A 288,358-nucleotide genomic window follows, 5' to 3' on the forward strand; every position below is an offset into this window, starting at 1 on the left:
GGAGACACCCCTGCAGAGTCTTCTCACAATCCCTGCCCTTTGCTTTTGCTGGAGAGAGCCATGGCTATCTAAACAAAATGGCTTAGATGGGATGGGGGAAAAGTTTGGAAATGTTTCTGTAAGAGAGGCTGACATTCCAACGACTCTTCAGCTCCAGACCTCCCTTTACATCCTACAAAACAATGGAAAATCAGCCCCGAGTCTAAAAATGACAGGCTAGGGTTGGAGGATGTACAATAGGTAACACACACGCTAGGGAACACGGAGAACAATTTCTCCCAAGTCAACTGCTTTGTAAGACTTAACAAATGAAAGAAAACACTTTGAGAATCTGGCCACAGCAACGAGGCATTCTGCCTGTTTGGGAGAGCTCAAAATTGGGAAGTTAGAAACACAGAATGAGGCATTTCAGTGACAAAATTTGAAAGTGTCGCGAGAATTCTTCTTTATAATGTTTATATATTTCAAGAACCCACGTAAATCTTGCTTTTGCATTTAACTTTGTTGTTAAAAAGATACCTAGTCATCCCACAATGATTCAATCTTACCCTAAAAACAAAAACTGCCCTCAATGTCTGATGAGCATAAGACAACTATGGATTCCCGTTAGAGTTGCCCTGGTTAATCTGAGATTTGGCTCACACATGTCATTTTTCAATAAGAGTTCAAAGCACAGGTTAAAAGAACGGGGATTTCTACATCCCTGGGGTGGGGGGGGGGAATCCCTAAATTCTGCAGCTGAAAGGTGTAGTTAGTAAACATATCCGCATTCACTGGTGAGGCCTGAAGACTTTCTCCAGAGTGGAACACTAAAAGATGAGTTGGATTAGCCTATGCAATCCAGATAATTCTCAAATGTTTCCATCCACTTATCACTCTCTGAGTTACTGCAAAATAAGGCAGATACATGTGTTACCAAGAACATAAACACTCTGAACTGGAAACTAAGTGTCCTTCAGTTGGCAAAAAACCCTGATACTCCAGGGTGGGAGCTCCAGGATTTTAAACTCCCAAGAGAAAGAAGTAACTAAGAAGACTTTCTTAGGTCAAGGGCCAAGTCAAAAGCTATTAATGCAAAAAGCTTCTGATAATAACGGGGCATTTAGAAAGAAGACCCCAAATGTTATAATATGCCCTAACTTAGGTTACTATGCTAATTTGAGGAAGCAGCTTGCTCCAGGAACCTTCATCCTGCAGCTGGCAACCCTTCATTTCACAATTCAGATACGGCACATGCTGAAGTAAGAGGGACCTCAGAGGCCCGACACTTCCAACTCAAGCCCTGAATTCTCTGTGAGGGTCCCTCCCAAAGGGCCGAGGGGAGGGGGGGAGGCAGAGTGGGAGAGGGAGTAGCAAACTTCCATTTTGCAAAGAGAGGGGCCGTGGCTTCAAGTGTTCTGAGAGTGCATAAGGACGCACTCAGTCATCTCGGCATAAAACTGACGTGATCTCAGCAGAATTTGGGAGAAAAAAAAAAACCAAAAAACCAAAAAACCCCACCAGTCCGTTAGAAATGTGATAGAGGCTCCAGGGAGGGTTCACAGACAGAAACCAAAGGTTGCCCATTAATTTAACCCTGTCCCCCCCCCCCACAGCCGGCTTCCCGTGGCCTTGGCAAAGACCCTTTCTTTCTGCGTGAGGTGCAGCCTAGAATTTAAATCTTTTACCCCCACCTGTAACCAGGTGACCCTGATTGAGAAAAAAGCAGTGGGAAAAATCAAAAGCTAGGCACGACTAGCTGAGGGAACTAAAGCCGGTCCCAGAAGGTTCCTTTATGTCATGTCAGAAATGAGAAACCACTGGGAATCAGATTCCTTGGGAATCTGAGCATTTTCCTTTATTACCCTTTCCCAGGGGGAAATAAATATAGAAACAGTATTTCCTCTCGCAGGTTTGGCAGGGACGAGTCCGGGGCTGGGAGGTGCAAGAGGCTGAAATGAAAGGCGGGGGGTGTAAGGGGCGTCCGCGGCGTCCCGCTTAAGGGGTAACTCTTTAAGAAAAGCTCTTTAATCCTTGGCTTCTAGACTCCAGCCTCGGGGCTCGGAGCACTGGTGCGAGCCGGGCTGCGGGCACGACCCGGGCCGTCCCGCCCATCAGGGTTTGGCCAAGATCCCCGCCCTCGGCCAAATCCAAAACATGCCCAGCTGCGCGCTGGGCTAAACCCTCTCAGGCCCGGACGCCTCTGCGCGCTCCACCTGCCGGGCATCCCGTGCGCCCCCCACCCCCAGCCCCGCACTTCCCCCGACCCCTGGCTGGGGATGGAAACGGCTCGGAGACAGACGGTTACCTGGGCGGCCGAAGGACGGGGAGGGAGTGGAGCTGCGAGCCCACCCCCACCGCCCAAGCGCATCCCCGCTCAGGCTCCTCGCTGGGGTCCGCGGGCAGCCCTCCACTCCGGCAGGCGCCCGGGCGAGACGACCCAACGACTTGCTCCTCTGCCCCCAAGCCGCGCGGCGCCGTTGCCAATTCACTCGGGGCCTCCTTGGCCCCGGCATCTTTCCCGGGCGGCCGGGACTGGAGAGGTGGGTCGCCAAGCGCACCCTCGCTCCTCCAACAGGTGAAAGGCCTCGCCACGCCGACCCCGCCCTCCGCGCCGGGGAGGGTCCGAGAGCCCCGGCCGCGGCCACCGCCTAGGAGGCCCCTCTCGGGGCCCGCGGCGCCGCCGTCGCCCGGGTCTCCGGCCCAGGTTCGGGCTGGACGGGCGCAGCCGGCTCTGCCCACCTGAGTCCCGGCGGGAAGCGAGGCGCCAGCGGCGCAGCCCCACCACCCCCCCGCCCCAGCCCTCCTCGCGGCGCGACAGTGGAGTGCGTGCGCGCCGCGCCGGGACCCGCGCCCTCACCTTTGTACCGCTCCATCGGGGCCCCGGCGTGCGCTCCCGGCCGCTGGGCTCCGGCGCTGCGCTGTCGGCGCTCGGCTCCGCGCCCGGGCCGCCGCGCTGGCCCCTCCCCGTGAGGTCACGCTCGCCGCCGGACCTCCTGGCGCTCGGACCCCGTCCCCGCCCGGCGCGCCGCCCCCGCGGGGGAACTCCGCCGCCGAGCCCCCGCAGCGCCCAGGTCCGTGCGCGCCCCGGGCCCTGCTCCCCGCCCGCGGCCGCCCGGCAGTTCCTTCTCGTCCGGGACCCGGGGGCGGCGGCAGGGCGCAAGACTCGGCTGTGCCCAAACCCTGGGAGAGGTTCTGGCGAGCCCGAGGGGCGGGCTGGGGCGGGCCTACGAGAGCCGTTCTTCCAACCGCGGGGCTGCAAACCCACTGCCCGGAGGAGGAGACCGAGGTCGAACCCCGGAGGCAGAGGCGTGCCTAGAGCGCCTTGCTCTTGACCGCGGGGCCGGCGCGCTAAAGCCTCGGCTTCCTCGAGGGGCGACCGGCGCATGGGGGTGGGGACACCCGAGCCCTGTCCCCGCGCCTGTCCCCCCCGGTTCTTGGAGAATCGCTTCAACCCTCTAGCAACCTCCCCGGGCAGCCGCTGCCGGTCGCGCACACAGGAGGGCGTCTGAAAAGGCCTACTTGCCGCCTTCTACCCGGGGCCCAGGTTTCCCCGGAGCAGTTGTTCCAGACTCTCGTGAGGACTAGAATTCCTAGAGCCGCCTGGACAAGTCCGGGAACACCTGACCGCCCGGGAGGGATGGTATCTGTAGCACAGGCGCTCGTCCACCCGTGGCTCTAACCACCCTGCGCCGCTGCCACCGGCCGCCACACTGCTATCCCTCCAGTCTCTCAACCTCATCTGCACCCAAAGGAGAGCCATGTTCTCCTTTAAACTTCTCGATTTTCTCTTTAAAATCTCAATCACAGTATATGCAGGATGCCTGGAGTTTCAACCTGTCTCCCCCCACTTTCCTGAAGGAACATTAAAAACGATTTGTTGTGGGGGCGCCTGGGTGGCTCAGTTGGTTACGTGTCCGACTTTTGCTCAGGTCATGATCTCACGGTTGGTGGGTTCGAGCCCTGCGTCCGCTTCACTGTTGTCAGTGCAGAGCCTGCTTCGGATCCTTTGTCCCCCACTTTTCTCTCTCTGCCCCTCCCCTGCTCATGCTCTCTCTCTCTCTCTCTCTCTCTCTCTCTCTCTCAAAAATAAATAAATAAATGTTAAAAATAATTGTTATTATTTTTGAAAAGATTCCTTAAATCTCAGAAGATTCAGCTCTGATTTTTGGAGACCTTTTGTCCCCAGCAGTCTTAGAAATATTTTTCTTAGTTGCATTAGCTGCTAACATCCACGGAGCCCTCCCCATAAGCCCGGCATGCCCCTTGGGGCTGTACAGGCACTGCCTTTAATTTTCCCAAAAATTCTGTGATGTGGGGATTATTATTATTTATATCATGTAGTTGAGGAAACTGAAGTTTGCAGAGGTTAAACAACTTGCCCAAGGTCACACAGTTAGAACAAACAAAAAAAGAACAGAGCAGGATTTAAACCCGGGTCTGCTGCTTCCAGGTGATCGTTCACCAAGCTTTCCTGGCACTCACAGGAAGGGCCAGGCCGTCTTTACCAGCTTGTGGAGCACACAGCCAGGTGAACAGGGTCCATACCGGGCCAGGTAGATGCTCTGATAAGGCACAAGGGATTCTGGGAACCCTAGTGGAGGGAGCTGAACCAGCCTGGAGAAGCCTTGCAGGTCCTAGGAGGGGGAGATGGCTGCGTGAATCTTCAAAGGTGGATTGGAGCTAGTGAGGTGACAGGAGAGGCAGAGTGAGTGCAGCCTTCCAGGCAGAAGGGACAGTGAGGACAAAGGCAGGGAAGTGAGCCACTTCAGGACCACAGTTCTCTGTCGCTGAAGCCACAAAGGCGAAGCCAGGCGTGGAAACTGACTGGAGAGGTGGGCACAGACCTGCTTGAGGGCCCCAAAGACAGAGTAATCTGAAAACCAAAGGCCTGGGCAGCACTGACAAGTGACGGTGCCCCAGGGGCCGTGGGAGGCTGAGCGGAAAGTGGCGTGCAGGGGGCGGTTGCACCAGCCCGCTGCTAAGTCACTGGGACGCTGCACACCCGGCTGAGGAGGAGAGGACCAAGGGCAGAAATATGCAGGAAGTGTGATGCCAGGGCTCTGGGCCTGAGCACAGGGTGTGAGGGAGAAGGAAACACCAAGATGGACCAGGGTTTCCGGGCGGGCATACAGTGTCAGCACTCAGGCACTCGGCCAGTCCTCAGACACCACCCGAGGCCCTGTTAGGCGCCAGGGGCCGCCAGGCCCTGCACGGAGCCTGAGCAAGGTGGGCCAGGGACTCTCAACGGACTGGGGGTGGGAGGACAACGAGCAGGACAAAAGATGAGTGTCCCTCAGTTGGACACAGAAATAGCAGCAGGTTGGGGTGTTGGGGCAGAAAGTGAAGGGCCCCTGGTGCCCGCAGGGGAGTTAGAGCCCGGGGTCTGAGCTCTCAGATTCATCCATTAGTTTACTCAGTTCTCTCAGCCACTCTTCCCGGTGGGCTGGGCCCTTGGGGAGTCAAGAGGTAGAAAAAGGGGAGGTGGAGGCAAGAATTTGGACATTGCAGGGCATCACAGGCCAGACGATAGTGCTCAGCGGGCCACCCGCAAGCTGGAAATGCATCTGTCTCAGGATGGGAGGACGGGGGGGAGGGGGGGGGCTCTTACCTTTTTGTGTTCTCTTTTTCCCTCTCTCCCTTCCTCCCTCCCTTTCCTCCTCTTGCTAAGGGCCCTACGTGGTGCCCACCCTCCAGTCTCCAGTGTCTCCAGACACTGTCACTGGGTATCCGGTTTCCTTTCTGATGCTCAGAGAGAATCTGATTGTGCAGCTCCTCCTTCTGAAACTAGCCAGTCACTCCCGGCTGGATTCCAGCTCTAACCGGTCAGCAGGGGCTTTTGTCAGAGGTGACCCTCTCAGAGGGGCTGAGGTCCAGTCTGGCTCTGGCTGAGGTCACTAAGAACAAAAGACAGGGATTAAACTATCTGCCTCCTACGAATGAGGCCACAAATTAGGGGCCTGGCCCTAAGTCACAAAGTCAAGTCACAAAGTCAAGTAATCTCTCTCGTTCCGAAGCAGGACTCAAAAATCAGGTTTCCCCATTCCAAACCCTGTGTTTTGTCACACCCTTGAGTCAGGGCTCTAACCGGACGGGACTCTACCCCAGCAGGTCCTTTGGTGGCCATTTCTGCAGCCCCTTCCCTTAACTGCACCTGCTCTCTGCAGGCTGGGTCCGGGGAGGGGGGGGGTGGGGGTGGAGGTGGGGGGGTGGCGGGCAGCTTGGTATCTCCATCATGCACGTTCCCCTTCCCCTTCCCCCTACTGGCTCCAGCCCTTTAATTACATCTTCCGAAGTCCATTCTAGTTTATCGATGGAGACTTGGCAAATCCCAGAGCCTCTAGACAAACACAAATCAATCAGAGACATATGCAGAGTGAATTTAAAATGGGAATGCACTGCCATTTCCAAGAACGAAACCGAAACACTACTTAAAACCATCAATAGAAATCTTAGGCACCGCTTCCCCCTCTCTCCAAAACCTGGGTGCCATTCAACCCCTCAGCATTAGTCGCTTTGCACCTTCCCCACATGGGCCGCTCACATTCATACCCCGAGCCGTTGAGCTTCTGGTCTCCAGGATCCAACTCAGTCTCAACCTTCTAGGAGCTACAACTGACCCCAGCCCAGACCCAGAGGGTCTGAAATGGGCTGTTCTGATGCAGACAGCCCCGAAACCAAATCGAGTGCCCTACCCTGGAGTCTAGAAGGCAGGGTGTTCCCACAGAGCTCAGTTGGGGTGGGGGTGCGTAGGGCCCTCTTGGATGTGTGGCCGAAGGTATCAGGGACACACAACCCAACAGCAGGCTTTACTCTCTGGCAATTCCTAAACAAATTCTTAGCAGCAGAGAGCTTTCTTCAACCACAAGGGGGCTTCTCCTGCTGACGCAGTGAGTGAGGCAGGGGGGTGAAGGCTTGCTTTGCCACATTTATCCTGTTTAATTCTCACAATGGTCCAGGCAGAAACTCTTGTCCCTCACTTCACACGTGGAGACCTTAAGTAATTGCCCAAGGTCACTGCTGGGCAGGGCCCGAGCCAGATGAGTTTGAGTGACATCTCTGACCCAGCTTCCCCACCCAGGCTCTCTTTTGTAATCCTGTGGGGTCACCAGCCAGGGCAGCAACTATTCTTTACTTCGTCCCTTGTCACTCTTCAATAGCCAGCTCGAAAGCCACCCGCTCTGAGGACGGCCCCCTCCCCCATCAGCCTCCACCCCGTCCTCAGCATAGTCCTGCCCCTCCTCCTACCAGAGCGTCTGAGTTGTGCTGTGTTAATCCTCTGTCCCTGAGCTTGACATAGCACCCCCCACAGCTCCCTCATGCCTGTTGAATGAATTAATGAATGACTTTTCCTTTTTTTTCCCTCTTGGGGCTTTTGCGAAAAGGACACACACACACACACACACACACACACACACGTCTTCTCTGGTTCAGTTTGATGAAACAAATCATCCCCACATATTAGACGTGTTTGGGCATGGGGTGGGATGGAGCCAGAGGAAGGTACCATTCGAATCAAGCCTTGAAGGGTTGAATTAATTCTTTTTTGTTGTCGTTGCAGTAAAATATACAGAAAATTTACCATTTAGACCACTTTTAAGGGTTCAGTTCAGCAGCGTGAAGTCCATTCACGTTATGCAACCGTCGGAACCATCTACCTCCAGAACACTTTTATCGTTCCAATCTGAAACTCTACCCATTAAATGATAACTCCCCATCCCCCCACCCCAGCCCGTGGTAACCCCTAATCCACTTTCTGTCTGTATGGATTTGGCTATTCCCGGTGCCTCTCATATAAATGGAATTCTATACAATATATGACCTTTCATCTGGTTTTTTTTCACTTCCTGTAATGTCCAAGACTCAGGCGTGGTGTAGCATGTATCAGAATCCCTTCCTTCTTAAGGGCGAATAATATTTCCTTGTATGGGTATACCGACATGTTGTTTACCTACTCATCTGTCAATGGACATTTGTGCTCTTTCGATCTTTGGGCTGCTGGGAATAATGCAGTTATGAGCACTGATGTATAAATATCTGTTCAGGTCCCCACTTTCAATTCCTTTGGGTGTATAGCTGGGAGAATTGCTGAGTCATGTGGTAATTGTGTTTAACTTTTTGCGCAATCACCATCCTGGTTTTCCACAATGGCTGCACCCTTTTACATTCCCACCAGGAGTGCACAAAGGTTCCAGTTTCTCCCCATTCTCTCCAACATTTGTTGTTTGCCAGTTTTTATTCCCATCTTAGTGGGTTCTTTCCCATTGAAGACTCTGAAGTCAATATAGCATAAAGTTAACACTTCTTAAATCTGCGTGGTCGCTACACGAGTGTGTTTGATATTATATAGTGAGGACCCCTGGTGGGAGTCTGATCCTTTCCGAGTGTCCACTTGAGGAAACAGAGGCCCGGGATCTCGAAGATGGAAGTGTTCATTAAATACCCAGGTGATGGCCCCCCCAGCATGTTTGAAAAACTCCAGAAAAACACCAATAAATATTTGGCTTAAAGAAAGAAAGCAAAGGCTGGCAGGAAGGGGAGTAGATAGATGGAGGAGAGGAGAACAAGGAGGCCGGAGGAGGGGGCTCCTGGGCGACCCTCTGAGTTGGGCTCTGCACCAGAGCCTACAGTGGGGGACAACAGGGAAAAGAAACATGGGCACCGTTGTCACGCCTCCCGGCATTTTCACCTGCACATGTCCCCAGGTCTAGCCGGCACAGCCGAAGGTTAGAAGTCTACAAATCGCTTTTAGCTGCATCTCTAGAAAAACTTCAGTGTAGAAAAACACCCCTAGTCTATTCTGGTCACTATTCTATAATGATTGAGTTTATGTAAAGGGGCTATTTATCTTATACGTTTCCTTTTTTTTAATGTTTATTTTTGAGACAGAGAAGAGAGACAGAGCATAAGCAGAGGAGGAGCATAGAGAGAAGGAGACAGAATCTGAAGCAGACTCCATGCTCTGAGCTGTCAGCACAGAACCCAATGAGGGGCTCGAACACACAAACTGTGAGATCATGACCTGAGCTTAATTAAGTTGGATGCTTAACCAACTGAGTCACCCAGGTGCCCCTCTTATACATTTCCTTAAAATACTCCTATGAGGTAGAGTAAATGAAAAGTGATGCTCTAAAGACCTACATAATTGAATCAAAGCATCCAAGGATGTCGGTTTGGGGAGTGGTGGACACGGGACACCCCATTTCCTACGGGGACGACAGCGATTCCAGGAATGAGTATGCTTGTCCGGGCTACAGTGGGGCAGGCGCTCACAGCCCAGAGTCAAAGGCTCCAGCGGGTTCCCCGCCTGTGGACTGAGTGTCCTGTCCCCTCCTTGGTCCCCAGGACCATGGATGGGCAGGGCTGCTGGGTTTCCTAACTCTGTGTACAAAGGCTGTGCTCTCTTCTCAAAGCTCTGCGCTGCTAACTAGCTCCCACCTTTTCTCTCCCACTCTAGAAAATCCCACCAATGTTACTGCTGCTCCCACCACCCTCCAGATGCTGATGTGTCTCCCCCACTCTCCGGGAGGGACCAAGGATCGGCTCCCTCATCACCTTTCTCACCTCCCTCCCCAAATCACACATCTTAGTTAACAGGTAGGAGTCTGCAGTGCTCTGTCGGGGCTTCTCTCCAGTCAGCTGGGGTCAGGGAGAGCAAAAGCACCGGTTCCCCAGTCATCTTCTCACCCGGATCAGAGGCTCTGTAACTCCATGGACAAACGCATCCCTGTTCTTTGTCTTGGCCCATTTCCCTTTTGTCTCTGCCTAACACTTCCCCAGCCTACCTCCAGGCTCTTTGCCTCCCATTTTCTGCCATGATCCTGAATCCATCCACGTAGAAGATTTCAGAGCTGTTTGGAAACTTGGGACCAATAGCGAATCCAACCGTGTGACCTGATGTTAAGGATGCAGCGACCCAGAGAGATGCCAGCGCCTGCCCAAGGGTCCCCGCAGCGGGTGGGTGGCATCAGAGCCCAAACACAGTCTCCAGCAAGAGCTGTTCTTCCAAATGCTTCTCCCCAGGGCTCAGCTGCCTGTGCTCCCTGGGGGAGTACAAGCCGGTGTCATCCTGGGTGAGTCATACAGTGCTCCTGCAGTTTGCCAGCATTCTAGCCTCTGGGCGGTTGCCAGGGTCTGAATCTTCCTTGATTGTCTTCGCTGACTTTTCTTGAGATTGCTCAGATCACCACTTCCCCGAGGAGACTCAGGCAGAAATGCAGCCGGACCAGATCTGGCAGCCCCACCGGCTCCACGGACCCCCAGACAAGACCTGGGAGAGGAATCATTCATTCGTGCCCGGAAGCAGAAAGCGCTTCCTGTTTTCCCCTTCCGGAATGCCCTTCCCTCCCTGGGCAGAGTCCCAGCGGGTCCTTCCGGGCCCAACCCAGACGTCTTCCTCCTCCATCAAGGCTTCCCAGAACGTCTTGAAAGGATCAGAGAATTGAAAGGATCCTCACAGTCCTGCAACACTTTCCCCTAAGAGTCGTTTCTCATTTAATAACAGAAAATAATGGCCATCGCTTTAGGTCTTATCTCTCCAAATAGACTCTAGGATCACGTGAGCAGGAACTCAGTAAAGGCCCCTTGGTAGCCAGTCAGGGCTGGCAAGCCTCGGGTGTTTTGATTTATAGGTTTGTGGTGGGTCCGTGGACCCCCGCTGCAAGATGGCAGCCGCTCACACTGAGCCATGGGCCTCTCTGCCCTGGGTGCCTCCCCGGCGCTGAGCCGACAGCCAGGTTGGCTCCCCCCCGGGTCTCTTGAGGCTGCCTGGGTGCCTCAACAGGCCAGAGCAGCCCAGCCTTGGTCCTTGTCCATCCAGCATGGCTGGGCTTCCTCCAACCCTCATTCTGAGGGTCAGAACCACCACTGCCTCCTGTTTGCCATGCCCGGCTGCTACCTCTTCCCGCTCCTTGACACGCTCCTCTTGGGTCCCTTTCGGGCGGTTGGATGGATGGAGTGGAAACTGATGTCTCTTCCCCAAAGTCATTGACTGGGAGAAGGGGGTAGAAAGGGGAAGAATTATTTAGGGATTGACCCAATCTTGCAGGAACAAGATTTTAAAAAATGGAAATATAGTCGACAAACAATGTTATATTAGCCTCAGGTGTACAGCTTAGTGAGTCAACGATTCTACACATTACTCATGCTCCCCACGAGAAGTGGAGTCACCACCTGTCACCGTACAACATTATTACAATATTACCGACTATGTTCAAAACAAGATTTTATTAGTATCCAAGGAAAATTGAGGTTCCTGGCCAAGCAGCCCCTGGGGCAGGCGGGGGTGAGGTGGAAAGCTCTGGAAGGCATGGGGTGATGGGAAACATAGGTCCTGTGTGCTATTTCCAGCTCACGGATCTGCCTCCCCTTGGAGTCACGGCATGATTTTTCTTTCAAAGTGCCAATTCAGTCCCAAACCCCTCAGTTTCAAGTCTGGAAACAGAGGTGCTGAGAGATGGAATGACTGACCCAGAGCCACGGGAACAGGTAGTGGCAGAACTGGGGCAGGACTTCCGGTCTCCTGATTCACCCAGTCCGGGGCTCTTCCTGTAGCAGTCACTGTGCTCAGGGTAAACCCAGGCTCTCCATGCCGGGAGATGTTACTGCATCTGGCCAAGACCCCTAACCCTGTTCTTTTGCTCAAAACCAGCCTTTCTAGGGCCCCAAAGACTACACACCTACTATGAGGACAGCTTAGCACATAGTAAGTGTCCGCAAGTTATTCATAAAAAATGGAAGCAAGGGGCATCTGGGTGGCTCAGTCGGTTAAGCCTCCGACTTCGGCTCAGGTCATGATCTCGCAGTTCGTGAGTTCGAGCCCCGCGTCGGGCTCTGTGCTGACAGCTCAGAGCCTGGAGCCTGCTTTGGATTCTGTGTCTCCCTCTCTCTCTGCCCCTCCCCAGCTCGCACAGTCTCTGTCTCTCTCAAAAATAAATAAATGTTTAAAAAAAAAAAAAATGGAAGCATTTTCCACGGGAGTGATCGTATCCCCAAGGGGACAAAAGTTGGTTCTTCAGGGAGAGTGAAAAAAAAAAAAACAAAAAACGTACATAAACACACACACACAGGGAGAATATAAACAATACAGTATGTCCGTGGCATTAAAATCTCTTGGAGGAGTAAGATCCTGGCCACCAATTACAATGTGTATGGGGTGAGGGGGGTTCCCAGCCCCACCAAGTGATTCTCAGATACCAGCTGGGGGTCCTACAATTCACCTCCGTTCTGACAATATCTCTCCGGAGACAGCATCAGATCCCACAGGTTAAGGGCTCAGGCCTGCAAGACTGTCCGAGCCCTAGTCCCCCTTCAGATGCCAAACCCAAGACCAGGCCGTCACCTGTGCTTCTGACCAACCTCCTCAGGTCTGATTACTTTGCTAGAGCAGCTCACAGAGCTTAGAGATACATTTTGCTTACTAGATTACTGCTTTATCATAAAAGGACGTAATTCAGGAGCAACCATAAGGAAGAGATACACAGGGCACGGTTTGGGAAAGGAAGGCATGGGAGCTCCATGCCCCCCTCCGGCCACTCTCCCCAAGTCTTCACTGACCTGGAAGCTCAGAGAAATCGCTCCTTTGGGGTTTTTATGGAGACCTTGTTCCGTAGGCAAAGTTGATTAAATCACCGGTCGCTGGTGATTGATTCCACGTCCAGCCCCGCTTCTCTCCCCAGAGTTCAGGAGGGTGGGACTGAAAGTTCCGAGCCTCCAATCACAGGTTGGTTCCCTTGGCAACCAGCCCATCCTCAGGTGCTTTCCCAAAGTCACTAGGTTAACGTGAACTCAGGTGTGGTTGAAAGAGGCCTATTATGGATCTGGACACCTTGATTGCTCTTATCATGTAGGAGATTCCAAGGGTTTTAGGAGATTGCTGCCAGAAACAGGCTCCAGACCAAAGATCTATTTCTTATTATGAATCACAACGTCACCGGCAGCAATTAGGACAAAATGCTTAAAAAAGGCTCCTGGAGCGAGGTGATAATAAACGTGGTGAGAAACACCGGACTATAGGCTCTGGCCAGACTCTCCCCTCCATCCTGTTCTAGCTGGGTGACCTTGTGCCGCTTACTTAACCTTTCTGGACCCCACTTTCCTCTCAGTCAAGTGGGAACAAAAATTATATTCACCTCAAACAGGGCTGTCGTTTTTCTGCAATCACTCTACATGCAGAAGGGCCCTAGTTGGTGCCAAGGATTGGAATTGATGTTATGATTTCAACCACCTACCCTCTACCGGCTCACCCACTCAGGGCTCCACTCCCCAGTGAGCTGGTACCAGGTGCTTTGTTGGATAATAAAGTGCACAAAGCCCTTAAGGGCCCTCAAAGGGGAAACCAAAGCCTCCGTCGTTCCTGGCAAAAGAGCCTAATCTACTGTTAAACAAAAAAATTCAACTGAATAATTTAAAGGATTAAATTGGCTTTATTGAACCATTCGCGAATCGGGCAGCATCCCATCTAGCAAACAGAAAGGAGGTCTGTTGAGCTGTAGAAAAAGAAAGGTTTTAAAGGCAGAGAGGGAGTGAAAAAAAGGAAATTATTAGCAAAGAATGTATTGTTTTAGGCAAGGTCGCCCTCCTAAGGGGAGAGGAAGGGGTCTATCAGTAAATTTCCTAATGCTGACCAGGAAATTCCATGCTGATTGGTTAAAGGTTACATTCCTGGGGGAGGGGGGTGGTGGTGAAACTGCAGTTAGGTTAGTTATCAAGTCTTGGTTTGCCGGTGTGAGGCCTTAATGTCAGCGAGTCCATTTTGGATCTGTGGTTGTGCTTTCAAACATTAACATAGGGCTCACCTGGGGATCCTGTTAACATTCATATTCTGATTCAGCAAGTCTGGGGTGGGACCAGAAATTCTGCATTTCTCTTTTTTTTCACCTTCAAATTTAAATCTTTGTTTGTTTTCCAGCTGTCTGCATTTCCACCAAGCTCCCGGGTGCCCCGAAGCCACTGGGCCAGGACCACAAATCCACAAATGGAAGAGCCACGTATTAAAGAAGCTGCTCTTTTCTTTCCCACAGTCAGCTGAACTGAGGAAATGGTGTTTCCCTTTCTCTACTGATGGCTGCACCTTGCTTTGACGTCTTATGGGGCCCACAATAAAGGGTGTAGACGCGCTTACGCTGGTAAATCCTGGAAAATCGTCAAGGTGGGTTCATCTTGCAACCCGGGGTCACGGCCGGTCTCTGAGTATTTTGAACGCCGTGTTACAAGGAGTTCGCTTCAGTGCTCCTGCTGGATCACACAGAGGTAACTTGTTTTTCTTTCATGATCAAAATACTTAAGGGAGAGGGAGGGGGAAAAGACAAAGAGGCCAGGAGAGAGAAGAGAATCATTGTAATGCAGCTTCCCGACATCCTTTTGGAAACAGCCTCAGGTAGCCACAATTTCTCCTGGCAGAAACAACTGAGAGAATGTAAATGGGAATCCTTTGTAGAGGAACCTCGGGCAGGACACTTGAAATCAGGCCACTACAATCATGCAGTGTCTGGGGATCTCGCCCCGTCACTCGATTAGAATTTTAAGTGTAACTCAAGTAATGTTTATGGAAAGTCCCAGAGCAGAAGGGATTGTGGTGTGGAGTTCGGAGCCAAGAACAGACAAGTCCTAGATGGCAAAGAACAGCGATCTTTTATTATTAATCATTATTGTTATTACTAATGCATTTGAAGAGCAGTTTCCTCAGAAAAAAAGAGGAACCTGTTAACACATAAAGATGTGGCCACGTGGAGCTTTCAGAGAACGAAGTTGCAAGTGTGTTTGACTCGTGGATTGAGGGCTATGGGTAGCAACCCAATCCTACCGCACACAACTATTATTGCTTGGTTCCAACAAATCAAGCCCTCGAATCAAACCGGGAACACCAAGCCTGCCCTAGAATCCCTGGTCTGGTCAACACATGGGCATCCTCCAGAGGGTGCTGTACAGGTGGGACAGCTTGGGAAGCTATGAGAGAGGTTTTCCTGAGCAGGGTCCTGTCTTGATTCAAACATGTCTTAAGGGTGCTTAGCTGGCCCAGTTGGTAGAGCTTGAGACTCATGATCATGGGATTGTGAGTTCAAGCCCCACACTGGGCGTGGAGACTACCTGAAACAAAACACATGTCCTTCCGGCTGAAGACTGGAGTGTCCGGGTTCGAGTCCCAGCGCCATCGTTTATGATCTGGACACCACTGGGCGTGGTTCTTCATGTGTAAGATGGGAATGATAATACCTACTTCATACACACGTTGTAAGGATGCTACAGGATGAAGCGCACAACATACTTGGCATTGAGTGAGTGCTCAAAGAACGGTAGTGGGTGCCTTCAGAAGTGCTCAGTTCTTGAGGGTGGTGGTGAAGGAACGGGTGGAAGAAAGAGCTGAGAACTTAGAAATCTGCTTTTCTAACACCTTCCTCCGTGCGCAGAGGATCAAATTCAGCACCCCTCACCCTAAGCCATATATGTACCTGCCACCTGCCTGACCTTTTTGCCCATTCTCCGTCAGGGAAACACAGCCACTCCTGAGCCTCTCACGTCAGAGCTCTGGACACGCACTGGCCTCGCTCCTGGTTTCCACCTTTGCCAATATCCTCCCCTTTGTTCATCTCTGGCTGACACGTGGCTGGATCTCGATCTCCTCCAAATCGATTGCACCTTTCTCCACTGCATAGATTTTGTTGTTTACAATAAAATAAACTTTATTTACATCTTTCCAAATTAATTGCCCTTCTTTGTCATTGGATGTGTTTTTGATTGTTTTGTCCATTACATCTGGAGATGTCATAATTTCTACAACCATTCTTCCATGAAGGGATGTTTCTAGATTTCACGATTCTAAATAGAGCATCTAACATATCTTTACATGAGTTCTCTTTCTTCCTTTTTAAAGGACAGTTTTATTGAGCTATAATTGTCATGCCATACAAGTCACTCATTTAAAGTGACTAGTGGTTTTGAAACTATTAACAGAGTTATGGGGCGCCCGGGTGGCTCAGTCAGTTAAGTGCCCGACTTCGGCCCAGGTCATGATCTCGCGGTTTGTGAGTTTGAACCCCGCGTCGGCTCTGTGCTGACAGCTCGCAGCCTAGAGCCTGCTTCAGATTCTGTGTCTCCCCCTCTCTCTGCCCCTCCCATGCTCATGCTCTCTCTCTGTTTCTCAATAATAAATAAGCGTTAAAAAAATTAAAAAAATATATTAACAGAGTTGTGCAACCATCACTACAATTAATCATTCAAAAGTCTTCATCGCTCTGAAAAGAACGCTCATATCCATTAGCGGTCCCTGTATTCTCCCCGTGTCCCCAGCCTTAGGCAACCTCTAATCTATTTCCTGGCTCAATAGATTTGCCTATCCTGGAAATGTCATATAATACAATATTCCTAAAGACCATTCCATTCCATGGTCTTTCGTGTCTGGCTTCTTTCACTTAGCATTATGTTTTCAAGTTCACCCACGTGGTGAAATGTATCAGTACTCCATTCCTTTACGTTGCCAAATAATACTCCATTGTATGGATAGCTCGCATTTTATTTATCCATTCATCAGTTGATGGACATTTGAGTTGTTTCCACTTTTTGTCTATTATGAATAATGCCGTTATAAACATTGATGTACAAGTGTTTCTGTGGACGCATGTTTTCATTCCTATTGGGTCCACTGCACAGTTTTGCTCTTAATCAGGTGTTTCCTGCAGCCTCCTGTTCATACGCTGAATTCGTGGTCTTCCTCCCTGCCCCAAATCTGCTCCTTCTCCAAAGTACACGACCCGTTCCACCATCTATCTTGTTGCGCAATCCAGAAACTTACCAGCCATCCTTTGCACCGCCCTCAGCTCCCCCAGCCTCCACCCCACTGCCGCCTCTGTCCAGTTCAAGCAACCCAGAGAGAAGCGTTCCCCAGAGAAGCCTTTGCTGACCTAGAATCAATCGGAAATTAATCAGTTCTTCACGCATTTGTACCCCTCCACTTACATTTGTGGGATTATTAGATCAATATCTGTTTGCTCACTATTTTATTTCAAGAGCTTAGCATAATGCCTACTTTAGAGCAAGGCTCTCAGCCTCTCACGATTGGATGTGGATCACATCTCTTTTATAACATCTCCCAGGTCCCAAGACAATATTATTGTCCATGAACACTTGTTGACTTGAACTGCTTTTCCGTCTTTTTTTTTTTTAATTAAAAAATTAAGTTATCATTTATATACGGCAAAGTTCACCCTTTTTGGGGTACAGTTCTGTGAGGATTGATTTTAAGTAGGCTCCACGCCCAATATGGGGCTTGAACTCACGACCCTGAGATTGAGTCACATGCTCTACCGACTGAGCTAACGAGGTGCCCCCTGTTCTGTGAGTTTTGACAAATGTCTACAGTCAGGTAACCACCACCACAGTTAAGATGCAGAACATTTTACCACTCCCCAAATTTCCATGTGCCCCTTTGGAGTCAACCCTTCCCCTCCCCTGTTTCCTGAAAATGTCTGATTTGTGGGGTTTTTTGGGTTTTTTTTTTTTTTGTTCTTACAGCTTTGCCTTTTCCAGAGTATCATACCGATCTAATCATATGTTGTGCAGCTTTTGTGATTCCGGCTTTTCTCTCACTTGGCATAACGCATTTGCACTTCACCCATGTTTTTGCAGGTGGCTTATTCCCTTCTATCGTTGAGTACTAGTCCACGTACGGATGAACTATCGCTTGCTTATCCATTTCCCAGTTAAGGAACATTTGGGGTGTTTCCAGGTTCGGCAGTTTGAATTAAGTCAGTGTAAATACTGATGTACAAGTTTTTATGTGAAGCAAGACATTTGGTTTCTACTTGGACAAATACAGTGGGACTTGGGGGTCATGCGATAGTTGTATAACTTCGTAGGAAGCTGTCAAACTATTTTCCAAAGTGGTCGTATCATTTTACATCCCTGCCAGCAGTGTGTGAGGGGATCCCGGCTGCTCTGTATCCCCACCAGTGCGTGGTATTGAGAATTCTCAATTCCAGTCTGGATTCCAGTCCTTTATCAGATATGTGATTTGCAAGTTTTTTTTTGTTTTGTTTTTTTCCCCACCTGAGGCTTGTAATTTCATTCTCTTTAGGACATCTTTCCAAGAGCACAAGTTCTTAAATTTTTTTTTCCCCACACACATTGGTTCTTCCTTGGAAAAGGTGGCTCAGACTCATTGATATATGCAAAAGGGTAGGAGGGCAAACTATGCGATGACCCAGAAGTTCCTAATTTTGATTAAGACCAATCTATTACTTTTTAAGCTTTTATGCATCATGCTTTTGATGTCACATCTAAGAGGTTTTTTTGGCTTAACTCAGGGTCGCAAAAATTTTCTCCCAGAAATTTTATAGGTTTAGGTCTTTGGTCAATTTTTTTTCTTTTTTTATATCTTGTGAACTTTTCATCCGCTCTAGGTCCCAAATCTAAGCTACGGTTTACTCCTCTATGTTGCTCTCCAGCTTTAAGCTTATGGAGGGGAGGGATTGAGTCTTCTCGGGTGGCCGGTGCATGACCCTGAGAGGAAGCCCTTCTTAAGCTGTGAGTCCGGCTACTCAAGTGACTCACCCTCGTCCCGCCCCTGATTTTATTCAAGTTCGTATTTTCCACAACACCAAGCATTGTATTTCTCACTTTAGATACTCAATAGATGTCACTGAAATTATATATATATATATATATATGGAGCGCAAATATATATATATATATATATATATATTTGGAGCGCAAGTGGTGGAGAGAGGGAGAGGGAGAGAGAATCCTAATCAAGCTCCATGCTCAGCAGGGACCCCAAGGCGAGGTTCGATCTCATCCTGGGATCATGACATAAGACGAAATCAAGAGTCAGATGCTTAACCCACTGAGCCACCTAGGCACCCCAATGTTACTGAAATTTTATTTTATTATATATTTAAATTAAAAAAAAATTTTTTTTTTAATTTTTGAGAGAGAGAGAGACAGAGCATGAGCAGGGGAGGGGCAGAGAGAGAGGGAGACACAGAATCTGAAACGGGCTCCAGGCTCTGAGCTGTCAGCACAGAGCCTGACGCAGGGCTCGAACTCGTGAACTGGGAGATCATGACCTGAGCCGAAGTCGGACGCGTAACCGACTGAGCCACCCAGAAGCCCCTGTCATTGAAATTTTAAAATGAGATATTAGGATGGCTTTAGGGCTGTTTATGCCATTGAGAATTCAGGAAAATTAACACAACTAGTAAAATCATTTCTAGTCCTTCAACAAGCACTGACTGCATTGGGCACCTACTATGTGCCAGATACTTGAACACCTCCCGGTGGCTCAGACCTCCAGGAAGTTATTTCATCCTAGGTGACCTTCTTATAGCGGTGTTTATCACATTACCCAGAAACCAGGAATACGAAGTTGTACGACCAACCAAAGTGCCCTGATAGGACGTTTTTAAAATCTGAAATACTTAAGGTAGAAAGTAGCAATGGATATGGAAATAATGTGTGGGCCCTAAAAATGGAGTGATAAGGGCCCGGCTTTCAGGGCCACTTCTCACCAGTTTTCCCTCTATTGCCCCACTCATTGCACTTTTATCCCCCCAACACGAAAGAGTTTTCATGTACCATCCACTTTTTGGCTACATGGGGAAGAGGGAAGGAAACTTCTCCGGTCAAGGGTCGCAGATACACATTTATTCTCTGACATGGTTCTAGAGTCCAAAAGTCCGAAATCAAGGTGTAGGTAGGGCCGTGCTCCCACTAAATCCTTTAGAAGATTCTTCTTGCCTCTTCCAGCTTCTGGTGGCTCCTGGATTCCTCAGCGTGTGGCCACACAGCTGGAATCTAGGCCTCTGTCCTCACATGGGCTTCTTCTCTGCATGTCCCTGTGTCTTCTTTTCAGTCTTATAAGGATCCTCATCGTCAGAGTTAGGGCTCACCTGAATCTAGAATGATCTCATCTCCAGATCCTCTTCATTACATCTGCAAAGGCCTTTATTCCAAATAAGGGCATATTCTGAGGTTCTGGGTGGACATATCTTCTGGGGGTAGGGGTCACTATTTCAACCCACGATAAATGCTTTCATATGTTAGGGTTCAAAAATAAAAACAACTGGGGGCACCTGGCGGGCTCAGTTGGTAGAACACGTAACTCTTGATATCGGGGTCATGAGTTCAAGCCTCATGCTGGGCATAGAGATGACTTGAAATATAGACCATACATATACACATACATACTTACAAGCGCTTTCATGTAAAAGAAGAATCTGTAATCACAACTCCTGGCTTCCTGGTTCTTATTTCCACTCCAGCCAGGCCCTGAAGAGAGTTACTAAATTTCTCGAAGTGACTATCTCGATAGAAAATTTAAGAGTGGAGTTCTTTCCACTCTCTCCCTAGCACACAATAGGCTGAAGAAACAGTGAGCACACTGGGGGAAAAAAATACGTCTTCTGGTTACAGCAACAGGATTTCTAGGTCATTTTTTCAACATTCAGAGGTTTCTTTTTTTTTTTTTTTTTTTTAAATTTTTTTTTCAATGTTTTTTATTTATTTTGGGGACAGAGAGAGACAGAGCATGAACGGGGGAGGGGCAGAGAGAGAGGGAGACACAGAATCGGAAACAGGCTCCAGGCTCTGAGCCATCAGCCCAGAGCCCGACGCGGGGCTCGAACTCACGGACCGCGAGATCATGACCTGGCTGAAGTCGGACGCTTAACCGACTGCGCCACCCAGGCGCCCCCAGAGGTTTCTTAAAGTTGTGAGTGGAGAAAGGAGAATAGATGACAGTGGATTGTTTTCCCTTTGAGCACAAGTGAGCCTGACTGCTTCCCTCCCATCTCATGCTTCTTTCAGTCTTCTTTTAGCCTCCTTAATCTCCTTGCAAATGAGGCGACATCTGAGCCGGTTCTGATGTAATCTGTTCAGGGGACTGGGATGTGGGTGACTTGGTGACTCTGTGGGAGGCCACCAGGGACTGCCTGCCTCTCTGTAAGGGCAAACTTCCAGGCCTGGTCTGACTGCTGGTTCCATGAATTAGGGTGACAATGAGTAACAAAGACTGGTGATAGATGCTCCTTTAGTCATAGACCAGCTCCGATCTTGACCTGAGACTATGCCGCCATGTGAGGCAGGGTGTTCCCAAAGCTGGTTGATCATCAGAATCATATGGGGGACGCCTGGGTCGCTCAGTTGGTTAAGCGTCTGACTTCGGCTCAGGTCATGATCCCACGGTTTGTGGGTTCAAGCCCCGTGTTGGGCTCTGGGCTGACAGCTCGGAGCCTGCTTCGGATTCTGTGTCTCTTTCTCTATGCCCCTCCCCCACTCATGCTCTGTTTCTCTCTCTTACAAAAATAAATAAATAAACAAACATTAAAAACAAATTGCACAGAAGCTTTTCAATTTGGTTTAAAGATACAGCTTCCCAGCTCCCACCCTAGAACTAGGGAATCAGAATCTCCTTGTGGACTGAAGCATGAGCTTTGCAGTTAGACCTGGGTCCAACCTTCTTGGCTCCTCCCCCAGCCCGAGAGCCTGGGCAAACCAGGCAACCTCTGATCTGTGTATCCAAGGTTAACCCTTACCCGGATTGCTGGTGGGGAATCACTGGAAATGCATGTAAAAGTGTGCATCTGGTGGAAGGCATTTGATTATGATTAAGACATACCAGCGTTTTACTCTGAGTTGCCTGAAACACCTTGTTTTTGTGGGAAGAATTGTTCTATTAAAACAAAAATGAAAACAACAACAACAAAAATCCCCAGGAGAATTCAGCTGATTTTCGCTCCTATCTGATGGGAAGTCACTGCCACGAATATTTTCTCGCTTTCATTAAGAAAAGTATGTTCCGAGACAATAGCAGGAATGGAAGGACGTATACTCTTTTCTGTGCCAACATCTGTCCAGTGTAGAACAAAATGTTGTTCATGGCCAGGCTCCACTTTGCTGAGAGAGGCTGGTGTCTGTCTTTGCAAAGATGGTCCTTTTGACAAATCGTCAGAAAATCGCGTGTGCCAACATGGAGACCCCAGAGAAGGAAGGCAGCCTTCAGAGGAATGTAGCTTTTGGACTTGATGGGAGGGGTGAGAAGCCTACCCACCTGCCAGAGTCTTGGGTTTACCTCCGCAGATTAAGTGAAATACTCTACACAAAGTACTCAGGAGTTCTAGAGGCCTTCACCAAATGTCTGCTGCTGCCACCATCCGTCCTTTCCTTATCATCTGGACTCACGTGCACTTGAGCTAGATTCCCCAGGTCTGCGTCTGGAAGCCACCCAAGTCTTTGCCCTTTGGGATGTTCCGGGAGGTCCCGCCACTAAAACATGCTGTGGGCAAAGCAGAAACTGCCTCTGCTTTGGAGGAGAGGTTTTCCCAAGCCAACTTTTCTTTTTAGCTGAGGGGAAGGGCTGAGGTAAGAGACAGCCACAGGGGGACAGCACAAATAAATACGGAAAACCCTCTCCAGGGGCTGCCATTGTGCTTAGTACAATGGTGGGCCCCGGAGAGCATTTTTATCCAGTTGAGATGAGAATGTAAAATAAACGTAGACATATTACACCCTCCTCCAGAGGCCTGACTCATTACGGCCCACCCCTGAAGGCTGTAGAAGTGAAAAGGGAGAACGCTCTGAGTTTTTGTCAGAGTCCTGGCCTACCGTGGGGGAGAAGGAAATCTAGGGTGTGGAGGTAGGTTCTCAAGCCTGGGGTTGGGATTCCCAGAAGCTTTGGGCACCGGCCCTCTGACCACCCTGGGCTTTCTCAAAAGCTGCCAGCACCAAGTCTCCACCCTTCCCAGGGCTTTCCGGCCAACAATGAGCACGTCCAACAGGGCAGGGCTGGAGGCACACCCAGGCAAGGCTGGTCTGTAGGGAGGAGACCCCCCCCCCCCCCCCGCCCTTCCAGTGATGGGCAGGAGGGGCCGAGGAGGACCGGTGGCTTTCTGGAACTGAGGAAGTATGCCCAAACACTGGAAGGACTGGCAGCTCAGCCTTTGCTGCCTTGGTTGTTTTGAAGTAAAACAGAAAGATCTTTCCGGAAACAAAGCCATCTTTCATGAAAACGAGTCTCCGCTCTTCTGCAGGTGGCGTTTCTAAGCATCCCTCAGGTAGCTGAAGAGAATTCTCCCGACCGAGGAAACACTGGGGCCCAACAGCTATGAAGCCCCTCGGGAGGAGCTGAGTCCTGAGCTGACATCTTTGGATGCTTCTATGTTGAGCACCTACCACCCTGGCTGGCCACAGTGCCTGTGGGGGCCCCTGAGCCTTTCTCTGCAGGACACTTGCCTACACGCTGAACTTGAAACTGGGGAGCTGGGGAGCGAGGGTGGCAGGGGAAGGTAAAGAGCAGTCCGGAATAAACCACATAATACACTTGGCTTGGGACTGGGCACATAAAGGTCTTCATTACACGGCAGCAACTTTATTAATAAAAGCTTATGTTTGGGCACTCCATCTTGCATTTATGCCAGGTCCTGCTCTCCCTGAGGCTCCACAATAACCCTTGGAGGTAGCTATTATTATTCCTATTTTATAGACGTGGAAATCGAAGCTGAGAGAAGTTAAGCAAATTGCCAGTAGTTGCACAACCGATTATTGGTGGAGCTGGAACTCAAACCCAGACGGTTTGACCCCATAGCCTGCACTTAACTGCCGTGTCATCCTTTCTGTTGTTACGATGCCTTGGCACATCTTCAGAGGATCTCAATCTTAGACTATTATTGGACAGAGAGAGGGCTGTTTTTGAAGCGTATAAAAGAAGTTGTGGGCTTGCTTTCATGCTGCAGTATTCATATAAAGGCTGGGGGAGAAAAAGCCCAGAACAAAAACTAAACTTGAACGATTGAACTATTTAAAGCAGTACCTAGAAACTCTCCATAGCCAATATCACCTATCGATACAATGCTTTCCTGTGCCTGAGCCTAACGAGCCCAGAACGTAGCCAGAGAGCAAGTATTCACTCCTAATTTATTGATGAGGAAACTGAGGCTCAGAGTGTATGGGGGTCTTGAAATCGAAGTGGGTGACTGCTCTTAACAAAGATCACTGATGTTTTTGAGTAATTACTACGTCCTGAGTGCTGTGCAGTGCTCGACGTGCGAGGAATAATGTAGCAATGATCTTCTGATGGGTACTAGTATTCGGTCCATTTTACAGATGAACAAGTTGAGGCCTAGGGAGTCTAAATAATTGGCTTTAAGATACAGAGCTAGTGAGCACCTCCCAACCGTTGCTCATAGCAGCACCTTGGCGGGCGGTGCTGGGGCTCACAGCCTACTGGAGGGAACTGGCTGGTCTCACAGGGAGACCCTCCTCCGTGCAATGTGCCCCGGGGGATTTAGAATGTGGGAGACGCAGTCCTTGCCTTCGGGAGGTCACGGAGATGGAAGCAAACAGTGTGGGATTTGAAGACGGGCCTCAGGAATCCCAGTTTTGCTCCTTACTGGCTGGTGATCAAGAATGTTTCATAAGCCACTGACTGAGTTTGCTCTCCTCACCTGTAGGGTAGAGCCACAGTGATCTGTCTTATAGGCCCGACATGAGAAATTCGGTTAACTTAAACCCTGGCACTCAATACAGAGGCCTCATTACAGTTGACCTGAAGAGCGGAGACACATGCGAAGCTCATAGTACTAGGCAGCGTTCGAACAGCGTCACACATGATGTTCAACCATAGGCCCGCAAAGAATTTTCTGGGGCAGGTTGGGCTGGGCCCATCAAGGAGGTTCTTAGAGAGGGTGTGAACTCAGGCTTGTCTTTGATTCAGGGCAAACGGAGCCCGTGGGAAATGCCCACGGGCAACTCCAAGGAGCTATGGACGACTGATCTCAAATAGTTAATGTTGCCATTACCTCTCGTTCCTGGGGCCAGATCCTCCTGCTCTCTACCTCCTTGAAGAATTGGACGTTGTACAGAAGGAGAGCCATTGTCAAGGCTGCAGAGGTAGGAGAGAGCATGGTGTGTTCAGGGAACCTGCAGAGGTTTGGGAGAGCCGGAGGGCAAGATTCGAAGGCGGGGCATCGTGGGAGGAAAAGCTGAGCAGTGGGCAGGGCGAGGCAAGTGCCATTACGAGAGGCCCTGGACTCCCGGCATAGGCTGTGAACTTGGCTGTCAGCGTGTGAGGGCTAACCACTGACGCGACACAGGGAGTCAGTCTTCAATGCGATGGTGATCACAGTGGCAAAAGCCACAGAGAGCTCAAGATAAGGGCTGCAGGTAAACGCTGGCTGTGGTAATCAGCCCAGAGAGGTGATGCCGGTGCAGGTGGAAAACAGAAGCGACCAGAACACAGACCTCAAGCTGGACCTCCTGACCTGTTTTCTACACTAGTACACTCAAGGTACCAACTGTCTGGAGCACAGTCTCGGTTTCCAGCTTGGTGATGAGGGTCCGCGTGAATGCTAGGGTGACTGGCCCCTGGACAGGTGTTACGGGTGGCACGTTTGTGTCCCCTCCTCCCCCCTCCCCCCGCGGCTCTCCACGAATTTATACACTGAAATCCTAATCCCCGATGGCATGGCCTCAGGAGGCGGGGCCTTGGGTAATTAGATCACGAGCACAGAGCCCTCATGGTAGGATTAGCATTCTTATTTTTTTTAATGTTTTTATTTTTGAGAGAGAGAGAGAGAGAGACAGAGCACAAGTGGGGGAGGGGCAGAGAGAGAGACACACAGAATCAGAAGCAAGCTTCAGGCTCTGAGCTGTCAGCACAGAGCCCAAGGTGGGGCTCAAACTCGTGAACTTTGAGATCATGACCCAAGCCGAACTTGACCGGTGACTCAACTGACCGAGCCACCCAGGTGTCCTGGATTGGCACCCTTATAAGAAGGGACATGAGAGCTTGCTTCCTCTCTCCCTGCCATGTGGGGACACAACCAGAGATGGCTATCTACAGACGTAAGCAGATTCTCACCAGACACCAGATCTGCCTGGATCTTGGACTTCCCAGCCTCCAGAACTGTACGAAATGAATGTTTGCTGTTCCAGCCACCCAGTCTATGGAACTCTGTTAATAGCAGCCTGAGTTGACTACGACAACCGGCTTGACAGACCCACAGTAGAATGGCTCTGGTCAGAATAGGGCATCCCGAGTCTATATACATCCTTGTATTTTCCAGCGAGCCCAAAATTGTGGCAGTGAGAACAAGTAAATCAAAATCTAGAAGACTTTCTTCACTTAAAGTTGGTGCTTTGAAAGATGGGTTTCTACCAATGCACTGCAGTTTCTTAGTAAATGGTGAACCACTCATGCTAGTTCAGAAGCTCTTGTCCTCAAGGTTCATCAATCCCCCTTCTTGTCCAGATGATGAGACTGTCACTGTTCTGTGTCACAAAACCAAATACCAGGTAGACCAGCACAGCCCCAAAGCTCTTTTCAATATTTTTCCTTTAGTCAACTTGGCCACTCCGGTCTGAATTCCTGGACTGTCCTGGAACACACCATTGCTATTCGTTGCATTCCCCCCTCCCCGCCAAAACGGCCTTCCTATGTGACAAAAATGCATTCCTAAAGCTTTGGTATTCTGATTTTGTTCTGGTCATAAGTCAGGCTGGTACTTGTTCAAATGGGACAGACCTTTCAAGGGAGCAGGGGAGCAAGAAAGGCAACACGGCGTGGAGGCATGTATGAACAGAATAAAGCACACACTTTATTCACTGAGTGGCGAGTGCACAACAGTGACACAGAGTATGGGGTAGGGAAGCGGCAAGTGCTGCTTGCGACAGGAGCGTGGGGCAGGTCGGGGCCATAAAGCACAGCGACGTGGGGCCAGCTGGCCGCCCCTGCCTCTGCATACTAGTATGTGGTATTCGGGGCACAGACGGACACCCACTCACTTTCACGGGGGACACGACACATCTTTCCAACAGCAGCTCTTCCAAATATTCACTTTCATATTTCTGAAAGGGGAGGGCAGGAAGAACTGGACGTCTTTTGACACTTGCAAAAAAAAAAACCCAAACTCCATTAAACCAAACTCAAAAGGAAAGGATGGTAAGAGATTTGTCTGCCACTCACAGAAACCACACGCATTTGTTACCAGACAGGTCTGTACACGGAACCCAAGAGGAACATCGATATCGTGGACAACTGTTTTCTCTTCCACAGGATAAAGAAACATGGGCATAGACCATCATCAAGTGGCTCACCACCTTTCTGGATGTTGGCGTAAATAGTATTGTCTCCTGCTACCTTTGGTGAATAGGTTCCAAAAGTGACTCATGGGATCCTCACTCTTGAGAAAGACACTTTGGGGAAGAATTTTATTTAATGATAACAATTGCCAGTCGATTACATCAAGCGTCAGAAAATGTTGGATTCGATTTTGTTGTGTCTGCATACATTGTTTCGGAAGTTTCTTTCAGCTTAAACGGACCACCTCCCCCTTTCTGAGTTTGCCATAAGTTACATTTGCCCAAACGAAAACACAAAAATCCACATGCAAAGCATATCCATCACCATCTCCTCATTGCTTCCTGGGCAACAAATGGAAAGTGATTTTTTCTTTTTTTAAAGGCCAAAGTCAACGTTTCGCTTTCTTTCATTACGACACAGTCGGGTAGTTTCCTTAATGTACATTACACTCTAAGGTGGCGTCAACTGTAAATCTCAAGCCTGAAATCATCTTTTTTTAAGAGAACATTCTTCAAAAGGGAGTACTAATGAGTGAGTTGTAGGGGCTTACTCACAAACACTTGGTTTATCAAAAGAAAAGAATTTCAAAGATCAAGAAGGTCAAGGCTGGCCGAGGAAGTGTAGACTGAACAGTGACCAGGAAGGCAGAAGACGTGATCTAAAAATCGAGCTTGCCTCAGAGGACACAGAAGGGGGGACGACACGGAGTTCCTTTCCTTCCACCATCTTTCCCGACAGTCAGAGAGAGGGCTCACCTGCCCCTTCGACGCGCAGGACGCTAACACCAAGCTTTTTGAAAGAATTTTTAGAAAGACCTACCTAGTCAAAAGTAGTGAATTTGAATTTTTTTTTAACTTGCAAAAGCGTATATATTTGATATAATCATCTGAGAAGCAATTCTTTAGAAAAAGGTGTTTGCTTTCAAGTGTAAAGAAATTAGGTGAAAGTTTTATAAACATTTCCAGCAAGACTTCTCTAGGTAGAGTTGACGGGCACAACCAGACTGAGAACGTGAGCTGCACGGGGAGTGCGGGCCACAGTGCCCATGAACTCTGGCTCTTCTGCGTGAGGTTGCACAGAACAGGCAGTTTACTGCTAGTTATTGAACGAGCCGCATGAAGAACGTTTCCTAACTAACCCAAACCAAAATGTGGGTGCACAGCGGGCTGTACAAGTTCCCAAATGATCTTCCCGTCTCCTCTTACACCACACAGGAAGACTAAATGGTATCGTGGCTCTCCTGGGAGAAACCGGAAAGGAAGCACTGACTTTCGTGTTGCCAGGGGCCTCTTTTGCTTTATGCAATCGGTGTGTGCTTAAGGAATTGCAAGTAGGCCCAACCCTCAAAAATGGAGCCCTTGGGGGACGTGCCAGGAGAGTTTGCCAGCTGTGGGAGTCCTTCCCTAGAGGGAACAATCTCTGTTCCTTTGGCTGCGTTAACGAGTGGAATTTCTATGTGCGGTGCAGAGTGGGGTTCAAGCAGAGAACGCGGAGGTCCTGCACGGTGGCCTGGACGTGCCGAGGACAAGAATGCTGAGCCCGGTTTTTAAAAAAACGGAGAGGCCTTTGTAGCCTGTAGAATAGATTTGGCAGTTAGGAGAACCAGGTTGCCCCACGGCCCATCCCTCCAGCTGGAATCTTCTGCCGGGAGTGGAGTCGGGGAACCCGCTCCACGTTATGGATGTCTACAACCCCTCCCCAGAGCACAGCGCTGCTCTGCCCGCAGACGGGAGGCTACTGACGTTTTCTGGTAATGCATTTTTGCATGGTGCAGTTTAAATGAGCTAGTACGCTCAATACGGAAAGAAGCTTCCCACCCCCGATCCCCAAGTTGGATGCAGAATTGAATTCAGAAGATACAGAAGTAGAGTTTCATTGGTGGGAGGTTTTGGTTCGGATCTTTAACTGCCACTGCAATTTTTCTCCCACTGACATTTGATCTATGTGCACATGGGTCATAATTCATTAACCAATGAAAACATGGAGGGCCCTTTCTTATCCCCGTAATGAAAAACTTCTCTCCACCAGCCTAGCACGGGCACCCATTTGGCCATGCTTGTGACTGATTACTGGGAATACCCTCTGGTCTCCACTCCTCCCACTGGGCCAGGGCAAAGCAAGGACTAGGATACGCGGGCCTGAGGCGGCAGGTGCAGGAGAGGTCGGAGGGAAGTCGGGGCGGCAGAAATACTGAACGAGGCAAGAGGCACTAAACTGCGAGCTGCGGTCCGGAGGCTTCAGACCCAGGAGAAGCCGGTCTTCTTTCGTCCACTCCATCAGAGCCACTTGCAAAACGCATTAGTAGGTCCAATGCGCGCGCGCGCACACACACACACACACACACACACACTCCTATTTGTGAGAACAGTCCTCAAACATTCAGTGTCTAGCACTGAAAGGACAGGCGGCTTTCGATCCCCTTGGGGAGGGTGCAGGACAGTGCTACTGAGCAGGCCCAGAGCTCAGCACAGCACCCGGGTGATGGAGTGCGTCACAAGTTAGAGGTTCGCAGTACAGGTCCTGGAACAAGTTTCCTTGCTTTTTACCACTGGAGTCAGTTACCAACTAGTTCAAATACTTGGTGCCAGCAGGAAGAACTTCTGAGCCTTTATTATCAGAGGCATAGGAAGAGAATTCGCATGATTTCTCCTTTGGCTTTAAAACAGAGTTTCAATTCCTAGGCAGAGCCCCCAGTGCACACGAATAAATGTGAAAGCCTCCCGTGTGTGGAGCTGGAGAGACCCTCCCTCATCCTACTCACAGGTCATTTGAGCCACGGCCGGAAGCTGCCGGGAACCGTGATGCGGTCTTACACGCGCGTTTTGGTGAAATCCTAGGCCCCGCTTTAAATCTCGTGTTGCCAAATTGGTGAACGCTGGTGCGATGCTCCGAGCTCCACACACAGCCCGATCGGAGGTCTGTTTCCTCCTCGGCGTGCTGCTGACCTGAGCTCCATCAATCACGGAGGATGCTGGCTTCTGACACCAACACCCTTCCACGAAGGATGCCTTGTTGGGTGCGGTGTAGCCTCACTCTCGCCCTTTGAGTCAGGCGCACGTGTGCAAATGTTCCTTGGAAAAGCTGCCGCCCGGCCGGACAAACGTTCAAGCAGAAATGAGATGTAAAAGTACACGCAGACTCCCCAAACTACCCTGGGTGCGTCCACGTACGCACACACACGCACGCGCGCGCGCGCGCACACACACACACACACACACACACACACACACACCATGAAGTCAACAGAGCTAGGCAAAGAAGGAAAGCTGAAAAGGCCAAATTAAATCAGTCTGAAGCAATGTACCCTGGAGTTGCAGAGATTGCAGAGAGAAAAGCGTGCCCTTTCCTTAGCCGACTACTGAAAAGACCTCAAACCCCCCCCCCCCCCAAAAACGCCGGTGGGCTTGATCGGATTCAGAGGATGCTGGGTGGAAGAAGGACTAGCGTGGGCGGGACACATTTCTTTGTTTTTTTTTTTTCTTTTTGCCAAGAGTGCCGCGGCCCCCCTGGGCAAAAGTCCTCTAACAGCACACAACCGGAGAGAACCTCTCCCTTTCCTTTCTGGGCGGTGGGGCCGGGGGACAGCTGCTGTCCGTGGTGGGGAGGCTGAATGAAGCACACAGTCTGAAGCAGGAAAAGAATGAAGGGAGATATTCCTTTCATTCCATTTCCCTCTCTTTCTCTTAAAAAAAAAATTTTTTTTTTTTTTTAAATAATAGCTAAGTAATTTGCCAACCAGGTCCTGGCAAACAGTAGAGAAAAAGGAGCGTGTTAAAAATGACTCCCGCTGCTATTCAGCCCCCTCGGAGCAGAGCTTGCCCGGTGCCCCGACGCTGATCTCCATCCTGCTGGGGGGCGCAGGTCGGGCTTCGCGAGGCCAGTGAGGACAGGGGCGCGCAAAGTGGTGTGCCCGCATGGATACGTCCCTCAGGCTCTTCCTCCTTAGCCACAGTGCTACATAATAAATATATTCCTACCTCGGAATTACTACAGCTGCTTTTTTTCCACGCGGCGTCCTAAGGGCACTTGCTGGCTCTTACCCATACGGTCAGCACTATTGTGAGACAACAGTTATAGGAACTGTTGCGTACATAAGGTGATGGAAAAAGGTCACGAGTGTGGGGAACACAGAAATTTCTATCCTGTTGCTTCTTGGCAAGTGTTGCCGGTGGTGGGTCCGAAGTGTGGCTCGTGGGCGTTTTCACCGGGTTTCCCCTTTCGTCGTTGCTGAGGGACAGTAGCTTGAAAGTTCTCCAATCAAGTCGGGGCCTTAACACAACATCTTATGTGTCACCGCCACGTCAGTCCTTTTTCTACCTGCTGTCTACGCGGGGCGGGGGCGGGCAGGGGGTGGGGGAGGCCTAGAAGAGTCTCGCTTTCTTCTTCATGTCGTTGCGTCTCCAAAGAGGTAACTTGTCAAATTCCTGTATGGACATTCCAAAGATTTCCCGAAACACTTCTGGGGCTAAGTGGCGCTGTGACGGGAGAAAAGATCAGTGGTTAAGTTCCGGTGGCCACCCGAATGGCCTTGAGCCCTGAGAGTTGCTCTCAAGTCTACAGGGGATCATTGTGAAGAGCAAGACAGAATGATGGCAGAGGAGTTTACTTCTTGAGCTTGTTAGCAGGCCCTGGCCTCACTGGATCCTTACCTGGTTGGCCCAGGGGAGGCACCCTCGCCAGGAGGCAAAAGAGCTCATAGAGTATTGATGGTTATTGAATATACTTAATGGTGATGGGACATAGGAAGGTGACCCATCACCCTAGAGGCAACTCCATTTCAGGTCGCTGGGATGTTGAGGAGATGCAGGGAACATGGGGCATAGTAATAAGAAAGCCAGAGAGACACTTCCAGAATGGTCTCCGGGGAGCTCAGCGGCAGGAGTTTTGGTGGATGCCTGGTCTGTGAGGAGGACAGACTCCACCTGTCGTCTCTCCTAAAAAGTTCCCTCAGGATAGCAGAGCCTTTATTCTCTGTGCCAGACTGACTTCACATACAAAGGTACTGCCTTTTGTCAGAGAGAAGTAATGATTCTTTTTAAGACTGGCAGCCAGAGTTTTTCTTAATTAAAATCACTCAGATGGAAAAGTATAAAGATCAGCATTCCGTGTCTAAGGAGGTCTCGGGTGTGTGCACCCAGAGAACCCTTCCACAAGGAATGTGGGAACAGCCAAGAGAGACACTCTTCGTCCAGCACTCCCTTCCCTCTCGCGACGAGCTGGACCCAGGCTCAGGGAAAGGTCAGGCTCTAGGGTATCTGAAGAAGGATGGATTCCACTCTACAACCCCGGCCATCAGGATGACGACATCGTTTCCACAGAAAATGACTAAAATCATACTGTGCCTCCTGGCTCATCTTTGGGGTTTCACCACACATTTAGGCTGATCTCTTAAGTGTATATTTGGGTTTTCATCCCAAGTTATCGCAGTTCTACCTAACACATGAGGTTGATTCTTTTCATTTTTTTTTTGCCTGGGGAAAGTTGGGGGAAGTGCACAGGTATCTGCAGTTGGGACTAGTTATTTATGTATTTAGTTAGTTAGTTAGTTTACCTCCAGCCTGGTTCTGTCCACGTCTCTTAGGATTTTGTTGCGCCCTCTGTTGGTCACCATCAGCATTTCATATGGAAATATCTGAGAAGCAAAGAAAAATACCTCTTCTAGAACACCGTTGTCCATTTTATTAACAAGCAGAATCTACCTAAAATCTAGCACTCCCAAGATAGAGCTTCTAAGACATTGTAATTATAGAATCTGAATGATGGGTGTTCCTCAAATATCCAATGGACAGGGACCAGTTCTCATACATTCTCAACTCACCATGTCTCATGTGACCCTGTGCCTTTGGAGGGCTTTGTAGAGTGAAAGAATACAAACCTATTATGTCTTGGGGGTAAAGGTAAAAATTAGAAGTGAAATGATAGGAATGTGGTTTATATGACAGGGTACCCTTGCAGGGTTCAACGGTCTCGTTCCATGACCGGCTCATGATTCCATGCAGCCAGGCAGGCCCAGAAGCCCTCTGGTGGAGGACACTGAGATAAGTCCCAGTTATGGTCACCAGGGAGCATAGCCTTGGGCACCTCTGGAGTTTCAGGATGGTCTGGAGCTAGGGTAACCAATCATCCCAGTTTGCTCGGCACGGAGGAGGTTCCTGGAATGCCAGACTTTCAGGGCTCACGCTGGGAGAGTCCTGGGCAAGCGGGATGTGTTGGTCACCCCATCTGGGGCGGTCTGTGGGTGCCCCACTTTGCACTGGGCGTGCCTCGCAGTGCTTGTACCAGGGGCCAAGTACAGAGCTCGTAGGAGAGGTGTGCTGCATTTCACTGTGGATACATCATACCGCACCCAGTGAGGGCTTAAACCTGTTGACTCAGTGTGACAAAACCAGTGGAGAGTCAGGGTACTCTGTGATGTGGCTTGTGTGATGCATCAGCCTGGAAGCAAGTGGACCTCAACACTGAGTGTGATGGAACGGCAGAAAACCAAATCTCTTCAGGGTGATGGCCCGGTGTGCTATTCCCGTACGAGAGCCGGGAGAATGGCTACACTTGCCTTTGGTTCCAACATGTTGGGCATGGACACCCCCCGGTCCATTCTTGTCCCGGACATGTGGCCGTCTGGGAGAGTCTGCAACAGAAAAGCCGCTTTAAGGAGCACATGACAGCGTGGGGAGCTGAGGGGGGAACCGTGTGGCCTCCCCAAACTCCCGGTTTCTGTCTCAAATCCTGTTTTACAGATGTGCCATTGTGATCACCATAAATATTTCAAAAATGAAATCCTTTCTGCATAAGAGCAGGGATACTGGGAATACTGTTCTTCTGTCATTAAGTGGGGAAAGACCCTGGCTTAATAACTACTGAGGGACCCCTGGGTGGTTCAGTCGGTTAAGCATCCGACTCTTGATTTCGGCTCAGGTCAGGATCTCCTGGTTCTTGAGATCAAGTCCCAGGTCCAGCTCTGCACTGACAATGCCGAGTTTGTTTGGGATTCTCTCCTTCTCTCTCTCCACCCCTCCCCTACTCATGCTCTCTCTCTCTTTCCAAATAAGGAAATAAACTTTAAAAACAACAACTATTAATTCCTAATTGAGGCTCCACACATGAAAGTATACAGTATATTAAAACATTTCCAAGTCTGTGATTCTTTTCTTACTTTACTCTGAGTTTTCTTTGTATTCCCCCCCGCCCCCATCCTCCACCATGATTTTATAAGGCTAGGGTCTAGGAAAAAAGAAATGGTACCAGACAGGACAGGAATTTCTTTTCGTTTGGGACCATGGGAAGGAGGGGAGGACCCAAAGCTAGGAGTGGTTAAAACCGAAAGGGAAAACTTCATGTGGGCAGACCCTTGATGTTGGTCCACTTCTGCCACAGAGAGGATGCTCTGAGGCCAGAGCAAGAGTCCTCGGACACCTGGCCTGGTTCATGCCACGTCCCCAAGGCCTGCGGGGCCAGCTTGACGTGGGCATCGGGCATTCCTGATCCTTACGGCTCCTCACATCTCCGGGCTAATGAATCAGACCAATCAACCCAAGTTAAGAATCTTCTCGACAGAAACCCTTCCCTCGAGCCGCCACACGAGTCTGGACTGGTAAATGGATATTTTGCTGGCGTGGTCAACAACTTGAGAAAGACAGTGTTCCATACCTGGTAGTCTAGAAAGGAAAGAAAAAGAAAATTTCAGAAGAGAAAGATCAGAGAAAAACACGACACATTAATATACAATATTCTACTGCAATTCCGCAGACATTCTACAAGGCACCGTGTTCTTCTCTCTGCTGGGGTCTCTGGACACGCTGTCTCCCTGAAGCTAGGAGATGCTACTCCTGTTTCAGTTATCAGTTAAAACACCCTCTTTTTCACTGAGGCTTTCCCCGACACCCTGAAGGTATTTCCGCCTTCTCTGCTTACAGCATGTATCTCTGGAAGCTTCTCTCTTGTCACCTCAACCTGTCCCTGTGTCTCACTCAGTCATGTGCATTTTTTTTTAAATAATTTTTTTTAATGTTTATTTATTTTTCGGAGATAGAGTGGGGGAGGGGGATAGAGAGAGGGAGACACAGAATCGGAAGCAGGCTCCAGGCTCTGAGCTGTCAGCACAGAGCCCAACGCGGGACTCGAACCCACAAAGTGCGGGATCATGACCTTGGGCTGAAGTCAGACACTCAACCGACTGAGCCACCCAGGTGCCCCACTCATGTGCATTTTTTTTTAATGTTTATTTTTGAGAGAGAGAGAGAGAGAGAGAAGAGAGAGAGGCACAGCGTGAGCAGGGAAGGGGCAGAGAGAGAGGGAGACACAGAATCTGAAGCAGGCTCCAGGCTCCAAACCGTCAGCACAGAGCCTGACGTGGGGCTCGAACTCGTGAACTGTGAGATCATGACCTGAGCCGAAGTCAGACGCTCAACCGACTGAGCCACCCAGGCGCCCCTCATGTGCATTTTTGATAGGAGGGCCGTGTCTTGCTTAGAGTGTGCCGTAACTCCAGAGATCTATGTGGTGGAGTGCTCGGCACATGGCAGGAGCAATGAATTCATTCTTACAAACTCTGCTTCTCTGGTCTCATTTCAGGGGTGACGCTTTGCGATTTTAATACATGCTCCGTGAGCTCCCACAGGCTAGCTGCGATCCGACTTTCGGAGGGCAGACTGCACGAACAGAGACCATGTATTTGTGACTGCACAGCCAGTCAGCAGTGTGACCGCGATGGCCTTACCTCGGACTCCGCCGCTGACGTCCCCATAGCTGTTGTACTGAGCAAAGTCTGTGGAAACAGGCTGAGATGAGGAAGAACAACACATCGTTAGAAAATCCACTCCACCGTGACGGTTTTAGAGCCAGGTGAAAAGAAAGAGAGGATTTACAAAATCCTAAGAGTTCTTCCCAAGCTGAATTCCTGGGCCCTTGTTATATTTCTTCTACTATTATGGAATCTCTTTGTCTTTCGTGATGCCTCCGATGCCAGCAGGACCTGGGTAAGCACGTTTTCTTTTGCCAATAAATAAAAATATGTTTCTTCACACAGCTACGCAATTACATTTGTCCTATGCTTTGGGGGGAGGGCGATTGCAAGGAACTTTCCTGTATCTTTTCACAGCAGAGATAAGGGCTCAAGTTATTACTTTTAGCTTGAAATATTTGCCACACGATCAATTAATGTAGTCTTCCCACGAGCTTATAGAGGTTATTTTTCCATCTACAGTCAATTTCTCTTTCTCTCAATAGAACTATTTTATTCTGCCTGTAACTCAAAGTGATTTGCCACGATATCAGAGATTATAATTTTCTTCATATCCTAGGACTGAGATCATATTATCAGACATACTCAGACAGTATGTCAGCACTTCATACCAGGTCTGAAGAAGGAATAAACTCAGGAACAATTCATTGAGAAATCTTACCCGGTGAAGCCCATTTTTTCCATAGCCTGGGAGAGATGAGGTTTTAGATGATAGAGCATGTGAAGCTGAATGAGAAAAGGTAAAAAAAAAGAAAAAAAAGAGGAAATCAGAAGTCCAATTCTTAAAAGCTTCTTTCTTTTAAAAGTAAACTCTATCCCTAATGTGGGGCTTGAACTCACAACCCCAAGATCAAGAGTCGCATGCTGTACCGACTCAGCCAGCCAGGTGCCCCCAGAAGTCCAGTTCTGTAATGAAACTGACAATTTATCTTCTACCTTACAGAAGAGAAGATCCATAGAAAAATGGAAAAAAATAACCCAGATAATGTTGGGCTCTAATGTTCCTGAAAGGCCACCACATTTGGGTCATGCAGGGAATGGATGGAGAAGGAAAGAGTTCCCTGATGCTGCTTTATCTCCGAATCCTCAATACAACCTAATGATACCATTATTATTTCCATTTCATAGAGAAATAGGGGCTAAGAGAAGTTAAGTATCTTGCCCAAGGTCACTCATCTTATAAACCGCTAAGCGATGATCTGAACCCAGGGCTACCTGGATGCATACGTTCATGCCCCATTGGTCTGGCAGCAATAAGTGACCTGAAAGCCAACCGTGTAAATGTCATGCTCTCCTGGCCCACCAGGAGAGGTGTGGGATAAGCCACCCCATTCATGGAGTCTTCCCATTAATATCCCATTAATCAACAGCCTCGCACTACATCAACTATGGGGCTTTCGGGGGAGCAGACCCGGGTTTGAGTTCTGGCTCTGCAACTTGGCACCTCTCGGGATTTCATCTCTGTTAGTCTTTGTTTCTTGACTCATGTAGATATAGTGCTATATATTCTTATAGAACAGGGCTATAGAGTTAGACGGAGCTCTGAAGATTAGTAAACCACTCAGTGCAAGATGGATGCCAGTGAGGCATCTCGGAGAGGCAGCCGGGCATTCCCGTGCACTCCGGGGTTATAACACTCGGACTCCTGAATCCTAGTTTTGCTAGTTACTAATAATGTGACATTGGGTAAGTTACTTAAATTTCCTGCTCCCGTCTTCTGATCTATGAAATGGGGATGATAATAATAACATCATCGACTTCAATGGCATGTTGTGAGAATAAATGAAATAATGTTGAACACAAGGGCTTGAATGTAGTGAACATAAAACATACTGTTAAAGAGACTTTTAGAGGGACAAGTACACACTAGTTGAGAACACGGGAGAAGAAATATTGTGGGTTAAGAGGGCACTGACTTATGACAAATATAAGCAGGGGGAAATATACTGATCAACTATTCCAGCCCAGTGTGTAAGTAATCTCCTTCAAAAGTATCAAAAACAACTCTGCTTGTCTTCAGCTCTTTCAGTGAATATCTGAATGTAAAATCACAATGTCTTGAAAATGTTGTTCAAGGTCTCTATAATCAAAAAGCATTCTATTCTCTCCCTCCCTTTCTTTTTTTTCAAAGTTTGTTTATTTTGACAGAGAGAGACAGAACAAGCTGTAGAGAGACAGAGAGAGGGGGACAGGGGATCCAAAGCGGGCTCTGTGCTGACAGCACAGAGCCCGATGCAGGGCTTGAACTTAGGAACTGGGAGATTATGACCTGAGCCGAAGTTGGACGCTTAACCAACTGAGCCATCCAGGTGCCCTGCCTTCCTCTTTTTTTTAAAGAGTAGAATAGTCAAAATGAAATGAACTATAAGGGCTTGATTCACATTGTCATACAGTGTTCCAGATTAAAAGGGTAAATCAATTTCATCAAACGTTAAGAAGTCTCTTGCAAAATCAAGTTCCCTTGAGCCAAAAATCATAGTTCTTCTCTAATGGAAGTAAGGTAAGAGGAGTTGAAAGTACATGGGTTTAGAAAGTCTGAGACCCTTTCTAGGGTAAGAGAATATCAGTGGCTACTTCTGTGTGTGTGGATGTCCTCCTCTCCCAGCAGGGGGCATAAAACCCAGAAAGACACAAGATCCTGATTATGTACCTTCTTCCTTCCCTGCCTGATCTAGACCTCTCAGTGATTGAGCTTTTCCTTTATGTTTACTTCTAATTGTGCGTGTGTGTGTGTGTGTGTGTCTGTATTCCATACATTACAGATATACGTGATACACCCGTGTCTCTAAATGCTCCAAAAGCATCTGTTCTCTGTAAGGATTTCCTTTCATGGATTCCCTCTAAGATGAGTATTCTGAAAAGACCCTCAGAAAATCCTCCCAGGCCCCCCCCCCCCCCACTTCCGTCATGAAGAAGATACACATTTAAGGAAGAACTACGGCATCCTCGTAAGCTAAGCTGACACGCAGTGGGTTTCCTGTACTTCCTTTCACGGAGAACACACCAGAAGTGTCCCTGCCTCTCCTGGAACAGGCCAGGCAGGCTCCCTGCAGGCAGGGGGCCAGCTCCTGCTGGGAGAAGGCAGTGGGTCCGCTGCTCACCTGAGTTGATGGGAGAATCGTAGCGACTGGCTGACAGGGACGACCTCTCCCGGCTCTCCTTCTCCATCTCCTCTTTCAATATCAACTGCCCCAGGCCTGAGTTGAGCTATTCACAGAGAAAAGACACATAAAAGAGGAGTGCACAATTATGGTCACAGATGGCAGTTTCTGTTTGAGAAGGTCCTGCAAGAAGTTTCTGACTCTAGAGTGAACCACCCAGAGGCCGGTGGTTCCCCAGCGGGTAGGCCAGGTTTTGAACCTTGAACCCCTCTTAGCCTTTTTTAATGTCAAGATACCATTCCCCTAGGCCATGTCAGAAGAATGTTCTCTCTCCTCCGCCCTGCCCAGCGTGCCCTGAGGTGACCTCAGGAGGCATGTGCGTATGCCGATTTTTGAAGCACAAAGGGGAGTTTGGGGAGAGTATCTTTAAAAAAAGAAATTACACTGATTTGTATAAAAACAAGAAAACACAAGTAGTGTATGCTCGTTGCACAGACTTCAGAAAATCTAGAAGGAGAGAAGAGTAGCCCGTAGTCCACCACTCAGAGATAACCACCATTTACATTTTGATTTTTATCCATCCTGTATTTTTCCATGCGCATATTATACAAAACTGGGCTCATGCTATAAGTGCAACTTTGTATCCTTTCCCTCCATACAACTAGTATCTTGTGCGTTTCCCATACGCTTAAGTATCTTTGGAAAATGTCATTGGAGCGGATTCATTAGTTTCTTATTGGCGGGAGGGTATATAATTTCCTGGCTCCCTCTACCCCAGGCTATAACGGACTATCCTTCTTTTGGTCTTCTGGGATGTTGTGGGAGGGGTATAATGCGGGTTTCTTGGTGGCAGTCCATTTTGTCCCTTCCCTCCTGGCCCACATCAACATATTAGGTCCTCCAAGTCCCGAGGCAAGACTTGGACAAATACTCAGTCCCAAGGGAATTCCTTCGGCAGAAGCTGCTCTGGGGGAAGGAAGGCAGGTGTTGCACCACATGGGTGACAGCGTGGCTCCACCCGGCCCTTCAGCACCCTTTCAACGTGTGCACTGCACACACACGCCCCACGCGGTCACGCTCTCCTCACAGAAGCTCGAACATTCCACGTCCCCCTGACCTCCAGCTTCCAGGCCATCTCTTCCGGAACCCACTAAGTACCCTGTCTTATAGTCACCTGAGGCCCGTCTTCAGTCGCCTACCGGATTTCGGGCCCTTTGAGGGCCGGGACCACCTCTCACTCCCTTGGTGGCTCGCCCATCGCATTCACTGAAACTTCCGGGTCTATGGAACTGAATTGGAGACTTTGCAGCAAAGTAGCTTAAGGACAAACCTTCATCAGTTGCTCTTCCTGCAGCTGCCGGCGCCTCAGAAGCTCCTCGTCATCTTCCTCTCTGCCACTAGGTCTGCGTCTCATGTCGGCTCCTAATTCCACAGCAAAGACAACTTCTCACATGAGCCCCATGGCAAGGGGATCTTAAGGCGATAGTCCACCTGCGCTCAACTTGTCCCAATGGCAAAATCGGCAGCAGTCTTTAACGTTCACGAACAACACAAGGAAAAGGGGGCCCACCGCCGACTGAGCCCTGCGGGTGGGTTTCTCGCGACGGGGGCCTCCTTTGACAGGCCAGCTCAACGCGTGATCTGGTAAGGCATGACCTTTGGCCTCCCGACAACTGATCTGCTCAGTTAGAACTTGGCGTGCCCTTACGGCTGGGGCTCAGTCATCCCATCAGCCACTGGCCGCAGCCCTCTGTCATAGGTGGGAAGGCATCTAGAGTTATTATTTGGATCTCTCGGAGGTCAAGTTTCAAAGAGGGGAACCCAAGGTCACGTATATACTGCCCAATAGGTAAGATCGTCACTCTCTCGTGTTCTCTTTTTCTGAACAGACTTGTCATACAATCACCCTCCCTCTGCCCTTAAATTCACTAAAAAGCATGCTTTTATTTTCCTTTTAAGGGATGAGTCTCCAATGTTTTCCTTCCCTCAATCCTTGGCAAAAATGGTCACGAGAGAGTTTTATGCTAATAGGTCAATAAAAGAGCATTAATACAGCTCAAAAGTTACTTATTTCATTCCAATCTAGCAAATCACTTACAATTTTTAAGCTTCTTGGAAAAGGGGAGACGGAGTGAAAGGGAGGAATCTGTCCGAATGGTTGTAAAATTAAGATAATTATTGTTTTTCCTAAATTGCTTGGATTAATCTGGCTGTGGGAGGAAACATGTAAGCTTGCTAATCTAATCAAAATAAACTTTAACCTATAGTCTCAGTTTTTATCCTTTTGATTAATGGGCCAGAAATTTGCTTCACTTTGGAACTCAAAAACTATTTAGTGGTGATGATTTTAATCACAAAACATTCTTCTTCCTCTGCCCCAAATTTAGCTGTATGTGTCCCCACAAAGCAACATGACTGAACCGAACCTCAAAGGCCACAAGAAGTGCCTGCAAGGCACAAACTGGCAGGGAAAAGCTGAGGATTGATTGATTTTAGTTCCTAAAATCATAAATGTCAATGTGAATTTACTCTCTTTAATCTATGCTAATAAAAATGAAAAGACACAAGTTTGCAAGAATTAAATAAATCTTAAGTCAGCATAATATACAGAGTACTTGGGAATAATGAACTAAGGAGGGAAATTTTCCCTCAAGTATTTCTGTAAATATAGATTGCTTTAAAGTCCACTTATACTGTTTGTAAAAATTATTCCGGAAAATGGCTTGATGAGAAAAAGTATGATGAAGAAAATTTGGAACACTGAAGGCCTTTTAAAAAAGGTTGTCAACAGACATGTGAGAAGATAGTTCTGTCTTTGCAAAACTGACTCACTAAATCTTCAGTATTAGCTTCTGTGTTTGCTAAATACCCCTTTTTAGGCCAAGTGATTTCACAACTTGCAAAACAGGAAAGACACAGACACGGTTCTAAAGCATAAATTTGTGGTTCAAAGCAAAGAATGAAACAGCTCGAACGTGACATTTTAGCACAGAATTCATGGAAATGAGATGGAAAATCACACAACTTCATACGAGTGGTTATTCCAGAACACCTACTACTCGGTGACAGCCTTTCTTAGTAAAGGAGAACGTGATCTCACGAGTAAGGCAGAAGTGCTTCAGTGTTAGGACTGGCTGTTAAGAGAATTGTAACTTCAACCCAGAAATAACCTAAAACAAATGTCACTGAAAGAAGTCACACCTCTGTGGACACTTGGTAAAGTCAACCACTAGACTCTACTTATAAACGGTGTTCTTGGTGGGAGGCTTTGGTTCAACTAGTTCAAAAGTTACTGATTCTGCAGTAACTCTGAGAGTCCCTGCAGATCATCTGTTTTAGACCAGTTCTGGCCATCTCTCAGCGGGTTGGTGAGTGCAAGGCTCTCGTGATTGGGTTTTTGTAATTTTGAAGCATTTGGCACCCAAATGCTCTGGTCATACTTTTGTGTCTTTACGATAGGACACATTTTCTTGCATAGTTTTAAGCATTTCGTTTTGTGATCTCCTACCAATTTGTCCATTTTGGCTTAGCCACAGCAGTTGCATACCTACGGCGGCAAGTGAGGGGGGCCCAGGCCAGTGATCCGTCTCAATCTTTGGTATCTCGCTGGGATCTGGAGCTTGGGCTGCTGGGAACTTGGAAAACTTGATGATGTCTTCTGAAGACTTGCTCTGGGCTGCTAAGGCAGCTGCATCTAGGTGGGAATCGGGGGGGGGGGGGGAGCTTAGCTATCGGTCTGCAAGGCTGTGGTGGTACAACCCACTTCCATAGTTGTCTTGTTTTCTGGCAAAAGTTTCAACTCCAGAAAGCTGTTTATGGCTCTTAGCAATTGCCCAGTCACTCAGTGGCACCTGGTGACAAGTGATTTTCCTTATGTTCTGTTGGATGCAAAATTTCATTCTACATCTGAAATACCTTATTGTAGAGCTGGGCCATTCGATACTAGCTCTAGCTATGCATGGCTACTTCAATTAGCAAAATTAAATGAAACCAGAAAATGAATAAAATTAAAATCCAGTTCCTCAGTTGCACGAGCTACATTTTAAGCACTCAATAGCCACGTGTAATGAGTGGCCACCATATTGGAAGCACCATCGTAGAACAAACATTTCTGTCATCACAGAAAGTTCTATCAGATGATACTCTTCTAGAGCAATCAGAAATTGGAATTAGTAGTTTGAAATTAAAGAGCTAAGTTAAAAGCATGACGCCGTCCATTGACTGTAGTTGTTAACCATAAGAGGGCTGGCTTTGTATGTTTGTGTATTTCTATCTGTTCATTGGCTTTGTATGTTTGTGTATTTCTATCTGTTCATTTTAGCGATCATCTGTCTAGTTCATTCTACTCCTTACATATTATATATGTGTCTGGAGTCCTAGGAGAAATGGCAGTGGGAAAATCCACGCTTAGCTTCTAGGAATTCAGCATTGTGCCTTGTAGGAATTTAGCATTGTGCCTTTCGTATGTTGACTTATGAATGTATGCAAAACACTCCTTATTTCCCTCAAGGGTCTGCACGCCTAAGCGAGCCTTCCAACTTCAAGACAACAAAAGCCAGACTAACAATGGCCTCAGTTCACAGGGTTCTTAATGGCTCTGCTTAGAGTTGTCGCTGGCTTAGAACTCCAAATCTAATCACAGAGCTGCAACAAAACAAACCAGGCTAAATGGTCAGACCCTGATTCTGGCTAATTTGGCAGACTGGTCTGGGATGCTACTAAACATTTAAAATATAGTTATAATGCTTTAAATAAAAACAATCCCCCCCTCTCTGGGCTCACATATTTTAAAATCTGGAAATAATTTTTTGAACCCTTAGCTCAAATTCCCCATTCTTTTAGTAACCCTCTGGGTCTCGTTTTCCTTAAGTGACTTGACCACGGTCACCCTATATGCTCATAAGGGGTGAAGTGTTGGCCAAGCACGGGGTAGCGCTTCTGAGTCTCTAACCTCTTGAGAAAAAATAAAAAATTCAGCTGGGAAAACACTGCCTACTACATCACCTTCTTAAAGATGTGTTAGCATATTAAGGACTGAGATGTTCTGCATTACAAAACAAAAAAATAGCGACTGTATTTAAATCTAGCATTTTCCAAATGCACTGGGGCCCAGACACCAGGTTTGATGTACCTTCTATTTCTATCACATGGAACTGCTCTTTTGCAGAATGTTCTTTGGGAACTGCCACTCTGGCTGTGCTATTCTTAATTACAACAAACTGAGAGTCAAGTCAGAGTACATTTCATTAAAAAAAAAAAAGCCAATCTCTTAAATAAATAAGCCAACCCTATCCAATCTCTTTAAATCTTAATCATTTGATTATTTTTGTTTAGAGAGGCAGGGCCTTAGAGATTTTAGTAATAAAAACAGTTTCTACATTGATAAATCAAACTCTTGGAGTCTCATTTGTAAATTTAGAAAAAAAAAAAGCATGACTTCAAACAGTAAGTACTTACGCATTAGAATTGGTGAAGTCAGTAAACATTCACATGTTAATGAGTGGGTGAGAAGACATTAAACCATAAAAAAACAAACAAAAACAATGTTAACAAACTTAAAAAAGCGAGCACACGGTGTAAAATCTTAAAAAAAAAAAAGAGAAAAAAAATCACAGTGGTAGAACCATTACAATATGTACAATCTTTTTTTTTTCCCCTAGAATGTTGGCCTCAATTTTTTCCTGGGTGCATTTTCAACTTTCTTTGCTTTTCAGGTCATCCTAATCCTTAAGGACTCATTAATGTCAACTGGATTTTAATGGCAGCCTTCAACTTTCCAGGCATGTTATGTGTATAATTTTCTGACGTCACCTGAAGACCAGTCTTGGCTTTCTATCCATTCACAAAGATTTATGGCATCTAATCTATAGAGACCTAATAACGGTGGAGGGAAATGTGATCTACCTATGGTAATATGATTTCCTGGGTTTAAAAATTCTCTCTTTCCAGAAAAGGAAAACACAGTTATAAATCCGTATTAGGGATCTTCGTTTGCAGGAATTTCAGAGAGTGGCTGGCCTAACTTACTGGTTTTTGTCTAAAAGAAAACTGAGGGGCAGAGAAATCATGTCCATGATATCATAGAGCCATTGAGGGGAAGGGCTGGGGCCCAGGGCCTTGGTCTTGGGTGCGTCCTATCCATTCCACTGCAAGGTGCAGACATCTGGGGAATTGGACAGTCAAGTTAATGTAGACTTAGTCCAGCTAAGTTTTCTAGGTTGCTGGCCTTCACTATTTTAATTACTTAAACTAATTAGAAGCTCAACAAAATTACTATAGAGGCTGGTTAAATTATTTGATGGCACATACAAAAAAACGGTATTTGTGAATTATTGTGTGAGCAGTACTTTCCCTTCTTTAGGAATGCAACGATACATGGTTTCATGGGCTCAAAGATTGCCTAGGAGTTTCCTAACCAAACTAAGCGTTCTCCATCTAGGAAAACCAATCTCACAACATTTGCGTGTTAGGGAACCATAAAGGCATAACACGCTGGGTGCCCCAGTTTGATTCAAAAGCAGCAGCAGGGAAGCCTTTCAGAGGACAGACAGCAGAGAGTTCAGCTGATATCACTACTTAAAAGCTACGCGGAGGAAAGAGGGTTTTACCATGCTGTTTGTAGATGGGTGGTTTTCGGTAAATGTTGATCCCTTGATCTGTGGAAATGAAAAGCAAAGGTGTGTGATTATGGGAACCGGTTCAGCGGTGGGGAAAAATAGATCAACCAAGAGGCAAACCAAACTGAAGACTCTTGAACAAAATCAACCCAGAAGGTTAACTTTTGTATTACAAAGATTGAGGTTACTAGAAGAAGAGGTCACAGGAATGAGTGAATCACTATAGACAAGTGATATGGAATCCTTTGTAATACATCTTAGGATAGATAGAGATGCAATTCATTCATGAGCCATTTATTGCAAATACACACTTCACTAAAAGTGAGATTAAAACAGGAAGAAATGCAAGCAGTGGAAGGGACTCTAGTGGTGAGGAAGACATAACCAGTTTGGGGAAGATCCCCAAATTGCTACTGTCTAGAAATTGAGCTCCCAGTAGATACCAGGGGCTCAATTTACTTTTTAGCTAATGAGTGGAACAGTGGAAAGCAATGTCATATAGTTAAGAGTAGTTATTTTAAAACATAGAAATAGTTCTTATGTGCAAGGCTAGTCTGATGTCCTGACAGGATGAACGTCTGAGAAAATTCCAACTTGTAGAGGGCAAATTTAAAAAGAAAGAAAAAGAAAGAAAGAAAGAAAGAAAGAAAGAAAGAAAGAAACCAAATATTATCATTTGTTATACAGGACTGCATCTGATTATGCTACCATTTCACTTTGACTGCAAATGCTCAGGAAATTTCAAAAGGTTTGCTTCCTCAGAATCATGGCCACTGTATCTTGGTGGGGGCATTCTTCATGCAAAAAAAGTTGCAAATGTACACAACACTGATTTTAAAGTTCAGTGAAGCTTTATTTTAAAAGGCAGCTCTATCTTAGTGGTATGAATCTCGTTGAGCTTTCCTCTGTTTTATCAGGTAAGTTTGGAATGCAAAAGAAAAAAAAAACGATTATAGATTCTGAATATGTTACCCCTAATGGGTAAGGTATTGAACCACTTTCAGTAGCTAAAGAAGAAAAACAATGTACTTCCCATGGAAAAATAACATCGTGACCTTGGATGGCCAATCTTGCCCTTACAAATTGAGCTGACCCTAAACATTAAGAGAATGATGGGTCCTGAGATTTCCAGTTCTTGATGGCAAATTACCATTTGTACCGTGACAGCAGATGCTTATGACTTCAGCAAAGCTTACAGCACCAAGCCTAAATTGCAAGATATCATTGTGGGCTAAGGAGGTAGTCAGTTGGTTACATACTGCAGAAGGACCATCCAACTAACTGATCCAATTTTACACCTCTCTGAAAAGTCCATAGAAAGATTCTCCGCATGGGAGACAAACAGGAGAAAAAAACAAAAGTATTCTCGAGATGTTGTGGTTCACCTAAAGGTTCACCTTTAGGATGAGAAGGTAACTAGGTTGCCATTGCGAGAATTGTCAATGACACCAAACCACAGAGTGATATCTCAGGAGGCACTAATATAAAGGTAAAATTAAAATCTTAGTCCAAAAAAAAAAAAAACCAAAAAAAAAACCAAAAAAAAACCAAAAGCAACTCAACCCTTCTTCCTTCACCCTCTGCCTCCGACCTCCCTTCAAAAAATTTTGAGAAAACGTAAACCTTCCATACAATCCTGGCATTTCGCATCCAAAACTCCTGAAAGGCCCTCTAGGTCAGATCGTGCAATTTAGGGTTTGTCGACTGTGTGCATCCCAATGACGAGAGCATGAGAAATGAGACGAGACAGGTAACAGGGCTACGTTCTACACCGTGACAGGACACCCCAACAAAGACCGTGTCAGCTCCTACCTGGAACATGGAAATGTTTAGGGGCCTGAGCGTAAGTTGGAGTGACAGGGCGGCTGTCTGGCCGGGAAGGGAGAGGGGAGTTCCGGCCGCTGGACGGCTCATTGCCTCCAATGAGAAGAATGGAGAAAACAAAATGAGGGAAGGGACAGCAATAAAGAAAACAGAGCAAGCATAATCAAACTTCAACACGACAGACCGGGAGGAGGTATACCAAAAAGGAGAAACAAAAGAAACAAACTCAGTTTATCAACTTGGCTCACAAGGTGATAGAAGGTTACGTTTTGGGGCAGGAGAGACTGGAGCTCACGTGGGACTGGGTTAGAAGCAGCTAGCGGTAGGGGGCGTCATTCCGATGGCATGCGGTTGAAGGCCGTGAGCTAGCAGCAAACTGATTAGATGGAAAGTACATGAAGAGTCATGGAAGGTCACTTGCTAATGATTCAGGATCAGTTGTCGGACGACGAAATCCCAAGCACGTGAAGGGGCAGGATAGGCAAACCCAAATACGATCACTTCCAGGCATGATGGCAGAGGCTGGCAATTGCAGTATATTTCTCCAAACGGAAGGCCACGTCTGGGAGCCTGCGTGGCCACCCAGTCCCTCCCCTCAGCAATGCAAAGTGCCTGCACTACAGCCAACGTTTCTGTTGCCTCACTTTGAAATACACACCACGGAGACAGAGCCCTTTCTTTTAGGAACTTCAGGACCGCTTATACCACTCTCCGCCTTTCTCTTTAAAGGCTCCGCTCCACTCAGATGCCACTCAGTCCAGCAATTCCCTCTGCGAATGGACAGCTACCGTGGCTGGGCACTGAGCTATATGACTGGGGACACGCAGGTGAATGAGACGTCACTGTGGTGGGGAGTGGGGCTCAGAATCTACCTAAGGAGACGGACTGTGACACATAAAATCATACCTAGGGGAAGGGGCCCTGAGTTCTTTCAGAAAGCTGAGATATTAGACGGAGTGGGGCGTCAAAGAGTAAGCACACCAGGTGGGTGGGTGGATGGGTCAAGGGATAACCAGACCCGGATTCCAGAGGGCTTGAACATCACGAGGAAGGAAGGGCCACGGTGTGTGGGAGCAACACTGTGGCTGGACAGCGGGCTGCTCTTGGATGGGAGAATAGCGAAGGGGCTAGAAAAGATTGCTGGCAGGTGGCTGCAAAGCCTTGAGTGCCACCAAAGCCACCATCGTTCCCTTGTGACCAGGATGAACTGAGACCTGGGCTCAACTGGCCAGAGATCAGCTACTGCCCTAAATTGTCCTCCCACCTCGTGTCTGAGTAAACATCGGCCCCGAGAACACACCAGAAGATGTACTAGCAAAAATTAACAGATTAAAATGCAATTACTTTTGTTACTGAGTTATAGGACTTCTTTCTATATTCTGGATGTAAGTCCCTTGTCAGATGTTATGATTTGCAAACATTTCCTCCCATTCTGCGGGTTGTCTTTCACTGTCTCGATAGGGTCCGTTGAAGCACAAAAGTTGTACGTTTTGATAACGTGTAATTAATCTATCAGTTAAGGCTAACAGTTTGAAATAACTCTAGATCTTTACAAAACAGAGCACGAGCCGATTTCTTTAAATAAGCCACGCCGTTCTAAATCTGGCCCGCAAAGTATGAAAGATGTCAATTGCTGGAGTTTTAAAATGACGTGCTTACCAGGGTTTTAATTTCTTAACACGTGTATTTTTAGGTAACCAGAGCACATATCTGGACTGAATGGGCAGTGCGATCTTTCCAATACGATCTGAATTTGTCCCTGGCTTAAATGTAGATGCCAGGTTTTTAGTTGTTATGGTCTGAAGCCTTTCTCTTTTTTTCCTCAAGAGTCACTTTCACATCTAGCTCCCGATACATTATAATGTAGACTTTATTTAAGTTAGATATCAGCTTCCAAAAATGATGATGCTTCACCCCAAACTTCTGATCTATTGTGGTTAATTTTTTTAAGTTATTTTTTCTTTTTCTTTTCCTTTTCTTTTTAATTTTATATCTATTTTATTTTTTTAAAGTTTCATTTACTATCACTCTCCTAACGAGAAATAACCAGCTCGTGTCTGAAAAAAAAAAAAATGAGTATAAAAGACACAGGTAGAGGCAAGGAGGGGAAGGAAGAATGTGGTTTTACATTTAGAAGTAAACCCTGTTTTCAATCGCAGAGTGAATTAGAACTAGGTCTCATTCATCTTCATGAGCTGAGTCTATGTGCAGCCTAGAAGTAGGTCCTAACTAATGTCTGCGAATGAATGACTGAAGTCGCCTGCTAGAGAATTCTATAGCTATTAATGGCCCAATTTAGTCAGGCACCACTGCAGGATTAACCATCATGCTGCTCTTGATTAAAGGCAGCCAAATGTTTGTATAGAACCATGGGGTCACAACAGCACCCCCTTTTTATAACTTTCCCACTAGATCCTCGATAACCCCCATGTAACCATTTCACTGCAGAGGAATTATTTACTCCTGTAAACATCAGAAATCATTCACAAGAGTAATCCAGAATTGAAAACCAGAATACTTCTTGTGAGCTGTTCTCAAAAGAAGGTCTAGAAAAACGGTTTTCTCACCTAATTTGAGGTTGCCTTTTTTTTTTAATTTTTAATGTTTATTTATTTCTGAGACAGAGAGAGACAGAGCATGAGTGGGGGAGGGGCAGAGAGAGAGGGAGACACAGAATCCGAAGCGGGCTCCAGGCTCCGAGCTGTCAGCGGAGAGCCCGACGCGGGGCTCGAACTCACGAACTGCGAGATCATGACCCGAGCCGAAGTCAGATGCTCAACCGACCGAGCCACCCAGGCGCCCCGAGGTTGCCTTTTGAAGACTCTTTTTGCATATCCTGAGCACTGGCTGCTATGGCTTCTGAACCACCCTGCTTCCTGCCCGTCAACTCTAACCTTCCTGTACTTGTAGAAGAACGTCAGATACCTCAGGGAAATGTTCTCACAGATTTGGGTTACAATACCCAATCGGATGAGACGCCGTTACATTTGTTTTGACAATGATTAGCCAATGTCACGCACACACAAAAATATCTGCATATGTGGGGTGCAAAGGCTGAAGGGTATCAGAATCAGCATTTGCCCAAGCATTAAAGTCTATCATGTGGAGGCTGTGATGAGTGGTTGTCTGAGCTCCGGATGGGGGAATTCGGGCCGAATGCTGTCTCTTGTTGGGCCTAGTTCTTTATTTGGCTGCATATTTCAGTAACTAGTGACCTTTCTAGTTGCTTAAAAAAAACAACAACAAACCCTTACTCCTTTGTTCAAGTTCTTGTAAATAGATTTAATGCTAAAATCACTTAAAACCTCCCACAAAACATTTTAAAACACTAGGTGAAGAGAGACTCAGCAACACATCCGTTTAAGGGATTCTGTGCAGTATGATTTCCACATGTCACCATGGCTCATTAGGGACCAGGTCTCAGAATACTCTTGCTAGATACCAAATTCTTAGCCCTTGAAATACCAAAGGCATTAAACATTTTTTTGGTGTTTTTTAAAAAAGCAAAACCCTCAAGATCAGTCCTCTTTCCTTATTCTAACTTAAACACCCTATCTTGAAGTGGTAAAACTTTATTCTAGAAGGAAATAACTGATAAGGGCCCTAAAACAGTTACTTGTACGCTTAGTTCATTACTTAGGCAAAGTAATACATGAGGTGTTAGATGAAAGAGGATATATGGAAGGTATTTCCACCATCAACATTATCATCACCATTAGCTTGGAATGGAGACACTGTTTAAAAATTATATACTAGCGTATCTGTCGTAGAATATTGCTATGTATCACATTCATAGCCATTTTGTTCCTTAAATAAGTCCTTCCTTGTACTGGATTGTTCTTAGTTGTGAGTGATCTTAGCTACTATGATGAGAATCTACCACGTGGGTCACCTGGGTGGCTCAGTCGGTTGAGCGTCCGACTTTGGCTCAGGTCAGGATCTCGTGGTTTCGGAGTTCGAGCCCCACGTTGGGCTCAGTGCTGTCAGACTGTCCGCCTGTTAGCATGGAGCCCGCTTTGGATCCTCTGTCCCTCGCTCTCTGTCCCTCCCACGCTTGCACTCACCCAAAAATCAATAATGAAAAAGAAGCTACCGTGTATTTATATTTCTTAGCCTTCATTTTTAGCTCCTCCCATATCAGCCTACTAAGCCAATTTTTCAGTCCTTGAGAGATCAATCACTTACAGGATTCTCACTGTCCTTAACACATTCAAATGCTCTGTCCTTATTTTCAATCTTCTTTTTGGTACCTGAGAGCCCAAGTGACAAATCCTAAGACAAGTAGATCAAAATGGCCATGCATGTGTCTGCTAGGGGAACATGCTAGAATGCTGCCTAATTTTCTGGACTCTAAGTGCTTATATTCCAAAATATAAATGAGTCCTTTGAGGGGACCTTAAAGTTGGCAGCATCTAGAATTTCGTGACAGAGTTTCAGGATTGCTGGTTCTTGTCTGAAGTTTCAATAAGCATCATGGTTTTCTTGAGCAAGTGTCAGGTATTTGCATCACAGTAAATCACTTCTATGGTGAAACAGAAAAGATTCCTTTCAAAGAGACTGAATATATGTAGCCCTCCTGTTCACAAATCTGATTTATACTTTGTGGACACAGAACATAATGTCTAAGAGTATTTCAAAGGGGAGGGAAGAGGAACTCAGCAAACATAGCACAGACCAAGCCCAAAACAAAGTGAAAAGCTTTCCAAATCTCTAAGCATGCACTTGTCCAAATGGCCCGACAATGACAGACCAATACAGAATGCGGCTGCAGGGAAGGTTAGAGAAGAGAAACAAAGACACACCGGAAAACAAGATGGACGTTACAGAAAATGGATGGAGAAGCCAATGAAATAGAAAGACAGCCTGTGATGTGCATCTCAGCTTTCCAACATGCAGCATCCCCGGTGCCATGAACCCTGGGGGCCGGGGCCCGTGCATCAGCAATAAGGACCAGGAAGTGGACTTGGGAAATGGGGGGGCTGAACTTCTGGTTGCCAGAGTGGTGCTTCTAGTGCTTCGAGATACACATTCCTGCAGTGGACATCCTATCCTGGCATCCCCAGACTGCCCAGATTACATTGGCTTTGTAAGTAACTGCCCCGAGACCGTAAGGCGAGCTCCACGATAAAAAGTGAACGTTCCCATGAAGGGCCCTGGAGGACTTGGTTCCATTTTAAAGATGCCTTAGATTTGCTTCTCAAGTGGTCATAAGTTCCCTCTGTGCTAAATTTTCCAAGTGCTGGAGAGGCCTTCCTGGTCTAATAGATGGATACATGCTTTTCAGAATCACTAGGAAGTAATTCCTTAAAGAATCAGTATTTAGCCAATTGACTATATTAAGCTCTTAGAGCAGTATCTTTAATGTAAAAATTCTCCATGATTTATTTTGTAGTTTAGCAAAAAGCTCATCTGAATTTGAAACTAAGCATTGTACTGTTATGTACATTACATTTCGCATCTGATGTATGTAGACTATTTTATAGGAACGGACTATAGACATATGGAAATGGGCCATTAGATGTCTTTTAAGTGTGAGGTCAAGCTCAACCTAATGCCTCTTGACCTAATGCTCTCTACAACTTAAACCTAGAATATTTGTGTCAAAAAGTTCAAATTCAGTCTGAAGACAGAAAAGAATGGACCTCTGACCCTTGAACGATCCGGGTTTGAATGGCATGGGTCCACATATGCGTGGATGTGTTTTGACTGTAAGTTATCTTCCTTTTCTCTAGCTTACTTTACTGTAAGAATATAGCATATAATACATATAACGTGTGTTATATGTGTATGTGTTAATATGCGTTCATTGTGTTAACTGTGTTAAACGCGTTAATTGACTGTGTTATTGGTAAATGTTCCAGTCAACAGTAGGCGATTTGTAGTTAAGTTTTGGGGGAGTCAAAAGTTATACCAAGATTTTTCTACTGAGCGGGGCGGTGGGGGGGGTCGGTACCTCTAACCTCCACGTTGTTCAAGGGCCGACTACATATCTACATTTTTAATAAGGTGCCATTTAGGCACACAAAGGTACTGTTGAGAAGTAAAAATTTAAGTGGCTGAAAGCAGCTGTTTGCTTTAGGCTCAATAAGAATGCAATTTGCTAGTTAAATAGAGATGGGAAAAAAACTTTGCTTTCAAAATGATATTTCATGTATATTTATACTGAAACAGACGCCCCTAATATGAGTGAGGGGTGGGGGGCCCTGTCGCTCCATCGGTGTGACCCTTGGCCAGGGCCCCTTCACCAGAGAATGGAGTGAAACAGCGCAAAGGTGCTTTAAGGGCACGAAGCCGAGGGGGAAACCGTCACAGACAAGGTGAGCCCAGTGCTTGTTACACACTAGGGCACTTGACCTCACGTACCCCCAGTGACCTAGGAGAGGTGTCGTAGATGAGGTAGCAAGTGACACTCCAAAGGTTAAGTTGACAATCCAAGGTGCCACCGCAGGCACAGGACACAGATAATATTTGAACCTAGGACTCCGGCGTTCATTTGCGTATTCCAACTCTCCATAAAGCTGCTCACAGACACAAGATTTTGTGTCTCGATATCTCGTGATGTGTGTATTTGTACAGGCTTTGTGTAACTTTACAGGGCACGTGGCGTTTTTCTTCCTACGGGAAGCATCTCTTTTGAAAGGTAAAACATGTAATAACCAAGCAAGGCAGTTTACCTCTTTGAATCAAAAATCTCTTTCCTCTGTCATATTCGAAGCAAACAAATCTTAGTTTGGCCAAGGGTTTCTATATTAAAGTCTCTTTAAAGTACATCTCTGAAGTTTTTCAGTAATTTCTTATGGCTTTATAAACATTCTCTAAAGTATCATTTTGGTATCTAGATAACAAAAGCCCCCCCCCCATACTAATTAGCAATAATAATTTTAAGTAATCTGTCAAGAATTTTAGAAAGTGCTGCTCCAACTGGAAAATGCTCATCTCTTTGCTAATGACAAAGCGTGTGTGACTTCGACAAGCATGTCAGCAACATTATTTTTACAGCACAGAGAATGCTAAAGTGGCACACATAGGATAACTGCATGCGGATTAAGGGCAGTGCATCTATATTTTAGGACTCGGTGGCTCAAAAATCCAAGTGAGCCATAAGAAAATAGCTTGGGTAGACGGTAAATGAATGCTCGGTCAGCTGGAACAGCATTTTGGGTACTCGGTAGCCGCGCTCGTGATCTGAGCCCTTTGGAACACCGAGTTGGGATCTGTTAGGTCTGCCTCAAGCCTTCTAACAAGCCACTTAATATAACAGTCCGGTTATAACAATGTACTGGCCTGGCACTCCCTCCTTCAGCTACTGTCATTGGTTACTTTGGTTCAAATCAAGACTATGGAAAAAGTTAGCATCCTTCTGGGAGCTCATACTTATTTTAAATGATGGCCCCTCTGAAGCCCCTTCAAGGCTCTCGGATCCCCCAACATACGGAGGGGAACAAGGGCCCCAGTTGAGGGCTGCTTCAGAAGCATAACGGGCAATGAGGAAAACGATGGGAATGCCATAAAGGGAATGGGCAGGAATGTGGGGGCAGAAACAGAAAACAGAAGGCACGGCTTCTCTTCAATGTCACGCAGAAATCAGGACCAGTCAAAAGAGGATTACCCTTAGGGTTGGCTCAAGGAGAGACATTTAAGTTACACTGCCATCGATCTTTCTATACTCTCCAAGTGTTTCAATACCACCGAGTGGTTAAATGGCTTCTTACCATTAAGACAAGTTTTGGAGATTTGTTGCTAAACAGTGGTACGTTTTGCTGAGCCATGTCACGCATCAAAACCAGGAACATACCCCAACTATATATTATATTTTGCTTTTGACACACGGAAAAACAAAATGATAATATATGGGGTTTTTTTTTCCCCCCTAAGCAGTAGCTAATGAATCTTCTGGTCTTAAAACATACTTCCTGTTTCTTCATCTAGAGCCCTTAGAAATGACATATTTCTCCTACTGAGAGATGCCATGCCAGTTCTAAGACGCTGGGTGTAGTTACGACACACGCAGGCATGCGGAGAGGTCGAAAGCTGGGAGCTAACTCTTGGAGATCCACCTTATTAGCCTTCCCAGGGTGCTAATAAATCTCCACTATGCGGGGTGCCGCCTGGGGAAGCCTGCCTCCTTACCTTTGATATGGGGAATGAAGTGGTGTCGGAAGGGGGAGTTGGGGCGGGAGTCGCTGTGGGTGGAGCTGAGGCTGCTGGTGCGCAGGCGCACACCAGGAGACAGCAGCTCTGTGCGGCAAGGAGTCAGGGGCAGGGCAAGGTGGAAACAGAAAAGAAGAACAGAAATTAACACAGGAGCAGGGACAGCATCCTCGTTCCAAGGGAGGGGGCGGGGCGGGAAATAAAGAACGTTAATCAGGAGTCTGAAAAAGGAGGAAGGAAAAAGGGTTAAGAACGCACCTGCTGAGGGTCAGGCAAAGTGGGGAGAATGTGCAAATAGGTTCAGGTCGGTAGAGAGTCACTCTCTGAGAATAAATGGCTTTATGAGAAGGAATGGCCACCGCCATTCTCTGTCAGGATGACACCAGCTACTGTTGAGCCAGTACCGGTGCATCATCGAGATTCAGAAATAGCTGCTTTTAAAAAAAGACACCTGGCCAAACAGAACCCCCCTGACGTACATGTGGAAAAAAAAAAAAAAAGACAGTTATTTCAAGAACCTTGAAAAGAAGTACTTATCTGTAAGGGTCAGATTCTTTTTGCTTGTTTGTTTGTTTTTAAGCTGCAAACTTCTCCCATTAGAAGTTTAATTTTATTCTGCCTGCGGAGAAGGAGGGACCTGTTGGTGCTCCCCCGGTGGCGGAGAGCTACTTAGGATCCTGCGAGTGGCGTGGTGGCGGCACTGGGGGACCGGCGGCTTCCTGATCTTGGAAGGAGAATGGGCCATTAAAACCAAACCCGGCCCTGGGGGGGTGCGCACCACCACCTGGCATCTAGGACCCACGGAGTGGATAATCAGAGGTATCCGATACCGACCATAACTCTGCTGTCAGAACCCCGCCGACTCCACGTGACAAGGACAGATCTTGAAAAAATAACCGTAAGCCCTAATAATCAGATGTCCATAATATACTGTGGAGAGGGGAAAGTGCACTTAGAATGGGGAACGTCCTAAAGGCTGCTAACATCAGAACCACGGCTGGAACAGACAAATCTTTCAGTGCTCAACAATGACATGATCTTTTAGGGAAATAATTTCCCTGGCTGACCACCCCCTCGCTAATCGGGGGCCTATAGAACAATAACTTCCCTGTAGCCCCACGTCATCCTGACAAGGTCATGGCCATGGCCTCAGTGACCTCAACATATGCCCTATAAGGACAGGCAGTCACATAGAGGATTTCTTGTCCCCCACGTAGACAAGGGCTTAAATCTAGACCCAGGTCCGGGACATGAATAAAATGAACATAGCTGTATACTAAAAAAAAAAAAAAAAAAGAATCCATTTCCTGAAAATTTCTCATGTAACATAACTCAACAAATACCAAGTACTTATGACTTAGGGGGAACTATACATTACTGAAGAATCATATACTAAAAATTCGGTCCTCTATGAGTATTAAATCTATAGCCTTAAGAAAAAGACTGCAGCCTTTTTATATTCTGTTCATTTCCTCTGGTTTTATTTTATAAAATAAGTTAGCACATGTCCTGTTCTCATCAGCCTGTGCAGAACAAGAAGCTTAACATGAAGTCTTCGAAGATGTACACGGCCACCAAGTTTGTCTAGAAGGCCAGAATCTCCCTGTGGGAATCTACTTCTCAGAGAACCCTGAATCCGCGCTGGGATCTCCATTCTTCTATTCCACACATGAGACACCCACTAATAGTCATAGGGACTACACCGTGCATAGTCACCTGAAGTCCACAACTATTTGATACTCTCTATCATAATATGTCTCTATTGTTTTTCTGTTTTCCAAGTCTGGCTAATAATCTAAGGGCTAGAACGGATCTGAAAAGTTATCAAATACAACCCTGAGGTTGTATATAATACTTCCTTCTAGAAGGTGCTTACCCCAGCATGCTTAGTAACACCGTGTGCCTGGACCAGGGAAACACAATAAACACACCAGCAAATGGCTAATGCTGGATTTTAGATGATGCTGATGTGCCTAAAGGATACATCAAATTATTTTCTTTGGAGATCTTCATTCTAAGTCTCCAAGTGATGGGATCTTCTTCAAGTCTAAAAATATTTTTTTAAAAAGGCTCCCTTGCTTCTTGTTGTTCACTGTCAAAATGTAATTATTTAATAAATCATAATGAATAGAACCATAAAATAACACAAACTGTAGTTGGATTTAAGTGTTTTTTTTTTTTTTTCTGGGAAAAGAAGAGATCTATTTGGCAGCTCGATTCTTAACGCACTGTCAGTGGTGGGGAAAAGAAAAATCACACAGCCAACACAGACTATCATATAGAGTGAATCTCGGGAACAGGTGCCCTTACCAGGTCTGTGAAAATGCTGGGGAGAGCGAGACGTGGTTGGAGTGTAGCTATGGCGGCTGTAGACGGGGGAGTTGATGGAGCCCTGGCTGGTGGACCGGTGGATCACCCGGTCCCGAGCATCCTGGTAGCCCTGGAAAGAGAGTACGAGAAAGCAGGAGCGTAAGACACTCATTCACGCTATCAGCAGGTCCAAGGGAAGTCAAGTTCTACAAAGGCTGCCCCGGAACTATCATGCCTGCCTGTTCATGTACACATTTTAGGGCCATATCCTCAAATACGTATGCAGAGGAGCATTCTATGGTTAATGCACTTTGTTTGAAACCAGTAGTACCCACATTCGGCCAACTTTTAAGAAGGAAAATGATAAATCCCAGTGTCGACAGAGCTCTGGGGAAAGTAACTCCGATGGTCACGTTTATACTGTGCTTTTCGGTTTTACAAAGTGTGTTCACATACGTCATCTCATCTGATTTGTGTAACAAGGAAGGTAGAACACAAGGGCTGACCTCCCTTCTCCACAAAAGCAGAATGTTTCAGAGCAGGCAGGAGACCCCTGTGTAGGCGTGTAGCTCATGAAGGCAGAGCCCGCTTCAGGACCAGCCTCCCGGCTCTCATCTTACTCCTTGTTCTGACTGCCAACCCACACTGTCCCTAACATTGATCTGGTGACACTTTAAGTTGATTTGCCTGGAGAACAAGCCGGTAGTGGCCTCAGACCCAGGAAATTCTACTTCCCACTTTGTGAAACAAATCCCCAGGAAAAACAAAAAGGGATCTTCGAATGGAAAAATGCGCTCAAAGATATCTATCATACCACCACTTACAAGGATAAAACTTCCTCAACAAATCGGGGAATAATTAAGTGAATCAGTCACATCAATTCAACGGATTAATATACCACCACTAGTGTCTTACAGACTAGTGGTATTTCTGTTGTGGTTTCGTTGAATGTCCTCCTTCAAAAATTCCAGTCTAGGAAAAGTCCAAGTTATTCCCCAAATCCCACCCGTTACAATTTTCAAAAACGGTACTTACTTCTGCTGATGGAGTCGGAGATAAAGTCCTTGGAGACTGGAAGAAGAAAAGAGAATTTAAAGTCACGGCGCGTGTTAATTCGTTTTCAGTTTCCTTAGCTGTTTATCAGACTCACCTGGAAACAGTATTCAAACTCCAATGCCAGCTCCCTTTGCCCATCCCCTCTTCTGGTTCAGTGAGTTGAGAATGGGGCTCAGACAGGGACACGGAAACCAAGATTCTGGGAGGCTGGCGCACATCCCTGCCTGAGAACGGTGGGGTCCTGATAAATACGTTATCGTGCTTGAGATGCTTAAGCTACACAGATTGGAACTATTTTCCCCTCTAGGCTCAAACTATGCTCAATTTACTAGTATGAGTCACCGTGTCTGCCCGAACACAGACTTCTATAAACGTGGCTGTCGACTGAGGTACGACCACGGCAATCATGTAAAATTGTTTGCTAACCGGCTAGTAATAACCAGGTCTGTGGCATCCAGCCCTTTTTCACTGGGACACCTGTAGGACTCACTCCCCTTCCTCGTGAGGTCTCGGCTCACATGTGGTGCCACACAGTGCTTTCTGTGACTCCTATTTAAAGGAGCGAGCCCGCCCCACATGCTTGTTCCTCACTCTATTTCATTTTTCGTCTAGCACGATACCCTGTACGCCTGTATTAGGTATCGTTTGTTGTCTGTCTTCCACATTTCGCTGCAGGCTCCACGAGGGCAAGAACTCTGCCCCTTTACGACGCAGTATTCCCAGTGACTAGAGAGGCTCCTGGCACATGTGAGGTGTTCAATATTTCCTAAATGAATGAATGAAATGTTTACAATTAAAATGCCAAAAGTATTCAAATCGAATGAAATGTAAACGAAGCACCTGGCCAGTGGTGGACTTCTCAGCTTCAGAATTTGCCTCTTACGCCCAGTTCGCAAAAAGCACTTGGGCTCTCTTGCACTGTAGATTCTTCGAGCCCCGCGGTCTCGGCTGCAGCGACAGCCTATCCCTGGGGCGTCTTAGCTGGGTGAGGATGGGCCCCGTGAGGGTAGGAACCAGGCCTGACCCTGCTGACAGAAGCTTCTGGATCTTCCCTACTCATGCCTTCTGAAGGCACAAATGGCTACACAGAATGTCGAGTTCACTCCTCCGGTGTTTCTAAATTGGCACCATAGGGATTCTTTGGGAAACGTGTTAATAACAACTAAAGGAATAAATAATCACATAGCTTGTAAAGTTTTCTAAGTCGCAAGATTTCATGTGTTGGGGAAGAGTTCCCAAATATGTCTGATTTCTGATCCGGGGCCATCCTCCCACCGAGATTCGGTCCTCAGAGAAACGCACAGGTCACCACACCAGGTAAGGACGGTATCGATGCTGAGATCCCCGCTATGAGAGAAGCCAGCATTTCTGTCGAGCACGTATGTGCCGGGTACTGTGCTAATCGAAATATTTCACTTAATCCTCACAGAAGTCTCTGAGGCAGGTATTAATTACTATCCTGAGTTTACACATGACACTGAAACACGTACTTTTCCCAAAGTCGTACGGTTAGTGAATATCGGAGTCTGACTTGAAACCCTAAAATGTGTGCTTCAAAGCCCAAACTTTTAGCGCTTGATGTTTTACTGCTCAAAACGGAACCGCTGGGAAATACACACACATACCCCCAAAATCTAAAACGCCGTAATACGACTCACCTCCCCCCACTTATCTGACTTGAATATTAGCAAATTCTCATCCACTTGCTCCAGGACCAGCTCCTGCCCACTCTGTTCAGGAACTTTCCTTTTTCCTTTATCCCCCTATGCAACTCTCCAGGGGCCAGTGGGACCTGAACAACGCAGGCCAATCAACCTGCATTTGAACAGCTGTAGATGCAGTTACAGACATGTGACCACTAGGGGGAACTACACGAAAATGGATACCCCTCCTGCCCCCGGGGGCCATTTCAAGGCCGAGCTATGCTCTGGAATGAAACCCAAACTGAAAAATAAGTAAATAAAAACAACAAGATATATTACAGTTATGAATAAATATAAGCATCGGTATAAAACAAATACTCTATATGGATATGATTGAGGACAAATTAAACAGAATCACTGTGCTTTCACGGCTTTTTTTCATCTAAGATCTCAAAGCGCCGTGTGCTGTTAAATAGTTTACAGTCTGTTTTAACCTTGGTCGAACAGCTAATTTCAGTTCGGTACTCGGGCAACATCTCTCTGATTGGACTCAAAAGAGTCTACAGATGATTCCAATTTTCAAAATAAAAAGGGAAACAAGTTGAAAATGCCAGAGGAAACAGACCAGAGCCCACATGACTCAGGCAGGAGGTGAGAGCAGGGAGCCCCCAACCCTGGGAAGGGATGGGAAGGACCCTAAGGGGCTGAGAGGCTGTGCTCCAGCCTCTGGACCATTGATGTTGGGAGAGCATGAATAAGCCCCAAGGCCACAGGTAACGACTTCAGTTGTAGCTGTCACTTGCTGAACATTTACCAGGAGTCTGGCTTGGCCAAGTGCTTTAATAGATGAGTTTATATGGATTAGTTTTAATAGATAATAAATTATCTAGTTATTATATAGATATTAACCTTTAACAGACAGTTTATTTAATCCTTACTAACATCCTATGAGTTGAATTCTGTCATCCTGTTTTATAGATGAACAAACTAGGGGTCAGAATGGTTGTTACATGGCCAAAGTCATACAAGCAGCATGTGGGAGCTCCCAGGTTGATCCCAGGTAATTTGATTCCAGAACCCTGGCTCACATCACTGTGCCATACCGCGGTCTCCACCTCTCTACTCTTCCTGTTTTTGCACATTCTAACTGTCTTAAGGTGCTGCAGACTGTAGCTGTCATAATTTAGGGTGTGTGTTCTCTTTCCTCATGATCCCCGTGAAGAGACTTCAGTTTGTCCCCAGATCGAGACCCCAGAAGACTCTCCCTCCATTAGTCCGTCTGCCCAGCTCACAGATTCTCCCCTGACAACTCTGACTTCCTTCCCAGCTTGCCCGTTCTGCTATCCCACAACCTAGTACTAACACTTATTCAACCTTCACTGTTTTCTCTGGCTGGCTTACTCTTTCACTCCTCTGTCACCTCCTGAGCCCAGGGATGGTGTGATAGGTTTTTGGGTACCTCAAAGCTGGTAGGGAAGTCTGTAAATAATGGGCAGTCCAAAGGACCCTCTGGCCTTCTTTTGATTCCAATCAGTTTTTCTTACACACGTGATAAAAGAGAGGTTGTTGTATAACTCACAGCTTCTAGAATTTATTACCTCTCCCAGGCTCTGCCTCTCCTGTTTGTCCTCATAGCCCGAAGTGTAGAAAGGCTCATAGGTAATAAGATCTGGACGTTCAATATCATATATTGCCTTGACCTTGGGAATGGCTGCTAAATCCTTATAATCCAGGATTTCATTGTCCACCTTTGCCTGGCAAAGTTAAACAGAAAGAAAAATTCTTCTTCAGTCTCATTTCTTTGGGGAACTATTGTTAGTACATTTCACATCCTGCTCAAAAGGTGAAGACCTTAAAAATAAACAAAACCCAAAACTTTTTGCTTAGTTTTAAAAACAAAAGCATTCTGCTTTAGAAAGTTGCCAATTTATACCATATATTAATCACTTTTTTTTTTAAGTCATCAGAAGCTTAGGAAAAAGTCTATGCAGAATAAACCAAGTAGAAAAGCCTAAAAACCTTCAGGATAATTTTCCTAAATTTATTACAGAGATGGAAAAGCTCAAACAGATGGTCAAAACAAATCCTCCCAGATGGCTAAAAACAAGAACTGCATATTTGATCAACTAAATATTTAAATACCTTTGCGGCAGAATTTAAGAATACTCAGTATCAGCATTCTGGAAGGTATAATTAATCCCCAAGTATCTATACCCCACTTAGGCACAGCAATTTTTAAACTCCTGCATAGCATTGTTGCATTTTATGGGTCACTGACGTTGATGGCCACATTCGCATATCAATTTAATTACCCGAAGGAAAACATGATTGAGAAGACTGACCTTCAAAAATGAAAACTGGATCTCATAACAGAAACAGCCCCATTTCCAATTATTCTATTTTGGAATTCTATCACAATCTGCTACTTTACCTGCCCCGGAAGCATCTTTTCCAGAAGCAAATACTTACATAGATAGTATGACCTGGGGAGCCAGGGATACTGGAACCTGGTCTAGAATAAATGCTTTCAGAGGAAGTCCTGGTAGGCTGTAAAGTAAACGGCACCTTGTAAGATTTCACACCATGGCTTCAGAATCAAGACTGGCCTGCATCCCTAGCATTTACTGAACACTAAGCTGGCTAAAAAAAGATTTGTGACCATTCTGAAGAAGGGAAAAGATAACCTAGAAAGACAGAAAAAGGAGAACTGGCTGTGCAATCAGCCTTGAAAATGCATTTGGGGACTTTTCTTTTTACCGTCTCTTCCTGGTCCCCTCCAATGCCTTCTGGCTCTACCGTCCGGCACACACATTTCCCTCCACCTCTGTTGCCACAACCCCAGCCCCAGTCACCACCTCCGCTCATCTGGACGATTCCAATGACCTTCTCTGCAGGTTTCCTGCCTTTGTTCTTGCCCTCTTCAAATCCCCTGGAGCCCAAGGGCCAGAGAACTCTTTTAAAAACAGGGTTTAGATGGTTACTACCCTGTTTTTGGCTTCAGCAACCATTTAGAATAAAGTCACAACTCCCAGGGCCGCAGGGTTTTGCTTCTGCCTTCCTCTCCCCTTTCTCACTCACTACCCACATCACTCATGGAACATGGTGCATGTCCCTGCTTCAGGGTTCTTATCTCAGCTCTTCCCTCTGCCTGAAATGCTCTGAGCCCCAGTTTTACTAGGTTTTTTTTCTTCCTTCAGTCTTGGCTTTAAATATCACCTCCTCAAAGAAGCCCTCCCTGATCTTTCGATCCAGAATGGTTACCCTTATCTTCTCTCAGTGTCACTCTTAGTTTTCCTTCATGAATACAATTTATAATTCCCATGTTTTTTGCTGGTGGGTTGGTTGGTTTTCTGGATCATGTGTATTTTCCTTATGAACTTTAGTTACCACCTCTGACCTCACAGGACATGCCTAATGTTGCATGCAGGTAAGTAGAAGGCGTAAATATTAGTTGAGGGAATGAGCCAGAATTTGTTGTCTGTAAACACTCAGTTTGTGGATACTTGACTCACGTTAATTCCGTGACTCCAGCCTATCCCCACAGTCACTGAGTCACTGACGTAAGGTTAGTGGTTGGCCACTCAGAAAGAGAAAAGAAACCAGACTTTATAGTATATGCCTTGGGGACCCTGAGAGTGAGGGGTGGTGACGGTAGTGGGCTGGAAATGTATAAAGTAGGGTTAACTGCCTCCCACCCTGCCCAGCACATTCTGGAAAGCTCTGCAAAGAAAACCCAAGGACTAGTCTTGAAAGACTTGCTGCCCTCTGTACAGATACTTCTTGGAGATGAAAATTTGCAGTTCTACATTAGAAATGGGATTTTTTCCTCTTCGGTACTGTTTCTACTGATATTTGTCACCTTGAACATGAGTGTAACTGAGCCAAAAACCTCCTCTAAAAATAAGGATGTTGCATCACTATGTAATTCACGTCTGAAATAATGAGAGCAAACCCAGCCGGCCAATTCAAGTCAGGCAGTGATTAGACTCAAAAAAATTCACTTGAGGGGTGTGAAATATCGTTCTCATGTCTTTGAGATACACAGGGTGGAGAGGGGTTGGAGAAATCACATTGTGCACGCTGGCCCACTGCTTCTGGTCCCCTTCCCCCAAACCTGCCACATACAACTACCTTCCTCCTAGACTTCAATTTTCAAATCATGTGCCTGTCTCGATAACGAGGAAATTCTCAATACTAAGTATACAGAGAAAGGAAGGATTCACATAACAACGCTACTCAAGAAGCCCAGTTCCTCGATCTGCTTCCCAATGAAATGTAAGGGTGACTCAACCAAAGCGTCGCCCTTCTTTAAAAAGAGAGGCCACCCCTTAATAAAGCTGAGCCATGATGCCTCTCTGTGGGGGAACTGTTCACTACAGGTAGCCCTTCAGCGTCAAGTGGCCAGGAGCGAAGACGTGCCAACTCAATATCAGAATGAAACCTGGTAAGTAACCACCCAAGAATATTAACGGGAGCTAACGTGGGTCGTCGGCTTACTATGTGGCAGGCTCCGTGCAGACCATCTCCCAGGCTTGATCTCACTTCAGTCTCCTCCATAACCCCTTGAGGAAGACATCTGTTTTGCAGATGAGGAAGAAGGACGCAGGCCCCAGGCTCCACAAGTCCTCAAGTGTCCGGATATGAAGCCAGACACCCTAGAGATGAAGCCCAAGCTCTTAGCCCCTGCACTACAATCTCCCCCCTATTGGAAGGTAAATGCCGCCATTTATTTCTCATTAACGCAGCTATGGGACAGATGAGAAAAAAATAGAAAAAAACTGGAGATCAACTACCAGAAGAGTCTGCCAACTGAAAATGTTTTCATTGCCATTAACGCCAGAGGAACCCTGCTGTGGCTCACCGTGTCGGGGTGCAACAGGAGAGGGTGCAGTATGGGACAGCCAGACGTCTTTAGTCTACTGGCGTTGCTATGACAAAGTATTGTTTTCATTAACAGTTAGGACATTGTGGGAACAGCCAAGGAACACGCTGAGCTTTGGGGTCTCGCCCATGTCAGTCACCCTATCTCTGCCAAACATGGGTCAGGGGACACTTTCTGCCTTTCCCGTAGCGATGCACCTGGGGGTGGCTCTGAGGTATCTTGCTCCCTCATGTACTGCGCATACGGAGAGGAATGTCGCTGGAGAGCCACGTGAACACATGCCCCGGACGGGGTCTGTAATGCTCTCTTCCAGGATGAGGAACTCCATGGAAGAGAAAGGTCCCTTGGCCGAACCAGCCTGTTTCTGTTCAGGCTCTCTTTCTGTCCTTCTTCACCAGATTAGGGAACCTGAGTTGTGCAGGTTCCCTCTGAAGCATTCGGCTGGTTCATCTGCACCATTAATATGGCGGAGCTCAAGGTTTGAAGAGTTGTCGGTCGATCTGAATTCCCGTCAAGTCCCATTTCATTCTTCCGGGTTTTCAGATCTGAACCACCTCCATCTGGCATACACCTGCCCTGGGTTCTCTGATTCTAAAATACATATTTTAGATTTTTATAGGCAGACAGGGTTCAAAATCAGTTCAGCTATTCGCCAAATCCAATGATGTTCTGGCTCTTGTGGAGAGACCAATCTTCCGTGAGTACCTTCAGACCATCTAGCACTGGGAAATGCTCAAGATGTCTCCTGGAGGTTCAGAAACTTCTCCTTGTTTCATTGCATTTACTGTTGCTGCTTTTGCTTCGTTCTGGTCTCCTAACCTTCCTGTAAACTCTATTTCCATAGGAATCCTGCTTATGGGTTGAGTTACATCCTTCTTTTCTTACAATGGCCCTTCTTCCTTCTGTTTTCCTGCCTAAAATGAAATAACGGGAGAAAACACAACTCTGTGTAGTATAGGACGGGGGGGGGGGGTGAAAAGGCTGGTTTTGGGTCAAGAAATTTGGTTCCAATCCTGGCTTCCCTACTTGTGTGACATCAGAGGAGTTTTCCTCTTTCTTTCCTTTCTTGCGTTCTCTCCATTTTTCTTTGGACTTTCTTGAGCTTCAGCTTCTCATTTATAGAATGGACGAGAGGGTACTAACGCCTAATAGAGGGACAAGGGAATCAATAGCTATAAAGCTTCAAACACCTTGCCCAGCATACAGCAAGTACCCATTTTCAGCATTTTCCGGACATCGGACATTAGACTGGATTTCCTAAGTCTGTTCATCTCACATAGTTTAGGAGAGCACTGCCTGTTTTGCTCTTCACGATAGAATAGTCCTTTCAAATGTGAGCTACATGGACTAGATGTCTCTAGAGCTGTCTACAGCTACTGCACTTGCATACTTTCCCATCAGAACTCCGATGTGTGAAGTATGTTGGACGAACAGTCAAACTGACAAATGCCCTTCCCCTTTTCTGAGAGCTCTGTGAAGTGACTGTACATCCTTCCGCGATGGTGACTTCCTGCTTAGGTCTCAGCTTTACCGATCAATGCCTTTTCCGTGCCTGATGGCAAAGACCTTGCACAGGCCTGTCTTATCTGCCAGAACGGGTCTTGGTTTGCGGCTTCTTCAACTATGCTCAAGGCTTAAACAGCACACGTGGATTCTTGCCTGTTTTGCCACAGTTCCTAACGGCTCCTGAAGCGTACGTGCTCCACCAGCGGAGGTTAGAGGTCCCTCCTTTACGAAGATAATAAAATTGGTTTTTAAAACTGAACTATTGTTTTGGGTGTTTTCACAGGGGGTCTTTTAATCTTAAATATTTGGAATTTTACATTTCAATGCTAAATGTCTCGAGTTTGAAACAGGTTGAACTTTTTAAATGAACATCTTTATTTTTAAAAGAAACCCTTTTGGGGTGCTCGTGTGGCTCAGTTAAGTGTCCGATTTTGGCTCAGGTCATGATCTCACAGTGAGTGAGTTCTAATCCCACGTCGGGCTCTGTGCTGACAGCTCGGAGCCTGGAGCCTGCTTCCGATTCTGTGTCTCCCTCTCTCTCTCTCTCTCTGCCTCTCCCCCACTTGCACTCTCAAAAATAAATAAATGTTAAAAAAAGAAAAAAAAAAGAAACCCTTCAATTCTTTCAGCTGTATTTTGCCCCCTGATTAACCGATAAATAACTTGCCGGGCGTCTCTGACGGCCGAGACAGGTTCAAAAGGCACACAGCTATCTTCTAACAGAGCAGCCCAAATCTACTCCAATTGAAACTCATTTCACCTGAACAGCAACAGCTTAACTACCACGCTTTCCCTCTCTCAAATCCCGCTGACGGTTTCTTCTTTACCTGGAACGGAACCCTAGTGTCACCGTGCTGGGCTACAGCAAAGTTTTACAAGAGGATCCCCATTTCCACTGATGATCCGTATATGCAATTATTTAACCTACGTTACTATTTCAACCTGTTCTGGTATCCAGGTTAACAACAGTGACCCAGCAATTACTAAACAATAGCCCAATGGGTCAGCAGGCTTTGGAAGCCTCTAGGAGAGTTATGAGGAACTGAAGCACTCTCTTGCCTATACTGCTCTCCCTTGAACAGTGCCCAGGTTCACGGCATCGACCCACTGTGCGGTGGAAAATCCACGTGTAGCTTTTGACTCCTCCAAAACTTAATTACCAATAGCCCACTGTTGAGCAGGAAGCCTTACTGAGAACGTCAACAGTTGAATACGACATGTTTTGTATGTCATATGTATCACCTACTATATTATACAAGAAAGTAAGCTAAAGAAACGTAATTAAGAAAATCCCAAAGAAGAGAAAATGCATTTACAGTGCTGCAGCATATTTATGCATTAAAAAAGTGTATGAGTGTGCCCATGCAGTTCAAACCTATGCTCTTCCAGAGTCAGCTGTATTATAAATGAAGGTAATTTCAAATGTTTATCCTCAAAGGTATGCCCATTTCTGTCCTACAGAGGAAGGAAGCAGGATCTGTGATTAAGCTATTAGAAGCTGATGCAATTTACTTATTTTCCTTTAAGCACCTTTTCCTTCATGCCTTATGGAAAAACCCAATTTGAAAGCACAGTGGGAAAATTTGGTTTTTTTTAATGCCATCTTTGGAAAAAAAAAAAAAGGCAAGGCGAGAGTGGAGAAGGGACAGTAGATAGAGAAAGGATTATAGACTGGCTGTGATGTCTCAAAGTATTTTTCTAATAAAATTAGGCAAATAACTGAATCTTTATTTTGGCTACAGAAGGAAAGGAACTTCACTGAGAACCTTCTATTGTACGTGGTTGTCCACACAGACTCAGCAAGCAAAGGGTCCATATGACCTACATTTATTTCCCCAGCACATGTTCAGGGACTCACTTTTGATTTCAGAATAGTTTTTTATTTTTCTCAAAAAAAAAAAATCAACCAAGAGAAGTCTCACCAGAAGACTAGTAGTTCATTCCAATGGGGAAGAGAAAAACCCCACGGCCTTCGATCACTTATAGTAAATACACGTCTTTTGAAAACACCCGTCTTTTTGTTTTCTGCATGAAATCTTTTTTAAAAGCCCTCTAACTACCTTGCAGCTGACTTTTCCTCTATGCCTTGACTTGGTCCATCTGTCCTACCATTAAAAGGCACAGTCACAAAGTGAAAATCACCCTGAAGACATCTTTTTATGTTCCCATCCAGCTCTCATCATTCTACTGACTATGAAACACTTACCAGAGCTCTGCCTGGTGAAGAAGCAGAGAAATTATATTTTCCATTTGCTTTCATTATGGGCCACCATAATGTCTGGTCCCCTCTCAGTCGGGGGGTGCTGGAAAAGCTCTCTGCTTCCCTGCCCTCCCTCCCCTTTCAGCAGGAGCAGGGGTGCAACGACTACCCATCTACTTTGCATTCCCCCAAAGCCGTGCTCTAAGAAGGGAGAGAAACTACAGGCAACTGGCATCCAGACGGGAAAGAGTTTATGAACGCCTAGGGGACAACTAATGATATAAGGTGACCGCCACCTTATACGAAGTGCTGCTGTGATTGACAGTACCTGCCTTGGGTTTTTGTCCCAGTTCACTAGACAAGGTGGTGATAACAGCTGCAGAAGAAGGAATACTTTTAAAATCTACATACATTGAGCGTTCACTGCTAAGTCAAGAAAGGGTGAAATTAACTCCTTTGGAGAAAGGAACTTTATGTTTCAGAGGAAGCAGGAAGGACTCGTGGGCACACATTCCCTTCTCTGCAGTGTGACAAATGCCATCAGCCTTTACTATGGCCAAGAGCCTCAATGTCTTTTTGCTATAAGTCATAGCCCCTAAACATACTCATGAATTATAAAAACACACCAAAAAAGAATGAAATATTCGAATGAAGTGAAAGCCTGGAACTAGGCGGTAAGTTATTGTAGTGATGCTAATAAGACAAAAACCAACATTATCCCTTTGAGATATATGTACAGATTCTAATTAGCTCTTTTTAAAAAAATATACACACACGGTACATGTTTGGTATATTATAGGTTTGCAGGTGCATACGTTATGCTAGTGAATGTTAGTTTCAAAAGACAAAAATCTCATGCCCATTTTGTACGGCAGTCCGTTCATGCTTTAGTCTCCAAAGGCACATCAGAGAAGCTCCTTTTAAGAATATAGCAAATGATCCACTCCAGATTATTACAAACTGAGTCCTGGGAATATCATGTGCTTTGTCTATAATGAATTACAGCAGACATTACAAAGGTTAGTACTGAGTTTTACCTATAGACAAAATGTGCTATTCATATAAAACTTTTCCAAGTAAATAAGACTGGAACATGTTTTCCTTAGGTAATTTTCTTTTCATCATTTTCTTTTGCCTATACCTCAGCATGAGGAAAGAAGGAACGATAATGAATATAACAATTCATTATTATATAAATAATGAAATGTCTTTCCTCCTATAAATTTCCTCCCGGGGCACAGGGTGCTGACTATCCTGTAGGAGTACAGTTGGTTTACCTAATAACTAAAAAGGTTTGATATTACTTGGTGAAATGAGCCGCTTGTATGAGGCATCTAAAAGATCAACATATCTGTGTGACTTGAGTTTCCAGGCTTCTTCAAAGTGCTGGTGAGCTGTTCCTCAGTGGCCAATGGGTGAAGGGAGACCTTGTCAAATGGTCTATTTCCTTGCCAGGTCCCAAGCTGTTTACAACTTTCTGTGATGGAGCTCAAGCTGACTTCATTGAGATTTATGGCTGGATAATGGGAATCAGATGTCCCTTTTGAACAGGAGAGGAAGAGAGTGGTTATTAAAAACCGAGCTCTCTCTCTCTCTCCTCTAACTCACCACTGCTTACGATGCGCCCCATCTTTAAAATGTAAGGGTCTGGAGCAAACCAAGAATTTCACACTTGATGATGGTATTTTTGTTCAAGTCGTGAAAATGCATCATTTGGCTATAGCCTTAGGCTACCAAAATAGAATCCTATTTGAGTTATAACGTATACTTTTGGGAAAAAGACCCCAAAACCGTTGAAAAAGCAACTTCTTGCCAAACGGAGGTACTATTTGCAGTGGGGGGCAATCTTTGGCTGTTGTGCTAGATTCGTGAGACTAGAATTTCATTGCGTGTGAAGACCCTGCTACTGGAGCTGAAGCTTTACGACAGAATGAAGATCACGTGACAAATGCAAGTTGGAGAGCAAGCCGCTATCATGGGCCAACACCACGTAGCCGAGGCCTGGAATCTGCAGTTAAATCTTGCCCGCTGATGCCCGGGGAGCCTTGGGCTGACCTCCTTCTATAGACGAGGAAACTGAGGGGGTTGATGTCTAAAAGGTTTCTTTCCACTCTAAAAATACATGCTTCTAACTATCTTCCAAACCGTTTAATAAAAGAAGGTAAACTGTTAATAAAAGTAGACTGAGCAACACCTCTCAGCCTTAGTGCCGTTCTGACAGGCATACGCGGAGCCCGGGCTAAAATGCTCTAGTGTGGGGCGCCTGGGTGGCGCAGTCGGTTAAGCGTCCGACTTCAGCCAGGTCACAATCTCGCGGTCCGTGAGTTCGAGCCCCGTGTCAGGCTCTGGGCTGATGGCTCAGAGCCTGGAGCCTGTTTCCGATTCTGTGTCTCCCTCTCTCTCTGCCCCTCCCCCGTTCATGCTCTGTCTCTCTCTGTCCCAAAAATAAATAAATGTTGAAAAAAAAATTTAAAATGCTCTAGTGTAACCTTGAACTGTTAGCAGAGCTAAAAACTGGGTTTCATCTGGGCAGAGAGAGAATCGTGGAAAGTTCTTATAATTTCACAGCTTTCAGTGGGTTCTCAAGACCCCCACGGAAGATATTGTGTGTGTGTGTGCAGGAAGCACCGTCTCCTGCCTCACTGCTCATCTGGAGGGCTGGCTGAGCTCTCACTTTGCTTCTGCGTCGTCCTGCGGGGCATGCTGCTCTCCTTCCTACCCCCACGGACTTAGTCCGTGTGTAATGCTCCTCTCCTTCTGCTTTCCTGACTTCCTCTCTGATGCCCGGTGGTGTGCTGCAAAGAGCATGAGTTATGGGCTCAGAGACCCGGCTTCCAATCTCAGCTCTACCCCTGACCGGTGGTGTAACTCTGGGGAAAGTACCTAACTGTGATCGGTCTCAGCCTCTCCATCTGTAAAATGGGAGTGAGGATAGCTACCTCCCAGGGATTCTTAGGGAGGGCAAATAGAGTACATTTAAATCCTTTGGCCTCTGCAGGGTAGGTGCCTGGTCTCTTGTTTCCTTTCTCCACTTCCCTGCTGCTTTCTTGAGATGAACCACTCCCTACCCAAGCATTGTGTTCCCCTAGTTCCATGCTTCTGCGATCCCCCTCAGCAGCCCCACCCCTTTCTCATCATGTCCATCCAGGCTCCAAACTTCAACTCAAGGACCACTGTTCCCAGGGAGAGCCCCTTGGGACCCTTTCTCTCACCTGACATTCCTTGATCTAGGTGATGTGCTTCTATACCATTTTATAACGACGTATTTGTCTTCCCTGCTATTCACCAGCATCCAGCCCAGCACTGACTATACCTGGGTGCCTGGCAAACATTTGTTCAATGAACAAATGTGTGAACCCGGGACCCAAAGGGGAGCTTCTCATGTGCTCGCTTTAATGAAGGTGACACTTTAGCCAGTACTCTAAATGAAAACAATAATGAGAGAAGAAAACAGCCAGAATCGGAATGTGAGATGCACTCTGTGGGGTGAGAAAAAGCATCTGCCTCTGCAGGAGCCGGAGAAGTTATGTGGGACGAGCAGCACGAGGACGGCAAGCCACAGAAGCCTGGGGCCAGGACAGCGGCTCTAAGCCTCAGCCTTAGACACAGTGCCAACCTGCAGAGACGGAGACCGTCCTGTGCGTCGAACCAGACTTTTGGGATAAAAGAAATCGGATGAAGAACGATGAATGTTTGGCGGCTGCCACAAAACATGAGAAAAGGAAAGAATGAACAAAGAAATATCCTCCATTTAGAAACACTGTACAAAAAACAACACAACACAAAACCTTTGGGAAAACAAATTTGATACTAAACATCAAGTGGCATCACTTTAGAGTTGGGGTGTGTGTGTGTGTGTGTGTGTGTGTGTGTGTTGGGGGGGGCCCATGTTTAAAAGCATATTAACTGGCCTTCAAGTTACAGTTTATTTACCCACATTCTAACTTCCCATGATTTCTTTCCATTTATTTTGGCCGAGACATTTTTATATATGAAGAGTAAGAAACCAGCGGAGCCATTGACAGATGTCTTTTAGAATCTGTCATTACAAACGCCCTGTGAGTTCTTAAATACCAAGAATGTGGATTACTCAGTGGGGTGGCAGAAAGAGTCTTAAAACATTTTCATTTTGCTATGGTAACTGCACTGATGTGACACCCTGTGAAAGGCTTGGAGATCTTGGCTCAAGGTCTGTGATTTGTAGACACACCCTTAAGAGAGCACAACATTTACTCCCTTATTCAAAAACTGATTCCCCTTTCAGCCCCAAGAGCGTCAGTCAGCAAGTACCCCACTCCGGGCACACAGGGACCTCCTCCCCTCTGGAATGCCCCATCCTTCTCACTACTGAGCTTCCCAAAGGTGAGCGAGCTGAGGGCTGGCCTGACCGCCCAAGTGGTTGAATGTTGGCTTTAGGAGAAACGTTTTGGAATTTTCTGGAAAACTTTACTAAAGGAAGAAAAACTAATAGCTCTTCTTGGCCAGAATGAGTAGAAATATTTCACTAGTTGTTTTCATAAGCTTATACAGAGAGTTCTATCAAGTTGCAATCAAGAGTGTTTTTTTCTTTTTCTTTCTTTCTTTTTTTTTTTAATATTATTTTAGCAACACTATCTGCAAACTCAAGCAATCCTTACAGAGAAAAGACACACATTCCATGTACTCTGGTCTCATTAACATTCTTCTCCTCACGTCCCAAAAGAGTTCATCAGGGATGAAGTGAAAATGATTATTCAAAAAACTGAAAAAAACACTGTAGAGATGGCATAAAGTCACTAGCTACTTGGGTGGTTTCTGGGCAGCAGCCCCAAGCTACGCTATGAATTTTACATTCTTACGATAAAAGTGACAATAACTATCTTTCACGGTCTAGGATTTTATAAAGATAACCCATTTCCAAAGCATCCATGGTTCCTCCAAACTCGCAGAGTCTGGTGCCCAACATGGGTGACCATTCCAGCAGGCATCAGCCTGGTCGATGGACTTGAGCGTTACACGCACGTGTTCAAGCTGGAGTTGTTTTGTAGAAACAGAGACCAAAGCCATCCTGGTATTGGTGGACAAATTCCTTTTCAGCTTGTCTGGTTTTTACTCAGTTATTCTGAGAAAAGGTGGGTTTTTTTTTTTTTTTTGCTCTCCTCCATAAAAGTATGATGCTGATGGGATTACAATACACAGCTGCTGATGCCTACCAATGGCAATTCAAGAAGACGTGACACCACACGCTAGAGTTTGGCTTCCGAAGGCAATTCAGACCATTATTTTCCCTGAGATGCCAAGTGGAGCAGAAACTAGTTTTTCCAAGGGTTGGCTAAACCAGGAGGCTGTGAACTGGGATCCAGTGTGATTATTACTCAGGAAGTATTTCACAGTCCAGGGGAAAAAACTAGGGGCCTCCGAACAGGATACAGATAATGATGATGCCTTACACGTGTGCACAGCTCTTTGCTTCCGAAACAGATAAAATAGTGTCACCTAGAGGTGTTGTCAGGCTTGAGCAAGGCCAGGAAAAGGTTTTAGAAGGGAGAGATGAAGAGCGTCTACCCTTTTGCCCGTGTGCTCAGTGTTCAGGGATAGTTACTAAACCATTCTGATGTCCCCTAAGAGTTAAGTTACAAGACCATCCAGGATGCTTATTCACATTGACCCTTCTGGGCTCATCATTATTTCCCCAAAGGTTTTATCCGACAAGCCGTCAGCTTCTGGAGACAGAGGCCCCTCGGTGAATTTGGATTTAAGAGGTCAGTAAAATGCACCAGGAGCTAAGCACGGATGCAGAATTTGGGTTGAGGTCGTACAGTATGGACCGAAGTACAAAAAAGCCTGGTGAGGTCACCAGATGTTGGGCCTAGAACTGGATGAATCATTTTTTCACGTGCGTATGGTTTGATTTTTCCCTTGAATGCTTTCCTACGAACCGGACTAGTGAGGCTTACTTTCTCCAACACGAGCGTTTGGAATAAAAACCACAATCGATTTAACGAAGGAGGGAAGGGAACTTCCTTCTCTGGCTAAATGGTCTTTCAGCTTGGTTTGTTAATGAGAGAAAAAAAAAATCATGAGAAAGTAATTTCCCCCAAATTCCAGCCCTGAACACTAGTGACTGTGACACTGACGGCCAATAAATGCAGCTGGCATTACAACTCTAATTGTCTCCTTACCCGCAGCTTTTCCTCCGTCTTGGTAGATTGCTTACAGTCGGGATGCCAAACGGTGGAACCTGGAAAGACACAGTGCCCCGCAAAGAGTTAAGGGAAATGGAAAGAAGCCATAGTCATATTAGATAGAACTTCAGAGAATGGTTCAGATCCTTCTCTCCCTAACACAGGGGAGTGTTAAAGCCCTGTGCCCAAGTGAATTATGACAACTCCAACCTCCAGGTGAGTTTTCCTCATCCAGTCTGAGCTTGCTCTATAAAGGTCATAATTCTAGACCACAGAGACCACTACCTGGGCACAAGTGTTTCGATGTGAGAGATGTTTAGTTCTTGACTGAGTGCTGTTCTTGTTTTGGGCCATACTATTATCCTTTCAAAGTCATGTCTGTGTGCTTCCTATAAGCTGTGTTGAATTTGAGTCTAAGTTATAAGCCATGTTTCTAGAACATCCAAACAACTAAGCAATTTAGAGGGGAATGAAGTCAAACCATATCCAGAAGCAAAACTCACTGAATTTTTTGTTGATCCAATGATACATAGTCATCTACAAAGATAGGGAAAATCAAGCCAACTAGTAGAAAGGTTGAAAGTTATGGTACAAATGCAGAAGTTTCCTTTAACCTTTAACCCTTTAACTAACCAAAAAAAGCCTTCGCTCTGAAATGAGTGGAAATACTACCTGTCATTTTCTGTTTCGGTGTCAATGCCTCATGTTCCCAGAGTATGAAGCTCTTCCATGGATGGTACGAGTATCACAGAACTAAGCAAAACACTTATATCCACTAGAAAACTCTAGTAAGAATCCACGCCCGCCTACATGATTTTGTATACCTAGATATATATGTCATTTATCCGGTTGTGGCAAAGACCTGTATGTAAATCCTATGTTTACACAAGGCTATGGCAGAACTGAAGGACTTAAAAAGACTTGAGCAGGGGTGCCTGGGTGGCTCAGTCGGTTGAGCATCCGACTTCGGCTCAGGTCATGATCTCACAGTTTGTGGGTTCAAGCCCCACATCAGGCTCTGTGCTGACTGCTTGCTCAGAGCCTGGAGCCTGCTTCAGATTCTGTCTCCTTCTCTCTCTGCCCCTCCCCCACTCACACTTTGTCTCACTCTGTTTCTCAAAAATAAATAAAATGTAAAAAAAATAAATAAAAAAAATAAAAAGACGAGCAAATAAAGTTACTAAGGTGACAGCAGAGAGTAAATGATACGAATCTGTTCAGTCTTGGTATGAATATTAGACTTCCCACATTTCACTGTTAAATCTTTCTCTCTTCAAGCAACAAACTGTGTGTCCTCGAAAAGTCACTAAAGTACCTCTTGAGTCATTTTATACCACTGAGCTAAAATAGCTAAAATAATATTAATGACATAATACCCTTTATTATCAGAGGACCACTTTAATCCCTCTTTAACAATCATTTCTATCTTGCTTTACCCAGAGCCAAAAAATAAACACTAAAATAAAATAAAATAAAATAAAATAAAATAAAATAAAATAAAATAAAATAAAATAAAATAAAAAGAAGAAAATGAAACAAGCCAGATTCATAGTCCCGTCAGCATTAACATTTACTCGGAGGCTGGCCACAAAGCGCAGGAAACCCGCCCAGTGTGGAGAGCTAAGGGGCAGGGGTGGGCTCACGGACAGCATTCGCTGTGAAGGTTCTACCAAGCGGGAGTTGTTGGCCAGAACACTGGGTTTGCACACAGCGTCACATTGTTCTCCAGGGGCCAGACACACAAGGAATGTGACTCAGGGAGAGTATGAGATACTGAGGAAGACGAACTACTCATTCGCCAAGGATGTGTCGAGAGGGCAGGCAAAGAGCACCGAAGCCCAGCTCCAGAAGATGTTCAGGACAACCGCTGGAGTTCTGAACACAGCCCATCTGGACGGGTAGTTGTTTATTTGTAGCACGAACGTGCTGTATTTGTGTACAGCTTGAACCCACTCCCTATTCAGGTTCCAGAACCATGTGCACGTGCAGAGCTGTGCCCAGAGCCTTTCAGTCTCAGGGTCTCGCGGACACGGGGTTGACACGCACTCGGTGTCTTTGTTTTTACGGGCTGCAATCGACACACTAAAATCTAAAACAAAGCCTGGACACCAAATGGAGAATAAATCTGCTCCATGCTGAAAATGCAAAGCGACACCTGCCTATTGCTACACAGATTCACAGCCTGCCCCCGGGGAAATGTGTCATATAAAGTCCACATGAGACCACGGATTTGAGAGCTTGTCACTTGCCTTCATCGGGCCCTTTAAAATTGAGTGGCGTCTTAAATCAAGATTTTCCAGAGTGATCATTAAAACGAAGGGATGTTTGGGTTGTCCAGTTCTCCTACCGTGAGCACTTTTTAGAGGACGGTAGCTAAGGCTTTGCTTTAATACTCAAGAATCTTTTCTGTAGACTTTTCTTAGTTGTATAAGAACAAGACAGAGAGCAAAGCAAACCATTCATTAAAAATACACATAATGTTACGTGCAGAGAAACAAAGAAATGAATGTGAAGGCAGATGAGACCCAGTAATTACCAAACCGAATGAGTACCAGCTCTCATGGTTCTTGCTAATTTTACTGATAAGCCCTTGTCTATTTAATGGCTCTTTTTCCAGCTAAAAATAGAAAAATGTTTGTGCAGATGGTGCCGTTTGACTGGAAGAGAATCCTTCCCTAAGCTTCTCTCTGAGAAGTTTCAGCATTTTAGGGGAGATAAAAACTAGTCATGGTTGAACACTGGCAATGTTTCTCAAAATGATTTTCGATGAAAAAAAACATCTAATAGCCCTCTGGTAATACATATTTCTTCGCCACCAGAAATCTCTCCATTTCTCTTTCAGGGACTCTGGGTATGTTCTCTCTCCTTCTTTTGCCGTCTCTCTTGCTTTCAGGATGAGAGCTATGCTATCTTAATGGGATGAAATACTTCTGTGATGCAATTCACCAAATATTAGGGTTTTCTTCTTCCTGAAAGCGTGCATAAGAAAGAGCCGCCTGCAAGGGGCGCCTGGGTGGCTCAGTCGGTTAAGAAAGAGCCGCCTGGAGCTTGCAAAAAAAATAAAATCCTTCTCGCAGGGCAGTGAAAGCAGCAAAGACCCAGTAGCATCTAGAAATGCTTTCTTTTTGCCTTTTTTCCCAAGCCTATTCCTGGGGGGAGGGCTGGAAGGAGGTGTCGCTGATTTTCATCCTTGCCTCACCTCCATGGCACCAAACATCAAGTCCTATTTGTTCATTCCAGAAGCATCGCATTCCTTTGTTCAACAGACTCAGGGGCTCACTGCCAGCATGCCCACTGCTTGGCTGATGAATACTAATTGCTGAGGTAACTTTTGGCCACGTTCATTTTGGATCTGGGGAGCCTTGCGGCTAATGAAAGGCCTCCTTCTCTGAAAACGAGCAGACAAAGCAAGGTTTTCTTTCCTCCGGTGGGGAGAACTTACTGGCTTCTCGAGCCCATCTTACCTTGAAGATACATTTCCTCTCCTTCTGTGAACATCTGGTTGCACCTGCTGCATCGTGCACAGCTGGGGTGGTAATGTTTGTCACCTGCCTGCAAGAGAAGAGGTAGGGGCTCTTAGTTTACACCCTGTCACAGCTCTCAGCCTCTTTTCTGGACTCGGGATTTGGAGGAAAAAAAGAAACAGCTGAGGCGGGAGAAGTAAGTGCCCAGTTGACCAACGCCTCCTACGTCAACAGCCCTGGAAGCTGAGGCCGCCCCATTAGAACAGGAAGGGGCTCACAGACCAGCTACTTGTGCCTGGATGATGGGGCAGCTTTGCTTCTCGGGGTTTCTGGAGCCCGTTTGTCCCCTGGCCTGGGTACCCATGGATGGTTGCCAGTGACTCGCCATGTGCCTGTGATAAGCCCACTCCATCTCCAAAAAACCCTACCCCCACAAAACAACACCCAAATGGAGGCGAAGACTAATATTGGTTTGTATTAAAGCAATAAAAAGACAGGATTCCCATATTTAGCAAGTTTTTTGCTTCCTTAGCTAAACTGTCTAAAAATAATAAAATCTAGCTTGCATCAAGAGGAGAAAAACCATGGTAAGAGGCATCATCCACAACTTTTACCTCAGAAGGACCCCAAAGTCTCTTCTGTGTTGCTTACAACGATCTTTTATCAAAGTCTTACATTAAGTGGTTTTCTGAAGAAGGCACTTTACTGAGGTTGGCCCTGCATTATTCATGAGCATTTCACATTCCTGAATATGACAGATGCCAGCACAGCAGGTGTTGACTTCCCCAAAGCAAAATGTCACTGGACACAGGGACAATTCTCCAGACAGGTGCCAAGTCACATTAGAGTCACGCTCCAAATGCATGCCTGACAAAATGAAATCTTTTTTATCACTTAGCAAAACATCCTTACCACCTAAAAATTACCAAAGGTACTCTGCGATGAAATCCTTTTCTCAACCAACCGTGCAACACTTCTTTCGCATGGGCCACATGCAAGGCAGGGCTGAGAGCACAGAGTCAGAAGTAGCTGCACCCTGCGCCTGCATGAAATCTCAACAGGAAACCAGAGGTCAGGTAGTGATTCCTTTCTCACACCCTCCAGTGGAAACTGCAAAAGCCACTTAGCAACCAGAGCGTGAGATGCTGGTTGGTTGCTTAAGACAATCAAGTGGAAAAAAAAAAAGGAAGTTATTTCAAAATAGAAGCCAGGAATGAAATCTGGCCAATGGTGCCCAGTCAGAAAATTCTAGAAGAGGCATTCTTGTTTTGGTTCACACTTACTTACTTACTTACTTATTTTTCCCTCAGGGGATGAAGGAAGCATAGGAAATGTCGCACAAAGTAGCTCCTTCCCTTAGACCATCCAGGGTCAAATGTGAGTGAAAGAAGGCACCTTGACAGGAATCTTGGGTGGTCTCTAGTGAAAAGCACACTCCTCAGTAAGCTGGGAGTGGGAAGAAAGTTCTCCAAACTGATATGGTATATCTATCCTATTTAGTGGTGCAACATTAGGTGCATTCTCAACAAAGATAACACCAAGACAATGACTTACACTTTCACCAAAGGTTTTCTACCTTGGTCTAGTCCTAGCCAACGTGATAAGAGACATATAAAGATTACTAATGAAAGAGTTCCAATAGCTAGATTAAAAATTAACACAGAAAACCCAATAGCTTTCCTACTGACTAGCAATACAAATTCGGTCAGCATAATGGGAAAATGGGACTCCGTTTCTAAATCACAACAAACAAAGCCTTCAACGTGAGACTGACATAAAGAAAATGGTAGAACCTAGTTGACGGACATAAAAGGCTAAAAAACATGCAATATTTCTGGATGAGAAAACAAAATATTTAAAGATGTCAATTTATCTAAAATTATCTAAAATAAATCTATTATTGCAATGCATTCCCAATTAAAATGCTCACAGGGGTTTTGTCTATAGACAAGCTGATTCTGTAAGTTCATATGGAAAAAAAATACACAAATATACAGACATTTTTTGAAAGACAGAGCATCAATAAAGATTTTCCATTCCTGACATAAAGTTATTCTTAAAAAAATTTTTTTTAATGTTTGTTTATTTTTGAGAGGGGGCTGGGCAGAGAGAGAGGGAGACACAGAATCTGAGGTAGGCTCCAGGCTCTGAGCTGTCAGCACAGAGCCCAACACTGGGCTCAAACTCATAGACCGTGAGTTGAAACTGAGCTAAAGTCGGATGCTTAACTGACGGAGCCACCCAGGTGCCCCATGAAAAGTATTCTAAAGGCGCAAATAATTAAAGTGCTTCAATGTTGGTACAGGAATATAAAATAAATTGGCGAAACAGATAAGTCAGAGGAACCCATTGCACACTATACACAAGAGAATTTAGTCTATGATTATGGTGGCATTTCAAATGAGTTACAGAATGGATTATTCCATTAATGGTGAGAACAATGGACTCTCCATGTAAAGAAAGGTAAATCTAGATTCCTGACTCATAACTTATTCAAAAAAGAGTTCTAGAGAGTTACAGAGCTAAACAGAAACAAAAATGTAGAAATATTAGAAGGACATATAGGAGATAATTTAGGAAACTTGGGGTAGGAATGGCTTCCTGAACAAGGCTAAATCTAGAAACACAATAAACACAAATAATGACAGTGTGCACAGAGAAAAATGTCTAGACATAAAGTTAAAAGAGAAGTAACAGGGAAAAAAATACTTGGCACACATTTCAGATACAAGATTATAACCCATAATATATAAAGAATGTCTCTAATAAAAAATAAGTGGCAATAAGGGCAAAAGCCAATTTCCAGAAGACATGTAGATGACCCCTCAAATAAAAATTAGCTCAGCTCCACCAGGAATCAGGGAAACACAATTTAGAAAAAAAAATATTTTTCTTCACCAAACTGGCAATGACAAAAAGACTAATGTCAGGAAATAGGCTTCTCGCACACTGTCGGTGAGCAAAATTCTTTTTGGAAGGAAACTCTGGCAATATTTATTAACATTTAATATGCACAAACTCTCTGACACACAATTCCATTTCTAGGAAGCCATCCTACAGAAATTCTCATACCTGTGCTTAAAGGTGTTTGTATCGACGGTCTTCAATATTATTTACGACAGGAAAGAACAAAGAAACAGAAAGCAACCTAAATCAGAAAGTAGTCAGACAAAACATTCAATCCTACGTAGCCATTAAAAGAATGAAATAAACTTACATGGAAAGAGTTCAAAACTAACGTTACCAAGGGAAAAAATCATGCAGAACAGGAATGCCTATAATGTAGACGCATAAAGCCCTAGTTGAAAGTGTGAAGACGCTGGGGTAGGTGGGACTGGATTCAAATCCAGTCTTGGCACTGTGGGGTCTTGTGAAGGTCGCAGCCTCTCTAACCATACAGCACCACACTGCTAGAACTACCTCGGAGTGACGTTGTGAGGGTGAGCGATGATGTAGTATTTTGAAAACGGTGTGGCACACTATCATCATAAATCATAGGAACAACAGCAGTAATCCTCAGCACAGAGGTGGTCTCAGGGCCATTCACAAAAAGGCTTCTTAGTGCAGTTTGGGATGCTGGTAAAAGGCCTTCTCGGTGCCTGTTCTTGCCCAAGGACAAGCACAGAAGAGTAATGGTGCCACCTGAGCTGTCACACAAGGCGGATGGAAGATACGCCAAGGTCCCATGTGCCAGGCTGTGGTCTATGAATTATTGGCAGAAAGCACTGCTAAGAAACAATACTATCGTAATGCCAGGGACATTGGTCTTGACTCATGTACCTGCTTCGTCTCCCAATGCTGAACATGTCAAGTAATGCGGTCGGCCAGACTCAAGGGCCATTTCACGGCCATTTAAAAGTCTGTTTTTGTAGCAGTGCATCCTAGGGGACCACGGGGCCAGGGGCTCAAGGCCAAGGGAGCCTCTGCTTTGCATGTGTGAGCCACCTCTTCTCTTTCATTTCTTCTTATACCGGCACCCTGACGGTTCACAGTCAAGCCCTGCGCACAGGGCCAGGAAAAGGATCAGAGCTGAACAAAGACGCGGGCTCATATGCAAACTAACTCCCCAAACGGACACAGTTGAATCAAAATCGTTTACACTGCAGTCGTTTGTAGAAGAAGGAAAAGTATTTCGGATCATGAGTAAAATGGAAGAGTATATAGTGCCTATGTTAGAACAGATAGTAAACGTACGATTCATTGTGGAGAGGCGGCTATGGATCATCATTTTACAGCAAAGTGTGGGCTTTGTTATGACAGGTGACTTCCTAAGTGACAGTTAACCAGGTACCTGGCCCCAAGCCCACACCCTGCAACTCTAGGTGTGCCTGAGCCTGTGGGACCAGATGTGCCGTGGGGCTCACCAGAGCTCTGCAATCACTGTTCTCCGCCCGTCTCTGTATCGGGCTGTGTAAAAAAACTTATAACCTATTTTCTTCTTTTTCACGTATTCAAAGTGCACGTGTTAAGCATCTACATTCTGGCTGGCATTAAACTCTCTAGAAAATAGACAACTTGCTTATGTAGCTGAGTTTTATAAAGCACCTGCCTGCACAAAGTGCAAAAAACTGTTTCCCTTTCATAGTGCTGATTATGTCAGACTTCTGTGGTAATTATTACTATTTGGTTAATCTCTAAATTGGAGTAGGAACTTTAGCATACAGACTAGAATACCATCTGGAGTAATACAATCTACTGTAAGGCAGGATTTAATTGAAGGCACCAAGCTTTTGATAAAATCCATCGTCTAGCAGAGCTGATAGTTCTGAACTCCTTGTGGATGAGGGGGTCCCCTGGGAAAGGGTTACCATGTTTGGAATCAAGAGGATGGGTGTCATTCGTTAATGTGTTACCCATAAGACCTCAATGATGCCACTACATACCCTCTCCAAGCCCCAGGCCCCTCATCTGTAAAAAGTGAAGGGCTGAACTAAACAATTTCAAGTCCCATGCAGCCATAAAATTCTGTGATTCTGTGTGAAACCCCATAGCTCTACGAGCTCACACAACAGTGTTAACAGAAAAGCAATTTGGGTAGAGAGAGGAAATTCTTGATGGTAGGGAATGGAGTTTAAGCAATGCCTCCATAGTGCCTTATACCCAGGAGGATTTCTGGATGCCCTACGCCCTGTGCTGACTGTAACAGCCCTCTGGGAGTGGCGAAAGAGAACTGTAATTACAGAACCCATCCTTGGACAGATAATCTGCTTGCCTGATAATCTGCTTAGCTCCTGGATGACCAACTGTCCTTTTTAGTTTTTCTTTACCCTCTTTCCCTCAGAGTGCCCTACTCCCGACGCGAGCCTAGGCGATGTGAACGATGGCTCTTGAAGTCAACCTTCAGCGATTTATAACTTATGCCCTACCTTCTTCCAAAAAGCACTTGCAGATTCTTATCAGAGAAGGTCATGATCTGTAAACAACTGGACAGAAACCTTAGGGGAAAAGAAAATATCAAGGCTCCACACTCAGACAAACCTACTGTGATCTGAGTTTCTCACTAGATGAAGACAAAAGGGAAAATGAGCCACCAAAGTCTCACTGGGTGAAAAAAAATGGCCACATACAATTGTGACTAGAGAGGTGAGGTTTCCTATTCTAAATAAACGAACAGTCATTGTAGGCTGAATTGCCATAGGGCCTTACTCTGTGCAAGGCATTGCATCGAGGACTTTAAGTGACCGGTCTCACTACATTCCCATGATGTAGGTGCTATTTTATTGTCTTATACCGGTAAGCAAAGAAACTAACGCTCAAAGTAGACAACGTCCAACACTCAAAGTCCCTGGTGCTTCCAAAAAGTAGAGCTCGGCTTTGTGTCCAGGCCTCCCCTCTAAAAGCACCAAGAAAATTCTTATGGAGGACCCTGGCTCTGGAATGGAAAATCATCTTCCACGCTAATTTTGCCGATGGTTGGAAACGTTCAGGTAGTTTCTTATATAGACCCCTGAGAAAAACCAATGGTGTGGTACTGAAAGATAATTGAATGTAGTCATTTCCATATGGGGAAGTTAAACTATCAAGGTCTAGGTTGCCGTTTTTTCTTAAAGATCTAACTTGATTTACAGATGATTTGCTTAGAATACCCAAAGGAATAAACAAATTGCTTTTCTGTCCCCAAGACTCTTGCAAATACAGCTCTGATTGACAGTGACTTTAGATGAAGGACATATAAACACGTGAGGTAAGTATGTTGGCCTAGATCAGGAGTTTTCTAATGGTACTGTGCATAAGCAACACTCAAGATTCTTTCAAAAATGGGTTCAATGGCTTTAAGGTGGGGGGACTTAAGAAATCCGCTTCTTTTTTTTTGTTTTATAAGCACTGAAATGAGTATACAAATCATCAAGAACTGAGGAAACACCAGTCTGGGTGGTCCCCAAACCCTCAACCTGATGGTAGATGAAGAAGCCAAAGGTGTAACAAGGATTTGTTGCTTACATGGCAGGTGCATGGGTGGGGAGGGAGGGGCAGAAGCACGCAAGTTCCCTGTTTTACTCCTGCAGAAGGGCAGTGTGGGGGCTGACTCAGCCGTCTAAGTCTGCTGGTTTCTTCTCTTGAAATAGGAGAGGTTTCCAATGTGACTGGACTGGCTTGATCTCCAAGTTGAACACTCACCTGTTCCAGGAGGGTGTTTCCCATAATGCAGCACCCCGAACAGGCAGGATAATGAGGGTGTGCCCTGGCCCAAATTTTGTATCCTGGGCAAAGGTGAACAAATCAGTTTGCCCAGGCAGCTTTCCCAAAGCCCGGAGGGTTCTACACAAGTCTGTGCAAAGCCAACCTGCACAGATGAGAACATCCTGCAGCCAGACGGCCTTAGCCACCCAACTGCGGCTGCAACCTGGAGTGTTTGCTCCAAACACGTGTGCTGTGTCAGAGGGAGGGGTCACAGCTCATCTACTCCAGTGAAGATGCACAAAACAGAGCGGAGACAAATACACCACCGCCCCCCAATGATCTGGTTCTCTTTGACCAGCTGCTCAAAATATAAAAGACAGAACACCAACTCCCTTCTTTTAATGAGGGGTAAAGAATGAAAAAAGTGGCAACATCTCAGTGTAAATGCATATTGGATTTTTGCAGATGGTTAGTGCTTTCTCATCTCCTTCCAGGGAATCAAGTGCAAAAACTTTAAAGCAGTCTTTACAATTTAACAGTGTTAGATACATGTTATCTGTAAATGTGTGCATTCCCACGGGACATAACCAGTCTCTTTAAATCGACCTATAGGTTCAGTGCAATCTCTACAAAATCCAAGCCGGATTATTTGTAGAGATTGAAAAGCTGACCTACGATTTATGTGGCAATGCAGAGGACCCAAGAGAGTAAAAAAAATTTTAAAAGAATAGGATAAAGTCAGAAGACTTAAAGTATAGACTTTAAGGTCTATACTTTAGACTTTAAAGTATAGACTTTAAGGGACAGACTTATAGGTCAACGGAATAGAAGAGAGAATTCCAAAATAAATTGCCACATTCATGGTTAATTAATTTTAAGTAAAATGCCAAGGCAATTTGATAGGGAAGGCGTAGTCTTTCCAAAAAATGATGAGGGGACAATTAGATCTATATATTCAAGCAAACCCTACCTCACACCATAAACAAAAAATTAACTTAAAATGAATCACAGACCTAAATATACAAGCTAAAACTATAATGCTTCTAGACAAAAACATCAAAGAAGAATTTTGTGACCTTGGTTTAATATTTCTTAGTCTACAAAAACATAATTCATAAAAGAAAAAGATTGATAAGCTGAATGTCATCAAGATTAAAATCTTTTTCTCTTCAAAAGGTATCATTATACCTCTGAGTCACAGATTGGAAGACATCGCTGCAAATCGTATTTCTAAAAAAAAGACTGGTATCTAGAATATACAAAGAACGATGACAATGCAAATAAGTGGCCAAGCAACTCAATTGAAAAAAATGGGCAAGGATTTAAATAAACACTTCACAAAAGGAGATATATGCATGCTGAATAAGCACATACACACTGGTTACAATGGCTATAATTAAAAAGACTGACCATACCAAGTGCTGAGGAGGATGTGGGGAAAGTGATACACTCATCCACTGCTGATGAGAATGTAAAATGGTACAGCTAGTTTGGAAACTTCTGGAAGTTTCTCAAAAGGTTGGACATAAATATACCTTGCGACCCAGCACACTACTAGGTTTTAAACTAAGAGAAATGATAACATATGTCCACACAAAGGCTTCTGTGCAAAAGTTCACAGCAGGGTTATTCCTAATAACCCCAAATTGGAAACAATCCAAATGGCTCTCAGCTGGTGAACAAACAAAATGTGGAGTAATGGAATACTGCAAAGCTATTGTTCTTATTGAAAAGAACAAACTGTCGATCTATGCAACAAACAGATGAACCTCGATGACATTCAGACTCAAAGGACTATGGATTGTATGGTTCCATTTATGTGAAGTTTCTAGGAACGGCAAGATGAAGGCAATGTAAAGTAGGTGAGTGGTTGCTGGAAATGGGATTGGGGTAGGACGGGAGTAGGATGGACTGGGGTGACTGAAAAGTCCTAACATTGCATTATAGTGATAGCTGCACAACTGTATACGTGTAATAAAAATAATCAGACCACACACTTACAATGAGTGAATTTTATGGTATGTAAACTATTCCTTGATAAAGAGACATGCCAATAGAAATAAAGAGGGGAAGGGAAGGGAAAGGAAGGGAAGGGAAGGGAAGGGAAGGGAAGGGAAGGGAAGGGAAGGGAAGAAGGAAAACAGTGAACAGTGGGAACAGTGGGGTGGTGTGCAAGGGACCTGACTGGGAAGATAGGAGGAATTGTTCTACTCACTGTCTGCAATGACACATGCCTTCGTTCCTTTTGGGGTGGGGGTGGGGAGTTCAGATTCTTCTGGAGAGTTGTTGAAAGGAATGGATTCTTTCTCCAGAATCAAATGTGCCTTTATATATAGAAAGCTAGATATGCATATATAATATTGCATTGTTAGCAATTATCTGAAGATTTGAATGTTTACAAAGGGCTTACAAAAAAGTAGTTCACTAATCTCATTATTATTTCTCTGTCTTCAGAAGAAGTACCATTCTTTTCGTACAAGAAGGGAAAGCAGACTACAGAGAGATGAAGTAATTTTCCCAGAACCACATGAGAAGTAGAAATGAAAACCTGGGTGATTCCCCTTAGCGTAGCTCCTGGGACTCTCCCGGGTTGGCTCTTTGGCTGCGTGCTTTCACACACAATATCTAATTGGATTCTTTTCTGACCCTTTGAAATAGACGACATCATTCTTTTTGTTTTATGCTGGTTAAACAGGCTCAGAGGACAGATGATGTGCTGCACCAAGGTCACACGGCTAAGTGTCAGAACTGGGAAATATCCCAGATCTTAGGATACAAATTCGACTCTCTTGGATCAATACCATCACAACACCTGCGCTGTTTCTTTTTCAGAAATCTTAGGCAACTAGAAAAGAGATTCCTGTATGATGCAAAAAGATGGTTAAGATGAGTGGTAAGAGACACCTTACTAACATAACATCTATCTTGGCTATCCTGCCAAACCGAAGGCAGAGCAAATAACTACGTTGACGACAAAACGCAAATCTGAAACTAATCAAGGGGAGTGTCTACATTTGAACCTCACCTCTCCCTGACGTTCCCACGGCTCTGTGCTTCCACTGTCAGACGTATTTAATTTTGCACTAGTTATTATGGCTCGGCTGTTTGCCCCACCCCACTGTGCAACACGGAAGGGAAAGAGATGGGCTTGGGCATCAAGAGAACCCGGAGGTCTGCCTGCTGGTTTTGCAAACACTGTGGCCTTGGGTTCTCCTCTGGAATCATTTCTTTATCTGTACCAACTGGCATTAGAAAAGCGGCCAGGTAGGATTATTATGAAAATGAAACAACCAAAGGTATGTTGATCACCGAGTACCTGGTACCAGTCGACGCAGGTGAGATTTTTCTTTTTCTTTCATGTTGGATTATGCATGCCTTTGAAGACATCGGTCCCACCGCTATCTCCGTAACTCTAGGATCGCTCTTGCTTTCCGCACAGCAAGTGCTCTCGCAACGTCTGGCGAGTTAGGATCAGAAACCCTTATCAGAAAACCTCTACGTTGATGAGCCTACTATTCCCCGCACCATTACGGCCGCCCAAAGAGAAGTGATGGATGCACTTCAGTGCTTCAGCTATAATTTCATTATTTACTTGTTTCCAGACACTGTGCTGAGCACCCCATAAGCCATATCCCTTCTGACCCTCCCTGCAGCACTGTGAGGTCGGTGCTACGCCCAGTTTAACAGGTGAGGAAATCAAACATTAGCAAGACCAAGAAATTGTCCGAGGTTACTTGGTTAGCAAGGGATAGATCTGTCATCTGAATTCAGGTCTGTCCAACTCCAAGCTGTGTAGAACCCCCAGGTCCTGCAGCTTTCCTAGCCCTCGGTTGTTCAGGTTACAGGGAGGCCCTGCTGAGGTCCACCCTGGCTCTTAGGATCATCTTTCAACTTCTTTTCCTTTCTCTAAGAATACAAATAATAGTGCATCATACAAAATTAAGGCCTTCGCATTTTACAATTTGCTAATGCTAAAGAAAGACTAGATAATTTAAGTTCTTAACAAAAACTTTACTTCCACTGTCCCTCCTGCTCCCAGCCATCAACAGTGTGATCAAATGTTATCTATTTATTTTTTCTTTCTTTTTTCACTTTTTTAAAAAAATATATAATTTATTGTCAAATTGGTTTCTATACAACATCCAGGGCTCATCCCAACAAGTGCCCCCCTCAATGCCCATCACCCACTCAAATGTTATTTTTAAAAAAACACCATAAATGGGGGCACCTAAGTGGCTCAGTTGGTTAAGCAACTGACTCTTGATTTCAGCTCAGGTCAGGATCTCACGGTTCATGAGATTGAGCCCTGTGTCGGGCTCTGTGCTGACAGCGTGGAACCTGTTTGGGTTTCTCTCTCTCCACTCTCTCTACCCGTCCCCCCCCAAATATATTTTAAAAAAAAACTTAAAAAAAAGCACTGTAAATAATACCAAGGCCTTTAAGGCCAACTATCCTAAATGTTATTTCCTGACATAGGCGATCTTCACGGTACGGGACAGTGTGACCCTAAACCCTTACAAAGCAGGCCTGGTAGTTCCAGCCTGCCTGTCGTTTTCAGATTCAATAATAGCAAGGTCATGTCTCCCAGGTGCCAAACTTCCTTGAAACTGATTAAATAGCATGGAACTGACTAAATAGCATGGAAAACATCATCCCATTATTCTCTTCTGGTAAGTAAGTTATTAAGAAATACAGCATAGTTTAGAGGGTAACCAGTGACCTGAGGATCTGGTGTTGAATCCTTGGGTGTTAGCTGAATTTGGTATTCCCCGACCAGGTGCTTGGTCAGCAGCTGGTGCAATCTAGTCTATACTTTGTTTTTCTTAGCTATCAAAAATGCCATTTTATGTATCATATCAGATTGTTCTCCCTTACAAGGTAGGTAGGAAGTCTTGAACATACTTTCCCGCCTCTTCTTTGGAGTAGGAAGGAGGAATGCCTTTATTTTTTCATTTAGGTAGACTTCTTTGTTGAGGTATAACAGGCGCTAAGACAAATGCACAAATTGTGTACATTTGAGTGAATTTTCATGAATGCATCCAAAGCAAGAAAGAGAACGTTATCTGCACGCAGAAGCCCCCCTCATGCCCTCTCCTGGTCCCATGACTCCTATTCACTATGCTGACTTCTAACTCCATATGCTAGTTTTACCTGGTTTTGAAGTTTACATAAATGGAAGCAAATACGTCTGGCTTCTTTTACTTGATTTGCTGCGAGAATTATCCATGATGCTGTATGTAGTTGTACCTCACGACATCTCATGATTGCACGGTACTCCCTTATGTAAACATGCTACGTTTATTTACCCATTCCACTCCTGATGGACATTTGGGTGGTTTGAAAGCGTTGGCTGTTTTAAACACTGTTGCTGTGAAAATTCCTGCCCACGTCTTTCGCTGAATTATATACGAGTTCCAGTTGTGCTTATACGTAGGAGCAGACGGCATATGGCAAGGTCACCGGGCATGTTTATGCTGAACTTCAGCAGCCACTGCCAAACAGTTGTCCAGAGTGGTTTTCCTTTTATTACATTTTTAATCTGAGAGGAATTTGAAGGAATTAAATAAGAAGAATCAAATTAAGAGCTCTTTGCCAAATGGATTCCCAAAGTGTTTTTCTAACCTCTGTGAAGTGAATGATCTTTTTTTTTTTTTTTTTTTTTTTTACATAAAATGGCGTCTCAGTCGAAGCTCTGAAGCTCTGTAGCTTAATCCCCTCAGGTCGCCATTATTCCAGGCCCTCCAGAGTGCCACTGAGCCGTTTTCAATCCTTCTTTCATCCTTGTCCTTCTGTCTGCTGTATCCTTTCAACTGATGGGGACATGTGGATGGAATGCAAATAATGCTTATATTTCAATCCTAAACTGACTCAAAATCAGCAGACAATGGCTGGTGTTGCCTGGATCGTTTTGCAGAAGGCTTTACCTTAAAGCCTCAAGAGTGGCTTCTAGTTAGGGCCAAGACACAGTGGAAAGAGTAAGCAGAAATTGAGTTTGGAAGGTTGGGGACTTCAGTGGCTACTAAAAGATCTAAGTTTTCCTCTCATGAGTTTAAATATTTCTTATCCATTATTTTTATTGTTAATAATACCCTTTACATCTGTTCCATAGAAGAACATTTAGAAAGCATGTTCCCATTTAATTCACCCAGTGCTTTGGAGGGTATCACTTTTATGCCTAATTATGGGCTCAGAAAAGTCTTTAAGTGACAGAGCTAGTGTTCAAATCTACGTTTTTTTTGGTTTTGTTTGTTTGTTTGTTTTATTAAGTCTACTCTTCCCTCCTCTCCCTGCCCCCCCCCCCCCCCACATCCTGCTACATTTCAAGCGTCAGAAACACTGAAAATTACTTTGGTAGCTTGGACAGCTTAAAAATAAGAAGCTTCTATCCTCCCTCCTTTTCACAAATTACCATGAAGCCGTCCAGAAGCTAACCACCCAGGTAAAAACCAGTGGAACTTCGTAAGTCTATCCTTCACACAAATAGCAACTCACTTGAGGATGATAATTTGAGATCATTGACAAGAAAGGGATCTTGGTTCCTATAGACTCGGTAGGAGCGAGTCAATTGGCCTGTTTTAGATATATTATTAGGCTGCCTCAGTTGCTATGTGTGCAATGTCAGGAATGATTAAAAAGGTGGATGTCTGAGAAATCTGTTACATTGAGCTTTCAGAATGAATGGATACACTGGGACCCAAATGCTCATGTCCCTCAATCCTGTGTACTTTCTGAAAAGATTTGTATGTTCTAGAGTGTTAAAAAAGGTGTCAGAGGCTGGTTCTACCCAGCTTGCAAGACTGCTGTGTAGGTAAAGAAATGTTAATTATACATAAATTCACTTTGAGCAATATGACACAGGGAAGGGATGGACAAGGTTCCAAAACACCGGATGACTCTGGGCCATTTTCTTTCCAAACACTATACCCTGAAGGGAATTTTAAAGGGGTCTCTTCAGGAAGCTGAACCCCAGAGAGAGAGACTCTTGGAATCCAATGGAATGTTACTGGAAATATGTAGTAGGATAGCAAAGTCAGGTGCCGCTCTGCATGTGGTAAAAACTATTAGCATAGTTCCTGGGAAGGAACAGTGAAAAATGCATCATGCTTCCGGCTCAATACGATTCACTTTCCAAACTCAGACACCACCCTACAGTCAAGGTCAGAGGTTTTACATCCTTTCCTTTCTTAACACCAGAAGATAAATATTTGTCTTCAAGTTCAACACTCCTGAAGCCTACTCCCAACTGGATAATTTTTTGTGTCTTGCGCAAGGGCAAACACTTAAGGTTCCTTATTACTCATGATCTCATTCCTGGTCTCCTTTCCAACACCAGAGCATGTTGGAGTCAGGAATGTACAATAATAGCAATCCAAAGGGTCTCTTCCATGAGAGCTGCTCCAAGGGAATCAGTGATCAATATACATGTCCTGGTGGCCAAATGGCACAATCAAATGCATGGAAGGTGGGTGGGAAGAAGTATGGCAGTATCAGATTACAGGACTGGTACCCTTTATTTAATGTCTTGATAATGACTTTAGGACCCGTAGGAAACATACAGAAGGCAGGAGGTTTTTATTATTATTATTATTATTATTATTATTATTATTATTATTATTAAAACTTTTAAGTTTGTTATATAGCACACAGCAAATGTGTTATCCCAACTCAGCAAGATTCCAGTTTGTCAACTGCTTTTCTTAGCCAAGTTGTTATCTCTAAAATACATTCTGGGGGCGCCTGGGTGGCTCAGTCGGTTAAGCGGCCGACTTCAGCTCAGGTCATGATCTCGCGGTCCGTGAGTTCGAGTCCCGCGTCAGGCTCTGTGCTGACAGCTCAGAGCCTGGAGCCTGTTTCAGATTCTGTGTCTCCCTCTCTCTGACCCTCCCCCGTTCATGCTCTGTCTCTCTCTGTCTCAAAAATAAATAAGCATTAAAAAAAATAATAAAATAAAATAAAATACATTCCGGTTCTGTCATTTCTTTCTCCAGGAATTACAACGGATGCCCCATCCCACCCCTCTCTTTTTCCTTCCTCAGTATTTCTATTCTAAAACAATTCTTAAAGTACTTTGTAGAAGTTGGGTAAGACACAGAGCGTTGTATGTGGCCCGTGCCTCAATTTGGAGTCCTGGGTGATCCCTTACATGTTATTTCCACTAAAACCATTGCTCTGAGTTATCAACTCCTGTGCAGATGGTTCAGCTCTTGGGCTGCCGAAAGCACACTATCAGACTAAAAATATTTTTTCCTCCCCAGGGTTAGAGGAGCCTTCAGGGTGGAAACCAATACTGGAGCAGTCAGAAAAACACAGCTTGCTTTGAAAAACATCCTTGTCTGATTTCTTATCCCGTTGTGGCTGGACTTCACCCCCTTTAATAAACAACTCCGCCTTCCAGCCCCGAATCTACAGAGCCCAGGCTCTGTCATTTCGCTGGGAACAGTAGGGGTGCTTCTACCCCTCACCCCATCACTGGGTGTCAGTTCTAATTGCCAGGAGGAAGAAAAAACAGGGTGAGAAGTAAATTCTAAGAGGGGAGGCATATGAAAGAATTCAGGACCCCCGGGTTTGGAAATACCACAAATCAGAGCCCACTGAAGGCAAGGCTCATACCTCTGGATGACCACTACGGCATTTCTGCATCCCGCAAAGAAACAGACACGCAGGTCTACGTTCCGGACTCTACACGCCGGCTGCGTGCCTTCCCTGTGCTGAGTCCTCCGGATTCCTCTGGAAGGGCAGGCCTCGGGGAGAGGAGCCAGGATAAGTGGTGAGTGCTGTGCAGCCAGGTTCCCTCCCAAAAGTACCCACCACACCTCAACCAGTTGTGGCCAGGTGACAAGGGACCTGCCAGGAGGAACCAGTGACCGCGCCGTGGCTGGATGCCGGGACCCAGATGACAGCCGGAGCCGTATACATCACCCAGTGATTTTGAGCACTCGGGGTTCCACTCTGTGTAGTCCACACAGCTCTGTAACGCTCTAAGTATCAGACTGCACAGCCAGAGCTGATGTAAGCCTGCATTTTGGCCGCAGGGCAGCAGACCAGCCTGAGTTCTTCGGTGCAGCTCTCTAAGTGCTCCTTAGCAAAGTCTACCAAACGTAAAAGTCAGAGCCGGCCAGCGCCTCTGATGACAGACAGACACACAGACAGGAAAAGCCCCGCGGCCCAGGTGTGCCGCTTGGGTCAGTCCTCTCTCCCCACTGCTAATCGACATAGACTCAGAGGCCTTTTACTGAGCTAGGGACATTTAAACGCCAGGTTAACTTTCATGAAACATCCCATGGATCACAATACACAATTCTTAACTCTAGATAAGAAGTCTTTAACATTGTCCATTGCCTACGGTCAAGGTTAAACGCCCTAACTCTGGCATTCAACACCCTCTGCAATCTGGTCTCAGCTACCTGTCCAGCTGTCAAAAGTTACAGGGAGCCCTGGAGACAGATGGAGTAGGTCTGGGGAAAGGCTTGGGCATCAGCACCTTTAAAAAGCTCCCCAGGGGGTCAGATTCTGTCCCCGTCCCTCTCTGTCCCTCCCCTGCTCATGCTCTCTCGAATATAAAATAAAATATTTTAAAAAAATTTTTAAAAAGGGGCACCTGGGTGGCTCAGTCAGGTGAACGTCCATCTTCGGCTCAGGTCACAATTTCACTGCTCATAGGTTTGAGCCCCGCATCGGGGCCTACTTCAGATTCTGTCTTCGTCTCTCTCTGCCCCTCCCCTGCTCATGCTCTCTCTCTCAAATATAAAATAAAACATTAAAAAATATTAAAAAAAAAAAAAAAGCTCCCCAAGGGGCGCCTGGATGGCTCAGTTAACCATCTGACTTCACCTCAGGTCCTGATCTCACAGTTCATGGGTTCAAGCCCCACGTGGGGCTCTGTGCTGACAGCTCAGAGCCTGGAGCCTGCTTTGGATTCTGTGTCTCCCTCTCTCTCTGCCCCTCCCCTGCTCACACTTGCTCTCTCTCTCTCTCTCTCTCAAAAAATAAATAAACATTAAAAAAATTTTTAAAAAAGCTTCCTGGGGTGCCTGGATGGCTCAGTCGGTTGAGTGTCTGACTTTGGCTCAGGTCATGATCTCACGGTTCGTGGGTTCGAGCCCTGCGTCGGGCTCTGTGCTGCCAGCTCAGAGCCTGGAGCCCGCTTCAGATTCTGTGTCTCCCTCTCTCTCTGTCCTTCCCCTGCTTGTGCTCCCTTTCTCTCTCTCTCTTTCAAAAATAAATAAGGATTAAAAAATTTAAAGAAAAATACTAAAAAATAAAAAGCTCCCCAAGTGATTCCTAGGTGTGCCCAGGTTGAACACTTACAGGTTAGAATGAGCCTTCCCCAGCTCCCTCAACTTAGGCACTCCCTTCTATTTGCATTTTTTCTTGTTCCAAATATATACTTTTTATACACTACTATGAAGTAGACACACATTTATCTAATACAATAAATTACACCGTAACTGCTGGTTATGTAACAGGTTTTCCTACTAGACTTTAACTTCTCAAAAGCAAGGACACTGTAGGGTGCTTGGCTGGCTCAGTCAGTAGAGCGCGACTCTTGATCTCAGGGTCGTGAGTCTGAGCCCCATGTTGGGTGTGGAGATTACTTACAAAAATAAAATCTTCCAAAAAAAAGCAAGAACATCGCCATGTTCAATTTTGTATTTCCAGAGTCCAATAGATGTTGAGCACCTATTAGGTATTTTTCGTAAAAACAGTCTATTTTATATGATAGAGTACCAGTGTTCCAAGCTTGCTTTGGATGCTGCCTTCTCTAGGGACTTTTTCTCATCGGTCTCACCTGGACATGATCCCTCCCTCCTCTATACTCTGATGGCATTTATTTATTCCACTCAAATGGCCTTGAGCTTGTAGATATTTATGTGTTAGGCAGTGACTGTGTCTTTTATAATTGCATATTATAACTACAATTATGCAATCAGCTAGCATAGTACAAGTATGAAATGTTAAGTTCTTGTTTAAAGAACGCATTATACATCAAACTAGTAGACCAAAAATATGTCATCTAAGTATAGTGTGGGGAAAAACTATAGCACTAAAGAGTAATCGCCAAATAAATTTTTGAGAGTGGGTTATTCTGGCGAAGCCACATTAGGATTTTGTTCTATTCTAAGCTGTTTTCCTTTTAAAAACTCTTTTTAGACCTCCTCACCTCTTTCTAGAATAATCCTAGCTCCTGTAAATTTTCTCCTCCTGCCCTTCCTGGAAAAGAGTAATTCTCATTCTTCCAGTAAGCAACAACTAGGTCACCTGCACAAAATACTCACAACTCGCAGCGGAAAAACCACCGTCTGTAGTCTCCAATATTCCCCTCCCGCTGCCCGGAACATCATAAAATTTAACGGCCTCCCTTTCATATCGGACCAAGCAGGTCTCCCTCTGCCACTCTCTCAAACTTGACCACGGCGGCATCACTTTTTAGTGACACGCTATCCTAGGTGGACAGATGCTCTCTCAGTGTCTTTCTGGAGCAGAAAAGCCAGCTCAGGCGATCCTCATCCAAGACAAGTCAGTTGCCTTCTGTCCAATTAGGACAGTACAGCTGTCCCACTTCCTTGCTGCAGGCCGGCCGTGATGAGCCCGAGATGACTCAGATGAACATGGCAGGGAGGCGGGGAATGCTTATATCAAAAGCGATCAGGCTATTAGAGGCAGGAGTGCGGACAAAAGGCCGTTTTCTCTTGTGCGTAAAGAGGGCCAGTGTTGGTAAGCTGAGGAAAGAAAATGCACTGCAACCCAACGCAGCGCACCCATGCTGAATACCTTATGTCATGCTACCTCCTCTCGGGCCAGAGGTCTGTCCGCAGGAGGCCAAAAGCCTTTAGGCAGGAGCCTAATTCGTCTTTGCCCCCCCAACTCGTGCAAACAAGAAGTGCTCAATAAGCATTCACTGAATGGAGGACTCTGCCGGTGGATCAAGGGGAGGGGACAGTGGCTCATTACGACTCAAGAGGTCGGAGCAGGCTTCATGGAAAGTAGACCTTTACACGGAGATTAGAAAGAGAAGCAGACTCTCCCTTTCATTCTATATGTACTGAAACACTGCAATTTTTTTCCTATCACTTGTGTGGTAGTCAAGAAAATATCACCTGTAAAAAGAAAAAGAAAATATCACACGTACTGTGGTGGGGTCCCCTCCCTAAGGAGAGAGAAAAAAAGGGAGAGAAAACTTCAAGGTAACCTGGCTATGCGCCTACGTGACAATATCCCTCGTGACCTTGTAAACCGAGACTGCTTAATCAGACTACATGTTTGTGTGTGTGTTACCATATATGGGAGACAAAGAAATAGAAAATGTATAAAAAACTAGGCCACGTGACGTTCGGTGCTCAGTTCTTCGGGTACGAACCCCACTGAGCAGTGCCAGCACGAATAAAGTTGCTTCCTGGAAATTAAAAAGCCTCCGTGTCACGACTCTCTGTGTGGGAATCCTGCTACATTGCTATCCCATTCACCCTCTGTTTCCCCAGCCAACAAAAGTGGACCCAGAAAGCCAGACATTTCTTCACCTAAAGTTACTTTTCTATGGAATTTCCATGGACAACGATCACCTGAAAGTTCATTTCTTACCCCTTGTACCTTTAACTGATAAACGGGATGATTTACAAAACAAAAAATTAAAGAAGGGATAGAAAGAGAAGACAGAAGAATACTGGTTCTTTATTGCAGAAAAGCAGCTATCTTAGGAGGACACTGTATTTCCAATGTCACTACCAGACAATATAATGCCTGAGAACAAGAAGAAATTAGCTTTATTTCAGTAATAGCCTGTTTTCTACTGCTTAAATCAAGCAAAAGCAATTCTCTCTCTCTCTCTCTCTCTCACACACACACACACACACACACACGCGCACACACACACACAGCCCACTGGCAGGCAACATCTGACAGTAATGGTTTCACACTCAATTTATCCTGAGCTGGTTTATACCACCTCACAGCAATTTCGTCAGGTCAACACACTTCAGTTTACAACCCCCCCCCCCCAACCTACCGTAAAGGACCAATAGTAAAAGTCCAGCCCAGCCTGTGGCACCTGTGTGCTTACAGTCAAGGTGAATTGAAAGCCCTTCCCTAATTCCGGTGGCTGGCGAGAGCAAAGGGTGACCTTCGTTAAACAGGAATGAGAAAACCACTGAACAGTTCTTAGCAATTCCTGCCTAGTCCAGAGCTCGTAGGTATGAGCAACCGGTTTTTCCCTGCGAAGTGATGAACTTGATGGTACCAAGAAATATATCCCTTACCAAAGAGACCGTAAGGATTAGTGCCCTGGTGGAGTCCACTTAGTTACGGGGATGGTCACGTTGGGGTCATGTTTTAAATTTAAATTTAAACTCCTGAAAACGTCATCACAAGCCTGAAAAATTTTCAAATGATGCCATCCCTGAAATGATGATACCCAAGAAGTTGCTATGTCTGGCCTTTAGGCTGTATGGATGTTTCTGGGATTGCCTACCGATTGTTTATCTCAGGTGGCTTTCTCTACGCTGATCACAGGAGACTCGGAATAAAAGTTATTTTCCAATATCAGCTAGAGGCAAACATAATTAAGAAGTGAAATCAGCTTTCTGAATTACGAGCTCTTTTGATAATTTATGTAGTCATTCCTCTGAATTAATTTTAATAGTTGAAACGGAACAGTACCTTTTCTTCCCACAGGCCATTTAGCAGAGTTTAAAATGGTTGCTGCACTAGTGTGATCCTATTGAGAAGTTTAAAAACTAAAGAGACATGAAGTACCTGTTGTGGGTACCTCACACCGTCGAGTCCTTAGGGATTAAAGATGAAATTACTAGTCTCGGTGTGCTTTCTGCTTGAATGCAAATGAACTGACCTTTTAGAGAAATTAAAAATCTAATAATAAATCTGAGGACATCTCCCAGAACCCGAAAGTGGGTTAGTCTAGGTTAATGCACAGGGGATGAAAAAGAACAAATCCATGCACAAGATCACATTACAGCAAGACAAGGGTCATTATAAAGTAACACGTGACTACAGCTACACCAAGCTCACAATCCCCCCGCGGTCACATCAAGGCTACCCTGCTTTTTGAGGGGAGCCTCATTCCTCCCCCAGCTCCCGACACAGGAGCTGCCATTTTCTCCATGACGGCCTCCGGCCATGGTGAATGGTCAGGGCTGGACAGGTGACCACACTGCAATGGCATCTTCCCCAGGGCTTCCCGATGGGAGCAGGGGAGAGAGGTGCCACCACCACAGAAGTAGCACAGCTCTGAGCTGCTGCAGCCTTGCCCTTTCCACACAGGGGGCACGAATGCACACTCAGACACAAGCTGGCAAAGCTGAGGGCACGCCCATGGCGCCTCAGGCCCCGGCTTTGGTCCTTTCTGTCCCCCACAGTTGGTGATGTTAGTCCCTTCCTGCTCTAACTGATGTTACGGGTTGAACTGTGTTTCCTGGAGAGATAATTTTGAAATTCTAACCCCCAACACCTCAAGATGGGACCTTATTTGGGAAGTGGGTTGTTGCAGATGTAATCAGTTAAGAAGAGGATGTTCTAGAGGAGGCCCTGATCCAATACGACTGATGTCCTCATAAGAGGAGGGAGGAGAGCTCGACAATGAGAGGATGCCAAGTGACAAGAAGGCAGAGACCGGAGCTATGTTGCCAGAAGCCATCCAACGCCTGGGGCTATCAGAAGTTGGAGAAAGCAAGAGGGATCCTCCCCAGGAGGCCTCCGACAGCCTGGCCCTACCAAAACCTTGATTTCAGACCTCCGGCCCCCGGAATGGTGAAAGAATCCACTTCTGCTGCTTTAGGGCCACCCGCTTTGCAGTATTTTCCTACGGCAGCCCCAGGACACTAATTCAGCTGCCCTGAGAGGGAGTTTCTGTCACTTGTGACCAAAGGTGCCGTCGCCCGGCCTGAGGTGCGAAGGCATTCCTCGCTGTTAAAAATGAAAACGTTTTTGTATTCAAGTGCCTTGGGCCACCCGAGTAACAGCTGTTTCTTCAAACACTCAAAAGCAGATCACACACCCAGGCACGGTCTTTTATTTCCTCATTAATATAACTTTCTCCTGAGAAGTCACACACATAAAAATGTATGCACAAACGAGGGGATTGGTTATCCAGGCCCCACGCTGGATTCAGACTTCAGAACCCAACAATTAGTGCTGGTGAATTCCAGGGAAAGGCTGGCACCCACCGAACTAAGAACCCCTGGGGATTACAAAAGACAGTTTCCTTCTGCTTCCTTTTCAGTTAAACTAGCAGGCATGCAAACACTTTTCTCATTAGCTTCTCATTTTGCTAAACTCTGTAAGAAAATTCCTAGAAGCCTTGCAATTCTGCCTGGTGGTGTTTTGCAACTGGGTTGAGATTTGTAAATGACTGACAGCAGATGCCATCCCCTGGACTCCCAGGGCTGCTTACGAGGATGAGAATAAGGCTTTTGCCCTTTTCCTCGCAAACCATAGGAAGAGCCTGAGGGGGGAAGAACCCCAGTTTTCAGATAGCATGCAGCGGGTAGAATTGTGGTCCTCACAAAATACGTCTACCTGGAACTTCAGAAGGTAATCTTGCTTGGAATAAGGGATTTTGCAGATGTCATTAAGGGAAGGATCTTGAGATGAGGTCATCCTGGATTCAGGTGGGCCCTAAATCCAGTGGCAAGAGAAGGGGAGACAGATGCAAAGATACAGAGAGGAAGGCAAAGACTGGAACGATGTGTCCGCAAGCCAAGGAACGCCCAGGATCATTGGAAGCCATCAGGGGCTAGGAGAGAGCTGGGGATCGGTTTCCCATCAGAGCTTCCAGAAGGAACCAACACCTGCCTACACCTTAATCTCAGCTGTCTGGCTCCCAGAACTGTGAGATAATAAGGTTTCTGGTTGTTCTGTTTGAATTTTTTTTAATGTTTATTTATTTTTGAGGAAGAGAGAGACAGAGTGTGAGCAGGGGAGGGGCAGAGAGAGAGGGAGACACAGAATCCGAAGCAGGCTCCAGGCTCCGAGCTGTCAGCACAGAGCCCGACACGGGGCTTGACCCAGAAACCGCTAGTTCTTGACATGAGCAGAAGTCAGACGCTTAACCGACTGAGCCACCCAGGCGCCCCAAAGTTTCTGTTGTTTTAAGCCACCAGGTTTATGGCGCTCTGTTGCGGCAGCTCTGGGAAACAAACACAGGGCATCTCTAAATGCGCAGGCCTTGGGGCACCTGGGTGGCTCAGTCAGTTAAGCGGCCGACTTCGGCTCCGGTCATGATCTCGCGGTTCATGAGTTCAAGCCCCGCATCGGGCTCTGTGCTGATGGCTCAGGGCCTGGAGCCTGTTTCAGATTCTGTGTCTCCCTCTCTCTCTGACCCTCCCCCGTTCATGCTCTGTCTCTCTCTGTCTCAAAACTAAATAAACGTTAAAAAAAAAATAAAAAAAAATGCGCAGGCCTTAAAGGGAGAGCACAATGTGTGCTATGGGTTTCTCCTGCTCACCACGACCCACAGTCTACAGCATTACAAAACCCTTGGAATTTTCAAGATTTCACAGAAATCTCCCCATATTCAACGATGATGCCAGCCCCCAAACTTGCTCTGAACCCTTCACAGTCATGCAAAATCACTTATTAACACACCACGTGGATAGGGCGCTGGGCTGGGAGTAACTCGAGCTAAAGCCATCCGTCCCCCCTTCAGAAAGGCCACCGTGGAGTGTCACCAAACACATGGGACAATGTGAAGCAAACAAGGCATCATCTTTGACCGTCGGCCAGTCATTATTTTCACATACGGTTATTCTTTCGTACTTCTCGGCAGAAGATAAAGATTGAGGCCACGACGTACCCCTTAAAAAGGAGTCACAAACCAGTAAGCACGGACTCTGAGTCACTGCCAAGAGAAGAAAAGGAGACTGCAGGAGAATATGCACAACGTGGTCATATTCGTATACAAAAGAATATATGCCCTCCCCTGTTGACAGGAGCAAAGCAAGATTCAGAACTACATATCCTGTGGGACCGAATTTATGTGACAAAACCCCGTATCTGTAAACACCGCGATGCATGCCAGGGAGAACAGACTGGACGGTCGACAACAGCCACTTCTGGGGAGCGGGGTTGGGGAGTGAATGGAGGATGTTTCCTTTTACCTTAGACCAGGGTCAGCAAACTGTAGCCTGCGGGCCAAATCTAGCTCACAGCCTGCTTTTATAAATGAAGCTTCGTTGGAACACGGTCACGTGCATCTATTTACCTGGTGTCCACGGCTGCTCTGGCCATACCCAGCAGACTGGAGTAGCTGAGACAGAAACGGTATGGTCCACGAAGATGAAAATCTTTACCATCTGGCCCACTACAGAAAGAGTTTGCTGCCCTCTGCTTTTTTGGGTACAGTAAGCAGAGAAGTTGAAGCATGTCGCCCAGGGTGGGGGAGCACTGAACTGCTCTGAGGTCTACTCTTGGCTCTCTCGCCAATGAGCTCCGCCTTCTCGTGTTTCTTAGGTTTCAGCGTCCTCAGTTTTAAGAAGGATGGACCAGATTAAATCTATGGGACTTCTTCTGCCATCATAGTTCGGTCTTGAGCAGGTTTTACCTTTAATACAGAGAAGCGGTTCGAGAAGAGATCTTTCTCGCTGGTGCAAGGCCAAGTCTGGGAACCAGCCAACTGAGCTGCAGCTCATGTCGGTGTGAGTTCAGATTAGGCAAGGCCCCAATTACCAAGTGGCTCTGGTCTGGGCGTGGCATGAGTGAACAATTAACCAGTCAGAAACTGCTTCCTAATACTCTCATCGCCCAGTAAGTTAAATTGCAAATCACAAGACATTTACTAGGGAGCGTATCCAAGGCCATTAAGCCACTTGAGAAGCTGTGCTAAAAGTCAAAGTCTCCCCCATCCCCCGCACCACCCCCTCCCCCCCGGCCCCGGCCTTGCTCAGGGATGGTTAAAGGGCCAGTAAGTGGCTGTTTTCTTTGGGATGGATAGAGAAGCTGGATGACCCATTGGGGTTCACCCACAGACGCCACCCATGCCACAGCTGAGCACTCAGCGGTCCTATCCCAGTGCTAGAGGGCCTCTGGAGTTTTGTCCCATCCACAAATTGCATGTGGCACCACCTTCCTGCTTATCATGCCTCCCACTGAGGGAAATGGGAACCAGCTGGGTTGGCCCAAACCTGGGTGAAACCTGGTTATGTGCCAAGGAAAGCGTTGACGGACCAGCCTGACAAGGCTTCGGACTCTGAGCTCCTAGAGCCGTCATCAGGACTTGTCCCGTGCCGGGAAGTTCAGCCATCAGGCAATGAGGGACCCGCACCCGACACGCCAGCACAGGCTACCCGTGTGCCAGCTGGAGACTCGCGCCACAGATGTGGAAACCTCTGGGCGTCAGCTCTGTGGAGAGACCACAGTTTTACCAGCTGAGAATGCGCTTAGAGAATTACATCTCTAGGTCAGCAAAGGCTTCTGATCTTGGCTTTCTACTTCAGCAGCCGGAACTTCCTAGGGCCAACCCAACTCATAAGGACTGGTGTCCAGACCGGTGTTGAGGAAAACCAGACAATTGGAAGCACTTGGAGACGTGAAAAATACAGAAGAAATGCTGATACTTTAAAAACTTTTAGGCTTTTTCCCAGTCACTTCCCCCCAAATTTCTAGCTGTGGTGTTTTTCTCAGTATAAGCTTTATGTTTTAAAGCTAAGGGAAATCAGGGTGATGTTGAGAGCCAAAGGGAGGAAAGCCGGTTCCCAGGGCTGCTCAGTGGAACCCCTCAGTTCGAGTACACACGTGTGACTCAATGGCAGCCGGCATTTTTACGAATAGATTTGCTCACATGAGAAAAATCAGATTTTAAACAACCAATTAAGTTGTCAGTTAAAAGGAAGTGACATGATCCACAAACTAGCTCCTTAGAGACAACTAAGCTCACATTTATAATATTTATATGATATTACAGATATTGTAAATGATATTTATGAGCTCAAACAGTAAGGAAGGGAGGGAGAAGGTGAAGCCTTAGGTTTCCTTCATTGGGCAAATATGACGGACCTGTGAGCCAGATGCCTGATGAGGAGAAAAAGGCCATAGAATCCGGGCTTTGAAGGCAGACATCTTGGATTCAAACTCTGACCCTGCCAGTAATCGCCTATATGCCATCAGGCAGCTGCTCTGAGCCTCAGTTTTGTCATTTGCAAAACAAAGAGGAGGGTGAAACTCATGGAGTCCCACGCACGGAGTTGGTAAAAGGGACTCGTATGAGACAGGTTGATAAAGTACCAAAGGCAGTAAGGTTTACAATAGTAACTCCAGCCATAACCACCCTTCATTAGAAACTCCTGTCCTCAAGGAGCTCACCCTGCAGAGGGGTAGCTGAGCCGGAAACAGGGTCAGACTGTTAAGTTATGGACTGTTAAGGTCAGACCCTACCACAGGGTCAGACTGTTAAGTTATGCACCAAGTGAGGTGGGCGTCAGAGAGAAAGTTGTCCAAGACTACTGTGAAGGGGAGTCAGGGAGACATCACAGAAGCGGGGCACCTAGACTTAAAGAGGAGTTAGGCGTCTACTAGGCAGAAAGCTCTTCCTCCCACTATCCCGTCCCACCCATCCATCCACCCACCCGTTTATGGAGCACCTACCTTCTGTCAGATCATGTTTTAGGTGCCGGGGATATGGCTGCACCTGTCATGAAGTTAACTACAGTATAGCAACAGGTGACAGAGAGTAGACATGTATGCAAACACAGAAGAGTTTCAGATCGTTGCGGGGGAAAGTGCCATGAAGAAAATAAGGCAGGTCCAGGGGTAGAAAGGGACCTGGAGGTTGGAGGTGGAGGCAGCTGCGGACAGGGTGGTCAGGGAAGGCTTCTCTGAGGAATGGCAGGCAGGTTGAGTAATGGGGACACCAAGACTTGGGGGAAGGATGTTCCAGGCGGAGGGACAGTGAGCGCAAAGACCCCGAGACGGAGACCGCAAGTGCTTGGGGCACAGAAAGAAGGCCAGTGGGGCTGGTGTGAATGAGGAGGACAGATGTAAGTGACCAGGAGCTTACTCACAGAGGACTGTGTAAGCCGAGATAAGATTTTTCAATATAATTCTGAGGTTAAAGTCAAAACAAAATACCCAGTCGATAGCATTTTTTTTTAATGCTTTCAAACTCTTTAAAAAAACACAAAGGAAGCCTGGAAATCTACCCTCCCTCCCCCCTCCCCACAGTCCTTAGGCCCCCAACTTTGTTACGTAAGAACCAACACCTTCTTTAATCTATTGCCAGAACCAGATACACTTTGCATCCTAAACAAGCTGCCAAAACAAAGCAGAAAGCTGGGCTTAAACTCCCGGTTAGAGGATGTTCTAAACGCTGCAAAACACATTGCTTTATCTTTCAAGTATGTTTATTTGGACAAGGTATACGGATATAAGCACGGATGCAAGGAACCAGCTGCAGAGAAGCAAGACAAACTAACAAAATGATTATTTAGCAGGAGGAAAAGATAAAAGCAGCCTTAAGTATAAGCAAACATTTCTGCCTCCTCTAACGTTTCTGAGCAAAACACGACCCCGATGTGACGCAGCGCTGAGGAGGGCACAGACACGTATTTGCCCCAACCATTCTGGGCTTGACGGACAGGAAGAGTGGCGGGGTATGCTTCCTTTTTTACTGGGGCCCTCTCTCCCCCAAGGCCACACCTTAAGCTGCTGACAAGACCCGTCCTTACTCATTCATATGGGCTCATACCAGGGGCTTCTCTTGGGAAAGCGGAGCCGGGGTCAATACACCCATTACGGCACGAAGACTACCTTCCGCTTCTTTATCTCCCCCATTTCAAGCCATCTGCCTCATCTGGACACCCCAGGTCCTGACATCTGGTTCAGGAAATGGGGGCTCTTTGAGCAAAACCTGTCCAATGTCTTAGGAGACACACCCAATCCTCAAAGATGTCATGTTAGGATACGAAGAGTAAAGCAGGTAGATTCTTCTCGTTTGTGACCTACAAGTTCTTTCTTTGGACTGGATAGTTTTCAACAAGGAGGCTGAGAATACCACGCCTTTGGGTCAAACCTCAGGGTTGGTCATGCTTTTTAGGCTGTTAAATCCACGTGGCAGCTTTCACAGGTGGGATTTTAAATAATAGCAGAAGTTTAATTTCCAGGCCTCATGCAGAAAAATTCATAAGGCTCCCCCGTTCCATATCCTGCAATACGTAGACCTGCTTTTGCGGTATTCTTAAAAGATTCCGCTGGTAGTCCCTCAAACGCTAAAAGCTGCTTTCACGGGGATTCGATTTGCCCTTTTGAAAAAAAATACAGACAGACTATATGAACACGGCATGCGAGCTTCTCACAGATAAGCTCCTGGGTGGTCTTTCTATCGAGATCATTGACATTCACTTGTGTATTCATCAACTACTGAGCAACCAATATGGGTAGAGACTGTGCCATATCTTGGGGATAAAGTGGACCTAAATTACTAGCATTCTCTGTGCTCATGGATCTCAGGTCTAGTAAGTGGGGCAGGGGGAGGGCGGGGAGGAAGTGAATTTTAACAATGAGAAAATGTTTCCAAGAGAGTACATGAGTATAATACACTGGCACCCCTAGGTAGAGGTAAAAGGAAGGTTTGGGAGATAAAAGGAAGGTTTGCTTTGGAATCGAAAAGCAGAAAACATAATTTGTTGATAACGCCATGGGCCAGTCCAACCATATCACCAAGAATGGACTCCGACTAGCAGAGGCATTTCCTGATATTTTCAGCCAATGCCAAGTGCTGCCCCCTACCCCACCTGGGCTTGAGGGGAGTGCTCCCCAGAGTAAACTGTCTCATCCTGTTTGGGTAGTAGCTCCTGGAAGTCATGGTGCTGAGTGCAATCTATCATGTTCTTGGACAAACGCCCTGAAAATATAACACATAACTTAATTATTTTGTGAGGTTATGAAGGTACACTTATGAAACTGAACACGGGTCCACCAAAAGAAGTAAAGGGGAACTCTGGGAAATTCGCTGTTCTACCTGTCTTATATCAGTATTTGTCTGCAACAGCTTCATTCATTTGGAAATCTGTTAACCTTTGGGAGCGAACAAGCAGCAGCTTACGCTAAAGTTTTAAGAAAAAAAATTTTTTTTTTAATTTTTTTTTCAACGTTTATTTATTTTTGGGACAGAGAGAGACAGAGCATGAACGGGGGAGGGTCAGAGAGAGAGGGAGACACAGAATCGGAAACAGGCTCCAGGCTCTGAGCCGTCAGCCCAGAGCCCGACGCGGGGCTCGAACTCACGGACCGTGAGATCGTGACCTGGCTGAAGTCGGACGCTTAACCGACTGCGCCACCCAGGCGCCCCTTAAGAAAAATTTTAAATGAACGGGCACCTGGGGGCTCAGTCCATTAAGCGTCCAGCTCTTGATTTTGGCTCAGGTCATGATTTCAAAGTTTGTGAGTTTGAGCCCAGCATTGGGCTCCATGCTGACAATGTGGAGCCTGCTTAGGATTCCTCTCTCCCTCTCTCTCTGCCCCTGCTCATTCATATTCTTCCCCCCCCCAAAAAATAAATAAATAAACTTAAAAAAATGTATTGAATGAAGAGAAAATTCTAGCTATGGACTTTACTATTATCTTTGAAAGGGGAAAAGGCTGTGACTATTCTATTTCACCGACAAAAGAAACCTAATTTCTAGAAAACCAGAGGGTTTGAGACCCATTGGAACAGAAGGGGAAAGGAAAGAGAAACAAAAGCACTCAGCTGCAGGTTCCAAAAGAAAAACCCAAATAGGCGTGCCCAGATTTACTCAAAGCCCACATATCAAAAAACCTATATTTGCAGACTTGATAAGTTACGGGTAATTATTTGCTTTATAAAGTGGGCGATTACATGGGATTCTTTTTTAAAAAATAGTACATTCCTGGGATGCACTTATAAGATGCAATTCACTTTGGAGAAGTCTGACTACTATGCAAGCAAGGCAGTGTATCAAACAAGGCCCATAAGGGATCACGAGGCGGGCGGCCAGGAGCAGAAGAATGTATATCCAGAACACTGTTTAACCCCTGCTTCCCCACCCAGCGCAGGATGTGGCTTCAAACAAAAGCAGAACAAAATAAAAACCAACATGATCAGGGTAAAGTATCTGTCTTGTCATTCTTCGTTTGACTCAACCACCCTTCCTTGGGGTCTGCCCTTCCTCTTCAAAGCCCTCTCTTCCTCTCTGTGATAGTTGGCCTCGAAAGTGGTTTCTTTACAGCAGTGGTTCAACTGGCGGGCGATTTTGCCCTGTGGGGAATGCTTGGCCACGTCTGGAGACATTTTTGGTTGTCCCAACTGGGGAGGAAGTGCTATGGCCAATAGTGGGTAGAGGCCAGGGACGCTGCTAACCATTCCACGGGACCGTCCTCTGCGACAAAGAATCATTCCGTCCAAAATGTCAATGGTGCTGAGGCTGAGAAACTCTGGTCTACAGGAGGCAAGATCATGATGGTCCCTCTATAGAGGTGGGATGCAGGTACTAAGTAGTTCGGACTTTGCTCTCCTTTTAAGTGAGCTATTATTTAGCTGGAGGGGAAAACCTGCAGAGCTGTTGTCTTGATAGGATATGCCCTGAGTCCCCTGGATAAGGCACTGATGTAAGAGTTAGTCTCAGTGACACATTAAAATGGCTAAGCACCCACTTGAAAACATTTGGTCAAAACATGCATTCAAAGAGCAACAATGAGAGGCTTGGCAAAGCCACATACTTGGTCTTAAAAAGCCTTCTCGAAAGTAATTTATACCAATGAGCCGTGGCAAATTCACCTATTCTCTAAGTACATCGTGACTCAACAAGCCTTTTGATCCATTATAGAACGGCAACAATTATAGTTTAATGAGTTATTTTCACTTACTTGTCAGAACCTGTTTGGATAATCTAAATAACTTCACATCCTCTTAACATTCCTTGGGAGGCAGTCTTAGGCAAAAGAGGCTCAGTTTTCTTTTCGATCCCCAATCCTGGTTAAGTGACAGATGTAGCTGCTATGGCGACCAGTCTCCTGTTGGGGTTTGAAACCTACTCTCCCCCCCCCCCCCGCCCTTTTCCAAAACCATAACTCTGTTTCTTTCACAGTTGAGATTTTTCTTGCCTCCTTCCTTCCTTAGAGCTAGCATAGCATACTTTAAAACTTTTTTTTTTTTTAATTTTTTTAACGTTTTATTTATTTTTGAGACAGAGAGAGACAGAACATGAACAGGGGAGGGTGAGAGAGAGAGGGAGACACAGAATCTGAAACAGGCTCCAGGCTCTGAGCTGTCAGCACAGAGCCCGACGCGGGGCTCGAACTCACGGACCGCGAGATCGTGACCTGAGCCGAAATTGGACGCTTAACCGACCGAGCCACCCAGGTGCCCCTAAAACTTTTTTTTTCCTAAAAAATAAATTTCAGAGCATGGTTTAATAAACAGGAATACTGTTTTCACCCTAAGGGCAAGAAGCTCTAGGCAGCTCGCACTTCATGTTCAAAGATGGTGGGACAGGTCACCATAGAGCTTTTTCCATCTGTAGCCACAACAAAATAGGAATAATCCCCCAAACATTTTGCTTCCTCATTTTCATTCATGGGGAACTTCTTAAAGAAAAAAAAAATACCCACACATTTATAGTAACAGATACATCTACTCAATTCTCCATGCCACTAAATCCTCAAACAGGACTCCAAAACCCTTTTCATCTCAAATATAAATCCCACAGAGCTCCACAAGCCACAGACCACACACACACACACACACACACACACACACACACACACACACACACAAACTCTGGAAGCCACGCTCTCCTTTCAATCATGGGGGGAGTAGCCTGAAAAAACACACACACTGTTAAAAGGTCAATATACCAGAACTCTCAAATAACCTGCCTTTCCTGCTCTTTACTCCAGCACTGTACCAAAGAAAAAAAGCTCTGTAGCTCATTTCGTACCCTAAGAAAAACAAGAAGTTTAAGTAAAATGTATCTCAGGCCAATGCAAAGTGGCTTCCGTCGCCAGCATCAAGCCGAGCACATCTGCGGGCCCCTCGGGGTCTCTGAGGTCACCGAGGAAGCCAGGAATTCCACGTGTGTCCTGCAAAGCCAAGGACCCCTCGCGCACTGACTGCTTTACCTGATGCCAGGGTTCCTTTTCTTCTATCTCTGCTCCTTGGCTGTGCTGAGCTGGGAACGCCTCCGGGCTTCAAACTCAGAACACAGGCGAGAGGCTTGCGAACGCCAGACCTCGGCTCCGACAGACCCGGGGGGTCCCTGCCTGCCTGGGTCACCTAAGCAGGCTTCTCTCGGAAGCTAGGCGAAGGCAGCCCGCATCTCCCTAGGGGCACACGCCGGAAAACAGAACAGAATGGGGCCGGCGTTCTCACGCCTCCCTCCCCGCGCTGTCCTCACTAGTTACACACACACCAGTAAACCACTACGGGCCAGTCCAAGTTCCCACGGAAAGGAGGGGGGGAGCTTTTCTTAGTTTGGAGGCAGGTTGGGGGAAAGTACCATTCCTTCACAGCCGCTGAACAATTGCCTGCACCACAAATCTGACAGTAATTGTCCCCAAGGCAGAGGCTTGCCCCGAAACCAGGTTCGTGGGCTTTGGAAGTTTCTTTCTTGGGGTTGGGAGGACAGAAAGGTGTTCAGCTGAACACAGCGATCAAACAGCTGGCAACCTGCTCCCTCAAGTCACTGCTCTGGAGGCCCATATTATGAAATCCTTCATGCGGTAAAACAGCAACTTGATTTGGGTTCCCATTAGTGATTCAGAATTTTCTCATTTTCAGGTTCACATATTTTTCAGGGAAGCGTGACCAAAAAACAACTGTGCTTATCAAGCTTCCCTGAGACATATTTTTGGTACATTTTGCATTGTGCTCTTTCTACGGCAGACAAAAAAACCCAAAATCAATAGATACCTTCTATATTCCAGGCACCCTATACACACAACCTCACGGCCAACTAAACCCTTCTGCAGAAATCCCGGGTGAGCCAGTGACAGAAGGTGAAGCCACAGGCTTTTCATATACGCGAACAGAGAGAAGGAGCCAGAAACCTTCTCCTGTGATAGCACAGCACTTTTCATGTACCCCTTCCTCGGGACGAGGGCAGAATTCTGTTACAACTCTTGTCATTTTCAATGTGACTGAAGTGATTTAGGGAAAATTTTCCTGGAGATTATTTGCCCACAAAATCAGCTAGTAGAAAGACCCCTTGTGTATGTGTGGAATCTCTCTAAGCTGGTTTGGAGGCAATTCCTAACATTGCTCAAGGAATGTATGGTGTTTAGCGACAAAACAGTGCTTCTAAATGAAGAGGAAGCTACCGGATTGCACACCATAATAATTAGCATTTTTTAGTGCATTTTTCTTTCAAGAAGTCAAAAGTATCCATGATTGTGCCTTCACCGCACCCTTGCAGGGCCAGTTTCTCCCAGTGGGATCTGTTGCTGCCCTCCCACATGCTGCCCCCCCAACCCCCTGCCCCCAAGTCACCCAGAGCAGGGCAGATTCCCGGGCCTGGGGCCAGGACTCCGGGAATCAGAATTTCTGGGTGGTATCCAGGTGATTCTTATGCACAGAGGTTTTAGGATCCCAGCCTTAAAACCTTGGCAGTCAGGGACTATACCTTTTACTTCTGTGCCCCAGAACTTTGTCCCGTGTTTGGGACATCAGCAGGCAGTCAACTGTTTGCCTGAGGAGTGAAGGAGTCCCTCCTTACAAAGGCAAAGGGGAAACTTAATTGGGCTCTCAGTCATGACTAGAAGCACTGGAACATCAGAACTGGGATCACTGATCCCCAGATTTTATCTTTCTACTCTCCTGTATTCAGAGTATTGGTCCCTCTTTCAGATTTTATTTAACGACCTCTATATCTTCCGGGATGGGGAAAGAGAAGGTGGTTCGTCTTCAAATTTACCAAGCAAATTTCCAAACTGGTGAGTTTCCAAGTAACAGGGGCCCAAGATAATCACCATGCGGAGTCAAGAGGTCTGAGAAGTCTGCCTGGTTGGACAGCCATTGTGGAGCGATAATGAGAAGGCTTTCCTGTTGACCTGCCTCTTGTCCATACACATGGATGCGATTTGGGAAAGAAAATAAAGAATCGAGTATCAAAGGAAGGGCACAGGGATCTGTTGGAGGTGATTCCAGAATCCAGCCACGTTTCCACGATGCCTCCAGTTTTGAGTTTTGCGGCAGAGCCATGGAATAGGTAGTTTATAAATCGTTTTCGTTGGAAGGCCACTCCAAAGTGCCCTTTTGGGGGAGGAGTAACTGTACCAGTTCATTTCCGCTGGGCTGTATGGGCCCCAGCCCTCACCCTCACTCTTCCTGACTAGCTGGCAAACCTAAGCAGGTCCATCTGCCGGAACTGGCATCACATCCCTCACAAGGTGGGAAGCCGTGAGGTTCAGGAAGCAAGCACATTCACGTGGAAAGCAGAAGAGAAGGAAGCCTGTTCCCAATAGGACAGGGAGGAGGGCAGCATTGCCGCTTGGGGCCAAGCGGACCAAATGCTCCCATGTCCCCTGGAGCATTCATCTCCTGGGCTTCATGGCAAATTTCACATCCTTACTTAGAGAAAGCTATGCCCAGTATGGAAGTTGTCCTGGTGACCTTTGGGTGGCGCCATTTTTCAGTGTATGCCCCCAAGTTCAATGCTCACTGCAAGAGGCTTTGGGGACAAAAGCACTAGGACCAAATAGAGCAGAGGTAGCTTGAGACGCCACCTTTTGTCTGAGCTGTCATGAATCCGGAAGCTAGAGAAGATGGCTTGAGACCCAAAGGACTGCCATAATGCCCACCAGAGGCACAACCCAGACTCCAGGAGAAAGGATGTGGACAGCCACTGGGCTCTTTTGCCATCCACTATTGGCCAGGTAGGCAAATCCAAGTGATGGCAAGCACTTTCTAATAGGGATGATCTTTCAGGTGAACAGTGGGTCCAGGCGAGCCCACAAAAGCCAGTTTTCATCATAATCAAACTCAAATAATGCTAGGCTGTAATGGAAAGTATTTTTTTTAATTTTTTAAAATTTATAACCTGACTACATACAAACATGATTTGAAGTAGAAAACAGCATATTAAACCAAACGGTAAAATCAAATCATACGTTTAAACCAAAGAAATAAAGCTGAAAAAAATGACCTAAGACTTCAATAACAACAGCAAATGGGCATGAGCTCCCCACTTGCACCTGTCTGTAACTACCCATGCCTCAAAATCCAAAGCTGACGGCTTTTGTAGTAGTTGACAAGAATTTCTTTTAAACCCAGGGCATTTACCGTGTGTTCCTCTTACTTAGCCCTCACACTACTGTGGGTCCCCACTTATGTCTTGTGTGCTGATATACATTGCCCAAGATGAAGCTCTTTTTCTGCTCCACCAAGACAAGGTCGCGGAAATTACCTTGGAATTCATCGCATGTCACCTGCGTAGGGCGGGTGAGGCACGTTGGAATCGATCACTTAGAAGAAGGAGTATGACAATCCTTGAGGTGAAGAGCGGTAAGAGAAGTCGTGAACAGGGTGGGGGGTGGGGGCAGGTGAGCACCAGCTGAAGCTCTGGGTCTGTGAGAAAGCAGACGCGTGAGCCCTTCTGAGGCCCAGGAAGGGTCCTGGAGAGTAGAAAGGACAACTCTGAGGGGTCATCACTTCTGTACCCAGAACACTGGCCACACCAGGAGACTCATCGCCTCACTGTGCTGGGCGGCAACCTATCTAGGAAAGCAGTCTCTCTGCTGTTGGATCCTAATCATTTCTCAAGTTCAATACCACCACTGACAGTCATCCTCAGACTCTGAAGATGCTGTGATGGCCATTGTGACTTGAGTGCTAGAGGGTTGCCGGGACACTACAGGGGGTATGGTTTTAGACTTGAACACCCTATTACTTTTAGAAATGCACATTCCATCTAAGAACAAGTCCTAGGGGCGCCTGGGTGGCTCAGTCGGTTGAGCTTCCGACTTCGGCTCAGGTCATGATCTCGAGGTCTGTGAGTTTGAGCCCCACGTCGGGCTCTGTGCTGACAGCTCAGAGCCTGGAGCCTGCTTTGGATTCTGTGTCTCCCTCTCTCTCTGCCCCTCCCCCACTCATGCTCTGTCTCTGCCTCAGAAATAAATAAACGTGAAAAAAAAATTAAAAACAAAGAACAAGTCCTAAATCTTACATTTTCTTCTGCGGCTCCTAATGTTGGGCCGCCAGCATAACCTCAATACTACTTGTCCACTTCTCTGCAAGAGTTACACTCTGCCTCTTGGTTCGGCTGTCACTCCCTCCCACCCCCGCCCCCATTTCACCAGCAATAAGCTAAACTCTCTGAAGTTAACGCTGCAACACAGAACATTGTTTGAACTCAAAGTACAAATTCTTTTCAAAATGTCATTTCCGGGTAAGGAAGCCCTTCTATTTGTGCTGACAGGAAATGGGGTGATTTTTTTCGTAACTATCGAAACTTCACTGCCTGGGAACACAGTCGTCTGTCACCCTAGCAATACATTTCCTTTTGTCATTAACGTAGGAGAAGGAGGATAGCTTTGGGTGAATCAGATAGATTTTCCTCAAATCATTTGTTGTGTCAGTGTGTTTATGCCCTCCTGGGTCCATTCCAAATCTGTTAACGACGGAGGGGACAACATATTAGCACCAGAGTTATTCTTTGCAAATAAGCAGAAACCATTCGATGAACTTAAACTTGAGGTCTCTCTCCTGCACCAGGAAGATTTTATATTAACCAACTCATACTTTGTCATCAAGGGCACATTTCTGCACGATGGCGGCCTGTGGCCGTGCAAGAGAACAAGTCCCAATGCTCAGGAAGGGGAAAGACGTGGAGTACGATGTTGCGGGAAGACAGGTATTGACTGTATCCCCAATTCTTGTCCTTTACCCGCAGTTCTTCTATATAGTAAGTTAAACTGTCAAAGACTGGAAGGAAGGAGGAGAGAGAGGGAAGAGAGGGAGCTTCCCCAACTATGCCAGTGGTTTTGCCTGCTTTCTTTTTTCCAAATCCTGCACCCCGAAGAGGCAGCGATTAGTGTTCTCATTCCACAGAGAGGCAAACAGAGTAACAGGATTCCAGCTCCCTATCACCTTGGATGTCTCTGCATAGACAGACAGATGTACATGTATATATGCACGTGCATGTATGTTTACATTGGGGCATTATCCACATACTTTAAAATTCATCCTTTTAAAGTCTATAATTCAATGGTTTTGAGTCTACTCAGAGTTTTCCAACCGTCACCACTATCTACTTCTAGAATGTCTTCGTCAACCCCCACAAAGACACCCTGTACCCATTAGCAGCCATTCTAGTCTCCCCGTTCCCCCAGCAACCACTAATCTACTGTTTCTGTGGGTTTGCCTATTCTAGATGTTTCATATGGATGGGATCATATAAATGAAGTCTTCTGTGCTTGGCTCCTTTCACTTGGCATCATGTGTCCAAGGCTCATCCCTGTGGTAGCACGCTATTGGCACTTTTTACTGCTGAGTAATATTCTGTTGTGTGGCTGGATGTACCACATTTTCCTTAATTCATATACGAAATGAGGCCATTTTTAGAAATGTATTGTTAAGTTTACGTTTATTGTTAAGTTTTAAATTCGGAAAGATGACTGGTGTCCCTATGCTGGTCCTGCTTCCCAGGACCTTCTTGTCTATCTACTGAGCTCTGGAGAGTTCTAGGCTAGAGCTCTTTGAGGAGCTAACCTGAGACAGCTTCATCCATCTATACTATTCTCCAAGGGCCATGCCAGGTGCCCTCGGGGAGCCAATGGTTGATTAAAGAAGACAAGACACTATGAGGTACGACTGAATAGATGAGACCCTGGGACCCATGACTCCATAGACGAGACACTGGGAGCTATGACTGCCCAGAAGTACCACAGACTCCATGACACGGGTCGCTGACTTTCGGTGACATTTTATACTGGTAAAAAAGTAAACCAAACAAACAGCAAATGTTTATCATCCTGAAAATAGGTATAACAGGGCTGCTAGTGAAACAGACTTTCTCCATTTCACCAGGAACGATAAATCTTGGTCATTCGGCATGTTATTTTGGGAAGCAAATTACTCGTGTTCGGCAATGATTACTGCCAGGTGGTTCATGAAGCAGTTCCTGTCTTCTGAGAACCGCCACACCTGGCTTTTCATCGTGGTCTGTTACTAATTAGCCCCCAAGTTGCTGGCACTCAGTAGCCTCATCTATCAATGAGGGTCAGTAGTAACTGCCTTGACCACTTTATAGGCCTGTTGTGAGAATTAAGTATTTATGAGATCATTTGCAAGCGTTACAAATATCACGCAAGGGGTGCCTGGGTGGCTCAGTCGGTTAGGCGTCTGACTTCGGCTCAGGTCACGATCTCACGGTTCGTGGGTTTGAGCCCCGAGTTGGGCTCTGTGCTGACAGCTCGGAGCCTGGAGCCTGCTTCACTTTCTGTGTCTCCCTCTGTCTCTCTGCCTCTCCCCCACTCGCACTCTGTCTCTCTCTCAAAAATAAAATTAACATTAAAAAGTTTTTTTAATATTATGTAAACGCAAGATACCGTGGTGTTTCACGGTCCCCCCGGGACATGGACCATCTCAACCAAAACTACCAAGATTCCCTGATTCTTTTCCTCCCCCTAATCCTCAAAAACATTTGGGTTCAGAGTTAAGTGGAAGAAAGTACGAATTCCTTTGAGCACAGTGGGAATGAAAAGGGTGCGTTCAGTTTTCGGTGGTTGTGGGTCACTGCACCTGCTTTGCATGTATATGACATACCCCGAGTAAGGAAGGGGGAGTTGGCATTTCAGCCTCTCTTTTGCAAGTTAGATCTCTGGTGGTTACAAACAGACCATCGATCATGCAAGTGCCATGGAATAACTGCGTTTCTTCTCACTAGAAACCAGGTTAGCCCAGAACAAGACCGACCCCCCTGCTTGTGGCTAACACAGCATAACATGCTTAGAATACTTGCACCAAAAGTTAAGAAGGGGCCGAGGGCCTTCAATTTATAACATGAATTCGTTTCACAGGAATATTATAAGCATTTGTCCCTGGGCTTTATGAAAAAGCAGTCAGAAAGTTAAACAAAAAAGCCACTTGTGTTTAATCCCTCCGAGAATCAAGAAAAAGGATTTGGCTGAATCATGTTGTGATTCCATTTCCTCCACTGCAGGAGTTCAGCAGGAGGGGTCTAAAGCAAGTCTAAGTCCTGTCCTTTTGTGTGTCCATCGTTCCCAAGCTAACAGAAAAGACGGGAGAACGTCACCCAGGAGGTAGAAGTGGAAGGGCATTAAAGGGACAGAAGAGCCACTCAGGTCGCATGCGAGGGCCTCTCTCTTACAGTACAAGGGTCTCTGCAGTATGCAGGCTGCACCATCACGCGCTTGTCCCCAGAGGGCCCCAGTAGCACCGTAAAGACCACGCCACATAAAGACATGTGCCACCAGCCTTTCTGGAAAGAAAGACACCCAGGGCGGAGAACTGATTTCCCGGGTGTGTGACATGGGGAAGAAGGGAAAGGCAAAGGATAGGAGACCCGAGCAAGAAAAGCAGAGCTCCGCCCTCCTCCTGTAAGAATGCAGACAACACAACTTTGCTTTGTCCCGGAGAGAAGAGTTGCAAGAGGAAGGCTCCGGGGTGGGGTGGCTTGTGGTCTAGCACGTGTCTGCTCGGGGAGGCACCATCTGCAGAGGGAGCCGAGCTCCCTGGGGATGCGAGCATTTGTCTCGAAAGGATCAGTGGAGTGCTGGGTAAACATGGAGCCCCTGGGGGGAGGGAATTGTGCAAGAGAGCTGAGAGAGTCAAGTTCACCCTTGGTTTGCTGATAGAACAGCCCAAGACCAAGGGGAGGGACCTGGGACAAACCCTTTCCTTTACCTTCCACACTTCTGTCTCCAGTCTGACATTTACTTTTCTTTTTTTCTTCCTTCCTTCCTTCCTTCCTTCCTTCCTTCCTTCCTTTCTTTCTTTCTTTTTCTTTTTCCCCAGGGCTGCCTTCATTTTGGAACTATTTTGCTGCTGTTTTCTTTCTTTATGAAGTTGGCAGGTAAAAATGTTCCCATACCCAGGAAAGGGATTTTGCTAGAGTCAGAGATCTCTGAGGGCCATTCAGCAAAGATGGAAGGAAATTTACACCAAAGGGAAGCCCGTTGTCTACTGACATCTGTAACCTACATCCAAGGTCTCGTGTGGCTTCCTGTACCATTAGTCTGCTAAAGCACGAGCAGGGGAGAGGCGTGGTCAGGGGTGGGAAGTAAAAGGAGGAGGAAGGTTGCTCCAGAGGAGAGGTTAGAGGTACAGATGGAGCGAGCAGGCTATTGGCAGACTTGAGTATTTCACACTAATTTGATTCCGGACTTAATTAGGAGGCAGGTGGCAAACATCTTCAGAATGCTCCTGAATTTATAGGTTAATTAGCATAAGCTTTTAAAGATGGGCCATTTACAGCAAGACCTCTCAAAAGAGAGACTCTCGTTGCTGAAAACAAAATTGAACGCCAGCCGATGATAAATAAAGCTACACTTTGAGTGCATGCTGCATGCCGGCTTCCAGGAAAATCTCTCCAGGAGAAAGAACTGCTAACTCTGACTCCTTAGACCGAAGACACGAGAATTACGGAACTTGGGTCCTAAGAGCCAGGGAAAATTGGAGTCAAGCAGCCCAGGCTTGGATTCACGTATACATTTTTAATGCTTGTCTTGGAAAACTGAGGCTCAAAGAAGTTGAGAGATTGGCCTGAGGTCCCACAGCTGGGAGTTCCAGAGCCAAGAGTAGATCCCTAATTCCCTGTCACGTGGAGTCCTTTGCACTAAAACACACGAAGGCTCTCTACCCAGCCTGTCAAGCCAATGTGATCGGTGGGGTTTATGGCTATTACATTAGAAATGAGTGACATAGCTGAGCCCGGACTTTCTCGATCATTCCCCAGTGACCTCGCTCCTTCTCAAAACTTCCTCGGGTGTCTGGCGACATCTCAGGCGAAACCACCCGGACAAGAGGCTGTATAGCACCTGATACTTCGTGACAGTTCCTGGAGGACACTTGTATAAGTTCCCAGCTTTACTGGAGTGGGTTCGAAGAGTGGCCCAAAAAATCTCTGGAGCCTGTGAACGTTTGGGAAAAGGGTCTTTGCCGATATGATAATTAAGCTAAGGATCTTGAGACAAGATCATCCTGGATTATCTGGGTGAGCCCTAAATCCAATGACAAGTGTCCTTCTAACAGCAAAGCAGAGGGAGGGGCGATACAGAGAGAAGACACAGAGGGAAGGTCATGTGAAGATAAAGGCAGGGATCAGGGTCACAATGCCACAGGCCACCACAAGCTGGAAGGGGCAAGGAAGAGCTCCCCGCGAGAGCCTGGAGGGAGCATGGCCCTGCCGCACCTCAATTTTGGACTTCTAGCCTCTAGCACACTGTGAGAGAATAAGTTTCCGCGTTTTTAAGCCCTCGCTGTTGGAGATGTAGGAAACGAATACATCTACAATCTTTATGAATAACATCAATCAGAAAAAAACAACACTAACAAAAATAAGGATCACGGATGGACAAGCGAAATGTGGTATATCCATATAACGGAATATCACTCAGAAAGGAAGGAAATTCTGGCACGGGCTACAACATGGATGAATCTTGAGGACATTGTGCAAAATAACATAAGCCAGTCACACACACACAAAACCCCAAATACCGTATGATTCCACCTGTACGACACGCCTAAAGTAGTCAAATTCATAGAGACAGAAAATAGGATGGTGGTGGTCAGGGCACGAGGGGGAGAGGGGAGTTGAGATTTAGTGTTACGTATAGGGTTTCAAGGCTACAAGATGCAAAGCATCATGGAGGTGAGTGGCCGTCATGGTTGCACAAAATTACGGATACATTTCATACCACTGAAATGTACACTTAAAAACGATTAAGATGGTAAATTTCATGCTACGTGCGTTTTACCGCATTTTTAAAACTGAGGGGAAAGAATCCCAAAAGGCAAGGATCACAGCATTTACAAATTCACAGTCACCATGTTGCAACAATGGGGTCTGAGAACAAAGGCACAGGAGGAGGGCGGAGTGTTGAGACCGGTCCTGTTTTACATTGGTAACCAAGCCAAGCTGACTCAGAGGCGGTCCCATGTCAGGGTGCTACACATGCATTACATTTTTCTAGATCACACCCATCAGAGGTCAGTACGCCCACTGGGTGGGGTCTTGATTCTGCTATGAAGCCAGTGCAAATGACTCCCAGAAGTCCCAAATCTGAAGGCACCGTGTGGAAAGCCTCCACGACTTGCACCTTCCAGAAGGCTCTCGCCGAAACCCGAGGCCAATCTGGCGCGAGGCTCCAGCAGCCACAGCCAACACCCGCTCCAGGGAGGAACTTGACTAAGCAGATGTTTCTTCAAAATGGCATGTTCCTGGATCGAGTTTATTTTACATATCCCTTCTCACAGCTGTTGAACTAAACCGGAGGTCATCGACAGCGCCCCCGCCCTGCCTACTGCCTCAACTCTTTTTGGGGAACACAGTTGCATATGTGGACCGAGACAGCTGTTTCGATCCGCGCCTTCCGTAAACGTGGCTCAAATCTGGGGGCTATGCTCGGGATCCTCCCACCGCTTTTCCTACAGCTGAACATCCGCGAGATGGTTCTGATGTTTTATTATTACTCTTTCGAAATGCAATTTCCCAATTGCTCCCAACTCAACAGGTTTATTTCAGTCCTGCACAGATCACACTTGGGAACCCCTATGGAAATGCCGTGGGCCTCTCCCCCTGGGCTCCGGGGAGGGACAAGGGACATGTTCAGGGGACAGGTGGGGAGCACACGCCCGCTGCACTTTGACTCTTGTGATCTGACCACCTGGACTTCATGCTGCACTTTGGATAAGCCACGACCAACTTCCCCAATAGCTTTCCTGCGACGTACTTCACGGAGGGCCAAAAACTCAGCACCGACCACACTTGGGCTGACAACGAAAACTATTGTTGGAAAGGCCACGGAAACTCCTCTTGAGCCCCCAACTACGTGGGAGAGTGAGCCCTCCTCGCAGGTCTCCCTGCCGCCAGTGCTCCCACTGCTTTGCGCCCTGAGTCCTACAGTCGTCTCCAAACTGGCCTCCCTGACTGCGGCATTTAGGAGAGGTACGATGCTGTGCATTTGCCGCCTCTGACTTGTTCCAGAACACCTCATACCTCCAGCTGGGTACCAACAAGCTACTCTTATTCCCCCCTCCCCCAACCCCAGGCAACCATTAATCTGCTTTCTGTCTCTATGGATTTACCTGTTCTGGGTATTTCACGTACATGCAAGCAAACCACGGGTAGCCTTTTGTGTCTGGCTTCCCTCACTTAGCATGACGTTTTCAAGGTTCATCCATGCTGTAGCAGGTATCATAACCCCTTCCGTTTTAAGGCTGAGTATTATTCCTTGTCTGTATATACTACGTGTTGTTGGTCCGTTCATCGTGGACACTGGGTCGTTTCCACCTGCTGGCTGTTGTGAACAGAGCTGCTATGGGACTCTGAGCTGCATCTGAGGACTCCCTCGCATTCTTTATACAGCAATGTAATCCAGTCGCTTTCAGCTCCAGCCATCAGGGCTTCAATGGCTTCCCAGCATTCTTAGGATAAGGCCCAAATTCCTGAGTAGGACTCTGGAGGTCCTCTTGCTCTGACCCCTCCCCACTCCTCTAGCATCTTCTCTCACACCTGCGCTCCTGCCCATCTGGCTTTTTGTTTCACGCTCTGCTGTGCCTGTCCTCGCCTCTGGGCCTCTAGGGAGGCTGTTCCCTCTTCCTGGAACACCCTTCCCCTGGGTAAGAGGCAAGTGCGCGTTAACAGTCACTTCCTTATCACCCGAATCCAATTAGCTACCCTGGGCCCTGGTGCAGAGCCAACGCCGGCCCCTCCGTGTTTCCTGGAAAGAAAGGCACCCCAGAGCTTGCTGTGGGATTAGGAAAACTAAGCTAGACCTTGCTGTCCAATCCCACGGAGGCTGCCCAGAGACACTTGGGGGCCTCTCAGATTTAGGTCTCGGAAACGCCCCACTGGGGGGGTTTGAATGTGGTCATGTGGACTCAGTGGCCTGTGTCTGTCAAAGCTGCAGGACCAGTTGGTGGCCTTCCCAAGCTGCTAGGCGTCCTGACTTACCTCTGCCCAGGACACATTCTCCATCCTGAAATGTGTGATGGGTATGAGGCAATCTTTTCTTTCGTATCAGAGCGGGTTAACACCCCACAGGCCTGTAAGAAGCCGGGGGGGGGGGCAGTGACTCCCTCTGCCTCTGAACTCCAGCCCCTAATTCCACAGCACGGGCTCCGCTCAGCCTAGAGGCGGCAGCTGGTGGGGCCGCTGCGGAGAAAGCAGGAAGCAGGCTCTGTGGCACAAGGCAGTCACACCTGAACCCGCCAGGCTCTGGTTCGGCCCGAGCCGCAGGGGGTTCTGGGTCACGCAGGATGTGGTTTTCTTAAGGGTGGAGAGGTGTAGGCCTTCACTTTCCACCCGCCCTTTCTTTTCCTCACTTCGATTCTGAGCCCTTGCCCCCCGAGTCCGTGCACTCTCACGTGCACACGCGCACAGTGCAAGAGCACGCCTGTATACGCACACACCCCCCCGGACAAGCCCACGCGCGTGCGCTCCCACACAGGCGGCTCGAACGTGCTCTTTGTTTCCCATTTTCTGACTCCTGAAAACAGTCTAATATACCTCTTCCTTCTACATAGTTCCTAACAGTCCCCTTATCTTTTGATCAATTGTCCCTCACTCCAATTTCCACAGGAACAGTTAGCAGCAACCGCCTGTAAAGACAATACACGTTAAATCGCGAAGAGGTCAGCTCCCAGTACTTTCTTTCCTCCGCGGGTAAAGATGAAAGAAAAAACAAAACAAAACGGTGGAAGAGCCTCTTTTGTGGTTCTGCCGACCTCTGAGGAAGACGATGGTAGCTTCGAAGGCATCCCGTGTGTCACTTACCTCCAGGACTTTCCCTGTGATAAACTGGTGACAGGCTTCACATTTCACCCCAAAGAGCCCCTGGTAGTCCTTTTCACAGTAGGGCGCGCCGTCCCTGCAACACAAGAGTTTTCAGGTCCTGAGAGGGCCGAGGGGCCTGGAAGACGCCAGACCCACACTTCCCGGGGCCCTTTTCCACAGAAGGTGGTAGGGCGTGATGCTCTCACACCCAGCATTCACAGGCCGGGAGATCTGGGCAGGCGCGATCAAAGTGCATGAAGCCACACGACGTGGAGGGACGGCTGTGGTTCTCCGGGCTCCACAGAAAGATTACCACGGCGGCCTCCCTGTTGTCTCGGACCCAACGAGCAAAACACGGGCGCCATTCTCTTTCACCACCAGGCCAGATGGGCTTCAGACGTGGTGTCAGTGTGCACCCTCCCCCCACCACCTCCTGGAGCTCACAGGCCAGAGCCTGGGACGCCAAGTCCTCAGCCCTCAGGAGGCCCCAGGGGCACAGGGCCTTCTCACTCAGCTTCTCCATCCCTCCCTATTTATTTACCTCTGAGCACAGAAAAAATACTGTTTTCTATGCGTGCCCTTGAGTGCAAAAGTTCAGAAGCACCACGGTAGACATCCCAATGGCCTACCCCCGCACAGCCTTCTGCGTTCGCTTAATAGCTGGGCATCCTTCTCCTTCTTCTTACCCTGGCTGTGTGTCAGAATCACCTGTGAAGCTTTTTCCTTCTGATACAGGCGTTTCAGCTTCACCCAGGACTACAGAATTAGATTTCTAGGCGGTGGGGCCCCCGCTACTTTTTTGTTGTTTTTTGTTTCACTGTATTCTTACATTTTTTTTTTTTTTGAAGAGCAGATACATATTTACCTGGTTGGAGAATATTTTTTAAGCATAGAAAGGTTTAGTGACGAAAATAAATTTTCCCTCATTGCCTTTGGACGCCCCCCCCCCACTCATTCTTCCCTCCTTCAATCAAAAGGGAGCCGCTGTAGGGGCGCCTGGGTGGCTCCTGTCAGTTGAGCGTCCCACTCTTGGTTCCGGCTCAGGTCGCGATCTCGTGGTTTGTGGGATCGAGCCCCGTGTCGAGCTCCACGCTGACGGTGTGGAGCCTGCTTGGGATTCCTTCTCTCCCTCTGCCCCTCCCCCACTGTCTCTCTCAAAATAAATTTTACAACCTTAAAAAAGAAAGGTAACCGCTGTAACTAGTTTCTCCAAGCTACGTTATAAAAACAAAACAAAATAAAACTTCACTTTAGCTGTTACACCAGCACCTGACTCTAACACGAACCCGTTCCCTGGTGGGTTGGATTATGCATTGGTCCCAATGCGCTCAGTGCTTAGACCCTGTGTGTGTGTGTTTTTTTAGGGCAGGGCGGGTGGGGGGAGGTGTCAAATACATTCAAGACCTAGAGGAGGAGCAAGGTCTACTAGTTCCAAATAGGAAAAGAAAAAAGGTTAGGGAAAGTAAAATTACTGAAGAATTGATTATAACATACAGTGTAACATTATGTCAGTTTTGTTCGTTAAATTAGGCAGTGACTGACGTCTCATTAAATTCACTGTAGGCAAACTACAGGGACAGCGGAAGAATAAAATTCCTTTTATAAAAACAAAAACGCAGCACAGTGAAAGTTCATATTGATTATGGGGTGTGAATGCCTTTATGCCCAATGGGGTGGGGTGGGGGTTCCCCTCCCCAGAGCAGGCCCCACTGGAAGGATCCCGTGGCCTGTGCCCCGATCTTACTTGCTGATGTACTCCCCGGTGAGAACCTTCCCACAGGACTTGCATTTAAAGCACCCCAAGTGCCACTGCTTCTCCAGGGCCAGCAGCGCCTGCCCGTTCTTGATGTCCCTTCCACAGCCAGCACAATCTGGAAAAGAGCAGAAGCCCGCAGTGACTCCCACGTTCGTTCAGCTAAGTCCACGCACGCGGGCCAGCTCTGAAGCCCGGCCCGCGCCCGTCCCACACTCAACAGATATCTACCGAGGCACCACGTCCTTCCCCTCTTTCCTGCACCAAGTCCTTGCCATCCTCACATAGCACGGAACCTTCACGAACCTCAGTGGATCCACGGGGAGGGATGTCCTTCATCCGTTTATTTCCTTGGGGATTATTTAAATACCCTCTGAGCACCAGCTGGCCCAGAGGATATTTAATTACGTTGTCTTGGCTGTGATTTTTCAGGAAGCTCTCACAGGCCTTTATTAATTGAGGGCACATGTGAGAAGCTAAAGATCTCAGGCAGGATGCCTCACGTCACAATATATGTGTGATTCCTGGAAAGGAGCCCACGAATCTCAGTCTTGTAAATGGGCCTCTCGACTTCCTTATCATCCTAAACCAGACTTTGGAAGATTTGCGATCATCAGTTTAACAGCTCTTAATGCCCTAGCTTTAAATTCTCCATGGCAGGCTCCTGTGAAGCAGAGGAAGGAGAAAGCGTTTCTTTGTGGGAAAGGGCGTGGGCTCTGGAAGGAGCAAGGTCTGGTTCTGAACCCAGCTCAGCAACTTGCTGGCCAGCCACGTGACCGGGCCGGTTCTCCCCCTCTCTAAGCCTTGGTTTCCTCGGATGGAAGCTGGAATGCCACTAACACGTGTCTCAAGCCTCCAATGAGGATTCGATGAAATAATGGAGTTAACGCAGCGGCTGGCACATGGGAAGTGGCCCTATAAACGTTTCCCAGTGTTGTAATTGCCATTATTCTGATTATTAAATACTTCATTGTTAGAGAAGTTGAGCATTTAGAAGAACCCAGGAGAATGTCAACTAATGCAACCTTTTTGAAAAGCAACATAAACGTCCACAGACATTTAAAGTCAATGTAGCTGAGCAAATGAAACGGCGCGTTGCTGGGAGACTGGCCAGCACGTCCCCAGCTGATCGTAGGAAACACCCATGGAATGAAGCGATGCCCAGACAAGGCCACTCGGGCACACAAAACGATGAAACACCCCCCTCTTCCGACCACACGTGTGACTGCTGCTCCTTTGCTGGTGACACTCCTGACCCTACTTTAACTCTCCCTCCTCCCAGAAAAACTTAGAGATGCCCACTGACCTGCCTCGGCATCTTGCCGGTACACGGCCCAGAATTGCTCCCGCGGCCCTGACTCCTCCCTGCTACCACTCAGCAAGAGCTCGCACCCTATGACAGTCCTCCGGGGATGGCTCGCCATTCCCCTGTGTTCTCCCTTGGAGCAGTTTCAGTTAACTGGGCTTCTCCTCCTCCTGGTCCTCCTCCTCCTCCTCCTCTCCTCATCTTTGTGGCTACAGGCGTGTTTCTGGTGATCTTGGCCAGTGGGTATTAACACACCTTTGGATCCGGCAAGTTCACGTCTAATACTTCAGTCTACAAATATGCTTGCAAATGAGCATGCCTGAGTGTGTCTGGCGTGTATGTTTTCCCTGAAGAAAATAAACGTATTCCCTGCGGCACTTTTATAACAACAAAACCGAAGATAGCCTATATGGGCGTTAATGACGAACTGGTGAAATTAATTATAGTACAGTCCGTAATGGAATCTATATCCTATTGAAAAGAATGAGGTTGATTTGTGTCTGACATGGAAACATGTCCAAAACAGATGATGTTGAAAAAGGCAACCTGTGGAACAGTATGCGTAACAGAAGCTCCTTTATAAAAAATTAGCAAACTGTACGTGTTTGTACACATGCTTGTATATGAAATAAAACATTTCTTGGGAAAAAAAAAAAAAGAAATTCCTAAGATAGTTCCTTCTGTGGAGAAGGACTTTTTTACTTCACATCCTCTGTGTTGTTTGAATTATTATTTTTTTGTTACCCTGAGAATGTAATAAAGAAAAAGTTAAGCAAATATTTATAAAGTTAAAAACATAATTGCTATACAAGTTCTAAATATTTCAGATTAGAACTTCTGTAAGTATAGCCCATTATTAGCTGAGTGTGTATTATATGATCACAAAGCATTATTATTATTATTTTTTAAAGCAGGAGGAGTTTATAGGTTTCCTGGAAACTCCTGGTAGTTTACTGCAAGGATAAAAATGGAAGGCCGTGATATTTGTCCATAAATACAATTTTTAAAGGTTAGGAGCACAGGATGAGTTTAAGATGAATTGACAGTTTTTAATCCAAGTTGAACTGAATTTTTCATTCCTCTGATTAGATACGTCCACTAGGTGGCAGTAAAGATTTAGAGTACCAAGGAAGCTGCCGGTTGGTAGATTTTTTTTTAAGTCAGAAAATAAATTTTAGAGATGGCTTTCAATTCTACAAACTGAAGACAGTTGGACTCAGGGGGGGTTGGTGGAGCCATATGGGGTCTCCTCTTGCGCAGCGCTGAGATCTTGGGAGATGGGAGGCCCGGAATGGTAAGAGTCCAGGCTTTGGAGTTGGCATCGACGTTAACTCGACGTTAACTTGGGAAAGTGACAGTCTCTGAACACTCCCTTCTTCATCTGTGAAATGCTGGCCCTCTTCCTAGGTTGCAATGAGGACAAAGACCCTGCACTGGGATGTGCTTTGCACGACACTTGGAACCCTCGGTTCATGTTAGCTTCTCAACGTGGCTCCACCTTTCCTCGGTAGGAGCAGAGCTGGGACTAGAAACCACGTTTCTGGGTTCTAAGTCTTGTTCTCTGTGCAAACGCATTAATGCCTAGATGTCTCGGAGCTCTGAAAGCAGATGAGACACAATTCAAGAGCAACAGCGACATCTCTGATCATTCTGCATGGAGGGCTTTGGATGAACCAGGCACCATGTGAGGGCTACGGAGACCTGGTACCATTTATTATTCAATCAATTTAGTCCAAGTACCTCGCAGTCTGGAAGCCTCTGACCTCACAGGTGGTGTCCCATACCTCTCAGATCCTCTGTGCCCTGCAGTGTCCCATGGAAGGCAGATGTTCCGGAACTGATTTTGATAATGGTCTGCAGAAAAGCATTCACCGAATGCCGAATGCCTAGAGCCAGGCAGCTGGTAAAGCTGGGCTGGAAACAGAGGCTGGGGATGAGCCTCCTTCATCCCAAACCTTAAGTCATCAATCAAGCAAATCAAAGACCACCTTCTAGAAAGTAGAATACTGGTTCATATCATCTGGTTCAAAGGATTCTGGTACATGTCACAGAGGCTACCCATTCATTCCTCTCTGGGCAAAACCATAAATTCTCCACTTAAGCCTGATGTCACACATGTCCTGATGGGCAAAGTGGGAAAGATGCAGGGACAAAATGATTCATGCTGGATTGTTCCCTTCTCCCATGCTCATCCCAACTAAGCTCTTTTATAAAGAACAAAATGTCCTACTCTGTATCTTCATGTTTTTCAGCTGTTGAGAAAATTGTTTCCACATCACTGAAGCAGCTGCCGATAAATATAGAAAGCTGGTGATTGGTGCTGGAATTATTGCCAAAGTCAGAAATAGGTGAATGTGAAGCAGCATCAAGGAATTCAAATCCTCTAGCAACTCGCCAATATCCCAGCAAAAACAACTAATGACCAAACGTGTCAATAGAAAAAAAAAAAAAAAAAACAACTGTAAATATTCTGCCCCAAGCCTTTCATTCTTGGCAGTAAGAGCCAAGAGAAGAGCAAGAATTTGGCTACTTATGTCCATGTTAAACTAACATCCAACTACACACCTGGTTCCATATTTGTATCATTTTGTTCAAAGGCAATAAATATCCTTGAGAACAGGGGTCCTGTCTCTCTATTTTTTTTTTTGGCATAGGGTCATGGACACCTGGGCTTCAAAAGTTTTGAAGTCGGAGAAGGTGACAAATGGCTCTCAGAAAATAAACTTGCGTTCCCAAGCTGAAAAAGATGTCATCACTTGGGCAGCACTTAAGGTCCTATCAGATTGGGTACCTCTGATCTCCTTGAGAACTACTTCTGTCTTCTCAGAATTGCTCACTTGGGAAAAGTAAGGGCCCCAAAGATGTCTTACTCTGTGAAGATGCCTCTCTGGAGATGACGGTTGAGGACACGGAGGTCTAGGAAAGAAAACCATGTGGTCACGAAATCCCCACGCCCACCTTCCTAGGCCTGCCGGGTTCAGTCATGCCCAGAACCATTGACGAAGCTGGACATTGCCATTCATAGTAGCTACGCAGCTGGGATCAAAACTTTTAGAAGACAGAATGGGAACTTTCCTAGTGTCTTGGCATTTTGGGCCACGGTCTCAGAGCTGAAGACGATGGTGATAAATATTCCATCTCCCAAGGAAGGGTGCCCGGAATCCCTCCAGGACTTTCCAAAAGACAGTAGGATCTATCTGATGACTACCAACCCCTATTACCCACCTACCTCTGAAATCAGAGATTTGGAAAGGCACAGAGGAGTCAGCGGGGAGCTGTCCACACAGCAGGAGTGTGGTGGTGTTCTCTCCCCTCTGCTGTGACAGGGATTTAGAGGCCCCGGGGAGAAGGACCTAGATGTTTACTGAGTGGGAAAGCTCAGGCTCTAGTGCTGCTGTGGGTCCGGAGTTCTTAGAACAAACCGATTGGGGTGTCCCAGAGCCTGGAAGCATTCATAAACAAAAAACCTAGAGCCTGATGAATTGGGAAGATTTGGAAAGCAGGAAGCTGGTTGGAGCCCCCCCGAATGGCAGGCTAAGGAGAGGCTGGAGTGGGAACGGCATACACTTCCACCATTTGGCTCCCTGGGGATGCACTCGTGTCCTGTGGCTGGTGCCTACGCCCAAGCATCTGGAATGAACCCACAGGAGAAAACTGTCTGCGGAGGGTGTGGGACTTCATTAGTAAGAGGCTAGGAGACCACTAGGCAGCAGGACCTGAGTTCGTTGCAAGAGGTTAACCAGAAATTGCATGCTTTTGTTCAAGAACTCAAATTGCACCCCATAGAAAAAGGTCTCCAGCCGTGTTAGCGGAGACAGAAGCATGACAATACCAGATTTCTAACACCTTGTCCCTTCTACCTCCAAATCCCTGCCCCTGCCTGCTCCCCAAAGAGCCACAGGATAGGAAGGAGGTATAGAAGGAGGTAAAGAAGAGGTTGTGCCTACTGTAGGTCTCCGGTTTGGGTCGGATCTGAGCTGGGAAAAGGTGTGGCTCTGGGATGAATGAGAGAATCGAGTTTCCAATAGGCGAGGACTTCTCGGAGCCGAAGGTGACCAGAAAGCTATGGGATCTAAGACATGATCAAGGGTGGGAAAGGGTATTCTGGATAATAAAAGTAACGATAGGGAAAAAGAAGGCTGTTCACTGTTGTGTCCAATGTGTGCTTTGGCCTGTTCTACACACAAATTGTGCCTGTCCCAGCGGTCAAGGGCTTTGGAGGCAGAGAGACCTGGAGTGGAAGTCCGGCTCGGACACTGAGCCAAGGGACCTTGGGCAGGCTAGGTAAGCACTGGCCATCAGTTTCTTCATCTGGAAAATGGGTAGGCTGGCAGCACCCGCCTTCCTGGACCGCTGTGAAGACTGGAGAGAGTGTGGGCACACGGAAACACTCAGCGTCTGTTCTCAAAGGTGCAATAGTCTCACAAAACCTGCATTTCATCTCCCCCTTAACAAACAGGCAAGGCCCACTGTCAGCCTCTGGGGGAGGCATTTTGGTTTCTCTGGAACCATCATCATCATCATACGAACATTACTATCATTATAGTTATTGTTCAGCTCGTAACTTTTGAAAGGTCTTGTGCGTCTGTTCTCTCAACCCCCTCTCAGGGCTCACGCTCACCTAGAAGGGCGGTGATTATCTGGATTTTACAGATCACAGAGCATTTGAGAGCCGGAGGGACCTTCAAGCCCATGTGATGCAAACGCTTCACTTTACACACCAGCCAACGAAGGCCCAGGGTGAGCCTTGGCTTTGCACGCAGCCACACAGCTCAACAGTGTCCAATTAACTGCACAGTGGGAATCTTCTATTTGCAAATGCACATGAACCCAGGACTTTACAGTGGGCGGGGCTTCTCAGAACCTAGACGTCCAATCACAGGTTTGTTTTCCTGATTCTAGTCTCTTGTGCTATCAGTGGGCAAAACCAGCCAGGGGGGAACTGGAGTACGAAGCGTTCACCGGAGGGGAAAGCCTGTGTAAGTGGAGAATTATTGTGAAAATGATGTAAATCATAAAAGGGACCAGAAAAAGACTTTCCCAATTTAACTGATGCTTGCTGAGATCCTGTGAGGTTATAAAAAGTCCACAGAGGGGCGCCTGGGTGGCTCAGCCGATTCAGCGTCCAACTCTTTTTTTTTTTTTTTTTCAACGTTTATTTATTTTTGGGACAGAGAGAGACAGAGCATGAACGGGGGAGGGGCAGAGAGAGAGGGAGACACAGAATCGGAAACAGGCTCCAGGCTCCGAGCCATCAGCCCAGAGCCCGACGCGGGGCTCGAACTCACGGACCGCGAGATCGTGACCTGGCTGAAGTCGGACGCTTAACCGACTGCGCCACCCAGGCGCCCCTGAGCGTCCAACTCTTGATTTCAGCTCAGGTCACGATCTCACAGTTCCTGAGTTTGAGCCCTGCTTCAGGCTCTGTGCTGACGGTGCGGAGACTGCTTGGGATTCTCTGTCTACTTCTCCACTCCTCTGCCGCTTGAGCTCACTCTCTCTCTCTCAAAATAAATAAAGAAACTTAAAAAAATAATAAATAAAACGTCCGTAAGTATTTTGAGTCAGTTCCGAGTATCTCTTTCCTTTACTGAAAAAAAATTTTTTTAATTAAGAACGAAAGGAAATCACCTTTAAGTATTTAAACTGCTGCCCATGTAAGTTCCAGAAAATTCAAGCTTTCCCTGGAATCCTTTTTTAAAAATAATACTGGAAAAGAAACTCGATTTGTCATCACCGAAGATTAGCACACAAGTTCATGGCTATACACGGGGAGGAAAAATAAACAGAAGCAAAATCATTTCAGATTTAGATTGTTATTATTAGAAAGTAGAGTAAGGCTTTGGAGACCCTATAAAATACTCAAGTGGTGTCCTTTTAATAGACTGCTAACTAGAGGCACTTCATCCCTGGGCCAGGACTCAAGAGCTCCGGGAAAAAGAAAACAAAAACCAAATTTAAGTTCCAGAGTTTGGCTAACTTCAGATCCTGAATTTTGATGACACTGGATCTTGTCATTCAACTGTTCCTACAGGACACGGATTTCTCATTATCTGTGTGATAACATGGTAACAGCAGAAAGCTAGAGAGCAGCTGTTCTATCCAAAACAGAGGAAAAGGGGGGACGCAATAGAAGGGTGACCTGATTCTCTTAGGTTAACAAGCTGCCTTCTACACAAGCCTTTAACACATGTCGGGTCAGCCTCTGACACGTGGGTTCCTTCACGGGAATAACACTTTGGAGGCCTGTGGTGGCTGCTTACTTTGCTAGGGTTTCCATCCCTCCACAGAGTCTAAATGTCAATTGCCACCTGTTGTCACTTTTGAACTGACACTGACTGAATCTGTGTTAATAGCCTGGCCTTTTTTTTTTTTTATAGACCCTTCAGTTTGCAACCCATAGATTACAAAACGAAAACATCCAGATTCTCCTGAAGTTATTTTTAAAACTAAGAGTTGGCTTAGGGTTTAACATCTTTAAGAGATAGAAGATTTGGGTATTTGAAAACACTTCTCCTTGACCAAAAAGGGCACATTATACTGAGTAGTGGCAGGAATGTCAATCGAACACACGGATAGGGTGGAATGTTGATTTCCTTTCATCGTCTAGGCTGTTCAGTGTGGTCACGTTCCAGACCAGACCTCTCTGAGCAGATGGATGTTGACTGTCCACAGGCCAGTTTTGGAAAAACAACCAAGTCACAGAAATGAGCCCACAATTGACTTTTCTAGCATGTCATGGCAGATACCATGGGTGTGGGGTCACCGTAAGAAAGGACAGGGAGAGGCCCAAACACAAGGCGAAACTGTGAGCATGTTAGGCTAAGCACTTCTCAAGAATCGGTTTTAAAAAGCACTTTCTGGGGGCGCCTGGGTGGCGCAGTCGGTTAAGCGGCCGACTTCGGCTCAGGTCACCATCTCGCGGTCCGTGAGCTCGAGCCCCGCGTCGGGCTCTGTGCTGACAGCTCGGAGCCTGGAGCCTGTTTCAGGTTCTGTGTCTCTCTCTCTCTCTCTGACCCTCCCCCATTCATGCTCTGTCTCTGTCTCAAAAATAAACGTTAAAAAAAAATTTTTTTTTAATAAAAAAATAAAAAGCACTTTCTGACTTCTGAAATTCTATGCTGCCAGTAACCAAAAAGCAGTATGAGGTCGTAAGATAAATACTGGCGGGGGCAGGGGGTATGTGGGAAAGTTCAGGAAGGTACAACGTACTTGCCACTCCGTGGCCAAAGGGGTCTCAATGCCATAAGTAATGTACATCTCAAATCTCTAAAAATAAATTATTTTAAGAGGTGACGTGCTGCCTAAATATGTCACCTTGAACCGGACTTTTCCGTAATCTCTCATGTCCCTGCTTAGGTCAGCTGTTCCCTTTGCGGTCTCGATGGCCACGGTGGAAACATCACAAGCCAGAGCAGCCTCGGACCTGCTATTTTAAGTGAAGGTTCTTGTTGTCTTTGGAAAACAATACCGCACAACAAAACACGTTTTCATGGGCCATAATAGCAACACTTTGTCAGCCTTCCTCAGGAAAGCTGAAGGCAGGCCTGGCAAACCATTTTCCAAGTCCTATAAATCCTATCTTTCATTCTTTTAAACGGAGTATCATAGGGGCGCCTGGGTGGCGCGGTCGGTTAAGCGTCCGACTTCAGCCAGGTCACGATCTCGCGGTCCGTGAGTTCGAGCCCCGCGTCAGGCTCTGGGCTGATGGCTCGGAGCCTGGAGCCTGTTTCCGATTCTGTGTCTCCCTCTCTCTCTGCCCCTCCCCCGTTCATGCTCTGTCTCTCTCTGTCCCAAAAATAAATTAAAAAAAACGTTGAAAAAAAAAAAAATTAAACGGAGTATCATATATGCTCAAGGAATTTCAGTTACTTGGCCCATAATCTTCATAAATACAGACCATTTACCCATTGAAAACTTCCAGTTCTGATCCCTAGGCCAGCACTCACAGAATTCTGTGGGGAGTTATTATGGATTCTCAGGGTTAGGAAGCCGTCTCCTCTACCTAGTACCGTGTGTGTGTTTTTCCCATGTTCATGACCAGGATCTGAAGAGGAAATTCAAAGGAGCCAGACCGTTTGCCTTTCTTCTCCATGGATTTGGTACCAGCCCAGACCTGCACCCCGAAAGCATCAGACTGGAGAGTCTGAGAATCTCCGCTAGTTGCCTTTGGATGATGGCTTTGAACGGCCCATAGACATGCCATGGCCCTCGGCACCGGGCTCAGCACTGGTTCCAACGGGCCTTATTTCCCACTGTGCTTCCCGTGGCCTGCTTGCCATGCGTGAGCGCTCCGGGTGCCTTACGTACAGGGAGAATGCCAGATATTTGAGACCATGCATATTTGAGACTGAGCGTGTACTTCGGAAAGGGTATCGAAAGCTGGTTAGAACTGGTTAGGACGTTAACCTCCGCTGCCTTGCGTAACAATCTCCTGAACAACCCCTCTGCCATTCTCCAAGCTACGAATAAAAATTATCACATGCTTGTACTTTCCAGAGATGGGATGAGATTCTTTGAGGGGAAATAAAAAACATGAGCATAAAACATTAGTTCTGTTTGTCATCTACTCTAATTTTTAGGTTAAGGTCCTCTGAAAGAGAACTCGGTGTGTCTGCGTGTTCCCATGCCCGTCTTCAGAACTCTAACTAAAAAATGGAGGCGGGCGGGGGGGGGGCTACGTTCATGGAGTAAACCATCACCCTGTTCGGTGCATTCACAACTTCAAAATTCCTAGCTAACAATTTCAAAAGCCCAGCGGGTGGAGGACAGGCCCGAAGGCTCACTGCTTTTCGGGCCCGTCCCCTCCACTGTCAGCCTCCATCTGTCTCGTGTGGTCGCTCCGCGTCGTTTCTGATGATGCAAACATCACCGGGATTCCCCGGAGATCAAGAGTAGGATTCTCTTTTGACTGCAAATGCCACCGGGACGGCCAGAGGAAATTGGGGCGTCATGGAAACAGAGCCGAACACTACCCGATCATGGGATGCTCCTGGAAAAGGTTACGGTCACATGGCGGCCTCAAGGATACCGATTTCCAACCTGCACGGGTGAAGAGTTCAGGCCGTGGCTTCAGTGGAGTGGGCATCCTTGCCACGGGGCCTCCCTCGGGAGAGAGTAAATGACTGCTCCCCCAGCCCTCGGCTCCGTGGGCTTGCGGCAGTTTTTTCTGCCTACAGTGAATAATCCAGACAGGCCTTGTGAACACTGCTCGATCCCTGAGCCACCCCTCAAACGGGGAACGGTTAGACGGATGCGTGCAGGAAGACAGAACTGACAGGTCTGAAGTTCAAAACCGGAGTCCTCGGCACCGCTGATACTCTGCTAGACAGGGTTCAGAAAACTAGGGGTCAGACCTCCACCAGCAGGACTAAGTAGTCCTCTGCTCAAGTTACGGCCAGCAATGGAGGAAGAAAACGAGTGGGAAAGAAGAAGAAAGAGTAGGAGAGGGAACAAACAAGGTGCCCCAGACGAAGGCTGCCCCCTGCGGCCATTCAGCGGTGGTCACGCCTCAGCCTGCCACACTGTGAAACATTAGTGGACACCAGCCCAACACTCTCCAGGGGGAGATTCACTGTTTTTGACATTTGGGACAGTCCTCAGCCAACCCCTCTTAAAACTGTACAAGGAGCCACGTGAATTACAAAGAGGAGCTCAAATAATCATCCATGTATGTTCACAGCAGCACTATTCATAACAGCCAAAAAAGATGACTCTGACCTAAATGCTTGTTAACAGATGCACACATACACAAATCATGTTCTAGCCACACGAAGGAATATTATTCGGCCACGAAAAGGAACGGAGTACTGATAAATGCTACAACCTGTAGGAACCTTGAATACATTAAGCTAAGTGGGAGAAGACAGAAACAAAAGGCCACTTAGGTATTCCATTTATACGAAATATTGAGAATCCATAAATATCCAGAAATAGACAGAAGATTGGTGGTTGGCAGGGGCTGGGAGGAGGAAATGGGACTGCTTTATGGATATGGGGTTTTCTTTAGGGGTGATAACAATGTTTTGGAACTAGATAGAGGTTGTGGTTGTACAACATTGTAAATGTTTACTAAAATGTTCACATGAAAATGGTGAATTTTGTTATGTGAACTGCACTTCAATTAAAAATGTACCAAGAAGGGTTGTTTTTGTACTGATTCCCCTAATTTAGTTGTAAACTTTAACCTGGTGAAGAGTTTTGGTTTTTTTTTTAATGTTTATTTATTTTTGAGAGAGAGAGAGAGCAGGTGAGGGGTAGAGAGAGAGAGGGAGACACAGAATCCGAAGCAAGCTCCAGGCTCCAAGCTGTCAGTACAGAGCCTGACGCAGGGCTCGAACTCATGAACTGCGAGATCATGACCTGAGCTGAAGTCGGATGCTTAACTGACTGAGCCACCTAGGCGCCCCAACCTGGTGAAGAGTTTTATGATAAATCTTTAACTGGCTACGGTCACTCAGCCTACTGGAGCTCTTGCCAAAGAGGAAATCGCACTTGAGTTCCACGTCAGTTTCTAAGGTTCAATACTCATTAGCAAACATCAGCTCATTCACTCCCTCCCAGAGACGGGAAGAAAAAAAGAAGGGGTAGGATGTCTGTTTCAGGACTTTCATTATGTGACCAATCACTTAATACAGACACACTGAAGGTCACAGCAAGGGCAAAATGCACTGAGACTTTAGTCTGGACTAGGTCTTTTATTTTACTTTATAAAATTAGCATTATTTTATTTTTTAATCTATTTTGGTTTTAAATAGATAAGATATACACATGGTTACAATTTTTGTTTTCATATAGTAAAAATAATTTCCTTCCCTCCCTCCCTGCTGGAGACAAGTACTAATAGCAATTTCTCAAATATCCTTCTGGGACAATCTATAGGGACATACAACTCTAAGTACACACAACTAGATTTTTACTGCTACTGAAAAATTAAAAAGAATCTGAAGAATGACTGCTGGTCCAATCATTAAAATCCTAGTTTTACTGACACATTGTTAGAAGGTGTGGATCTTATTATGTAAGAGGCATAGCTATTGAAACAAAGCGAATAACAAAATGTCATTGACTTTCCATTTGCTAAGATGCTTTTGGTATTCACTTTCGCTTTCTTCCATGTAAGGTATACCCATTCCCTAATAAGCAGAGACTTCTCCTCCTTTCTTACAACTAAGATGATCGAGGCTCTGGTTAAGTGAAAAGATGTGTCACTCTGGGATCTTTATGTCTGAATCATAATCGTTATAGATTTCAGTCTGAAAAAAGTCTGAATATTAATGTTCCTTTTTGCAACGTACTTTGCCTCTCTGCAACGACCCTCTGGCTACCATGTACATTCCAAACTCTCTCAACACCCTCCTCCATAGCCAGTACAGCAATACGGGAACTGACACACGAGGTTAGACCCCTGCCCCTCGGGCCAGAACCCAAGACTGTCATCACCAAATTTATCTGAAGCAATAACCACATCCCCTTTTATTAAACAAGGGAGAAAGCTTGTAAATAAGAACGTGAAGGTGAGTTTAAACATGCCATTATCCCTTACTGCCCAATGCACCCAAGCTGTACCTATGTGATTTCACCACATCACAAAAGTCATCTCCAGTCTTCAATTTCACTTATTCATTCAAACAGTCGTCAGAACTCAACATTCCAGATCTTGGAGCTGAGATTTACTCTCTCAAAGCCCCCCCCCAGGGAAGGCATGGATTCACTCACTAAATGAACATTCATGCGTTTACTGTGAACCCAGGGAGATTCATAAGGACCAAAAACCAAAAAAAACAAACAAGACAAAACAAAACAAAACAAAACAACCATCCTTGTTATTAAGTAGCTCACAGTCTGGTGGGAGAGATAAACATACAAAGAACCAGCAGGAATATACGGTAATAACGGCCATAATAGAGAAGCAAAGCATCTTTGCCCAGGACACATGCATGCTAGTCCTGTTGCCAAGGGGCCTAAGCAAATTCAAGGCTTTCAGTCTTTTGTGTGACAGTCAAAATAATAAATGGTTTTTGAAAAGAAGACACGTGAACAAAATGCTATGGGGCAAATTTATGTACAATTGCACACATCTGGAGGACTTAGCAAAATCCATGCGTGGAGATGATCTCTAGGTGATGGGGTTTCAGGTGATTTCTATCTCCTTCTTTGCACTTTTTTGTAAGATTTTTATTATTTTACGAGGAACACCTAAACCCCTTAAAAAAGAGAAGATTGTTATTAGCCCATTTAGAGAAAGAGATGGCTTTGATTCAGTTTCCAGGATGCTTATACAGGGCTTGACATGCTAGACCTTGTGGAAGACAGAGAAAATAGGGTCCTTGTATTAACGAGTTCATTATCTTGGTGCTGGAGGTGGGTGGGCACACGTCTAAATAACTAAAATGCAATAGGTTTTGTCCCAATGTTGGTTTCTCAGGTGGGACAACTGTCTTACAGTAATATGTTAACTATATAATAAAGAATTTGCCTGGTGGAACATTGTTGGTACTCAAAGAAATGTTTGTTGAATGAGTGACAACCTGTAATCGTTCTTTGACATTTACATTCATCATCTTTGTTCCCTGCTATTACCTCCACCCACAATCAATGGGTAGATCGCTGATCCCCAGGCATTGATTTTGCGTACCAAGATCATAATTTTGCACTGACTTTGCACTGATTTTGCACTACTACCATTACCATACTGATCTTTCTAGAACATTGTTTTCATCTGGTCGTCCTCTAGATTAAAAACTATTCTCAGAAGTTCCACCTTGCCAAACTCCTCAAGGCCTCCCGAGACCTGGCCCTGTCACTCCATCTTTCCAGTTTCATGTCTCGGGACACAGAACAACAAGGCCTTTGGTCTGTTTGGGGTTCCCCCTGCACTGCTTTTACAAGAACCCTCTCCATATTTAGACTGTCCTCTCTTGCAGTATTTCATTCAACTCTCATAATAACCCTTGGAAGTAGTTATTTTCCATTTTTTAGATGAGGGTAGTAAGGTTCTAAAATGTCAATAACTTGTCCAAGGCTCCCTGGCCAGGCAGAAGGAGGAGGAAGATTCCAACCCAGGCTTTCTGAAGTGGAGAGGCCATATCCTTAACCATTATGCTGTGCCCTCTTCTTTTGTTCCTTTCTGGCTCTAAATATCTCTAAAGCTCAAGTTCTAGTCTTGTAACTTCCGTAAAGAATAATGGTTAGCATACAGATGAGCTTATTAAATGTCATGAATCTTTCAGACATGTTATTTACATGAATCTGCAGAGTCCACTGAAAAAGGAACTTTTACTGTTTCCTGTTTTGTAGGCAAACAAACGGAGGCAGAGACTGAACTCTCAAGGCTACACAGCCTGTGCGTGGTAGATAGGGGTTAGAACCAGCCACCACATGTCCAGAACCCATACATCCTCTCGACAGGCAGTGTCTGAGGCAGATCTGATTCTGGAGACCCTGCCCTAAAATACATCACCAAGAGTCAAACTCCAAGAATCCAGGGGCTATCTGTGTTCCTACCTTCACTGGTTTTTAAACTGGGGCAAAGTATCAAATGAGCACATAAAGACATATCATGAACGCCAGAGTGAAAAAAGCAGGGTCACACAAAGTAGTGATGGCCTGACACAAATATTCAAAAATAAATGCCCGAACAGCCGGTTATTGTCTTATAACTAAACAGCACTTTCATATATGTATCCGTTTAATCCTATAGGTAGGTAACTATTACCATCCCATTTTACAGATAAGGCAGTGGAGGCTGGAGAGGTAAAGAGACTGCTAGCAAGTGGCAGAGCTAGGATGTGACCCAGGCAGTCTGACGGCAGCGTCGGATTATCACCACCCGACCTATTCTTAGGTGTCTCAGCAGACAAGTCCCACTCAACCTGCAGATGATCTGGGGGAGAGAATTTAAGATAAAATAAAAATTACCTTGCAACTATCAAAAGCTACTGCACCGCACAGAAATGTAAACTAATGGAAAAGTTCTTCCTCCCCTTTGAAAACATGCAGGTGATTCTTTATCTGAAATGACTTAAATTCGGGCCGACTAGAGCATTTGCCCCGATACCTGTAGAAGTCTCTACTGCAGTTGGAATCGTGACAATGCTGTGCAGACGGGGAGAGAGAGCAAGATGGGCTGGCATGCCTTTGCGTGGGGGTGGTCGCCCCGTCAACCCACCAAACCCACACGCAATCAGATGCTAGTCAGACACCCTTGGAAATGGAAAAGGACATTGCAGACAACAGCCACTCCTGCTCAGGTGCCTGAAATAGACAGAAGCCGTGTGGGAAACGACGGTCCAAACCCGATTCCCTACACTCTAGGATGCCACACACGTACGTCCCCCACCCCCCCCCACAGGCTCCTTAACCCGTGTGAATCCAGTTCCCCAACTGCTGGCAAATACGTGAAGGCTGGAGAAAAATTAAGCCTCAGTGGAGTGCACGTGACCTTCTGGGAGGACTTAACGTCTCCTGGACGTCACTTTTTATTTTTAAAGTGTGGATCCGCTCGACATGGGCAATTGATTTTTTTAAAGTAGGAAAAACAACTTAATTAACATTCATCACAACCCTCTGAGGTCATTTTGACCATCGCTCCAGGGTACGGAAGGTTTATTGCTTATTGAATTCAAATTGCAGCAGACCGGATGCCGCAAGAGTTTTAGCTAATTCAGGGGCGATCATCTTTAAGGGAAGTAGTTTGCTTCTGCGGAAGACTTCCTGGTGGCTTCCACTCATCAAACCTGGCTACAAAAGCAAGGCAGCTGTGCCGTGTGGAAAGCGCACAGCCCCTGGAGGCAGGACACTCAGGTAAACGCACGGACGAGTCAGGCCATCGTTTGAGGCTCAGCAGAGAGTGAAACCCATGCTGTAGAATATCAGGCACGCGGTACGGCATCTGGAGCCAGGCAGCCCAGCTCTGTAAACCCAGCCCCACTGCTTACTGTCTGCGATCCTGGGTAAATTCACCTCCATGGCCCTTCGTCTCTTCCTCTGCGTAAAGGGGCTAGTTTTAGTGCCAACCCGGTGGGTGGTTCTGAGAATTACATGAGTAATTCGCGGGCACGCCACCGGGAGTCCTCTCTAAACCAGAGCAGTGCAGACAAGGTCTCCTCGTCGGTTGTAGCAGAAACCGCACCTCTATCCAGAAAGCTCAAGCAGAAATTGTTCTGCGTGAATTCTCATCGCATCATTGGTGTCGCTTCTGTTGACCACCCTTCACTTCTTCTCTTCCTCTCCCACTGTCTTTCCCCTCCTGTTCAGAGATGATGGGAAACCAGCCACCGATCGTGAAATAAAAATTGCAGTTCAGAAGAGCAGATTCGTTTTTGAAAGAACGTTTCGAAGGGGAAAGTGGACCTTGGCTCTCTGATCTACTTCATTGGCTCTGTGAACAGTATCAAAGAGGCGTTTCATTTTTTGCTTTGATTTAGGGGAGAATTGGCGCAGTTTAAGATTTTTTTTTTTTTTTAAAGTAGGCTCCACGCCCAGCACGGAGGCCAGTGTGGAGCCCAACACGGGGTTTGAACTCACGGCTCTGAGATCAAGACCTGAGCCGAGATCAAGAGTCAGAGGCTGAACCGACAGAGGCACCCAGGTGCCCCAACTTTAAGAATTTTTTCAAAATAAGAATTAAAGTCACACCACGATAGTTTAACGTACACGACAATTCTTAAAAGAATTACAAAGAGTAAGCAAGTGTTTTCCAAGCATGTTCCAGTGAATTTCAGCAACTTGCTGAAAATTCCCTTGCCATAGTATTTGTGTGCCCGCCCAGCTTGGGTATTTTGCATGTGTGTATCCATATATAAGAACTCTTTTTTTAACAGACACCCACATGCCCCATAAATGTTATCTGAGTACTGATCTAAATAGACCAGTACTTGTTGAAAATAAAACTGCTCTGACCAAGGCAGTTGCATAGAAAAGAGATTTCATCCTTTGAGAGCAAAGGAGAAAATATGATTTTGTCCAACAATTTGCACACAAGCAATTGTTATTACATCTAGCATTAAGGATATAATGAATTTGAGTATGATACATTTTTACGCTTAGAATTTTTATTTCTTTATTGTGTGCATAACATGTATGTCATATAAGATGGAAAATACAGGTAAAGCAAAAACATGTTTGATAAAAATTGGAATAACCATTTTGGTAGCACTCTGATGAGGAAACCCATTCCCAAATTGCATGGGCAAAGAGGACAGGGGCCTTGAAAAATATCTATTTCTGTTTCTTTCTCTTTTTTTACTGTTTGTTTATTTTTGAGAGAGAGAGAGCACGAGCAGGGGAGGGGCAGAGAGAGAGGGGGACACAGATGATCCAAAGCAGGCTCTGTGCTGACAGCAGCAAGCATGATGTGGGGCTCGAACTCATGAACCATGAGATCACGACCTAAGCTGAAGTCAGATGCTTAACCAACTGAGCCACCCAGGCGCCCCAAATCCTTTGCTTCTTAGCTAGACTGAAGAACTCCTCCAAAGTTTTTGGTAGTGCACTTTCAAAGCAGGCCTTCCCAGATAACGGGGTGATAACCTTCTCAGTGACCTGCTTGGGGCAGGGTAGATATGAAGAGTGAAGCACTCACTACAAACTCCCCTAGGTGTCAAAGACTGGGGTCTACTTTATAGCTCTTGTCCTATTCAGGCTGCTAATATTTATCAGCAGGACATATAAATTCATGCTAAGGATCTGGTTGTGTTGAATCAGACGCCCTAATACATTTATTTTCTTCTTTCCTCCCAATGGTCAAATCCAATTTCTATGCAAATGCTTTGGTCAAAACATTCTCTCTCTCTCTCTCTCTCTCTCTCTCTCTCTCTAAGTATAAGGATTATTCTTTAACAAAAAGATTTAGAATCCCTGCTATAGATTGCATAGAATTCCTCCAGACGAGAAGTGGCTGAGTTCATTCTTATGTACTGAGACTGGGGGGACTTAGTGGAATAATTTATTCCAACCTCCCAAAGACTGGCAAAATCCCCAGAAACTAAGGCAAACCTCTGGTCTACTTCCTAATGTCCCAGGGAGGAGACAGAGGTAGAGGTTCATTGATTGTAAGTAAGTTAACTGACTTACCCAATGTTATTTATCAGAAGAAATAGTGTGACCGGCCGATCAGGGAAGTTAACTGGGGGAAGGATTGGGGGCAAGTTAGTTTTCTCCAGATTCCCACAGGTCAGACAAGACCTCGTCACAAAGAATGATAAATCCCATGACATATATGTATCTCGTTCCCACACTTTCTTCAGATGCTCCTTAGGTTTTTAAGAGAGGTCTTCCCCAATTACCCCCTATGAATGCAGCCCCTTTACCCTGCTTTTTCTTCCTACTTTCCTTTTCTTCACATATGAAGTATTTTTGTGTATGCATTTATGGTCTGCTCGTTCCTGCTGGCAAGTAAGCTTCCCAAGGATGCTGAGTCTTTGTTCACAGCCCGTATCTCCAGTGGGAACAACACTACATACTGTAGGTGCTCAACAAACTATCTGTTCAGGGACGCCTGGGTGGCTCAGTCGGTTAAGCATCCGGCTCAGGTCATGATCTCACAGTTCGTGAGTTCGAGCCCCGTGTCGGGCTCTGTGCTGACAGCTCAGAGCCTGGAGCCTGCTTCGGATTCTCTCTCTCTCTCTCTCTCTCTCTCTCTCTCTCTCTGCCCCTCTACCACTCACACTCTGTCTCTCTCTCAAAAATGAACAAAGGTGAAGAAATATTAAAAAAAAAAACCTATCTGTTCAATGAGTAAGTGTCAGAAACCCTCTAAGTGAATACATATTTAAAGATAACAAATATAAAGAATTAAGGGTAAGGATAAATCACCAATGGGGACAGCTTCTTTAACACACAGAGCTATCGATCGCTTCACCACCAGATGTCCGCACATCTCAACCTCCGAGACTAAGGGAATGGGCATTTCTCACGTAAAGTTTTATCATTCTTTTTCCTTTATTTACCCTCAAAATGCACAGTTTGACGTCCAGTTCTATTTATGTCTTTGAAATAAGGGAGATACTTCTCACTCATGGGTTTTAGCAACGGCTTCACGTTTTACGATTGCCAATGCTTTAGACACGACTATGCTTATCTCCAGCTATAGCAGCTTCACAAAAAGGAAGGCACTTGCCTAAGCTACCTTTGAGCTACGAGGAGCTCAGGTCAACAGGTGGCCAGGGCACTTACTGCTGGGGCAGGAAGCTTCTTTAGGGCTGGATGACATTGGCTGCGCACACAGTTGACAAAGGCAGTCTCTCCCATTGAACGTGACTCGGTCTCCGGGTGGAAACGGGCGCCTGGAGACAGAAAGACATTGCCCTCAAGGTTATTCCAGCAATTTAATTTCTTTCCCTGCTCCTTCGGCTTGCTGCCCTCCGGTGCCAATCCATTTCTTTGAGGAACACCAGCCAAAATGTCTGAAATGCGGTCCTAACCGAGCCAGTCCAAACAATATAGTCCAAACAAATAAACGCGCCTCGTTTTGAGAAAAAGCGAGAACGTATTGCTTCTACCAGCAACCAGACAGTAAAATGGAATAATTTACCTCTACTCATTAGTGGAGGGATGTTCCGGCAAGTCACCTAGCCAGGTAAACACACAAAATTTTTCCATTTTCCAAATGGAAAATCCTTCAAGAAGAAATATTTTAAATGCCATAAATTCGTATTCAAGCGTAAGGCCCCTCCCCAGGAGAACTGGTTACAGGTCAAACATTAACTCCTTCAGTTCCCTAGAGCTACGGGGCCATGGTGCCCAACTAGACTTTGTCCTAGACATCTGAGTGGGTGAACTGGATGTTTCCCTCCAGAGCTGGAGTGCTGGAGACCCAGTGCCTCGTGGAGAAACACAACAGTGCTGTAAATACTTGTTTAAAAACCGTTAGCTTCTGGGGCGCCTGGGTGGCGCAGTCGGTTAAGCGTCCGACTTCAGCCAGGTCACGATCTCGCGGTCCGGGAGTTCGAGCCCCGCGTCGGGCTCTGGGCTGATGGCTCAGATTCTGTGTCTCCCTCTCTCTCTGCCCCTCCCCCGTTCATGCTCTGTCTCTCTCTGTCCCAAAAATAAATAAACCTTGAAAAAAAAAATTTTAAAAAATAATAAAAACCGTTAGCTTCTTTTTTTTAAAAAAATTTTTTTTTCAACGTTTATTTATTTTTGGGACAGAGAGAGACAGAGCATGAACGGGGGAGGGGCAGAGAGAGAGGGAGACACAGAATCGGAAACAGGCTCCAGGCTCTGAGCCATCAGCCCAGAGCCCGACGCGGGGCTCGAACCTGGCTGAAGTCGGACGCTTAACCGACTGCGCCACCCAGGTGCCCCAAAACTGTTAGCTTCTAAAAATTAAAAAAAAAAAAAATCTGTTAGCTTCTTTCCAGAGAGATAATTTCCTTTTGCTTTAGACATTTATCAGTAACAGACATTTTCCAAACATGTTGCCTCTCCATGTATGTTACCAGTCTCTTCTCCTGCCAGTTCAGCAGGCAGCTAGCTTTTCAAAAACAAAAGTCATTAACAAATAGGTATATGACAGTTTCCACACCTGCTTACTTGTAATTGGCAATTTGCCGATACTCTTCATTAACAGGAGTTTTCAAATGTGTGATTCTGTCAGCTAGGAAATGCAAAACTCCCAAGCAAAACATCCCCCCACATGTGAGTCAGGAGCAATTACTTAAGAACAAACTCCAGCTCCTGGACAGGAATATTACTTTCACAGCTGCGATCGCTCCTTTAAGTGGCCCTTCGGCTGCCTCACACTTGGTAATGAACCGTCATTCACACACAGGTAGTAAATCTGGACTCAAAACCACGCCACAGAGGTGCGTGGTGGAGAGCTGTAAGTTCTTCCGCTCCCCACCCCCCCACCTCATCTTACAAGTGCTGAGCTGAGGCAGTCTCCTCCCCTCTCATGGTGCGGTGTTACTTTCCATTGTTCAGATAAGGCCCAGAGAGGTTAAGTGACTTCCCTGGATTGACCAGCTCGGGAGACTGGGCCACAGGCAGGTACAGGTGGCATCCAACTCAGGACTTCTCTATCTTTAACAATCAAAACTGCACCCTGGTAGATGCCAGTGGGCCTCTTGCGTCATCAATGAAACCTGAACAGGCCCCCAGTCGGCTCTGTGGGCGAGGCATCGGGAGTTGGGGGACCATTTCAAAGCAAGCACAGGTTCTTTGCCTCTGATGAGGGCCAGGACCAGGGTGAGGCCAGTGAGGCGCCTGGGGCACAGGCTTTAAGGAGGTACAGGCCCCGCAACGCACGGCCCTGAGCGTGAGCACCCCCTCAAACTGTGCCCCCAAGCCGCCTCTCTAGCCTCTGAGCCAAGCTTGTGTTTTCTGACTTGAATCCCACCTGGATCTGCGAGGGGATACATCCGAGTCCAGGTCTCAACATGAGGCCGGGTCTTTTAAATGTGGGGCTTTGTAATTTTATAAAGGATCCGCATACCTCCCCCTTCTGCCCACTGGGTCCTCTGCCCACATGGGTTCACTTCCTTCCGTGTAGACGCAAAGAGAACTGGATTTGGAGTCAGGAAACCTGGGTTCAAATCTTGCAGTGTTACCTTGGGAACGTCCGTTAAGCTCCGACACTCAGCGGCACTCATAATCAGGGACATTAATTCCTGGCTGACTTCACAGAATTGCTACGTGGGTTAAAGTTTGTAACCCATAAAGGAGGCCCCTCCACTTCAGGTAGAATGTTGTCGGGTCAGCGGTAGCAGCATTGAGTAGCTGTTCACTGGCTCAAACGTCCAGAGATGGGACTAACACTAATAGATGTTTTTCCTTCATCACCAAATTTAAAACAATGATCTCTCAAGGCCAGGATCGGGAGGGCTCTTAGAGTGTATCTGGGCCAGGGCCTTCCAACCTGGTGAGTTGGATGAATACATCATACTTGGGAATCCTCCAGAAAGCACTAAGTCAGCAGGAGAGTTTGGGGGGGGAGGGGTGCGGGGGAAGCTAGAAACAGATATTTGTAAAGAGACCTTCCCCACAGAAGAAGTCCAACGCTCATCCTAGCTTGGGGGATCACTCAGATCACGGCCTCCTATTTTATAGATGAAGCAATTGCCTTGGAAAAGTTAATTCACATAGGTCTCAAATCAGCCCAAGAAGCTGGACCAGAACTTGGGACTCAAACGCCAGGCAAGGGCTTTTAACCAGGCTGTGGGCTACAGTCTGAAAAGGGACAAGTCAAGAGGAAACTTTACTTTGGATTAAATGCAGAACAATTTTCAGCCCAATAATTCAGAATTTTAAAATTAGGATTTAAAAAAATATAATTGAGAAATGGACTGATGGCTATAAAAAGTTACAATAATAATTTCACCATGACTATTGCATCTGAATCTTAGGATTTGTCTCTGAGTACTACCTTGTTGGTTAATTATATAAAACTAAGTTTACCTTTTTTAGAGTTTACATCTGTCTGGCCTAGAAACCTGAAATGTTGAAAAACAAAGCAAATTCACCTCCTCTGAACTGTAGTTTTTAACAAAGCCACAGAACTGGACCACACAGCAGTCAGCACCACACTAAAAGGAATGGGGCTGCCCGACTAGGATCGATCCATAAAGTAGCTGACCCTTGTTGGTGACTCTCCTCGCACAGGAATCGAAGTCATGTTAAGCTCAATTATGTGTAGCATTCAACACAACACAGCGATGAAACCACATTTCCCCACTCACACTTCACATACTTGCCTTCTTCTCTCTGACTGATCATTGTAACCAAGCTGGTTTGGGCAACTAAGATTTAACCTTGCCAGGCGATAGAAGCCTAGAGAACAGGGGATGGTAAACGTTTCCGCCTGAAAGTTCAGATGGCAAATAATTTTTTAGACTCTGCAGATCCTATGGAGTCTGTCACAACTGCCCAGCTCTGACCCTGTAGCCAAACACAGCCCATCAGCAGCCATCTGGAAACAAGCGGGGGTGGCTGTGTCCCAATAGAACTTCATTTACAGAGACAGGTATTGGGTCTCATTTGGGACACGGGGCAGAGTTTGCCTCGCTCCGCTATAAGGGAGACTATTTCAAACACACACACCCATATGAGCTTCTTCTTCCAAATCAGCTTTATCTTTCCGAGCAGTTATGCTATTTCCTCCTAATGTTTTCACTGCTCAAAAAGTTTCAAGACCTAGGGGTGCCTGGGTGGCTCAGTAGGTCGAGCGTCCGACTTCAGCTCAGGTCATGATCTCACAGTTCGTGGGTTCGAGCCCCGCATCACGCTCTGTGCTGACCGCTTGCCCAGAGCCTGGAGCCTGCCTCAGATTCTGTGTCTCCTTCTCTCTCTGCCCCTCCCCCGCTCACGCTTTGTCTCACTCTGTTTCTCAAATAATAATAATAATAATAATAATAATAATAAATGTAAAAAAGTTTCAAGACCTAGAGCCACTTTCCAGTTGCCTTCAAGCCCCTTAAAATCAGTCCTATTATTTAGCAGAGGACATCACGGGTAAAGTTTCCCAACTAAATTACTTTTTTGACTAAGACTGATAAAATAATAGGAAGATTTTTTTAAAAACTTTAAGGATACATCAGAAAAAGAGTATGTCAAGACGGTACAACTCCAGACAAGAGGCGTATATCCCAGGCCTGAAGAGCAGAACCCAGCGCTTCTCCGTTAGGGGAGCCCCCACTTACTTGCAGATAGTACACGCAAAGCAGTTGGGATGATAGGTCTTGCCCAGGGCAGTGACCACCTCTCCTTCCACGAACTCCCCGCAGCCATGGCAGCGTGTCCCATACATCCTCTGGTAGTCCAGGGTGCAGAGATACTCGCCGTTCTTTATGAAGAAGCCCCCTTGTGCCAGGTCACAGCCGCACACTGTGGAAAGACAAGTTCACATTTGGTCATCGTCTGCCACGCTGCCGGGCAGCAAATGCCTTCCACTGCGTGCTGCGAACTTACTCCATGATCTCAGTGGGCTGGGGTGAGGGGAGGGGACTGGTACAAAGAGCTATTTATTGTGGGGCTCTGAGTTCTCTCTTGCCTCCTTCCCATTTCGTATCCCTCCTTTCGGGAGGGATGGAATATCTCATACGAGTAAAATTCATTGGCTGGGTCTCAACGACTTGTGCGGTATGTCTAAGATTCAGAGATAATCTGTCTCTGATGGAAAGATGCCGTTGGTTCACGCTGTCTCGAATAGGAACAAAGGTATCTCTGGCAGAGTGATTTAGGAAAGGGACCCACTGCTGGCCCACACAACTGTTCGCTTTGGGCCAAGACGATTACTGGGCTGAGTAATAAATTCCCACCATACCAAAAGCAGCAGCAGAAATGTCTGAGTCCATTTTTTCACACTCTGGAAATACTTTGCCACAGCTATGAATAATTTGGACGTTTAATTTTCTCTTTGTGCGGTAAATAGGGTAAGTCGATTGTTTATATATTATAGGGAGAGATAAAAATGAACAGGCAAAAGGGGGAAGAAAAGGGAACATGTCCAAGATAAAACCATCGTTCAGGACCTCAGTACACGCAAAAGGGAATGCTTTACTGCATCCGGATTTTGGTGTCTCTTGCGCAGCTGTGGACCATGGACACGGTGCAGAGAAGCAGGTCCCCGGGTGCCAGGGGCTTGGGCGTGGCCTACGTGTTGAGACAAGACCAGAAGAGGGCACGGCCACTTGTCCAAAAATAAAGCCCAAGGCTGACCCAGAGAGTAAAGAGTTTGCACTGTCAAAGGCCTGGGAAGCAGCAGCCATGGCCGGGAACCTCCAGTCTCAACCTCTCGATGCCCAGGGTTGGGTGACTCCATACAGCTAAGGGCCTTAGGCAAAGAATCCCGGATTCTTCCTGATTCTTCCTGCAAGCAGCTGGAATAGGCACCCAGTGGGCAGGGAGAAGGGGAGCTCGACCACTAAACTTGCTTTCCTAAGAATCCTGCTGGAACACCTGCAGTGTTCCTCTAATTAGTTCCCGTGACTCATCAATGCCTCCGGACGACCTAGTGCTGAGCACAGCGAGGTTCTGCCAGAATATGGTGCCTACTCTCCCACCCCTCCGGTAGCAATCTTTCCTACTCCGAGCCATTAGAGATTTTCAAGGTGACACAGAAGCCACAAAGAAGCTTTCCGCTGTGGAATCATCAGCCTTTGTTTACATCAACACTCCACAGCTACGACCTCTTTCTTTGCAATTTATAATCAAGTAACCCAAGATGATGGCCTGAGTCCATCATGCCTGAAAATGACCACCCCTATAAATATGACTCTGATCACATTACCTGGAAAACAGCTCGTTCACCACCTGCTGCCTCCTCTAACCTGCCAGTGCCCCCACTGTTCACACACCTGCTTCTTCCTTAACAAACGGGTCCTCCGGGTGGGAGGAGCTCAGGGATGGACCGACTGCACTCTGACCGCCCATTCCTTCAACGGCAACAAACACAATCCTGGGGTTCACAGAACGCCCCAGAGAGGTTTCTTCAATATTGCTCTACGTACATATCTTTTTTCCCCCCAAGATGACAGAGCATTTTATGGTAAGAGTCCTCATCTTCACTCCTTTTGATTCTTCTTCAGGAATCTTCAACCGTGGTATCTAAGGTATTACTAGGAACATAGTGAAGTAACTTGAATCCGGCATCAAACTTGGCAAGCTCCCCGCGATGTCACTCCTCAGCGGCATCAGCAGTTTTGATGACTCTCTCGCTCTTGCAAACGTGGGTATTTCTTAAAGCCATGAGAAGTGACAAAATAATGATTGTGACTACTGGTAACTCTCTTTATTTTCCCCTCCAATCACCTTGGGTATGTTTAAAAATTCACAGGGGGCACCTGGGTGGCTCAGTCGGTTAAGCGTCCGACTTCGGCTCAGGTCATGATCTCGCGGTCCGTGAGTTCGAGCCCCGCGTTGGGCTCTGTGCTGACAGCTCAGAGCCTGGAGCCTGCCTCTGATTCTGTGTCTTCTTCTCTCTCTGCCCCTCCCCAATTTGTGCTCTGTCTCTGTGTCTCTCAAAAAATAAATAAATGTAAAAAAATTTTTTTTAAATACAATAAAATAAAAGTTCACAGATCCTTTATAAAAAGAAAGATCCGGTGGCAACAGGGTGATCTTTATGCCAATCCAGATTGTCAAGATAGCTTCAGAGCTGCTTGTAAATGTTGTAGAAGTTCACTGTACTTGGTGCAGCCTTTCTACGTCACATGGGCTTGTGAAACTGACACGGACCCTCCTTTAAAGGTCCTAGTCGATATAATCCTAATGTAGTCTTAAAAAATGACTTTGTAACTTCTGTTGAGAGTTGCCAAATTACAACTGAACTCTGAACCCCTTTGAGATTTGATATGGCCTAGTTCTTAAATTCAAAGCAGTGGCCCAAACTGGCTTATCAAATCGTGTCATTGGTTTTGGTGGTTTACACACAAGGAAACCAGCATTTGAAGAAAGGCTCACAGGCAGGGGTCATCAAAGGTCTTTACTCGCTATTCCTCCTCTGACACAGCTTCTCAGTCCCCTTAGCCAGGCCCTTAGACGCAGGTAACTGCCATGAATGCTACTTCCTTCCTCTAGAAGAAGGCCACCCTGGGAACAGATCTCATCTACTCTCATAGGCTTCAACAACGACTTTGTGCAAAGGACCAATGTCTCTATCTCTGATGTCTTCCCCAAGCCTGTAGACCCTTATTTTTCGCTGCCCAGTGGGCATGGACAGCATGCCTATCTCAAGCCTGGCATTTTAAAAACATACTCTATGGGGCGCCTGGGTGGCTCAGTCAGCTAAGCATCCAACTTTGGCTCAGGTTATGATACCACGGTTCGTGAGTTCAAGCCCTGTGTCGGGCTCTGTGCTGACAGCCCAGAGCCTGGAGCCTGTTTCAGATTCTGTGTCTCCCTCTCTCTCTGCCCCTCGCCTGCTCATTATCTACCTCAAAAATAAATAAACATTAAAAAAAAAAAGTCCATCCTCTTGCTTCTACGTCATCTCTCTATAACCTTCTGTTCTTCTTCTAGTCCTTCTTTCAGTAACATGCCAGCACTGTTCATTCTCCACTCTTAATACCAAAATGTTCAACTACCCCCCCGAAATCCTATTTGTTTTCCCAACAAAATGTTCCTTTGAACCATTCCCTCCTCTGCCTTCTTGCTGTCACTACTGAGATTCTGGCCTTCACCAATTATAAATAATTTTATAACACAGTGTACTAGCAAACAAAACACAACACAACAGGAAACAACCAGTAGGGCAATAGTTGGTTCCACGTTAGTCAGGTTCCGTTACGCGTGGAGCCTGCTTCTCTTTCTCTTTCTCTCTGCTCCTCTCCCCTGCTCACGCTCTCTCTAAAATAACAATTAAAAAATTAAGTTAAAAAAGGAAAGAAAATAACACTTTGACAAAGGGATTCCTCTCTTTAGCCAAAAATATCCAGTGCTCGCTTCCACAGCATATATACTAACCAAAAATATCCAAAGCTTTAAGAACCCTTCGGTGTGTTTCATACTAACAGCCTAGCAAATACTTCTAACTGATGGCACAAAGCAAAACTTTCCCATCGACATGATCACAAAGTCTCCATTAGGAAGGTCAAACTTCAGTAGGATATATTTAGATCTTTAGCGTTGGGTGCTCAATTTGTCTTTGTTCTAGTTGATAGTTAACATCGGCCCAGGGAAATGCACAGATTCGTTTCATTAAAAAGGAGCCGCCAGTGAAAGAGATTAACTGCTTTTTTCTCAATGATCAATTATTTAAAACACGCCCCAGTCGAGGCCCCACTGAACCCTGCCTGCTTTGCCATCGCATGGCATGGCCACCATCAGCCATGCGCCTTGTCGATCGTCCGCTCTTGAATTCACTGTCTGCAAACTACTGAACCCCATGAACTGGGTAAGAATTTGTATGTCCAAGAAATTTCATATAAAAGCCGTGAAATTAGTAACAGGCATGTTTTAAGCTCTTAAATCTTAAAAAAAAAAAAAAATTAATGAGAGCTGCCCGGTTTGTAAACATCCCATGGAATAGGAGGGGGACGAAGTACAGAGGTGCTAAATAAGGGGGAAAACAGAACAGTAGTTTAGAGGCATGAACGGGGCTGTGGTACCAACGACTACTTCAACTTTCTAAAAACAGCAGTTAACATTTTATGTTACAACAGACTCATTGCGGTCACATTCCAACTGCCTGTCAAGCAGCTCACGTTGCCAAAAACTTAGAATAGGTAATACTTAAAACTCTACCCAAAGGTGGGCTTGGGGGTAAAATGCAAATGTTTTCTTCTTTTATATCAGCAGACGGAGCATCTCTGCTGGGCTACTGTTCACATGGGGGCTTGAATCAAGTCATACCAGCAAGAGAGGGAGGGCTGTTAAGCAAACGGGACCAGTGTCTTCAATGTGGTGACACAAGAATTTTACTTGGGGGCCAGGAGCCGCGGGGGTGGGGTCCTTTCTTCTTTTTTTTTTAGGGCAGGCATGGGGTTTTGGTCTGGCACCCTGCCAGCGCTCAGCCCATCACAGGCTGTGAGGGGCCCCTCTGAACTTGCCAGCATGGCTGCTGGGCCATGGCCGTGGCCGTGGCCGTTCATTTCTGGTGATCAAGACCATGTGCTCCAGAAGTGCTGCTTTACCAGTCGCACTCAAAACCCTGTCCTCAAAACCCCTCAAAACCCTGTCCTATCCTGCGTGGGCCAGCACCGCTCCTGACTCCTCCTAGGGCGCCATGCACTAGAGCTGGGGGTGGGATGGACGCGGGGTGTAGACCTCCCAAGCTCTTCATGGTGGATTAGTGGTGTGAATACCAAATACTTCCCATTCTCTGCCTCTATCCTCTACTCCAACTACATGTTAAAAGAATCTTTTTCATCCAAGATGTTATTCTATTCATTTCCATTTCCTCAAGTCCTTTCTTCATTGAAAATATAAAAGTAGACTTCAACATAGAGTCTTCCCAAACCACAAAAATTCCATTACAGTGTGGGGTCGCATTGAGTCTGCTTTTGCTCCGAAACGGAGAGCCATGTGTTTGAAAATACCATACCCTGAAGCTCAGAAGTACTATCTGCTGTAACCCAGAGCTCAAAATAGCAGAACAGAGACTCAAACAATAATGTGAGGGGGCAGATTCTCACCAGAAATAACTATTTGCTAATGCACCATCCTGGAAGCAAATACCAAGCCTCAAAAAACATAATTAAATAGTTTTTTTACGTTAATTTCTAAATGATCTTGGATTTTTTTTTTTTTTTTGAGAGAGAGAGAGAGAGTAAGCAGAGAGAGCTCGCAAGCAGGGGAGGAGCAGAGGGAGAGAGGGAGAGGGAGACAGTCCTGAGCTCCATCCAGGGCAGAGCCCGATGTGGGGCTTGATCCCACAACCCTGGGATCATGACCTGAGCAGAAATCAAGAGTCGGACACTCAACCAACCGAGCCACCCAGGCACCCCTGCATCATATCTGAGAAAGAAGATAGTCACAGGTCAATCCAGATAGCAGAATGAGTCCCCAAAGCAAGGCACTTGAGGGCTTGTATTTAATTCAGAGTCTGAACTTATAAGCCAAGAGCTTTAGATGGAAAGAAATGACTTTGGAACCTCTTTATTAATAAAATCTTTGACCATACTTTTTTTTAAACGTTTATTTATTGTTGAGAGACAGAGAGAGACAGAGCATGAGCAGGGGCAGAGAGGGAGGGAGACACAGAATCCGAAGCAGGCTCCAGGCTCTGAGCTGTCAGCACAGAGCCCGACGTGGGGCTCGAACTCACAAACCGTGAGATCATGACCTGAGCCGAAGCTGGACGCTTAACCGACTGAGCCACCCAGGCAGGCGCCCCTCGTTGAGTTTGTTTTTGTTTTTTTAACACTTGTGGAATTCCATGTGCAAACAATATTAATTATAACGAGCTCGAATAACACAGATATTATTCAGAAACGTATTTCTCGCTCAATGTCTACCAGATGTTCATCTTCTCCCTTAACACCAGTGCTTTCCTCCAAACCGGGTCTCCCACGACCCTGCAGGACAGACCCCTCCCCTCCCCTCCGGCCCCCTGCCCAGAGTCAGGCTCAACCTCCCGATGAGGCCTCCTCAATTCCCTGCAACTGTGCTTCCTCAGGGGCTCAGCACAATTGCTGACATTTGATTCCTATTCAGTCTTTATTGTCCTGTACCTTATACCTGCACAGTTACCTCAATTAGAAGCTTCCTGAAGGCAAAGACCATTTCTCATGCCATTTAATGTCCTCCACAATACTTAGAGAGATGGCAAATTCTTGCCCCTCTCCTTCTATTGCATAGTGCAGGTGTCTGGCCAGTGTGAGCAGAGCCAAATTGGCAAGCATCAGGAGAGATCACTTCAGCGTGACTTTGAGCCAGCCCGTCTCTACTTCTTTTATTTTTTAATGTTTTATCTTATTTTTGCTGTCAGCACAGAGTCCAACGCGGGGCTCGAACTCACGAACCGCGAGATCATGCCCTGAGCCGAAGCCGGACGCTTAACCGACTGAGCCACCCAGGCGCCCCAGTTCACTATCCCTACTTCTGAAAGCACCTAACTGGCATCAGGACAGTGGTGCCGAGATAGCAACCCCACCCTCCCCAACTTCTCAAGTGTTTTAGGACTCTGAACGTTCTTAGCAACTAATATTAACTGCAACCCAACAATCAAGAGACCTTCCAATGCACATGTGCTCTATACAGGACCAGACCCTGCCCCACTTTGCATTTAGCAGTACCAGGAAGGACCCGATGACACAGAGTAAGACGGCGACTGGCTAAGCACTCCACCATCTCAGGCGCACGAGAAGGAACTGGAATGGGTTCACAGGGTGGCCAGAGGAACAATTAAAGGGTGGGGAGAGAACGCTTAAGAAAAAAACAAAGCAGATGAAACTGGGATTAGTCTAAAGAAAAAGAGGTCAGGGCAATAATGGTCTTTACGTGTACAGTGAGTTACTTTAAGCCAATCAATAATCAGCTCTTTTCCAGCTAAGGAGGACAAGACGGGGGAAAGTTTGTTTTATGTGTACCAAGAGATGGAGGTTAGATAAATTCACGGCTCTCGCCACAGAGGTGATTACAGCTATAGTAACAGCTGAAGGAGGCTGTACTGACTCTACGGCTGGGAAATTTTTATGATGGAATGAATGGCCTCTCTATCCACGATGGCAAACGCCCTTATTCTTTCGGATATGGACAATGTGATCGTATCACTTTCTCGGCCCTTTTCGCTAGGTCCAATCACGGGGATTACACCGGAATGGAAAGAGAACCGAATTCATAATTTCACTACTTCCTAAAGTTCCACTTTGGAAATGAGATATAAACCTAAAGAGTTAGTTCTTACAGCATATAAATTAGATGATACAATTTTCTTTTGACAAACGAAATACAGAAGATCCCGAATCTGTACATTCAACTCCCCACCTTACAATTTTCATCCATCTTACTCCATAAAGATCCTTGCATTGTATAAACGCACATATTCAACGTGGAATGATCCTGACCTGGTAAACATCTCCAAATCCTAAGATGGCAAATATGGAAGGTGCTATTAGAGATGGGATGTTTATCCCAAGACCCTTTACAAAACCCAGGCTTTAAAGAGTAATTCCTAAAAAAATTTATTGCAATTCGTTGACATTAGTAAGAGTTGTAGCCTGAATTTTCTAATAGTTCTAGATAAACTTTTTAAAAATAGTTTGATGTTGGGGAGCCTGGGTGGCTCAGTCGGTTAAATGTCTGACTCTCGACTTCGGCTCAAGTCATGATCTCAAGGCTCAGGAGATCGAGCCCTGAGTCGGGCTCTGCACTGACAGCATGCAGCCCTGCTGGGGATTCTCTCTCTCCGCTCCCCTCTCTCTTTCTTTCTCTCCCTCTCTCTCAATATATAAATAAATAAACAAAAATAAGTTTGATGTTTACAGGCTCTCTTGGTGAACTGAACATTATAGGGGCCAAAGGGTTTTTAAAAGCCATCAAAAGGAGGCATTTTCCATATCCTCCAACACAGAGCCGAGACTCATGTTGCTATGCGGTAACGGTCTCTATTAAAACATAATCCGATATGACAATTTCTGCAATGCTACCTTGAGGGAAGGGTTTACATGATCAGAGTTTAAAATTTTTCCACAGACACCCAATGTTCAGAAGTCTTTTTAAAGCTATGTAGCTATAAATAACATATTAACAGTAATTCCATTTTTGAAAAGGAATAGCTACTATAATTAATGTTTAAAAATGCCATCTTTCAAATGGCAATGGGAACATCGTGGTCCCATTTGCTTTTGTAGGCAGGTGTTCGCCTGAACGAAGGCCAGTGTCACCTCTCGCTGCACCCTCTGTCTTCACCATCCGCTGCCTTGAATAATGCAGCCCCTGCCCCTGAACCAAACTAGCACGTGCTCCACTTCCAGTCCTGGGAAGGTTATTAAGTTTTCTGGAGGGTCCATGCTTTATTAGATGCTGTTTCCTCCCTGGCAACATCCAGACCGCTGAGCTGTGGGTGGCCTCTGCAGCCCCCGACTCAGCACGCCTGGACCCTGGACCACTCGCTTGCACCTGTCTGTGGCCAGTGACGGTCCCACTAGTAGGCGCATAGCTTGCCACGAGATCACAGGTTCTTTAGAGGTAGGTACCGTGTCACATATACCTCTCAACCCTCTACAGAATGGCACGCCAAATGGGTATGTGATAGATGCTCTATAAACGTTTCACATGGTAAAGATCTGAAGGCCTCAAGCGTCAACATTCCTGGGTTGATTTACACAAAGATCAAGGGACTTTTAGTAAGAAAAGAATGCTATTCTTTGGAATAATGAAGTCCATTTAGTTGACTTTTATTACCCGGAGGAATTAAGTGGTGGCTGGATTTTTAGCCATTATCTGTTGGCTCAAACTGCTCTTTTTCGAGAGGTGGGGGTAGGAGGGGGTCGTTCCTGACCACCTGCCCCTCCCCCCCCCCCACCACACCAAGATCGTCCTGCCGCAGGCTCGCGGTCTTTGTTCATGCAGCTCTTTTTATTTTCCCTTTGTTGGACTGATCACAGTTGGTAAGTCACATTTGTATGATTATTTGACTGTCTGATTAATGTCCTGTCTTCGTCCATTCAGGTTGCTATTGCAAAACACTGTAGACTGGGTGGGTGTCTTATGAACAACGGTTTTGCAGGCTGGGAAGTCCGAGGAAGCAGACAAACAAACAGGTGAGGCCTGAGCATGAGGCGCTCTAAGGGTTCAGTGTCAGGAGATGAAAAGAACCACCATATAACTGGCTCAAGGCTTGCTTTAAAAATGCCTGAGGAGGGGCACCCAGCAGGGCCCAGTCAGTTGAGCATCCGACTCTTGATTTCAGCTCAGGTCACGATCTCATGGTTTGTGAGTTGGAGCCCTGAGTCAGGCTCTATGCTGTCAGTACAGAGCCTGCTTGGGATTCTCTCTCTCTCCCTCTCTCTCTCTCTCTGCCCCTCCCCTGCTCATTCTCTCTCTTTCTCTTTAATGTTTAACAAACATTAAAAAAATGCCTACGCAAAGTCTCAGTTTTCCTCCCTCCTCTATAAGCACTCCCATAACCTCTGTTGTACAAATCATTTTCTTAGAAATAGTGTACTTTTTCTTAATTTTTTTTCAACGTTTATTTATTTTTTTTTGGGACAGAGAGAGACAGAGCATGAACGGGGGAGGGGCAGAGAGAGAGGGAGACACAGAATCAGAAACAGGCTCCAGGCTCTGAGCCATCAGCCCAGAGCCTGACGCAGGGCTCGAACTCACGGACCGCGAGATCGTGACCTGGCTGAAGTCGCACGCTCAACCGACTGCGCCACCCAGGCGCCCCAGTGTACTTTTTCAATCAAGCTGGGTCAATTTCAGCCTACCCTGTCTCAAGAAATAAGTTTTCAAGGGGCGCCAGGGTGTCTCCGTCAGTTAGGCATCCGACTTCGGCCCAGGTCATGATCTTGCGGTTCGCGAGTTCGAGCCCTGTGTCGGGCTCTGTGCTGACAGCTCAGAGCCTGGAGCCTGCCTCAGATTCTGTGTCTCCCCCTCTCCCTCTGCCCCTCCCCGCTCACTCTCAGTCTCATTCTCTCTTTCAAAAATAAATAAAAACATTTAAACATTTTTTTAAAAAAAGTAAGTTTTCAAGGACGTGAACTGAGAGTTGTCAAGAACCATAAAGAACATGAGATTTGCCTTAGAGGCTAACAGATGAGCCTGCCCTAGTTTTATGGGTGCCGGCAGAAGACATCGACCCCTGGGTCAGAAGTGAAAGACTTCAATACTTACAGCAGTCAGTGTAAGCTCCGTGTCCCTTACTGGTTTTCCAAGCCCCGTAAGTCCCCAGAAGCAAGAGAAGTAAATGCGTGTGCGATGAGTGTGTGTCACAGCTGAAGAATCGTGAGCTTTAGGAAATCCCAATCTTTTATAATGAGCTACAAGCAAACCTGTCCAACCTTTGCTCCAGGTGCAGATATGATCTCTATGACACGAGGCAGCAAACAAATCTATCCTCTGCTCCAGGCGGAGACACTATCTCTATCTTCCAAGGCTGTTGGCTGTACAAACAACCTTGAAAAGAAAATTCAGAACAAATGGCTTACTGGCACCCCTGCTCACAAGAGGCCCCTGGATAATTCCGTCCCAGTAAGAGTCAGTTAAGCAGCGTATTTTGGAGAACTTATGAGCGCTCATTCTGTTCCAGCTTGGAATTCAAAACCTCACCTCTTTAAAAAAATCTACCTTGTATTTACTTCATGGGCAACACTTTCAGATGGTACAAAATTCAAAAGGATTGTCCTTTATAGACAAAAGATGGCATACAAGTGGTTTCTCGTTTGCTGTGAGAAGGGACCATATTTGTAAAAGAATGGTTTTCCCTGCATGCTGGTTAATTCTGCCTTTTAATCAATTTCTGAATGACTAATATTCTCTAAATAGGTATTAAAAGCCCAACCTCGGCTCTTAGGAGATACAAGAAACTGCTTCCATTCTACTCACTGGGGTTTCATCGGCTTTCTACTTGGGCCTGAAAATAACCCATATCCAGTCTGCCCAGGCAAACCCAGAGGGGAAAGCATAGGATCTAGAGCAGTATAAAAAAAACTGAGCAGCAGCAACACCTACCCCACAGCTGCCTGGCTGGAGCCTTCGGCACAGTCTCTTAGCTGTCCTACCTGTCAGCAGACACGCAGCTCTGTCGTCAATGACAGCAAGCTGTGCTCACACCCCTTCTTGTATTGTATTTTATTGCATTATTTATTTAATTTACATCCAAGTTAGTTCGCATACACTGCACTAATGATGTCAGGAGTAGATTCCCGTGATTTATCCCCTATGTGCGCGCACCCAGTGCTCATCCCAAGTGTCTTCCTTAATGCCCCTCGCCCATTTAGCCCAGCCCCCCCTCCTGCAACCCCGCCAGCAGCCCTCAGTTTATGCTTTGTATTTAAGAGTCTCTTCTGTTTTGCCCCCCTCCTTGTTTTTATATTATTTTTACTTCCCTTCCCTTAAGTTCATCTGTTTTGTATCTTAAATTCCACATGAGTAAAGTCATATGATATTTGTCTTTCTCTAATTTCGCTTAGCATAATGTACTCTAGTTCCATCCACATTGTTGCAAATGGCAAGATTTCATTCTTTGTTATTGCTGAGTCATACTCTGTTGTGTGTGTGTGTGTGTGTGTGTGTGTGTGTGTGTGTATATATATATATGTATATATATACATATATGTGTGTATATACATACACACACCATGTCTTCTTTATCCATTCATCCATCGATGGACATTTGGGCTCTTTTCCATACTTTGGCTTTTGTTGATAATGCTGCTATAAACATTGGGGTTACACCCCTTCTTTTTGGAAGATGATGTTATTGTCTAATAACCAGGTGAGGACATTTATCACGTTAAGCACTTGATCAATCTCGTTGACTAGCTATGCCATTGGAAACACTTACGAATACTCATCCAAAGAAATACATGGTCATCGTTCTTTCGTTCATTCACTCAGTCATTCATTCCCCTTATTGAGCATCTACCATGTTGGGCATTGTGCGAGGCTCCGGGTATACAGCAGTGAACAAAACAGACCAAAATCTCTGCCCTCTAGGAGCTTACTCTCTAGTAGAGGGTGAAGATCAATGAGTAATGTATGTTACATAATGATAAATGTTCAGAGAGAAATGTGATATAGGGAATAGTTAAAATCTCATATAGGACAGTAGAGGAAAGGCACACTGAAAACAAAATATTTGCCCAATGGCCCCTCTTGATCCCCTGGTCCTCAATCTTTTCTAAATGCTCTAGAACTTTGGGGCAGAAAAAATGAATTCAGGGCATTACTTTAAACAAATGCTTGAGATAAATAATGAAAATTATAGCAAACAATGTAATGTATCAATATGATGAACTGTATATATAATTATAATTAAATATTGAATATAAAATTCATTAAATATATAGTTAACTAAATATTACCTATATAATATTTAAATGGATTTCTTATTCTCTCGTTGAGCATTATTACAACTATGATGAAGACAATGTGATAATTAAAAAAAACTATCATGTCACTGGATCAGTATCAGAATGAGCATTAAGGAAAAAAATCTCTAAGTTGGTGAGATGATCGCTGCTAATTGGAAAAGACGAGACACACAACTACCGAGTACTGAAGACAGAGCACAGCACCGCCCAGAACCCTGCAGCTGTATTTTACTCCCATTGGGTTGTTACGAAGAATAACAGAAGCTTTGGGGATCTCCTTTTCCTGTAATTATAGAAACTATCTGTTAATTGAAACATTTTCCTCATCTCGTTAGCAGGTGGGTATGTTTCCCAAGGTTACAAATGGAAACTGGTTCTACTTTCTTCAGATCCTGGCATTCTTTATTGCCCTTTCTGAGGGCAATGCCACTCGCAATCATCTAGCTTCAGCCACTACCTAGATGCCAAAACACTGTCAAATCCTTCTTCCAGAGGAGCCTGGCTGGCTTGGTCAGTAGGGCATGTGACTCTGGATCTCAGGGTCATGAGTTTGAACCCCACGTTGTGAGTAGAGTTTACTTTTTTTTTTTTAATTTTTTTTCAACGTTTATTTATTTTTGGGACAGAGAGAGACAGAGCACGAACGGGGGAGGGGCAGAGAGAGAGGGAGACACAGAATCGGAAACAGGCTCCAGGCTCTGAGCCATCAGCCCAGAGCCCGACGCGGGGCTCGAACTCACGGACCGCGAGATCGTGACCTGGCTGAAGTCGGACGCTTAACCGACTGCGCCACCCAGGCGCCCCTAGAGTTTACTTTTTTGACATACAAGGAAGAAACTTTCTTTAATTTATTTATTTTTAAGTTTATTTATTTATCTGGGGGAGTGGAGTGGCAGAGAGAGAGAGAGAGAGAGAGAGAGAGAGACAGAGAGACAGAGAATCCCAAGCAGCCTCCACACTGTCAGCACAGAGCCATATGCAGGGCTCGGACTCAAGAACCTGTGACATCCTGACCTGAGCAGAAACCAAGAGTCAGATGCTTAACCAACTGGTCCACCCAGGCACCCTGGGGGTAGAGTTTACTTAATAAAAAGAAATAATTTAAAAAAACAACAACCTTCTTCTCAACACAAACCATGATGTACCTCTTGAGTGCTAAACCTACTGGACTCTGAATGCACCATGTGTCCTCAACCTCAGTGTAGCCCAGAGAGGCTGAACTCTCTGCCTTGAACTACCCTGTCCAGTGCTCCTGTACTTCTTTAGTGGGCAGCAGACATCTGTCCACACAGGCAGTCCAACTGGAACCCTGGATCCTTCTTCATTCCTCACATACGGTCACCAAATCCTATCAACCTTAACTTTCAGTGTCTCTTAAATCTCCCCCCATTCTCCTGCTGCTACCCTACACTATTTCTAAATCAACTACGATCCTCTCACCCCTGAGTCTCTCTGCCTCTTATCTATTTCTCCATCTCAGCACTTACTACCCAGTATCATAAATGTTGCTTATTTGTATGTCTCTCCAAATACCCTACGAGATCTTCGAGGACAAACATGGTATGCTGTCTCTTCCTATTTTCAGCACTTAGCATAGTATCCCACAAGGAGTATGTGTCCAGTTAACATTTTCTAATCGGATAAATAACTCCTACACCATCAGATCCCAAGATGTCAGACATTTTAGGGAGTGAGATGGGTTCACCGACAAAATTCTGGCTCACCAACCTTGATACTGTTAGAGTTAACCCTGCGAACTCATGGACTGATCACTGGCTTAAGTCTGTGCTCTGAACTCTAGTTCCTCCAAAGTAACCCTTTCCTACCTTCATACACATCTGGCTCTCATGTAAGATGTTTGGTGTCCTCTTTCTCTGTCTCCTTGCAAAACCCAATCCTAGGGAAAGAGTTCATTTCTGCTTTTTATTCCCATAGGTATCTGCATTTTAGGACATTCTTTCTAATTGTGGAAGGCTACTTCTGGTCCCATTCAAGAACTATGAGGCTTTGGCAGCAAGGTATGTGAGTGAAGGAGAGTAGGGCGTGAGGGAGGGGAGAGAACTTGAGGCAGAAACTCTGCCTGGCCCCCAAATCACAGTCAGAACCTGAATGTTCTTCCTCTGCACTTGGCCAGCTCTCGCCCAAAAGCAACTGGTTTTAGCAACTTCTCTCTCCCCCAAATCCTCTGTCCTGGGATATTAGCTCACCATCTGGACATGGCATTTTTGCTTTAGATGTAATGGGAAGAAAGAAAAAAACTTGTTTTAAGACTTAGCTGCAGTCTGGGCCACGGGGGTTAAAAGGAAGACCACATTCCTTAAGGAGAAGACTTCTGTTTCTTCTGGGAAACCATCCTAATGGATTCATAAGAAGTAGAAACTCTAAGACAATGTGGAGTCAGGAGGGCGAGGGAGAAGGAAATGGGGGTCCCAGGGACGGAGGGGAGAAGGGTCTTTGTAGAGAGAGGAAGACCTACCAAGATAGTGGCAGGTGGAAGTTCTGAGTAAGTATGAGAAATGGCCCCGGTCTGTACTTCCTGTTCACTTTTTATGTAAACCTAAAACTACCCTAAAAATAAAAGTTTAGGGGCGCCTGGGTGGCTCAGTCGGTTAAGCATCCGACTTCAACTCAGGTCACGATCTCACGGTCCGTGAGTTCGAGCCCCGCGTCAGGCTCTGGGCTGATGGCTCAGAGCCTGGAGCCTGCTTCTGATTCTGTGTCTCCCTCTCTCTCTGCCCCTCCCCCGTTCATGCTCTGTCTCTCTCTGTCCCAAAAATAAATAAACGTTAAAAAAAATTTTTTTTAAAAATCAAAGTCTGTTAATAGATAGATAGATAGATAGACAGACAGACAGACAGACAGACAGACAGATAGGAGGGGCACCCGCTAATGAGAAACTTCTTGTTTTGGACATGGTCTGAGAATATCAGGACAGTCTTGCCTGTTCTGGGCTATAACTTCCTTCCATTATCCCAAACCTTCAGTAAAGTCTGCCAAAAACAGCTGCCTTATGTTAGTGGGATCTTGGGAAATAAAGAGGCATGGTGGCCAGTGTGAGGTGAAGCAATGCCCAAGGAGCAGCATTCAAAAAGGGAGACCAAGAATTTAGTATTGGCAAGAAGTTGGAGCAAGAGGGGACCACAAGAATGCAAATCTCAAGGGCTCTCTAGAGCTGGGCTTCCCATACTGTAGCCACTAACTACAAAGGGCTACTGAGCACTTGAAACGTGACCAGTCCAAACTGAGATGTGCGATTAAGCACGTATGAAAAAAAATAATGTCAAATATTTCAATAATTTTTATATTAATTACATGTTGAAATAACATTTTGTGTATGTAGAGATAAATAAAAGACACTATGAAGGTTCATTGCACCCATCCCTTTATGCCTTTTTAACACAGCTATTCAAAAATTTACAATTCCATACATGGCTCGCAGAGTATTTCTATTTGGGCAACATCACTCTAGAATCTTGGGGAAAAGGAATGGACTTGCTAGGGTATAAGGAATGAGGTGCATACGCCATTTTCTTTGGGTATTAAAGAAAAGGGTAACCCCAGGAATTGGGGACATAGGAAAATAGACATTGACAGATCAAGTGTGGGAAAATACAAATTTATAGGAATAGAAGACATTTATTTTAGTAAAGTTTTGTTAAACTAAAAATAGTTCCTACAAATAGCAAGTTCTCCTAAAATATGATTCAATTTATATAAACACTCGACTTTTCAGGAACACATATGTAGTATGAAATAAAGTATATGGGAAAATGTCCCAACATAAGTAACTTACATTCAGCCCTTAGGTTTAAACTAGAAAAGAAAAAAAAAGCAAGGAAGCTTCCCATGGGGGATAAACAAACATGTCTTCTAATACCTTAGTGTGCTGAACAGTGACAACCCAGACCTGAGACTAACGCTTGGTACTTTCCATTAGAAATACAGAGAGGGGCGCCTGGGTGGCGCAGTCGGTTAAGCGTCCGACTTCAGCCAGGTCACGATCTCGCGGTCCGGGAGTTCGAGCCCCGCGTCGGGCTCTGGGCTGATGGCTCAGAGCCTGGAGCCTGTTTCCGATTCTGTGTCTCCCTCTCTCTCTGCCCCTCCCCCGTTCATGCTCTGTCTCTCTCTGTCCCAAAAATAAATAAAAAACGTTGAAAAAAAAAATTAAAAAAAAAGAAAAAAGAAATACAGAGGGCACCTGGATGGCTCAGTTGGTGAAGTGTCCGACTCTTCGTTTTGGCTGATGTCATGATCTCACAGTGCACGAGTCTGAGCCCCACGTTGGGCACTGTGCTGACAGCTTGGTGCCTGCTTGGGATTCTCTCTCACCTTCTCTTTCTGCCCCTCCCCCCACACTCTTTCTCTCAAAATAAACATAAAAAAGAAAGAAATACAGAATACATGCAAAGCCACCATTGTTTGTGGACCATATTTATTTCAAACCAAATCTAAATCTACTCCTTGCACCATGTCTCAGGCAATTTATGAGCAAAAAATGAAACAGAATATAATGCCTGGCTCTCAGTTAACCAATCTGGATGTAACCAGAAAACACCTCTTCTCTGACATGGTAGGAGGCTCTAATTCAGTACCTATGGGTTCTCTATTATACACATTGTTATGTGTATACGGAATCGGCAAACCTCGGACCTAGGATGACTTAAATATCCCATGGTCTAGTCTCTTTATTGTACAGATAAGGACATGGGGCCACGGAGAGACGTAAGTTGCCTGAGATCACAGAGCTGCTCGGTGGCAATGGTAAGACTCAAGCCACGCGGAGTGGCAGCACGGTCAGCACCCTGGGTGAGACCGTGATGTTTCTGGATGGCCAACTTGAGTCATCTGAAAATGATACGTCTGGTACTTACTCCTAGGTGTTTGCGGAAGGACTAAAGAATCCTTCTCTATAGAATGCGCATTGCAGCCCTTCATCATGCTCGATGGGAGCTAAACTGATGTCCTCCCCGCCCCTTCCATCTTCTCACCCAGCCATTTGTCAGTGCTCTTTCTCCTGAAAAGTTTACCCACGGTGAAACAATCAGCTGTGGACTCCAGATAAGGCCCTGCCCCTCCTGTTTTCATGTATTTCATAGTCACTCGGTAGCCTGGAGTCCACCTACCAAAGATGGCCAAGGATGGATCGCTTAAGACGACAATGCTGAGTTCATACCGTGAGAAGACACCAAGAAGGAAATGCTCATCCAAGGAGGAGAGAGGCCAGCGTGTGCAGAGGGCAGGGGGAGCTACAGAGAAGGCTCATGGTCTTGTCCCTCCTCCTGTACCCCTCAACCCAGCCTGAGCTCCCCACCTGCCCTCAGCTCAAACAAACACACAAAGCCACTCTCCTCTTCCTCTCTTTTCCCGCTCAGTCCTGCCCTGGCTCCAGAATAACAGGGCAGCGTATTTCATCCCAAGACGCCAACAGTTAGAAACCCCAAAAGGGAGACTTGTTAATGGGAATCAGTCTCAACTTGCTAGCTTCTTGGAGGCCTTCCAAGTGTTGTTGATTAATTCTCACTTCTCAAGACACACACACACACACACACACACACACACACACACACACGCTCATGCGCACACACATGCTCCCCACTTACCCACAGGACCCAGTGAGTTAGAACCCTAATCTTACAAGCTTACCAGCCCTTCTGTAAATAATGGCTGTTGGGACAAGGTGACTTTGGGGTAAGAGTTCCTCATTTCAGGGGAAAAACACAAAACTGTGTTTTTACTGTTCTCCCTCTTCCCAGGATCAGGGCCCTCAGTAAACATTCAAAGGCCTGTGTACCATTAGTCTTTGGGGGACTTAGCCTCCCCCATGAGTCGGCTCCAAGCAAATTAGAGAAAATAAGTGATGCCAGGGCTTTTGAGCACTCACGTATCACCTGGTGGCCTGGCATGGGGTTAAAGGGAAGGGACGGATCCTGAGGTTGAGCACAGATTGTGACATGCCTTTAGACCAGGAAGCTGGAAGCACCATACCTTTGCAGGTGAAACATTTTATGTGGAAATGTTTGGTCTGGACCCGAAGCACTTCACCCTTGCATGGCTCCCCACATTTATGGCAGTGAATGACAGGCTTCTCCGATGGGTGGTGAGGGTCCTGAGGGTGCGCCACTGGAAAAAACCAACAAGAGACCCATGTGAGTAGAAAGCATTCCTACAAAAGGCGTCAATTACGGGCATACATAAATATAGGCATAATTATGTTACCCAATGAGCCACACGTTGTTTCAAGAAGGATGAACTGAGCCCCTTCCCTGTGCCAAAATCATGAGGATACACTGAAAAATAAGAGAGCTGTGGCTTTAACAGTCCAGTGGGGAAAACACTTGACTTGGCCCTCTGGGAACCAGCAACCCTCTTTCTTCCTCCCAAACCTCTGTAGGACTACATAACTGGGCCATTAAATATATGATCTTGTATGGTTTAATATTTTGTAATAGGTATTTGTCATATGTCTTTATTTTGGTCTAGCAAGTTCACTATTGACTGTAAGCTCCTCAAGGATGGGGACAATTTCTTACAGTTCGTGTTTTCCCCCCATTTTGTATTCTTCTTCCTTCCCCCAGCTGGTCAGAGCACAGCAGAATGCTCATGCCCCAAAGGAGCTCAGCAAAGGTTTATTGACTCATTAGACAGCATGTGCTGGCTAGTTTCTCATCTGGTCTACCAGAGTCACCCCCGACCTTCCTCTGGAAGCTCATTTCACCCGCTGGAGGCCTAGGAGGAGCCTCCTGCCGTGTGCACATGACCTGATACACACAGTGTGGGCGCTAACTTTTAAAAAAAGAAGTTACCAATAACTATGGGGGGGTCTCTCCGAACCTCAGTTTCGTTTCCTGTAAAACAAAAGGGATCGGTTGGACCAAGGGACTGCTATGGTCTTTTCAGGCTCTAAAGTCATATGCTGCGTCTCACTGGCATTGTTCTCCCCGTTTCCAGAGTTTAGCCTTCAGAACGTGGAAGTTATTGAGACTGTCCTGGCCCATAAAAGGCAGAGAGATGACACTGTGGCCTGGAGCTGACCAAGGGTCTTCATTTAACCTGCAATTTCTCCAGCCAAAGAATGCAGAGAGGCACTTTTTGCTAGTTTTTTTTTTTTCCCCCTGATTTGAGTCCTCGGGAGGAAGAACCATGTGATATACAGAAATGTATTACATAAGTATCCACAAACGCAGGAGATGGGATAGGAACAGCGAACCTAAAAATTAATCAGCCAACACAAAGAACAAAGATGACTTTTTTTCCTGCAACGGTAAAGCCAGGTAGGACAGGGGAGAGCTGTGGGCAGATATGCTGACACTTGATTTAGAGAGCCCGTTACAGCAAGGAGCTCGCAGGACACCACAAGTATAATGCTGTATTGTTTCTCTCAGACCACTCTCACGTTCTCATTTCACCTGGAAAGAGGAAGAACGACCCAGTCCAAATAATCCATTACTAGCTGAGTTCTGAGCAACAAGGTGGTCCTTGGGAGATTTTGACTAGGAGCAGGTGTGGTTTCAGGTTAAACACCTGATCCGAATTCTCTGCCCCGGACCTGGGGAGCGTCAGCAAAGGTACCACCATTGTGACATGCCTGCGTGGCCTTCTCTGCCCCCTGGGATCGCTCTTGGAAGTGTGTATTTACACCAGAAGTCAGCGTTACCAAAGGCAATTAAGGAGGGGCATCCTTTTCAGATTGCTAAAAAAAAAAAAAAAAAAAAACAAACCACTGACTTTTAAAGTGATGCCGGGGCGCCTGGGTGGCGCAGTCGGTTAAGCGTCTGACTTCAGCCAGGTCACGATCTCGCGGTCCGGGAGTTCGAGCCCCGCGTCAGGCTCTGGGCTGATGGCTCAGAGCCTGGAGCCTGTTTCTGATTCTGTGTCTCCCTCTCTCTCTGCCCCTCCCCCGTTCATGCTCTGTCTCTCTCTGTCCGAAAAATAAACGTTGAAAAAAAATTTTTTTTAAAGTGATGCGTAACAAGGCCCCCCGAATCTATTTACCTGGGCATTAAAAAAAAAAAAGTTTCGCCTGGGGCGCCTGGGTGGCTCAGTCAGTTAAGCATCCAACTCAGGCTCAGGTCATGATCTCCCGGTTCAGGAGTTTGAGCCCCCCATGAGGCTCTCTGTTGTCAGCACAGAACCTGCTTTGGATCCTTTGTCTGTCTGTCTCTCTCCGCCCCCTCCCCAGAATAAATAAATAAACTCAAAAAAAAAAAAAAGATTCTCTAGCAATATTTGCTTTAAGTACTGGTGGAAAATATGACTATGAATTTTTGTTTTGTTTCTTAATCCTGCTTCCAGTGAGAATGGAGGAAAGGGATATTTACTGAGCATCTATCCACTAAATGGCAGGCATGGTGCTGAGTGCCGATGCACAAGTCATTCTCTCCCATCGTCACCACCGCCCCCGCCTCTCGGTGATGTGAGTAATACGGTTCCCATTTGACAGAGAAGCAAATGGAACAAGTTCTTGAGCAACCTGCTCAGGGAACAACAAGTAGAAGCTGGAAGCTCGACACCCAGGCCTTTCTGCCTCCCAAACTTACGCTTCTCCCGTACTATTTGTCTGAGTTGCAAACTGTTATGAGTCAGGCAAGGATTTATTTATCCAAGCTCCAGGGCGGTTCTGAAAGCGGCAACTAGGACTTGGCTTATGAAGGGAACAAACATAGTGTGTGTGATAAAGTATCGCTAGTGGGCGTGGCACCCGGTGAGAATCTGCAAAGCAGCTCTGCGGACCCCCTGAATCAGAACCCCCGGGGCCATATATCCAAAAATCCCTCAGCCCCACTGAACGAGGGGTGGGAATTAGGGATCTATCATTTTAGTAAGCTCCTCAGGTGATTCTTACCCACATTCTAGTTTCAGAACGATTTTCCTCTAGAATTAAAGCAATACGGATAAGCAAGTTACAGGAAAGTTAACTGAAAAAAGCAATCCATAAGACCATCCTCCTCAGAAACAATACTGGAGCAGAGCAGATCTCTTGGCCGTAAGGGAGAATGCATTTTTTGGATACTGTTGTGCAGTTTCTCTTGGTGCTTGAATTCCTTATAGCTAAGCAAGTAAGCCGTGCTGAGTAATGATGAGGGAAGGAAAATATCATTTCACTTCTTGGCTTTCCCCTTTGTCTCAACGAAGGTGCCAGACCGACTGCCGGCACCAGCCACAAAGGTCAGAATTGGGATCGGCATCTGTATTTTGCAAGCATTTCCCTCTGGAAATATATATTACACCATGTCCTCCTGCCCAGAGGTGACCTTTGTTCTCACCCAGAGATGAGCACAGCCTATATCGTGTCTACTCGCCTTTCCATCATACATCAGCCTCGGTAGGCAGACACATATCAGAACAACGCCCTTGTGAAGATCTGGGCTTTCCTTATTAGAGAATGACAGACTCCAAAGACCAAAAGAAGAGTGTTCATTTCACCCCAACAACATCGACAAAAGAATCTCGCTCCTTTTTAAAGAAGAATAAAGAAGTTCGTTTTACCCAAGTGCCTTTGGCAGTTTGGTTAACACCACATGTATGTTCGTTGGCTCAAGTCTACACGTTTTGAAATACGCCGAGTCAGTCGCGATATGGCAATGACAGTAATTCCACCCTCCTCTTAACGCCTGCTGGCTCTGTTGCTAATTTTTACGCCACTGAGCCATCTTTAGAGCCTGGCTGGTCGCTTGTTCTACTGATAGGGAGACTGGGGGGCAAAGAGCTTACATCCCTTGCCCAAAGTTACTAGCAAGTTACTGGCAGAGTCACATCTAACGAGCTTCCTGACTCTTTCTACTGTACCAAGTCAATGATTTACCCTGGAACTTGCATGGACATGCTTAAAATCTTTCATGGCTCATCAGTTCGTTGCTAAAATAAGAATAGTACAGGGGCGCCTGGGTGGCTCAGTCGGTTAAGCGGCTGGCTTCGGCTCAGGTCATGATCTCGCGGTCCGTGAGTTCGAGCCCCGCGTCGGGCTCTGTGCTGACAGCTCAGAGCCTGGAGCCTGTTTCAGATTCTGTGTCTCCCTCTCTCTGACCCTCCCCTGTTCATGCTCTGTCTCTCCCTGTCTCAAAAATAAATAAAATGTTAAAAAAAATTTTTTTTTAAATAAGAACAGTACAATACCAAAAGCATGGTCGCATATATTCTGAACAGTGAGGAAATATATATGAAGAGCCACGAGTCCATTTGCCCATAAAGGTAAAGGGATTCCTCCACTATGTGATATCCAGTTGGGAGGGATTCTGGCTACTCAGATAAATAGCCCGCTGCAAGCTGAAAAGTTTCACGCTGCCTGTCACAGGCAGACAAGGCAAGTCAGTCACATCTCTGAAACTCCATTAAGGACAGAAACCAAGGTGCCATTTTGGATGCATTACTTGTGAAAATGCCTATGAGATATTGCAGGTGGTGAGGCTGGGGGACCGAGATCCGTAAGGCAATCCCAGTAACCTTCAGTGTCCCCAAGCAGAGGCCACTACAGGTATTAAGAAGGCCACAAAGACTAGGGGAAGTCCTTCCTTTTAATCTACAACCAGCCTCGTCTTGCCCAACAGACCTAGGTACTAGACCCCCAGAAACAGAACATCTGAGAAAGCGTATCTGAAATAGAAATCTCCTCAGCAGGTGACAATCACAAACCCATGACAGAGTACGCAGCGTGAATCATGACTTGTCCCGGATTATCTAAGACATTCAGAACCCTCTCCTGGGCGCCCTCCTCTCCCAAAGGCCCCAGCACTCCCTTAGCCAGCCTTTGAAACTACAACGCTTTGTGCCTGATGGCTTTCTGAGCGCTCACATCTGCATTTTGTCATTTCACTCTCAAAGAGCACTAGGAGGCAGGAAGGACAGGAACGGTCAACCCCGGTTAACAAATGGGCAGACAGAGACTCAGAGGGATGAAGTGACTCCGCCACGGTGACACAGCCAGGAAATGGAGTTGGCCGCCAACGAATGCAGTGCTCTCTACACCCAAACAGTCCCCTGATCACTGCCACTCGGAACCCTGTGATCATCCTTGATTCCAGCCTCTTTTCATGTCCCACTAAATTCTCTCCGCTGTCTGAGAGACAGTGCCTGAGCACCCCCTTCCTCTTGCCACCCAGATCCTGCCCTTCACCCCTTTTTCTCAGAGTGTGGAGAGTTTTCTACTCCCTGGTTCTTCTCCAATGTGACCTGCAAAGAGGTGGCACATAAATCCCCACTAAGTGTGTGCTGTGCTTGGTGACTTTTTCCAACGAGGGCAGTAGGGACAGGAGGGAAAGAGGAACTCTGCAGTGGGAAAATCTGGTGGGCACTACCTCAGCCAGGTGCTCAAGGTCAACATCAACAGTGACAGTCACAGTGATAGTCTGTACCTGTGAGATGATGTGGTAAAAATGGGCACTCTGCCTCTGTGATCTTCTTTCCAAAAAAAACCCATAATCCTACCCTAAGCATGAGAAAATTCCCAGATTGACATTCTACAAAGACCTGACCAGTACTCCTCAAAATTGTCCAAATCACCAAAGACAAGGAGGCAAGTCCTCTTGTCACAGCCATAAGAAGCCTGAGATGATGTGGTAACTAAACCTAATGTGGCACCCTGAGGAGATCCCAGAACAGAAAAAGGACGTTGGAGAAAAACTAAGAAAATACGGATAAAATATTGACTTTGGTTAATAATGCATCAATATTGGTTAATTATAATGCAAGGATTATATTAATGTAAAACGTTACTGACCTGGGAAATCTCAGGTATACAGAAATTCTCTGTACTAACTTCTCAAATCTTCTACAAATTGAAAAGTGTTCTACAAAATAAAGTTCCTTAAAGTAAAAAAAAAAATACTTGATAGCTCTCTCAGTCCCAGTCCATCAAGCCTAAAGTGCTCTGAGTAGCTTCAGAGATCTTCAATAACACGGTCCCCACCAGCTATTTAGATATCTAAGCTATTTAGCATTTGCAGAGTACTGAGCACTGTGAAAAGTGGTTCTGAACCAACCGCAAAGAATGCACACAATACTCTATGACTTGTTTATGTAAATATGCCAATCCCCTTTTGGTTGGGCCCTCTGACCACTCCCTGGTCTACGATCTTCAGCATCCCCAGAGCCTTCACACATGGCTCTGTGCCTCACCTAGAACCCTTTCTTCTTTTCCTACTTGTCCAAATCCAACCTGACCCATGGGGCCGAGCCCAGCTCCTGGCTCTTCTCTGAAGCTCTCACTCTGGTCTGTGTTGATCCAGTATTCCATTCTCCCCCACGTCCTCCCGCACTTAATACCTGTATTGTCACCCAGCATCTGACTTTGTCTTGTTTTGTGCTTATTTTGCTTTTGTGTCACAATGCGTCAACCCTGGCCTTATGCAACCGCAAGCTCCACAGTCAATCACTCCAAATTTCTGGTTACTTCTCACTTCACGCATCAAATAATCCGGGTTGCCATCTCTGGACTTCTCAGTTCAATTTCTGGATCAGGGAAAATATGGTTGCCACCCAACACCGTTATTGGAGCATCTCCCACGTGAAGCTACGGAGTTCTGAATTCACGGCATCTCAGTAAATAACTCCACTCTATTATTACAGCAGGTACTATTTATTGAGGACTTACTATGTTCCGGGCATTAAGAGGACTAACTTGTCCTTGTAATCACAGATAATTCTCACAGATGCCTTATGGGGGTGCTGTCTTCTTATTCCTATAGTGCTGAGGAGGGTACCTCCGCTGAACTGGATCCCTTGTTCAAGATCACACAGCTAAGAAGTAGTCTGACTCCAAAGCCCGTGCTCTGGAGCACTGCACAGGGGATTTCCACAGGAAAGCCGTATCCAGCACAGAAGGAAATGAGACCAGTGCCACGTACTAGCTAAATTCTGATTACACAGCTCACAGGCAGGGAACACCCAGCTGCATCATAATCCCAAAGGTAACACCTGCTAGTAAATAAGCAGATGGGAAATAGCACTTCAAATATAAAAGGAAATTAGTCCAGGCTGCAGCAATTTATGGGAAAAGAGCACTCACAGGGTGAGGGTGATACAGGGAGGAAACGCAGCCTGCCATCAGGACGGCCGTCCCTGTGGCCTCCGCCTTGAGCACGGGCCTGGATTGGAAAAGGGTCTCTTGTTAGGATTCGTCTGGATCTGCAATCACAGAATGATATTCTGCTGGTAAGGTCGGTTGCCGCTTAAAGGTGGGCTTCCTATTCTCCTAGGAGTCTATGTTGCCGAGACTGTTGGATTACCTAAAATATTTTCTGAGCTTCTACCCCATTAGTTCCCATTCAATGGTAAGCACACATCACAGAGATGCTCCGGCTTCTCTCCACTCCTACTCCCCTTCTTTGTGCTAGAAGGGCACTGCTATTGAGCCCAGGAAACAAGAAACTCAAGAGTTTACGGAAGTGCATAGAGTGCTTAATTTGCAGTTTACCTAAAAGTCAATTTCCTGCTGTGCCAAGTGGTAGTTCCTTGGAGCTACACACCGTAACCCTGTCATTAGCTGCTCAAAACGATCTTCCTCTTTAATTGGCTTCCACGACCTAATTTTTTTTTATACCACGTTAGTTTGTTAATCAGGATTATTATGTGGACACAAAACGCAGGGCTGTCTTGGCACTGACACTCCCGGCAGGCGGGCAGCAGGACGGCTAAGTTCTGGCTTCCCTGCCACCTGTCACCCTCCACTTGTAAGACGTCCGCACACTCCGTTCGCCTTTCTGACGCGGCGCAACAGGTCTTTGCTATTCCTCTCAACTAAAAGGCACAGTCAGCAACCGGTCAGCCGGGCTCCCGCTTATAGAAACATCCCAGGCTCAAATCCAGTTAATCTGATTCTCGCAAGGCAAAGAGGTCCTAGGATTATGATGATTCAGCCAGGAAGTTTCCTCCTTGTAAATTACATGACGCTTTGGCCCGGATGTGCTACACCTGCCTTCTGTAGAGGAAGGCAAGTCTCAGAAAGGGACGTAAAAGTCACCTTGGTGCCCTCGCCGCCTCCTAAAAGAGTGAGTCCTCAGACACACATCTAGGCTGAGATAACTCACTGAGGCAACACCCTTCTGTGACCTCCGCGAGCCTTTCTTTGACGCACTCAGTAATGTTACTTTGGGGTGCAGTCATTTGCTTAGAGTCCCGCCTCCCCTCCCTCACAGTAATTAGAAAGGACTTTGGATCAGGAGGCCGGATCCCTGCCTCTCGGGCCTGCGTTCCCGCCATGACGGTAAAGAGGGGCTAAGAATACAGGTCTCGCCTCCCAGGTGACCACGTGACGTCATCCCCTCCAGTACTACCCTAGCGCACAGAGGTCCACATCAGCAGAAACCGTCACCAGCCTGCATGAGCAGGCATGTCTCACGTATGACAAAAATCCCTTCTGAAATTTGATAGAGCCTTTTAAGGCCAGCCAGGAATCTCACATTGTCCCTTCCCCAGAAAGCCCATTTAGAAATGGGTCGAGTCGGGGGGCGCGTGGGTGGCTCCGTCGCTTAAGCATCCAACTCTTGATTTCGGCTCAGGCCATGATCTCACGGTTCGTGAGTTCCAGCCCCGCATCGGGTTCTGCACTGACAGTGCACAGCCTGCTTGGGATTCTCTGTCTCCCTCTCTCTGCCCCTCCCTGCTTGCTCTCTATCTCTCTGTCTCTCAAAATAAGTAAACATTTCACGACATTAAAAAAAGAAAAAAAAAGAAATGGATCAAGTCAAACCAAGTGGGCAGTGGCTTCAGTCGGAACCGGGCTGGCAAAACCCTACATCTTTACAGGCTGCTAGAGAGTGACCTCCTTGCTGACCTAGAGACTGGGACAGACCGTGGCCCCCTGGAGCCATTCTGGGAACACGAGTTTAGAGACAGGATCACGGTCTATTAGCATCCGGGCCTACGGCCACGGGACAGGGTTTAGCTTAGGCACGATACCAATATTGGCTTCCACCCCCAATTCCAACTCCAGACACCTTAGAGGGGTTAAAATAGAAAGAACCAAGACGTAGGTCCAGGCATCCCTGCGAGGTACGAACTGAAGTCTGACAACAGCACAGGAAGCTCCCGGCTGTCTTTGCCTTTTGTTTTAGGCTGCTTTTACTCACGGCTCAGGATACTACGGGAATGACCGACTGGTTAAAAATAGCATTTTAGACAAACTAATGAAAATGACGGATATGTGCATTCGTACTTCACGATTTATAAAAGGGGTCCAAGTATATTATCTCCCTTGATCCCATCAACTTCAAATTCGCCTCATTCTACAGCTATGAAAAGTGACCTTCAGAGACGCTAAGGGACTTGCCCCACGAGTGGGAAGCCGGAGCTGGTTTTGCTGTGGAGAGCCGGCCGTGCACTGCCCGCCCAACTGTGCGGCCAGTGACTTCACCTTGTAGTTTGAGATAGGCTGTGGGGGGAGAGTCGGCGGGGGGGGGGGATTTACACTGTGGTTATTGGCAGCCTTTACACATCCAGGCCTTCTCCTGCCTCCCTCCCAGAGCGTTTCCCAGCATACCACGGTGTCCAGGCTATAATGCTAGTAAACAGCAAGATGAGCCTTTTGGTTCGGGTAAATTCCAAATTCTCGAAATCAGAATTTGAACCCTTTCTGAAAGGGCACTCCCACTCGCACTTTGTGAACAAACACAGCAGCTCACCTTGCCCTGGCTCTCTCTGGTGTCTGCACCCACGGCGAGGCGGGGAGGGGGAGACAAACGCAAATAGTTCGTGTTCCCAGCGTCCAACACGCAAAATCAGACACGATTTTACAAATGCTAGAACTGCTCTCTGGGTACGGAGAAGAGATTCTCTTCCGGAGTTTAAGAGAGCACAGACTTCGCAAAGTCTATCACTGGGAAAGAAAAAATATGTTTGAAGTCCTACGCAGGACTGGGGGACAGGGAACAGAGAGACGTCAAAAATATGCCTCCATGAAAACGAAATGCAACCTTACCATCCTCGGGAAATAATCTCTCATCAACAGAGTCAACAAATGTTGACCGAGTGATTGCTGCTGCGTGTGCTGTCTTGTGCAGGCACTGTGGGGACTCCAGAGACAGACTAGCCAAGCCATCCCTGCCTCTGAAGGCGGGGATCCCAGACATGTGCACAGCCCGCAGCAAGTCCGACCTGGAGAGCCGATCAGAGCAGAGAGAAAACCACTCGGGGGCTTTCCTGGGAGATGAAGGGTATAGGACGGGCACAGACAATATGTAAGGACTTCTGAAGAGACGAGCAAGCACTAGGCTGGGACAAATGGGTGGAGAAAGTTCCGCTAGAGAGGAGAGAGTGTGATTTGACACTGGGGGGTGGGCTGCAGGTGACAGGGTGATGGGGAGGACAGTTCAGAGAGCAGGGGCGCCATGAGCCCTTCGGGCCTGAGGAGGGGAGAGCCCGGAGCATGCTGGGGGCCTGGCCATCTTCTGAAATAGAGGCTTCATGGCCAAGAGCAACAGAAGGAGAAAGGGGCAACGTTTCTAAGCCCTTGACATTCCTATAAGCTCTAGATTCTTACAGCTTAGTAGGGTAGATAGAGGGAGATGGAAGGAAGAGGGTGGGGAGAGAGAGAGAGAGAGAGAAAATGCATGAGAATGAATGCATACGAATACAAGGTAGCGAATAAATTGTATGCCAGAAGAAAATTATAAGAGGAGGAAAGAGAAACCAGAAAAATGCTTCAAGAAGGAAGCACTCCTTTGGCTGTGTGTCAAAGGAAGGGAGGGACTTAAATGAGTGGGAAGGAAGAGGAAGGCATCTTAGACAACGAAGGGTGGGACAGGGTGTGTTTGGGAGAACATCTGGAAATCTGGTTTAGCTGGAGCACAGAGAGAAGGGCATCGTGGAATACAGGACAGTGAAAGACGTTTGCCCCTGTGCCTCCTTGGAGGGCAGGTTAAGGAACAAACTTTACAGTTCCTTAATTCTCTCTGGGTGGAGGTCTTGAGTGGAGTGATAGAATCAGAGAATAGTCTAGCTTATCTCTGACGAGCTGTGGTAGGACTGTTTTTCAGCCCACAGTGTAGGCAAACTGGGAGCCCCCTGCCCTCACAGGATGGCGTGCAGGGAGAGGTCACCCCAGTGGGCGAGCCAGTCACCGCACAGGTTCTGGTCAGAGAGATTTGGTGTGAATCCTGGCCGCACCCCTCTCAGCAATGTGATCTCAAAACAAGTTACCTTTCTTCCCGAAGCCTCAATTTCCCCTCCTGTAAAATGAGGATAAATCCTACTTTTGATACTTGGGAGGATACATGAGTTAATGTATGTAAAGTGCTCAGCACTCTTCCTGACAGCTCGTGAGTGTTCAAGAAACGGAAGCCATCGTTGTTTCCGTGGAGTTTCAACGCAGCAACATGGTGGGTCACACCTTAAGGTCCTTGATCATAAATACCCACGCACTCCACCTCAGACTCAAATATGCTGAATTTCCTGTCCTGCTGTCTTCTGTGACTACTGGCAATGACACTTGCTTTTCTGCTGTGCGATACCCAGCGAATGGTCAATTCACCCAAGGAACCTTACAGCTTCCAATGTATCCATTCCAGCTTATCCCATCGGGCTGTAAACAGTAGGATTTGCCTTATTAAATTCACATTTCATACAATTCACACAAGTCACCTGTTTAAAGCGTACGATTCGATGGCTTGGGGTATATTCACAGGGCTGTGTGACCATCGTCACGATCTAATTTTGGAACATTTTCATCACCCCCAAAAGAAACCTCATACCCCTTAGCAGTTACTCCGAGATCCTGCCCCTGTTCAGTCCTTGGCAACCCCCAATCCATTTTCTGTCTCTGGAGATGTTAACCAGCAGGTTTGACTAGTGTGTGTTAGTCTCAGCTTTTCCACACTTGCTCAGCCATCAAAGGGAACGACTGTAGATACATAAGCAGCGAGGATCCACCCAAACCCTCTACACATCTCATACCTTATTGAGGCACGAAATCCTCCCCACTCCCCAGCACATCCCCACCCTAAAAAAAAAAAGCCCTCATTATCATTTCATCTCTGCTGCCCTCTTGGGAAAGACCCCATGAAAAGAAAAAAAATATATGCGCAAGATACCATCAGACCCAGTTCATGACTCATGTGGGAATTTTCACACTCACCGCTTGCCCAGAGGGATGTCAACACCAGTGTCGGCACCAGAGATGGGTCAGAAAATTAGAAACAATGAGATACGCCTATGAGTGATTGATCCCCTCACCAAGCAGGGTGTCTGGGGGGCTTACTGAACAGTTAGGGGGAATGTGTCTCCACTGTGGGTCTGTGACTCATTCGTGCAATCCCTGCGTTGCACAGCAACCACAATGATAGTTTAGGACAAAATCTGAGCGCATCGTTCCACTGACCAAGCCCTCCAAGTGCTTTCATCACACTGCCCAGGATGCCTCCCTGTGGCCCCGGAGCCCTGCCCACCTCTTCAGCCTCCCCAGGAGTCTCCAGCTCCCACTCCAGATGCCCCCATCCCGTCCCCAAAAGGCTCGTCCCCTAGCTGCTTCCTTCTTCTGGTCTCATCCTAAAGCAGCTTACAGCTCTCAGAGGGCTTTCCCCAAACTATCTACGTAAAGGCAGTCTCCCTGCTTCCCCACTTACCCTATCTCCTTCCTTGCTTTATTCTCATAATCTAAACATTCTGTGTATTTTCCGTGCTCTCCACCAGAAGGCAACTGCCACTGTGTCCCCACGGTCTCGCACAGTCCTGGCATAAGGTCCATGCTCCCTAAATGTGTGTTCAATCCATTCATTCATTGAACATGAGTCTCGTTCTCTTTCTTCACAACAGCCTCCAGGGGAAACTGCAAGCAAGTTGAATACCTTGGGTTCACGACAGTGTCTATCCATTAGGTAATTCTGGTGATGTCAATACACTCAACTAATGACATCAGATACAATGCTTGCTTAAGTCTCAGGCTCAGAAAAAAAACAAAAGCTGAAGGGATGAGCTTACTGACGGACCAGTCTCAAATCAAGTCTGGCTAAGTTTCGGAGAACCACACAGCAAAGCACGATGGCCAACCGAACGGACCTTTGAGGAAGAACCGAGGTGGCCCCAGAACCTTGGAAATGCTCCCTACAGTGTCCCCAGGGCATGACATGAGGCTGTGGAAGAGTCGGCAGGACCCCTGCAGGTGGGTGGTCCACTTCCTCCAGGAAGAATCCGGAAGAACTTTAAAATCACTGCTTTTACAGGGTCCACAGGGTCCTGAAACCAAGTCATTATTAGATACCTCATTTCATTCCATGGCAGAAAGACAGGGTAGAGTCGTCAGTTTGCTTGCCCAGGGCATGTGGGCATCACAAACCCAGCTGAAGAATTCCTTGGTGAAGTTCTATCACAGGACAGGAGGTAAGTGGCCACAGGAAGCCACTCGTGTGGTCCTGGAGCAGCGTGGCATGACAAAGGTTTACAGTGTTGCTCTGCTTGAGGCAAACTGCAAAGAGACTGCCCAGCAGAAATGGGGGGGGGGCTTCCCTAGTTCCTTAATTTATCTATCTCAGTTCTGTTTATTTACCTGAGTCCTAAAACCAATCTGATGACTTAACTCCACCACAACGAACGCGGTGCCCCTGATTTTACTCAGCCAAGAGGAATGATAACAGTAATAGCAAGAACAGACCATCACGGGGCTCTTGCCGTGTGCCAGGCATTGTTGTAAATGCTTCACACATATCAATGGATTCAATTCTCACCATAGCCCTATGAAGTTGGTGCTTACAATATCTTTATTTTCTGATGAGGAAATCGAGGCACAGGGAAGCTAAATGCCTTGTCCAGGGTCACATAATCAGTAAAGGATAGAGCTGGGATGTGACCCCGGGCAGTCTGGCTGCAAATCTCCCACTCGTAAACACAACTTGTTTCTCACGTAAACCTCTCAAATCCTGAAGGCTCAGGGGATAATTCTACAAAGACACAAAGGCGAATGGCAGGATAGTTATACCACAAGCAACAAATGAGAAAGAAACGGATATACACGGGGAAGCGTGCTGGAAGTTCAGGCTCTGAACCTCGTCTCTCCTGGAAATCCTATCCGAAGGCGGTGTGGCACTGCCCTCCATCCATTGCAAATTTCATTCTTCTAACCACCCACGTGTTACTCTCATTTTCTCTGCCAGGGATCTTGGGCCATTCCCTTTCGCTCTGGACTGTGTACCTACCCTGCTACTTTAAAAAAAAACTCTCCAGGTCAACTGACCTTCATTCACTTTATTGAGCACCTACTGCAAGATCCTTGTTTGAAGCCTTTGCAGATATCATCTCATTTAAATTAATCCTGACAATAAAATGTGGAGATGGTCGAATGGTTTTTCTCCAGTGTTTTTATTGTTTTATCAAAGTTTAAGAGACTAGATACGCCTATATTCATAAAAAACCAAATATGTTTCCAATGCATGACAGCAACACTCTACTCCTCCTGCCCCACAGGCAGATGTGTTCAACGTTTGGTGTTTTTCTGGCCTTCAACACTACATTTCTTTTTTTCTCTTTTTTCTTTTTTTTGAGAGAGAGAGACAGATCGTGAGCAGGGGAGGGGCAGAGAGAGAGGGAGGCACAAAATCCGAAGCAGGCTCCAAGCTCCGAGCTGTCCGCACAGAGCCGGATGTGGGGCTCGAACTCACAAACTGTGAGATCGTGACCTGAGCCGAAGTCGGACACTTAACCGACTGAGCCACCCAGGCGCCCCTATTATTATTTTTTTAAGCGGGTTTTTGTTGCAGACACAGTAATAAGGCTTTCCAATGCTTAAACTCATCAGATAGCTTACCAAAGCTCCCCCACCTGGAGGGAAAAGGGGGCATTCTCAGTACCGTCGTTCACTGAAGAAAAAACGGAATCTCCGGCAGGGTAAGAGTTTGGCTCCCTGTCCTCTGGGAAGTAAGCAGCGGAGACGTGTTCATCTGATACTATTTGCCAGCGTTCACCCCTGGGCAGCGCGCCGCCTCCAGGTAAACAAGATGTACCGCCTATGGGCTGCACAACCCCAGAGGGTCCTGCTCCACTACAGGAGGATCAGAACAGCGCCTTGGAGGGAAGCGACGCACAGGCTGTGTAACAAAAGGGCCTTCCCACCTCTCCAAATGCCCCCAGATGGCTTGCACGGTACCGGCCCCCTGCCTAATAGTTTGTATCGGCTTCCCTCTGTGCTAGCAAGCTGCAGCTCTCTGTCTGGCCTTGTTGGCTTGATTCATGTTTGGGCTCTGCCTTCTCTGCCCACGTATTATGCAAACCCACAATATTAGCGCCGCCGCCCTGCGGTCGGTGGTGTGGCTTTCGCGGTGGGCGTGGCCTTTCCCTGAGGGCGTCTCCAGTCACACCAGCTCCCTCCGAGGGCAAGAGGCCACTCTTGGCCTCTTGTTTCAAAAGTCCCAGCTCACTGAGAGTCCTGTTGCACACTGCAGGGGTGCCTCTCACTCGAGACGGGAGTGATGGCAGACGTGTCCTGAACCGGAAGAAGGACCACGACTTTCCTGCTATGCTGAAGGCTTGCTATCACAACTCAGCTCTCAGACGTTCCTGAGTGAGGGGTGACTTCTCTCCAAAGCCCCCAAACTACAGTATTTCTGGAAGCGCTCGGATATGTCAAACACGAATGCTATGTATATAGCACACGGTGCCCCACAGACGAAGCAGACTGATGGTGGGTGAGACGATGCCCGACAGGCTGTGCCAGCCCTGAACTTGCCCTTCTCTCCTTGGCTGAGATGCAAAACCAAGGAAACCCAGTGAGCAAGGTGACAGGAAGTGGTGATGTAGAAACATAGGGAAAAATGCTCCTAAATGAAAAAGCAGTTCCAGAAATACCAGGCTTAGAAGCTGATGAGGCCTAAACAGGGGTTTCCTTTGGCTTTGCTGCTAAACTTGAGCCAAGTAGCATTTTACTCGGCATTTAGCAGTGGGGTCAAGTCTTAATTGTTTCAAGCGCCCAAAAAGAGGACACCAAATTCTGGCCAACATCTGTTGAGGATAAAACGATCGCTAAAAGATTCTACGGTTATTTTGTCAAAACTTTTCCAGCTGCAAGGGAAGAAACCCAACTTCACCAAAGCACACCCATCGTATGAGTATCCAAGATAGAAATGGGGGTATCCAAGATAGAATGGGGTGCCCAGGAAAGAACCTGATTCTGTCTTCATCCAACAAAACTTTAGGTTTTCAAACTTCACTTTGACCTAATGAAACATGAAATCAGTTCAACGGATCATGACCAGCGTATTTTAAAACTAGAAGAGAATAAGGTGCCTGGGTGGCCCAGTTGGGTAAGCATCCAAGTCTTGGTTTTGGCTCAGGTCGGGATCTCACGGTTGTGAGATCCAGCCGGGCATTGGGTTCTACACGGACAGTGTGGAGTCTGCTTGGGATTCTTCCTCTCTTTCTCTGCCCCTCCCCTCCTCATGCACACTTGCTCATGCGCTCACGCTCTCTCTCTCTCTCAAGATAAACGTGAAAAAAAGTAAATGAAAAAGATAGAATATAGAGTAAATGTATCATTTCACGTGACTTTTATTTTAGTCATTGCTATGCATATGTGCAGGAGTCCTGGGTCCTGATGTGTGCAAACACACTCCCTGCTGTGGTTAGATTTGGTGAGTGGTGTTTTAAACCCCAGACCACAACCTGGAGGCCCTGAGGCTGAGTCCTGCCCACAGACGTGTTTCGTTTGGCCCACACAAAGACTTTTTTGTCGTTGTTGTGTTTGAAGAGAAAGTTGCATCATTTGCCAACATTTAAACATCCGGAGATTTTACAGAAAAATGCCTATTTCTGGTCAGTCTTGAAAATTGGAAGCTCTGGCCACTTGGTGGATGTCTCCCCCTGAGAAGTGGGTGGGAGCAACAGAGTAGTTTCTCTCTTTCAAGGGCCACACGGTCTGGTTTGCCCCAGTCTCCACTCAGTTAGGTCACCTGCCTAACTGGAGGCATCTGCCTGTACAATCTCTGGTTTGAGCCAGATCCTGGACTCCTTCTTTTTTTGTTTAATTCTTAAAAAATATTTATTTATTCTTGAGAGAGAGAGACAGAGCACGAAGTGGGGAAGGGGCAGAGAGAGAGGGAGATACAGAATCCAAAGCAGGCTCCTGGCTCTGAGCCGTCAGCACAGAACCTGACGTGGAGCTTGAATTCGCGCACTGTGAGATCATGACTCGAATCAAAGTCGGATGCTTAACCGACTGAGCCACCCAGGCACCCAGTCCTCAACTTATTCTGACCCACAAAGCCCTCTGTTCCCCCTTGCTTGTGTCCATCACTGTACTAAGTGACCAATTAGATGCTCCTGCCAGACCCAGCTGGCTGTCTTTCCTCAGACAGAGGTTGTGCTTCATTGCTTCTGTTTTTGCCAATTCGACCACCTCTCATTTCCTCTTCATCTACTAGTTGTACTGTTATTCGTCCTTCAAAGCCTAGCCTGCTATGACCTCTCAGCGGAATTAATCACTCCCTGCACTGGGGTCCCATGCTACTTTAATAGTTCTCTGTCAAATATATTTCACATTGCATCATAACTATCTCTTTCCTTGTCTATGTTCCTTGCTAGAATACGAGTGCATTCAGGTCAAGAACTGTATTTTGTTTGTTTGTATTCTTGATGGCGTACCTCTTATTGGGTTCTACACATTTTTTAAAAAACTTTATTATTATTTATTATTTTTTTAATTAAAAAAATTTTTTTAGCGTTTATTTATTTTTGAGAAGAGAGAGACAGAGCATGAGTGGGGGAGGAGAGAGAAAGCGGGAGACACAGAATCCGAAACAGGCTCCAGGCTCTGAGCTGTCAGCACAGAGCCCGAGGCGGGGCTCGAACTCACGGACCGCGAGATCACGACCTGAGCCGAAGTCGGATGCTTAACCGACTGAGCCACCCAGGCGCCCCCGAAACTTTTTATTTTTTAAAGTTTATTTATTTTGAGGGAGAGAGAGAGTGTGAGCAGGGGAAAGGGGTGGAGGGAGAGAGAATCCCAAGCAGACTCCACTGTCAGCACAGAGCCTGACACGGGGCTTGATCCCACAACTGTGAGATCACGACCTGCGCCGATATGAAGAGTCAGAGGCTTAACCGACTGAGTCACCCAGGCATCCCAGGTTCCAGACATACATTTAAATAAATATAACCATCTCCCCCACCTATACATACCATTCATTCATGTATTAGTTCATTCAACATCAGTGAGCACTTACTATGGAGAAGACACCATGTTGTGGATACAAATTGAATTAAATGCCATCCCTAACCATAAGAAATATACAGAACCCCTCAAGGCCAATCTTAAATACTCCCTTTTTTAGACAGCTTTTTTTTTTATTCCTTCGAAACACAACTCTTCCTTTGAACCCCCAAAGAATATTGTTTTATACCCATCCTACTGCCTTATTTCCCCTTCCAGCACCAGCTAATTCATTAACCTACTGAAGGCAGGAACTTTTCAGCGTATCAGGCAACTCCCAAAACGCCTTGCAGAGTGTAGGCCTTCGAAAGTCTGTGATGTGATCAATAAGCCCATGGCTACGGCTCATCGTTTCAGGTGGGGACCTTTGCAGATGGCAGAGCTAGTTGTATCTTCCCCATGAGCAGGTACAGCATAACTGGACTTCAGTCCAGCAGAAACCGCTCTCGCCATTGCCCCCAAAACCCTCTTCTTTGGTGGCTGTCCAGACAGGGTTCCCGTGAATGGCGCATAGACAGCAGTCCAGTAGACACTCGTACATCCCATGTGTTACTTACCGGACCCTCCATGGACCTGGGAACCCACGGCCCCCGCCATTTTTCTGAGGGGTACCCTCCCACCAGCCACTCCGCTGTGAAATAACCTTGCCATCCTTTGCTACCAACTTCCGGTCGTTCTTAATTTTTCTTAAACGTCTTTCTTCACAATGTTTCACGTAACGGACAACCACAGAAAGAATACAGACAGCTAGAATACAGAGGAGCTAGAGCGGGGGTGAGTCAAACACTCCGCGCCTCAATAATAGGTTTTAGCTCCTCGAACACCAAACAGGAAGTTGTAGCTTTTGTGAGCCAAGACGTCTACTGAAGCCATCTTTTACCAAAGGTCTCTAAAGAGCTCTAAAACCCCAGTGAAAAGGCTCACCTGGCCCTTTGGGGATTAGGATTAATGCCTGCGGAGTGGCACTCCTGTGCCTGACTGCAAATCAGTGCCGCCTTCTCTAAGCCGGGCTGAGCCCCAGTCACTCCTGGGAAGAGGTGCTTTGGTTACCTTCGTCCCACACCCACCCCACCCACCCTCTGCCCATCCAGTGTCCTAGGCTGACAGCAGTATCTGGCCACCCGAATCTCACAGGAGGCCCGGTTTATTACGCACTATATAGCCTCATTCTACACTGTAGGAGAGGCGGCGAGAATAACAGTCATGGCTTTCTCTTTGACTTCTGTGCACGGTTAGCGAAATGGAATGGAGAGGCTACTTGCAGAAAAGTTCTCACTTACCTGCTTGAAAGGCTGATCCTTTTACCCACAGAAACGGTGGATTAGCTAGACCATGTCAAAGTGTGGTCCCTGGACCAAGAGCATCAATACCGCCAGGGAACTGCTAGAACTGCAAAACCTCAAGCCGTTCTCCAGACCTACTGAATCAAAAACTCTCGGAGCGGGGCGCAGAAATCCGTGTTTTCACAATCTCTCCGGGTGGTTCTGATGCCTGCTAATGTTTGTGGATCACTGGCCTAGGCAGTAATTTGCCGGAAGTATTAAGAAAGCCAGGATCTTCATGGTTAAGTCCAAATAGTCAAACAAATCAGCCTGTTTGATTGCATTAGGGCATAGAAACTAGCTCCTTGTGCCCCCTAGGGCACACTGGGCCATAATAGCATTAATCATGTCAATGTGAACACAAATACAATGTTTCAAAGAAAAGAGGTCAGGCATACAAATATTCACCCTCCCCAGTGTTAACAAAATTTGCCCTTGAATACACAGCTCCTGCCAATTTGGGATAAACATACCTCTCAGTATGAGTCACCATCAGGCCAACACACAATGAAATAGGAAGCTGGCTGGTTTCTACTGTGGTGTGCCCAGATCAGGCTCAACCACAATGGGAGAAATCTGCACCACTCACCGATCACTGAACCTTCTGAAAAGTTCTCTGGCTCTCTAATGCTGGCTCAGGAAAACACTCGGCATTTTGACCTTGGCATACTAGAGACAATATCAGGACTCTCCTTCTTGCCCCCCAAGGGCCGTGAATATGATGTCACACAGAGGGTCCCCTCCTCAAAGTGAATCAGATGTGATTTTCATCTTGGTCGGGTGAGTCTACCTTAGGAGGTCGTTGCTGTGGGAATTTGGAAAAGTCCATTTGTTGTTCTGTAAAAGAAGGTGTTTGTGATGGAGTACAAGCTGTTTTATCCTTTCTAGCCACCTGACTGGGTAATTAGAGAGGCAAGAGGCAGGGCCACCCAAAGTCTGGGAGTGGCTGGCTCAACCTGCAGCTTAGATGCTCACTGTCTCCATGTTCTTAAGCCCACTCCCTCATCAAAAATTGTTCTCAAGAGCTCCAGGTAAATTTAAGTCACTGTGTTCCTCCTCTTAGATTTACTTATATGTGCAGCCTTAACTCTAATTACAGAAATGAAGTCTTCTTGAATTTCTGGGTAAACATCTTTTAGACATCTGTGAGTAAATGGCACAGGGAAATGGGTTTATTATTTTTTTAATGTGAAATTCTTTTCCGTAGCTTTGGAAGTCCCAGTATCTGGACAGCCCTACTGTAGTGAAGGTAGGCTGGGCAGAGTCTACTTCCGATGAGAGTAGCACTTTCATTTAGATCATAGTAAGAGCAGTTCACTCTTGGATTTTTTTCCTCTAAGGTGGAATATGACTGGAGCTTCCTTCCTTCCAAAGATGCAAAGTTCAAAACCGAGTTGCGTGCATAAGTCACCCATCAAGACCATTTATTCCAAAACCTGTAACATCAGGTTGTCTCCCTTAATAGACAGCTTCTCTTTAGACCTTGTTTAGGAAGTATCGTTGTCATTGGTGAAAAGCTTGGGGCTTTTCAAGTTAAGGAAACAGTGAAGAAGCTAGACAAGCCCAGGAGTGGGGAGGGGAGGGGCATTAAGCATTAATCTGGGAAGCCAAGTTGGAAAACTGAACCGAAAAGAGGCTGTTAAACACCAAAAAGAGGCCTGAGGGGCAACTCGGACATGAGGAATAGCTACACCACAGAGAAAGATCTACTGTTCTCAGACCTCCCCAGAGATGGAACAGAAACGGATTTCAATTACATCAGGCAGTGTGCACGGACCTGAGTGGGTAGTGGCTGTGTGTTTCGGGGAGGGCTGGGGGGGGGCAGATACCACTAGAGGCAGCAACACTAGACGCCTGTAAAGGTTTTTTACAAGACTGTATACGAAGTCAACAAATACTTGAGGAGACAGCACTTTCTTAAGTCGCACAGGTGATTCAGCTGTTGTTTCATTTTCCCGGTGTTTACTTAGGTGTACAGAGTAATTCTAGAAGAATTTACAGAAGGGATGGGCCCTTGAGAAGCATTAGAAGGAAGCTGTACTGGAATTAGGTCTTTGACAAATACAGAAAAGGAGAATATAGGTATTTCCCGCAAGGGCCAAAGGGGCAGCGTGACACAGGCTGGAGGGAGGAAATGGCCTCCATGATGACTCAAATAGGACCAATGTGGGGAGAAGGGGAGCAGAAGTACAATTAGCAGAGGTTTGGGAGCCAGATAGGACTGGGTAGAAAATCAGCTTCTCTACGTTCCAGCTAAGTGATCTCTGGCAGGTTTCTAAACTCCTGTGAGCCTTCCCTTCCTCATATATTTAAGGGGAGGAATACCACTGACCTTGACGGTTGAGAGATTAGAGACCGTGTATTTAAAGCTCTCAACACAAAGCCTGCCATTTAGTATGTGTTCAATAACCAGTGGATATAATAACATTAAAAATAAGACTAAAACAAGATGGGCTTGGTCAGGGGTGTGGAGGAGGTAATTTAAGGACTTGAGGAATCCTCAACGATCAGTAGGAAGCTCTGAATCTTACCTTGTCACTCATTTAGGTTTTTGAGCCGGAAATATGAGGACATCGGTGCCCTGAGAGGATTACTTTGGTGCCAGTCTGTAGGACACATTGGAGACACAAACACCACTGTTCTCAGAAGCTACCAAGAAACAAGATTGCCCTGTGTGTGTGTGTGTGTGTGTGTCTCCCATTCACCTGAATGTCAGGTGGAGAGTACACATTTCTCCCTCGAGGGTGGACTGAAGGGAGTTTCACTGGGTCCCACTCTACCTTAAGAGTAGGTTGAGCCACCCAACATTCTCAGAAACCAAACAAAAAATGGTGTGCCCAAATGTAAAACTCTATTTACCTTGATGTGTCTCCCTCACTGCTAAATTTTTATTCTCTCACATGGTTTCCAAACCATAAGCCTCCCTTATTATTTAAATCAGATGAGTGTTCACAGAACTCAATCTCTAGGGTTTATTCTTGTTTTCTCTGACAAAAATCATAAATCCCTTTCGTACTTTTATTTTTTTAAATTTTTTTTTTCAACGTTTATTTTTTTGGGGACAGAGAGAGACAGAGCATGAACGGGGGAGGGGCAGAGAGAGAGGGAGACACAGAATCGGAAACAGGCTCCAGGCTCCGAGCCATCAGCCCAGAGCCTGACGCGGGGCTCGAACTCCCGGACCGCGAGATCGTGACCTGGCTGAAGTCGGACGCTTAACCGACTGCGCCACCCAGGCGCCCCAGCCTTTCGTACTTTTAAAGAGGGCACTAGAACACACACAGAAGCTAGACAATTAGAACTTTTAAATGAGGAGAGTGGGCCTCTGGAGTTTAGGTCGATGAGAGCGTATTCAGGAAGGCACATATTGACTGCTAAACCCGCCAAACTCTCTCCTGCTCATCTGTCACAGGATGCAGCAAGGGTAAGGCGTCCTTGAACACATCAGAGAAATAACCATTTCATCAAGATTCCGGGATCAATAAGCGTCTACAACTGGAGGTGGATGGGCGACCGGTTAGCAGAAGAAAAGATAGCGAGGGTCCAAATGTATCAGCAAATGCTATTCCACACTAGGAGAGGTGTTATCTGCAAGCAACCTTTCTCTCCCGTCAGGGTCAACCCCAAACCAGATACATGCAAACTTTACCCAGGAGAGAAAATAAGGACTCGAACCAATGCGAGCTAAGCCATCCTAAGTGGTGAGCACAACACAGCATCCATTATCACTCCTTCACGAGGGCCCCCGCGTTCCTCAGGACGGACGTGCCATGAACTAAACCTGCTCAGGGGAGACCTGTGTCAGCTCCGGGAGGAAGAAGCGAGGCGTCTCTGGGAGCAAGAGGAAACGGAGAGGACTAGAAGAGTCCGGGGATGGAGAAGACAAAGGTTCGGGTCCCACCTCTGAGCACAAGCCAGTCTGTTTCAACTGTTGAGAATCTAGGATGGGCAGATACTAGATAAGCTGTGCACGAGAAAATGACAGATGGAGACGCGGCGCTGCTTCAGAGGGGCTCACCATCTAGCGAGAGAGCCAGCGGACGTCCACACACTGTCCTAAGTGCAGTCACCGCTCCACGCACGCCATCTGATGGAACACAGAGGATGAACCCTTGGTCCAACCACCCGCTGTGTGACCCTGAACAATTTCCTGACCCTTTCTGAACCCCCGTTTTCTCCTCTCCAGGATGAATGCCTGGACCACGTGCTCCCCTGTGCCCGTCCCACTTTAAAAGCTACGGTGGTGGCTTTCTTTCCACAGAATCTCTCGTGTACCTGCCCCACATCCTGCCTTCCTCCGTTGTTGGCTGAGGTTGGTGCAATCGGAGAGCTGGGAGGTGGCAGCACGGACTGGCACAGACCTCAAAATAAAAAAGGAACAGCCTTTAATCGGTGGCTAAGGGCAAAGATAGTACTCGTATGTGACCTCTCAGTGGCCCATCCCCACGTTCCAGTTAGAAAGTGGCTACTCACTTGTAAAGTGAGCGTGAGCCCAGCCGATCAATCTGAGTTTGGGGACACCTGCAATGACTCAGAAAAGGAGTTGCTCTTTGGGGATCCCTGATCCGTGGTTTAGAGCAGGTCTGGGGCTTTCCTGGGCTCCGTGGGAATGGAATCAAGAAGCGGCTTTTGTAATCCCCTTTCCCATCACCCACAAATTACTTATATTGGGGAAACAAACTCCAATCCATGAGCAACAGAGATCAGGGCTGGGGTTATTCTAGTCGGGTGGAAGGTACAAACAGAGAACCCTGGCCTTTATGAAATGTCAGCGTCTGTTTATGCTACTCTGAAAGTTCCTGAAAACATCCCCCAAAGAGAGGGAACATCATTAGAAGCATCTTTATTCACACCAAGACATTTCACTCGATTACCACCTCCTCAGTGAAAGACCAAAGCTAATTCAAGGGATTATTAAAGACACACAGGAGCAGAATGGATAGAGCAGAACCACGTTTCTCTTTGTCCCAAGGTGCAGCCTTAGCACGGTTAGCTGTCATGATCCCATTTCTCCAGCCATCCGTTAGTATAACAAAACCAAACTGAGTTTCCAGCAACAAGAATCCATTTGCGTTTGGCGTGTTTACCTCAAAGTTACTCCGTGTAGGGGCTCTCAGTGAAAACGGATGCAGATACATCATTGAAATGGTTCAAGGAAGCCCCAAAAGAACAGACATCCGTGTTGACGGAGAAAGTCATGTCCCACAGCAAGAAAGCGTGGCAGAATAAATCCAAGCTTACCAAAGAGCAAAATTAAAGGGTGGTTACTCACATTTTAAAATCATGTGTTTAAGGTCCCTAAGACATATTATTAAGAGGGGGAGAAAAATCAAGTCACAGAAAAACGACAGAATGGTCCCGTTTTTATACTCCTTCTGACTATCTCTCTCCCTCTCTCTCTCTTAACCTCTCTAGAAGGATACACAATATTGACGAATGATAAGGGGGAATTGAGGTGGACAGGGTAGGGGCAAGACGCTTCCACTTTTCGCTCTCTATTCTGTAGCATTTCACTTTCTTAAGATATATTTTAGGTATTAGTTGGATCATTAAAACCAAGGATTGCTGTGTTCTTTTTACATTTTTCAGATAAGCTAATAATTTAAACTAGAATTCAATTCTGAAAAATTTACAATTCAGGACCACACCCAGTTCAAAAAATAACGCACACCTGCCCGGAGTGCCCCGCCTTCTCCCTTTTGACATTCTCCTCGCCACCTGATTTGCCACCTTTGAGAGCGCATCCTTCACAAAGGTGTCTGGAGGGGTGATCAGGGATACCGTGGGAAGGCCAGGGGATTAAAACAGCACACCTGAGACCCTCCAAACAGCCCGCTTCTCTGCTCAGCCGGTCCCAGCTAGGCCGGGTCATGTCCCAACACGGCACAAATCTGGCAAAAGGACCCCTTCGTTACACATCGTCAGTAACTTATTGATTTGAGGGGGGCGGGTGGTGAGGAAGAGAATGAAGGCTCGCTAGGCTGGGGGGGCGGGCAGGAAGGCAACTCTCAAACACAGCGAAACATTCAAGATGCAATTCCAAATCAAAAGAGACACACATTAAGGAGCTCAGCTGTACAAACACTCCAGAAATAGGATGCGCTTCAGACGCCGCGGCTAAATTAAAGGTTCTTAATGACTTCACAATACAGAGGGTCTCGCCCCAAGAATATGTCTGCCTGGCTTTCGACTGATCGTCCCCCATGAGGTGGCCGAGCCCCGCAGCACCATTGCAACTCCTGCAACCATGCACAGGGATCGATATTTATAATTACCTTTCTCCTTCACCATGGCAACCGGGTCCTCTGGCGAGCAGCGCCGAAAGAAACAGCAGTAAAGTCTGGGAGCGGGAGCGCTCCTGGGCGGACAGATCCGCGGTGCCGACGCTGCGAGGAAAAGCCCCCCGCATCCACTCGCGGGGTCTGGGGCTTCTTTCTAAAATCCCGCCCCCATCCCGGGGGGCCGAGCTCCCGCGCCCGCCCCGCGATCGCCGCCGAGTGGCGGCCGCGCCCAGCTCGGGGACTCTGCCCTTGAGCCGAAACCTCTCGCTACAGCAGCTGCTGCCGTAACAAATGCAAAATTCCACTGTCCTAATCTTTGGTCACTGACACCACTTTGCATTCCTCGCGCCCAGGCCCGGGAGAACGGGCAACAAAACGCTCCCTTCCCGGAGCCTGATAAATCATTGCCAGAAGAGGGGGGCCGAGGAACGGCCAAGGGACTGTTTCAATAAAACTAGTCAATTGTTAGCTCATTAGTTTCCTATCACCGCTGCTCCCTATTCTTATTCCGGCTTCGTTCGGACACACGGAATAAATAAAATTAACCGTAGTAGAAAAATCGAGAAATAATGCTAGTGACTCCAAGCTCATTTTCTTCAACTTTGGAGGCTCAACTATAATGAGTGAAGATTGGCCCTGGCGCTCCCCTCCCCCGCCCCCGCCCCCGGCGCCCCCCAGCCCGGCTCCCCGCCCCCACCCCCCTCCTTGGTTTTCCTGAATGGGGGACAGAAGCCGGAGGGGATCAAGACAATGAGAGCCAGCCCGGGAAGAGGATCTTTCAGGATTCAGTTCCTTCCAGGATCATATTCAGGATCGAAGCAAAAATCTGACTTATCCAGTTAGGTAGGATTCCGACTTCCACCTTCCCTCTGCTTCATTAGCGTTTTCTAGACAAGCCCCTCGGATATGTGTATGCGAGCCGGAGGGACACTATCCGCAAAGTCGGCGGCAAACAGCCACACCCGCGCCCCTCAAGCCCCTGAGCCCGGCGCGCAGCCGCACTGGCTGCTGACAAGGCTTCGGATTTCTGACCCACGGGGTCACAGGTCAGTCTCCGAAGAGCAGGGGGCTTCTGGGTTCCCAAAGTCCACGCCCACCCCAATCCAGCACCTGTCTCCGGAACCCAGATCCTCCGGCCCCACCCCCAGCCCGGGCCCCACGTTACACATCTCCACCATGTGGGAGAAACGTGACGAGCAAGAGACAAAAAGGCAGACGCAGCCCCACTCGGGGAGAACAGCAGATGGCCAACACATCTTTCCCAACTGGAATGCACAGCCAGTATTAGACTGTATTTACTGCAAATATTGTAACGTGTTGGGTCTAAGAGAGCCAGGGTAACAGAAAGGAATGAAGTCAAGCAACCTGCCTGGGAGGTTGTTTATAGCCGACATGAGGTTTAGTGGGGTGCGGAGGCCCTTTCCTGCTGGTTTTCTGATGGGTAACAGTAGCAGATCTCGAGCAGCTGTGACATTCCTACATCTGTGACTCAGGGCTTTACTATTAATAGCTTGAGTGTCTCAGCCGGGAAGGGCTAAGTCCCCTCCAACCCCTGAATCGTCTTTTCTACAAAACGTACTTTGCTCCCACTGCTCCCTGCCCCCGCTGCAGCCCCACGGGTCATGTTTTTCCTAAGTCAGCAGCCAGCTGGAGTCTAAGTGCTCCTTGAAGCAGCTTTACCAACCTCCATTCATACACGGGAGCCAAGCATTAGAGCAACGCCCCGCAAGTCCTGAGAGATGGGCGGGGCTCAAGAGCGGTGCAGGGAGCAGGGACCGAGTCCTTGACAGTCCCCAGTTTTCATGCACTAAAACTTCACCTGTCTGCTCCTGCCCCTCTCCCCCCAGTCACCCCCAGAGCTCGTAAAGAGACGCTGACAAGCAAAATTAACCTCAGAGAAGTGGAGTTAGTTTGGTGCTGTGAGCCTAGCAGGTGAATTTATTTTATTGTATTTTTGCTGCATAGGCACCGAGGCACTTCTCTCCGAGGCTTTCATGTTACTCAGCTCAAAGCTAAGGGAACAGGGCTCTCTCATCCTTCTCCTTCCTTCTGCCGCTCACTCTGTCCCTCTCTCCCGATTGGAATGAGACAGAAAAACACCACTGGGTTTCTAGTCCAAATCCAATCCTACCTCAATGTTCCCGATATTGTAAATGCAATTAGTTCAACTTCTCTCTTACTCGGGATGACCATTTTTAATCCTGAGATTTATTAACCAAACTGGCCCCTATTACAGTTCTGAACCTTCCTGTATACCTCGGTGGATAAAGTGCACAGAAAACCTGATTTAGAAAGGCTCTCTGGCAGCTTTAGAGACTAAGCTAACAGAGTGACAGTTGGTGCCTATTCATTTTCAGAGAAGCCTTTCCTAAAGGAAAATACTACATAGTGGTTCCGAGAGATTCCCTCCCTCCTGTGTTTTCCATGGAAAGAATTTTCCTGCACCACAAAGTGAATGAGTCACCGGGCATTTAGTTGCTAAATAGCAGTCATAAGTTCCCCCCAACAATCAGGCACTGCTACTTTAGGATAAAAGCATCCACTGGGTACTTTTAAGATAACCAAAGAGGGTATTACTAAAGTTATTTTTGGAATGTGGGAGAGTAAAACTAAATTGTTTTTGTCTCCTTGCCTCTGGCCGACTGGTTAAGAGCTTAGAGAACAGAACCAAAGCCTGGATGTTTTCTCCTTTACCAGTTGAAGCTACAAGCGGTGCAGCAAAATAAAATGCAAAAAAACTATGCAAAAAAATGTAAGGTTCACAAGATGGCAGGCCCTTATATTCTTATTTTTAGAGATGGTTTCCAAAGAACTTATCTCAATCTCATTCCACTCAAATGAGATAAGACTTCCTAATAACTGACACCAACCCAAGGTTTTATTTGTTGTTTTATTCACCCAAACTCACTCAGTGCTGTCTTCCTTTTTCATTCACTCACAAAATGAAGCAAGTATTGTCTACAAGCGACCAAAGGGCAGCAACCATTTTGTGGGAGAGAAAAGCTATGCTAGCACACAGCCACTCTTGGCAAAAATACAAGAGTGCATCATTTCAATAGAAGCCACGCCAATCGAAAGGGAAATGTTGCAGCCAGAAAACAGACAACCTGGCGGAGCCCTCTTCCTCGTTGTCCTCTCTCTTCAACAGAGCCACCGATTGCCTATTGCTTGGGCACCTGTACGGCGGGAATTTCAGGACCCCTCTGTGACTCCTGGACCCCAGGCTTCTAGGTATCACACATCCCTCAACACATTAGGACCCACTGGCACAAGAGTGTGCAGAATCCTTTCTAGCAGAATCCAGCTGAAAGAAAACTCAAGATGGAGTTCCTTATTTGCTTTCCGTTTGATGTTGACATCGATCAACCTCACTGCAGACATTTATGGAGCACCGCCTGTGTGCCAGGTACAATGGGGCTGGCAGGTCAAACACAAGAGGAGAGAAACCACTGCTCTGGGGTTGCTTAACATCTAGTGGAGGAAATGCACACACACTAATATTCTCAATAAAATAAGGAAGGTGTTAAAGATAGAAGTAGGGTGCAACGGCTTCCAGGCAGTGCTGAGCACCAACTGGGAGCTGGGAGAAGCTTCCAGAAAGAGTGAGAAGGCAAGCAAAAGCTGCCAAGTGAAGAAAGGGGGTAAGATCATTGATTCCAGGCAGAGGTAGCGGGGAGCAAGAAGACGTCAAGTAGCTCACTGCTCATGGAGAACAGGAAAAGGCTCAAGCTAGGGCTGGGGTGGTAGTTCACAGAGGGCTCTGAATGCTGCACTAAGGAGGCTGGACCCTGGAATTGATGTGGTTACAGTCTCAAACCTGGGCTACCTTTTTCTTTCCAAATTAAGTTCAAAACACTTTCGCTTCATCTCAAAGTCTGCTGCGGTCTGTTTCCAACAATATTGCCCCCTTCCTCCAAATTAGGTGTGTGGGTGTATGCATATCCAGGGAATGTCTATGTTTACTAGTTTATTTAAATATTTCCCTGATAGAAATACAAATCAAAGCCACACTGAGATACCACCTCACACCGGTCAGAGTGGCTAAAATGAACAAATCAGGAGACTATAGATGCCGGAGAGGATGTGGAGAAACGGGAACCCTCTTGCACTGTTGGTGGGAAGGAAACTGGTGCAGCCGCTCTGGAAAACAGTGTGGAGTTTCTTCAAAAAATTGAAAACAGATCTACCCTATGACCCAGCAATAGCACTGCTAGGAATTTACCCAAGGGATACAGGAGTGCTGATGTATAGGGGTACATGTACCCCAGTGTTTATAGCAGCACTTTCAACAACAGCCAAATGATGGGAAGAGCCTAAATGTCCATCAACTGATGAATGGATAAAGAAGCTGTGGTTTATATACCCAACGGAATACTACGTGGCAATGAGAAAGAATGAAATAATGGCCTTTTGTAGCAACGTGGATGGAACTGGAGAGTGTCATGCTAAGTGAAATAAGCCATACAGAGAAAGACGGATACCATATGTTTTCACTCCTATGTGGATCTTGAGAAACTTAACAGAAGACCATGGGGGAGGGGAAGGAGAAAAAAAGTTACAAACAGAGAGGGAGGGAGGCAAACCATAAGAGACTCTTAAATACAGGGAACAAACTGAGGGTTGATGGGGGGTGAGGGAGAGGGGAAAGTGGGCGATGGGCATTGAGGAGGGCACCAGTTGGGATGAGCACTGGGTGTTGTATGGAAGCCAATCTGACAACAAACTATACTAAAAAAATATTTCCCTGATACATAGAAGGAAACGGTAGCCATGTACATCTCACACACAGCCTTTTAAGTAACTCGGACCATATGGGATTGTAGTGATGGCTTCATGTCCATGGCTTCATGTCACAGTCATGTAGGCTGTGAGGTCCATGAAGGCAAGTAGGGTTTCACATTTTTCTCCCTTCCCAAGGGTACACTCTGCAGGCCTCCGGGGACAGAAATGCTAGGGGTGCTTTGAATGTAAACACCAAGACATCTTGGTCCCCACCCAAGATCTGATGATTCAGATTCTCTGCAGAGGAGGCTGGAGCTATAGCCAGTTCTCTAAGTGACCAAGAATCACCGCCCTAGCACGCTGGCCTGTAAAGCAGGCGAATGTGAGATGCGCAAACACAGCTACACACCATGCTGCCGCATCTAAAGAGCAACAGCCCAGTTGGTTAAGCGTCCGACTTCGGCTCAGGTCACGATCTCACGGTTCGTGAGTTCGAGCCCCGCGTCGGGCTCTGTGCTGACAGCTCGGAGCCTGGAGCCTGCTTCGGATTCCGTGTCTCCCTCTCTCTCTGCCCACCCCCCTCCCCCTGGAGCTCTGTCTCTCTCTTTCTCTCAAAAATAAATAAACGTTAAAAACTAAATAAATAGCAACAGCGCAGTCAGTTAAGCATCAGACTCTTAATTTCAGCTCATGTCATGATCTTGTGGTTGGTGAGTTCGAGGCCCGCATTAGGCTCTGCACTGACAGTGAGGAGCCTACTTGGGATCCTCTCTCTCCCCCTCTCTCTCTCTCTCTCCCTACCCCCCCAACCCCCCGTGCTCTCTCTCTCAAAATAAATAAATAAAATAAACTTTAAAAAAATAAGTAAAAAATAAAAAGCAAAGCCTCTTGGTTAGCTAAAATAACAATCATCCGGGCATTCACTGCGAACTTACTGGAAATTTATTGGAAGTGAGGATTCCAGAGTTTCTTATGGCCCGAGACAAATTCCTAAATGTCCAGGCCCTCTTGATCTTACTCTCATGTCCTCAACAGAGAATTCCTAGGATTTTTTCCATATGAATCTCACTGTAGAGGCCCAGCAAAGTTCTTTTCCATGAATTCTTCAAGTCGAATTATTTCACATTTGTATGCAAAATTCCCCCCACTGTCCTTCTCAGAAGCCAATGTTGAATTTGGATCTGAGCAATAGTTTGCAGCTTAAGAAAAACTACTAAGGTATAAAGCTCCCTATAAATAATCCACTAAAGATATAAACTGCAGAGTGAGCATAAAACAAGCCATTTTCCTACGTGTGTCCTAGAACCTATTACCAGAATTCACAGGATCTCTTGATAGTAAAAGCGTTTCGCGGAGGAGTTTAGCCTAATGGAGGCATGTGAGAAGTTCACAAGAAATACAGAAATAGGTCTGAATTACTTGGGAAAAGACCCCTCAAAAAAAAAAAAAAGGCAGTTTGTTTTTAGCTTTATCTTCGTTCCTTAATAGTTTCTAGGTAGAAATACAATGAGTGAGCAAGAACAATCCAGATGCTAGAAATCCAATGGCTTCCCGGGCAACGTTCTCTTTTTTCTGGTACTTAGTGCCGCCAGCGCCCTGAGCTTGACTACACTGCAGTGAAGGATTTACATGTCTATTTTTGCAAAAGGCTCTGGGCTTTCTGAGGGAAGGGGTCACCTGTGAGTATCTGTATTCACGTAGTGACAGGAGCAAAGTAGGAACGCAATATTTGATGAATATTAAGAATAAATGGCCCTAGCTTATCATAGTAAGTCAAAGTAAGTATTCATTTTATTTTTTTCAGTTTGATCATCAAATAGACCGATTTAAAAAATCTTACTGAAATACAATAAAAGTAAATTCAGTCTCATAGGTAAGTCAACCTAGCAGTTGCGTGAAAGATGCAAAGCCATAATTCACCTTGGAGAGAAAGCAAGCTGAAAAGAAATGTAACCAGGCAGTCGTCTTACCGAGTTCCGTTAGTAACTAGCCCTCGATATCACTTTTGTCACCATTTACAGAATGTTTGTAATGCGTCAGCCACCATTCTATCACCTCATTTAATCCTTGTAACAACTGGATGAGATAATGTTAGTACGGCCTCGCACATGAGGGAAGAGATCTGTCGGAATCCAAAGCTTTGTCGGGCCTTCCCTTCCACAGAGGTGGTGAAAGAGCCTTTCCTTCCCCGTCCCAACCACATGCACACACATTTTTCTGAGTCAAGATGCTCTCAATGTACATTGACTTCTTTGGCATTTCCTTCAAACTTGGCACAATAGAAATGACGCTGCATTTTTGCCTTCTTTGTACAGAACAGTCTTCTCTTGATAGCTTATCCTTTGTTAGCTGGACTTCTTATGAGACGACCTGCTAGGTAAACAGCATCCTAACCTCGGCCCGGTGAGCTCATCCTTGGCTGGCCCGGGGAGCACGGTGTACCCAGATCCACATATCACGTCTTTATTTAAAAATTTTTTTAGGGGCGCCTGGGTGGCTCAGTCGGTTGAGCGGCCGACTTCGGCTCAGGTCACGATCTCGCGGTCCGTGAGTTCGAGCCCCGCGTCGGGCTCTGTGCTGACAGCTCGGAGCCTGGAGCCTGTTTCAGGTTCTGTGTCTCCCTCTCGGTGACCCTCCCCCGTTCATGCTCTGTCTCTGTCTGTCTCAAAAATGAATAAACGTTAAAAAAAATGTTTTAACGTTTATTTATTTTTGAGAGACACAGAGCATGAGCGGGGGAGGGGCAGAGAGAGAGGGAGACACAGAATCCGAAGCAGGCTCCGGGCTCCGAGCTGTCAGCACAGAACCTGATGTGGGGCTGAAACCCACGAGCCGTGAGATCATGACCTGAGCCGAAGTCGGATGCTTAACCAACTGAGCCACCCAGGTGCCCCAACATATCACGCCTTTAAGGTATAATTCACTCGCCCTGTGGAATCATTCTCAAGGACTAGCATTCCTATGGTTTCCGTAGAAAGAGAATTTTACAAATTTGTGGTGTGGGGGGGGGGGGGGATCAGAGAATTTCTGCAGGGTTTACAAAGCCTACGTTTGCCCCCCACCCTTTGTTTCACCTTCCAACTCTTAATTACTCCCTGGCACGCTCCCGGAAAACAACTTCTCTCTCATTCTCCCCAGACATCTCCGCCATCATCTGTGGGACAGGCCAAAGAAGGCACGCAAAGTGCACAGCCATTAGCGCATTTGCTGCCACCAAAAAGGGTGGCATTGTCACCCAACACACGTCTCAGTGGGTGTCTCCAGTTCTTGGTGCAAGGAGAGAAGGGGCCATGGGAACTACGGTGTAGGCAACACTAGAACACGTACGAAAACATAGGCATTAGTTTCACGCATATGTAAGGGAAAACGAAGTCCTGAGGCAAACCTGCCCAAGGTTACACGGTTACTTAGAAACGGGTCAAGACTCCTGATGTCTTACCTCTCTCTACCCAGTGGTTAGTCTGCTATGTCACACTGGCCACATGGGCGGCCTGATCAGACACAGCCAGGGTTTGAACTCCAGCTCCGCCAGAGGCAGAGTAACCTTGGGCACAGGATTTTCTGTCTCCGGGTTTCAGCAGTCTCATCCGGGAATGGTAGTAATACGCTCCGCTTGTAAGGAGGTGAGAACAGGGCTGCTTCGAGGGCACGCGGCCTGTGCAATTACACAGGGCCCGGGCTCAGAAGGGCCCTCCATTTGGTGTGATGCTTTGATCGCATCACACTGATGTCTTTAATAATTTTATCTCTGAACTTGTGTTTTACAGGTAACATCCACTGGGAGAGTGGAGCGTGTGTGTGAGCAGAGGAGACAGACGCAGAATGGTAATGCCATTCCTTTGCATGTGGTGTTTGCAGGGCTCCATGAGTACAGAACTCCAGGGGACCAAGGTTCATGCTGGGAGCTCACGGAGACTCCAGGCAATGGCAAGGTAAGGGTGTTACACCCACCACCGAATAACCAGGGGTGCCGAGAGGTCGGTCTCCATTCATATCGGAACACTCACTTCAAGTGCGGAAAGAAGGCAATGGTGAATGGTCTTCTAGAAAACAATCAACCAAGGAACCCTATCTTATCCTTTCCGACTCCTGTTACCCGTGTTAGCCAACCATTTACTGAACATGATGACATCAAACAAAGGGAAAGGTAGGACGACCCATTTCCTCCTTCCCTCCATCAACAAGCCAAAGACAGAGAGTGCTGGGACGTGCATGCATCACGAAGCAAAAGAAAAAACAGCTGAGTTAGTTGTGTGCAGAATTCCCGCTCTTCTTTAAAGAATGAAATGCATATGTGTCTACGACCTACGAGATACAAACTGTGTAACTTCGGTGATTCTACCTCATATATGATGCTCTCCTACTTGCATTTAAAAGGGGCACTGCACAATACGAACATGAAAGGTCCAATTCATGTTAATACTATAAAATTTCACTCGGGACATTAACTAGCAAAGGAAAACACTATGCCAAGGTGAGAGAGATGGTGTGAAATAAGGGAAAAGGCTTTATATTTTGGTCCCTTTAATGGGACTTTATTCCTGCAATTTACACAAGGGGCCCCACGTTTTCCTTTTGCACCGGGCTCTGCAAATTCTGTGCTGGGCTCGGGGTGAGGATTAGGGACACGAGACAGAAGAGCCCTGCGCTGAGACCCACAATGAGAAAAGGCAGTAACGAATGTTATTGTTTAGTTTCTCATTGCCTCGTCGATTGACAACAAAATAGGATAGGCTTGAAAACTGTAAAATTCCAGTTTTCAAAACCATTTTAGGATATCAGGAGCCTTTTGAAAACATCGAATCTGGGGGATTTAACTTACAACGCCCTGAAGGATTTTAGTACCTCCTGATCCCTCGGTATATGACCTTTGCTGCCAAATGAGACAAGGCATGTGATGCCAACCATTAAAGAAAGAATGGGCATCGATGTGAGGAATCCTCCCAGGAAGACAAAATTATTCTCCTCAGCCCATGCACTCATTCAGCAAGTATTTATTGAATGCTTCCTAAGGGTCAGTGCCTGTTCTAGGAGCTGGGATATCACAGTGAACAAACCAGAAATCTTTGCTGGATGGAGTTTACATTCTAGTTGAGGAGGGGGAGGGGGGCTGATATAATAAAATATATACGCAAAAAATATGTATAGGATATAAATGATAAGAACTATGGGAAAAAATCAAGACTAGGAGATAACGTGTTGGGGAAAGGAATTGGGGTCCCGAGTGGGTGGCCTAGGAAAGCCTCTTTAAGAAGGTACCATTTGAATAAGCTGACGTAGGTAGGAGCGTAAGCAAAGTGTCATCTGAGGAAAGAGCATCTCAGACAGAGTGAACAATAAGCCCAAAGGCCATAAGGTCGAGCTCACCTGGTATGTTCAAGGCACTGAGGAGGCCAGCGAGGCTGGAGGCAGGGACCTTGCAAGGAACTTGGGCTTTCAATGTGAGTGAGGTGGAAAGACCTGGAGGGTTTGGGCAGAGAAAGTTGTACTGTCGACTGGTCATTTCCTGGCCAGGATGCTCCCGGCTTCTGTGTGGTAACCAGAGTAAAGCAGAGTGGGCACAGATGTAGAATGTTGAATTTGTGTGTGAGATTAAAAAAAGAGCTTAAGAGTGAGAGGGTGATACGATACAATGAGATGAAGGAAAGGATTATAGAAATAAGGAATGAAAACTGAGGACCAAGAGAGTATCAATAGCAATGAATGAAACACTAAAGAACAGAACAGACACTGATAAAATATCTAATTCCTAGCCTAGGAAAAAGCTTGAAACGATCTCAACGGATGCAGAACAAAGCATCTAAAACCAAGAGAGAAAACCAATAGATGTTCGAAATAAAGGAAGACTTAAAAAGGAAACCAAAACTTTATGTCCTAGATGTGCACATAAGAATCAGAGGCTATATTCAAAGATGAACCCACCAGGACTTCCTGGAAATGAAAATAGGTATGAAATGGCAGACTTAAAGAGTATAGACATAATATTTTGGCAAAATTTGACACAGAATGCAAAGTCCAAGTCCTAGCCCAAGCTTCTGAACTTCCAAGGGTATCATTCTCCATTTATCCAGGCAGAAAGAAACCTATAGAAAGAGAAAAGGTTGGGCTCACCTCAGATGTCTCAACGGCAACAGGGATGTGTAGAAGACCAGGGGGCAATACCTGGAAATCTTCAAGAAAGAAGATGTGTATCCCAAGTACCTTCCACGCAGCCAAAATGTTCAGACAGAAAGGCAATGGGTAAAACCATCACAGACACAGAGGTGCTCAGGAGATACAACACCACACAACCTTCTTGAGCAAACAGCTTGACCATAACACCTAGCCAATTGAGAGATGAGTCCAAATAAACTCAGGGGTGCAGGTATTGTAGTAAAAGGACTGGCAGTGAGAAGGAAGTTCTAAGGGAGGTGACAAGGGTGCCCAGGTGGTTCAGTCGGTTGAGGATCCGTCCAACCTCAGCTTAGGTCATGATCTTCTGGTTCATGGGTTCCAACCCCGCGTCGGCGGGCTTTGCGCTGACAGCTCAGAGCCTGGAGCCTGCTTTGGATTCTGTGCCTCCAACTCTCTCTGCCCCTCCCCACTTGCTCTGTCTCTCTCTCTCTCAAAAATAAATAAATGTTTAAAAAAAAAAAGAAAAGAGAGATGGCATGCCTTTTGCCTTTTTACTGATTTCCCCTCCCCAGATTATTAGCCCAAGAACCGAAATTATTGCCAATTTATTTATATCTAGGATTTCCATAGCATCTTTCCTCCAGAAAGATGACAAAGGATAGCCACATGGGGTTTTATTTTATCTTTCTAGTTATTTAGACTACAAATTCATGAAAATGCCATGAAATTCCTCATGATAAGACTTTTATTTGTCAACATATGTCCAGGTGTTAATGCTATGCCTTGGGGGACCTTGCCCCATCCATTCCCCTTCTGTTCCCATTCTCCCCCTCTTTTGAATAGGCACTGAGCCATATGACTTCTCGCCTTGGCCATGGCTGACTGGATTATTAGTAGACTCTGGATGGGCAGGGGCAGGGGAGGGGAGTGGGATTGGGAAACCCATATATCAGCCCGCCAAACACTTACAATTTATATTCTGTCTGGAAAAAGATGAGCCGGGGGACACCCAGGTGGCTCAGTTGGTTAAGCATCCGACTCTTGATTTCAGCTCAGGTCATGATCTCACAGATCTATGCTCAGCCTGGAGCCTGCTTTGGAGTCTCTCTCTCTGCCCCTTCCCCACTCACACATGCACTCTCTCACTCTCTCAAAATAATTAAAGCTTAAAAAAAAAAGGAAAGAAAAAGATGAGCTGGGCCAACTGGGTTTTCACTCTTGGGAATCTGAACTAAGAGATATATAGAAAAGTTCCAATGAGAGGTGGGTACTTGCATTGAAAGGTCAAGTGAGGCCAGGCCAAGGGTACACATCGCAGAACCATGCGAATACCAAAATTCTGAGGGGTAGAGCATCAGAGGAAGCCGACTGGGAGGGAGGAGAAAAGGACATTTCCCGAAACTCAGCTGCTGGTCCTGGAGGGGACTGGAACTTTATACTTCTGAGACCTGGCTGTTCAGCTCTCCCGGGTTCCTATGAAACTTTTCTGTTCTTAGACATATACATTCTCTCCTTTTTTGTTTTGCCCATTTCTCTTTGGCATTCTACAATTCAAACCCAGTTACTAGAAACATCTCAGTGATTTAATGCCCCTGGAAGCAGCTTTCAACAGATGACACATGGGGATAGTCAGCGGGACTGTCTCTGAGCTACATGCTGCACTTATGTCCCCAAGTTCCCAAGTAGTTCAGCTTTGGCTGCCCACACTGGTTAGTAGTTTGATAATTCACCTTTTCTTAACCTTTACTCCCCTACGAGTGTTTCCTGAGATCACCTTCTTTTTTTTTAATGCTTATTTATTTACTGTATATATATATATATAGAGAGAGAGAGAGAGAGAGAGAGAGAGAGATAGAGATGGGGAGAGGGAACATGAAGGGGGGTGAAAGGACAAAGAGTGAGGGAGACAGAGAATCCCAAGCAGGGCTCATGACTGATGCAGGGCTCAAACTCATGAACCATGAGATCATGACCTGAGCCAAAATCGGGAGTCAGACACTTAACTGACTGAGCCACCCAGGCACCCCTCTTGGGATCACCTTCTAAATAGATAACTTGTCCTCAAATTCTTGTCTCAGGGTCTGCTTTTAGTGGAGCTCAAAACAAAAGAGAATTTAAGTTATCCATTTCATCTTTTATGGTTAATAAAAAAAAATTGTCTCGATCCTCCGATCATTTTCAACTAGTCCTTTACTTTAAATCAGAGACAACTTCGAAATAAAACAATACCCTGAAGTAACCAGATATGCCCATCAGGCAGAACATATTTTTTTTTTTTTCTTAAGAGAATCAATGATGAATTGGGTCATTTTGTTGTACAGACATAATGGAATTTGTATGCCCACACACTGTGCTAATGCGTCTCTTCCTTTAAAATAGTAAATGAACCTACTCGGATGAACTCTGGTAACAACTGCCTCATAAACAAATATGACCCCAAATTTCCGTTAAGCCTGCAATTGTGTTGTAGGGGGAAGGATGTGATTTATAACCTTTATCAACTTCTACAGAAATGAGTCATTTCGTAATGATGTCCTATTATATTTACATATATCCATGAGCTCTCTTTAAAAATTTCTAAACAGCTGCACATTTCTACAATCCAACCAAAGTTTGTGCTAGTATTATATGCCATGTGTCAAGTTGGCTGTGTTTCTGAAAGAGGTATACAAAGTCGTTTTATTCCCTTCCTCCCTTCTCACTGCTCCCCAGCTAGACAGAAAACACTCTGAGTATATATTGGATTTCTTAGGGTTTGAGAAGATTAGAAGGGAGGACAGGAAGAGAAACATTTAGAACTTAAATTCTTCTTGCTTTTGGGTCTGGATTACACAATACAGTTTTTCCCTTCCTAAATAAAATATACTAAGAGTGCTGAACATTTACCAGTATGCTTCACTGGCTATTTATTGCATTTGTACCCGGGAAAAAAGCAGTAAGCCTCACGAGTAGCATTAAACCATAGCATCCTGCGATTGAAAGCAAAGCGAGCAAAAATTGGGGAATAATGAGGAGAAATAAGTTAGAGTTGACTTATTAATTATGCTAACAAATATTTACCGAGCATCTGTAATATGCGTAACATCACCTCTGAGGGACTGAAAGAGGCGTACAGATCAAGGATGCCTAGATTAAGCCCTCAGTGAGCTCACATTCTACTAGGCAAATAGCACAAGTACATAAATAACTCTAAAAAGAGGTTAGCAAGGGGCTGGAATCAGAAAGACTGAGAAAATGCTACAAATGCCGCATTGAGCTCAACATCTCACCAGCTGCTACACACAGAAAATCAATTAGACCACTCCCGGTACCTAGATAAAGAAGCTAACCAAAAATGTGTTGGAACCAGCTGCTTATATCCTCTTGAAACTCTTAAAATAGACCAACTGAACCATGATCTATGCTAGATCACGCTCAGCTGATAGTATTACTAAACAAATTAACAGCACCTAGTATTTCTGTCAAGGATAATACTGGACCAATTGATGACCTCAACAATTAGGCAGTTATTTATTAAGCAGCCTGTACCTCTGCAGTAGCTGGCAACCAAGTGATTTACAGAGATTGACTGTACCCTTCAAGGACAAGTCTGTCCCGAGGAAAAGATAACAGATGAATGTACCCAGCTACATACTCGAATCACATGATAGCACTTCAGGGAAAATGGTGATAGGAAACAGAACTGGGGATTGTCCCACAAGAGGAGCAAATGTTAAACACCCTGGAATATTCTGGTGATGTCAAAAATGACCTTAGAAAATGATCTGGGTTGTGATGGACAGAAAGGGAGGAGGAAGGGTGCTGGCAGTGGCCCCAAGTACTTGGCGTTTCTTCCCAAGCTTATCTTTTTCCCATAGGGACTCATTCTATGTCATGAGAATTCTCCCTCTCCCCTTGGCCGTACGCAGACCTTTGTGAGCTGGATTTTTCTGGGCACCGTGAGTCAGACCATCTCTGACGTCCTCTGATCCATTTCAGTTGCTATCTATGGCTACAGAACTTAGATGAGGAAAGCTCTCTACTCTAAACAGCAACCAAACAAAACTTGGGGGCACCTGCAGAATAAAGAAACCAGAGAATTAATGTCTCAGAGCAAAGATCCTACCTACCTCTGCATCATGTGTCTGTAGACCCTTAAGTGGTAGGGATATAAGGGGTTTTGAAGGTCAAGACATGGGATGTAAACAGACATGAATGTCCATATGAGATTTTTTTATTGTAGTGAAAACTGGTTATTCCACTTTTGGGGAAGAGCTTTGACTTCATTTAGAATTGTATTAAGTGGAATGTTAATGCAAAACAGTGCAGTCACTGGGGAAAGTGGTTTGACAGGTCCTCAAAAAGTTAAACATATAGTGACCATAGGACCCAATAATCCCACTATTAGGGACATACCCAAGAGAATTGAAAGCATATGTCCAGGGGTGCCTGGGTGGCTCAATCAGTTAAGCATCCAACTCTTGGTTTTGGCCTAGATCATGATCTCACAGTTTGTGGGTTTGAGCCCCACATGAGGCTACTTGCTGACAGTGCAGAGCCCGCTTGGGATTCTCTCTCTACCTCTCTCTCTCTGCCCCTCCCCCACTCGCACGTGTGTGTGTGTGTGTGTGTGTGTGTGTGTGTGTGTGTGTGTGCGCTCTCTCCCTCAAAATATATATTAAAAAAAAAAAGAAAACATATGTCCATATAAAAACTTGTACTTATGTGTTCACAGCAGATTCATAATACCCAAAAAGCAGAAACTCAAATGTCCATCATCTGATAAATACATAAGCAAAATGTGGTATATCCACACAATGAAATATTATTTGGCCACAAAAAGGAATGAAGTACTGACACCTGCCACAACATGGATCAACCGTGGACACATGATGCTGAGTGAAAGAAGCCAGACACAGGAGGCCACATGTTGTGTGATTCCAATTATATGAAATTCCAGAAGAGGCAAGTCCACAGAGACAGAAAGTAGGTCGGTAACCGCCGGGGTCTGGAGAGTGCTGACAACAGGGTGTGACTGCTAATGGATATAGAGTTGTTTTAGGGGGGATAAAAATGTCCTGGGATTAGGCAGGAGTAATGGTTACACAACGCTCTGAATATCCTAAACAAGCCACAGAATTGTCCGTGTTAAAATGGTCTGTTTTCATGGCGTGCGAATTATACCCGAATTTTTAAAATGTATGAAATGTACTAAGCACTGTGTTATACGCTGGAGAAATGAGGCCATGTTCCTGCCTATAAGAGCCTTACTACCTGGTAGGGAGAGACACGTACACACATAACCATCTGCGAATGAGCACCTGCGTGGTACAGGAAATGCCCCCAAAGAGGGGAGGTCTTATATGACAGACCCGAGAAAGTCGTTTCACTTCTCTGAGCCTCAATCTCCCAGGCCCTTAAGAGGGTGTTGATATCAGAGTTTTATTTCTACCTGTAAGAGGCGCCTGGGTGGCTCAATCGGTTAAGCGTCTGACTCTTGATTTCAGCTCAGGTCATGATCCCGGGGTCGTGGGTTTTGGGCCCTGTGACTGGCTTCACGCTGAGTGCGGAACCTGCTTAAAATTCTCTCTCTCTCTCTCTCTCTCTCTCTCCCCCCACTCTCGGTCCCCCCACTCGTGTGCCCATGCTCACTCTCTCTCTCTCAAAAAAAAAAAAAGCATCTAGAATTCTTTTTTTTTTTTTTTTAATTTTTTTTTCAACGTTTATTTATTTTTGGGACAGAGAGAAACAGAGCATGAACGGGGGAGGGGCAGAGAGAGAAGGAGACACAGAATCGGAAACAGGCTCCAGGCTCTGAGCCATCAGCCCAGAGCCCGACGCGGGGCTTGAACTCACGGACCGCGAGATCGTGACCTGGCTGAAGTCGGACGCTTAACCGACTGCGCCACCCAGGCGCCCCAGCATCTAGAATTCTAAGGCACACCAGAGTCCATCTAGAATTCTAACATATTTAAATTTGAAGGTCCCATGAATTCTGATTTTGCAAAGGATTCCTCTACTGCATTCTGTGTGGTGTCTTCCCAAGGCTGACAAAGGAGGCCTCGCTCTCCTGGCTATCTCTGCATCCTAACAGCACACAACTATGCTACCTTCGCACTGGCAGCCTTCATCATGCATTCCAAGGACAGAGTCACTCCTGGGTTTGTCTACCTGTCTACTCTAATGAATAACACATCATCTCCCAGTGCTTTCCCATTGGCAGCCTTCGTCTTGCATCCCGGGGCCATTCCAGACTCATGTCTGACTCACTAAGTTAACAGGAGTCTATAATCCTAAGCACTGGGCTATACCCCACAATCATTAGGACTGAATGATGCTAACTCAGGGGTTTCTGTGAAGGTAGGCCACTCTTAGTAAGAACCTTTTTAAAAAGTTTTTTAAAGCCAGGATAAAAACAAATTTTTTTAAAGTCAGTATAAAAACAATGCCAGACAATAAATTTAAACAGACTGCCTTATCCTCTGACTTTAAATAAGATTCGTTTTTAAGTACATATAATTAAAACCAATGGAGCATTTCAGCATATTTAGTGACTCAAGGAAGTAAATTAGATGAGAACATCTCCTGTGAAAATAGTTACTTGTCCACATTCCGGAACATGAATGAATGAATGAATGAATGAATGAATGAATGACAAAGAAACAAAAAACAAAAAGGCTGGACCAAGCAGCGTCAGGCAGGGTAACTACGTGAAAGATGTCCTCGATTTTTTTTCTTAGCACTTTCATACTACTGAGATGTTTCCCTTCTGTTCATATTTTGGGTATATCTTTTCTATCTTCCAGCTCAAATCCTATCTCCTCTTGCCCAGGCCACCCCCGGCCCGAGTTACTTTTCCTTCCTTTGACAACGAGTAGTATTTATTACCTTACCGTTTATTTGGCTTCTCACACTTTTGGGGTTGAGAGACACAGAAAAGGGGGCAACACTGATTGAGAACCTGCTGGTATATTTTCTTCTTCTATGTTTATATTTTCTTTTAGTCTTCATAATATTACTGTAATGTAGGCAGGATCATCACATTTGCCACGTGATAAAGCCAAGGCTCAGAGATATTAAGTAACATGCGGTCGCACATCTCATGAGGAGCAGTGCTGGACTTCGAACTTGGCCGGGCAGTCTGACCCCACAGCCCGGCATTCGCAGCCACTGCACCACGGAGCCTCACCCAACCTCAGCTACTTGAAGGCAGGGAGACAATTTTATGCCCCTTGTGTTCGAACACAGTGATCTGATTTCGGCAAACGTTCATTCATTCGTTTACTTGTACACTTACGGGCTCTTCTATGCCAGGTACTATAATAAAATAAAAATATGAATGTGGATCTCTCCCCACCCTCGGTGAGGAACTCACAGCGCATTAGAAGAGAGGCTTGTAAATAGGCAACGCTAGCAGAAATCCACACAGGATGCCATGGCAGCGCAGAGGGCGATGAGGCCAGAAGGAAGACAAACCTGCCCAGAGGAGGAAAAGCTTAAGCCCAGTCTTGCTGGAGATTCCGAGGTACCAGGAAAGTTACGCCAGGCAGCAGAGCAGCACGTGCAGAGTGAGGCCGACGGGGAAAGGGGCCTTCAAACATCTGTGACAAGGATGTCTGATGTGGGCGTTTGGGGGCTAATGGTTGGACGCGATAGAAAGGCAGGGCCTGACCGTCAAGAGCTTAAAACTATGATTCTGGGAAATAGAATTAAACTAATGCAATACGAAGCCTTGGGAGGCTAACAGGGGTCATTGAGAACTGTAGCTCAAAGAAAGCTTTACCATACAGTAGAGACTGGAAATCTCCAGTCTCCTTCGGTGCCTTCCCGAGACAGAAGAAACTGTCCACCATCCATCATTTCCATCTCCAAAAGAATAAAAGTCAAAGTAAGACTGCTGTTGTAAGGGAACCACATCCCATCATCAAACTGGACATGGCCCTGGTGGCCCGGGGTGCCAGAGGAATTGAGGCCAGCTCCTGGAGAGCACCAGATTCCTGTTAGTATTTTGTGTTCAGGACAGCCCCTTGTCAAAACCGCCAGTCAGGAGAGCAGGGCTGAAGGGAGGAAGGAGATGCGCTTTCTTGCAGTATGTCTCGGGATACATATTTTTCATGGCCAGGTCAAACACTTCTCTCAAATTGAAGGGAGGGTCTTTACAAATGAGTCTGAGGTTTGCAAAGTATTAAAAAAAAAACATTTTCCCAACATGGTGCCTCAGTATCACCAGGAAGATACAACTGAAAAGCTCTATAGAGTCTCGAGGGATATCTCTTTGAACTAGACAACAAAGTCCCTCAATACCTAAGCCCTTCCCCTGGCCATTTGACATACATGTCTGACCTATGGGGTTGGGATTAGTGACAGTAAATGGAGGGAGAAAGGGACACAAAAAGAAATGTTACAGAATCATAGTATTCTAGGTCATGGTCAGTTTGAAAACAGGTTGATATCACTTTAAGAAGCAAGAGTGTGCAAACACCCAGGAGGTTCTCTCAGTCATGCGAGTGTTTGAGTCTTGGGGAGACCATCCCAAGTGAAGACATTCCCTAGGGCTCTAGTAAACATAATGAGGAGAACACAGCAGGTGCTTGAACCAAAGCAAAAACACCTTTCTATCTTCAGGGATACGGATTATTTTTCTGGGGAGAGGACTGCCAAGTCTACTTTGGTCCCTGGTCTCCAGTCCAGAACATTCTGCTTTGGGATTTGGACTCAGCTGACAACATAATCACTGAACCCTTTCCAGATATCCTTAGGGCTTTTGAAAACAGTGCCAGTCTCTTCCTGTTTGTCAAGAAGATACTTGCCCTAAATATGCTCCTTCATTTTTACCAGACGCGGTAGCTCAGAGAGACAGAAAGAAACACAGGTCTGGGGCGCCCGGGTGGCTCAGTTGGTTGAGCGTCCGACTTCGGCTCAGGTCATGGTCTCGCGGTTCGTGGGTTGCGACCCCGCGTCGGGCTCTGCGCTGACAGCTCAGAGCCTGGAACCGGCTCCGGATTCTGTGTCTCCCTCTCTCTCTCTCTCTGCCCCTCCCCCACTCACGCTCTGTCTCTCAAAATTAAATAAATGTGAAAAAAATTTTTTTTCAAGAAAGAAACACAGTTTCAAAAACTACTCTAAGTTCCTACAGGAAAAGAAAGAGAAAAACCCACACAGATAGCTTGTATTTGTGAACCAGGGAAAAGAAATATTTCCCAATTTTCCTGGGAAAAACAATTCATTTTATAAGAAAGTCATCACATTTGAGTTGCTACAGTACTTAGTCGGCCCTACCAGAAACAAATTTTAAGAGCGCCGAAACTCACCAGATCTCATGGATGATCTGTCCTCAGGCTCATAGGGGCTGAGGCCACGCAGTAAAATGGGTAAGACCCCAAACTTGGGTATCAAGTCCAAGTCTAGCTCTTCCATTCACTACCTCTGTGACTTTCAGCAGGTTTCTTTTCACATCAGATGCCTTGGTTTCCCCACCGATAAAGTGAGGATAAAAGCAGTACTCCCTTTGTTGCGTTATTATGAATACTTAATGAGGAAACATTATAAAGCGATTGGCACAGTGCCTGAGATCTAGCAGGCCCTCAGGGAAGGATAGCTTCATTCATTCTTCTAGAATCTTCATTGATGATCAGAGAGAGGCATATCCGCATGCAGAAGCTATTTTGCACATTCACTTGTATGTTTGTTTTGTTGCCGTGTCCCACCTTTGGACCAATTCCCTCCCTGCTCTTAAATGGACAAAACAGTTCCTTGCCTACTGACTTCCAAGGCTTGTTTTGAGCGCGACAAAGGCAAGATATACGTAGGGACACTTTGAAGAGCATGGAGCCCTGTACAACTCAAAGTAGGAGTAGAGGGGCACTCGGGTGGCTCAGTCGGTTAAGTGCTCGACTTCGGCTCAGGTCACGATCTCGCCGTGTGTTCGTGAGTTCGAGCCCCGCGTCGGGCCCTGTGCCGACAGCTCGGAGCCGGGAGCCTGCTTCGGATTCTGTGTCTCCCTCTCTCTGCCCCTCCCCCACTTGCGCTCTGTCTCTTTCTCTGTGTCTCTCAAAAATAAATAATAGTTGAGCACCAGACAACAACAGGATGCTGTAGCATCTTGAGGTCTTTCTGGCAGCTGCAGGAGGCCTTTGCCAAATACCCCGAGCATCCTGCCGGGAGCTGCTTGCTTCTGAGCACTTGGCTTTGCTAATACTGCTAATACATGGCTGCGGGAGGGGGCGCTTCCTCCAAGCACCTGTCTTAGACGGGATATTCTGAGCACACATGGTGGCTTCTTGGGAATCTCACCTCATGTACTGCCCTGGCAGTCCCACCGGCACGAAGTCTGGGCCTTTATTCCTTCACGGCAGCGGAAGACAAACAATAGCAATTATTTTTTAAATAACAAACTATTTTATCGTATTATTATCGTAGCTAAAATTTAGTGGATGCTTCTAGGCGCCACGATACCACACAGCTGGGAGATGCATGCGCTCATTGAATCCCCATAATCAACATTGCCCTTAGACCCGGCCCCTGGTCCCAAACCTCACCTCCCTCAAAAATGTCTAAGTCCCCTTCTGGTGCCTGGGATCAGCTAGGGCCAGCAGTGATGTCCGGGTGGGGCATCCCAGTCTGCTCTGCTCTTTGGAGCCCTCGATGATGATCCTCTCTGTCTCTCCCATGCTGTGCAAGGGGGAGGGGGGGGGAGAGGTTGACCAGATGCCCTGGGGGCATCTGGAGGAGCTCCGAGCTCTAGGACTCCTGTCAATGGGATTATCATAGGGGCCTGGAGCTGACTTGATTCCAGGAAGGGATTTTGGTGAGTGGTCACTCCTTCAGGCTGGCATGATATTACTTTCCCATGATTGAACAAGATCGGGCTGTTGACACATTGATTTGCGGTGACTCAGAGTGTTCATGTACACAGGGGCTCCACAAAACGCTATTTGCCCAGGGACTCATATACCCTAGAGGTGGACCTACTCACGGCATTCAGAAGGTATGCACTCTTCCTTCTAAAATAGAGAAACTGTGACTTAGAGACACTAATTTCCCCAAATAACACATTTAGTAAATTGAAGAGCTGGGATTGAAATTCTGGAAGGTCCAACTCCAAAGCCACACGCTAAACCGATCCCCCAGATTTCCTTATCTGCCTTCACTAAGATATGGATATCCCAATGATGGTTATTCTTTCCTCTACCCAGGGCTCTCTCTGATACGGTCTGTTCTCTTGTTCCCATGTCATCGAACCTGCTGACAAGCAATTGTCCAGCACGCTCTCACTCAACCACAGTTTACTGGTCTCCCCTTGACTTCCTGCCTTCTCCCACCAGCAGACCTTATCTCTTTCATGGGCGTCAACAGCTCATTCCAAATTCCGATTCCAATCTCTTTCAGGGGAGGCATTCAGTAGAAGCACCAAACAACGTTCACAATAAAGTATTAGCTCCGAGAGAAACCTACATGTTTAGTTTTTATCCTTGGCTGTGGAATAGACTGGGTTTTTCCCTCAGGAAAGGGATTTGGGCGTCTGCCAGCGTGGAGGTGTGATATCTTGCAGTTCAGGGCACCTCTCTCAGCCTGAACTGCAAGAGGTGCAGTCCACTGGTTCTGAATAAAGTCCTCTAGGGTAGCTAATGAGGTGGCTGGGAGCAGAGGTCATGGTTTCTCCACCCTCGCTTAGGCTCCCCTGAAAAGGATGAAGTGGAGAATGAGAGAACCAAGGAACCATCCCGTCAGCATCTGTCAGGTCCCCACACGGTCCTGCCTTAGCGCTGATCTGCTGGCCACTCCTCCCCGTCCCAGCCAACACTCAGTATAGCCACCGTGAAATGCCACTGCATCCCCACTAGGATGGGTAGAATCACAAGTCAGATAATTACAAGTGCTGACAAGGATGGGGAGAAGTTGCAGCCATCATATGCTGCCGGTAAGAATGTAAAGTGGTGTAGCTGCTTTGGAAAACAGCCCGGAAGTTCCTCAGAAGGTTAAACATGGTTATCACGGGACCCACGCGTCTCCCTCCTGTCTATACACCCAAGAGAAATGAAAACATACATCCACACAAAAACTTGTACATGAGTGTTCATGGCGGCATTATTCACAAAAGCCAAAATGGTGGAAGCCACCCAGATGTCCATCAACTGATGAATGGATAAACCAAATGTGGCTTAACCGTGCAGTGCAATAATATTTAGCCACCACTATTGGCACAAAGCAGTGATATATGACACAACATGGATGGGTCTTGAAAACATGCTGAGTGAAAGAAGCCAGGCACAAAAGACCACATGTCATATGGTTCCACTCATACGAAATGTCCAGAATAGGGAAATCTATAGAGACAGAAAGTAGATTACTGGTTGCCTAAGCCTAAGGGTGCGGTTGGAGACGGGAAGGTGGTGGGATGATACCGAAAGGTCCAGTGTTTCTTTCTGAGACAACACAAATATTCCAAAATTCACCGTGACGATGGTGGCCCATGTCAGTGTGTATCGGTGAATATACTAAAATCGTGTATACGTCAAATGGGGAAATTGCATGGTGTATGAATTATATCTCAGAAAAGCTGTTAAAAATTAATTGTGAAAAGCAAAATAAAACACCCCAATATAGGTTGACTCACCTACCTCACCTCGCCTTAATCCAACGCTGCCTTCCTCTTAGCTGCCCAAGAATCACCAGGTGTGTATTTGACTTTCTGGCTCCTTTGGCTCATGTCCCCGTGTTTGCAGGGACCGTGTCTAATAGCCTTTGCCTCCCGTACTGATTCTAGCCTGATTTTGACCAGGAGCGAGCACCTAGGTACCACCTTCATCAATCACACATTCCAAGTGTGCCAAGTCCCTGGTGCGGAAACTCTTGCCCATAGGCTACGTCTGCTCCATCTCTGGAGGTGGACGAGTGGCCCCGTTCTAACGCGCTTCCCTGAAAAGAAGCCTCCACGCGTTCTCCAAACATTACAGCTCTTTGTTTCTAAACATTGCACAAGAGGAGCACACCCTGGGCGGTAACACAACCGCGATCTCGCCTTCACGTAGGTCATTCTTTCCCATGGTTGATTGGCTGCCTCGGATGTATCCTTCCGATCCACGCCTTAACATATGACAGAACAGCATGCGTGGATAGAGAGCTTTCCTTTTCCTCACGCTTCCTATTATAGATGAATGTGAGTACCAAGTTTGGAAAGAGACACCCTGGTTACTGAGATTATAAAATCATAGACAAAAATATCCTCAGAACTTAGCTCTGCAGCTGTACTTCTGTCACATTCTCCTTTCCTCCCACCCTCACCCCATCAATTATATACAAGGGATAGTGTTTCTTTTGAGGAACACAGTACTGAACGGCTCTACACAGTACTTCCTTACGGAAGCCAATCATGAAACACAAAGCCGTGAGCAGAGTGGGCTCCTTCACTTACCAGAAGGATCCAAGTTGCTAATCAAGTGCTCCAGCGTGCAGTAGGCCTCGGGGTGCAGGTACAACAAGTGAGTGATGGTGGCACGCCTGTGCGCAGGCTGGGGGGTGCTGGTGACACGCACATCCTCGATAACCCGCATCCTTCTGCACGAGCCCGTGGTGCTGGCTCTCTCGGAGGAGGACAGGCCGCTCTTCTCAGAGCTGCACAGTTTCCCCAGACACTTTAGACCGAGGAAGGAGGGCATCTTGGCACAGATTACAAATGAGAAAATGAGGGGCGCCTGGGTGGCTCAGTCGGCTGAACGACCGACTTCGGCTCAGGTCACGATCCCACGGTTCGTGGGTTCGAGCCCCGCGTCGGGCTCTGTGCCGACAGCTCAGAGCCTGGAGCCTGCTTCCGATTCTGTGTCTCCCTCTCTCTCTGCCCCTCCCCCGCTCATGCTCTGAAATAAATAAACTCGCTCTGTCTCAGAAATAAATAAACATAAAAAAAAATTTAAAAAGAAAAAAAAAAAAGAAAATGGACACCAGGAGCCCAAGAAGCTGTGCTTGCCCTTCAACTCTTCTGGCTCCTTCTTGTTTTGTCTCGTTTTGTTTTTCAAACCTCACTGCCCGGTAAGGAAGATTAGGGGAGATGGATTTAAGAGATTACCCTCGAGAGCTTAGGGCTGATCAGGTATAAAAACAGTCGCCACCGGGAACTCGAACCTAGGTCAGTCTGCGACGTGAATGCATATTCAAAAACCAGAGCAAAATGCAGAGCAAGAGAAAGGACAGTTGCAATATCTAGAAGAATTCACCTGTAACTATTCCTAGTATAGTAATATCACCTGGCATTACTGTGCCATTACAGCAGGTACTGTGAACAGGTCGAAGCATATATGCACCTCTTGTATGTAATCTAAAAATGCACGGCAGAAAAAACTCAGAAAATAATTCCAGACTCTTCAGTCTTTCAGATCTCACGGAAGAGAGACCTCAAGGGAGATCTTCACATTCAACTAGCAGCAAATCTAGCTCCAGGCCATAGAAAACAATCCTTTCCATTGTCTTCTTTTTTTTTTTTTTCTTTTAATTTTGAGAATGAGAGAGAGAAAGAGAGAGAGACAAAGGGAGGGAAAGAATCTTAAGCAGCCTCCACACTCAGTCAGTGTGGAGCCTGACACAGGGCTCGATCCCACGACCCTGGGATCATGACCTGAGCTCAACCGACTTAGCCACCCCGGTGCCCCACAATCCTTTCCATCTGCTACAGTGCCATGAAAATCTTTTTGCCTTGTTCCATTAATGCAACGCTAATAATATGCTTAATGTTGCTTCTTTGGTTGCCTGCTGTTGCCGAATCTCTAGCTGAATCACATGATGGAGGCAGAATTACCACGGAGGTAGCTGTGTGTTTTCACAAAGTGACAAGCGAGCTGGACTCTCACTCAACTGGGGTGCTGATATATAACGGGCAACCCTAGTAAGGAGCATTTGCCCTCCGACATCCACTCAGGAATATTAAGCGCAATGTATGACAGTCTTAAACCCCACACATCAGAGTGTCATTGGGCCACTGTGTTCTAATACCATTTTCTTTTCATTAAAACCCTTACACGCTCTACACAGAACAGAATTAGAGAGCTGGAAAGGCCTTCAGAGATGATCTAGTCCAGTGCTTCTCAAATGTCATTGTGCCTGAGAATCTTCTGTTGAGCTTTTGAAAAACAAACTCCGGAGCACTAGCCCAAGACCTGTGCATGAGATGCTGCAGGGGTGAGGCCCAGGAACTTTATTCCTCAAAGTTCCCCAGACTAGGACCAGCATTCAGGAAACACCGATCTACTTCAGCCCTTTGACTTTAAAATGAGGAAGGTAAGTCTCAGAGATGCTAAGTGACTTGCCCACGACAATACAGCCAGCCCATGGTGGATCTAGGTCTCCTGACTCCCAGGTTATGATCGTTCCTACCAGGCATCACGTCCTTCCACAAAAGCTATAGATAGATGATGCACAGAAAGGGCACTGGTTTTTGATCTTTAATGCAAGATTTGGCAACAGAACTCAAGAACCAGAGAATCCAAATTTGCTTAGAATGACTCTAGCCCAATGGAAGGCACAGTAGGAAGGGAGGGGTAGACTCAATCCCAGAGGTCTTCCAGATTAGGACGGAGTTGGGAGGGTGGAAATACGGGAACTGTCTACGATCGCAGTCACGTAGTGAAATTTCTGTTTTCAAATTTGGGGAATGAAGCCCTAGACCAACAATGCCCCCCAGAAAATAAATCCTTCCAAGGTCTCCCTCTAAAAACAGTTTACAGAGCAGGTAAAATCATCTGTAGGTATTCTGTTTCTTGCTTGTCTATTTCAAAATCCTTAGGATATACAATGTAAGATATTTTAGCAATGTTTCCCTAAGTGTGGTTACTCAACCAATTTGTTTAAAACACAGGTGTCTGATGCCCATCTCAGACCTAGGTTCTTCAAGAATGTTTCTCTAATAAACATCATAGAGTGGGAACCTCTGCCCTATACCATTAATTGCTTCTTCCTATGGTTAGTTTCCTATAGCCCTGCTCTTTGCAAACTGAGAATCCAAGCAGCTCTATCTGTTTAGGTATGTTCACACGGCTTGTTTGTGGTGTGTGTGTGTGTGTGTGTGTGTGTGTGTGTGTGTGCGTGCATGTGTGTGTGTGTGTTTATAGAGAGAGTCTGGATGTAGCCACTTTAAACACAGGCTCTAGTATACATTAACAATGTACCAACATAGACTTTGGACTGATACGATGATTGCTTTCTTCAAATCCAGCGTCTTCCTGACCAGGCTAACGTGTAACCATGGAATACTTATTCCACGGCAAAGCTGTTGTGCCTTCTTGGTCCCTAAACTTGTCAAGCACTGCCCCCTAAAACAAATTCTATAATACGGCCTCTACCTCAACACCTATCTGTTGTATCAGCAGAACATATTTCAGGCCACCCCCTACAGTTCAAGAAGCAACTGTGTTCCAATAGATTATATGAAGGAAAGCATTGAGTTCTTCTTCAATGAAAGGACTATATGTAAGAAGCTTGATCTATTTTACGAATCTTAGATCAGGGTGGAAAGTGAGACATATGTGGCTGATGAAAATAACAGAGGCTTGTTTGCTTTTAAATGTTTATTTATTTATTTTGAGAAAGAGAGAAAGCACAAGTGGGGGAGGGGCAGAGAGAGAGAGGGAGAGACAGAGAGAGAGGATCCCAAGCAGGCTCTGCACTGTCAGCACAAAGCCCGATGCAGGGTTCAATCCCATGAACCATGATATCATGACCTGAGCCTAAACCAAGAGTCAGATGCTTAACTGACTAAGCCACCCAGGCGCCCCAAGGTTTGTTTGTGTTTAAAGATAGTCTGACTACCTACGTGTAGATGACAGGGTGGCTCCTTTCTCGGGTGGTGGAGAAGGTAAAGCTCAGATGATGGGTGGTTGGGATTCAGAGTCAGTGCTGACATTGGACACTCACGAACTAATTTGCACTCACCAGGATGTCCGGAGCTCTTAATCTAACCTCATTTACATAGTTCAGGGTAAATGACCAATAGAGGCCAAGTCTCCTGTTTTTTTTTTTTATTTTTTTTTATAAATTTTTTTTCAACGTTTATTTATTTTTGGGACAGAGAGAGACAGAGCATGAACGGGGGAGGGGCAGAGAGAGAGGGAGACACAGAATCGGAAACAGGCTCCAGGCTCTGAGCCATCAGCCCAGAGCCTGACGCGGGGCTCGAACTCACGGAACGCGAGATCGTGACCTGGCTGAAGTCGGATGCTTAACCAACTGCGCCACCCAGGCACCCCCTCCTGTTTTTTTTTTTTAAACAAAGACCTACACATTTTTTTTAATTAAAGTATAGTTGACATACAATATTATGTTAGTTTCAGGAGTACAACATGGTGATTCAATATTTACATATATGATGAAGGAATCACAATAAATCTAGCTAACATCCATCACCATGCACAGTGGTTGCGATATTAACTATATATCCTATGCTGTACTGTATCCTGTCTCTTATAACTGGAAGCTCGTACCTTTTAATCCTTTCCCCCCATGTTACCCAGCCCCCTGCCCCGCTCCCCTCAGCCAAGCCTCCAAACTTAAAGATATGCTGGCAGGGGTATCTGCCTGATGGCAATGCCTTCAGCCATGAGAGCACAGTATGGAGAAGATCCCTGAAGAAACATCAGTGGATCCCTTTCTTCCACTGCTTCGTGAATATCAGCCTCTTGCCACAGCCCATGGAAAATTACAGTCAGAGCATTTACGAAGAGGTGCAGTGCGTTTGGGGACAGTTGCTCTGGTTGTACGACAAAGTATCACAGGGCGTTACACGGCAAAGCTAGTGTTAATTACAAAAGCTTAACATTCGCCCAAGATTTGGGTGGCCTGCGTGTCTCATTGGGTGGGACGTCTGTAATTCCTCTGGTAACAGTTCCACGGCACCTGCACAAGCCCTTCTTCTAAGATAAACTATGAAAAGAAACCATCAGTGGGCAAATTCTCCCAGTGGCTCCGCCCCGCACCGAGAGGCCCTGAGCTGTCTGCGTGCTACCGTTGCTCAACCACGAGGCGGACCCCAACCTCAGAGCCAGGCGTTTTGAGGCCACACAGTGCTCAGGGGACGGATGCCTTCATTACTGCTCTTAATGCGCCAGTCACAGGTCAATTCCCGCAGCCATGTTTTTCACAAATGAACCCTGACCTTCCTTGTGCTCTGTTATGGTTTAGGTCTTTCCCACACACCCCCGCTCCCAGACAAATGCCTACCTCTCCCTTGAAAATATCTGCTGAGATCCACCTGCTTCTTGCTAAGAAAGACAATTTTTTAGGAGAGGAAAATCACCACCTTATAGTGTGACTATTTAGGGGATTTCGTTCTCTAAAGGAATGGTCTGAATTGGCAGCCTGTGGCTTCATCAGTGGTAAGAGGGTTCCTTGCTTTTCAGTTTTTGTTTTGCTTTTCATCAGAAACAAAAAAGCTCAGCAAGCACACTGCAAACACCTGCAGTAGCTCCCAATAATCAGGATGATCTTTGCTGCTGGACGGAACAGAAGAAGCGGAGAAACAGCTTTACAAGTGGGAAAGGTCCGCCGAGGGGGCACGGTGGGACCTCGAGATACGCCTCGACCCACCTCTCCCTGCTACCGGCCAGCCTCAAGTTTCGTCCTTCTCTTCATCTGCAATTGTCAGCCCTGGGCATCTCTTGTGCGAAGCCCACTGTTGAAGGGGTCTTACCCTTTCCTCCAAAGCAGGCTGTGATTTTCTGAGCATAGTGGCCCAGGCTCCCGCCTGGGGAGGGCTCCTCTGGAAGGCCTGCTTCTTCCCTCGCTCTGCAAGTGGCTGCCTCTCTTCCCGTATTGCCACCCGCCCAGGACCTGCTCAGAACAGAACCAGCAGCCCAGCCCCCTCTCCCATATCATCTCCATTAATAATTCAAATACTACACAAAATCTGCTGAGCGTTCAGGATCGAGAGCACTGAGGCACTCTGAGGACTGAAGCATAATTAGTTGAACAGACAGCAAGCCTCTCAGATCACTCTCTGACAATACCCCCCACAGGCAAGATTTCCAAACGGCAATGAGAGCCAGGCCTGGAGGGCCTTCAAGGAAGAAGCCGCAGACGGGGATCAGCTCTGGGAGGGTCACACGCATCCCGGAGCTCAAGGCCCGTATGTTAGACCGGGCTGCCCCATGAATCTGTTCCATAGGGTCAGAGCACCAAATTCCTGACCACTGTGGAATTTATTACACCCTGCACTGTCATCTGGTTATCTGTAGCCTGTTATTTCCTGCTAAGCTTCTAGAGGGCAGGAGTCTTGTCTTGTCACCCTGCATCCGACCTGTATGCCCTACACACTAGGTGTTCAAAGCCTTGTAAAGAGAATTTGACCATTCTCGGTAAGAACTCCGAGTGAAACGTGAATATCCAATACTTGGGTCGAAGGCAAGTATCAAAGACAAAACACACTTCGGTCATTATTAACTGCTTAAATAGGGGAGGACAATAAAAACATTTTATACTGATTGGCCTAAGAACTCCTATTCCTACACAGGCGGGATGTGATTACCTTCCCGCAGATCACAGCTTATCAAAGTGCCACTGAACTGGAAGGCAGTAAGTGACGGGCACAAGCCCGGGAGGCCCAAGCCAGCTGTGGCCACAAGAAGCTGTCCCAGTGGTTGGTTATTAGGAGACAAGCTGTCCTTGCTGGTGGGATAAATAGATGAACGTGGACCCAGAAGCCCCAGCGTCAGCGTTTCTTGGGACCTCCTCTGCCGGAGGTGCTGGCCCTGGAGCAGGTGCACAGAGCCTGCCTGATCCTGCTTCCCCCTCCACGGCCCTCCCAGAGGAAAATGCAGAGGGGACCGTTTCCAGTGACACAGTTTGACGTATTTATAATTCATCTATCGCAACACAGAATAGCTCCAGCTCACCCTGGCAAACCTCATGTTCACTGTCAGTTTACTAGAAAACGTCAACCATCTCCCAATAATCTATTTCCTGACTATGCTGCAATCAGGGCCTCTTGCTCCCCAGGGCCTTTTCTTGCAATCATTCACCTCTGGACCTAAACTTGGACTTCAAAGAGGAACTGCTTGTAGTTTATGGTCATAAGAAATATGCAAGACAGATAAGGAAGAGAATAGGAGACCTGATTAAAATCAGTGCCAGGTTTTTCCTCCATCCATCGCGTAAAGGAGCTATCTTCATTCTACAAATACTTACTCAGCACCTACAATATGACAGGTCAGGCGTCAGCTGCCTTAATGGTGAATAAGACCGGGGCACTCAAAGAGCACATAAATTAGTGGGCGACTCAGGCGATACAGGCCCAACTGTAATGCAACATCGTAAACACCACCCCAGTGTAGACTTAATAGCAATAAAAAATAGCAATAGTTCGGGGTTGGCTTAGAGATTTTCGGATATGGTGAGTGGTGCCTCTTAATTTTGTGTCTTAAAGAAAACGTGTTTCAGAAAGACAAGTGGTTTGTCTTTCACATCTTTTTTTTTTTTTTAATGTTTGTTTATTTTTGAGAGAGAGAGAGCGTGCTAGCAGGGGACGGGCAGAGAGAGAAGGAGACACAGAATCCAAAGCAGGCTCCAGGCTCTAAGCTGTCAGCACAGAGCCCCACACAGAGCTCGAACTCACAAACCATGAGCTCATGACCTGAGCCAAAGTCGAACGTTTAACTGACTGAGCCACCAGGCGCCCCTTGTGTTTCACATCTTACATGGGCCATTTTTATGTATTTCAATTACATTCCCAGCAACAGCACACAAAACGTGTTTCCCTTGGGGAGTCTGCAGGGGGTATGTGTCCAATGTGTTCCTTCAACCACGCTCTCAATGCCACGCTCTGACATTATAAAAACGCATGGGAGGGAAAGACTGAGTCAGCCTGGTACTGGTGGGATTATGGAAAATATGAAGTTCGATCTGAACCTTGAAGAAAAAACTTATTAAGAAAATAAGTGGATTGGGGAAGGCAGAAAAGAACAATTCAAAGAGAGGATGCTCTTGAAGAAAGCTTTATTCAGATCACAACTGACGATGGGAAGGAAGCTCAGGAAACTGGGAAGGTCTTAGAAGGAAGAACCTATCCCTCCACATATGAACAACTCTATTGAGACAAATGACATGGCATTACCTTTGAGTGAGCACACACACACACACAAAAATGCCTCCCAACAACCTGCTCACTGCCATTCTTTCTTTAGAATGTCAGAACTCTGGGAAAACCTGGCACACATCCACAGATGCATTTCACCCTGATTCATTATCAACTGCGTCTCTCAGTACTTGTTTTTGTCCAAGTACATTATCACCATGAATGTGTTAATCACAGCAGCAGTCCTGACAGATGAAGGGTGGAGCTCGCCACACGAAGCACCCACATCTCAGACTGAGAAACTGAGACCCGGGGGTTACTGCTCCTTTTGAAACTAAACCCGCTGTGATGGGCATTGAGGAGGGCGCTTGTTGGGATGAGCACTGGGTGTTGTATGTAAGCCAATTTGACAATAAATTATATTAGAAAGAAAGAAAGAAAGAAAGAAAGAGAAACTAAACCCACTGTCAGAATCAGATGTTTGCAGAGTAGCTACATTCCCCAAAGGCAAATCCGAGACCTTAATATGAATAAAGGATGCCTCTGGCTATTTGGAATTTCAGGATTTAGAACGCAGTGTTTTAAATGTGGCTCCAGACTGACAACTACTTTTCTAACAAAGGGGAATTTACGCCTCTCGTCTCCATAGTGTGACCAGCTCTGGTGACTTTCGACCCCACCCTCGATCTGGAAGGGATGATTTCACTGGATACAAAATTGGGAGTTTCTGATGTGAAAGATGCTTTCAGGAAGAATCATCATCCAGGCGTCATTTTATATTTTATATATTGTTTGCCAAAACAGGCAATGGCTAAAAGATAACTTATCACAATATAGAAAGAAAATTGTGTGTATGTATATATATACACACACACACATATATATATATGTATATAATCTTTTTAACATTTTTAAATGTGTATGCCTCTGAATGTACACAACATTAATATAGTCAAGTGAATTATTTATCAGTAAATAATATACATAAACATGTGGGGGGTTTTCTTTTTTAATGCTAGGGATGCAATCAAGAGACTTTGGAGACCAGGTATTATTCTATCAAAATAAACTGTAAGGAAACTTACAAGAATTTGACTAACCAGAGGTAAGTACGAAATAGCGGATGAATTAAAAATACATGAAAAAGGGGCGCCTGGGTGGCTCAATCGGTTGTGCGGCCGACTACAGCTCAGGTCATGATCTCACGGATTATGAGTTCGAGCCCCGCATCGGGCTCTGCGCTGACCACCCAGAGCCTGGAGCCTGCTTCCGATTCTGTGTCTCCCTCTCTCTCTGCCCCTCCCCTGCTGGCTCTTTCTGCCTCAAAAATATTAAACATTAAAATTTTTTTTTAAAAAATACATGAAGAAGGAGGGCCTGGGTGGCTTGTTAAGCGTCTGACTTTGGCTCAGGTCATGATCTCGTGGTTTGTGAGTTCAAGCCGCACACTGGGCTCTGTGCTGTCAGTGGGGAGCCGACTTTGGATCCTCTTCTGTCCCTATCTCCCTCTGCCCCTCCCCCCCACTCTCTCTCTCTCTCTCAAAGAAATAAGCATTTTTTTTTTAAATACATAAAGAACAACAACGTGGTGGGTAAACGCCTGGGCTCTGGAGTAAGAAAACCTCATTTAGACGCTGACTTCGCTCCTTACTGCTGGGCAACCTCAGGTGAGTGTTTCACTTATTACCTTGATTACCTTGTCTGTAAAATGGATGTAATAATAGTATCTCCCTTTTGTATCTACTAAAGCCCTTAGCACTTCCTAGTACATAGGAGGGACTCTATACATATTAGGGCAAAGGCTGCAAATTCAAAGACTCATGGGGCTAAAAATAGAAATTAAAACAACGACTGAGGCTGTAGGTTGGTTCTGAGATACTTGAGTGGTAAGATATGTGTAAAGTACGTCCCCTACTCAGATCCAGGCAATCATTGCTATTTTGGGAATGCAGCCCAAGAATTGCCAGCTGTTCAGATTTTTATGTGAAATCTCCCCAAATTTCAAACATTTGCAACTAAGTTTAAAAAAAAAAACAAAACCTGTCTACATCCATCCCCACTTCCCTCCACACACAAAGAAAGAAAAGAAAACATGCTTACAGGCCTACCGTGGCCTGTGGGCTACCGATTTGGAACGTGTATGTAAGTTATGGATACCTGTGGTGTAAACCCTCCCACCCACCAAGCTTAGCCCAACAGCTGTGATTTATTTCAGGTACTGGAGGAAGGCAGTGGGGTGCAAAGTTTTAAGAAATATTGGAAATTTTCACAGAAGAGATTCATACCTTCTCGTTTGTAAAATCAGATTTTAATTACGACATCTCTGCTGTGGACCACTCATAAGGGTCCACGTACTCCCCAACAGCTAAGAATATGAACCTAGCTGGACTTTCAGAGCAAAGTTTATCTATCGCACTTTCTTCCTTGCCACAAATAGAAGAACATGTCCCTTCTCCATGATATTATTTTGTTTATCTCCACATTATATAGCCTTTTCTCTTTCATCACGAGTAGGATACTATTATACATATTAACTTTTTGTTTCTTTTATAAAATTAAGGTCTAACTCACACACAGTGAAAAGCATAGATCTTAGGTATACAAGTCAATGAGGTTTGCCAAATGCATTCACCCTTGTAACCCACATCTCTGTCAAGATACAGAATACTTTCGTCACTCCGGAAAGTTCCTTTTGCTCCTTCCCAGTTATGCCCACCTCCACACCAGAGACAACCACTGTTCTGATTTCTAACACCATTTCTGCAGTTCTTAGAACTTCATAAACATAGATTATCCAGTTTGTACCCCTTTGCCTCTAGCTTCTTCTGCTCAGCACGTGTTTGAAATTCATCCATGTTTCCCTGTGATGTTTTACCTCTAATATTTCTCTTGATGCAAAAACCATAGCTTCTCTCCAGTATGCCATAAATCATAATCTGGTGTTATTACCCCATGGTAAACACCCATTCCATGAACTTTTGGAACTGCTGACAAATGCAACACCTACTTTTGGCATCCCAAAGCATACTGGTATCGATACCATGTCACTGTTTGGGGCAGGCCATGACTTGGGAGGGCTGTCTGGATGGGCAGTATTTGGGGATAGGAAGACTTCAGACTGTGCCAAATTAGAAGGGGCAGTTCTTGGGGGAGGAAGAGCTGTCTGTCTCTGGAAATATTGAATCTAAAAGGAAGGTGGAAATGGGGAAGTAGTCAGTGATGTGTCAGCACGTGGGAGAAGGAAGACGAGGGACAGTGCCGGGCTCAGGTTGAGATGGGGAGAGAGACAGATGAGCTTTGACAACCATGGGGCAAGTGGGTTAAGACAAAGTTATTAGTAGCTAAGGAACACAAGATAGCTCTAACAACTTCCCACAAATATAGAGTACCCAATGGAGCCATCCCTTTCTTGCGTGGATTCCTACCCCCAGTCACACTGAGGATGGGCAGTGTTTATTTACAGGAGTTGACTCCAGTGGACAGATGGCCACAATACAAAGATATGGATACTTACAAAGGAGGAAATAAATCTGAGATAGAAGGGGTTTGGTTAGAGCTCCAAAGAATAGAGCCTGAGTGACTGGAAAAAAAAAATAGAGCTGTTGAGACAAGAAACACAGGAAAGAGACTGAATTTTGTTGACGATGAGCTAAGTTCAGATATAATAATGAGCTCGAGATGTCACCAGAATATCTCTGGAGTGGTCTCCTGCAGGAAATAGGACTGCTCCTCTGAGTCTCAGGGGAAAGGTCGAAGCTGGGGCTGTATCTTTGGCAATGTCCATCAAAGTGAAGACTGGAGCCATAGGAATAGATGAAAGGGGGGGGGGAATATCACTGGACCATGAACTTCTTGAAGGCAAAGGTAGCCTTCCATCTCTGTATCTGCTTCTGCAGAGATGTTTCACAAATATTTATGAACATTGGACCTGAAGATGAATCTTCATGGAGGTTATCTGGGAAAAATATTAGAATTGCCCATCTAGACTCGAGTTACTCAAATTGACCCTCTGTGCAGAAACGCTTGACCCTCTCAGCTCATCGCATTAACAAAATGATCCAACTCAGCAGCACTTCCTAGCCTTCTACTTAAAGACACATGCATTTTATTGATTAAAATTTCCAGTAACATAGCATAATGCTATTACTTATCTTGCCAAGAAAAGGAGAAAAGCAGTTTAAAAAAAAAAAAACCCACTCAGAGAAGGCTTCAGTTCATCCTTCAACTCATCACAGATCATTTGAAAACGTAGTAATTAAACTCACCTAAGAGGATATAGGTTTGCAGAGAACAGATGAGGAAAAATACTGGATTCTAAAAAATAGTACCCGTCCCACAATTCACTTCGTAATTATAAACGTGCACCCATCAGTGAAGCTGTGCCTGGGAAAATCCGAATGTAGCATAAACCGTGATCTGTATAATGGCAACTCGATCAGCATGTATTGAACATCTCTTTGTGCACAGCCCTGCAATAGGTATAAAATAGAAAAACAAAGTGCTTTGCTTTTCATCTTCTGGTGGACACCAAAGTCCTCTATAAAGGCTTCCAATATAGGAGCTCTCAAGACAGAGCACACAAAAATAGCCTGCACCAGGATGAAGTGGGTGGTGAATATCTTCAACAGGACAGATGGATCATTTGGAGCTCCGTGTGTGTCTCTGTACGTGTGTGAGTGTGTGTGTGCGTTTCCGTGGGTCTTTTATTTATTGATTTTTTTTTCAGGAGGAGAGAATGGCTTGGCACAATTTTTAAACCCACATTGGCATATGGAGAAGCAGAGTGGGGGGTGTGGGGAAGGAGCCTCAAAATAGAGAACAGAGCAAATGGTAATGCCTAAGGATGTAAAAGGATAGAAAAAGAGCTTTTTAAGAATATGAATTACAAATGGTTTAAAAGATCATCACGTTAGAGTTGTAGAAAAAGCAATTACATACTTGAAGGTCCACAGAGTCTACCAAGTGGATAGAAACAAAGTCAGACCAGGCTGAAAGAAACATCACACAAGGTTAACTGACCAACCACCATCCCTGATTTCAACCATACCCCTCCCTCAAAGCTGTTCCTCCTCTGTGGGCTTACTCCATGGCGAAGCCCTCTGTAACTCCACGACCCTATGAATTCACCCATGTCTGAATTGTTCATTCACCCCTAAAATTGCAAACTTCATTTATAATTGAGGGACAAGTTATGTCAAGTATCTTCTTTAAAAAAAATTTTTTTTTAATGTTTATTTTTGAGAGAAAGAGAGAGAGACAGCATGAGTAGGGGAGGTGCCGGAGGGGGGCCAGTAACGGGGGGACAGAGGATCCGAAGCAGGCTACGTGCTGTATGTCAAATATCTTCCCAGCTATAGTTCCTTCCGTTTCATTTTCTGATATTGAAGTAATATACTTCATTAGAGAAAGTGTGAGAAACACTGAAAACTATAAAGAAATGGAAATAACATGAACCCACCATCCAGAAACCACTGTTAATACGTCGGTATATTTTCTTACAGTTTTTTCCCATTAATTTTTTACGTAGTTCAAATCACATTACATGTGCAACTTATAACTGTTATCAAAAATGTCTCCCATGTCATTCAAACCTTTTGTGATCATTTCCAATGTTAAATTTTTCATTGAAATACTTCTTATGGTAACGTTCATTAACTCTCAAGTACACAGCTCGGTGAATTTTTACATGTGTTCAACCATGTAACTACCTCCCAGATCAACATCTAGAACATTCCTAACACCCCGGAAGGTCCTTTGTGCCTCGAAAATATGCATTGTAATACTGCCATACTCCCTCCAGGTAACCACTATTATCATACGAGATCCGTTTTGCTTGCATTTGAACCTCAAGATAATTCACACAGTGTGTACCCTTCCATGTACCCTTTTGTTCAGCATAATACCTGTTCATTCATCCATGTGTATCAACAGTTCTTCCCCCCGGGTAATCTTCCACCCAAATAGTACACCATAACCACAACTAATTTATCCATTCTCCTGTTTGGGGATGTTTGGGTTTTTCCAGTTTGGGGCTATTATGAATATTACTGGACGTGCCCATTTGTGGACATTCATGCTCATTTCTCTTGAGGATACACCTAGGGTATGGTCGGTGTGGATTAGCTTTTGAAGGTATTGGCAAACGCTTTTCCAAAGTGATTGCTTCAGTGCGTACTCCCATCAACATTGCAGGAGAATTCCAGTTGTCCCAGACCCTCGCCAAGACTTAGTGCTATCAGTCCTTCTCATTTTAGCCATTCTGGTAGATGAATAATGGTACCTCATTGGGGCTTTAACTTACATTTTGAAGACTCACAATGGTGAGACTTTTTCCATATGCTTATCAGCCATTTTGGATATCCTCTTTTGTGAAGTATATGCCTTTAAAAAAATTTTTTTTAATGTTTATTTTTTGAGAGACAGACAGAGCACGAGCAGGGGAGGAGCAGAGAGAGGGGGAGACACAGAATCAGAAACAGGCTCTAGGCTCTGAGCTGGCCTCACACAGCTCGACATGGGGCTCAAACTCACAAACCAGGAGATCATGACCTGAGCCGAAATCAGACACTTAACCGACTGAGCTAGCTAGGTGCCCCTGACATATATGCCTTTGTAAAGTATGGATTATCTGCTTTTTCTTTACTGATTTGTAGGAGTTCCTTATACACATCAGATATGAGTACTTTTTCAGGTAAACCTAATGCAACTACTTTCTCCTAGATGGTGGCTTGCCTATTCATTTTCTTCCTGATGGCTTTTGATGAGCAGTTTCTAATTTTAAGAAAATTCAATTAAACAACTTTTGCCTTTTATGGCTAGTCCTTGCTTTTGGTTCTTAAAAAAAAAAAGAAAGCAGCGTTAAGTGATGGTTACAAAGATATCCCACGTTTTATCCCAGAAGTTGATTGTTTTAGTTTTTATGTTCTATCTCAAATGAATTTTTACAAATGGCGTGAGATAGGGATCAAGGTTCATTTTCCCCCCACATGAATACCCAGTGGCTCCAGCACCATTTATTGAATCGCAGCGGCCCCTTCGTTGTAAATCAAATGCCCACGTGCGTTGGGGACTATTTCTAGAATCCATTCTCTCCCATTTTCAAAGATCTTTCCACCAACATCACAATGCCTCTCAATGAACTTTTAATCACTTTCAAAATTAAAAAAAAAAATTAAAAGAAAAACCAAAACGTTACCACATTAACTTGTACAACAACCCTTCAACAGCTGGTCATTGCACAATGCAATCCAAAGCTCTTAGTGTGGCATGCACTAAGAAGTGTCCCTGCCTTCATCTCTTCATCCTTTCTCACTGTGCTACGGTCACGGAGGTTATCTTTCAGTTCTTTGAACAAGCCACACTTTGTTTCCACATCAGAGACCTCACACACGCTCTTCCCTCTTCCAGGCAATCTGTATGGTTCCCACCACTCCCACGCTCACTCCTATTTATCAGTTAGGCCTCAGCTTAAATGCCACCTCCTCTGTGAGGCCTTCCAGGGTGCCCAATCTAACATTGTTTGTCAATGTTTATTTATTTTTGAGAGAGACAGGGTGTGAGTGGGGGAGGAGCAGAGAGAGAGACAGAGAGGGAGACACAGGATCTGAAACAGGCTCCAGGCCCTGAGGTGTCAGTACAGAGGCCGACATGGGGCTCGAACTCACGAACCACAAGATCGTGACCTGAGCTGAAGTTAGGCGCTTAACCGACTGCGCCACCCGGGTGCCCCCACGGTGCCCCAATCTAAATTAAAATCTCCTATTTATAATTTTTTTTTCAACGTTTATTTATTTTTGGGACAGAGAGAGACAGAGCATGAACGGGGGAGGGGCAGAGAGAGAGGGAGACACAGAATCGGAAACAGGCTCCAGGCTCTGAGCCATCAGCCCAGAGCCTCACGCGGGGCTTGAACTCCCGGACCGCGAGATCGTGACCTGGCTGAAGTCGGACGCTCAACCGACTGCGCCACCCAGGAGCCCCTAAAATCTCCTATTAAAAAAAAAAATTTTTATTGTTTATTTTGGGGGGGGGGAGCAGAGAGAGAGAGAGGGAGACACAGGATCTGAAACAGGCTCCAGGCTCCGAGCTGTCAGCACAGAGCCTGACGTGGGGCTAGAACTCAAGACCAGTGAGATCATGATCTAGGCTGAAGTCAGATGCCCAACTGACTGAGCCACCCAGGCATCCCAATTAAATTCTATTATACTATATATTTTCCCGCAAAGGTCACCACTAGAGTAGGGACCACATCTATTGTATCTCCAGTTACCTAGCCACTGTAGTCTACAGCAGGTGTTCAACAGTTATTTAAGTCTATTTTTATTTTCATTAAAGATGAAATCCCTAGGGTTGTTTTTTTAAAATTTATTGAAAAACAGGCATTGTGGACAAAAGTTCCCACAAATGTATTCAGAGGAAAACAAATTTAAAGGTGAAGCAGCTTAGCTGGTTAGCAGATGTTGGTTTAGGAGGGGCATTCTATATGCCCCTTTGGCCTAAAAAGTAAGTTGAATAGTTACCATTTAAAATGTACACTGTAGCTATGAAAATCTTATACTCCTAGCCATTTCATATGTAGGGATTTGAGAGTTAATGAGAGAATAAACTTTACAATTAAACTTGGGTTCAAGGTCTGGGTCTGCCACTCACCGTGGTGTCGGACAAGATATTTCTGGAAGCGACAGTTTCCTCGTCTATAAAATGGGGATAATACTAGTGTGTCCATCCCAGAGCTGTTGAGACAATTAAATGAGATGATATGATATATAACCACTTGGCAATGCGTGTGCCACACAAGAGGCACTCAAAACATTTTAGCTATCTTAATTCTCGTTACTCTAAACGTGAATATGGGTGTGAATGGTGCAGAAAAGCAACAAACAGAAAACTTTAAAGCCAGAAATTTATAAAAATGCTCTGAGGATCATAAAGAGACTAAAACCAAATATTCCTTCTTCATAAAGACAGAACATCTGCAAGTGTATTGGAAGGCTGGATCCTAGGAAGTTTCTTGGCATATCCTTGTCCTAATCCTTCTCGTAACCTCTCTGTGGCTCTCCTGCTCTCTGAACACACAGCTCCCTCCACGGATCTCACATGATGGCGGCGAATCCTCTTTATCTGCTTGGTGATAACCAGAGGTCCCCTGTGTCCCAGGGGGACCTAGGTATCCACAGTCATTGGAGAGCTGTCATCACTGGGTCGATGGCCCCATGTTGGTGCCACCCAGCCTGAAACCCACAGTGTCATAAAATAATGCTGTGTGACAGCCACTTTTGTGCGCATTTATTTACATACATTAGCTCTGGAATGCTTACCACGACATTATGCATTAAGTAAAGGTTTTCGCTTCCTGGGGCTGCCTTAAGAAAGTAGCACACATTGAATTGCTTAAATGACAGAAATGTATTGTCTCACACTTCTGGAGGCTACAAGTCTGAGCTCAAGGTGTCAGCAGGGCTGGTTTCTTCTGAGAACTGAGAGGGAGAATCTGTAACCAGCCTGGCCCTTGGTTCGCGGTGGCCTCAGGTGTCCCTTGGCTTGTAAATGGCTTTCTCCTCCCTGAGGCTTCACATTATTTAACCTCACTGTCTGTCTCTGTGTCCACATTTCCCATTTTTAGAAGCTCATCACACTGAATTAGGGCCCACCCTAATGACCTCATCTGATCTTGACTATCTGCAAAGACCCTACAGCCAAATAGGGTTATATTCCCGGGTGGTAGGGGTTAGAACTCAACATCTTTTTCTTTTTTTTTTAAGGTTTATCTTTGAGAGAGAGAGCAGGAGCCAGGGAGGGGCAGACAGAGAGGGAGACAGAATCTGACGGATCTCAGGATCCGAGCCGTCAGCACAGAGCCCGACGCGGGGCTTGAACGCATGAACTGCGAGATCATGACCCGAGCCAAAGTCAGATGCTTAGCTGACTGAGCCACCGAGGCACCCCGAGAACTCAACAACTTTTATAGGGTGACAGTTCAACGCATAACACCAGGAAAGTGGCTGACGTAGCGGAAAGAGAACTCCCCAAGAAAAGAAGAAAAACATGTATATAAGTGTGTCTTACATAAAGATGTAAGATAATAATCAGTAACAGAGTAGACTTACATGATTGCGTTACCCTGGAAAATGGTGTTTTTCCAAGAAACTCATGGGATTTCAAATTATTGTGTCCTCGAAACCTCCCGAGGTATTTCTTTTTAATTTTATCACCAACTTCAGGTATAAAGACTAGGAATGGAAAATTCTAAATCCTTTTTAAGGTGCAGTTTTATTTCAATCCTCTGTATGTAAAATCAGGAGGGAGTTTATTTACCAGGGAAAAATCCCTCTTATTTCTTTTTTTTTTTTTTTAAATTTTTTTTTTAACATTTATTTATTTTTGGGACAGAGAGAGACAGAGCATGAACGGGGGAGGGGCAGAGAGAGAGGGAGACACAGAATCGGAAGCAGGCTCCAGGCTCTGAGCCGTCAGCCCAGAGCCCGATGCGGGGCTCGAACTCACGGACGGTGAGATCGTGACCTGAGCTGAAGTCGGACTCTTAACCGACTGAGCCACCCAGGCGCCCCAAATCCCTCTTATTTCTGAAGGAGACCGGTTGCGTCCCCCTGGGACCCACGGGCACGTCTGACATGCTGTGGTCCACTTGTCTACAGCTACTGCTGTCCTGTGAGCACCACAAAGGTTGGGGGTCGCTTAAGCTTTTTCCTTGTGATGACTCCACGTCCTAGGACAGTGACTGCCAGGAAGCGAGAGCTCAAAAATAAGTACAAAATGACTGAAATCGAACAATACGGTCCAGTCCCTGTCTTCCTTGTATATTTTGACATCTTCCACAGGGAAAGAAAAACCAAGAAGCACCCAAGAAAAATATGAAGCTTTGGGAAACACTTAACGGAATTAAGACTCTTATCCAGGGGGCATTTCTTCTTCCCACCTTTCCAAAAGCTACACTCCAAGTTTCTGTATCTGGATTTAATGAGCGGAAACCTACCCAAGTACAGGCTACTGACAAGCTGAATGTAAATGAATAAACAGGTATTGAAGATTTTGAGAGAGGGAAAAAAAAAAAAAAGCACAAAACAAAACACAAACCCCTTTATTTCCCACAATATTCTGAGATTTTTTTCTATCTTCAAATACGGGAGAAAATATGAATATTGCTAAGTAAATGCTAAGTGAAATACAACCGTGGTGGGAAAATGCCCACTTGATTCCTGCATATTCTTAACAGTTAAAAATAAATCATCTCTATTAATCCCCTTAGTTGCCTTCTACAAATCTAGGTCACATCGGTCAAATAAAATTTTCAAAATGGCATAAAGCCAAATCATTTTAATTAGGTATTCCTTTTACTTTCTTTCTAAACCTTTTCCCCCCTCATTCTCCAGCTAAAACAAAAACATTAACGTTCTTGGTAAGCGTGTTTTCAAACCGGCTTTTAAAAGCAGAAATGATTTGTCACAAGCAGTAACACTGTTGAAAAGTGTGGCCTTTTCACTCCAACTGGACCACATTAACCTGTTGGAAAATTTATCTATGGAATGACCAGACAGGTTTTACTGGCTTCTGTAAAGCATATCTTGCTAAGTTAAATTAATCTTTACGGCCTTTAAAATAGTTGTTCCTGGGACGCCTGGGTGGCTCAGTCGGTTGAGCGTCCGACTTCAGCTCAGGTCATGATCTCACAGTTCGTGAGTTTGAGCCCCGCATCGGGCTCTGTGCCGACAGCTCAGAGACTGGAGCCTGCTTCACATTCTGTGTCTCCCTCTCTCTGCCCCTTCCCTGCTCATGCTCTGCCTCTCTCTGTCTCAAAAATAAATAAACATTAAAAAAAAATTTAAATAAAATCGTTGTTCCTTTTTCAAAAAGCCTTCCCCTAGCTTGCATTTTCTCATTTCCTTCACTATTCTAGGTCAACAGTCTATAAAGCTAACGCCTGCGGTCTGTTTTTGCAAATAGTTTTACTGGAACACAATTGTGTCCATTCATTTCGGTGTCTTCCGTGGCTGCTTCCGTGGTATAATCACAGTCGGGGAGTTGCGACGAAGGCTGAAATAGTTTCTACCTTGTCGTTTCCAAAGAGTTTTCTTAGCCTGGCCACACAAGATGCTCAAACTTCTATGTCTTAGCTTTTTGCTCAACAAACATCTTATTCATTGGCTTCATCTGTAGATCCTTTCCTCAAGTATGGTAGGCAAGGTCTCTGGGGGCTCAAATTATCTTTCTTTTCTTAGAAGCCAAAAATAAAGGCACTGTCAGGGTAACTTGGTGTCATAGCGCTCGTTTGTACCAATGCCACCGCTACGGCATCGAAGGTATGACATTGCATTAGTGACTCCAATGCATCCCTCCTTGTGGCCAAGTCTTTTGCCCCGTCGGTTTCCGACACCCGCTCACTTTGAGACTGGGCTCGCCCACGTGACTTGCTGGGGCGGGAAGAGGAAGGAGAATGTGCCCCCGCGCCAGTTCTGAACTTAGGCCGTAAGACATCATGCGTGTCTGTGCTTGCTCTCTTGTCCTTCTCCGTCACTGAGATGCGGACATGACTGGGATAACCTGCTGATCCCAAGAGGAGGGGGAGGGACGCACGGAGCGGAGCGAGCTCCAAACGTGCAAGTCGGCCAAACTGCCCACTAATTCCACCGAGAGCAGCTGGTCCTCGGCCTGCAGGCTCGCGCGTGAAACATAACGTATGATCGTTGCTTTAAGTTTTTGAATTTTGGAATGGTTCTGAAACAGCAATATGTAACTGATAGCAGTTTACCCTGTCTGAAAATCCTTGCTGCTAACACTGACGTTTCCTTGGAATCTTAAAGGCAAAAATGAGAAAGTTGCAATTTTCTTGGTGACCTGGGTTTTATGTGACTCTACTGTTAAAGGTAGGGTACATCAATGTCTCTTGCCAGCCCAATAACCAAAGATCAATAACCAGTCAATAAGATTTGGTGAGCTCCCACCATGTGCTCAGTACTGAGATTTCTGAAAGACATAAAAATCACAGTTTCTCATATCCATGACCTTACGATTCTGCTGTAGGAAAGACCATTAAATGTGAGGTAGTTAGAGCATCAGACAGGAACTGAGTGCCCAAATCTACACAATCTACATGGTTCAACATGGTGCTTTGATCATGTGCTTATCTCTGCATCTTCACGAAGCCCCAAAAAGAACAAGAGAGGAGGAACTGCAGACGAGATCTCAACGCAGTTCTGGACGCTAGAAACTGAATGAATGATAAATGCGAAGACGGGGAGGCTGTCGCTTAAGCTGAGGGGAGTGATGTCAACTAGGGGCAAATCAGGAAGGGCCTGGATTGGGGGCACCAGACAACCGCTGAAGGCAGGGATGAAGGATAAGACAGAGCAGACTTGACCGTCTTTGTGGGAAGGAGTTGAGCCCCCATTTCCCCTCCTCACCTTCTTTCTGCCTGGAGACTAATCCTCTCAGGCGGCAGCCGAAGAGGACGTGAGATGCTGCGACGGGCAGGAAAGTCCTTTTCCCTGCGTGTGCAAATGGGGTAAGAGAGAGGGGGCTACCTATTTGAACTCTTTTTCGCTATTTCGCCTGGTACTTAAATCCATCTCTCTAAATAAGATGTTTGCATGGCCGTCTCTTGATATTGTTTTTTCATTGTCGACATTATCCGTTGATTTACTACAAACGCAAGGTTAGGATTAACTCTTCTCTACTCTTAACAATTGACAACGTCTGAAACACAAAGGCAAGAAATGGCACCCCCAACTTTTAAAAACCACAGTGAGTCCTGTGTCCAAAGAAACTACTGAAATCGATACACAAAGAGCTGAACTTAGGAACAGGGAGGGATGCGTCATCCCAGGAAGTCAGGCCAGAAACACGCTGGAATCCTTGGCTTTCATTCCTCTGCCTTCCCTTCATGGGAGAAGACACTATTTCATTTTTAAAACTAGGAGTATGAATTACTTTGATGAAAATAAAATAAATAAATACAACCAATAATCCTAGTTACCCCCTTGGTTTGGGATGGTGGTCAAGGGAAGCTTTTGCCTTTCCTACACTGTTTGAGATGTTTACAGCAAAAGCTTCTGCTCGAACGATTTGCATAATCAAAAGTAAATAAAATAAAACGCACACATAAAAATAAAACCAAACTAGAACCAAGGGCTTGGATTCCAAAGCACTCTTCAACAAAATAAACAATTTGGAGGCACCTACATTTCTCAGGTGAAACTACAATCGGTAACCGTAGAAGTCAGTCATTATTATTTTTTTTTACATTTATTTATTTTTGATAGAGACAGAGCACAAGTGGGGGGAGGGGCAGAGAGAGAGGGAGACACAGAATCCGAAACAGGCTCCAGGCTCCGAGCTGTCAGCACAGAGCCCGACGCGGGGCCCAAATTCACCAACCGCAAGACCATGACCTGAGCCGAAGTCGGACACTCAACTGACGGAGCCACCCAGGCGCTCCATAAGTCATTCATTATTACATGCAGGGCATTGTATTGTGGGTTTTATGAACATAAACATCCTCATTTAATGCCCACAATCTTATAAAGCAGGTGGTACTATTGGCTCCATTAAATAGAGGTGGAGACTGAGGCTTGGAGAAATTAAGACACTTGCTCAAGATAGTAGGTATCCAAGCCGTGATGGGAACCAAATCTCTCTGTCCCTAGAGCTCAAGAGCTTGACACTGTGTCCAGAAGTAACCTGCTTTCCTTCTGCAACTCCAAAATTATAGGTTTACGCTAGAAAAAATAACCTGGAAATTCAAAGAATACCACTTTTTAGGAAGGGGAAAATAAGTCCCCAATCCTTGCGGCACTGGCAGTAATGATGGGCACGGATGGTCCCTGAGAACAAGAGGCAAACTCCCCCCGTGCTAGAGCCATGGTGAGAAGAGATCTGTGGTCAGGTTGTGGCCCTTAAAACCACTGGACTCATCTCTACCCCAGAGAACCCCTGGGCCTTCCCAGGATCCGAATCTCCTTAGGTGACTCCCTCCCCTTTCGTCTTATATTCCAACACTTGCATTCTTCACCCTAATCAGGTACTTGTTAATTTATCATGTAGGTTAGGTGCCCAGCTCATCTCTGGCTCATAATGCCAGTGGTCCTTCCAAGGGTATAGATTCTGAATGACCGAGATTTATCCTGCACAGTACCTAACTCCTAGTACAGTGCCCGCCACCTGCTGAGAGATGCTTAGTAAATTAATGATAACACAGAGAACATTAAAGACCTGCTTTCCTGCCAAGGCCAGGGAGAGCTCAATGACACATCAGTAGACCCTCCTCGAGAAGGAAGAGCTACCAATTAGAGAGAAACTATTACAGCGAGAGTGCCTTTAAAGTTGAAAAAAAAAAAAAAAGAAAGAAAGGAGACAGGGCTGGGGCCAAGAGCCTCAAAAGTAAAATGGCTAATTACATTCATGAATCTGTACACGCATTTGAGGGTTCACATAGCCAACAACACCTTATATAGGAAAAATAGGGAAAACAGACCATTTAAGTCACTTAAAAATAGTCCAGAGATGTGCCTTCCACAAAATAATACACCCCACTAACACAGTGACCTTTTTTCTAAGAACACGGTGCAGCCCAGTTCACCTTCTAGCTCTCTCTACACTTTAATCCATGTGTCAGCATGAGGTATGATTCCCGTGAAACGTATTATAAAGAAGAGGAATACCAGGCTCAGGGAGTTTCTATTCTATTAAGATCTTCAAGATACGTGGTCTTCAAGGGCGGTCAAGGTAATGTGGTGCAGTCAGAAGCTAGGGAGCCTGCAAGCATCGAGTGCAGGGGGTGGGGGGAGGAGAGACAGGGACAAGACCTCTCAAGGCCCATTCTGTTGTCGACTGTTCCATGAAAACCCAATCGCCAGTGTTCCTGAAGCCCGCTCCCACTGCTGGGGCACGTCCCTGGCAATGTCATGCTCTAACTGACCCACTGGTCACCGACCTTGGCAGAGCTCATTTGCTGTGGCAGCTGTAACTGCCTCTTAAAGCAGAAAAACCTGTCCAGCATTCCACCCTCTCAGATGAAATCTAAGAGGCGTGTTCATCAGCACGTTGCCCTTTCCCCCCTTTTTGGAAAGGAATGGCATTTAGAGACAGGCCCTGCAAAATCCCAACGTTCTGAACTGATATCCTGACTCTCACCCCAACCTTTAAAATATGTTACGATGGAGCGGTACATGTCAACAAACAGATCTTTTAAAAGATTTGATTTCTAAGTCATCTCTAACCCAACATGGGGCTCAAACCAAACCCACAACCCCCAAATCAAGAATCACATGCTCCCCTGGCTGAGCCAGCCAAGTGCCCCAACGGTTAGATTTTAATATAAAAGAGAAGGCTGGGTGTCTCCAATGCCTAAAGTACTATTAATTGTATGCAAACACCAGCTGTAAGCATATCGTTTAGAGCAGAAGGTAGTAAATCAAGTCATCTAACTAGCTAATGCTTTTAAGGTGTGCCAGGAGAGAAAGGACAGGATGATGTACTCTTATTAAAAAGAGGGATGGGTGGGCAGGGAAAGCTTTGTTAAAACTTTAAAGCATCAGGGAGGGATCCAGCTACAAGAATAAGAGACAAAATTTAAGCATGGTTAAACTTGTTCATTACATAGCCATTCAGAATATCCTTCTCTTTAAAAAATAGGTAATTAAAATACATTATCAATTTTCCCAATGGAGAACACTTTTAAAACAATGCAGAGTAGTGAAACTCCTTCTGTTTCAAACATAAGGTGTGCCTGTTTTTGAGTCTCAGAATAATCTGCCAACCTTCCAATTTAATTATGACCGAGATTCAAGTCAACTGTTGAGTGTTCTAGAGATACACTTTCTGTAAATTCCAGCTGGCAGCAAGTGGAAAGACTCCAAATCCCTTAAAAATATGCCATGGAGTGGAAAGAGAGTAGTCAAAAAAAGGAAGAAAGAAATGAAATTCTTTTGAAGAAATTTCTTCCCCCCCACCCCTCCCACCAGTTTGACCTCAAAAAATATAATCAGATATATGGCTCACTCTGTTTACTTAGAATCTCTCTATCACGTAAGATTTTCTAAAACCTGCCCTATCTTTCCTGGAAATCAAAACTAACATCCACTCTTCTTCCAGTCCAGGGAAAACAGAGGGCTTCAAGTTCATTCAAATAGAGACATGCAGACATCTTGAGATCTTCTAATTTTATCCCTTTCGCTTAGGAGAAGGGATAGAATCCTAGTTTCCAACTCTGAATACTAGTAATACGTTAATAGTCATTAATATGCACGGTATCATCATTAGCATTTAGATTCTATCTTTGAGGAGAGCCCAGAGATTACCCAAGAATTTAGGGGCCTTTTGTGACATCAGGTGATGTTACCCTAGGGGGAACTAGTTTTGGCACAGCTGGCTTACCGCCCGCTGTCAGCTTTAAACGTTCTTATTCTGATGTGTGTCCACTTTTGTCTTCCCAGGAAAGGTCTAAGGCAGGTCAATAAAGAATATGAAACATTTCCAGATTTTTAAGTCAGCGCCGTCTTTCAAAATAATGTTCATTTGCCGGAGAAAGTTTCGCGGCACAAGAAGCCAGCACGAACACTTCATCACGTATAGAGTGTGCCAACCTGCGGTCCCTGTGTGTGTCTCAACAAGCGTGTACTTGTGAAGTGCAACGTGGCCGGGCTCCCCGGTCCCACCTGTCCTGGGTAGGAAGGCAAACCCGAGCTCCCTGGAGGGCCTGGTAAACCGAGAAGAGCAGCGCGATCACAAGTGAAGGTGGGAGGGTCCAGGGCGTATCTGCCTTCCACGGATTTACCCACCAGCCTATTCACCAGAAGCCAAAATAAGTCACCATCCCTTATCTTAAGGGGTCCGGCCTCAAAAGAAGCATCAAATGAATCGACACAGTCTGCTGGTTTCGATGGAGCAGCCCAAAAGATTGTGTCGGGCCGCCTCTGAAGTTGGGGAGTTGTCTGCCAGTCCCTGGCGACGCTGATCAGGATAAGCTGGGTCACTCCTGAAGCCAGCCTCACCGGGGAACAAACTCCCACAAAACACAACTGTAAGGGGAAGCTTTCTAGAGATGGCCTCCAAAATCAAAGCACCTACGTGCCTCAGGCAGGGGCAGAAAAACTGCTTCCTAAAAAGGAAAGAATTCATCTCAAAGCTACGTTAATACAGAAGTATTGTCATGGAAATGGGTTATAAAAGAAAAAGAGAGTACAGGAGCAGAAAGGGGAATCACAGATTTACTCACAGTCACTAAGGGCTCTTTTTAAAGTGCTCCGGGCACCTGGGTCGGCTCAGTCTTCAAGCGTTCTATCAGGTCATGATCTCGAGCCCTGTGCTGACAGCTCGGAGCCTGGAGCCTGCTTCAGATTCTATGTCTCCCTCCTCCTCTGCCCCTCCCCTCCTCACGCTCTGTCACTCTCTCTCTCTCTCTCTCTCTCTCAAAATTAAATAAACATAAAAAAAAATTTTTTTAATAAAAAAAATAATGCGCTTTAACAAACCAATCTAAAGTTAATTTAATTTAACTGGATTCCTGCTACAAAATACTCATGTTGGTTGTAAAACCCCATTATATTAATAATATCTTTAAATATGCTGATATATATGTATTTTATACAAAAACATATTATGCACATAAACAGAGTATTAACGTATTATAATAAGCATAAAACTATTTTAACCAATGGAAATGTCCCTGAATCTCTCCCTTTTTTTTTTTTTACTTTTCTTTTAATATTTATTTATTTTGAGAGAGAGAGACAGAGTATGAGCGCGCGCGCAGCGCGCGCGCGCACACACACACACACACACACACACACACACACACACACGAGTGAGCGGGGGGATGGGGCAGAGAGGGAGGGCAAGAGAATCCCAAGCAGGCTCTGTGCTGCCAGCAGAGTTCAAAGCGGGCTCGATCCCACAAACCTGTGAGATCATGACCTGAGCCAAACCAAGAGTGGGACACTTCACTGACTAAGCCACCCAGACGCCCCTGTCCCCAGGCGGCACATGTGGCCAGGTTTACAAAATGAACAAACAAACCTTGGTTGTCTTCGACCGTTTGATGAGGATCCATGAACTCAGTCTGCTCCCAGGTCATTTACATGCACAAACCTTAGAGCTAAGATTTCAGCTTTTCTTCGCGAGGTGGCTGGGCACACGGAAGGACTACATCCACTCCTCAAAGGAAAGGCTGGCGCCCTGGCGTTCCTCCCAGGAGTTCGTGGGCTGAGCTGGACTCCAGAGAGGGGTGTGCCATCCAGAGGGTGTGCCGCAGCCAGCTCAGGAAGAACGAGAAGTTTCCTGCAGGATTCTAGCTCCTTCCTCCCATACAGAATCCTCACCCCCTTCTCCCTGCTCTGTCTCCTACCAACTCTAAAGACCATTCTTAAGAACACATCCATTCACCTGAAATCACACCTGCAAAAAACCATCCTTCCTGGGAAGCCACCATTAAAACACGCCCGGAATAGTCCTCGGATTTTCCTCCATTTTGCACAATCCAGAATCCAGATTTTGGTCCCCGTCATTTCACAATAACTCAAACACATGAGGCCAAGAGAGAAAAGATTGATCTTCCCAAGCCTTCTGCCTTCTTTTTTCACTTAATGAATTATTATCTCACCAGATGGGCTCTTACCGCTTTTTTTTTAAATACAAGGATTTAACAAAAATACTATAACTCCGGGGGGGTTCCTTTTACTAGCAGCCTGACTATTCCTCATGGCTTTGGATGTTGTTCCCTGACAAAACACTGGTATGAGGCAAGCCATGGACTTTGAGCCCGTTTATATTAGGTACAGGCTGTCTGAAAACAATGACCTCATCCGGAAAGGCTCAGGAAAGAGGCATTTTTCCCTTTAGTCCAGAATGCCCTGATGCTGGGTTGGATTACCTGCCACCCACGGTCCAGCCTTTTTTGAACACCAGGGCTTTTGCAAAATGGAAACGTTATGAGGAGACAGTTTAAATGGAAAAAGACACTTCGGATAAATATCCCCAGCGTCGGATACATTTACGGGGCCACGAGGAAGGAAACTGGCCTAATTGTTTTAAGCGTGAGGGTAAACATTTAATAACGGTCATAAAGACACAAGCACCAGCACCCATTCTGAGATATCAGGTTAATCGAAAGCCCATAATCTATCCACTGGAAGGAAAGACCACAGGATCACTTGTTTCAATGCAAAGTTTGATCAACTGCACGTCCCCAGCTTACTTTCTTCCTCGTGTAGGCGGCTTTTTGGTTTTGTTTTGAAATGGCTCTGGAGATAGCCATGCTCCCGGATTACCCCATCGGCCCTCCTCCTAGTCCAGGCCACTGCCTGGAACTCTGTGCCTTTGATAATGTCCTCCTGACTTGGCCGAAGCACCAGGCGCCAGACACGGTATCACAACTGGACCACTCATCGATAAAATGCTTGGCATCTGCAGAGCTGACTTTTGTCAGCTGCTGCCGAAAGGCCAGTCACATTGATTGAAATCTTCTGATTATGCCTGATGCCTAACATTCTCATGACTGTGATTTCATGCTTCACCCGAATGGTTTTTGGTGAGTGTCTTGGGATTCTACCAAATGATGGAACAAAAGTCTTTCATGACTGCATAAAATAAATTTTGTTTAATGTTTATTTTTGAGAGAGAGAGAGAGAGAGAGAGAGAGAGCAAGCAAGGGAGGGGCAGAGAGAGGGAGGCACAGAATCCGAAGCAGGCTCCAGGCTCCGAGCTGTTGGCACAGAGCCAGACGCGGGGCTCGAACTCACAGACCTCGAGATCATGACCTGAGCCGAAGTTGGACGCTTAACGGACTGAGCCACCCAGGTGCCCCACGACTACATTTTTTTTTTTTAAATAAGCTTTGTTTCAAATGTAATGGAAGCCGGTTTTTTCTACTCCCTTGAAATCTCAGATTCTGATTCCTACTGGATTTTAAAGGAAAGGGGGGAAGAGAAACCATGTGTCGTGCGCGACCTATTTTCTGGGGCCAAACCGAGACTCTAGTTGAAAGCAACTTGCATGGGTTCTTTCCTTTTTGCAACGCAAGGCTGCCAGGGGCAATCCAGTATTGAAACTTTGGCGTTTTGAACAGTTAGCCCATAAAGTAGTTCCTTCCAAGCCATGAACCCCCCAGATTTGGCTTCTGATAGTTGTGATTTATTAGAATCCAGAAACCAACTGCTTAAAGACTGTTTAAAATGTTCAACAACAGGGGAGTCTGGGTGACTCAACTGATTAAGCGTCTGACTTTTGGTTTCGGCTTACGTACTGATTTTGCAGTTTCGTGGGTCCGAGCCCCACATCGAGCCCTGTGCTGGCAGCACGGAGCCTGCTTGGGATTCTCTCTCTCACTCCCTCTCTGCCCCTCCCCCACTCGCACTTGTCTCTGTCTCTCTCAAAGTAAACAAACTGAAAACATAATAAGAAACTAAAACGCACAATGATTTTCTAATTAACATGGCAACAGTACTTCTACAAGGTCATTTCAAGATCAGAGATACTGCTGTGTGTTCTTTTCCTTGTATCAGTCATTTAGGAACCTGGAGTACAAGTGTCTCCCTCAGAACCCCTCGAAACTCTTCCCAGGAAAGCGGTCATCAGTCAGCAAAATTAATAAGTAAAAAACGCTTTAATTTGCGTATTCACCTACAGTCAAGAAATGCTTGATCGTGCATCGTTAGACAGGTTTCTTAACCACAGGACTTCTCAGAGACATTAATAGGCATGCGTGCCTTGTTAACTCTGTAAGAGAAGAATAAGGTAAGAAGCATTTCCTAAATTTATTTGGCCAGGGAACCTTAACCCCGGCACAAATCGTAACTTAGCACAACACGCCGCCGTTCATAGGAAGAATGCTAGATGGGATTTTTGAGATCACTCACTTCATAGCATCAGAGATGAAAAATCTGAAAGCCAGAGGCATTTAGGGACTTTCTCAAGGCTGCAGAGAATGTACAAGCAGGTCAATTCTGCCTGGGAATGTTCAGTTCTGCTGTTTGGGGGGCTTCAACGGGCCACAGTGCCTGGCTCCGTCTGCAGGGAAGGTGCGGTCCCCAGCCATGCTACCACACTCTGGTGACAGAGATGCCCATGTTCTCTTGGCAAACAGGACATCTGACAACAGATCACGTTAAAAGACCTGGCCAAGGAGATGAGGCCTACCATAATACAATTTACGACGAGAGCTGAGAGAGAAAAATAGCAGGTTATCGGGAGCAAAACATTCACGGGGCCCTGACCTCACCTTTCAAACTCAGCAGAAGAGAAAGAAACATACAGCAAATTGAATTCCATACGAAAGCTGATTCCGTTGGGAAAGACGCAAACTATATTTCTTCAAAGGTCGTATTCAATAAGGAAGAAGGCCCTTCCAGACCCTAACTAGAAAGGCATAGGGAAAAAAAGTTAAGAACTCACTTGTCATTTCCCTTAGCTTGGATTCTGATGATAACTCTGTTAGCAGCCCGGATCGCTGGCGCCATTCCAAGCTCAGCGATGTGACTCCGTTGGAAGGATCAACTTTAAGAACTAAAAGAAGCCGCTGTTCGCTCAGCTCTTCAACACAAAGCGCTCTTGCTGGTGGCTGAATCTAGAAACGGTCTTGACATCATCACACGACTGTCTCTGTGCTATCAAGCCTAGTTTCTGCTTATGATCTCCAGGTGGATCCCATGTAATGATCGTTACGACGGGAAATGAAATTTTACGGGCTTTACTAAAATAATATCAACGCAGATTACATATGGTCATGTCTATCAGCTTTGTACATTGCAGATAGAACAGCCTCATCACTAGTCATAGCTCACATTTACTGAGCTCACTCTCTGCAGGCACTGAACAGAGACCCCCTCACGGATTTCTTCTAACTCTCCGAGGCAGGGCCCATTACCATCTCCATCTCAAAGATGAGGCAACTGAAGCCGAGAGAAGTTAAAGAAATTGTCCAAGGTCACTCCCCCCCACCCGTGAGAGACACAGCTGGGGCTTGGGCACAAGGATTCTGAATCAGAGGCCATGCTCTGGATGCTAAAAGTTTCCTCACAAATCCTAAAACAGCTCGGGGGGGATCGTTACATCAGAGAAAATGCCAAGCCATCTCCACACCTGAAATTATGAAGGGTTGATCCAGAACACGAGTTTAGCACTAGAAGAGTTAGCATATACCCAACGGCTGCTAATGCTTTTTTGCAAAAAGTCTAAATATGGAAAAACGTGTGTGGTGGGGAACGGGGGACAGGGAGAAGGGGCATTCTTATTATTGATGTTGAAAGAATCATTTTTCTGAGCTATCTTCTGTTTTCATGAGATTCTCCTGAACTAATCTCATTCACAAAGAGACTCAGCCGATGGCTAGCGCTGGTCTCCGCTAAGGCTGCGGTGAGGGGAGAACCAACATGGCAGACTGCTCCCCACACCTTATGCCCGTTAGCCTTCCATGTTCAGGTTGGAGTTGCCAACCAACACTCACTAGACCAGGGAGAGGCAGAAGACCCAAATGCTTGACCTGGCTCTATTGCTAACTCACCAACGATCCTGGGCAAATCACCAAACTGTCTTCTAAATCTAGAAAGCGGGCCACTAATAAGCTGGTCTATCTCCTGGTCTATCTACATCAGAAGACGTGAGACCTGACAGAGTTTGCCCATATTTTCTGCCAGCTTTTTCTTCTCTCCTTTCTCTCTCCTCCTTCCTTCCTCTCTTTCTTTTTCTCTTTTTATTTTCCCTTTCTTTATTCCTTTTTTTTTGGGGGGGGGCCACTATTTGTCGAAAAGGATTTGAGACGAAATGTCCAGCGCACAGACACTGGAGTCCCCACATGAAACAATACACTGGATGGGACAGGGTAGTTAGTACGTGGGGCTCCGTCACCTGACCTTCTGCTTATCCCAATCACTGCGTGACGATGCCTCCTGACATCTGCTGCCGCGACACCGAAATGGGGCCGCTATCTTCCTAATGGCTATTCTGTCCCAGGGACTATGATAAGCATTTCTCACGTGCCTCTCTCAGTTTTTTCCTCACAGCAACCTTAGAAGGTAAGGACTTAGAAGACGGGTGTTACTAATTCCTCATTAACAGATGAGAAAATGAAGCCGAGAGAGAAAGTAATTTTTCTCAAGACCACGTGTAGGCAGAAGATCAGGGACTATAGTGAGATGTGATGCAATGACTCAGTCTGAACTTCTTTCAGCCTTCTCCCCGTTGTCCTGCTGAAAAAATCCACAATTACCACCTAACCAATATCAAGGATGTTGTTCATGCAAACCTTTTCTTTTTTTTCTTAATAAAGAAATATTCCATTTATTAAGGTTACAAATATTTCAATGGAGTTCTTCCTTTTTTATTGTATTTTATTTTTTACTTTTTAAAATTTACATCCAAATTAGTTAGCATATCATGCAACAATGGTTTCAGGAGTAGATTCTTTAGTGCCTCTGACCCATTTAGCCCATCCCCCCTGCACAACCCCTCCAGCAATGCTCAGTTTGTTCTCCATATTTATAAGTCTCTTCTGTTTTGTCCCCCTCCCTGTTTTTATATTATTTTTGTTTCCTTTCCCTTATGTTCATCTGTTTTGGCTCTTAAAGTCCTCATATGAGTTAAGTCCTATGATTTTTGTCTTTCTCTGACTAATTTCACTTAGCATAATACCCTCCAGTTCCATCCACGTAGTTGCAAATGGCAAGATTTCACTCTTTTTGATTGCCGAGTAATACTCCATTGTATATATATACCACCTCTTCTTTATCCATTCATCCATCGAGAGACATTTGGGCTCTTTCCATACTTTGGCTATTGTCGATAGTGCTGCTATAAACATGGGGGTGCATGTGTCCCTTCGAAACGGCACACCTGTATCCCGTAGATAAATGCCTAGTAGTGCAATTGGTGGGTTGTCGGGTGGTTCTATTTTTAGTTTTTTGAGGAACCTCCATCCTGTTTTCCAGAGGGGCTGCACCAGCTTGCATTGCCACCAACAACGCAAAAGAGATCCTCTTTCTCCGCATCCTCGCCAACATCTGCTGTTGCATGCAAACCTTTTCAAACAAAGACGCAAGAAGTAGGAACAGAATTCTCTGTTGTCCACCCAGAGCTAAGGAGTTGACAGCAAGGGACTTGTTATCTCCTCACCCCCTTATCATTTCGTCTGCGTTGACTCTCACACCCACCTGCCTAGCTGGGAAACAGGGGATTAAAAGGTATTCTGTATCCCCTACAAAAGCAACAGGCATTTCTCTTCAGTGACTCATTTGATATAAATAAGCTGTAGGAAGTGGGGAATTCCGATCTTTCTGTGCCTTTGAAAAAGTGGTGAAGATAAAGTCTGAATGGAAGAAAATTACTGCAGAATGAAGAGATTCTACCCTGCTTTCATGGCAAGAGGATCAAAGATTAGGTTAAATCATAATGATTTACTAGAGTCTGGATTTTTTAAAAAAAATTTTTTTTAATGTTTGTTTATTTTTGAGAGGCAGAGACAGAGCACAAGCAGGGGAGGGGCAGAGAAAGAGGGAGACGGAATCCAAACCAGGCTCCAGGCTCTGAACTGTCAGCCCAGAACCCGACTCAGGGCTCGAACCCACGAACCGCGACATCATGACCTGAGCCGAAGTCGGTCGCTTAACTGACTGAGCGTCCCAGGCGCCCTGCTAGAGTCTGGATTTTTATAATTTCTACACTAATTACCACTTGGCCCACAAGTGATATATGAGCACAGTAAGCGCAAAGTATTCATTCACACGTAGCTTCACCCCTAGGGGATGAAGGAGGACATTTAATGACTGTGCTATACACGGAAGGCAGCATTTTTTGTTGTTGGAGCATAAGAAAACAGAATAAACACCCAAAAGACACATACCTGCCCTGGCAATGCTACTACATCGCTCCATCTCACCTATACCTTCCACCGTGTGTATGACTCCCCCGCTGGTCCTCCACCTCTTTGGAAGCTACATTCAAGGTTAGTGGGAAGAGAAAATACGCCACATTTCAATAAGGATGAGAACGCCTCTTCAAACCACTGGCTCTGATTCAACTTCGCAGCTTAGTTTGGGGAACTGTAAATTTCATTTAACATTCTGTATGATCCCACCTACTTCACAGTTTACTGACAGTAAAACATTCATACTTAGTCTCTAATGCAAGCAACCATTTACTTATGGTCTCATGCAGACTAATTATTCCAAAGACTTGCCTTGAGAGTCAAAGTCTTTGACTTTTGAAAGTCTTAATGGTTTGTCTCTGCCCACTTTCAACTTTCCTTTGAAAATCCAAAGGGAGTTGGACAAGTCTCTAACTACAGATATGACAATTTTACACATACAATCGAAAGTCAAAACAAAAATCTTTCCACCCTGTTCCAAACTCAAGAGGTAAGTCTAGTTTAGGCATTTTAAGGATGAAGCAAAAACAACGGCATGCATTAAGCCTTTCAAAATAAGCCAACACCGCGGATGCCTTGCTAAATGTTTTTAGGCTTCCTAAAATCCAACCTCTGGGGTCAAGACAAAATTGCCTTTAGCAGTCAAACATCCCTTGCAAACAGAAGCCTCTGGACACCCCGTGTTCCCTTCCTTAAGCACACAGACCAAGAGGGTGTGGAACTTGGGGGGCCTTTAGATCATCTAGTCTGGGTGTTTTGAAGCTCATATATGCATAATCAGGCTTTTCAGGGTTTGGTGAGGGACTGGGGGTGTAGGGTTGATTCTGGATTCCACCCCAACTTGCACCGAAGAAACTGCCCCTCTTCTGCTTCATTTTCTGAGCTTCCAGATGAGCCTTTCTTGGGAGAAAGGGTTCCACAGCTAAAAACAAAACATACGCTTTGAAAAATGCACATCCTGTCAATTCTTTCCATTTTGGAAAGGAGGAGAAGGAAGGTCAGTGAGTTAGTGACTCGTCCCAGGTCCCAGGATGAGTGAGCGGTTCAGGCAGGGCTTACACCAGCCACAGACTCTCAGCAGCATTCTCCGCTGCACGTGCTATCCCCGAACTGCCAAGTGCACAGCCCCCAACTGACAGGCCCCCTGTCCTTGTCCATGAATGCGCTCAGGTCTGCCCGCTGCGGCTCTTGCCGGAACCGCCCACGGCCCTACAGTGCAGGCTTGCAGGTGTGCTGGTGGTCTTACTCTTGTTCTTATTCTAATATTTATCTGTATTTTTATTCTTACTTTGGCATTTTTAGAATACGAGGTGGGGGCAGGACAGTAGCAAGAGTCCTGCCAACGTAAAGTGAAAAATGACAACTTTCTGAAGTTTAATGGAAATCAATAAAAAATAATATTGGGGAGGGGGCACCTGGGTGGTTCAGTCGGTTGAGCATCCGACTTCGGGTCAGGGCATGACCTCATGGTTCCTGATTTCCAGCCTGGCATCGGACTTTCTGCTGTCAGGGCAGAGCCTGCTTTGACTCCTCCTCTGTCTCCCTCTCTCTGCCCTTCCCCTGCTCGCATGCGCACTCCCTCTCGCTCTCTCTCCCTCCCTCAAAAATAAGTGAACATTAAAAAAAAAAAAAGTCATATTTGGTTGATAAAAGTTGAATTTACACTCACATTAGGTGGAAGCAGGATCTGTCCTGCTTACTGTGACCTTCACGCTCAAAGTTTTTGTTACTGGGCAAACCACAGCTGAGCTGACGGTGTGGGGTCTAGCCCCAGGTGCCCTCCACAATTCCAGGCCTCTGCAGGTGGTCTGGGATTGCCTTTCCAATAAACGCCACGGTCACTGGCTTTAGCAGGGTGGACGTGCATTGTGTAAAACGTGAGGAAACCAAAGTGGGAGTCACAAAAACTGATAAATTAGAGTGAACCATTCCAGCTATTCCTAAGGGCTCTCATTTACACAGGGCTCCTTTACATAAACTCATAAAATGATCCTGGTTGCCATGCACCAGGTGAGTGCTCTGAGCAAGTTATTTTATCTATGTGTGCCTCAGTTTTCTTACCTGTAAGACGGGGGATAACTATAGCACCTACTTTATGGGGTGTTCTGAGAATCGAAATAAACAGTTCCTGGTACATAGTGACCTCTGTATAAATACTAGTTATTATCGTATTCTTATTATTTTTTTTTTTAAATTAAGTACTAGACAGAGAGGCCAGGGCAAGGAAGCAGCAAGACCCCTGCCAATTTAAAAAGAGAAATGAAAACAAAATTGTTCTGAAGTTTAAGGTAAATCAACAGGAAATAACCATTGGTTGGTAATAGCGGAGTTTACAAACCAACTGGGATCCTAGTTAGCCTTACCGTCTACTCTAGGGCCCTACGGTTCCAAGACCCCTGGGGCAACAGCATGGCCGTCACCTGGGAACTCTCGAGAACTGTACAACCTCAGCACCAGCCCCTACTCCCACCTACCAAATCAGAACCTGCCTTTTAACGAGGTCTCCAGGCAATTTACATGCGTGTAAAAGCTGGCGAAAGGCTGCTTTGTGGCATCTACTGTGATTTCACCGTTTGTGGGTGAAAGGTAGGGGACCTCATTCTATAGTTACATTTCCATACATTATCCTAAATCCTACACCTCTGTCCGTTAGCCCTCATGTTACCTAGTTTCACTAACCTGAGTCTCGAGGCAGATGTTCCTTTTATGGGACAGAATGATAGTTCGGGACAGCATCCAGAGCCACAAAGTCACCGCTTGTTAATCATGCCCGTGATTTAAAAATGTCATTATCATGATCATCCATCGACGGCTAACACTTACCGAGCTCTTACGTATGCGAGGATTAACACAAGGTGCTTTCCATATGTTCTTGCTGGGTTACTCGCATTGCCCTTTCTTTTTTTTTTTTTAATTTTTTTTTTTCAACGTTTATTTATTTTTGGACAGAGAGAGACAGAGCATGAATGGGGGAGGGGCAGAGAGAGAGGGAGACACAGAACCGGAAACAGGCTCCAGGCTCTGAGCCATCAGCCCAGAGCCCGACGCGGGGCTCGAACCCACGGACTGCGAGATCATGACCTGGCTGAAGTCGGACGCTTAACCGACTGCGCCACCCAGGTGCCCCTGCATTGCCCTTTCAAGTGGGCATGACTATCCCCATTTCACAGATGGGGGAACCCAGGCTCAGGGAGGCAACATCACACTTTCTCAAGGCCAAGTTCGATGGGGGAAAAGGGCCTTTCTGAAGTCCACTCTCTTATTACAAATTAATGCCTACAACAGCCAAATCACATCTCTGTGACATGGGGAGTAGCAAGTATCTCCCTTTTTCTGTAAGGAAAACTGAGAGCATCGGGTGCAAGAGCTATGTAGAATCAACAGCCGGAGACTGAGGTCGGAACTAGGTCCATGAGGGTTCAGGTTTTTCAAATTAAAGAATTCCGCTGCGAGAAATGCCAATGATAATGCAACGGCACTGAAGACACGGGGAGGGAAACCCCATATGAAGTGAAAAGGACAGTTTCCATTCAGGAAGCTTTGCACAACCAAACCAAAGGGCTTCCGATTTTCATCTCGGCGGTCAGTAGCCCACTGGGGTGTCGGAGTCTTTGGCAAACCAGAACATCCAGACTTTTACTGCCATGATTTAAAAAAAAATTTTAACATTTAGTCATTATTGAGAGACAGGGACAGAGTGCGAGTGGGGGATGGGCGGAGAGAAGGAGACACAGAAACCGAAGCAGGCCCCAGGCTCCGAGCCGTCAGCACAGAGCCCGACGCGGGGCTCGAACCCACGGACCGCGAGATCACGACCTGAGTTGAAGTCGGACGCTCAACCGACCGAGCCACCCAGGCGCCCTGTATCGCCATCATTTGTGGCAACTGGTCGCATTTCTCAGTTGACACCCCGCACAATTATTCTCGCGCACCCGTGAAATTCTAATTACGGTCTCTCTGATTTCCCTCGCTACGGCTCTATACATCTTTGACCCCAAATCGCTGAGGACTCGGCGAGATTCGTCCAAATCTTTCCCTGATAGTGCCAGCATCGGAAAGACAAAGACACCGGTTTTATTTATTTTTTATTTTTATTTTTTTTTTAATGTTTTTATTTATTTTGAGACAGAGAGAGACAGAGCATGAGCAGGGGAGGGTCAGAGAGAGAGGGAGACACAGAGTCGGAAATAGGCTCCAGGCTCTGAGCCATCAGCACAGAGCCCGATGCGGGGCCTGAACTCACAGACTGTGAGATCATGACCTGCGCCAAAGTCGGACGCTCAACCAACTGAGCCACCCAGGTGCCCCAAAAACACCGGTTTTAGAATCAAGAGGTCGGGGCTACCTTCCAGGCCCCCCCCCAGACTTTCCATCTTCATCCCTGAGGGCAGCAGGGAAAGGAGTCAGGATTCGTTGGCTTAGGATTCTGTACCAGTGTGTGAGGGTCACGACCACCACCTACCACACGCTGGGGCTCTTAAGCAACAGAAATGCCTTTCCTCACGGTTCCGGAGGCCAGAGGTCCAGCGACAAGGTGTCGGCTGGCGGGTTTGGCTTCAGAGGCCTCTCTCCTGGGCTTGCAGACTCGAGTCTTCTCTGGGCTCCTCACACGCCCGTCGCTCTGCCAGGGCACATATTTGCTGTCTCTCCCTGTGTCCGAATTTCCTCTTCTTACAGGGACACCGGTCATGGGAGACAAGAGACCACCCTAATGACCCCACTTTAACAATTGCATCTTTAAGGACCCAATTTCCCCAAACGGCAACACTCTGAGGTACTGGGGTGGGGGAAGGGCTTCGATATGTGAATTTGGGGAGGACGCAATCCAGCTTATAACACACGCCGACGGGACCTTGTCGTCCATTCTCACCAAATCCTAGTGCTGCGCTGAGGCCGACTCCCCCAGTCTGGGTTCAGTAAGAACACGAATTCCCAATGATCTGAACCTCTCAGGCCCACGACTCGGAGCAGTCCGCAGGAGGGAAGAAGAGAACAGGGTTCCAGGCCAGACCTTTGCTTTTCCGGTCTGTGTTATCAGAGACCAACAATCCCTGGCCTCACTGTTTACCATGTGGCCTATCCTCTTCCCCACCCCCTCTCATCACATGCTTATGGAAGGTCACGCTGACGTGGGTTTTTAAACAGTGTGAGCGCTGCTCGTAAAACAGTCTGGGTCAGAGATGAACGGTTGCTCCGGAGTACGTATTGGTACACGCTGGAACGAAGGGCTGGGATCTGGCAGCCCGCGAGGCCTCTCGTGCCCCGGGGAGCAGGGGGTGTGTGAGTCCTGGGGGGCCGGCGCCCCCACCTTGGGCTTCCTGGACAGCTGTCCCGCACAGCAGGACAGCCAAGCGGCCAGAGTCAGCCCCAGGCTGGCCCACTCGCACCAGCAAATGCCAGCCAGTAGGAGGGAGGAAAAAAATCAACCCGGTGCGAGCACGGCAGGAGGTTCCGGGCTCATGCAGGGCGTGTGCAAACGGCTTCTAACAACGGATTGGACCTTATGTGTTCGTGGGCACCTAAATCACGACGCAATAGGAACAGAGCAAGACAAAAGCGAGAGTGGCACTTGCTGTGAAAAAAGAAAACCCACATGCATCATTTAATCTAATAAACCTTAACTTAGATTGCTCTAAATTTCAATTTTAGTAATTCAGCTTTTTTTTTTTTTTTTCCTAGAGAGAGAGTGGATATGCGAGTGGGGACAGGGGCAGAAGGAGAGAGAGAGAGAGAGACAGAGAGAGGGAGAGAGAAAGAGAAACTTAAGCAGGCTCCACGCTCAGCACAGAGACAAACACAGGGCTCAATCCCAAGACTCTGGGATTTCAGGATTTCTGGGATTTTCAGATCATGATCTGAGCTGAAATCAAGAGTCAGCGGCTCAACAGACTGAGCCACCCAGGGGCCCAGTAATCCAGCCATTCTTTACATCATCAATTTTTAACATTGGTTCTCAAAACCTGTTCATATTAATATCAAATGCTATAATCTCCCTTAGGGTTTTAAAAGATCATTTTGGGGGCACCCGGGTGGCTCAGTCGCTTAAGTGTCCAACTTCAGCTCAGGTCATGATCTTGCAGTTTGTGAGTTCGAGCCCCGTGTCAGGCTCTGGGCTGACAACTCAGAGCCTGGAACCTGCTTCAGATTCTGTGTCTCCCTCTCTCTCTGCCCCTCCTCTGCTCATGCTCTGTCTCACTCTCTCACTCTCTCTCCCAAAAATAAAAATAAACATTAAAAACAAAGTAAAAATTATTTTAGATTAATATATTAAATGTATTAAAGATTACATTTTAGAAACCTCTTGTACATGCAGACCCACACAACTATAGGGGAAAATAACACCAGTGAGGAAACAAAAAAATTAATCCCCCAAATAGAAATTTCCTTATTGATTCATTAACACAGATGAAGAAACGACTAAGAATTACTAGATGTTTCAGGAAAACAAATAGCACAAAGTGGGACCAAGATGAAAATACAACCACAGGATTCTAGAGAAAACATACAATTTATGCAACACGAGAGGACCTAAGTACAAATTCACACTCAAGTCATACCTCTAAGGTATTTGAGAACACATTGCATCCATGGAATTAAAATGGGGAAAAATTTAAAGGGGCCTGAGATAAACAGAGTTTTGGGAAATTAAAAATCATTATGAAAATAAAAAGAAATTCAACGGACAGGCTAGAAATAAAATGTCACGATCTCCAACAAGGTAGAGCAAAATATAAAAGGCATTGCCAATATGAAAGAAGAATTAAGAGAGATGAGCAGTGTCTATAGCATCCATTTATTAGGAGTCTCAGAAAAAAAGAACAAAGCAGAGGGGAGAAAATAATAAAAGAAAATTCCCCACTCCTGGAGACATTGGTCTTCACGTAGAATTGGAGAAGCCAGGTGCCAAATAAGATGAAGAAAAAAGGTAAACAGGACACGTCCTGGTGGAATTTCAAAATTCTGAAGGTACAGAGAATATCTACAAAGGGATCAAGAGTACGTATCAGAGACCAAATCAGGTTACCAAGAAAGAAAGGGATTCAAGCCGCCACCAGACTTGGCCGACTCTCTGGATGTCAGAAGATAGTTAGAACAAAAAGCCTTTCAAGTTTTAAGGAAAACACAGCCTTGCATCTGGATATCTTTACCAGGTCCATCAAGCATGTGGGCAAAGTAAGACATTTTCAGACATGCAAGGATTCGAGGGACCTCTCATGCATCCTTATTGAAAAAATTAGCTGAAGCTTAACTCAAACAGAAGGAGAAATTAATCTTCAAACATAAAGCTACAAATTCCAAGAAAACGTAGAATTAGGTTAAGAGTCAAATGGGGAGGGGTGGGAATCCCATAATGGCTTTTCTGCAACAGATCTAGAAGCCAGTGAGTCCAAATTAGAACATGGTCAGAGGGCTCCAAGACAGCATCTTTAAGAAAGTATATTTCATTCAACAAGTTAGTATGATTAAGAGGGTGGAAGATCGTGGTGATGTTATTGACACATACATTTTGCTTACAAAAAGAAAAAAAAAGAGTTGGAATTAAAAGTTGTACGTAAATTAAAAATCTGAAGAAAAAAATCACAGTCCAAATATGAAGCAAACTAAAAAATAACATAATTTTGAGCAAAAAAAAAAAAAAAAAAAGAATTTTGGAAAAGAGCACTTTGATGATGATGCTTTGATAATAATGCCAGAACATTCCCTCACAGTAAAACAGACTGAGTGCACAAAATTATAATTCCTTCTCTACAGGTCCAATCACATACCCCTTCTGAAGTTAAGAACATTTACAAAATTTCAATATTACAAATGCTTTCTGCCGGTTTTCAGAGCTAAAAATCAACTTATAATGAATAAGAAAGCATAAAAGAAGATTTCGAATATTATAAACCTTGACAGTGTAAGCAGAGAGCAGTGGGAAGGCAGGGCAAATGGGGGTTGGAGGAAAAAGAGATAGGGAGTGGGGCTAACTCGCTCATTTTATATCCCAGGGAGTCGAGGGGTATTGTCTAAAGTCAGAAGAAAACCAGCATGTCATTTAGAGGTATAGACAACCAATCGTAAATTTAAAACTAATGAAACTCTGGACATGAGTATTAAATCTAGTTAAGAAATATTGTTGAAAGAAGTGTAAGAGTTCTGTGTCTGGACTGAATCAAGGTCAATATACTGGTTGTGATATTTTACTACATTGTTGCAAGGTGTTGCCCAGTTCCAAGACAGAAGGAGGCAGAAAAGTTACTTAAGTGAGTATATCCTTTTTTTAAAATATTTTTTTAACATTTATTTATTATTAAGAGATAGAGCGAGAGCAGGGGAGGGGCAGAGAGAGCGGGAGACACAGAATCCTGAGCGGGCTCCAGGCTCCGAGCTGTCAGCACAGAGACCAACACGGGGCTTGAACCCATGAACTACGAGATCATGACCTGAGGTGAAGTCCGAAGCTTAACCAACTGAGCCACTCAGGCGCCCCTAGGTGATCATATTCTTAATTCTACCAAGCTAATCCACTTCTTTTCTTTTTCCAGCTTCACTGAGATAATCATTGACAAATAAAATTGTAAGGTATTTAAAGTATACACCGGGATGGCATGGTGTATAAAAGATTCCCACCCTCAAGTTCATTAATACATCACATAGCTACCTTTCTTTCCCCCAGTGAGAATGTTTAAGATCCACTCTCTTAGCAAATTTCAGTTATACATTACAGCAGTACCAGCTACAGTCATCACACTATATGTTTGATCCTCAGAACTTATTAAACTTACAATTGAAAGTTTGTGCTCTTTTACCAATCTCTCCCTATTTCTCCCACCCCCCGGGAACCAACAATGCACTTTTTGTTTTGATGAGTTGGATTTTTTTTTTTTTTTTAGATTCCACATATAAGTGATTCCCTAATACATTTCCAGATTGTATAAGCAATAAGTTAATTCATTGCATATCATATGATCAATTGACTTTTCACAAAGGCCCCAGTGCGATTTAATGAAGGAAGGGGTCTTTTTAATAAATGATGCTGAAGCAATTGGCATCCACATGGGGGAAAAAATGAGCCTCAATCCCTACCTCACAGCACACACAACATTATTCTAAGCTGGATCATAGATGGAAACCTAAAACCTAAACCTGTAAACCTTTTAGAAGAAAACAGAATGCCTGTGTTACCTGGGGCTAAGCAAAGTTTTATCAGACAGGATACAAACAAGACAAGCCATAAAAAGTTGATAAATCAAACTTCATCAAAATGAAGACTTCTTTATATCAAAAGACACTCTTAAGAAAATAAATGGGCAAACATCAGGCTACCTGCCAGGAAAAAAATTTGTAAAGCATAATGTGGACAAAGAACTTCTATCCAGAATGCTTTTTAAAAATCCTACAAAGCGAGAAGACAAACAACATAATCAAAAAAGTGGGGGGAAAAGAGCTGAACAGGCACTTCAAAAGACAGATAAGCAAATGCATGGGTGGCTCAGTCAGTTAAGCATCCAACTTCCGCTCAGGTCATGATCTCATGGTTTGTGGGTTCAAGCCCCACATTGGGCTCTCTGCTGTCAGCACAGAGCCTGCTTCGGATCCTTTGTCCCCCTCTCTCTCTGCCCCTCCCCCACTGGTTCATGTGCATGTGTGTGCTCTCTCTCACTCTCTCTTAATAAATAAATAAACCTAAAAAAAAGGATAGATGAGCAAATGACCATTGAGTACATGAAAAAGTTCACAAATAATTAGCCACCAGTAAAATGCAAATTGAAATCACAATAAGATGCCACTATACCCAATGAAAGTACTGAATGTTAGTGAGGATGTAAAGCAACCAGAACTCTAATACAATGCTAATGAGAATATATCATGATAATTTGGGGGGAAAAAAGGTTTGGAATTTTCTTATAAAGTTAAATGTACACCTACCCTTTGACCTAGTAATTCTACATCTGTATGGTTATCTAAGAGAAATGAAAACACAAATCCACAAAAAGACATTGAGAATGTTCATAGCAGCTTTATTCACGTTAGCCACAAAATTAAACAAGTCAACCGTCTATGAATAGTATGGATAAACAAACTGTGGCATAGCTTTACAGTGGAATACTACGCAGCATATATAAAGGGATAAACTATTTCTATATGCAACAATGTTGATGAATCACACAGTCCTTATGCTGAGCCCTACAAAAAAGGGTACATAATGTATGAATCCATTTATATGAAATTCTAAGACAAGCAAATGTAATTAGAACTGTAGTTGTCTGGGAATAAGAGACTTCTCTGCCAAGGGACACAGGGACTATCTAGAGATACGGAACTATTCAATATTGTGATAAAAGTATGGGTTACATGATGTATCCATTTGTAAAAATTGTGTAGGCAAGATCTGTACATTTCAATGTCCATCAATTATACCTTTAAAAAGTAACAATAGAGGGGGGCTCCTGAATGGTTAAGCATCTGACTCGTGGTTTCCCTCAGGTCATGATCTCATGGTTCCTGAGTTCGAGCCCTGTATTGAGCTCTGAGCGAACAGTGCAGAGCCTGCTTGGAATTGATTCTCTGTCTCCCTCTCTCTGCTCCTCCCCTGCTCTCTCTCTCTCTCAAAAATAAATAAACATCAAAAAAAGTCTAAAAAAATAATAAAGGGAGTAGTAGTTTAGATAAAACAACAACAGAATATTAATGACTGTTGAAACTAACCGATGGCTATGTGAGGGTCATTATATACTATTTTGTTTATTTTTATGAGAGAAATCTTCAAACCTATACAGAGTAAAAAATGTTCACTGAATTTTAACTTTATATTCCAGCAACGTGATCAGATGTTTAGAACTCTAATATTTTGAGCTTAAAAAATTCAACTGGCTGATTTTTATTCTTCATATGCTTTCTTGTTTGAATGACAAGCTAAAAACTAAGATTTCAGTCTTCTATTTTCAAGCTTTCTCTCTCAACACCACATTGTAAATGAAGGAAGTCTTTATAGCTAGTAATCAAAAAGAGACATTGCAGACAATCACTAATATATTACCTTTCTAAAACACTGGCTTTTGAAATACCATAGATAGTTCAATGAGTTATAGGAGACTTTTAATTAGATGAGTACAACTTATATCTACTTGAGAATAGAGTTTGCAGAATTACACATTTGAATGATAAAAATGATCTGCTTGTATTTTAACATCAATGTTTTCTATATTTCTTGCCTTTAACTGATGATCTGTCATGACTGTACATTGAAGAGTACATAAGAAAAAGTAAAAACACTTTAAACTTGCATAACACTCAGTATCACTAAAAGTGTTCATATAAATAGTAAGTCAACCTCACCAATTAAAATGCAGAAGCTCTCAAACCATTCATTCTTAAGAATAATAGTATTTTTTTTTTTAATTTTTTTTTCAACGTTTATTTTATTTTTGGGACAGAGAGAGACAGAGCATGAACGGGGGAGGGGCAGAAAGAGAGGGAGACACAGAATCAGAAACAGGCTCCAGTCTCTGAGCCATCAGCCCAGAGCCCGACGCGGGGCTCGAACTCACGCACCGCGAGATCGTGACCTGGCTGAAGTCGGACGCTTAACCGACTGCGCCACCCAGGCGCCCCAAGAATAATAGTATTTAAATGATTACTTCATTTGTCAATTTCTTCAATAGAAATTATATCAGATACCATTATTGCTTTTACATACATGAATTTGAGGGGCGCCTGGGTGGCTCAGTCGGTTGAGCGCCGACTTCGGCTCAGGTCACGATCTCACGGTCCGTGAGTTCGAGCCCTGCATCAGGCCCCTGTGCTGACAGCTCAGAGCCTGGAGACTGTTTTGGATTCTGTGTCTCCCTCTCTCTGACCCTCCCCCGTTCATGCTCTCTCTCTGTCTCAAAAATAAATAAACGTTAAAAAAAAAAATTTAAATACATGAATTTGAGGAGTATCTAGATAAACTAATTCAGACATTTGTAAGCGGTAATAGGGAAATTCTCCCACATACAATTTGTGCTGAGTAAAACTTGTTAGTTACCATGTATGGAACCGCCTTTGTGAAACACTATGATTCCGACGATCTTAGATATCCACAAAATAAAATCATCTACGTGCCTCCAGCCTGCAATGCCCTTCAACTCCCTTCACAGACATACTCTTTACCTACTGATCCAAAGGATTTTACTCACCTTCAACACAAAGCTCAATGACCACTTCTTCCTTGAAGCTGTCCCTTTGAATCCTACTCTTATTCGTCACTCTACCTCTGTCACTACGGCGGTTTATCTAACCTCAATTGTAGCACATTTACGTTATAGGATCACTTGTCTCTGTGTGTGTCTTCCAACGGATGTATATTTTCAGGAATGGTGGAAGAAGTGGTAGGCATGATTGTACCCATTCTACAGACGAGAAACCAAAAACTGAGAAAGACGAAACAACTTTTCCTGAGGTCCCACAGCCTTCAGTGGCAGCACCAGGATCCCAGCACAAGCTGTGTCCCAAGCCCGCGCTCGTAAAGACCACAGGAAGACTGCCCTCTGAGCTGCCTCAGCAGCTCAGAGTTCATTCTTCATTGCCTCCCAAGTACCTGGCCTGTGCTTTACACATTACACGTTCTATATGTTGAATTTGGTCTTCGTTCACATCAAGTGCCTTGAGAATAAGATATTTAATTAAAACAGCTTCTCAGTTCACTCATTTAAGCAGAGCGCAGAAGGCTCCCAAACCAGGGCTGGGGGCATGGTCCACTACCGCCCTCTACTGGAGGATCAGCTTGTCACATGACACTTGCAAGCCTTCTCCCCAGAGGGAGCTGGACTCCTTTTTAGAGTCCATGTACTCACTCAGTCTTTATCCCCAGAGAAATCTGTGGATTCTCTTTGTAGAACTGGTGTGTCAAGTGTATACTCCCGTGTCCAGGAATGCCAGAAGACAAAAGCTACTAGACTTATGCTCCCATGAAACATGAACCACTTCTCAACAGTGTGGTTGGACCAGCAAGGACCGACTTTTGAAGAATAGGGACACTCTATGCCTGTGAGACTCTGTGTCTAAATTCAGGCTGCTACCTGTGATTCACCGGGCATTTCTGTGGTTTGACTTTCCTAGGTACTCAATGACTCGAACAGTTTCTCTCTCTCTCTCTCTCTCTCCCTCTTCTTCCTTCCCTCTCTCCCTCTGTCTCCCTCTGCCACACACACTCTCTCTCACAACATTACATCTCTAAGGTACCTTGGAGTAACGAGAGCTTAAATTGTTACCATACAACCTATGAAAAATTAAGCGGATAGTGCTTCTCAGTAGAATATTTTCAAAAAGGGAGACTATCTATAAGGCTGCTGTGGCCGGCTACTAAATGAGAAGCTAGGATATGCATTACATATTGGCAGAGATGTCCTAACGCCCAATTTCAAGCTTTCCTTAAATTGATTATAGCCCGTTTATTTTTCATATCATTTTCAATAAAGTGACTCACCGGCAAAGCCTGCCTTTGCTCATTCTGAGGGGGAAAAAGATTAACTTAATGGCAGGGCAAATCAGTCTCCCCCATCCTGAGCGGCAGTGGGGTCCAATGTCTTTTTTCTGGCATGCCCGGAAAAGTGAAAGTACACTTCGTTATAGGCTATTTCTACAAAAAGAATCCACAGATTGTTTCCAAGGATAAATATTTAGTGGATCACTGACTCTAATAAGGAGTCAAGTCCAACTTCAGTGAGTTCTGATTCTCAAAGACAAACGCATGAAGAGTTCATAAGCCAAAATAGAAAAGCTGCTTTATAATTCCTTTCATGTATACTAGTCTTAAGACTTTTTCAAAGGATTGGGTAATTGTGCCAAACCTTTCTGAGCTCACTGAAGTATCTGAAACGTACCAGCCTGAGCCATGTTTTAAAGCAGTAATTTATTGACAAAGGCTTAAGATTAGGCTATGAAGTCAACAAGTGTGCTTGCTGGCCATCATCCTATAGCCCAAAGTCAACTGTGGGCACCCATGAGGATCTTGCTATGATTCGCCAGGTGACAGGTCCCTCGTGGGCAGGATGCAAACTAGGAGGGAAAGGCGAAGACCTGGAATAGTGGGAACTGGAGGGAAGGTTCCCAAAAACACTGTTTACAGAGGTTGAACCTGATGAATAAGGATGAAGGAAAAAGGAGCTGGGGGTGGTCTGGGGATAAGCAAACACAGACACACCAACATGATGACGCCTGAGGCTAAAGACATCCAAGGCAACTGCTCAATTATGATCGGCAGAAGAAAGGTCATAAGAGATGACCTTCGGTGAAAATATTTTCAGAATAAGGTCTCTTGTGTGACCTGCTACATCCCCCAAGGAGTTTCATTATCCTAAGTCTATATAAAGAGAATGGCCTGCTACTCTGATTTGTTAATTGTTTCAGAATTTTGTCCAACAGTGTAAAAAAAAAAAAAAAAGATTGAAAACCCTGCCTAGTCCCGTGGAAAACCAGAACATCATCTCCCTTGACTTCCAGGAAGCCTATATACTTTCACACATACAGAATGGCACATGGGAGGCCAGCTCTGCTGATAGAAAATTAACGCAAGCCACTGATGTCATTTAAGTTTTCCTCATAGCCGCATTTAAAAAGAAAAACACAAGTGAGATTAATTACAACAATCGCTTCATCTAAGCCAACATATCAAAATATACTGTCTCTTCAACAAATACTCAATAGCCACGTATGGCTAACGGCGACTCTATGGCCACTGCAGTCAGAGGCCACGATACCTCAATGTTCTCCAGTTGTTGGGATTTGGTTTTGGTTTCGAGGACAAATCTCCTAACCCAGCCCGGGCTTCCTGAGTACCAGTCACTTACTGCCAACTGATCACCAACAGAGGTTTCAACGGGTCTCAATACGCTCTTTTGCTCATCGCTAGTCTGCAAAGCCTGTTTGGATGGCGGGTCGTGTTATCGGTCCACCTGTGGTGGTGCAGACAAAACTTGGACAACTCCACTGTGTTGGTGACGGGAAACCATATGAAAAGCTTCTTTAGCCACCAGGAAAAAAGGCGTCTTCAAAAGGAAGGACCAAGAGAAGGATGGCAAGGGTGAAAAGCATGCTGACCTATCTCTGAAGTGACCCAGCCGCGGGCACGCTCTGCGGCAAAACCATGTCAACGGGCAGCGTCCCAAGGCCGTCGTGTGACGGCGTGGCAGCCTCACCCTCCGAAGCTGGCACAAAAACTCTTGGCCTAAAAAACAGCAGATGCTTCCCCGAAAATGTTTCCTCCCACCTGTCAAGTCCTCTCTCGGACTCTCTCTGCTGCAAACATCTCCTTGCCAACCATAAGGCAAGAGTGAGGGACCCTCCTTTCATGGGACCCCGAACCACATGGGACTGGTAAGTAGAGGCAGAAGTGACACACAGGAAAATGGCGTATTTCTGGTGAAAGAAGAGGTCAAGTGAGGGGAGAAGCAAAAAGTGGAAAAAATGCAAAAAAAAAAAAAAAAGAGTGAAGGAAAGCATAGCAGATTGCATCAATTTTAAAAAGAAACACTTATTCTCTCCCCCATATTTGGGGAAGAAGGAGAGGAAGGAAGGGAGAGAGGGAAGGAGTGAGGGAAGAGGGTGGGAGGGAAGAGGGAACGGAAGCCATAAAATCTACCTATCCTAAAAGTCAACTCAAGGTAATAATAAAAATCTAGGGTCAGTTTCTTCACGGTTGAGTGAGGGAGCACACAAGCTTTCTAATATAATTAACAGAAGTGGTTTTACCATGAGGCTAATGATGCTTAAGCTTCAGGGACTCTCCCTTGCAAGGACCCCTTTCAAAGTCGTAGGAGGAGCCCTAATATTTTTCATATGGTCACATGTTCATCAAATTTGTGCGTGGGCATGCACGCGCGTGCACACACACACAGATATTTTAATCGGGATCCTTCAAAAAAAATCTTTTAAGACGGTCATCTCTTTGCACGTTGACCCCCGTGCACACCCCTTCTGTAGGTTTGTACTGACGTGGCACAGGCCATATTTGAAGAATCTGGCTGTGGAGAAGCTGAGTCAGAAACGTTTAGTTCAGGGTTTCATGGGATATATCTCTGGGGTTCACGGTCACTTCTGGGTTTGGTCACACTATTGCTGGCTATTATTGCAAAGCATAAGAAGGACTTTCAGGAACACTCCCACTACCTGTGACGCTGACTCACCTCCTGTCATGACATGATGATGTGAGACCCGTGGTCATATGATACAAATGTGTCCCAGTGGCCCATGGCATCCAGCACAAGAATGACACGGGTACTAGGAGGGAAACAAAGGCTGAATCGCTCAAAGGAGAAAAATGGTCTATGGAAAAAAATCTTCCAGCAATCAGACATGTAAAATCAGAAGCAGAGGGGTTCTCTCCTATCATGAATATACTTGGTAATGAAACAGATAGAATTATAAATCTAGCAGATATTTTTAAGCGAGCACTATGTGAAATAGAATTGACCAAAATTCTGGGTTTTGTAGACCCCAAACTGTAGCGGTGATACTGCTCGTTTTATGTATTCCAGCTAGCAGTAACACAAATGCTGACAAACTATGTTAGAAGGAGGACAAACGTACTTTTCTTTTCTCCACACAGAAAATATTAGAAAACCATTGTCATGTGAAGAGGTATGCACTAAAAATGGAGGGGGAGAAGTATTATAAAGGTATGTCATCATATGATTATTCACTGTCTGCTATTCTATGTCTTCTGATACTTGATAATTGGCATTTAAAAATATTTGGTATTTCCTGTGATTTTTTTTCCTCATCCTAAACAAACATTCACTTTTATGCCTACCTTTGTATTAATAATTTGCCATTCTTTTACCTAAAGGAGGCTCCTCAAATTATATAAGCTTCAGGCTTCATAAAACCTGGATCTCCCCCTAATTAGCAAAAATAACTACATATAGCATCATCCCCACCACGCCCACACATATGGAGACACATGAACACACACACATGCACAATACACGCACACATCTACTTGGGCAAGAAAAACCATGTAACTAAAATCTGTGACTCTCTGAAGTAAATGGTTTACCCAGGTCAAGGATATCCACTAGACTTCCTATCCACTCCTTTTACAGATTCAATGGCCCAACTGATCCAGAGTTAGAGTGAGTCAGTAGGGCTTTGGAATCTATCAGAATTGTATTAAAGAAAATGCAATCTTGACAAAACATACACTTTAGCTTTGCAGAAGGAAATACATGGGTCCATTACTTGCATCCTGTTTGAGTTCCATCATCTCTGTAGAAAAGGTGAAGTTCTGGAACATTTGCTTGTCCCTCGCTCACTCCTTAACACTCTGATGTGTCCTACTCAAAGATGGCCTACAAGCTCATAACTATCATGCAAGCCCAAAAAGGCCAGTCGGTGATTATAATGATAATATTCAGGCAATTCTTCTTCTGTTTTGGAGTCTCTAGTCCCTATAAGGTGTCTCTGCCCCAAGGCATCATATATTCACCTGTCACAAGTGGATTTTTACCCGTCACAAGAACAACAGTAACATAAATCATCTTATTTCTAGTTGTTATAAGGCGATGGATGTAGGGCAAGTGTGAATCTGCTCAAGAAAACTATCAGTGATTTTATAGTTTGTCCTTACTTATTACCAATCAAACTCTAGGGCAATGAAGTGCCTCCCTTGCCAACAGTTCCATCCACTAAGGAAATACTACACGTCTTCTCTCCCGCTTATTTTCATAAGCTGACTGGACAGAGCATTTTGGTACATGACTCAGGATTTAATAAGGAGGAGAAGAGTAGCTGAGGATACATTCTCCTGGTATAAGAAAATGCCTGGGAAGGAAGAAGCCAGTTTCTCCTATGGCGGCCTCTTCCTGGGACACACGTGTTACTTGGCAAGGATGGCCAAGGAACAGGCGTGAGGTCTCTGCTCTGGAACTAGTATAAAACAACCCCCTTCAGACAGAATGCCCAAGACTGCCCACTAAAAACCTCTACACTTTGCGGGGTGTTATAAAACTCTGAATCTGTCATGAAGAAACAAGGGACCATGTCCCCAAGGGACCATGTTTTTTAATACCCAAAACAAGATCTGGCAATACACTACATGTCTCAAAGAAATCAAACTCAAGGGCAAGATGAAGAGAAAGGGAAGGTTGAAAAAAAGAGATTGTCAAGAAAGCACCCCTCAGTGCTTCTCTTACCTCGTAGAGGGAAAGACATCTCTGTCTGTCTTTTTTTAGTAATGCTAAAGAACTCTCAGGGAGTCATAACTTGTTTCCTGTTTCAACCAGTCAGCTTCGTCCAACAGGGTCGCTTCCCCTCAATGGGCAGCTTTGAAGAAAATTATACTCCTTCCAGCAAAAGTAATAAAAACAGTGAGTAATTCACATACATCTTTCTCTAAATGCAAACAATAGTCGTTGATAAGTATCACTATTGCACAGAACACCATGTCTCCCTGCTTTAAAAAAAATGCATTTGGGGCGCCTGGGTGGCTCAGTCGGTTGGGCATCTGGCTTCAGCTCAGGTCAGGATCTCGCGGTTCACTAGTTTGAGCCCCGCGTCAGGCTCTGGGCTGACAGCTCAGAGCCTGGAGCCTGCTTCAGATTCTGTATCTCCCTCTCTCTCTCTGCCCCTCCCCTGCTCATGCTCTCTCTCTCTCTCTCTCTCTCTCTCTCTCTCTCTCTCTCTCTCTCTCAGAAATAAATAAACGTTAAAAAAATTTTTTTCAATGCACACAATGGATTGAGTGACAACTAGAAGGGACTCAAATGGGACAAAAATGGGACGCTGCCTTCCCCCTACGCTGTGCTAAATGCACTCTGTGCCGTAAGGTGCTGCATTTACTTGGTCAACACACCAAGATGGACCTGAAACCCCTCTCCCAGAAATGCCTTTTTGAGGAACGTCAATAAATATACCATAATCAGGCCTCACAAACATTTTATTTTTCCGGAACATTCTTCCCAAAAGAACATTCTTTGAATGGCCCTCCTGTTACGTTTAGCCTGCGATTGAGTGCCTTCTCTTCCTGTTTATTAATCACAGGATTGGAGCTGGTTTTTTAATTAACTTCATTTAGATCATGAAATCATCCATTTGGGAGCACGGACTTTACATCTCATTTGACAGATGAGAAAACCAAAGTTCACTGCGGTTAAGGGACTCGCTGCAGATCAGACAGCCGATCAGAGTGAGCCTGGAACACAGGTCTTTGGACACGGACTCAAGCGCTGTTTTCTGATGTAATACTTCTGGGTCCCTAGCCAAACACAGCCATTCAAAAAGAGGCCGTCAACAACCAGCCTTGAAAGGAGCCGGCAATCCTGGCGTTAGAAGTTGAAAGCTGCACTTGGCAAAGATCTGGGGACTCTGGAGGTCTGACATCCTTGTGACTAATGTTACCCAAAGATCCCCGAGTCGGAGCTGGATGTGTCCAACAACTACTGACACTGTGCCGCTCTCCAACCCAAGGAGGCAGACCCACGGAATGTAAAACACTCCTTCCGTTTATCTTGGAATTTCATATCCACTTGGAGGAGTTTGTTTTGGTTTGTTTCAATGCAGCCTGCACAGAAGTCAATAGTAGATGACTTTACGTAAACTATTTACAGATTCTGAAAACGAAGGGAAAGCCTGAAGGCAATTATCCATCTGCCATAATAAGAAGTAAATAAATTGACCCGTTATACTTTTACAATAAATAGAAAAAAAGATTGTTATTTAAAAAAATTTAAAACACTGGACTTTCTCTTTCTCTCTCCTTCCTCTCTCTCCCTCCCTCTCTCTACTTCCCTATTCTGAAGGCAAAAGTATTCTAACATAGACCTTTGAGCATTCCTAAAGAAAGACAGAAAGGAGGAAAGAAAGAAAGGAAAAGGAAAGAAAACACCCACAAAAGCCAAAGCTGAAACTACCTCTAAAATTTCAATACTATGAGGGGCCCCTGGGTGGCTCAGTCGGTTAAGCGTCCAACTCTTGGTTTCGGCTCAGATCATGATCTCACGGTTCATGAGTTCAAGCCCTGTATCGGGCTCTGCCCTGATGGCAAGGGGCATGCTTGGGATTTCTCTCTCTCTCTCTTTCTCTGCCCCTCCCTGGCTTGCTCTCTCTTTCTCTCTCTCTTTCTCACTCTCTCTCTCTCAAAAAAAAAAAAAATATATATATATATATATATATATATATATATATATATATAAACAAATTTAATTTCAATACTTTGAAAAGTTACCCATGTTTAAAATAATATTGTTCTTAATAAACTTACTAACTTCCATGGAAGCACAGACTTTTCTTACGGGATGCAAGGGAAAAAGGCAAAAAGATTTCCCAGACAGGCTGAAGGCCAAGGGAACTGAAAGAGAGAGCCAAGAATGAAAATTCCAGTCATCTTTGCAGCTGTAATTACAGAGCATTGCCCTTTCCTCCTAATTAGCTAGCCAAACACCATTAATTTTTACAAACACACCTAGGATAAGTATCTAACTCTCTTCCTTGAATTCTTTCCTAGTAAAATCAGTTGCTAGAAAAGGACAAGCCTGGGAATTTGGGAATCTTCTGCTCTTTCCCTAGTAAGAACACATTTAGAAAAACAAAACAAAAAACAAATTACATTCCTTCAAAGACACGTATTTCCTAATGATGCCTCCTCCCTGATAAGCGATCCGGGCTAACAGCGTGGTTAACCTGCCGACGCTCGGCCACTCAGCCCAGTGGGGAGCACTGCCCGACTACTCACACACAGTCAGTTCTCCCAGGAAGACACAGTGCAGAGGGGACCACATTCTTCTTGACCTCCACCTTCACTCTGACCTTCCCTTTCCATGATAAACATATTTAATACTTAGAATTTGGGGGCTGGTTAGGCTTAAAATTCAAGTACATTCATCTAAAACACTCTTCTGAACACTAATTTTCAATTTTCAACCAAATATGATACTTCTGAATTCCTTTTTTTCTTTAATGTTTATTTGTTTGTTTGTTTGTTTATTTATTTATTTATTTTAATATGAAATTTATTATCAAATTGGTTTCCATACAACACCCAGTGCTCATCCCAAAAGGTGCCCTCCTCAATACCCATCACCCATCCTCCCCTCCCTCCCACCCCCCATCAACCCTCAGATTGTTCACAGTTTTTAAGAGTCTCTTACAGTTTGGCTCCTTCCCTCTCTAACTTTTTTTTTTTTCCTTCCCCTCCGCCATGGTCTTCTGTTAAGTTTCTCAGGATCCACACAAAAGTGAAAACGTATGGTATCTGTCTTTCTCTGTATGACTTATTCCACTTAGCATAACACTCTCCAGTTCCATCTACGTTGCTACAAAAGGCCATATTTTATTCTTTCTCATTGCCACGTAGTATTCCATTGTGTATATAAACCACAATTTCTTTATCCATTCATCAGTTGATGGACATTTGGGCTCTTTCCCTCATTTGGCTATTGTTGAGAGTGCTGCTATAAACACTGGGGTACAAGTGCCCCTATGCATCAGCACTCCTGTATCCCTTGGGTAAATTCCTAGCAGTACTATTTATTTTTGAGAGACAGAGAGACGGAGCAGGAAAGGGGCAGAGAAAGAGGGAGACACAGAATCCGAAGCAGGCTCCAGGCTCTGAGCTGTCAGCACAGAACCCGATGCGGGGCTCGGGGTTCTAACTCACAAACTGCGAGATCATGACCTGAGCTGAAATCAGACACCCAACCGACTGAGCTACCCAGGTGCCCCACTTCTGAATTCTTTCATCGACATACCAAGAATAAGGAAATGTTAACAGAAGTATAATATGGAAAGAAACATAAATAAAATGAACATGTTATAGACTACCTTTAAAATTAGTCCTAAGAGTTAGGTACACAGGTCAGAGCAATCAAATTCTACTATATCACAATCTGGAGTCAGGTCATAGAAGTTCTATCTGTCCCTCGTCCCTCCGTTTACCAACCCGATCAATCAAGTGTTTCCACACACAGATAGTGTGAAGATAATGCAGAAAATCTCCCTGGTGCCATTGGTAGTGCATTTTCTGCCTACCCCAAGAGTCACTATTTTCTCTTAGACTCTCTTCTAGGGTCCTCTAGGCCAGGGGGGTAGCTACCCAACGAGAAGTGGAGAAAACACAGAACATTTCATCCTTATCCAGCATGTCCTTCAATGTAAAGACAATTTGATCCTGCTATCTTTTATGGCCATATGGTGTTCAAATTGTTTGTTGCTCTAGCTCTGGTTGTCATTCTTCAGCTACAGTAACTAAGGGTGGTAGGTAGATGTATGCAAATTCACAGATAGGGTCTAAAATTAGTAGAAAGAGGGGCGCCTGGGTGGCGCAGTCGGTTAAGCGTCCGACTTCAGCCAGGTCACGATCTCGCGGTCTGTGAGTTCGAGCCCCGCGTCGGGCTCTGGGCTGATGGCTCAGAGCCTGGAGCCTGTTTCCGATTCTGTGTCTCCCTCTCTCTCTGCCCCTCCCCCGTTCATGCTCTGTCTCTCTCTGTCCCAAAAATAAATAAACGTTGAAAAAAAAATTAAAATTAGTAGAAAGAGAGAAGAACAAACAAACAGACAAACAAAAAGTCCCCAGAGTCTCAAAAAGAAAAAAAGAAATGATGCCAAGGCAAACATGTCCTTCTGATTTTCTTACGCGGGGACACCCACCTCCTGGATTTATATTATCTTAAGGATAATCCCTTTTCTTCTGGTTGACGGACTTCATCTGGAACACATATGCTAACTGTCAAGATCATGTAAATCGTCCAAGTTAGAATCCTCCTGTTTAAATGATATCGATGATTTGGGAATCCAAGGGAAAATTGAATCCTTTAAACCTCCAAGAATAAACGATCTTCTTCCTGAGTGGTTTTTATGCAAGTCTTCAACAACAAGTTCATCATGTGTTAGTTACTTTTGCAGGTGCCAGTTATGTATACGTTTCTTCTGTCATCGCTTGCACTTGTTTGGAATTGTTAATCACCAGGAACAGCAGGAAAATAAAGGAGAAATGGTCACCTCCATTAACAGAAACTACCAGATGAACAGAGAGCTGTCATGGAAGTCACAGTCACCATGAAGCCAAGCGTATGCAGGTGCCAAATGTCTACTCAGGTCAGTGCCTCCAGCCCATCAGCTGATGCCAAAGCATCTACTACTGAGACCCTAGTAGGATCTGGCACTGGGGACATTACAGCAGATGAGAAGCCTCATCCATGATCGATTCACCGGTAGGGTAATTCTTTCCATCGATGTTTGTTAGGAGCAAGTGAAGTGCTCTGCCCTAAGGTCTATATCTACTGATATGAAGAGATTCTGAGAATCTTACACCTGGAGGGAATGTTTGTGGTCCGAAGGTATATGCAAAAACAACAAAATTGATTCTCCACAGCAAGGCAAACCACCAACAAAGTGAAAAGGTGACCTCTGAGTGGGAGAAAATATTTGCAAATTACATACCTGGTATGGGGTTAACGGCCGCAATACATAAAGAATTCATACAACTCAACAGCAAGAAAAACAATCCAATTAAAAATGGGCAGAAGATCTAAATAATCATTTTTCCAAAGGAGACATACAGATGCCCAACAGGTATATGAAACAATACTTAACATGACTAATCATCAGGGAAATGCAAATCAAAATCACAGTGAGATATAATTTCACACCTGTTAGAATGGCTATTATTAAAAAGACAAGAAACCATGAGGGTTGCTGAGGATGTAGAGAAAAGGGAACCTTTATGCACTGTCAATGGGAATGTAAATTTTTTTTTTTTATTTGAGAGAGAGAGAGAGAGAGAGAGAGAGCGCAGGGGAGAGAGGCAGAGGGAGACAGAGAGAATCTTAAGCAGGCTCCACACTCAGCGCAGAGCCCAACGCAGGGCTCAATCCCACAACCCTGGGATCATGACCTGAGCCGAAATCAAGAGTCAGACTCTCAATCAGTTGAGCCACCCATGTGCCCCAATGGAAATGTAAATTTGTGTAGCCACTATAGAAGACAGGACGGAGGTTCCTTAAATAATTAAAAACAGGGGCGCCTGGGTGGCGCAGTCGGTTAAGCGTCCGACTTCAGCCAGGTCACGATCTCGCAGTCCGTGAGTTCGAGCCCCGCGTCGGGCTCTGGGCTGATGGCTCAGAGCCTGGAGCCTGTTTCCGATTCTGTGTCTCCCTCTCTCTCTGCCCCTCCCCCGTTCATGCTCTGTCTCTCTCTGTCCCAAAAATAAATAAACGTTGAAAAAAAAATTTTAAAAATAAAAAAAAAAATAATTAAAAACAGAATTACCATATGACCCAGCCACTCCACTTCTGGGACTTTATCCAAACAAAATGAAAACACTAATTTGTGAAGATACATGCACCCTCATGTTCACTGCAGCATTATTTTCAATACAAGATATGGAAACAATCTACGTGTCCATTGATCGATCGATGCATAATGGGGCACTCTTCTGCTGTAAAAAAAGAATGAAATCTTGCCATTTGTGACAACATAGATGGACCTTGAGGGCATTACGCTAAATGAAATAAGTCAGATAGAGAAAGATGAATACCTTATGATCTCACTTATATGTGGAATTTAAAAACAACAACAAAACAAGAGATAGATACAGATACAGAGAACAGATTGGTGGTTGACAGAGGTGGGGGCTGAGGGTGGGAGAAATGGGTGAAGGGGATTAAAAGGTACAAACTTCCAGTTATGAACCAAATAAGTCATGAAGATGTAATCTGTGGCATGGTGAGTATAGTTAATAATACCATAAGAAAGTAGGTCTTCAAAGCCTTCATCATAAGAAAAAAATTCTGTAATTAGGTATGATGACAGATATTAACTAGAATTGCTGTCGTGATCACTTTGCAATATATACAAATAGCGAATCATTATGTTACACACCTGAAACTAATGTAATGTTTTATGTCAGTTCCACCCCAATTAAAAAAAAAAAAAAAAAAGAAAAGAAAAAACTCCAGAACAACAAATTTGAAATCATGCGAAGAGAGCGCTGAACTGGATCGATCAACTAGGAGTCTTCACTCTTAGCACCTTTGACACTTTGGACCAGATAATCTTTTGTTGTGGGGGACGTCTGCACATCGAAGGACATGAAGCTACATCCCTGGCCTCTGCCTACTAGATGCACCCTTACCCTAGTTGTGAAAACACATAATGTCTTCAGACATTGTCATATGTCACCTGGAGGACAAAATTGCCTCCAGTTGAGTACCATTGAAACAGATAATCACCAACATCTCTTGAAATAGGGATTTTATGATATTTAAAAAAATTTTTTTTTCAACGTTTATTTATTTTTGGGACAGAGAGAGACAGAGCATGAACGGGGGAGGGGCAGAGAGAGAGGGAGACACAGAATCGGAAACAGGCTCCAGAGCCCGACGCGGGGCTCGAACTCCCGGACCGCGAGATCGTGACCTGGCTGAAGTCGGACGCTTAACCGACTGCGCCACCCAGGCGCCCCTGGATTTTATGATATTTTAAAAGGGAGGAGGCTGGAAAGAGGGAAAATGCAGACAGTGTCCCTTCGAATAAGACTTCCAAATTATCAGTAGATGATCCCAATGAGTTACCTTACCCCACACACTTTTTATTCTCTATTTTATGATAGGAAGCCCAATATGGAAACACCTTTATTATGAACTGCTGCATATTCTAAAAAGAATCATATGTGGTTCCATTTTGTAAGAAAAGTTTCCTTCTCCAAAAACTATTGGTAATGAGGGCAAAGAATGGAGCATTCTCTCCTGATTCAGGCTGGATGATTAATTACTTCTGTGGAACAGCAAAGCAGCGGCTGTGTCTGCCAAGTGTCCCTGGGACCCATAATTAACCAGAAGGTCTTCCAGAGGGAATCAGACTAGAAGCCAAAGGAATATAATTAAATCCCTTGCAGTTTTAAAGGTGCTCAAGTCCTAGATTCTCAACAATATTTATCTTTGCCTTGAACCTTCCGTTCTCTTCCCATTTTTCCCAAGATTTTCCAAACAATCTAGTTTTGTGTTACACAATATTCAAGTACTGTAAAGTTAAAAACAAAAAAAAAAAAAAAAAGCAAAGGTGGAGGAGAGAGTGTTTGTGCTGCTCTCATTTTTATAAAGAACGAGGCCCATATGTGCACAAATAAAGGGAAAAAATGTTTGGAAGGAAACAAGGAACTGTTAACATGGCTACCTCCAAGAAATAGAAATGGGGTCATAGGAAGCTCATTTCACCACATAGCCTTTCATGCTGTTTGAACTTTTGTTCCCATGCAAATTCTATTAAATAATAATGACCAACCATCATGGGGCAAACTTGGCAACAATGGCCTGGGATATAATAAAAAGTAGGAAAGATAATAGAAAACCAATGGATTCCATGCTGTCCCACCCCCTGCAAAGGCCATTGATTTCCATGGTTTAAATTTTTTTTTAACGTTTTATTTATTTTTGAGAGAGAGAGACAGACAGAGTGCGAGTAGGGAAGGGGGAAGAGAGAGAGGGAGACACAGAATCTGAAACAGGCCCCAGGCTCTGAGCTGTCAGCACAGAGCCCAACGCGGGGCTCAAACTCATGAACTGTGAGATCATGACCAGAGCCGAAGTCGGCCACTTAATGAACTGAGCCACTCAGGCGCCCTGATCACCATGCTTTGAATGACAGAATTTCTGTTGGCTATAGTTCCACAGTGTCTGAAAATTAAATATCTACACGTTCTCCATAAAAAGCATAATAAACAATTTTAGACAATCTACTATGTCCACGATATGATATTAGGCAGTTCACACAAATGAGCTCAGTTTAACCTTAACCCTGAGAAGCAGAATCTCTGTTCTCATGTGAGCCGCGGGACTTTGCCCAAGGTCACTTAGTTGGTTAAATGGCCACAGTAAGCCTTGAGCTTGATGCCAAATCCTGTCCTTCTACTTCACCGCACGTCTTCAGAGTGCTGGGTGAACATAAGCTATCAAAGCCATTGACCTCACTGCTCCTTAGAATATATTTGACAGATCAGTGGCCTTCCCATGGCTGGAATCAGGCTCCCAATCTAATTCTAGGTGTTGCAGTTACGAGGGCGTCCACCTTTGCATCAAAGTTTGTATGTGGTAGGACAGGCCGCAGGAAATAGAAGGTCTTATGTTTGTGCTCATCATGCTCCCATCGTCGGCAGGACAATCCCAGCTGCTCTTTGCTGGCTCTTCTGCCTGAAGTCTGGGGCCCCCTGCTTTGGCATTCTCGTGGCCTCTGTGAACGATCTTATTTCCCGATGGTTAGCATTTTCAGAATCTCCATTTTTTAAACAGATATACCTGCCTTTTCTTCCATTCCTTCAGAGGAATTCCCAATAATTTATCCTATAAACTAAGCCACGAAGAAGTGTCTATGAGGAGCATCTGGGTGGCTCAGTCAGTTAAACGTCCGATTCTTGAATTCGGCTCAGCTCGTGATCTCACAGTTCCTGAGATGAAGCCCCGCGATAGGCTCTGTACTGACAGAGTGGAGCCTGCTTGAGAGTCTCTGTCTCCTTCTCTCTCTGCCCCTCCCCCCCCCTCTCAAAATAAAGAAACTTAAACAAAAAAAAAAAAGAGCCTGTGAAAAATCCACACATGTCCAACTAAACCCTTCTTCAGTAATATATTCTCACAGGACTTCTAGGAGACTCAAAGGCCACTCTGGTCAATGGGTAAATACAGGGAGACGTCTTTAGGAAAGAACAGCTTCTAGTACTCTCTGAATCACAATGCTCACTCATCCTGAAACCTCTGTGTTGACCACTCTTTCCAGTCCCTTAAGGAGGTGGCAAGGCCAGGGAGTTGCATTCAGGTCAACAACAACAAGCATGAAAACTTTGATCTGACAATAAGACAACCAAGTCCACTTTCCACACAACACGAACCATAAAACTTAGTCCTTCCCATTCTCTATTGGGCATTTGCCTGTCATTTACCTTCAGTCTTCGGTTCCCACTGTGCAAAGAAACAAACAAGGGTAATAAAGTGTGTCTAAATGAAAACCTTTCCCCATCATGGCTTAAAACCAAACACAGAATGTCCGAGTCCCCAGTCCCTCCTCTGCTCCTCCAGAGCCCTGAGCCAGGGTCAGCCCACCTGATAAATCTGGTCACACCACAAGTCAATTACCCTCCGAGAGGCTGTTTGGGGAATTGATTGGAAATTGTGCTCAGTTAAGATAAGGAGGGATGCCACACTGTTTATTAATAGGTCAAGTAGCTTTTCAAAATCTGCTTTGGTGGCAACGGGGATTAACTGTTTCTTCTCCAAGCACGTTACTGGCCTGGTCCCTTTTGGGGCAACTTCCTCTCAGGAAATCTGGGCATCAGGAATAAGCACTGCTACAGTTCCGGGAACGTTGGCTGGTGGGCCCTGCCGGGTCCAAGGACTGACTCCACTGAGCACTGATGTCTACCGAGGTGTCTAAGCAATGTCTCCCCACTAGATGCAGACAAGTCAGTGTGGAGGGTCATTCTCAGTGAATGGGCCGGCAGGCCCTGAGAATAACTACCTGCACTTAGAAGATGCTTTTCGAGTCTTGTAATCAGATCTCAATGTGCAGTCACATTTTTTTTTTCTGATACAATTGCAGAGATCTCAGCTCTAGAGATAAAATTTCAGAGATCTAACTTCTAAATTAATCGGTTAGCCTTAATTAAGAAATAAAAAATGGGGCACCTGGGTGGTTCAGTCGGTTAAGCATCTGACTTTGGCTCAGGCCATGGTCTCACGGTTGGTGAGTTCGAGCCCCGCGTCGGGCTCTGTGCTGACAGCTCAGAGCCTGGAGCCTGCTTGGGATTCTGTGTCTCCCTCTCCCCCTCCCCTGCTCACATCTCTGTCTCTCTCTCTCAAAAATAAATAAACATTAAAAAAATAGGTTAAAATTTAACATAAATAAAAAATACTTGTCATTTACTCACAGTCTCCATCTCATATTACGCGCACACACACACACACACATACGCACTTCACAGGACAAGGGGAGGAAGAAAATTTGTTTTCCTGGGATTTCTTTTATCTCCATATCATTTTGCTTACAGGAATCCCACTGGTGCCCCAGGAGGCCTCTCTACGCAGAGATGCTCTGTCTTTGCCTGGACAGATGGCTGCAGAACTGAGGGAGTGGCCGGCTGCCTGTCACTGGCAGGCTAGGAGGGCCGTCAGCTCAGCACCTGGAGCTCCTTTTCTGACCAGCAAAATTCCACTCATGCTTGAAGACTAGTTCAGGCTGAGCCCACCCCTCCCTCTTCTGTAATCATGGCTCGAGGTGTATAAACCGAGGAGCACCCTGTCCTGTAATGATTATTTACATGGCTGTAAATAATTCATGTCCAGCAGACCATGAATCCCTGCCCTAGCTTTTGTTCCTCCAGCACCTTGGACGGTGCACGGCCACAGCGCGGCAGAACCCCTCTCCGTCGACTAAATGGATGCTTACCTAATACGGTTTGCTTACTCAGTATTTCCAAGTGTCTGACTTAGATTTTGGCAAGGAAGAGAAAGTGACAGATCCAAAGGACAGGAATTCCCAGGGCAGGCAAGCTCAGGAGGGGACCAGGGCTACAGCAGGCCCAGGACTTCTGTGGTGCCAGGAGGGACATGCAATGAGTTGGGGACAGGCCCCTACTGAAAACACTCAGGTTCTATCGAAGAGCAAGCTGTACGCTGGCCGAAAGCTGGGGTCTCTGGAAATGGAATGCGGAGCCGGCAAATGTTAACGGCTGAAAAGAGGAATAAATGAAAACACAGGCCACCGGCCGGGAGGTCACTTTTGGAGGGGATGACACTGTAGGGCCGAAGCAGACAAGCATGAAAGGCCTGGAGGAAAGGTCAGCGTGCATCTTGACCTTTTCAGAGCCTTGAAAAGCATCATCAATCTACCCGGGGCCGAGTCTTGCTCATCACCCTCCTTACTGCCAATCTAGCAGGGAGGCGGCCACTCTGCGTTTTCAGCCTGTCTGACGTGCCTACAGAAATTGTAGTGTTTCCTGGAAAACTGAGGCACTGGCTACATACATCACAAGCAAGAGGGCTATTCGATTCCAGCCTTTTTCACGGTCTTTGAGTCCTTCTCAACTTTTTTGCGTTACAGCTGACCCAGAGACACACAATCTCTTGGGCTGTTTGGCAGAGATTGAAGTGTCCTCCCTCCGGCCCGGTGGAAAACTCGGTCCGCCTCCGTTAACATACTCGTTTCGATGTTCCCGAATCCAGAGACGTATCTGGTTTTCAACTCTCTTTTAGACTGGTTATAACATCTGCACGCTTCCGTCACTGATTAATGAGTAAAATAAACCCTGTGACATGTATTCATTGTGATGTCTGTAGGAGGGTCACGATTTTACCCTTTCCTGAAAACGATCTTTTAACAGTTGTTATGGCCTCTGCTCAAAATTTCAGTTGCTTTTGAACCGGAAGACCCCACCCCCCTTTCACATCTGGAGGGTTCCTGATGATAGGTAGATGGGGCACTCTTTATTGCCGCACAGTGGAAGGAGTCCTCGGTAAGAGATTCCTGCCGGTTCTGCCACTTATTGTTGTGTGTCCTTGACTAAGTCAGTTGACGTCTTTGGACCCCTGTTTCTTCATCGTAAAACAGAGTCAGTGGGAGGATGCAAGGAAAATGTGTATGAAAGCCTGAGCCAGTCTGCAGAGTACCTCAAACAGGAGTCATGACCTGTGGCATCATCTTCATCTTTATGCAAGTCAGGAAGTCTTAAAACTGGAAAAACTCAACTCCCCTTCTGTTTCTGCCCAAGGACAAAGGAGGTAAATTGCCTTTGGCAACACACTCCCTAGCATCAAGCCTGGCCTTCTTTCTCCCAGGTCCCTTCTCCTTCCCTTCCTTGCCTGGAAACTACACTGAAAGGTATCTATTTTGTACTTAACTCATTCAAGGCCTTCCAAGGTGAAGAGTATTCCCACCCAATGAATGGAATAGAGCCCAGGAAGCCTTGAGAAGTCCCACCTTCCTCCAAGAGCACAGCAGGAACATTTGACAAAGACCTTCTAGGGCTAGGCCCTCACCTGCATCGTCCAACCCTAAGGAGAGGCTGGGCGGGCTGGGGGGCAGTGAGGGCGATTGCCTCACCAGGGGAGAGGCAGCTGGGCCTCAGTGAGCTCCTGAGCCACGCAAGAAATCAGTCACCAGGTACTCAATGCCTGCCATGCTTCTGCTGGGAAACGAGCCTGCGCGCTCTTACTGCAAAGTGAAACACATTAAGTGAAAATATGCTTCACATTTTCATATATTTAGATTCTCCATGAGTAAAATTATGTTTCTCTTTTCTCTTCTCTCCCTACACCCCTAACCACACAAAATAACTCAATGTTTTTTTTGTTTTTTTTTTTTTAAAGAAGAAAGCTTCCTCAATGAGCATCAGGCCTTCGATCCAAAATTAGCATTTGGGAATGTATTTTTTTTCAATCTCAGTATTAAAACTGAAAAATTTCAAAAGCACATCGCTGGAGAATTCAAAAATCCCACCGCTAGCAACTGACGTACAGATATACCAGAAAAGATGGGTCGAAGATACATGTACAAGGATGTTTCCTGAAGTATGACACGGAAAAAGCAAAACTCAAACAGAAACAAAATGAAAAATCCTAGAAACACCTAAATATCCATCAATAGGGACTACAAAAGTAGTTTTTAAAAAATTATTTTTGAGAGAGAGAGAGAGACAGAGAGAGAGAGAGACAGAGAGACAGAGCATGAGCAGGGGAGGGCCAGAGAGAAAGGGAGACACAGAATCCAAAGCAAGCTCCAGGCTCAAAGCCCGACGCGGGGAATGAACTCACAAGCCATGAGATCATGACCTGAGCCGAAGTCGGACGCTTAACCGACTGAGCCACCCAGGCATCCCCAGAACTACTTTTTAGAATACAATGAAAACTCTCTCGGTGGAAATGCAGTGGATGTCAGGAAAGGAAGAAGTCTGTTCAGATGTAAGTCATACATGTCTACCACATTTCTTGTTTTTAAACATCCGTAGGCATTATCTGGACTGGGAGACTTGAGTTCATTTTCTCTTCTGTGCACTTCCATATTTAATTGCTATTTTTTCATACCTCTAAAGAATATCAGTGTGTGGTTTGTACAGAGTTTTAAGGAACAGGCTTAGAGATTTGTTGTGCTGGTTACAAAACAAAACAGCTGTTACAAGTATGTGGGAAAGCTATTTTCTGCAGTTTTTACAAAAACGCTTCATTTTGCCAGTGGGCAAAAGGTTTTTGTGAGCTCTAGCAAATCAACTCTGTCTACCTTGCAGAAACAATGTTAAATGTGAATTCATACAGATAATAGCGATAAAGCAACGCCCCAAATTCTAAAGAATCTCAAAATGTCATCATCAACGATATTTATGTCCCTTTGGGAGGCTGACATGTCCCAGGGCATAAACAAATCAACAGGCCCATTTCACTGCCTTGCCGTCTTTTCCAGTGTGATAGCCTACTAAGATAAAAGTATGGTGTCACCCCATCAAAACAGATGAATAGTTTAAAAGCTCTCCCCAGGAAAGAATAGCTTCACCCCAGGAACGAGATAAAATTTCAAGTGACAATTCAAAAGTTTCTGTTTGTGTTTTGATATGATATCAAAAAAGTAGAATATGGGACTTCAGAATATGTGGGGGAGGAAAAACATCTTTGTTCTATTCATCTGGGTTGAGTCTCTATAACAAAAGACAGATGAACCAGAGGAAAGTGAACAAATTCATTTGACATAAATTCTACGTGACACAGGAACCTTCAATAAGGAAATGAAGACCTCCCCGCAAAGCGGTTAAACCTGAGTGTTTTTTACAGCAGGTTTTCTTTTTAATTGAGGTGTAACTGATGTATAACATTATGTTAGTTTCAGGCGTACAACATAATGAATCGGTATTTGCATGCGTTGTGAAATGATCAATACAATGAGTCTAGTTAAAGTCCATAGTTACAAATTTTTTTTGTGATAAGACCATTTAAGATTTACTCTCTTAGCAACCTTCAAATATACAGTACAGTATTATCAACTATTGTTACCATTACATCTCTAGGACTTACTATTTTATAACTGAAAGTTGGTACCTTTTGACCTTTTTGAGCCTACTTCATCCGCCCACCACTCCCTGCCTCTGGCAACCACCTATTTGCTCTCTGTATTTATGACTTCCGTGTTTTTGCTAGGTTTGAAGAAGAGTGGAAAGCTGTGGGAAAATAGAACAGAGGATATGAGCTAACTGTAGGAAATGAGGAAACAGCAAGATTTGTTCGTTCAGATTACTCTCAGCATCCCTGGTCTCGGAAACAGGTAGGTACCTCCGGGCAGAGGAAGACACCTCTCACAAGAAGGTCTTGTGACCTGCTCCAAGGGAAGGTCAGAAAGTCCTTCCTGCACCTGCATTTCTCAATTTTTTTCAGCTTAAAATAGTCAATATGTCAAGGTGCCATATTTTGGGGTAGCATGTCCTGAACCTTGTCAGATACCTAAAACAAATGCAGAAAAGTATTACTATCTGCCATCCACAAACTGAGAACTTCCTCAATGTTCAATAAAGCGGTCTCCTGTCAGTTGGTTTATGCCCACCCAAAGGGAAAAAAGCCAGATGCCTACGTTATATATATACACAAGTAAATCCCCCAAATGGATTAAAAATCCTAATAATAAAAGCAAAACTGTAAAGCTTTTACAAGAGAATATGGTTCTAATGAGCTTGGGGTTAGAAAGGATTTCTTAAGTAGGGGTCCAAGAGCGCAGGTCATAAAGGAAAAGCTTAAAAAAACATTAAAATTTAAGGGTGTCTGAGTGGCCCAGTTGGTTAAGCGTCCGACTTTGGCTGGGGCCATGATCTCATGGTTTGTGAGTTCAAGCCCCGCCTCAGGCTCTGTGTTGATAGCTCAGAGCCTGGAGCCTGCTTCGGATTCTGTGTCTCCCTCTCTTTCTGCCCCTCTCCTGCTTACACTCTATTTCTCTCTCTCTCTCTCTCTCAAAAGTAAACATTTAAAAATTAAATTAAAATTAAAATTAAAATTAAATTAAATTAAATTAAAAAACATTAACATTTAAACTTTGTGTTCAAAACCAGACACCATAAATAAAAACAAATTGAGAGATTTGTAAAAATATGATAAAGACTAGTACCCAGAACTTATAAACAACACCTACAAATTAATAATAATAATAAAAAGACATAGTAATCCACAGAAAAAATGGACACATATATTTACAGGTAATTCACAATGGAGGGAAAACAAATGATCTTATATGAATGTATGAAAAATGTTCAGATTCATCACTAATCAGGAAAATGCAAGTTAAAACTAACATGAGTTATTTCACACTCAGCCTGACAATGACAAGTGTTGGCAAATTTGTGAAGAACTAAGAATGTTCTTACAATGCTGGTAATATAAACCCAGACAAGCATTTAGGAGAGCATTTCTTTACTATCTATTGAAATTGAAGATACACACGCCCAAAGCCCTGGTGGTTCCTCTTCTGTTTATGCACCCTGCATCAGGACACATATAAGAATGTTTATTGCAATGTTATAATAGCAAGAAACTGGGGAGAAGGGAGCCTAACCATCCAGCAACACCAAAAGTAGATAAATTGATATAATCATAAAATACTATAAAGCAGTTAAAAAAAAAAGAATGAACTATAGTAACCTATATCAACATGAATTAATTTCAAAGACCTAATGGTAAGCCAAAAAAAAAAAAAAAAGCAAGCTACAGAATAGTACATAATGCTTTTATATAAACAGTGAAATATGCAAAGCTGTGTTCTATGTTGTTCATTTACATACATACGCGGGAAGTCTGTAAAAGCAGGATGGCAACAATAACACATTTGTGATAGCACTTATCTCTGGGGAGAGAGGATTAAAGAGGTCTGGGAGGGGTGCCTAGGGGAACTCACCTGTATTTGTGCCATTTGATTTCTTAAAAAAAAAAATCTGAAGTATAGCCAAGTTATATAGCTCCATACATCAGTGTGCATATTAGGTTTTTCTTTCTTTTTTGTATGTGCCAAATACTTTCTAAAGTGTTCATGTTTCCCAACCAGTAGTTAGGACTCCATTCATCCACTCACGCCTTCACTCAACACTTAATCACTGAGCATGTGCAAACCCCGGTTCTAGGTACAGCAACAGCATCATTCCTCTGTGTAACGTGTGCCGGGCATTGTACTCAATACCTTTCATGTTTAACCCTTGACTCATCACTTCACTCCCATGCTGTTATTTACCTTATTTTGCTAGTGAGGAAACTGAGGCTTAGGGGAAGTACTTGACCGAGTCCTTAGAGCTAGCAAGTAGTGGAGTCAAGAACTCAGGGTGACTCCAAAGCCAGTGCTCTCCCCAAGGCACTCCCTATCTGCCTCCAGAGGTTTCAAGATATGGATAGACTCCGAACTCCCAAACAGGCAAGGGTTTTCTGTTCAACACGGTGCCACCTGCCTTGCTCCCAAAGCTGACCGCCCCATCAAGCTCTGGGGTGATATCAATGCCTCAGGGAAAAGGGGATCCTTTTTTAAAAAGTTTAAAAACTTCTGTCATGGCCAGAGCTAATTATCTCTGGTATAAAAATAGACCAAAGGAGAAAGTCTTGAAGTCCTCTGCAGGGTCTGATTCTCAAATCGAAACAAGAAAGAGCTGAAGGAGTTTTTAAGTCCTCTGTGAATGTCCATAGCTGCTCTCAGAACATAGAGCATAGGAAACTATGTGGCATGCCTAAGGAATAGAGTCCAAACATAAATGTAGGGTGTTTCTTTTTTCCCCAAATGTTTATTTATTTTTGAGAGAGAGAGAGCATGCAAGCAAGGGAGGGCTAGAGAGAGAGGGAGACAGAGAACGCAAAACAGGCTCCGAGCTGTCAGCCCAGAGCCCAACACGGGCTCAAACTCACAAGCCCTGAGATCATGACCTGAGCCAAAGTTGGATGCTTAACCGACTGAGGCACCCAGGTGTCCCAAATCTAGGGTGTTTCTTAAATCCAGGCCTGAGAAAATGAGACTGTAGTACAGTGTTATTGGAAATAGGGAAAAGACACCAGTTGATGGAATAGAGGTCTGCTATGCAGAACTCTTTTCTGATCTGATTGTTTTGCTTCAGGTTCTACTGTTGTTTTAGTTAAAAGCCATGCCGGTTGGCTCCGTCAGCACCATTACTGTGTAAAACTATCAGCCAATTAAAAAGTAACAGTGTCCTCTCTTTCAGCCACTTCACTAAAATATAAACATTTTGAGAACGCAGGTATTATTCTATCAGTAAACTTTCGTGCACACAAATCAGCCTAATTCAGTAGCTTTTCATTCTTCATTCAAAAACTGCACTGCTGTTCATACTGCTGGGTTATGTTTCTTTCCTAAAATACCATGTAAACACAAAAATGTATTCCTTGACGAAAAATGTGGAAAATAAATAGCTGCAGTGCTGTTTCCTCTGGTGAAGTACAGAATTCCACTTAGAGTGGAATGGCTGATTGGTCACCGTGATAAAATCCTGAGCCACCGGACTAATGACACTATGGATTATGTATCTGATCCATAATTTACACAAATTAAAGCTAAGCTCGTAGCCAACCAGTTGTAAGTATATGAACCTTTAGAGGATAATACCAGTTTTATTCCCTGATCCAACTGATGTCTGTATGCTTGTTTCAATACTCTCACCTACTTTGTTTTGAGATGTAATACACACACTGTATGTAATTCACTTTTAAAGTGTATAAATCAGTGGGTTTTAGGGTAGTCAAAAAGCTGTACACCCATCACATGTAATTTCAGAACATTTTCATCATCCCAAAAACACCCCTGAAAAAAAAAAACCCAAACAAAAAATACCCCTGTGTCTATTATAGTCCCTCCCCCATTTCTCTCTCACCCCAGCTCCTGGCAATTAATTACTGGTCTGCTGTCTGTCTCTGTGGATTTACCTATTCTGAATATTTCATATAAATGGAATTACACACTATGTCACCTTTTATGTCTGGCTTCTTTCGCTGAGCATGTTTTCAAGCTTCCTGCATGCTCTAGCATGTATCAGTGCTTCATTCTTTTTTTATTATTATTATTGCTGAAAAATACCTCGTGGTACAGATAGGCCATATTTTCTTTCTCCACTCATCAGTTGATGTCTGTTTTGGCTGTTTGCACTTTGGGACCAGTATGATAATGCTGCTATAAATATTCCTGTACAGGTTTTTGGGCGAACATACATTTTCAGCCCTCTTGG

At 45.6% G+C, this 288,358-nt stretch overlaps 1 protein-coding gene across 8 annotated transcripts; it reads right to left on the reverse strand.

Annotated features, from left to right (window-relative positions):
- Positions 1-26,542: 26,542 nt before the first annotated feature.
- ABLIM1 (actin binding LIM protein 1) lies at positions 26,543-217,917 on the reverse strand. 8 transcript variants are annotated; one of them, XM_047073481.1, is made up of 23 exons: positions 217,674-217,917; positions 167,706-167,840; positions 148,941-149,124; positions 144,478-144,587; positions 124,986-125,112; positions 123,242-123,335; positions 78,708-78,795; positions 75,241-75,299; positions 62,961-63,038; positions 62,090-62,245; positions 58,828-58,863; positions 57,793-57,922; positions 47,320-47,424; positions 45,499-45,546; positions 42,438-42,578; positions 40,221-40,312; positions 38,891-38,996; positions 36,451-36,515; positions 35,766-35,826; positions 34,697-34,704; positions 33,603-33,677; positions 32,601-32,681; positions 26,543-31,524 (listed from the first exon to the last, which is right to left on the reverse strand). In XM_047073481.1, exons 1-23 carry the CDS (start codon positions 217,915-217,917, stop codon positions 31,411-31,413), a joined length of 2,337 nt encoding a protein of 778 aa, XP_046929437.1. In that variant the 3' UTR covers positions 26,543-31,410. The 8 variants fall into 8 exon arrangements, with proteins under 8 accessions (XP_046929437.1, XP_046929438.1, XP_046929440.1 ...); XM_047073482.1 differs by lacking the exon at positions 42,438-42,578; XM_047073484.1 differs by lacking the exons at positions 47,320-47,424; positions 217,674-217,917 and adding an exon at positions 175,960-175,972.
- Between the last annotated feature and the right edge of the window lie 70,441 nt (positions 217,918-288,358).

The sequence above is a fragment of the Lynx rufus genome, unplaced genomic scaffold (assembly GCF_022079265.1).
Source record: "Lynx rufus isolate CCGP_SWC_20201006 ecotype Redwood Valley unplaced genomic scaffold, mLynRuf1.p SCAF_11, whole genome shotgun sequence".
NCBI classification, from domain to species: Eukaryota; Metazoa; Chordata; class Mammalia; order Carnivora; family Felidae; genus Lynx; species Lynx rufus.

Excerpts from the sequence above, each read along its gene's own strand:
- ABLIM1 (XM_047073481.1), bottom strand. The coding sequence starts at position 217,917 with ATGCCCTCCTTCCTCGGTCTAAAGTGTCTGGGGAAACTGTGCAGCTCT. Across the intron at positions 62,246-62,960 it reads CCCCAGGTCATACTATCTAT|GCAAAGGTGGACAATGAAAT; the intron begins GTAAGTATTTGC and ends TAACTTTGCCAG. Across the intron at positions 42,579-45,498 it reads ACCCATCTACAAACAGCATG|CTGCCTTAGCAGCCCAGAGC; the intron begins GTAAAACCCTCT and ends ACCTAGATGCAG.